Genomic DNA, 288,358 nt, shown 5'->3' with positions numbered 1-288,358 from the left:
ACATATACATAATTCAAAATACAAGAAATCAATATAACAGTAATTAACAAACATGTTAAAATTCCAAATTTTTAAAACCATATAATACCTAGTAAGAGAAATTGCAGATCGCTCCATTGAGTGGTTCTACAATGAAAGGGTATAATATATAAAATATATAAAACAGGCAAGGTGGCAGTATAGCCGGAATAGGACTCATTTGATAAAAATGGCATAAAGCCAAGGCAGAGTGTGACAGATAGCAAGGAACCTAGGCCAAAATTCCACACTTTGGCCTACTGTATAGCTAAAAGAATAAACATCATAACAGGATCAAAAGAGTGGGTAAAGTACAGGACAAGTGTCATGCAGTAATCAAGTGTGGTGTCTAGAATTGCAGAGTAAGCACTTCCAAAAGCCAATTTTGATCCCAATTTTCATTTAATGGCTAAAGTGGCACCTAAGGCTTCAGGTTAATAATTTCCAAAAACCTGTAGGAAACACCAAGTTTTCAAATCCCTAAGAAAAGATGTTATTGATGGTGCTAATCTTAGCTCTTTGGGTAAGGCATTCCAGAGGCAGGGGGCCACCACTGAAAATGCTTTCTCTCTCATCCCCACCAGCTGGTATCTGGCACCTCACCAAAAGATCTAACGGTCCCCGCTGGGGCATAGGGAGAGATGCGATCGCAACAAGACATTTAGGCAATTTGTTGTTCTTTGGTCTTATGATACTGGTGTTGTTATATTGTTTGTTGTATGTGAATGTTGTCCACACATCATATTGTTACCCAAAAGGATAAAGAACTGGTGAAATGTGGTAAAGATAGTAGCAATAATAACAGTACTGGTATTAATAGTAATAGAACTATTTTTATTGTGTTTGCATGTTTCCATAGTTGTGTGATAAACATGAAGGAACAATGAGTAGAAAGAACATTCTGGGGATATTCTTATTCAGTATTCAACAGTTCACAGGTTGGTTCTTTTGGGAGAATTGCTAGGGTCTATAGTTTTGAAATGTCAGTGGGCTATCGAGTTCAAAAAATACCCTTGAAGATTGTCATCATTCAACTTTCTTTCAGCAGTAGGACATTAGAGAAGCACAATCCTTTTAAACTTCAAGGTAGGAGAGCAGGTTCGTATGCAGAGTTATACCTGTTGTAGAATCCTCAGTCAAAAATTAGTTGAGCCTGATTCATACTTTTCAGTCAATACAAATATACAGTAGGAATTTAAACTTGTCTGAAATTTGAAATAGGACTTTTACTATCACAATTGATAGCCAACTGCCTTTTTGACAACTATGAAAAAGAATGGAACATACAGGCCAGATGGATTAATAATGCCAATCAATATATGTTGTTAACTGTATTGCAGGATGTTTAACACAGACATTCAGGAAGTTGTTTCAAATAATTACCATTTAGCCAGTTCTCCAAAATTATACATCAGTGACAAAACAAATAATTTACAGAAACTCATATTTTCCCCACTAAAAGACATTATAATTTGTCAAATCTGAGAGAACCTACTGTACAACATTTGGGAATAAAAGACTTTCTGCTTGGTTGCACCTGTTGAACATGTGCTGTTATTTCATAAATGTTAATTTACCCAAAACATAATTGTATGTTGTTTCAAGTAATTTTGGTACTCAACATCAGGCAATCTGCAGCTTGGCACAGATATGTAAGTGCACAGGAGTGAAAAAAAAAAAAAACAACCCTTAGTCTTTATGCACCTGTGCTTCTGATTAATGCAAATTGGAAAAGGTTGTTAAAGTTAGCCTCCTTCAGGCTGTCTTGTTGACTGACCCCCAACTGGTCTAAGCATAAGTGCATTAGTGTGCAAAGCAGTTCTTTTCAGTATTGTTTTTATTTTCTTGCTATATATTCAGTACGCTGGCAGAAAAGGCAGTGATCCATGTATTTTTGAAATCTAACATTCACAACAGAAGTGACACAACTGGATATTGCAGATGCATTATATGCTTTATATTGTACTTAAAGATGCTCAAGGACCTTGAATTCCATGAACAGGCTTAAATTTAGTTAATGATATGCAATTCCAAAGTATTCCAAAGGTTTTTTAAAAATGAGATGTTTTCAGAAAGGTTCAGTTTGCTAAAAATAAATTTCTAGGATGTGTAATTGTAATTGAAAATATTTTAATTGCACATGTTTAAATGAAAATTCATTTCAAATGAGAGAAAACGAGTACAATGTATATATTTGATGAACATTTAAATGCAAAGTTTGTGCAGATTGTTTTTTAATGGCATATTAGTGAAAGTGAAATGGCATGGACTTATGAGTATATTGCTACAAAGTGGCCTATACTTCACTGTCTGGTCTAATGCATCAATTTGAAAGTAGTTATCTTTGGCTTCTTTTTGTGTTTTCTAAATATCCCAATATAGTTTCGGCTTGAAATAAGTGTCGAAACAGTTTTAGAAATATGTATATAGATTATACATTCTTTTTTCTTCTTAAAAGATGGATACTTCTGAAAGAAAATGCATTCAGAATCAGTAGTCTGAAGATAAAAATCTGTGGACTTATTCTCTATCAGCAATGATCTTTGTTTAGACTTTCAATTATCCTATATCCTCATGCATAAGACTATAACTTTTAGTCAAAACCTCAACCAAAAAACTGGGTTTTTTTCATAACTGTGAGTCATTTGTAAGTTGGATGTTTGTAACTCGGGGACTGCCTGTAGTACCTTCAAAATGCCCCCCCCCTCCAGACCAGTATTTTTTAATCTCTTGATTACAGTTTCTATTCTGATTCACCACTGAGCCAAGATATGCTCAGTAGTTATTTGGCAAACTTGGTCCAGCTTTTTAGCAAATCCCTGCCTGACGAGGGAGGTCCTATCAGCACACCATAGAAAGGTCGTGCTATTGGTGGGCATAATAATGTATATACATACAAATACACAGATGTAACAGTAAACACCATCAGAACATAGCATGCTACCCAGTACAGGACTGCAATAATACTCACAGTATCTGTTGTGGATGCAATCTCATGTATAACTGTTTGAGAGTAGGCTACAAAGAACCAGAGGCAGTCCATCGGCGAGGCGAATTAGGCGGTTGCCTGTGGAGCAACGCAAGGGGGGGGGACACGCAGTTTATTATTTATTTATTTATTTGTTTACATCACTTTTACCCCGCCTTTCTCCCCGAGGGGACTCAAAGCGGCTTACAATAAATAGGCCAAAAGTAAATGCCTAAAAACAATGTAAAACAACAATTCATATAGAACAATCTACAAAACAACAATTCATATAAAACAGATACCATTACAAAATAAAATCACATTATATATAAAAAAATGAGGCACCCCTGTTGAGGCGCCCCTGTGTGCCCACGGTGCCACCATGCCGCCAGGCCGAAGAAAGGCTGCCAGGTCCATCGCCGATGATTGCCCATGCTTTTTTTCCAGCCAATGGTCCTGTGCTGGAGTGCCTTCTCCGTGTCTGCGTGGCGAGTGGGGAAGCCCTGCACACGCGCACAGGACCATCGACTGAATAAAAAGCATGGGCGATCATCGGCAATGGACCTGGCGGCCTTCCTTCAGCATGGGCCCATCTACCGGGCAGTGTGCGCGCTCTCCAGTTGAATAATATAATATTGCAATGCGCTCTACGTGGGGCTGCCTTTGAAGACGGCCCGGAAACTACAATTAGTACAACGTTCGGCAGCCAGGTTCCTAACTGGAGCAAACTACAGGACACGTTCAATGCCACTGTTTAAGGAGCTCCACTGGCTGCCGTTTATTTTCTGAGCCCAATTCAAGGTGCAGGTTATCCCCTACAAAGCCCTAAACGGTTTGGGACCCACCTACCTTAGAGACCGCATCTCCCCCTACGAACCCGCACGTTCTCTTCGCTCATCGGGGGAGGCCCTCCTCTCGCTTCCACCATCCTCGCAGTTGCGGTTGGTGGGGACGAGGGAGAGGGCCTTCTCCGTTGTGGCCCCCCAGCTTTGGAACTCACTCCCCAGGGAGATCAGGCAGGCCCCCACCCTCTTCTCCTTTCGGAGGAGCCTGAAAACCTGGCTCTTCCAGAAGGCCTTTGATGATTGACCCTGGTAGTTTCAACTTATTTGCCCACTGAGCATAGACCCATAGGTATGCCTCCTCAGTATTACACTTAGCACTCTAATGACTACATCAGCTGGGTAATCTACCCCTCCCTGATGACCTCGACATATTTTGCACTTTGGCCCAGATCCGTGAATTCAACTCATGTTTTTAATACCTATTTTGTATGCTGACTTTTTATGACTGTCTTTATCAATATTGTTGTATTTATTGTTGATTGATTTGTTTTATTGCATTGTTTGCTTTTATATTGTTTTGTCCAGGCATGGCCCCATGTAAGCCGCCCCGGGGAGATGGGGCGGGGTATAAGAATAAAGTTATTATTATTATTATTATTATTATTATTATTATTATTATTATTATTAAAGCAGCTGGAGAGAGCACACGCCACCCGGAAGGCGGTCCCATGCCTGCGTGCCAGTGCACGCCCACCCGCCCGCCCTACGTGCTGACGTGTGCCACTGCCTCCGCACCCGACACCAATGCAGCCGCCTCTGCTGCCGCTACCTCTACCGCTGCCTCTGCCACCACAGCCACAGCCTCTGGTTTGTGGGGGGTGGGTGCCAAAATTTGGGGGGGGGGCACCAGAATTAGGTTCTCCTACTACTTAAAATTACCTCAGGCCGGTTCTGCAAAGAATCATAGCTTTAGCTTGAAAAACATAACTAAACTATATATAAATATCTTCAACCAACTGAAATTCAACCTTTAAATACATAGCATCTTGGAAACCATTAGTCTTCACACTTCTGGTGTGAAGTAGGAACCTTCACAAAGAAAAGGAATAAGGTATTGAATCTTTGCTTAATTATCTTCTTGTATGCTAATCTGTCACAAGCAATTAGTATAACTCAAAAACTGCATCACTTCATTTATTTGTCAGCAGCATGGTATGTCATTCCATTATTCTGGCGCTAACATCATTTGGCAGATGACATCACCAGTTCTTCTCCTTCATTAGACCATTGGTAACATTTATGTTTAAAGGCAGCATGATTTCAAATTGGGTTTCTTTCCTGGCAAGAAGAGCGACACAATAGAAAAGTACACATTAAGAGCAGCTGTAATGTAGGCAGTAAAAGGAAACCTTTTAAGAGGTCCTGAACAAATGTCCTTACATGCTTTATTCCTTTGTGTTCTCACTCAATGTACAGCCATTAGTTCGCACACTGCAGGTAACAAATAGAAATTTTGAGGGCTATTGAACACTTTGTGTTTTCACAGTAACCTCTGTGTAAAGTTATTTAGCACTTGTGTTTCTATAATTGAGATACATTGGAAAAAATCCATTGCTCAATGGCCCCTAAAATTCAAACTCCCCCCTGTGCCGTTTTTACATTGGGATGCAATATAACAGATATAGGAAGGATGACTTGCTCACAAAGGCTTATATCTGTGCTCCTTTCTTCAGAATCAGTGGGAAAGTTATTTTCTTTCTCTTTTCTCACAGAAAAATACAACTGATCTTTTAAATGAACAAAACAATTAAAAATAAAAGCAAGCTTTATGTCATTCTTCAAACGCTGAATTGTTAAGTTTTTTTCAAAAGGAAAAGTTCAATTGTACAAACTATGCATTCTCAGTTGGAGAGTCTTATTTGCTACAGACATCAATAGGGAAGAGAATGATATGTTGTTAGTAAAGGGCCATTACCTTTAGGGTGAAGGTGTTCATTGCTTGATTAGCATGATAGAAAATCCTAATGGAAGAAGACATTAAATGTATAAGAGGTAGCTTTGAGATGAATCAAGAATCAAGATATGTGCTGTTTCACAACAGGATCTGTGGCATGCTTGATCTAGGCTAGTAATAGGAAACAGCGATGAATCTTTTTTTTTAAAGCATTTGCCTCCTCATTTGTTATTATTTCTACATTACAAGATATAAAATGACACTCAGGTTTCAACATAATGGAAGAAAAAACTTTACTGAAAATGAAATGCATCATTTTACTATGCTAGAAGTAACAAACAACTATCGTATTTGATGGTCTCCTTGAATCGAGGGCAGGGTAAAATGCATTCCCTGCTCAATGCCAAGATGCAATACATGCAAGAATACATGCTGGGTTATTTGGGCTATTTAAGATAGTCTGCTTCCTCACAATCCTTTCTTCAACTTAAGCTTGCAATCTATCTTCTTCAATGCAGTGTGAACTTTGATTGCTTTGGGTACAGATGTTCGCTCCTTTACCTGCATTTATTCCATTTGTCCCATACTGCCTCTGTGGAACTTTGACAATTGGCTGTGGGCTGTGCCTATAAATAATCCCCAACATGTATCAAGGGGATAATATAAGAGTGCAACCTTGGCACCCTTGAAATGTCCTCTTTAGGTCCTATGACCCAGAGGTTGTGAAAAAAACTACCTTTGTGTGACTATTTTTTTTTTGGAGGGGCGTTAATCTCTGTTACAAACTCCCATGACTTGGGAGGGAATGCCCTAGGTTTGTTTTCCAGTAAATGGCCAGCCAGGATGACCAACTAATAACATTGGACAGCCCTTGGAGTTCAGGTGTTTCATCTATGAGGACTGAGAGGTAGATAATAGGCTGATACGTAGCTTCAGTCAAACCGGTTGTTCCCTACTGTTTTACTAATCTCCAGTAGAATGTAGGTCAAATAATATAGCTCATTTTTAACTCAGCTTTTTGTGTCTGGTCTCATTATTTAGGATTGGTCATCAATTTCCTAAGTCAGTTACAAATGTATAATCTAGTTATGCATCCATGACTGGTCTATATTATGCATTCAGCAAGTTAAGGAATACCTAGAAACTATTAAGCTCCTCCAGATCCCAAATCTCAGGTAGCAGATACTGTGAGTGATGAGTGTCCCCCCCGCCCCATTGATTGGGAAGTAGCTGACTGATGTTCCTACTCCCTTCATGCAAACAATCTCCAGTTTGAGGGGAAATGATAACAGATATCCTACTTCTGGTTGTTGCACTGATGATTACTTTCAAGAAGAAGAGCAATTATATATTTCCCAATAAATACTGCAATACCCTCATCTGTTGCCCAGTAATTAAGCATAGGGAGAGTTGGGCTGGGAGGCACTATGTAGCTATGTAACAAAAGAGTTTATACATATGTAACTGTCTTAATGAATTCCAGCCATAGCTTTGATAATTTCACTGGCACAGCTGGCCTTTTCATTTCAGGTAGACATGCAAGAACTTTTCCCATAACTGCATTGCTATGATGCAGAAAATAGTTCTGTTGATGGATCCCATGAATGTATCAGGTAGCTGTTTCTCTTTTTGCTTCTGTAAGGTTGTCTCTACATTTTTGCAGGTTTAAGCATACACAATCTCTTTAATATAAGAAGTCTAATTCTAGTTTCCTGGTTAATATATTTTTTCAAATCAACTTCCTATACTATAGCCACACGTTCATTGTATTTTCATTTTAGCCAGAAGCATAGTTAAATAGCTGGGTTAACCAATGCCATCCAGTTATTCATGATGGTAAAAACACATATTGACTGTGAATTGATCCACAAAGATCACTCCAAATTTGGGACACAGAAAGCAAAAAAGAAAAGCAAGTGATGGTGGGAAAATGCTCTTTGTTGCTGTATGCCTTCAAGTTGTTTCTTACTAATGGTGACTCAAAGGAGAAACTACCAGGAGTTTTTCTTGACCAGATTTCTTCAGTGGAGGTTGCCTTTGCCTTCCACTGAGGCTGAAAAATCAGTTGACTTGTCCAAAGTTGCCTGGTTGGTATCTATGACTGAGTGGGGCTTTTAGCCCTACTTTAAAGGATCCTAGACCAATACCCAAACCACTGCACCACACTGACTCTCATGCAAGATTCATGAATAGGTCCCATATTGGTTGTGATTATTTTCCAGGAAGTGATGTTGGATTTAATGATAGAAAAAAAATTAAAACATCAGCTCAACAGAAATGAAAAAAAAAGGAAATTTCGTTGTTAAGATGTATTTAAAATAAAGGAGCAAGAATAAAATAGTTTGAATCCATATGCTCATGTAACAGTGAAGATATTTCTCCAGCCAGCTCTATCATTAAGCAGACTTGTGTGGCTTTGGATTTAGATGTTATGAGAAGGCAGAAAATTGTTGTTTATTTAATTTATTATTCTTGCATTGCTTTTTGTTAACTAGCAGGGAGGGGAAAGAGATAGTGTTCACTCGGGTATCACAATGATATAATAATAATAATAATAATAATAATAATAATAATAATAATAATAATAATAATAATTATTTATTTGCATAGTGCTCTATCTCCCCGAAGGGACTTAGGGTGGTTTCCATCATAGGTAAAACAATCTGTTACCAGAACAAGAACATACAACATAACCCTAATAAAACATCAACACAATTACTGTTTAAGTAGTCTGAGATGCAACATGTCTTGATATAGAAATGGGGTATCAACAGTCACTCTGTTCTAGCAAGACTCCCAAAAAGTTAAAGAGTGCGAGAGCTAAAGTATTATTATTGTGGAAAAGTTACATTAGATTTTGTGAAGGTTTACAATGCCATTGCCCATGTCATGTCTCTTGAATAGATGACACCAGCTTTCAAACTGGTTAGCTTGCTCTCTTTCTTTGGAAACAGAAGGTTGAAAGGCAAGTCTTCAGCTTTTAGAATTAACTGTAAGACGATTCAGGAATAACATTTGCCTTAGATGATCAAGACAGTAATAGAAGATATGTGAAAAATAAGTGAACATAAAAAAGAGCAAGAAAATTAAGAGAATAATGCAGCAGAATTTCTCAGACTTATTAAAGCACAAAGTGACAGCAAAGACCTTGCTTAATGCTTAGTCACCAAGTGAAATAAGAAAAAAAAATCAAACTATAAATAATATTATCCATAGAAGAATAAGTGAAAATGGGAAGTAGAATAAATGTTTTCAGGAATATTTAGAATCATTACTATCTTTCAGAGCTGTATGAAAGTGCACTCACCCCCCCCCCCCTACTTGCCATTAAAAAGGGGGAACATGGAAACTTAAAGGAGGAAAAAAAACACCTGCAGTGTAATTTAGCTTTATTCCTCTTCAGTTATTAACAAAGATGATGGTTCGGCCACGATACATTTCCAGTTGAATTACCAAAACTGAAATTTAATCATAGGCCTGTTTTTGAAAAGTACTCAGAAACTTCAGTGGGCAAAGACTAGCAGAAAGATTAGCAGGGGCTGGCTAAAGACCTCTTCACACAGCCCTTTTGGGCCATGCCACTGCACCAGCAATCTCCAGCAAAAGGGAAGGTGAGTGAAATCCCACATGACTCCCTCCTCTCCTCATCACACAGTGGACGGGACAGGGTGTGTTGGCACATTTACCCTCACCCAACAAATGTCAGAAAGGACAGCAATGCGTGGTAACCAGTGGTGCCCTGCCGCCCTTTCCTCCATCACATGGGAAATGGAGAGGAAAGTGCAGGTAGCTCTATTGTAAAATACACTTTGCTCCCCGTAGTTGGCACTTCTCCCGACACTGGGAGGAAAGTGAGTAGGGCCTGCAGTGCATTGTGATGGTGCATAGCAGTCCCCATCCTTGCTGTGAAACAAAGCAGCAAAATGAGGCAAAAATGCCCCCGTGTAGAGATGGTAAAAAGAGCATACTTTTTACAATACATAGTTTCACTGGTTATCCATCTGTTCTGGGGACAATTCAAAGTACTGGTAATGACATAAAACAAACCATCTAAACTTTTGCTCAAAGGGCCATTATATCCCTTCTTGTGCCCGTCAGTGTTTTAAGATCTGCTTGGGAGACCTTTCTCTCTTTCCCATCATTTTTTCAGCTTCTTTGAATGGAACAAAGGAGAGGACTTTCTTGCAGGCTACTTCCAGTTTTTGAAACTCTCTTCCAAGGGGCACTGGTATGTCTTCACCCTTGGCTTCATCTACACTGCATATAATCCAGTTTCAAACTGCATTATATGGTCAGTGTAGATTAGGCTTGTGCATTTTGGGTGAATCGCTATCCCTTTCTGTTTGCCTGATACCATAAGCCTCCTGAAAATGGGCTTGCAGGTGAATGCGCACTTTTGTTCTGCATTAAAAAAAACTTTTTAGCCCATTGGCAGCAATGGGGGACTTATGGGGCTCCCTTTTCCCTTGGAAGCCTTTCCTTTTTTTCCCTTCAAGGAAGCCTGGGTGTCAGCAATGGAGTTATGAAAGCATCCTGCCCAGTCCATTATTGGGGGGTGGGGACTTGCCACCGGATCCACTTCCATATCCTTCATTAAGACCTGAATTTTAAAAAGCATCAGAGTTACCATTCTTTCTGGATCCTTTCCCTTTGTAGAGGAGGAAACCAGGTATAATGCATCTTAAAGCTGTTCTGCTTTACAGGAGAGGCAGGTGCGTACGCTTTCTCTTACAGCACCAGCAGCATGGCACACAGCTTTCCAAGGCATTTTAAAGAGGCCCAGGGAAGCTCAATGGAACTATCCTGCCTGGACTACCTTAAAAATCCCCTCTCTTCCATGCAATCTCCTTTGTGCTTGGGGTTTTGTTTTCAGTGTTTCTACTTTTTACTCTAGAGGAGAAGTAGGCTTCTCTTTTTGTTTTCTTGGATTCCTATAATTAATAATAATTATTAATTACCATTTAGAAGTATTTTCTGAAGGAGAGGAAGGGAAGGAGAAAAGGAAGTTAAAAGGGTGAAAGCCCCAACATACACGTGCACACCCCATCTAATGTCCCTCAGGTCTCCAACTCCTAGTCTGTATCACTAAATAAAAAGAATCAGGAAAATAAAGGAAAATAAAAAAAAGATTTAGCTGTGATGCCAAATAGAGAAGGAGGAGCCAAAGCATGGAATGCCCTCCCAGGTGAAATCAGGCAGGCTCCCTCCCTCCTTTCCTTTCAGAAAAAAGTTAAGACTTGGTTGTGGGACCAGGCCTTCAATTAACAGTGGCAGTATCAACTATAATATATGGCATATGATGAAATTGACAGACCCGGTTTTGGACTCAGAAAGCACCTAAATATTTACTTTATGTGTATTTATGAATGTTTTTAATGTAAATTAATTTTAAATTGAGATGTAATATTATTGTAACTGTTATTTATGTGTTTTGTATTGTAAGCCACCCTGAGTCCCTGTATTGGGTGAGAAGGGTGGGGTAGAAATGCTGTATTAAATAAATAAATAAATAAATAAATAAATAAATAAATAAAGCAGTTCCCACTTGCTTTCGTTGGGGGTGGGTTTTCGTACTAGGGGAGCCTTTACCATTATGGTATCCTGGAGGTACTGAAGATACTGGAAGAAAACAAATTTGTGCACAACTCTAGTGTAAACGCTTTGAATTGCATTGAACTGCATTATATGAGTCTACATTGACCATATGGTGCAGTTTCATATTGCATTATATGGCAGTGTAGATGCGGCTTTAGTTTTCCTTCCTTACATGAATATTTAAAACTTACCAGAGTGAACATTTAATACTGTGTAATGCTGCTGTTAAAATTGCTTTGTACATTTTAATGCACTTTTATAATGCTTAATGTATTTACTTTTATATATTGTTTGATTCTTTATATTATACTTTTACTGAATGCTGTACGTAATTTGAATCTGTGTTGCTTTAAATATGCTATTTGCCACTATAAGTTTCACTATTGAAAGAAAGGCAGGATGTAAATAAAGAAAACAGCAACAGCAACAATGTGTTTGTTGGAAGACATGAATGTGGAAGGAAGTAGAGAAGACCAATGTTTGCTGTTCTTCTCACATCATCAAGAATCACACTGGGTCAGATTAGAGCTTCCAAATTCTGCATTATGGGGTAAATGACCTTTATAAAACTAAGCCAGAAAGCTATGCCTTTGCCTTCCATATAAAATGTGCATTCCTGTAACTTTATACTTTTGGAAAACCCAGTATTTCAGTGTTTTGCTTGTTCCTCCTGTCCAAAAGCACAGTGAGAGGTATGTGAACATCAGGAGGTCATCATTTCTTCTTTTTTCTTCTTTCATTTTGTTCTTTCTAGGTAAAATCTGAAAGATTATTTCAGTAGAAATCCAGCTACTGGGACTAGCTGGGAGTTGTTGTCATTTCAGTCTCTGTAGAAGCTGTGTCTTTCTGGCCTTATAGCATCCATGTTCAAAACCACTTTTTCCCTCTAAGGTTGACAGAAGTAGAGTATCTCAAAAGCAGCAGGTGATTTTATCTTTCCCTCTAGGCAATTCAGGTGTTTTTACTTCAAAATATCTGTCCAGCCGTTACAGAAAGCTGGTTAGAAGTAGGACACTTTGAAAGTTTGCTTTGGAATATTTGGTTCAGGTTACTCATTGTTTAACTGTCATTGCGTTGAATTACCTGGGAAGAACAGGGAAGTCCTCTTGAGACTCTGAAAAGTTTTGAAAAATATATCTGCATGCCAGGAGGGGTACTCCACAGACCTTCAACAGTTAACATACATGTTAGGAAAATTTCTCTCTAGTTCTAAGTGTGTAGCTTAGTAAAAGACAGCAGTGTTAAGAGCAGTTTTCTTTGTGTCACAGTGACCCAGTAACTTCCCCCAAGGTTAGCTATGTGATCTGTGCCTGTTGGCAGATGAAGGCTGTTGCAGAAAAAAGTCGCTGAAGAAAGAGAGCCATGTGAAAAGAACTCACTAAAGTTAGTGAGAGAAACAAAAAGTAGAATTTAAAAGCATTTGCTTCATTCATAGCAGAGTATTTTTGGGGAGGGAATGGGAGAGAGATGACATTTTCCTATTCACTTATGGGATGGGTGGAATAAAGTTAAGTGATTCAGAAATAAATATTTGCAGTTTAGAAATTGTACTTTGGGTTGTATTTTAACAACTCTACTCATCCAACCCTCATTGTGTCATTGATTTCAATTAAATATATTATTTGGATGACAGAACTAAATAGATTTTTATTCCTAACAACAAGAATTAACTGGGTTCTTAAAAAAACATTTGACATATCTGTAAGCATACATTAAATAAAAGTAAGAAATGGATATAGATGGATATATGTTTACTGAATATAGGTATTGCTGAGCTAATTTTTTAATAGCATCAGATGGTGGCTTGTATGATGACAAAGCTCTTTCGTGACTGCTATATTTTCATGGTTAAAGGGGATGGGGTATCCTTAGTGTATTGGTCCATGATTGATGTATGCACTTAGTGTTGGAACTTGTACTGGTGGAGTGCCTTGCAAAGTTGTGATATTTGCTGATATCTTACATTGGTTACTTAATAAAAAATGCAAAATTTATCAACTGTCTACACTGGTCCCAAATACCAAATCTGACCAGATGTTGAGCCTTTATGTCCAGATTACAGCTAGAGATTAAAAGATAGCAACACGGGGTGAAATAAGTTAACCAGTTTTTCCTTGTGATGTAAGAGGTTGTGTAATGCCTCAGGCCCCATCTACACTGCAGAAAAAACTGCATTATATGGTCAGTGTAGACTCAGATAGTGTCATAGTTATGTAGAAACTCTGGAGCACACCTGCACTTTGGGGTTAATGTGGATAGATAGGCCAGCTGTAATCCAATGTCCACATCACATGGCATCACCACTTTCCCCAGTGTTTGGCAGAGCAGGAGAAAGCAAACTGATCAGTGTTGTATCATACCTGTCATGGTGGCAGCTGAATGGAGAGCTACAGAGTTCCTGGCCACCACCAGACACCATCCCTTTAGTCACATGGGAATGTGACTAAATGCAAAGGCATTCATTGACAGCCAAGAGCAATCTGGAGTTCTCCAACCGGCAACTGCAACAAGAGTTTAACAGACAGATAAAGGTGACTGGCCAGTAGGGCTGAACCGGGTTTGGCCCAACTAGATGGGCTGGACACTTTCTTCTCTTGCCGCTGCTAGGGACTGTGGGTAGAGTGTTTGAACAATGAAAAATCTGCAGCCCAGATTTGCTATTCATGGACATATGTCCTAAGTAATATTTGCTATCTTCAACCCCCCACAATCCCACCTAACAGTAAACAGTTGCATCAATAGAATAACTTCATTTGTCATTGTGCTATTGCACAACAAAATTATATGCCTTCCCTCACACACACCACAAAACAACACACCCATCCCTCCACACACACCCCACCACCACACAGCCCCAAAGCTACATCAGTACGAAACCACGGAGTTCAACATAGCCACAGCTCTAAGATAAAAGCTATTCTTCAGTCTGTTTGTCCTTGTCTTTGTCACTCTGTACCATCTGCCAGGCAGCAATAATTCAAAGAAAGAATATGTCGGGTGAGATGGATTCCCAAGAATGCTCTGAGCTTTCTTAAGGCAGCGGGAATTATAAAGTTCTTCCAAATAGGGAGAGGGCAACCAATGATTCGTTGTGCAGAAGCACCATCCTATGAAGGTGCCAGCTAATTGTGGCACAAAGAGGTTAACATTTCCAGCCCTCTCCTGCAATTAAAAAAAAAAGTTATAACAAGGGATTTCAATGGCAATTGAATGTCCATTATCACAACCTTATTTACTGGTGGGAAGGGATGGAAACATCCTCCTACTTGTGTCCCAATTGACAGCTGAAGACCTCCTTTGTTTGATGTAGGTAAAGGTAAAGGTTTCCCTGACATAAAGTCCAGTCATGTCTGACTCTGGGCATTGGTGCTCATCTCCATTTCTAAGCCGAAGAGTTGGCATTGTCCTTAGACACCTCCAGCATGACTGCACAGAGTGCCATTACCTTCCTGCTGGAGTGGTACCTATTGATCTACTCACATTGGCATGTTTTCGAACAGCTAGGTTGGCAGGAGCTGGGGCTAACAGCGGGCACTCATTCCACTTTCGGTCTGCAAGTTCAGCAGCTCAGTGCTTTGACACACTTCACCATTGGGGCTACCTTGTTTGATGTAGCTGCTGGCAATAAAGATCAGCTTTGGGGGCATTTACAGTCATGGCAAGGCATACTGTTACTAAATACAGTCATGTATTTGTAACTGCAATAAAGAAGACCAGCTATTTTTTTGTTTTCTTCTAATCTTTTCTACAGAAGGATATTTGGCATTGCACCAGAAAAACTGGAAACCGGTTTGCTGAGATGAAAGGATTGTTTACCTAACTTGTGCATCTTTTACATGTTTAATCTACAAGCAACCCATTACTGTGACAAATGGCAGGCATGCTGTTGAAGCATTTTAAAGGATTTTTATGCCTATTTCTATCAGCACATTTAGTGTAATCCCAATATTTGTTTTTTGATTAAGATTATGTAAGATCACCGATGTGTGTGTGTATACTTCATCTGAATAAAATAAACATTCATCTTAGAGAGGAAGAAGACAGCCTTTGCACTGGACAACATTTCAGAAATGTAGTCATTTAATTTCTAGCTTACCATATGTGTTTTCTCTTGTATGTTTTGGGGAAAGAAAAGGAAGCATATTAATGAGTCATTAGCATATCTGTGACAACAAAAAACAACAAAAGGCTATCTATGTTGAAGCAAATTGATTGTTTTCTTCACAAGTGTGACATCATCAATAGTAACATATTTCTGAGCAGTTATCATAGATCTATGAACCTCTATCTAACAGGTTAAGTTGCTGTGTCTCCATGATAGGGCTTTCTCCATAACAACATCCTGATTGTAGGACTACTGGCCTGCCAAAGGAAATTACATTGCCTATATCTATTCTGTGGGTCTGAGAGCAACTAAAATTTTATTGTTTTGCATGAACTTCATCCTTTTCAGCTCTCCCTCAAGTTGCAATAACTAAGTTTCATCTTCACTCTTCAATCCAGCGGCTGCATCTCCCTCACACCATCTAGTGGGCTGCCATTCTTGTTAGAGCATGTCAAATTTATTTATTATTTATTTATTATAATACTTATATCCCACACTTCTCACCCATAGGGGACTTAGGGTGGCTTACAATAAAACACAATATAAAAATATTACAGACAATTCAATCAATTAAAATTAAATATATTAAACATTGATTATATATATATATATCACAATTGGCACATTTTGAGTCTGATAACTGGTCTGTCAATGAATTCTAGGATGGTAATAATTGATGCTGCTGTTATTGATTGAAGGCTTGGTCCCACAACCAGGTCTTAACTTTCCTGCGTAAAGATAGAAGGGAGAGAGCCTGCCTGACATCATTTGGGAGGGCATTCCATAGGCAGGGAGCCACTACTGAAAAGGCCCTGTCTCTCATCCCCACCAGCCGCACCTGTTAGACTGGTGGGACTGCCAGCAGGGCCTCGCCCGAAGACCTTAAATTTTGATCTTACTAAGCTTACTCACAAATACCCTGATTTCTTACAATTGCCATCTACTTCTTTGTTGATTGACTGGTTCAAAATGCAGTTTTTTATTCACTGGCCTTCTCCCAAAACCTGCCCTTACACCTCCTACCTAGTCTAGCTAACTGAAATGTACCACCATTTGATTCCAACAGAATAATATTTTCTCACATATTGAATTCAATAGGTTTGTTTCGATAGCTGTCAAAATATGTCTTGGTATAAATATGTAGATATAGGTGTAATGCCTTACAGTCAAGCTGAACACCTGAAAGTAATTCCGACCTTTATTGATTGACTATGAAGGGGCCCTGTAATAAAGGACACAATTACAAATGACTGGATGCAGGAGCAGATGTGAATGTGCAAGTACAATGAGAATAAAATACAAATGGAAGATGCTGATACTTTAATGTACTCTGGTTGTGCCCTCAGTCTCATCAACATTAACTTACATGGTTGGGGCATAGCAGTATGGTACTTATGTACCACTCATGTCCCTACTTTAAACTCTACGGTGAACATCTTGAACAGGATTCAAGTTTCTAATAAGGTATGCAACCATCTCTGCTGTTGCTTCGGTATTTCGATATTCTGACTCTTAAACACTGCAGCCTCAATTCAGCATCCACTTAGTATAGCATAAATATCTCAGTGTGAACTTATACTATCTCGAGATAGATAAAATGTGTTCTCCTTTTCAATATACATTCAAATTATGTAGACTGCTCTTGCATAAAATCAAAATCCCCTATTTATCTTTAAAAAAATGGCAACCTCTGCAGAAGCAATTCTGCCAAAAATAATGTTTAAAAACTCTGAAAAATTAAAGTGTGTGTCCTTAAATATGGCTAGAATTGTGGATGAATGGCTCAAGTATTTTGTATTGTTTTAAATCTGTATTTAACTGCTTTTTTTTCTTTTGTATTATTATGTATTGGCATCAAATTCTGCCAGTTTTGTAAGCCGCCCTGAGTCCCTTCGGGTGAGAAGGGCAAGATAGAAATGATGGGAATAAATAAATAAATAAATAATAGAATCCTATATGTTATATATGGTTCTGATTACAGACAAGCCAACAAGGACATAGCCTTCAAATCTGGTTGAGTCAAAGTGAGCCATTTTCAAGACCAGCAAATCAGAATCCAAACTGAATCTTTTGGTTTATGCATTTTTCTATATTCTATTCCTAGAAATACATTTATCCATCTAAGCCTATGTATACAGTTTTTCAATTGTTGAGATGTGGTCTTCTGCTAATATTTTCAGTAAGATTATTATGACCCTATCTGTATTTATTTGATAAGACAATTATTGTAGCATGTCCTGTGCATAGAAAACACATTGACAGACATTGGTGACATATTTTTAGAACTAGAAGACATATTTTAGATTACTTATTTTTCTGACAAGTGCAAGGATTCCAATATTTTGTTACATCTGAGACAATCAGAAGTGTCAGTTAGATATCCCAGAAACTGTACATCAACATATTTTGTTTTGTTTTTAATACAAGGTTTATGTGCAATTGAGATAAGATTTCAAAAACAAACCTCCCGATAGAGTTCCATTTTTTAAGCTTTATTTCATTCCAGTCTTTAAATCTGAGACAGAAGCTGTCTGTTTGTGGCATGACCAGACAAACTGTAATTGAATCAAAGCTGTCAGCCCAGACCATCCCCATTGTTCTGAGATAACCTCAGGTTACAAATGTCCAGACTTGTTCTTATGAACTGAATCCCATTTGTTTTATTCTGTAGTGAATCTATGTTTGCAGAGGAGCCTTCTAAGGTGGAAGAAGTGTAGTACTTTTGAACAACTGCTGGGTATAACAGCTAAAAAAAAAAAAAGCTAATGAGGAGTAAGGATCCTGAAACAGGGCTATAATTTTTCACAAATGAATAATTTCAGCAATTTTCTTCCTGCTATGAGAAAGTTTCTGAAAACCACACAATTTTTGAAAGCTATTTACAATTCAGGACTAATTCTGCACAAAATTTGCACAAAAACATGCCTTAAGAATAATTTGACAGTTAAACAGTTCACACAGAACAATTTTCAAGGATGAAGTTAATGCAAAACAATAAGATTTTAGTTGCTCTCAGACCCACATAATAGATATAGGCAATGTAATTTCCTTTGGCAGGTAGTTCCACATTCAGGATGTTATTATGAAGAAAGCCCTATCATGGAGACACATCAACTTAACCTGATAGATGGACCTGAGAAGAGCATTTGCAAACATCATTCTGCTAAAAAATGGTTTTATTTTAATTTTAGAATGCTATGTGTTTCCTCTTTACTTATTTATTTGGTAACTGGATTGATTGATTTTATTTTTAAGCTGTTCTCATATTTTGTGAATACAACAACTTTCCAATGCCTCTGACTTGAAAAGTAGCACATAACTACCATGTTTCCCTGAAAATAAGACAGTGTCTTATATTAATTTTTGCTCCCAAAGATGCTCTAGGTCTTATTTTCAGGGGATGTCTTATTTTTCCATGAAGAAGAATTCACATTTATTGTTGAACAAAAAAATGAACATGTATTATATACTGTACAGTAGTCGTCATCACAAACCAGCATACCCAGACAAACTGTGAATACTATCAAGAATTTCTTGTTACTACCAATATTTCCATGTACAACACTTTATGGTACGTACATTTACTGATCCTGCCTGCTCTGGTGTTCTGTTCGGCGGGAATGCTTCCAAACAAAAATTTTGCTAAGTCTTACTTTCTGGGGAGGCCTTATATTTAGCAATTCAGCAAAGGCTCTACTAGGTCTTATTTTCTGGGGATGTCTTATTTTAGGAGAAACAAGGTACTATATAATTTCAATAGATAGACAGGTGCAGCATTATTCCCCGCCCCTTTCTCCAACTCCAACTGATGGCTTTCAGTTCAATGGGCAATCAGGCCACTCAGGTCCCATCTATATTGACATATAAAATCCAATTATTTGCTTTGAACATGGCAGTGTAGATTCATATAATCCAGTTCAAAGCAGATAATCTGGATTATATGACAGTGTAGATCTAGCCTCCGACTTCTTGTCAGAACATTAATGGAGCTATCACTGGTGCTGAAGTTTATCCCCAAATTGGGACATTGCATTGGATAGACCTTCTATTTAAAAATAAATAAATAAATAAATAAACCACTAACTGCTACTGTCCCATTGTTTCTCATATTCAGGAAATATAGCACACCACAACTATATATATATATATATATATATATATATATATATATATATAAAGATAAAGGTTTTCCCCTGACATTAAGTCCAGTCGTCTGGGGGTTGGTGCTCATCTCCATTTCTAAGCCAAAGAGCCGGCATTGTCCATAGACACCTCCAAGGTCATGTGGCCGGCATGACTGCATGGAGTGCCGTTACCTTCCCGCCAGAGTGGTACCTATTGATCTACTCACATTTGCATGTTTTCAAACTGCTTGGTTGGCAGGAGCTGGGGCTAACAGCGGGCGCTCATTCCGCTCCTGGGATTTGAACCTGGGACCTTTCGGTCTGCAAGTTCAGCAGCTCAGTGCTTTAACACACTGTGCCACCACCAGGGGCCTATATATATATATATATATATATATATATATATATATAAAACAAATCCCTCTAATTCTCCATATTTAATGCCAGAATTTTAGCATCAGAGCCTGGCCTTTGGTGGATCACAAAGTTTGTCATTCCAGAAGTACCTTCTGTTCTGCTGCAGAGCATGGGTTCAACATCAGGTAGGCATGAAATACTCAATAGCTATAATCAATGGAACTACAGGCCAGAGCATCATTCTTTCAGTAATTCCATAAACATCCCACAGACCTATAGAAAAGGAACTGAAATATTGGAGTCTAGATTACTAACCATCATCATAACACCCCTCCTTTTATTTCTTAGGATATAGACCTAACATTTCTGGTTTCTGGATATAGCTGCAACTAGCAAAGGGCATCTAAATTTAAGCCATTGGCTTTGTCAAAAAATATAATTATCATCTGTCTCTCTGTTTGTCTGCCCCCTATCTCTTTATATCTCTTTCTGCCACATTGTTATTTACAAAGTTTTGTTCCGCTACACAAATGATGGAAATGTCAACATATCATTCTATGTCCTGTGATCTGAGTTGTTAACCTAATCAACATTACTTGTGGGATTCTAGATATATGGATGTTCACAGTACCCCTGCCCCCTGAAGTCTTTCCATGTTCTTCTTTCATCATGGCACTGTTGCTATAAGTATTTGATGAAGTGCTTTGAATTCTGAATGAGCAGATGTTAACTCTCTAGACGTTGTGCTCTTTGTTGTGGTAGTAGAGCACATAAGTTCTGAGAGAAAGGATTGTTCAATAAATAATTAATAATGGGAATCATTCCCAGGTACATGATAGACAGATTCTATTTAAAGCGATTTTGTCATAGTGGTTGATCTGTCTAACTTCAGGGTTATTATATCTGAGGTTTGTCTCAGTTCTGCTTCAATTAGCATTTTTGTCCCCAGTGGTGCACTGTTGATTAATTAGTTACTGTTCAGTAACTTCATTTCATGGCCCTGATTTCAGCCACTCATTAAGCAGTCCAAAATGTATTGATCACTAGCTAGTTTTGCAATACAATTGTCTTTAAGTTTTCTGAAAGATCTTTTGGGCTTCTTGAAAGAATACACTGAAGAAATGTATTGATTACAGGCCCATTTGGGTGATGCACTTAAGAACACATAATACAATAGTCTCATTGACCATAAGACTATGCCCATAAATCATTTGTTGAACTCGAAGACTCACTTGTCCTGTAAATTCAGGTTACAGAGAAACAGGGAGGGGGGGGGGGGGAGAGAGATTCTTAAGAGCACTGGCCTGAAGATTTTTATAATTAAACTAGAAAGAAATAAAATATTTTTAACACTCAAGAAGGCTAAAAAGGTATTTGCTGACCAAAAAAAAAAGGGGGGAATAATGAGACTGCACACAAGATATTGGTTGAAAATATGGGTAACTTTATTTAACTCTCATCTATTAAATGTTTCTTTGTTGTGTGGATTGGTAAGGAAGAAGAAAGGGCATCCTGATGTAGAGATGGCTGAAGAAGTTGGTCTCTTGTAGATCTCCTCCCCTGCTTTCCTTGGGTGAAACACTACAACACCCAGGAGAAACTCACTTTAAATCTGGGTTGCTTCCAGACTGGCTATTATATGGACCAGGAGTCTCATCCCTCAAACTGGGGGGTGAAAACCCTGAGGTCAGTCAAGGACAGTCACGTTCCTCACTGCTCTGGTCATGGGACATGAAGGGGCAGTTCTCAATTCCTGTCCCTCATCAAATGGATTCCATAAAGAATTTTTACAATTATCCTAGAAAGAAATGGTAATTAAGCTAGAAAGAAATGACACACTAAAAAAGGTATTAACCTAGTTTAAGACTATCATCAGACATTTTCTGAAAATCTGAATTGGTGCAAGAAAGATGTCAAAAACTATTCAATCTCAAATAAGCCTTAAATATAGGATAATGAGCATTTCTGGACAGACTTTAATCACTGTAGGTACATTTCACAAAGTATTATTATATAGAAAGAGAAACTGACCTAAATCCAATTGTTAGCCCCAACTAGAACAGACTAACTGAATCAAAGAGAATTTGGCAAGTCAACTGCTGTGGATGTCCCATTGATTCAATAGCCTACTCAAGTTGGAACTAACAATTGGATTTAAAGCTGTTATCTTCCTTAGCATACTTTGTTTCCTTGGCACAAAATTAATACTCTATCACTGGAGAATTCCTTTGAAAATCACAATTGTACATTGTTCACCAGTTAAGTAAGGAATATAATTTAACTTGGATTTATTTTGAAGCTGTTCAACTCAACTCAACGCTGAATCCAAACCCTGATTTGGAGTTCTAAATCTTTGGATTTCCCATTGATTATCATCAGAAATCAAGAAATGACTTTCAATGTTTCTCCTCTGTTTATCATAATTACATGAAAACAACATATATGGTAATACCGTTTAAAGAAACAATAGCTGCTACTTTGACAGATAGATATGGTGATTTTGTGCTACATGCCTTTGAAGTTTATTTTTTAAAATTGTATTACATTTTCAAGTATAGCCTCTTCTAAAGCAATCAAATCTGCCAAACTTCAGCAGAACTAATACAAGACATTTTGTGCAAGGACAGCATATACAATATAGGGAGATTCTATAAAGGAGTATGCCTATCTTCATGTTTTTTTCCATTTCTGTTGTCTTGGTGGTGTGTTCGTAGGTGGCTGGAGAGAACTATTCTTGATCTGCATGTTCTCCCGCAGTAAGGACATCGGTTTCCAGGTGGAAGGCGGTCCCAGTCAGGGTTGGCTTGACGGGCCTTCCTCTTGGCGCATTTCTCCCTTAAGCCCTCCATTCGTGCCTCTTTGAACTCCACAGCACGGCTGGTCACAGCTGACCTCCAATTAGAGTGCTCAAAGGCCAGGGCTTCCCAGTTTTCAGTGTCTATGCCCCAGTTTTTAATTATTATGAAGAATTATGAAGAGCTGGGAAATATATTGCTCTAGTTTATTATACTAATATAGGTATATAAAATTTTATTACCAAACAAAAAGGCTAAGACAATAATTTTTAGCAGCAGTGGCCACAATCCATAACCCTTCAAATATAGGAGTTTCTTATTTACTTTTAGGAGAGGAAAATGCTCCTTTCATGCAGGATTACATCTAATGGAGATAGAATATGATGTGGGAGGGTATGACTGGGGAAATCACTGAGATAGATGGCAGACTTATTGGATATATAATATTTGATTGACCAGGCATTCATTGTGTAGCCCTGTTTACAAAAAGGTTGGAGTTTCACTACTGTTTTTACTTTACCACAATTTGAAAAGTTATTTCTATTTCTTGCATATTGTTTATGAAATAACTTAATGGTTTTAAAAGGAGATGTGAGTCATACATGTATGATAATTATGATGAAGAAAGAAAGAAAAAGAAAGAAAGAAAGAAAGAAAGAAAGAAAGAAAGAAAGAAAGAAAGAAAGAAAGAAAATGGTAGGAAAAAAAACCCAAAAGAATTTTTGCTGGAATACATTGGGAAGAATTTTTTCGAGTTAACTTTTGAAGACATTACAAATAGACCTGTAGCCCGGGGGGGGGGGCATTCAACCCTCCCCCCCCCCCATTTTTTTTCTGGCTATGGCCCTGATTACAAATATCTGCAAAGTCTTCCTTGTGCCAGATCTTTTTTTATTTAACTCAACAGCTCAGTAGACATTCACTAATTCTTTGGGCATTTACAACTAAAGTATCATTCCTATGGGGAATAACTGAAATATAATAGCACTCATATTTGAGCAAATATGCATAATATTGAGCTGCCTATGTAATATAAGCAATGATATGTGCAAGTCTTAATGAGGAAAATCTGGTACAGTTTACCCTGATTCTATATTTTAAAAATTCTGAGCAGTGTTTCAGAACATTGCAACTATGGACCGAGCTAGGGCTGGTTGACCTCACTGGCCACAATCACAAGACTGGGCAGAGCTGCAAGCTATTAAGGCTACTCTGCCCCTCTCCATCCTCTTTGCTTCAGCATGACCCACCATTCCACTCTATGGACAGGGAGAGTTTACACTGGTTGCACAAGGGCCAGGTAGGAATTTCCCAGCACCATCACCAATTGTTCCTTGTAGGGGATTCATCTACCCCACACTGTTTCAAAGAGTTGTGGTAACTGGCTTTGGGTGGAGTCACTTCAATAGGTTTTGTTGAGTAAGTTAAAAAGCATGATAAAGTGAAATAGTCCTGGTAGGTACTGTACCCCACCTTTAAGGGGTGAAGGGTGGACTTCCATAACAGTTCCTATAAGTTTTGGGGGTCTGGGCCTGGAATGAGGGTTCTCACTTTTGAAAAACTATGAGGTTTGGGAGGGAGCACCCTCAAGATGGCCTTCCAGTTATAATCAGCTGAGAGGTGCAGCCAAAGAAATTTGGTTGGCTTTCAGGATATTTGGTGCCTGTATGTCTTTGAAGGTAGTCAGAGGGAATGACACCTAGTCCACTAGGTGGCTAATATCACAAGATGTAAATCTTTACAGGTTAATTCCACTTAACAGGCGGGGGGGGGGGGGGTTGAGGGGCTTCAGCCCCCCAAAAAAAACAATTCTCATGGTGATCGTTTTCAACCACGAAGAGAGTGAAAAATGCATCTAGAAGTTTAATGACAAACCAGAGACTTAGTGGACTAGCAATGATTTCCATCCATCGGCACATGATTATCGAACCAGAAAAAGCAATTGACAAAATGGCTGGGGAGAAGAAAAGACTGTTGCTGTAAAGTAAAAAAATAAGTCAAAACGTATTCTAAACATTTTGTTAATGAAAGTAAATAAATAACATTTATTATTTAATCTGTTATTTTTATTCATATCATGATCTGATCACCATGCTCAATATATCCAATATGCATGGGGGTATTGGGATGCGATACAAAAGGTTTGCTAGGGTAGATCCTCTTGCACTCAGACTCAGCACCCCCCCACCCCCACCCCCACCCCCCGAATCAAAATCCTGGCTACGGGCCTGCCACTTAACAATGTTTTCGTGCACAGGTGGTTCCAGAAATTATAAATAAATAAGTCAGGAAATGACCCTTTAGATCCCATTTCGGTGTCTGCTCTCTTTATTTTACGGGAGTTCATTAACCGAGTAGTTCTTAAGGCCATAATAATTTTTATAATTTCATGACAGGGTGCTAGCTAGCAATGAGAACACTGAAATAAATAGTTTTAGAACCAGTTTCAACTGAGGCCAAATATGCTTGATTCAATCCCTTCCAGGATGCACTGGGGAATCCTTCTGTTTAAAGTGCCTTTTGACATGAAAAGTAACTGGTGTGTATGTCCTTGAACAGTATATTATTGCAGGTTCAGAAAATGTTATTTACTACTCAATTCTTTCTGAAGATAACCCTATTCATTGGTTCTGGCCTAGTGATATTCTCTAATAGTATTATGATTTATGTTTTCCTGATACCATGTGTACCTAACTAACATTATGCCCTATAGAGTCAATTTAATTAAAATGCTTATTGCCTATATGGTGGCTTCTCATATATATGCATCTTTTCTCTTTCATTGACAAGGAAGATAGGATTTAAATTACATAACAGAGTTTTGAAGGTGCTTCTGATCATTAAATGGTATGAATTCGTATTGGATGAATTCATAAAGTGTATCAAACATGAACGAGGGAAAAGATAGTAAAGTTGTAACAATGATGGGAATAACAGATTTAAAAAGAGAAAAATGTGACCAATGTAAGACAAATATGGGTTATAAATAATAATACTCCGCCCTATCTCCCAACAAGGGACTAGGAGAGGCTTACAGTCATAAAGACATAGTAGATAACATAAAACAAAATAAGTAAAATATCATTTAAAAAAAATCACAAAATTAACACAATACAACTGATGCATCAATAGGTTATTATATAAAATGATTTGAACAATAATTAGGTTTCAAACCATTGCATAATAAAGATAAGCCATAGAATCTGTTTGGTGGTTATTAAGAATTCTTACATTTTGCCTTTGTCAAAGGCCTGTTTAAAAAGCCAAGTTTTCAATTAGGTCTTCAGACGTTACAAACATTATGTCACTTTTCTTAGACTCACATGAGGGCTTGCTGAATTGTTAGCAAATCCTGCTATCAGTTTTGTATCCATAGCTTTCAGGGAATTCTGTTATGGGGTTTCCATGGAGCATATTTGTGGGAAAGAGCATTTTGCTGAAAGTAAGAGGCCAACAAGTGATTCCATGGTGTAAATGTGTTAATTTATAATCTATATTTATACTGTACATACCAAATCAAACTAACACAATCAACGTGGTTTGCTATGATGCATTAGATATCTGGGAGTTCCTCATTAGAGAATTTCACACTTCTAGTGATGACTTTGATTATCTAAATTGACTTGAATTTGGCTTCAGATCTAGCTATGGAACAGATAAAAGTTTTGGTCACCTTGATGAATGACCTATACAGGGAAATAGATAATCATAATGCTTTCTCTAATGCTCTCAGTAGTTCTTCTAATGCTCTCAGTGACTTTTCATATAATCAGGCCCTGCTCTTCATTGACACCACTGAAACCACCACTTTGGGCGCAGCCCTTCCTGGGCGCACCCGAAGCGGTGGCGGCGGTCAGTGGCGGCGGCGACCATTGGGTCGCTCGCTGCGGAACCAGGAAGTATTTTGTATTCTCGCGATATTTGACAAGATCTCGCGAGAACACAAGCAACTTCTTGGTTCCAGGGCGAGCAATGCAATGGTCGCTGCCGCCACTGCCGCCGCTGCTGCCCGCTGGTGGCGATGCCGATAAGTTTGGGGTGGGGGGTGTAATTTCGGGGGGGGGGGGCGTGCAGCCCTAGGTTGGCTTACAACCTGAAAAACCTGCATATAATCCGCAATAAGTAACCTCTGTGGATTTGGGTTTGAGGGATCTATTATACAGTAGTTCCAGTCCTTCTTGGAGAGGCAGACTAAGAAGGCAGTGCAGGGGGATGCCTGTTCAACACCCTAGCCTGTGGTGTCCTCAGAGCTTGGTTTTGCTCCTTTTGCTGTTTAATGTTTAAATAAAGACTACTGGGAGAGGTTATCTGGCGTGTTGGGGTTTAATGTCACCAGTACACTATCCCCTATCTCTTCTTTCCATTTGGTTCAAAGAAAGAAGCCTCTCTACTAAAGCCGTGTCTGGTGCCAGTAATGGACTAGATAAAAATCAAAAAATGAACGCTAATCCAGATAAGGCGAAGTGCTCCTGGAATGATCTGGGAATAGGGTTCATCTTGTGCTTGATGGGATTATACTACCTTGGAATCTTAGGTTTTCCTAGACTTGTTCCCATTCCTTGAGAAGTCAGATCTGGTTAGAGTGACATATGCCTTAATTACACCCTATTTAATATAATAATAATAATTTTATTTTTATACCCTGCCCCATCTCCCCGAAGGGACTCGGGGCGGCTTACATGGGGCCAAGCCTGGACATCAACAATATAAAAACAAAGCAATAAAACAGATCAATCAACAATAAAAACAACTCATAAAAAAATCACATACAAAAATATAATGATAAAATCTTGGATTGGATCCAAAGGAACTGGGCCAAAAGTGCAAGTTATGTTGATATCATCAGGAAGGGGTGGTTACCCAAGTTGTCATAGCCATTAAAGTTCTGGGGAAGGCGTACACAAGGGACTACTGCTGGATAGGCAACAGGTCGATCCTACTAGATCAGTCGCCAAAGGCCTGTTGGAAGAGCCAAGTTTTCAGGCTCTTCCGAAAGGAGAGGAGGGTATGGGCCTGCCTGATCTCCCTGGGGAGGGAGTTTCAGAGCCAGGGGGTCACGACGGAAAAGGCCCTATCCCTTGTCCCCACCAACCGCGACTGTGAGGGTGGTGGGAGCGAGAGCAGGGCCTCCCCCGACGAGCGAAGAGATCGTGCAGGTTCATAGGGAGAAATGCGGTCATGAAGGTAGGAGGGTCTCAATCCGTTTAGGGCTTTGTAGGGCTCTGCACCTTGAATTGGGCTCGGAAAATAAACAGCAGCCAGTGGAGCTCCTTAAACAGTGGTGTTGAACGCGCCCTGTAATTTGCTCCAGTATTTTAATTACTGTTAACACTCTGTATATGGGGCTTGCTTTGGAAACTCTTTGGAGCCTTCAGAAAACTTCAAAATGCTTTAGTCAAGCTGGTGCCTTGGACTGGTGACTCCCATCTCCCTTGAAAAAAAATTCATTGGTTGTCAGTTCATTTCTGGGCAGAATTCCAAATGTTATTTTTGACCTTTACCACTCTACACAGCTTTGCATTATTTGAATACTGTATCTGAAGATGTAGTCAGATTTGATCAGCCACATGGTGGTGACATCTTCCAATTCAGTGCATTACCTTTGTATGTTTGAGATCATTTATAGAGGAAAGAACTGGAACACCAGTAAAAAGTAGAGAAATAATGTGAATATTTGAACTTTTATGAAAAAGAAATGATCTATGGGCTGAATGACATTTGGTCACATGGAAAAACAAAAAATTAAAAACCCACCACATTCATCTATATTTGTTCCTTCTCTAAGAAGATATAACAATGTTCTTGGTCTCAGAGAAATGTTTTCACACCTGTGAGTGTGAAAAAATGTGATTCTACTTTCAATAGTTTAAATATCAATCAGAAATTATTTGATTTCCAGTGTAATGGAGATGATAATTTGACTATTCAATAAATACTGCAATTCAGGAGAGTTAAGATTTCTGATGACCTGAAACACTAACTCTTGATGGACTCTTTCCCCATTGTACTTGAAAGAGAATTGGAGTAAACATGATGTGTTTGTCTTTTTGAAATCCCATTTGAGCTAGATATCTAGTTAAGTAAAGCAATTAAACATTTACCAAGTATAGATTTATCTTCACTTCTTTTTCTTCCTTTTCCTTTCTAATGTATGTAGTACACCTGCTTTTTACATTTTTGATCATGGTAGTTCTACAGTATCAAAACTTTAGTTCCAAAATTGTCAGGGATAGTAACATAAATGTAATTCTTAGTGCTGCAGACTTAAAATATAATACAAATGTTCACCTTTTTTGGCAAAAAAACATTGCTAAAATTAAGGTGCACATTAGATTCCATGGTGCATTAGAATCACGCATATAAACCCATCTGAGTGACAAGGTCCGAAGGGACCCAGAACCTCAAAGTCTGGACAGGAATGGGGGTGGCAAGAGGCTGTTCCCAGTGGTGGTGGCAGCCTCAGGGCTCTGTGGTGCCAGGAGAAGGATCCAGTGATCCAGTAGTTCCTGCCACTTAGCAGTGGATTCTGCCTCCTGAGCATACCCCTGGGGTCTCTCATTCACCTCCCCCCCCCCCCACTACACTAGCCTCAGTCCCATGAGGTTCCTGACTGGCTGTCAGGACCCAGGCTGCAAGGCACCAATAACCATACACAGAGGCCAGAATCTATCTACTATCTTTATTGAAGGAGTATATAAAGTTGGTAAAAACAAATGTAAAGGTTAGTCCAGAAGCAGACCTTTCAGGAAAGGTCAAAATTAGTCCAAGAACCAATGTCCAATATGCAATATTAAGGGCCAAAGTTGTAATCCAGTAACCGAAACACTCACCTTGCCAGGCAAGGTGAGGGGAGATGACGAGGTCCTTTAGTCCATGAACTTGAGCAAGGCTAGGAATTAACTTGATACTTGAAAACAAGGCTTGAATCGTGACACAAGGTAACGAGGAACAAGAACAAGGTCCGTGGAATTTCTTGGTAAAATCCGTGAAACAAGGCAAGGTTTAGTCCTGGAAGGCGAGGCAAGGTCCGAAGGTAAACAAGGCTGGGAAGCAGGAGCGAAGGCTTGAGAACAAGGACAAGGCTTGAACAGGAACGAGGCTTGGAACGGAGCGCGCTGTCCAGACACAACTCGCTCCGGAGGCTGACGAATTGACTCCGCGAAGTTACTTCGCGGTTAAAACACCTATATAGAGTCTAACTTTCCCGCCGAGAGCAGTTCTCTGGGAACCAGAAACAAAGCTAATCTCTGAGACCAGATGTTTGACTCCTTCAAGATTCTCACGGAAAGCAGGCTTAATTGGCTAAATTCTTAGCAGCTATTCTAGCACTCCTGCGCGAGGCCGCTTCCAAACCTCTCTGTTGTTTACAAAACTCATGGCGAGAAAACACAGGAGATGTAGGCTCAGGGTTTGTTTGACATACTTCTGGAACACAACTCTCTTGCAGGTGCAAGGTTCCCAGATCTGGCTGGGAAGAACCTGGCTGGGAAGATTCCAGTTCTGACTGGGAAGGTAAAAAACCCAAGTTTTCTTCTTCATCAGGCATCACAATGTCATGAGCAGGACTACAAGGCCCATGAGTCATCACACTATCCCCCTCCTCAAGCCCCCTCCCAAACCGGGACTCTCTCCCCGAGGCGCGAGGTCGTGGCTTGGCGGGATAGGTCTGATGAAAGCGACGGGTTAGATCAGGAGCATGGACTGTGGAGGCGTCTTCCCAAGAGCGTTCCTCAGGGCCAAAACCCACCCAGTCAATGAGATATTGCAGGCGGCGGCGGTGAAAGCGAGAATCCAAAATGTCCTGAACCTCGAACTCGTCCTCCCCATCCACCAAAACAGGGACGGGGGCCGGCCGGTTTACATCTGGCCGCACACCATCCGCCGGAAGGAGCAGGGAGCGGTGAAACACTGGGTGAATGCGCATTGAACGCGGAAGTTGGAGTTTGAAAGTCACGGGGTTTAATTGCGCCACCACTGGATAGGGGCCAATGAAACGGGCATCTAACTTCCGGCAAGGGCGATGGGAGGGCAGAAAGCGAGTGGACAGAAAAACCCGATCTCCTACCTTGATTTCGGGGCCCGGCTGGCGATGTTTGTCCGCGTGACGTTTATAGTCCTCCTTGGCTTGGTCCAGTTGCTGGAGCAAAAGTTGTTGCACCGCTGTGAGTTCCTGCAGCCAATCCTCTGCTGCGGGAACTTCTGAAGTTTCAATGACAGGGGGAAAGAAACGTGGATGGAAACCGTAGTTTGCAAAGAACGGCGTTTCTTTTGTAGAAGCCTGGACTCCATTGTTGTAGGCAAACTCCGACAGTGGTAACAGAGAAGCCCAATTGTCCTGTTGGTAGTTTACATAACAGCGAAGGTACTGTTCCAAAGTGGCATTAGTGCGCTCCGTTTGCCCATCTGTTTGGGGATGATGAGCGGAAGATAAACGAGAGTCTATGCCCAATAGTTTTTGTAGTGCCTTCCAGAAACGAGAGGTGAATTGGGATCCACGGTCTGTGATCAAACTCTTGGGCAATCCATGTAATCTGAAAACATGTTGGAGGAATAGATCTGCAGTCTCTTTGGCCGTGGGGAGGCCTTCACAGGGAATGAAATGGGCTAACTTGGTGAAAAGGTCCACCACCACTAGGATCGTGGTAAATTCACAGGAAGGTGGTAAGTCAGTGATAAAATCCGCAGAAATTATTTCCCATGGGCGAGATGGGGTAGGAAGGGGGTGTAAAAGCCCTGAGGGCTTCTCCCTTCTTGTCTTGGAGCGCTGGCATACTGGGCAGGTGTTGACATATTTTTCCACATCCTTACGGATCTTGGGCCACCAGAAATCTCTTAGGATCAAATGCATGGTTTTAAATAGTCCGAAATGCCCTGCTGGCTTGCAGTCATGACACAGACGAAGTGCTTTTTCCCTGCCCGGTCCTGGTGGGATATAAACATGATTTCTATAGCAAAGCAGTCCATCCTTAAGCGAAAAGGGAAAATGCAGTCCTTGACGAAGTTGGTCCTGCGCCCAGGCATCTGCTTGCTGACTAGCCCTGATTTCTTGAGCACAGAGGGGCCCTGGAGTAGAGGGAGTTGAATCAATGAGAGTGGATTTGGTGTTCCCCACTGTGAGCGTGGCAAAGTTCTCGGGTTGTAGTAGTTGGGATTCAAAGGTCTCCTTGCGTCCTGCAGCGTATTCCGGTTTACGTGACAGGGCGTCTGCTTGCTTGGTTTGGGCTGGGGTTACATAATGAATCTGGAAGTTAAAACGTTCAAAGAATAAAGCCCAACGTTGTTGCCTCTGATTTAGCTTGCGGGCAGTTCTTAGATGTTCTAGATTCCGATGATCAGTATGGACTTCAATGGGAAATTTGGCCCCTTCTAGCCAATGTCTCCAAGTTTCAAAAGCTGCCTTTATGGCTAATAGTTCTTTTTCCCAAATGGTATAGTTTCTCTCTGGTGCGGTTAGTTGACGAGAATAAAAGGCACAAGGGTGAAGGTGATCTCCCACCGGTTGTAGGAGTACAGCTCCAATTGCCACATCAGAGGCGTCCGCTTGCACAACAAAAAGGGTTTCAGGATCTGGATGCTGAAGGATTGGCTGGGACGTGAATAATTTCTTTAGTTGCTGGAACCCTTTCTCTGCTTGATCAGTCCAGCGGAAGGGCTGTTTCCCACGGATGCAGCTGGTGATTGGGTCAGACCAGCGGGCAAAATCTGGAATGAACTTGCGGTAATAGTTCGCGAACCCCAAGAATCGCTGCACCTCTTTCTTGTTGGTTGGCGCCCGCCATTCCAATACTGCTGAAACTTTTGCCGGGTCCATGGAGAGCCCTAGAGGCGAGATGCGGTACCCCAGGAAATCTACCTCTTGTAGATCAAAAGCGCATTTTTCCAGCTTGGCATAAAGCCCATGATCCCGCAATCGTTGTAACACCATTTTAACGTGGTTCTCATGTTCTGATTGTGATCTAGAAAACACCAAAAAATCGTCCAGGTAGATGATCAAGAACCGATCTAGATAATCCTGAAAGATGTCATTGACAAAATGCTGGAACGTTGCGGGAGCTCCGCATAAACCATAATTCATAACTCGGGACTCGAATAATCCGAATTTAGTCTGGAAGGCGGTCTTCCACTCGTCCCCTTCTCTGATGCGAACTAGGTTATAAGCCCCCCGTAGGTCCAGCTTGGTGTAGACCTTGGCTCCTCGAAGTCGGTCTAGTAGATCCGAGATTAAGGGCAGGGGATAGCTGTTCCGCTTAGTGATATTGTTCAATGCTCTGTAGTCCACCACCAAGCGTAATTCCCCTGACTTCTTCTTCACAAACATCACTGGGGAGGCGGCTGGGGATTGAGAGGGTCTAATGAATCCCTTGCGAAGGTTTGTCTCTATGAATTCCCTGAGAGCTTCTTGCTCCGGTTCAGTCAGGGAGTAGAGATGCCCTCGCGGGATCGGGGCCCCCTCCACCAAGTCAATGGCACAGTCATAAGGTCTATGTGGGGGTAATTTTTCGGCTTCTTTTTCATTGAATACATCCCAATACTCGGAGTACTTCTTTGGCAAGGTGATAATGGGCTCGGTGTCTGTGGCATGGCAGACCTTGGCTACGAGGCAATGGTTTTGGCAGTACTTTGAAGCAAACTGCAGTTCTCTGTTGGACCAGGAGATGCTTGGGTCGTGAAGTGTCAGCCATGGAATCCCCAAAATCACAGGGAAATGGGGAACCTCAGTAACAAAGAAGGAAATCTCTTCCATATGTTCCCTTATCCACATCCTGGTGGGTTCCGACCACTGGCTTACGGGGCCCGTCTTGAGAGGGCGGCCATCGATGGCTTGCACCACACGGGCATTCTTGAAGTCATGATATTGTAATCCCAGAGAGTCGGCATACTCTCTATCAATGAAATTGTTGGTGGCTCCTGAGTCTATCATGGCGTGGATCATGACGGGTCCCTTTTTTGCTGACCATAAGGTGACCACTAGAAGGAACAGGACCCCGGTTGGCGGCTCTTGAATGGGTTTTTTGACCGGGTTGGCGAGCCTCTCTACGCCCGGTCGTTGGCTTCCCCCGCCGGCTGTGTGCCAGCCGCCTCAGACGCCTTCGTCTCCGTGGAGGACGCCGCCGCAAGACGGGCGGCGGGCTTCCCTTTGGCTGGGCACTCTCTGGCGAAGTGGCCCCCATTCCCGCAATACCAACAGAGGTTTAGGCGTTGGCGGCGGGCCTTCTCGGCGGCATCTAATCTGGGACGCACATTGCCCAACTGCATCGGCACCTCCTCGCTCCCTCTGGGGTATGGGGATGGTGGTGGGGGTCTCCACACTGGACGCGGCTGAACGCTGGCGGGAGCGAGGGGTTTTGCCCCAGCTCTACCGCTCTGGCCTCGTACCCACTGTTTCCTGTTGGCAATCATGACTTCAGCCCGTAAACATTGATCAATGAGTGCTTCAAGAGTGTGGGGAGGATCCACCTTGGAGATTTCCTCCAGCATTTCAATGTTGAGACCCTCCCGAAATTGTCCTCTGAGGGCTACATCGTTCCAGCCGGTGTTGTGGGCCAGCACTCGGAACTCGGCTATGTACTGAGACATGGGTCTGTCTCCTTGAAAGAGGCGGCGGAGTTTGTGACCGGCTGCCTCCAAATTGTCCTCAATTCCCCAGGTCTCCTTAAGGTGGTCCAAGAAGTGTTGCGCTGATCTTAGGTGTGGAGAGGCTTGGTCGAACAGTGCCGTCGCCCAGTTGGCCGCTGGCCCGTCTAGAAGACTGTAAACCCACGCCACCTTGATGTCTTCTTGGGGAAACTCGGCGGCACGGGCCTCTAGGTAAGCCTGGCACTGGTGGCGGAAAACTTGGACCTTGGAGGCTTCTCCAGAAAACTTGGTTGGCAACGCCATGGCCGGGAGGCGGATTCCGCGCTCTCTCAACCCTTTTATTTCTCCATCCTGCGCGTTGAGTCTGTCACGGATGCGGTCCACTTCGTCCTTGCTGATGGTGTAGCTAAGTGGCTGTCCACCCGGCATGGCTCCGGTAGACATTCTGGCCTTGGTTAATTGGTGCTTATGTTGGCGGAGTCAAACTGTCAGGACCCAGGCTGCAAGGCACCAATAACCATACACAGAGGCCAGAATCTATCTACTATCTTTATTGAAGGAGTATATAAAGTTGGTAAAAACAAATGTAAAAGTTAGTCCAGAAGCAGACCTTTCAGGAAAGGTCAAAATTAGTCCAAGAACCAATGTCCAATATGCAATATTAAGGGCCAAAGTTGTAATCCAGTAACCGAAACACTCACCTTGCCAGGCAAGGTGAGGGGAGATGACGAGGTCCTTTAGTCCATGAACTTGAGCAAGGCTAGGAATTAACTTGATACTTGAAAACAAGGCTTGAATCGTGACACAAGGTAACGAGGAACAAGAACAAGGTCCGTGGAATTTCTTGGTAAAATCCGTGAAACAAGGCAAGGTTTAGTCCTGGAAGGCGAGGCAAGGTCCGAAGGTAAACAAGGCTGGGAAGCAGGAGCGAAGGCTTGAGAACAAGGACAAGGCTTGAACAGGAACGAGGCTTGGAACGGAGCGCGCTGTCCAGACACAACTCGCTCCGGAGGCTGACGAATTGACTCCGCGAAGTTACTTCGCGGTTAAAACACCTATATAGAGTCTAACTTTCCCGCCGAGAGCAGTTCTCTGGGAACCAGAAACAAAGCTAATCTCTGAGACCAGATGTTTGACTCCTTCAAGATTCTCACGGAAAGCAGGCTTAATTGGCTAAATTCTTAGCAGCTATTCTAGCACTCCTGCGCGAGGCCGCTTCCAAACCTCTCTGTTGTTTACAAAACTCATGGCGAGAAAACACAGGAGATGTAGGCTCAGGGTTTGTTTGACATACTTCTGGAACACAACTCTCTTGCAGGTGCAAGGTTCCCAGATCTGGCTGGGAAGAACCTGGCTGGGAAGATTCCAGTTCTGACTGGGAAGGTAAAAAACCCAAGTTTTCTTCTTCATCAGGCATCACAATGTCATGAGCAGGACTACAAGGCCCATGAGTCATCACACTGGCCTCATTCAGGAAACTTTCAAACCCCTCACTCCCTCCATCAGTGTGGAGAGTATTGTGAAGGAGGCTAATTGGGAATTGTGTGCAGCCTTGGTCTGATGGAGGGGTGGGGCTTCCCAAATGTCCCCATTCATGCTGCCTGCCTCCCTGACATGCTATGCCTGCACCGTTGGGTACAATACATTAAGGGGAAAATCCATTTTTGTTATGAACACATTCAAAATTGAGGTACACATTACAATAATTGGCACTTTATACTCAAGTAAATATTGTAATTTATAGATGGCACAGTGAGGTTGTACCTTATCAGCTTCATTTGAGTGGCTAGTACAGTCTATTTTTCATAATAGTCAACCTGTGTTTTGATTTAGATGAGAAATCTTTTCATCGTTCTCTCTTGTTCTAAGTAGCACCAGCCATTTTCATGACATGCTGGGGTCTTAAAAAACTGCTAAGATAAAGTTGAATGGAAAATGCTATAATTTTCCTTCTGTTTTGAAGTCACAAACTAATTTCATTTTTCCCTTAGGATTTTATTTTTATATCACCTATAATTCCCCCTATACTACCATAACAGCACTGGAAAAGGCCCTTTGCTTGTTAAAATGATTAGACATTCTAATCCTGAAAAGATAACAACAGATCGACCCTAATTTCCTTAGGAAATGTGTTCCAGTGTTGAAATATTCACAGAGAAAGTCTTCTTCCACATACCTATAAACCGTGCCTGTGGAGGTGGTAGGACAGATGAGATGTTCTCCTCTGAATATCTCAAAGCGTGGGCAGGTTCATATGGGGAAATTTGGTCCTTTAAATAACTTGATTAATGTAGATTTAGATTTGTGTTGCTCATCATACAACTATGTAACAAGTAACAGCTCCTTAAATTCCCTCTTCTACACAACCAAAAATTAACATAAATCCTCTCCAGTTCTCATTGTGGCAAACCTACTCAAATCTGTTTCCATAAAGTTTGACATCTCAAGAACACACCAGACTTCAGGAAAAGGGACATTGCAGCAGAAATGTGGTAGGGAAAATAGTGAATCTTCAAATGGCTTGAGATTCTATCCATTCTGGGATCATTAATCTCTCCCTCCATTAAAAATACATTTTCCAAAAATTTGATTGAACATTTTTATATCTGTGAGGGGGAGGGAGAGATGATACCTTCTGTCCTATCCCAGTATTACATAAAATGCCTGGATTGAAACAATGTATACTCTAAGAAACTATGAAAATGAAAAATATGCTGGTGAGACTTTTGACACAGTTACTATATAAAATAGTCATTCCTATGAATTTTATTCTGTTGTGGAGCTGACTTTGGGGGATAACCTTACTTTATCTAAGAAAATTATACCACATTTAAATTTTAATAGAAACTTCGCTAGTTTATATGCATTGGTTTGGCATGAAAGGAGTGATTATCCACACTACACACTCCTGTAAGCAAAGATGATATTTTCTCTGCTTTTTTTTAAAGTTTATGTTCAGGAACAGAAAAAAAAGAATCCTGCACAACACATACAAATGGGAAATATTTTTTGCTGTTTGGTTATCAGAGGCCCACCTACCCTGACTATTTAATGAAATTTGCAGATAGTTTCACACTGCAGTGGCAAGACAAACTCCCAAAAAAGCTTACAAAGGAAAGCCCTTAATGTGCATCAGTGCTCTGGGATTTGTGTGATCACCATCCAGGCCTCAAACAGGTTCCATTATTTCCTATGTAAGCATCTGCTCAACAAAAGCACTTCCAATACTGGTTTAAAACTCAATTTAATAGTCAATGTAGATAGTACCAGAGTTGTCTTATGCCAATTGTTCTAGGGATGGAAAGAATATTTGAAAATATTTTGAAAATGGTCAACAAATATGTTTCTGAAGTGTTGATACATCCTGATTAGGTGAATCCTGATTTTTTAAAAAAACCTTTACAGTAAATGTTATTGTAACCTATTTAGGGATGACTTCAATACTTTTTGTGTGTGACAGTGCCTGTGGTAACATCATTTATGTAAATTTATTGACCTGATCTATAGGGAGTTTTCACTCTGTACAGTGGGCACCAGTGAGTTTGAAGTATAAAGGAGCTTTCCAAGGTCCTGAACCCTGTCTTCAAAATTGCTTTAGACCCAATATAACTCCTGTAAAGTTTGAAACAGAGTCCCTCCTTGCACTGCAGTCACAAAGTAGTGCCATTATTACAGAGATATACTAATTATCTAATTATATGTAACTAACTATTATTACTTCCAAGCATCTCTTCTAGGAGTTAAAAATCGACTATGCCTGAACTAGCCTGCATAATTCACAATTAGTGAATTATAAATAAGATGCACTATGGATAACTTACAATTTCTATATGAATCCCATGGCAATGAGACACTAGAAGAAGATCTGCTTCCACAGCACTTCCGATTTAGGACTTAAATAATCTTTTCCTTCTCTCTTTTTGCCAGACTCTAGTGCTGTCATTCAAGAAATAAGCTGAGATGTCAAGTAATTAATTTAATTAGCAGCAGTGATTGCACTAATGTTATTACTTCACTCAGTGATAAATTTGGTTGAATATTTTATCATGGCAAGTCTAATAATAGGAATTAGAGGGATTTCTAGCTGAGGCTTCACATGACTAAGGTCATCAGGTCATTAACAAGTATTACATTTTAAAAAGACAGTTCAGAATCTTTCATTGTGATAAAGAAATTAAGTAGAACATAAAAATAGACTTTAACCTTTTTTTGTGTAAACTTGCATGTGAAAAGTATGCAATGAGCTACATATGTGTTGGAATCCTGATGATGACAGAGTCAGGTTTAATGTCAAGTGTTGCTTGAGTATGACATGTTGTACCACTTTCTGCATAATCTTTCTGCCTGCACCAACTAATTCTTGTAATACCTGGATATCATTCCCTCAATAGGTATATAATAGATTGGACTGTGTGGGGGCTGTCCAGGCAGTAATATTGCTGAGTGGAGAAGGGAACTAAGCCAACAGTTGTTAACAGGGGTGTCATATATGTTCCTTTAGATGCAGTCTATATCTTTCAAACCTAGAGATAAAGAATAAGCTCATGGAAAGCCTGCCAGTATTTGGAAGTGACATCCTGATCTGTAAAATGGGAATAAAAATAGACTTCACAGAACTACCAAATATGAATGAGAGATGAATGAAAGAGAGAACTAATATAAAAATGGTGATATATTAAAAAAAACTTGTGGATAACTACACATTAATCATTATTGTATCTCATTTTTTTACTGTGAACTAAGGATATCTATAATAGTTCTGTGAACTTGGTTAGATATTCCAGATACTTACTAACAATGAAGTCACCCAAGGAGCTTCATATCTAAGCAGAGTCATGCAGACATACAGCACTCCCAAGTCCGAAATCCTGTAATTGCACCACGTGTGTCTCTTTAGTTCATTTCCTAAAGTTTTTATCCAAATATATTTAAGACCAAGTCAATGCCAAGTGTCAAATGCAAGTCACAGATTAGAACCTCATTTGACAAATATAGATTCAGGAGGTGGACTTTTGGCATTGTGATAAGTCTCACTGACTTCAGTCTCTTTGATTTCAATGAAGTACTTCTTCATTAGACAACTGATGGACAAGCCTCTAAAACCAGGACTCCTTAAAGTCATTTGTGCTGAAAACCAAAAATCCCCTGGTGGAGCTTATGGTGGAAAAATTGAAAATATCCTAGCACTTCAAAATCACACTGCTGGCCAAGCAAGAAATTGAAGCTTTTCAAGCGCAGTGTCAACAGAGCATGGATAGTGCACCAAATGAACACTTTGGTTCATCCATTATAGCCGAGAGAGAGAAGAGATTTTGGAAGAAGACAGTAGAATTTGAGATACATAGATCCAACTTTATAATAAATAGAACACCTCTTGCTGTTTACACATGCTAGAAATGGCAATGATGATCTGGAGTGGGGTATTCTGAATTATTGTTGCCATTTTTTACACGGCCAGCTACTGAAATGGCTTAGTTGATGGATGGCATCTGCACTGCACATTCCCAAGCTGGCCCAGTGACAGGATGGCATGACCCAGCAGTTGCCATTCTTAGCTTGTCCCCATTCTCCAACCTTACCTTGTCCCCACCAGGCACAAAAATGGTGATGATCACCACTGGGCATCTGTAATGTTCATAGCCAGAGCAACAAAACAATAAAGCAGATGAGAGGGGGGAAGAAGGAATCACTCCCAGCACTTTCACCAATCCCTCTACAATCATAGAGAAGTGCATGGCTCTTCAAGTAGTTCAGATTATTTCATAATTAGTTTTTCTGACTGCATCTGTTTCAAACTTTGTGAGGACCAAATGAACAGCTGAAGTGGTGTCAGTTAGACTGCCTGTTTTCTCCCCATGTCATGTACTTCACACATACATAGAGAAGAAAATCATGAACAGATTCTGCTATACTATGCACAATTCCAGCATTTACTTACAAAAAAGCAAAAAAAAAAAAAAAAAAAGAAAACTGCTAACTTGGGAATAGTGAGGGGGTAGGGGGATAGTTCTATCCATTCAATTTCCTATTATTCTTTCCTCCAAGAAAATTTGATTTGTGTACCTAAGAAATTGAGCTTTCATTTGACTATGTGTTTCATACATGATTACTCAGCTTATCTGCCTGTTATTCTGCATGCCATGGATAAAAATTATAGGAAGAAGAAAGTATTTTCCTTTGCAGCCATATCTGTGAGGTTTTTAAGATGATCTTTGGTGTATTTGTTTGTTTCTTTGTTTAGTTTTGGATCAGTGATCGATATTGTCTCGAAGCAATTTTCACCTGGTGATAGACCCTGAAAATAAAGGATATAAAGCATAAAGTTATCTGATCAATTTCTCTGCAAAAAGGCCAGCATCCAAGATGTTTTGTCCAGTTAGGTTCAGGGAATAACATATACAAAGCACAAACAAAAGGCATATCTGCTCATTTTTATGTGAGTTTGCAGACTTTATTATTGACCACTCATACTCCCTATGTTATATCCAGACTCTTAAGTTTCTCCCCTGAAATTACTGGTACTATACTTCTGAAGAATGCTGATGGCAGTTTCACATGTATTTTCTCTACTATTGTTCCAAAAATAAAATGAAAAAACACTCATTGTAACTTCTTGGTTATAACAATACCATCAAGGACAAAGTATAGGTAATCCCAAAGTTGCAAGCAAGATGGGTTCTGTAGGTTTGTTAAGTTGAATTTATTTGTAAATCAGACCGGGCACATTTTTAATGTGTAACTTCAGTCAAATATATACATTTTGGATAACATAGAGAAGGGTTAACACCCCTGTGGTATTAATTTTGCTGCCCGTGCCCCTATTCAGAAGATTTCACCTCACTTTCTGTCCCTGTGATAATTGAATTTTGAAAAATGTGGCTTGTTGTGGAAACAAAGATTGGTGATAAAGCTTCAGTTGAGACATCACTTTCCCATGATAACTCTTTCAGTGGTGAATTTCCCTTCTGAGGGGTAGATTTCTCTCATTTCCTGTTTTCTCACCCCATTCTTATCCATGAGTCATTTGTAAGTTGGATGTTTGTAACCCAGAGACTGCCTTATAGTTGATATATATGTGGGATGTCTGATGTGGAGTTAACAGTAAGAGGAAACTATTTTGCCACTTTAATGTCCTGAATTATTTTCACACAAATGCATTCCCCATTAGTTTGAATTTATCATGATATATCCATGCAGAAATGTATGAAACATGTCCAGAAATGGAAATAAAATGTAAGCAACAGTTTATTGGACTGAAAAGAGCTACAATCTATTCAATTAAATGCTAAATATCGGCACTGCTTTCAAAGGATGGGTGGGCTCTCTATCCATAATGACAGATCTGATGTCTGTGCTATTCTTGGACCCACACACATATGAGGGGGGGGGGATGTTCCCATCTCTGCCTTTTGAACCACCTGTCATGATGGAAAGGTTAGTCTTTCTTAGGCATCCCAACTGTAGTCCTCATAATCCCAAAAGAAGTTAGTTTCAGTAGATCACAAACCTCATCTATATCTGGACATGTCCCTAAGCACTTCAGCTCCAGATCTCCAGAATGGCCAGTCACTTGAGGCTCATTAAAATGTTCATTTCTCCTGTACACAAACACTTCTGTCCAAATATGACAAACCCCTACTAACAATTAAGTCAAAACAAGAAACTAGCCTGTGTAACATAGGTTAAAACCAATTCCAGACCTGGCAGGAAGCCAAAAATTCCTTTATAGAAGACAAGAAGCTGGGCTAAAATAGTATCAGTCAAGTTATGGCACATTAATAAGACTATCTTACAGTCTGCCCCAGAGCCCATGTGCCATGTACCCTTCCTCCTTCCAGTCATCTGTCCCATCTCCTTCTTTCCCCTGGTATGAGCAAATGGGTGAGTAGCCAAGGAATGTGTATTTGGGTCCACCCATCTTGCCAGTACAGCTTCCCAGGAAGGTTTATCTGGTGTCAAATGTCTTTCAAGAAGCAGGCAAATCCTTCTTTGATTATTCTTTGTGTGTCTGTTACCACTGGTATTAATGTTGCCTCTTATTGTTGCTGAAATGCACTTACTGTTTATACTGAAAGAAATGAATGCCCTCAACACACAGAGAGAGACCATTTTTGAATTCTGTGAATTGTTGGAAGAAATGCAAATGGCTCAGCCACAAAAATTTAATTCGGATGTTTGGGAAGCCAGATCAAAAGATTCAGGATGGTGTTTGATCTAGCAGGCTAATTACATGGTATAAACAAATATTCATATGAGAGCACTTGTTCAAGCTCTTAACAAAAACAAAAAGATTTGGGGAGAGGATTTCATGATGCTTGGCTCCAAGACATTGGGACGTTCACTGTGATAATAGACCATGATGTGGAGAAAATATTAATTTTTCTCCTGCACTTCTAATCTTTGAGGGACTATAAAATGGGCTCTGAGGAAGTGATGGAAGAAAAGAGGGAATTATCCCACAGGCACTAGTTCTTCGAGATTTCATCTTGCCATTACCCGCCCATGATAATGAAGTGTTGTTATCCTCAGAGTCCAAACACTCTGGCTCAGAAACCATGGCAGGGCCATAATTATTCCTGTACTTGATAAAATAATTCCCATTGTAATTAGCATTTGGTTGAAATATTCAGTTCCATCCTTTTTTGGGGGACAAAGGGTAAAATAATAGAGTTGGAAGACACCACAAGTACCACCAAGCTCTGAGTACCTGGCAATCATGAATAAAATGAAGCATCATATAAAATGTCTTACTTAAAGATGTGGAGAATCCCTAGGAACTTTTGAGGATGCTGGAAAGAGACTTGCCCTGTTGTCACGTAAGGAGACTTGCCCTCAAAACCTGGTACTATTCTCCAAATACTATACTGTTTGTTCTGCCTGCCAGTTACCTGATTAGTACCTGTAATGCATTCCCTTTAAGAACTTGAATATATTCAGCTGTATTCCACCAAATCCACACCTCCAAGGTGAATGTATGGATTACATTGCCTCTTAGTCTGCAAAAACTTCATTGCAAATCTTTTCCAAGGTGAAAGGATGTTGTCTGAACTGTGTTATGCTTTCAAAAGTATCTCTTAAAAGCAAAGTGTCTATCTTCATTTTCAAGAGAGTTCTTCATTGTCCATGTGCCCCATGAACATGACCAACATTCAGTCAGTCCCCTGAGTGTGACTGAAACTGTCCCCTCCACACACGATTTTGTAAAATACAAATGGTCATTTGAAAGGAATGTTCTATTTTTAATTAATGTGTTTTAATTATGGTGTAACCTGCCTTGAGAAATGGGGAGAAGCAAGTAAGAAATAAAATTATTATTTTACATGTACATAACAACACAGCCCATGTGCACATTAGGTCCAAGTGCCTGGGATTTGTTTCTGGTTGTTGTTGTTGTTGTTGTTGTTGTTGTTGTTTAATTGCGGTATTTTACTTCCAGGTTTAAAGCTAGCTAGGTGGCAACCCTTTTCAAGCCTGTCTAGCAATATGTGAATAAGCAAAATAAAGTTTTGAGGTTATTCTGTTTTCATGTCTGATCTGATTCTATCTTGGGTGTGTGTGAAATGTTGATAAATTTTATTATTTTTCTAAATGGACACATTTGTACCTTTATATATCATTTTTAATTGATATTTTTAACATTTGTATTTTTCAGACATCATTATTTTCAAATATATGTATTCTTCAAATATATATATACACACACACACACACACACATATACACACACACAGTGTTGGATTGCAAGAGTACAAAGGTATGGGGTTTATATTCCAAACTGAAATTGTAATTGCATTTGGCTCTAGGGTGTGAACTGAATAAATTCTGGATAAAAATGGTATTTTAAATCAGTTCTTTCATTTTAATCAAGTGGTATCTATTGTTGGAGCAACATGCAAGTTTCACTTAATGTGACTTCAACCAGGAGCTCTCCAGGGTACTGCATTGCTACTTTGAATCAGAAGTTATGTTGGAGCTAGGGATGGAAAAGAATTTCATGGGATTCAACCAACTTTTTACATCTTTCAAGACTTTCAAGACAGAAGCACACTGCTTATATACCATTTCAAAGGAATAAAGTATGCACAAAACAACTATAACATGTGAATAACTAAATGCTGTGTGTATGTGTACATGAAAAATATCAATTAAAATGAAGATACAAATGTATCCATTTAGAATAATAATAAATAAATCATATTATATATATATAAAAATGTAAAAATACACTGAAACAAAAGGTGATTTTAATGCGAGACTGGGCAATTCCATATTGAATATTGCATCAGCTAGCAACATCCCCCCAGATGTAAACATGTTTGACTTTGGATGGAGGTCCTGTGACCATCAAAGAAACAAAGCTGGAGCTATATTGGTGGCCCTACTGTACAAATTCGATCTCACAATCCTTAGAGGCTCAAATGAGGAATTTATATACCCATTCACTTTCCATGCAGCCAACACCAGCAGTGCTATAGATTTCATCTGCGTATCTAAGGAAATCCAGCCAGCATTTACACCTTTGGAAGTTATCCCCAGATTGAATAGCGATCACCAACCTGTGACAGTGAGATGCCTCCTGCAGACTGACCTTAGAAGGCCTATACTCAGCTCCAACCAGGAGAGCCAGACATTGGAATTACAATATAATAAAAGACTGAGATGGAAATTTGTTAATTTATCCCACTTAACGGACATCATCGACTCTCCAGAAGTTGGCATTTTCAAAAAAGAAATCCAGTTGGAGTCAAACTGTTTTAGATGCCTATAGTTCTTTAGTCAGTGGTCTAAAGGGGGTGCTGACAGAGAAATCTAATAAAAAAAATCTCCATTGTCCATTTCGAATTCCAACAAGTGTTTCGACCAGGAGTGTCAACAAAAAAAGAAGCAACTGAAATGTGCAATAAAAATACTCCAATATACTCATAATTTAGATACACATGCCCATATGTTAAAAATTAGACGGCAATATAAAAAACTGATTGCAGATAAAAAGAAGAGCTATAATACAAAAGTATGGTCCGATCTTGAACTGGCAATCTCCACACGTAACTCCATTTTCTTCTGGGATATTGTGGCCAAAAAATTAAAGGAAGTACGATTTGATATCGATTCACCTATTCCAGTGGCCCAATGGGAAGACTTTTATACGGATTTATTTAACATATCACACTCCCAAAGGGAGGAATCAAGTATTAATTTAATTGCAGGAGCAGACCCCCTTCCCTCATGGCCATCAGTGCAAGCAGTGGAAGTGAAAACAATCATAACAAGGCTGAAAGAAAACAAAGCCCCGGGTGAAGATTTTCTCCCCCCTGAACTGTTCAAGCAAAATATAGACTGGTGGGCTCATTTACTAGCGGGCCTATATAACCATATAAATAAGGCATGTTCTGTTCCACCAGGCTGGAAATTAAGCATTATAGTGCCAATTTTCAAGAAAGGAGACAAAGCCGACCCTAGGAATTACTGCCCAATCAGCCTGATTGACATTGCAGCTAAGATCTACGCAAGATATCTTCTGGACAAAGTAGAAGAATGGGCTGAAACTAATTTGATAATAAAGGAAGAACAAGCAGGCTTTAGGCAAGGCTACACCACTATAGACAATGCCTTTGTTCTCCAGCATGTAATGGACAAATATTCTTCATTGAATAGAAGCTTATATGTTGCTTTTATAGACCTATCCACAGCCTTTGACTCTATAAGCCGAGGGTTACTGTGGAGGAAATTTTCAAAGTCCAACATAGACAAAAGACTCCTGGCTCTTCTAACTGCTCTATATGCTGATGCCTCAGTTAAAGCGGGATTAGGTAATAGCGGGGTGATCTCCAATGGAATAGCTTCAACTAGGGGTGTGAGACAGGGATGTCTGTTGGCACCGTTCTGTTTTAATTTTTATATAAATGATATCGTGGAATATTTGAATATGAAAGAATGTCATGGACCAAAGATTATGGATAGGGAGTTAAATATTTTGATATATGCAGATGACATAATATTGTTATCCACCACCCCAGTTGGGTTAAGGAGGTCTCTGCAAAAACTTAGCCAATACTGTACTGAAAATGCCATCACCATAAATAAAGAAAAATCCAAAATAATGGCAAGAAAACTAAGGTTTACAACTGGCTCCTTGATGGGCACAAAGTGGAACAAGTGAGGACATTTAAATACTTAGGTCTACATTTTGCAGCATCTGGGGCATGGTCCCAACACCTAAAATTAAGTATTGCAAAAGCTGATAATGCTGTGCAGGCAATTCATAAATTATGTAACCACAATTACCCGGGATCTTTGCGTCCCTTTCTGAAGGTCCTTAAGGCCAAGGTGTTTCCCATTGCTTTGTATGGAGCTGAAATATGGGAGGATCAAGATCTGGCATTGGTAGAAAGATTCCAACTTCGCCACTTGAAAATTGGCTTAGGTGTGGAGAGATCATCCCTGTCGGCTGCAGTGAGAGCAGAGATAGGAGTACCGCCAATTTCCACAGTAATCCTGAAGAGGCAGATCAATTGGTGGTATTAACTAAGACAAATGCAACCACATAGACTCGCAGCCATATGCCAATTAGAGCAAGAAAACCACAAAGAATGGTCATCATGGCTAAGCAGACTCGGTCACACTGTCAGTAAGTTAGGTTTTGCCCCTCCCGAGCTAATAAATCTCGGGGCTAAAGTGTGCTCAATTGTTTACCAAAGAGCCCTTGACATTGCTGCACAAAATGATCTTATGATCATAGCGCAAGCTAGAGCCACTCCATACCTGGCTAAAATTAAATGCAATGTGGGCATGGAAATCTACCTCTTTTTTACACTTCCACTATATATTAGAAAACTTTTTACCCGGGCTAAATTCGAGCAACTCGACATTAAGTTAAGCTAGGTAGACATCAGAATATCCCCTATACAAAGAGAACCTATGGGTGCCGTGAGGTAGATGCAGAAGTGGAGGATTCAGAACACTTTTTCTTAAAATGCCCCTATTACAACAGGATTTGATCTTTCTATTTAGAGCCTCTGCTGGAGAACGATACTCATTTAGAGAATAAGGAGAAATTGCACATCCTTCTACAGGGCTCAGATAAAAACTCTATTTTAAAACTGACCCTTTTTACGCAAAAAGCGCTGGTCATCCGCGAGAAGATGGAAGCTGAGAGCTGTGACATTAATGCCATTAAGAAAATCCAAATTTAAAATTTACTATGGACAAGCTACTAGTTTCATTTACCCTTGCCCCCGCTCAAACCTTACCTTAAGGGAATAATTAATTTCAATCTTTTTATTCTGTATTTGCACAACTACCTAGGCCTGTAGGCCAGGATGCTTTGTATCTCTATACATGGTTTTACTGTATGTATGGGTAAGTGTGTACGTTTTGTATGTTTCACATGTTTTGATATGGTCAAAATTGACTAATCAATAAAGAGTTGTTGTTGTTAATTAATTGCCCACTGAAACAAAAGCAAAAATTAGGTATATTTGGCACTTTTAGGAAAATGCATTTTTAAAATTCAACATGTAAAGATTTTCCATTTGGTATAAAAACACCCACACAAAATTTCACAATTCTGTCAAAAATAAGGATGAGAAAAAAAAAGTATGTGAGATTCTGTCATCAGGATGGTGCCCTCCTAACCAAGTTTGAATTTTGGGCAGTCACTGCCAAGGTGCTTCAAAAACTGGGCATGCAGGGACATAAGTTTGGGACACATTCTTTCTGCATTGGGGTGGCGTCTACCACAGCAGCCATGGGATATGGGGTGGACAGAATAAGGTCGATAGGGAGATGGCTGTCTGAAGCCTATCGATCTTACATTCACCCAGTGCAGGTGTTATGACTCTTGTTTTTTTACAGATGGAGTGTTGGTGGGCACAGCTACATTTATTGGGCCGAGCGACATGCTCAGAGATCTACCTATGGCCAGCACCTTGGCCTTGCGTCTATTGCCACTGTTGAGTGGAAGGGTAGATGGGGACTTTGTTGGGATGGACTGCTCCCCTGTTGTTCAATTCTGGGAACGCAGAGGCACCCGATGCATACGACACTGCCATGCAGGGCTTCCCTTCTGACGTGTTGGTGGTCCACTTGGGTGGCAACGACTTGGGCCTGCTCAAAGGCAAGGCACTATTCCTGCAGGCAGTGGCAGACTTCTGCAAGATTAAGGAGGCGTGGCCTCACACTCACATTGTATGGTCGGAGACAATTCTGTGGCTAAAGTTGCCAGGAGGCGGTGATGTGCGGAGATTAGATGGTGCATGTAAAAGAGTGAATTGGGCAATCCAAAAAAGGGGGGTATGGGCTCATACATACAACATGATATATCATATGCCAACCAGGAGTATTACTGAGCTGACTAAATTCATATGTATGACCTGGGAAATGACCACTTTCTAGCCCACTTACAGAGGGGTATTTGTGCAGCAGCCATTGAGAGCTTGGTGGGGGATAGGAACAAAGCAAACGCCTGCCCCTATCTGTAGCGTAAACAGTAAAGGTGTTGAGTTCAGAGCACAGACCAGGTACCCAATTGGATTGCCCAGGAAATATAAACTGCCTGCATGATGTAAATAAAAAGGGGCTGGGCAAAAAGGAGGGCCCAGGAATTGGGAAGCAGAAATTGATGATTGGAAATTATCCTCACCAAGTTTATTACCCAAGTTTATTCATTGTCAAGTTCACAACAAGTTGCATTTGATATGTTCACAGTCTGCACGGTGATTGGGTTCATAGAGATTTAGTGAGTTAATTAGGTAACAATAATAAATGTTGCCCGTAGTTAATCCAATCATGTGTGTGGCCCCTTCATTTGCAGGGATGGCACGGCAAGCCATTATTTTCGATCTCAAGATTCCCCTCTGCTGCCCTTCCCCAGCACATCTTTGTTTCCTTATCTTAATTTTTTTTATTATTTTGTACTTAGATACCCAGGCATTGCCAGTCTTCTACTTCTTCTGTATTCTTTAGAAAGTGCCACTTGAGGGACAACATAATTTAAGGGCAAAGCCTTTAACTTTAATCTAAAACGTGAACTCCTAAAACACAGAGGAAAGGGACATCTTCATTCTCTTTACCTTGAAATAAGTAAAATTGTCATTGAAGTCCTTATTCTTTTCGTCCATCTTGAAAAGGGTTTATCCATGTCTTTATACATCTAAGTAACTGTATTAAATGTGTATCTGACTCCTTGTTTTTTCCTATTTCTTTAGTTTGGACAGTTTTCTCAACTCCTGCCTTCCAGCTAGCAGCTCCACTTTCATTCTTCTTAATTTATCTTAGTTTTTATCTTTATCCAGAGGCTCCTTGACATTGTTAATTAAACAGGTCCTTGTTGTATCTGAATGTTACCTGCAGTTATTCTGAATGTTCATAATATACTATATACAGTTATGATTTCTACCTCTGGTCTCATTGCTCACTTTTGACTATAGATCTATTATTTTCTTATTCTATAAAGGCCAGTTTTAGATCTAATGTTTTCCCTTCTCAAAATGAAAGAACTCAAAAATACATACGTGTTTCCTGTACACATAAGCAAATGCACATGAGAAAGCTTGCAGACACTTACACAGCAATGCCTATGTTCTATTCTAGAGAATCATTTTGAAGTGCGAAAGCTGCACCAAATGTGTGAGGCATAAGAATCCCCTTCTCTGCCTCTCCTTTCCAAATCTCTTTCTAAAGCGGATTTTCTTTCCTTTTTTCCACTTTTAAAGCCAGCATAAGGCCTGCCATACAAATGTGTGCTTGTATCATGTAATTAGCCCCTTAGACCAAAAGCTGTCCTAAAGCTCTCAAATCCCTGATCCATCTGGGCCAGCTGTCTGAATTTTCTAATCAAATTTCTGTAGCTAAGCATTTGCATGCCCTCAAATATTTAGAGATAAAACAGGAATATGCTTGTAGTACCTCTGTTCTTACTCCAAGAAGCCCCCACCCTATTGTGAATTATGAAGGCTCATGTCTGTCTGTTGTATAGTATACACATGCAGCCTTCAACTGCTTGCACACTACTGGTTTAAGGCAAGGTCATGTTTGTCTCCTTGATTCAATATATATTTAAAAAGCACAGTCATCCATGCTAAAAATAAACATTGTATTTTCTGGATATTAAATTTCAAGGTCTTTACTAGTGGTCATACTAAATATATGCAATATATACATTTTCATCTTCTCTGCATTCAAATCCATTCAGTGATGGAGGGTTTAGGAAACTGACTATTCTAGAGGATAGTCAAACAAGCAGATGATGTGTCAAATACCAGTAGTATGTTTTAGGTAGAAATGTGAAAATCATTTTAAATGTAGTTATGTTTCTCTGGCTCTCACATACATATTTTTCTCATCCTTATTTTTGACAGAATTGTGAAATTTTGTGTGGGTGTTTTTATAGCTGGATGCACAGACTGAAGGCTACGTTTACCAGAGCCCTTTTAATATTTCTGGTGTGAAGGGTTCCTGCTGGTCGCGGGGCCTGCCGTATTCACGTGACCAATCCTCCAGCCACTTGCAAATCCTAAATTCCACAGTGATGTCCTGTTGCTGATAGTTTAGCTCTGACCGTCTTCAGCGTCTGGCCTTTTCTCCTAAGGAAGATAGCAAACTGGGCCACATAGTGAAATGGTACATTTGGTGATCCCTTTATTCTGTATTTTTGTCTGAATTCATTGAATTCTTGCACTGTCGTGATGTATGACTTTCTGGAACCTGGAGCCAAGGATTTGCTGATGAAATGAACTAATTCCTCACTCCAATTTTCCACAGATGCTTCATCATTGGCACCGTTTGCCTGTTCACGTTGGGGGAGAGCTGTCTGAAATATTCCATCTGTGAGAGGGACACGGCGTCAGCCAGTACATTTTCTTCACCGGCAATGTGAAAGGCTTTGAAAAGTATGTTATGCTTTAAACAAAGCAGTATGAAATGTTGCACCGCCCCCATAACCTTAACTGATCTGGATGTATGAGAATTAATGACTTGCACTATGGCTGCGTTATTACACCAGAAGTGCACTGTGGAATTTGTGAATTGCTCTCCCCATAAGCTGACGGCCACAAGAATGGGGAAAAACTAAGAATGTCAGGTCAACAGTAATGCCCCAAGTGTGCCAATCCCTTGGCTAGGGCTCAGCACACCAATGGCCATCAAAATATACCCCAAAACCCAGGGATCCTGCTGCATCTGAAGCTACTTGTAACATGTCCTGCAACATCAGGCCCTGTCGCCAGAATGATACCCCTTTGAATTCAGCAAAAAAACTCTGCCATACCTTTAGGTCTGACCCAATAGCCCTAGTGAATCTGATGTGGTGATGCAGCTGCATGGCACCTGCTATGGCATCACATAGCCTCCACAGAAATGCCCTCCCTGGCATCACAACCCAGCACACAAAGTTCAAGTGCAGATGAGCTCATAAAATTCCCTAAGAGTTGCCTTTTTCTGGTTTATAAAACCTGCTATCCTAACTGTCAAATCTGTGATCTTGTCTCATGGTAGCCTTGAGTATTGATGAACCGTGTCAACTTCTATTCCCAGGAAAGTTTTGTTGCAAGGCCATCAAGTCGTCAAATGCCTGCATTACTGTGGTGCACTCCTTAGTATTGTATCTCCCCACGAACAGAAAGTCATCGAGATAGTGCACCACACCTGTCAAGCTGGCCTTAACTTTCACCGCCCATTCCAAAAAGGGTTAATGTTTCAAAACAGCACAGGAGACCGAACAGCCCATCGGCAGAGCCCTGTCCATGTAGTATGCTCCATCAAACTGGAAGCCTAACAGTTCAAAATCTAGAGGGTGTATGGGGAGGAGAAGAAAAGCCGATTTGATGTCAAACTTTGCCAACTCCGCCGTTGTGGTCCTGGAACATATTAAGCCCACTGCCATGTCAAATGATGTGTAGTGTACTATGCAATCCTCTTAAGATATGGCATCGTTCAGCGACGTGCCCTTGGGATAGGACAGGTGGTTAATGAGGTGATATTCTCCCAGGACGTTCTTGGGCACAATCCCCAACGATGACACTCTCAGGTTGGGGGATGGAGATGAAGAAAAGAGGTCTAAAACCCTACCTTCCCTAACCTCCTTCTCAATTTTTGTCTGACTATTGTCTCCATTTCTAGTATGGACTTTAAGGGTTGTTGTGTGTTTTCTGGGCTGTATGGCCATGTTCCAGAAATATTCTCTCCTGACATTTTGCCCACATCTATGGCAAGTATCCTCAGAGATTGTGATCCCGGCCATGAAAGCCTTCGACAACACATATGGACTTTAAGTTTGTGGACCAGAAAGAGGTCCTTGGACCTTGTGCTTGAATCCAAAAAACACTGGTAAAACTGTCAAGAAGATACTTAGCTGCAGTGGTGTTCGGGTAAGTCCTCAGCCACTGGTCCAATTTTAGTACGTTAATTGGGCTGGGTCCCTTTGGGAAGGGCAGCAGAGCCCTCTCCATTCCTCTGAAACTGGTTGTCCCTCTGGGCTGGCAAAAATGATCTAATTCTTCCACAGTGTTTTGTGGAATGGGCTCCGTTACAGATGGTATAGCTGTGTTGAATTCTACAGCCCTTGTTAGAACACGACCTGTGTGAGGCATATTCCCAGCATGGTACTCGCTGCTGGTGTGAGGTATTGGCTCCCTGGTGAAAGGGCTGCCCTCCTTTAGCACACTGAATTGCGTGCCCACTGTCTGCTTTAACTCTGGGCAGTGTTTTGGCATTAGTCATGACCTCCATCCATAGTCGGTTGTCAATGAGCTCCCAACGCATCGTGGAATCAATAGCTGCGTCAGACCTAAAACACTTATCATACTCAAGCATCTGTTGGTCGTAAAGTTAACATGGGCAGAATATATGATGTTCAGCTATTGGAACAGGGAGGGCCCCCTAGCAAGGTACTTTCTAACGATAACCCCTGCATATATCATGTAACAAGCTAACCAGTTCTCCCAGATCCTGTCCACTTTCCTCTTCTTAATTCTCTCCTTATATTCCTCATCTAGCTCATCTTTCTCCTTCTTGTCCATGTCCTTAAAGTAGAGGGGGAAAATATCAACGTATTCATTCCTCAATATATTGTTTTTTGGTTGAGGTGGGAGCCCAGACACATTGCCCCCATAGTAGGCGAGGCCACTGGCCAGTTCTCCATTCCCCAATATTGGTTTTGCGAATCCTTGAAAGCCAAAAACCCTGAAGTATCTGTGCTACCACTTGAAGTGGGTTGACTCGACCCCTGCACTTGGCTCTGTGTGGGTGTAGGAGTCAGCGAGGCCAGGAATTCTTCTAATGGAGTTTGACCTTGGGAGCCCTCCTCTGACCCTTGTTGGTCCCACGGCCATGTAGATGCATCATAAATTACCTGTGCTACTGCCACTGCTCCTGGCCGTCTGTGTCTGCACCATCATCTTTGGTTGGGTCACCCTCCTCGGCTCAATAGGTGATGCTGGTTCTGCCAGCTGGATGTTACGCTGTCCTCCATCCCCTGTGCCAGGAGCCCTGTGTTCATTCTCTAGAGCGGAGACACAGGATATCAAAGCGTTAAAAGCTTGCTCGCTAGCAATGTTAGGGAGTGGCACTCTTCTCTCCTGCTCCAAGGTGCATAGTGTTGCCCACATAGCATTGAGGGTTTCTATTGGCACAATAGTGACTTCCTGATGATTAGCCACTGGTGTGGGTGGCACTGTTGTGTCATCCGATGGTCCCTTATCCAAACCAGTAGGACAGGGTGAGCTTTCAGGCTGCTTTCATTTCACTGGGCCTTTGCTTTTGGTGCGTCCCACATTCTTCTTTGGTGGCATGCTGGCAAAAAAAGGTAGACCTGCTAATGAAATGGCAGATAGTTAGATCCTGTAGCTGCCCCACACTCAAACAGCAGGTATATTTTAAAGATGAATAAAGGCCTGGTAGACCCCGCAGGAAGCAGCCCAGTCTTGAAGCCAAGACGCCATTCCCTGTTAATCCAACCCAGTAGCTAGGCCAAAACCGAGGACTTGAGGAGCCCTCCACATGTACTAGCATGCCTGCCAAGGCCCTAAGCTATGTGTTTCTTTAAATTCCCCATGTAGATTGATACTATCCATTGCTAGAATTGTTGTTATTTTTATTTTTATTATTATTATCTTTATCCTTGCTACTCTGCCATCTCCCCTCATTCTGGCTTTCCAGTGGGGGGGGGGGGGGGGTATGAAGGCACAGCCTGAGCCCTAGTTCCCAGGCTGCCCAGGCCCTATAGGTGGTGTGGCCGAAAAACAAAGGCTATAATAGGCTGCCTCTCCCTCCTCCCCCACCAGCAGGATGCAGGGGAGGGGGGAGGGGTGAAATGAGAACAAATGGCAGCGAGGGGAGGACAAAAGGCTCTCCCTTCAGACCCCTCCCACTGGCTGCCATGCGGCCTTGCATGATCCTAATTTCAAACCTAAAAATGGCTGTATAACTGTTAAGCAGATCCTTTAAAGATGTTGTGGGGAAGTGCTGCAGCAGCACAAAAGAATCAGCCCAGGTTTTCCCATCCCCCCCCCCTCATTGCCATCCTGAAACTCCTGGAGGAGGGAAAAGAGAGAAGAAGCTGCTCTCCAAAAAGAGCAGCCCCGGCTCGCTGCACCTCCCTCCCCTGCCCCAAAGTGGGAGAGGGGGAAGGAATGGTCCCTCAGTGCAGAAAAACAAAAGGCCTGACCTATCTGCTCAATCAGCTTTGCGGCGTGGCGTCGGCCCTGCAGCTGGCAGAAAACCCAACCTGGCTGTTCCCCCAGCCATGCAGCAAGACAACAGCCATGTGGCCAGCAAAAAGAACCAAACTTGGCCACTCCTCCAACTGGCAGCCTGGAGGCCATGGGAGGATTGGGCCACAGAGCGCTTGTGAAAGAGAAGGAGCCATCCCTGGCCCTTCCCTCCTCCCCGCCCCTCCAAAGCAGGGGGGAGGGGGAAATGAGCGAAGGAGCACCCATCCCTGAACCACAGCTGCAACTCTCTCTCCCCTCCCCCTCCTCTCCAAAGCTGGGGGGGGAGAACGAGGGAGCACCTATCTCCATGCCGCAAGGCCACAGCAAGGAAAATAACAAAAAGGGCAGCTGTGACTCTTCCCCCTACCACCACCTCCCCAAAGCCGAGACAGGGGGAGGAGTGAAGGGCAGCTATCCCTGAACAGACACAGCTCAGAGCAAAGCCGAAGAAACAAACAAACGAACAAAGGGGCATCCCTTGTTCTGCCCCTGCATTCCCAAAGCTGCCGGGGGGGGGGGGGAGTGAAGGAGCAAAGGAACTTCTCTGGCTCCCCCCTGCCGACCCGCAAAGGAGGGGGGAGGGAGCAAAGGAGCCAGCCTCGCAGCCAACAACAAAGGAACCTCTCCAGCTCCCCCCCACCGCCGTCCCGCAGCTGGGGGGAGTGAGAAAAGGAGCCAGCAAAACGAGACTATCCAGCTCTTCACCCCCCACCTGCCATCCTGCAGCCGGAGGGAGGGAGCGAAGGAGCTGCAGAAAGGATAGGAGCTATGGGCCGAGTGGCCGGCCTCCCCACACCACACAGCTGAAGGAGACGGAAGCTCATGCTGGAGTGGCCTCTCGACGGCAGGCCTCACATAGAGGCCATGCGGTGTGGGCCACCCCAGCAGAAGAAAGGCGTGGTGGCATGGGGCAAATGGCAATGCCAGGCCTGCATCACCAAAAAGGTTAGTGAGGGCCTTCTCATTAGGTCCAAAAATAAAATAAATTAAAGCAAGGGACAGAGTGGAGGGTGTCAGGGATCCTAAGCCCCACATACTCACATGACCCAAGGTCCATCTGGAAGCTTTGTCCCACACGTCCATTCATGCCGCTTGAACCAAGACTGAGGAGGGCAGTGGGCCTTACCTCCCAGAGGGACTACTTTTGGAAACACCTCTTCTGTGGTGGAGGTGGCAAATCCCTCCCTCACCCCAGCTTCGTAAAGGTTTTCCCCTGACATTAAGTCCAGTCATGTCTGACTCTGGGGGGGTTGGTGTTCATCTCCATTTCTAAGCTGAAGAGCCGGCGTTGTCCGTAGACACCTCCAAGGTCATGTGGCCGGCATAACTGCATAGAGCGCCGTTACCTTCCTGCTGGAGCGGTACCTATTGATCTACTCACATTGGCATGTTTTCGAACTGCTAGGTTGGCAACTCACACCGCTCCTGGGGCTTGAACCTGGGACCTTTCGGTCTGTAGCTCAGTGCTTTAATGCACTTTGCCATCAGGGCTCCGGAGTAAAATATTAGGCAAGGCCAAAATACAGTACCACATCCTACTATTGCTGCTATTTCAGAATTTCATCCCTTCGTTCAGCAAGGTGATAGAAGAAAACAGGCTGGGAATGTCAGAAGCCAAATTTAAACAGGTTGTACTTTTGTTTAGGCCAGCATGAAATCATAGCATCCAGCATGCCTATGCCTGCAAATGCCTCCCTCCACACAAGTCAAATGTAATCCTCCTCCTTGACAGAAGTGCTTATCTCAAATGTCCATGAAGACGGGAAATAATATATAAGTGTTTCAGAGTTATTTTAAATCAAATGCATCAAAGTGGGTAAAAAGTATAGGAATAAAGCAGCACATGCAACAAATATAAATAGTAACCATATTGAACAATTGGCCTGTCAGTAAGCTCCTTTATACACAAGAATTAGCAAGGAACATTTATAGTCTGGAGATAAATCTTATCCTCTGTTGATTGCTGTAGATACAACTGGGGACTGCTGTGGGGATATTTTTAAAAGTCATCATAATATAACACATTTGTAAGATGTTTTTCACAAGAGCAACCAGGTTTCAATTAGGCTCCTTTTAATAAGAAAAGTTGTCTTAGACTGCCATCAGGGTGGCTACATTTTTTAACTAACTTCTGTGCGCTTAACTAACTCTTTGGGAAGCAGAAATCTACCAGAGGAAAGTTTTTTGGCTATATAGATGCCATAATAGGAAATGTTTGATTGATTCAATTTCTTCCTGTCACTTCATCATTGTGAAGTTATAGAATCCTGGCCAAAAAAGCTAGTCCTTCTGTAATTGTATTACCTTAAAGCATTTTTTTATCTTCTTATATTTTTAAATCCCTTTTTTTCATCTCCTGTTTATTTTCATATCATTTCTGTGTCCCTTCTGCAGCACATCATGTGGCAAATTGCTATCTCACCAATGATTCATTCAAAAGGCTGTGGTTTTATTTGTCACTGTGATAAACCAGGACAGGATTAATGAGGTCCCTGTGGTAAAACAAGAGGGGTCAATATCTGATGCCCTTAAAGCTTCATAATTGTGATGTTATTAATAATAATATAACACTTTACATTGATGGAACATTCTGTAAGCAGTAATTAATTGTCACAGCACACTTTTGGATTCTTTAATCATATAACTGCCACCATTCACATTCCCCAATTAATAACCCAGAAAGAGAAAGGCTAATGGCTTAGATTCTTAAATTTGCCCCATGAAAAAATGGCAAATGTCTCTCTTGTGGCCTTCTTAAAAGCAAAGGGCTCTCAGTGTTCAGACTACTTCACCAGGGAAATGAGATAACAGATCTGACACAACAAGATAACATGACAGGGCAGTTATAAAGTAAAATAACGAACAAGATCAGAAATTTCCACAGGATTAGATAATTTAAACTAGAAGTAAAGAACTCCAGATCTATGTCACAAATGTGGATTCCCAGGCTTCCGAGTCCGGGCTTCCACTCTATATTATTTACAGTAGAGTCTCACTTATCCAACATAAATGGGCTGGCAGAACATTGGATAAGCAAAAATGTTGGATAAAAAGGAGGGATTAAGGAAAAGCTTATTAAATTACGTTATGATTTTACAGATTAAACACCAAAATATCATGTTTTAGAACAAATGACAGAAAAAGCAGTTCAATACATGGTAACCTTATGAAGTAATTATTACTGTATTTATGAATTTAGAACCAAAACATCACAATGTATTGAAAACATTGACTACAAAAACATTGGCTACTAACAAACTGATTACAAATAAAGATAGAATTACATAAAATGAACTTATAGTAACAACATTGTCAGAAGTTAAATCCATAAAGAATTCAGTCCTTGCTGCCTAGAGAAACAGCTGTGGATCCGGGCGGGAGGCAAATTGTGTTGGATAATCCAGAACATTGGATAAGTGAAGGCTGGATAAATGAAACTCTACTGTATATCATTTAGTTCTTTCTGCCACTTCCCTCAACTTTTAAGCAGATGGGATGAACTTTATATAAAATTGTGAAAGAAAAGTCCTTGCAGTGGTGGCTTCTATGTCATTAGGTCTGTGGCTCCACTTTAGGATTAAGAGAACTACCCAAATTACTTGAACCTATTAACTAGATTTTAGCACATTAGATAACTCATTTAGTCCAAGACAGAACCAGCTGCTGCTATTATCTTGGAAGTATCTCGTCTTCCTTCTCTCATTGCTTACAAACAAGGGAAAGAGTCATACATATACCTCTATCCAATTTTTGCTCTGTTCCCACACCCTATGGTGTTATTAAAAATAATCTGGAAACCTATGGATGAAAAATATCCCTCACATATTGACATTAGCTTGAGTTTGAAAAATCAATAAGAATTTGCTTTAGTTGCCGAGTTAATTATAGCTTTCCATCATGCACCCCAATAACAGATATATTCTGGTAATGCAATCCTGTACATAGATGGGAGTAAAGCTCATTGAACAAATGGAAATGTATGCAGTGTTGAAAGATCTATCTGATTATTTGAATTCTAGGTCAGCAAGATGTCAAAGTTCATGCACCTTTATGAAAATTTCAATAGGTAATGTTTTTTCGCAAGTATGTGTTCTTCAACTAAGCCATCTACAGAAGAAAACAAATGAGAAGAAGACATGACAGAAGTGTAAATTAGTGAAATCATGATTCTAAAAACAAATTCAAAACATTGTTATATCGATTCAATGCTGCATGCTTATGTTTTAGTTACTGTAGCTCTGTTTTATTTTCTGTTGGTTGTATAAACATAATGCTCAAGAGAAATAACCATACACTTTAATGTTTTATCAGAATAATTAAATTACTAATAAAATGTTACGTGTTGGTGAGATGAAGAATTCTCTTATATCCATGGAAGACATGAACATTTTCTTGTTCCATTCCAGTGCCCATTTTTTTTTCAATATAGAGTTTGAAATAATTAATAACTCAAGGGGCAGGGGAGGTAACATCATAGCAATTTTTTGTAAAATGAAATAAAGGGCTAGATCATAGCTGTAGACAGTTGTTTACCCCTTTGGCAAGCTCAGTTAAGCAACTACCTCTGTGCTCATAAATAATCCACTATATTCAACTGTCAGACGATTGCAAAATTAGTCAGGCTTCTCAGGGCTGTTCCATCCATGTCCAAAGTCTTGCAGTTTTAAGACTTTGCCAGATCTTAGCTCTTAAATCTTTTCAAATCATTGTGTTCGACAACTTCTCAGTTGTCTTTTCTGGTACATCCCCTATGATAGCCTCTAAAGTCTTTTCCTCACTGTTTATTTGATATCCTCATTCATGTTATCTGATTTACTCCTTGGGCTGTTTGGGCCCTATGAACCTTCATCTTTGTCCTTGACTGTTTTTAACAGAGACTTGTCTTCTAATCATTCTCAAGCTGCTGTGACTCAACAGACCATCAGTACTGTCTCTTCCACTTTGCAAGTTTTTCTTTGACTGCTTTTTTAGCATTTTGCACTGTAATTGATGCAGCCCATATATTTTTCTGTTTTGGTTACAAAAGCCTTTGTCTCATTTGAACAGCAGCACTTTTTAGAAGAAGTAGAGGAAGAGAAGTAGGAGTAAATGTAGTAGTAGTGAGTTTCTGCTGCCCTCCAGGTCTTGTCAGATGGTTAATGTCATCAGACCTAGCCAGCATCAGACCAAGCACAATCCAAAGACCCTAAGACCTCAATGGTGGAGCAGGTGGAGGATAACATGGTACAACAGTTATAAAGGAAGAAGGCTGCAACAGACTGAGAAGCCACTGTTGTTGTGTTAACCACACCACTACTGGGACCTCACTCTGTGAAGACTGTGTATTGACTGGCCATGCACGGACCTCCACACATTTTTAAAAAAATCATGCACAGGCGTCTTCCAGGAAAAATAAAAACAAACCAACAAAAGTCCCATGGCGATCAGCGAGTGGCGACGGGGACAGGACTGTGAAATCTGGAAGCCCCTAGTCACAGACTGGCACATGGGTGGTGGATATGGACTCAGTCACTCTACCTCAAGGTTAGAGGCAGTTGAGTAGTCCGGTAGCCGTATCCATGACTGAGCAACCCTTTTTAGGATCCGCTCTGCTCACCCCACATGGGGAAGGGGCTAGAAAAGGTGCCCTAAACATAGTCTGCCTCTCTTATCCCTGACTGGACTGCTGCGCCCAGAGGGGTCACCACTCTGCAGGCAAAAGAGAGAAATGAACTTTGGAACATGGAATGTACAGACACTGTTGGATAACACTGACAGTGAATGCCCCAAATGCAGGACTGCTATCATTGCAAGGGAGCTGGGACGCTTTAACATTGACATAGCAGCCCTTCAGGAGACCCGGAGAGCAGGAGAGGGTCAGCTGAAGGAAGAAAAAGGAGGCTACACCTTCTTCTGGAAGGGACTGCCTGAAGAAGAGCGAAGAATACACGGAGTTGGCTTTGCTATCAGAAATGACCTGGTGAAGCACCTGACTGAAGCACCCATTGGCATTTAACAAATGACTCTCAACCCTCCGAATTAACCTTGCCAAAAACCAACAGGCAACCATCATATGTGCCTATGCACCAACACTAGATGCTGACGAAGACGTCAAGGAAACTTTTTATAGTCAGCTGGACATCATCCTATCGGAGATACCCATGGAGGACAAAATCATACTCCTGGGGGACTGTAATGCAAGAGTCGAACGGGACTCTGACCTATGGCCAGGGATCATAAGAAAAGACGAGGTCAGAAACAGCAACTAGAATGGCATCTTGCTTCTCACCAAATGCGGAGAGCACAAACTTGTCATCACCAACACGCTCTTCCGCCAGACAAACAAGCTCAAAACATCATGGAAGCACCCCCAGTGAAAGCATTGACACCTCTTGGACCAGAGACCGCCACAATGTGCTTCTCACAAGAGCCATGACAGGTGCTGATGACTGCTGGACAGATCACAGGTTAATCTGATCCACGATGGCTATCAAGATCACCCCCAAATGCAGACTCCGAGGAAGAAAAAAAGGCACAAAATGAACACTCAAGCCCTTCAGGAGCCCTCCAAACGAGCCCTTCTCCAAACATCACTCAAGGATCATCTACCCACAGAACACCCTGAAAATGCTGAGGAACATTGAAACAAACTGAAGACCTCCATCATCATTGGATACCAAACTAAGAAACATCAAGACTGGTTTGACGATAATGACAAAGAGATCCAACAGCTAATTGATAACAAAAGGAAAGCCTTCCAAACATGGCAGAGAGACACCAGCTGTGCTGCCAAGAAAAGATCTATGCCAGTGCAAAAGCTGAGGTCCAGAGAAGGACCAGAGAACTCAAGAACATCTGGTGGACAAAAAAGGCTGAAGAAATCCAACACTTTGCAGATACTCATGATGCTCAGGGATTTTTCAAAGCCACAAAGATCATTTACAGACCAAGAAACCATGGCATACAGCCTCTACGCTCATCAGATGGAACCAAACTTCTGAAGGACAAAACATCAATTGCACTACGTTGTAAAGAGCACTACCAGAACCTTCTGAATCCCAGCTCCAATGTGGCCGAAGAGGCCCTCTCACAAATCCCGCAACAACACCAGGGATGAGCTTGCAGCACTGCCTAGTTTGGAAGAAGTCAGCAAAGCCATCAGCCAACAAAAAAACAACAAAGCCAGCGTACCTGATGGGATCTCTGCTGAAATCTTCAAAGAGGGTGGACCTGAGCTGATACAACAACTCCACCAGCTCATTGAAAAGGTGTGGGTGACTGAGAAAATCCCAGCAGACATCAAGGATGCCACCATCATCACCCTTTTCAAGAAAGGGGATAGAACAGACTGCGGGAACTATCATGGTATTTCCCTTCTAACCTCCGCTGGGAAAATCCTCACAAGAATCCTTGCAAACCTCCTTCTTCCTGTCTCAGAAGACACCCTCCCAGAATCCCAGAATGGCTTCCGCCCCTCCAGAGGAACAGTGGACATGATCTTCACTGCATGACAGCTCCAAGAAAAATGCAGGGAACAAAATCAACTTCTGTACATGGCATTCATTGACCTTTCAAAGGCATTCGACACAGTGAATCACAGCGCTCTCTGGACCATCCTCCAAAAAATCGGGTGCCCTGACAAATTTGTGAACGTCCTGCAGCTCCTCCATGATGACATGATGACAACAGCCTTGGACTGTTGCCATCATGAGAGCAACGGCTCTCAAAGTGACCCATTCAAGGTGGAATCAGGTGTCAAGCAGCGATGTGTTATTGCCCCTACCTTATTTTTCATCTTCATCGCTATGATACTTCACCTTGTTGATGGGAAGCTTCCCACTGGAGTGGAAATCATCTATTGGACAGATGGCAAGCTATTTAACCTCAGCAGACTGAAAGCCAAAACCAAGGTCACCACAACATCTATTATAGAACTGCAATATGCTGATGACAATGTAGTCTGTGCGCATTCAGAAGAAGACCTACAAGCCACTCTAAACACCTTCTCAGAAGCATACGAGAAGCTCGGCCTCTCATTGAAAATTGAGAAAACCAAAGTGCTCTTCCAACAGGCACCAGCTAATCCCTCTGCAATGTCAGGAACACAACTTAATGGTGTAACATTAGAAAATGTTGACCATTTCCGCTACCTTGGCAGCCACCTCTCCACAAAAGTCAACATTGACACTGAAATACAACACTGCCTGAGCTCTGTGAGTGCAGCATTCTTCTGAATGAAGCAGAGAGTGTTTGATGATTGGGACATCCGTAGAGATACCAAAGTGCTTGTTTATAAAGCCATTGTCCTCCCAACCCTGCTATATGCCCGCGAAACATGGATGGTCTACAGACGTCATACTCAACTCCTAGAGCGTTTCCATCAGCGTTGCCTCAGAAAAATCCTGCAAATCTCTTGGGAAGACAGGCGGACAAATGTCAGCGTGTTTGAGGAAGCAAAGACCACCAGCACTGAAGCGATGCTCCTACACCATCAACTCCCCTGGACTGGCCACATTGTCCGAATGCCCGATCACCGTCTCCCAAAGCAGTTACTCTACTCCCAACTCAGGAATGGGAAATGTAATGTTGGAGTGAAAGGGGTGATTTGGGAACTACCCCAATCACTGTAAATACCCGAGTTCGCCAAGCCGCTATGAGACCACTCAAGAGCCCAAAATAGTTGAGGACAAAACACCTTTATTAGGTAGCTACCGACAGACAGAGCCACACAGCAGTGTGAAGCTGGCAAAAACTGTCTGCCCAGAATGTTTCCATCCCGGGCAATTTATAAGGCAGTTGTTTATCACATTTTAGTTCCTCTTTCTGAACTGGAATTTACTGGAAATCCCCCAGTTCAGTTTGTGGTTAGCTAGAACATCCTGCGTTGTCAACAACTTCAGGATGTTCTAACCACAACATTTCAACAGGTGCAAGCAAAACACATGTAACGTATATATATTGCATACATTTCTCGGAATCGGCTGACCACAAGCTTGACCGAAACTGATTCTTGCTAAACTTAGAACACATGCTGCAAAACAGCAAGTTGCAAACTTTTATCTTCAATTCAGAGGGGAGACTGATCCTCTAATTTCAAAGCAGACAGGCATTTCTAAGATGGAGTCACTTTGGCTTAGTGACCCCTTCATTCCCCCGTTTTTTCTTGTAACCAGGAAAGACATTTTCTTGGTTACACAGGTCCAATTACAGTGGGGTGGTTTCTTGCTCCATGGTGTTTAACTGCATGTACATGACATGCTGAACTTCCCTGTGCTGACTGAAAGTAGCAGTGATCAGTCTTGCCATCATGTTTCTTAAGCACGACATAATACAAGGCAAAAAGAGCAAAGCAAGAAGTATAATTAGCAAGATTACAAACAATACTTTGATGAGGTCTCGTAACCAATTAAGATTCGGCAGCCAACTAAAAAGCCAATCAAGCCAGCCGGTTCCCTTGGGGGTGTAAGTGGCCCTTATTGTGGAGACAACACTGTTGATTTTGGCCACATCAGATTCAATAAGTCCAGACTCATTGACATAATGGCAGCAAGTTGTATTTAACCATACGCATAAGCCACCCTCTGCTGCCAGAAGGTAATCTAATGCCATCTTGTGTTGCATAAGGACTCCTGCCAGTGAGTCAATTTCAGTCTGGAGTGCTTTCATGCCTATAACAGTTTGATTAGCCAAAATTTCCAGCTGTGCGGAAAGCCTCCTCAGTTGTTTGACATTTAGGGCAACTCCCACCCAAGGGAACAGAATTGCTCCAAATCTTTCTCCCTCTGTTAGGTACGTATTATCAGGATCGTAGCCACGTTTTTCATCATATGATCTTTTAGGCCTGTTCCACCGGTCAGCTGCTTCCAATGCATGCAGGGGCTGCTCTCTCGGGTGTATCCCAATATTAGTGGGGACTAGGGTACCAATGGTGCAGGTACCAACCCATAGTGGGGGTAAGACTTTACCTCCCCACTTCCCACATATCCAGAAATACCCCGGAGGCAATCCTCCCATGGCATGGTTATCAAGCAATATACCGGGCCTTGGCCTTCCAGGAATTTGGTATTCCATTGGGAAATTTCCTCGCGTCCGGACCAGATCTTGCCGCGGTGGGGGTGCAGCCCTCACCACTGGTGATCGTGGTGAAGGTGCAGCACCACCCACAGGCGGTTGTGGTGGAGCCGCCGCTCCCGCCACAGGTGGCTGAGTTGCTGCACGAGGCAGCTCCGACCCGGGCTTAACCACATATATTTTTGGGGGTGTGTTAGCTTTCCCATTACGTGCCGGATGAGAGGGCGGTTTCTTGTCACCCCCCTCTGGTGAGGCCGCTTGCCTCCTCAATATCTGCGAGTGACCATCTCGTTGTGGCTGTGGCTGTTCAACTCCAAAGTGTATGTTGTCATAATATACAGGGAGAGTGAGATTACAACGGGGGTAATCCCCTACTTCTATGAGATTGGCTTGGGGGAAGTTCTTATGATCAATTTCTGAAATCCCTTCATTTGATCGTGTCAGACAGGCTGATGCGGCTGGTGCAGAATCATCAAGGGCCAATAAAAATTGAGCCGAATCAGTCAACCCCTCTTCACTTTCATATGTCCAAGGGGTAAACAATTTCCATCCAGATACATCCAGCAGTGGCCCTGCTTTCATGACCCAACCCTCATATTGAGAGTGAGGGCTATGGGCACAAATCCAGCAGTCTTCAACCTCTGCCTCTTTGGCTATCTCTTTAATTAATTGGTGGAACATGTTCTTGTCCCAACCCATCTGAGTCTGCACCAATGGCATCATTATCAATATCAATAAGTATAATTGTGTCCTCATTTTTTTTACACTGGTGTTTGTCCTCAATATCACAAAATTTCAGCCAACACAGAAACAGAATACAACCCACACAGGAACCCCCAATTCCCCACACCCAAAACCAAGTGTCCATTCGGTCTTTTGGGACACTCTCGGAAGTGTACCCTCCTTCCTTCTTCAAGGCGGTTCTTGGTAACCTGACCTCTGGGGCTAGCTCTAGGTAGCTTCGGGCCCCTCCTCTTCAGGGCAGCTCTTGGTAGCTTGACCCCTAGGGCGTGTGAGTGTGAATTTGAGTGGATTGTCCTTGTGTAGGTTTACCTTCCAGTAATCAGGATCTTTGGTGGTGTAGTCCTTCTTGATACGAGTGTAATGTACCCACGGCTTTATACCCTTCAACTTTACAGCAGTAGGGGTTGTGAGTAACACCTCCAGTGGTCCCTTCCACCTTGGGCCGAGGGGATCGCACTTCCAATCTTTCAGCCAAACAAAGTCTCCTGGTGAGAAAGAATGTAACGCAGTAACGGGAAAGGGGTAACGCAGCATGCCAGTGTATTTATACAGTTTGTTTAACACTATACCCAAAGCTTGGACCTCTTTTATCAATTCTTGTTTTCCTAATTCATGTATGTCTCCTTGCAGAGGTCTAATTTTCAGAGGGGGTCTTCCATACAACAATTCATAAGGTGACAAACCCAAAACCCTGGTGGGGGTGCATCTGACCTTTAGTAATGCCATTGGCAATATTTGAACCCATGTCATCCCAGTCTCTTGACACATCTTTGAGATTGTTCCTTTCAAAGTCCTGTTCATCCTTTCCACTTTCCCCGAAGATTGGGGCCGGTAGGCACAATGCAATTTCCAAACGGTTCCTAACAACTGGGCTAGGCACCCTAGGACCTGGTGAACAAAGGCCGGGCCATTGTCACTTCCAATGTGTAAAGGTATTCCGTACCTAGGGATTATATCCCTCATCATGGCACGGCTGACCTCCACAGCCTTCTCAGAGGTGGTAGGATATGCTTCCACCCACCCTGAGAATGTGCATACCATTACCAACATGTAATGAAATCTTTGGACTTTTGGCATTTCAGTGAAATCAACCACTAGAGACTCAAAGGGTGTCGTTCCCAAATACTGAACTCCAGGTGGGAGCAATGGCCCCATCCTGGGATTGTTCTTAGCACAAATTTCACATCTTAGAGCAGCGGTTCTGGCCAAGGCATGCAAGCCGTCCGCCCAGATTTGCCGTTCCAAGAGTGAAGCCATTCCTGTTGCACCTAAATGGGTTTGTCTATGAACTTCTTTCACTAATTCCCATCCCAAGGCTTTTGGGACGAAGATTTTCCCATTGGGTAATATGAGAATATTACCCTTCCATTTTGCCCCTTCTGCTAGGGCCCACTCCTTCTCTTGTGCAGAGTAAGTCATGGACTCTACTGTGAATGTGACATCCAACTGCAAAACTGATTCCTCCGATGTGCTTTCATCTGCTGCTTTCCTAGCCTGTTGATCTGCCAGGCGATTTCCCTGTGTTACCTGATCCTCACCATACTGATGTCCCTTGCAATGCATGACTGCTACCTCCTTTGGTTCCCAAACTGCATCTAAGAGTTGCAAGATTTCTGTTGCATTTTTGATCTGCTGTCCAGCAGAGGTCAGCAGTCCTCTTTCCTTGTAAATGGCACCGTGGGCATGTAGAGTGGTGAAGGCATATTTTGAGTCAGTATAAATATTGACTCTTTTTCCTTTAGCCAATTGGAGGGCCCTTATCAGAGCAATCAACTCGGCCCGCTGTGCGGAAGTTCCCGGAGGCAACCCCTTTGCCTCTAGGGTCTCCCCATTGCTATTCACCACTGCATATCCCGCTTTTCTTTCGGAACCAACCACACGACTTGACCCATCTGTGAAAAGTACCCATTCCGGAGTCTGTAGTGGCAGATCTTTGAGATCTGGCCTACTTGAATACACTTCATCCATCACTTCTAAGCAATCATGCTGCATCAATTCTCCTTCTTCTACTGGCAACAAGGTAGCTGGGTTTAAAGTGGCACACACTGACAATTTAACCTGTGGATTGTCCACCAACATGCTCTCGTATTTAAGCATTCGGCTATTGGTAAGCCAATGGTGTCCCCTATGTTCCATTAAAGTCACTACCGCGTGGGGACACTTCAAAATCACAGGCTGCCCTAAGGTCAGCTTGTTTGCCTCTTCTACAAGAACTGCAGCAGCCGCTACAGCTCTCAAGCATGGGGGCCATCCACAGGCCACATTGTCTAGTTGTTTAGATAGATAAGCCACTGGCCGGGGCCAATCGCCTACTAGCTGGGTCAATACTCCTACAGCCACTCCTTTCCGTTCTCCTACATACAAGTAGAAAGTTTTGTCCAAATCAGGCAACCCCAAAGCGGGGGCAGACATCAAGGCTTTCTTCAATTGCTCAAATGCATCCTGCTGTTCCGTTCCCCACACCAAGGGGTCTCCTGACTTCCCTTTTGTGGCCTCATGGAGGGGTTTGGCATATAGTCCGAAGTTCGGAATCCATATACGACAAAACCCTGCTGCTCCTAGGAATTCTCTGACCTGTTTCCGAGTTTGGGGGGTAGGGATGGAGCAGATGGCTTCCTTGCGCTCCACCTCTAGCCTCCGAACACCTTTAGCCAAACGAAAACCCAAGTACTTCACTTCCTGCTGAACCAGCTGAGCCTTTTTCTTTGAGACCTTGTAACCTTTCTCTGCCAAGAACTGTAACAAGGTCTGAGTTCCTTCTAAACATTCCTCTCTACTGTCCGCACAGAGGAGGATATCGTCTACATATTGGAGAATGGTCCATCCTTTGTCATTTTTGACCATTGGCAGCAAGTCCTGCGCCAGGGCTTGTCCGAAAATGGTCGGGGAATTACAGAACCCCTGTGGCAATCTTGACCAAACGAGTTGACCCTTGGCCCCTGTCCCAGGATCCTCCTTTTGAAAGGCAAAAATCTTCTGGCTCTCTTCGGCCAGTCTGATGCAAAAGAAAGCATCTTTGAGGTCCAGGACAGTAAACCATTGGTGTTGAGGTGGAATCAGGCTGAGCAGGGTGTATGGGTTTGGAACTACCGGGTGGAGAGGGACTACTAACTTATTTACAGCCCTCAAATCTTGGACAGGGCGATAGGACCCATCCGGTTTTCTGATTGGCAACAAGGGTGTGTTCCATGGAGACTGGCAAGGAACCAGTATTCCGTATCTTTCCAACTTCTCCAAATAGGCCGCAATTCCAACAATCGCCTCCCGAGGGAGCCGATACTGTCGGATTGCCACCGGATTGGCGAAGGGCTTTAACTCAATTATGACTGGTGGAACATCCTTTGCCAACCCCGGAGGGTTATCTTCTGCCCATACCCCTGGGACATTGAATGCTTCCCAGTCAGTTCTTTCTTCCAATACAGAATACAATCTCCATTCTTCCTCCATAGGTAGTTCCAAAGCCATTTTCAACTGCTGTTCTACCAGCTGTCTATCCGGACCTGTCCTGAATCCTGCCAACATTGAACCATCCTCCTAAAAAAGCAACGCAGCTCTCATTTTGCACAAAAGGTCTCTTCCCATTAGAGGCACAGGACATTCAGGCATATAAATGAATCTATGCCTGACTAGATGCCTCCCTAATAAACACTCTCTTTCTGCCAACAAAGGACAAGCTTTTCGTTTTCCTGTAGCTGCTACAATATTTACATCTTCTCCAGTTGGGTGAGACACAGCCGTGTTCACCACAGACTTAGAAGCCCCGGAATCAAGCATAAACTCAACGGATTGATTTCCAACTTTCATATCGACCATTGGCTCCCCTGGTTCAATCCTAACCATTCCATGGCTACCCGGGGATCCGGGAGCCGGTCTGTCCTATTGCTCATATTCATCCTCCTCCCTCACGGAGGCCAATCCATGCACATCTAAAGCAGGGTCTACCAATCCAGCTGCAACCGGAGCCCATCTGGGCTGGCCGGCAGCTCCACGGTTCTGTCTTTTCCCTTTCCAATTTCCATTCTGCACTTTTCTATTCTGTCCTTTCCCAAGGTCCACTTTGCAATCAGCTGCCCAATGCCCATGCTTGTGGCACCTTGCACATTCATTCTTTCCCAGTGGCTTGCCCCCTGGTTCTTTCTTTCCTTGGCCTTTTCCTTTCCATCCTGATCCTCTGGGTCTTTGCGGCTGTCCCCCTTGGAACACAGCAGCTATGACCTTGGCCCTGCGGGCCACCGCTGTTTCTTCTTTGTTCGCTTGTACCACCTCACGAGACAAGTAAACCTGATTTGCAATCTCCAAAATCCTTTCTAAAGTCAAGTGAGCCAAACCAGCATCCTTCTGTAACTTTCTCCTTATGTCTGGGCTACACTGACTAGAGAAAACACTCTTCAACACTATCTTTCCTGCAGCCTGATCCCTCTGATCATCCATGTCATAGGGAGAAAACTTCTCAAATGCTTCCCTGAGCCTTTCCAGAAATGCTACCGGACTTTCATTCTTCTCCTGCTCCATCTGGTAAATCTTTTTCAAATTTGGGACCCTTGGAACCCCTCTTCTCAAGGCTCGCACAACCAAGTTCTGATCCAACCTCAGTGCATCCTTACCAGGACCATCCTCTTCATTCAAATCCCAATGCGGGTCTTCCCTCACTGGGAATACCCTTTCTTGGTACACATCCACAGCATCCCTACTCTGAGAGTTTGCATGCTCCTTCGCAGCCTCCTGTCTACCCACTTGCGTCAGCAACACTCTTTCTTCTGCCGTCAACAAAGCCTCTAACAACTGTTTCAAATCCACCCAACTAGGATTGTGTGTCTGAATGATACCTTCGACCAGGTTTGCCATGCCTCTTGGATCTTCTGACCAGGCGGGACGGTTCGTCCGCCAGTTCAAAATATCCGAAGAAGTAAAAGGAACGTGTTGAAACAAGGTCCTAGTCTCGAACCTAGGACGCCCCTGGTTATCTACAGACGCGGGTACCAGCTGTGGCACCTCCCTTATGGGGCACAATGTTGCCTCATCCTCACTTGATTCACTATAACAATGGGCCTGTTTCAATTCTACCAGCTTCTGACGGGCATCTATTATCGCTTGCCTCTCTGTCCGTTTCATTTCTTCAGAGGGGTAGAGCAATCGGGGGTCAGAACTCACCGCAGGCTGCTCCTGCTTGGGAGCGCTTGCCGCTGCCGTGAGGTCAAGCCCCCCCATCGCGCCCGCCCCTCCAAGTGATGCCAGTGGGGTATAGAGGGTAGGTATATATGGGGGAGCCGGCATGGGTTCATCAGCCGGATTCCCCGAATCTTGATATGGGGGAGGTTTGGCAATTTGCCTTCCCCCTCTCCTTCCCATTGGGGTGCCAATTCCCCTTTGGGAATTACCTGAGGCTAGTCCTCTATTCCTCCCAGGCATCACCTCTTCAACCACCATGCATTTGCACTCTTTCAGCCAGTCAGGCTGCTTTCGCACAATATCATACCAGGCTGAGATGTATTTGAACTGGTCAGGGTGTACCTCGCCAATGAATCTATAGACCTTCGAAGTCAAAGCAAGATCGAGTGACCCTTCAGAAGGCCACTGGGGAGTGAGGGGGAATGAGGGCCACTCTAGCTCACACAGCGTACGCAACTTATTTGGCCTCATTCCTTTCTCATATGTGTACTTAGAAAACTTATCAAAATTATCTAACATGCATTGGAGAGGGGTCATTGACCCTTCTGCTCCTTTTGATCCTTTTGATTCTTTCCCACCCATTGTGGTATGTGGAGTAGACCCTGGCCGGCACCCCCGGACGGTCACGGTCAGTAACCGGGAACGCAAGGTCTCCTCCGCCCTCCCACAAGATGCGAAAAGAAAACACAACAATAAATTTTCCCGTGGAGTATGTCCCCAGACTGTGATTGGATCTCCCGTGCACAAGTCCTGTTACTAGGGCTTGCCTCCCTGCAGACCTGGTTGGATCTCCCTTTCAGGTCTTTCCTAGAGCTCTTTTCCCCCTTTGGGTTTCTCTCGTTTTCCCAAGGGCTTCTAACGGGACCCAGAACAATTTCTACAATTTTTTTTTTAACTCTCCCTCCCCGCAATGCTAAACAACAGCGGTTTAAGAGATATACTTGCCTATCTGGCATTCTGTCCCGCGGCGGCCGCCTTCCCACGAGCGATGGTTGTCTCCCAACGGATTGGTTTTGGAGGAGAGCTCACCTTCCCTCGCCTCGGGTGTCACGCAGGGAACCGCTGGTCTTTACCTCGAGAGGCCGTGCACGTCTCAGCGCGGACCGTACGCGGCACCCCGGAAGGGGGAAGTGGACACGCCTTGCTCCCAAGAGCAGCTCTTGAGTGGGCTACAACGGAACCTTGGCAAAACACTAGAAATCCCAAAATTCCGAAATCCCGGACGAGCCCCCAGAAATGAAAGGGGTGATTTGGGAACTACCCCAATCACTGTAAATACCCGAGTTCGCCAAGCCGCTATGAGACCACTCAAGAGCCCAAAATAGTTGAGGACAAAACACCTTTATTAGGTAGCTACCGACAGACAGAGCCACACAGTAGTGTGAAGCTGGCAAAAACTGTCTGCCCAGAATGTTTCCATCCCGGGCAATTTATAAGGCAGTTGTTTATCACATTTTAGTTCCTCTTTCTGAACTGGAATTTACTGGAAATCCCCCAGTTCAGTTTGTGGTTAGCTAGAACATCCTGCGTTGTCAACAACTTCAGGATGTTCTAACCACAACATTTCAACAGGTGCAAGCAAAACACATGTAACGTATATATATTGCATACATTTCTCGGAATCGGCTGACCACAAGCTTGACCGAAACTGATTCTTGCTAAACTTAGAACACATGCTGCAAAACAGCAAGTTGCAAACTTTTATCTTCAATTCAGAGGGGAGACTGATCCTCTAATTTCAAAGCAGACAGGCATTTCTAAGATGGAGTCACTTTGGCTTAGTGACCCCTTCAGGAGGGCAGGAAAAGAGATTTAATGATGGGCTTAAAGTCAACCTTAAAAACTGGCATAGACACTGAGAACTTGGAAGCCCTGGCCCTTGAGCGCTCTAATTGGAGGTCAGCTGTGACCAGCAGTGCTGCAGAGTTCGAAGAGGCACGAATGGAGGACTTAAGGGAGAAACGTGCCAAGAGGAAGGCCCATCAAGCCAACCCTGACCGGGACCACCTTCCACCTGGAAACCGATGTCCTCACTGCGGTAGAACATCCAGATCAAGAATAGGTCTCTTCAGCCATCTAAGAACCCATGCTCAAGACCCCACAAGTGGAAGACCATCATCCTCGAACTATGAGGGATCTCTTAAGTTAAAGTTAAGCCAGCATAGTCAATATGAGAGTTCATGGGAGTTCAATAATCTCTTGAGGACTCATCCTAGGCTAAACACTGTGAAAATAAACACCATGCCTTTTTGAACCTTCAGACCTGATTTGATGGATCAGTTCATTGCTAGCCATTCAACACAGATTCCATACTTATACTTTGCAAAGTGTCCGTCCATTTCAAAGATAAAATAAATTAGTGTTTCCTGATAAGTCTTATGATGTTTTTCATGCTATAATATAAGAGGTGATGCCATGAACTATCAACAGGAAAATGAAGAGGAGGTTGGGCAGAGGCATTTTAAATCCTTTTGTTTTCATGAACTGCATGGACAGTAAGTAGTACGATAGGTACCTTTCTTAAACCTACAGAATGAGAATTCCTATTCTTGGTTCTTGAGCACAGCTTCCCTGAATGTCAGGTAAGGTTGATGGGTAATTATTAGTTTTTGACCTTATCCATCTCTTCCTGAATCTCCAAAGTATGAAACCCCCTTCATAGGCATATATGCAATAACTGAATGTTTCTGTTATTCTTTGATGTATCTACTTCATGTTTTCCTATTTGAAGTTTTCCTCTCAGCAGGAATGTTGGTTTATAATGCCTCATAAGTAGCAATTTGTGTTTATTTATTATGATGACTAGGGGGTAGGATGTCTGCAGCCAAGTCTGACTCATCTGATGAACCTACCTACCTAGAATATGAGGACTGGAATTTTCTATATGGTATATTCCAGCACTGTTTTTTCCCCAGTTCTCACTTACCAAACAGCAGTCTGTTGTGTGACACCCAGAAACAATCCCTCCTTGTATGCAAGATCATTTGTGCAAGTGTGTGTGTGAGTGTGTGTGGGCGGGGGTAGAATCAGTTCTCATGCATTCTTTAATACAGTGACGATATATCTTGAATAAGGTCATAAAAGTAGAACTCTAGATTATGTATTCGTAACTGGCTTAGTGAATTCCAGCTAAGATGTTCAGCAGTAGTCTTTATCATGACCTTTCTTTGTAGCAGCATGACAGACATGGAAGTCCCTCTCAAGGGAAGTGAAGCTGGCTTCACCCTTGCTAAGCTATGGTGTGCTGTCAGAACTGTATTATTCTGTTTGGTCTTTGCATTTTAAAGCTGGACTTTTAAATTGTTGGAGAGAGAAAGATGATGGATGATGACAAAATGTAGGAGGTCAAATGCTAAGATGAAAGCTTCATCCTGTTAGAAATTATGAAGTCTAATTTGAATACCTACTGCACAAAGATGTATGAAATACAGGAATTTGAGTATTCCACATGGATAGACTCAGTTAACAGACCACATTTCAGATGGATGGATTCAATTAAGGAAGCCATGGTCCAGAGTCTGCAAGACCTAATCGAGGCTATTACTGACAGAGAAATTTGATGGTCTCTCGTTCATGGGGACCTCCGTGTCAAAACTGGTTTGACAACAGTTAACACAAAGTTGAGCAGAGTGTATCTGCAAGGATAATGATATTTTGATCATTCCAGACATTTAAAACATCAATAGACAAAATGTTTACCCCGGAATGAACTTGGAGCCCTCTATAGTGGCATACTTCTATGCTATCATGTAAGGGCACTACTATCACACACACACACACACACACACACACACACATATCTGTGTGCTGGACCTTCTGAATGTACTGTCTATACATTGCTCAACTGGCTTAATTGTTAACCCATGCCATGTAATATATTTAGACCAAAATCCGATGTGATGGAGTGAATAACTAGAAAAAAATCCCTTTGTCTTTTCCCCAACTCCTTTAGACTGGTAGATTAATTGTTAAATAATTAGAATGGGGAAGTAAACTGCTTGTTAAGGAGTAGGCATAATAAAAATTATCAATATTTAGAATGGGGTTTAGTAAAAGACATGTAAACAAAAATCCTTGAACTTTAGGACTTTTTCATACACGACATTCTTTTAGATTAATTATATGTCTGGATTGCACGTATAATCTCAGAGGGGCTTTTCAAGTAAACTTTGGTAAGGTTTTATTATATGCAAGTAAGTTACAAAATGAGTTAAAATAAATGCAATATAAGTGCAAATAGTATGGGATGAATTGGCTGTAATGGGCTCTGGTTTAGTAAAAGACGCTGGAGCAGAATTAACTGTGGGTTTCCTCCCAGCTGCCTGAGTCTATAGAAGGTCATTTTAAAATAACAACAAAGTCTGTATTTCAAAACCACAATACAGGAAGTAAAGGCATGGTTATTCAATTCTGAGTCATCATCAATCTTCATTTGAATTCTATCTAATTCTATTAGATATTTATTAGTAGGCACTTATTTTCATACTGTGATGTGGAAGAAGTGAAGCTGCAGATTCATTTTATAGTTCACAATAGGGTGCAGATGTTGTTGTAGTCCAGATGATTAATAAAGCTGGTGATCTATAGTGTCATTTAGTAATTAAACATTATAATTGTGCCATTCACCTACAAAGGTTAATCAACTCTCATGAACAAAAGAGTTGCTGTTTTTATTTTTTTAATAAACTACCCATGGAATTTTTAATTTGCCTTTTTCTATACACAAAATTAATTAGAGTTAGATCACACTCCCATGAAAGTTGAAGATCATCCTCCTACAGACTGCAGTGAGGTGGCAATTATTATTAAATGTGAGTGGGAGGTCAATTATCTGTTAGGGAAAATGAAACCAAAGGCTGTAGAAAAGCCAGTATTTCCAAAACAAGTGAAAGTTCAGCCAATTACACCGTGATCCCAACTATATCTATATAAAAATCTAATTAATTTCAGTAGGATTTATTTCCCAATAAATATGCTTAGGATTTCAGCCAAAACTATTTCACCATATATGATTTTCCATCAGGACAATGTTTAGATATGAGAAGCAACACATCACAAGTTTTTGGTTTAAAATGCAACTTGACATACAATCATATATTCCCTGTTCAGACAGAAGGAAATCAGGTGCCATACTGAAATTCAGATAGCTAAAAGGTTTCATGTTAAATTCTTTGCTGTGTTTATTTTGTATTTCTGACTGCTGTGTGAAAGTTGATTTGGAAAGAAAAACGATATTGGAAACCACATGTATTAAGTCTTAACATGACCTATAACCTCGCAGTGCAGAATCTTGTCTTGTCTGTGAGGAAGATATGTTTTGTTCCACCCTTCCCTAGAGGCAGGCCATATAACCCCTTCCTAGAACCTCAAAATTTGAACTAGGTCTGGCTGATTATGCTGGAAACTTGCCCACAAGTTTGATATATTTGATCTTCATCAATTACAACCACCACTGAAGTTCCTAGGCTTATCACTAACCCCCAGGGTTATCACTAACTCTGGATCATAAACATTAAATTTGACTGCATATACTCAGCAATTGCAACTAAATGTTAATTAATTTAACATCTTTTCCAATCCAGTCTATGAAATAAATACTTTCCCTATCTCTAAGTGTGGTTTCAATACATAAATTTGCCATGCCACACCAATTTGATACTAATATCAAACCTGAAACAACAAGCACTTTCACACAGAGCTTAAACTAATTTTGGAGCAGGCTACAGAAACTTTCTCTGAAGTGACTGTAATTTCCCAAACCTCCTCCCCCCCCCCAAAAAAAATCCCTGGCTTCCCCAGGGGTTGTCCCCATGTCATCTCAAAAACTTTCGGAATGGCATCGGGCCACCCCCCCCTCCAAAAGCCTTAAAAATAAAGAAAAAAACTTACCAGGCCACCATTAGGCTTCTCCTGCCCTTCCCCTGCCTCCTGGCAATCATTTCTATGTGTAAAAAGGTCTCCGGAGAAGCCTGCTCTTCTCTATTCTTTTGTGTGTGTGTGTGTGTTTCTGTTCTTCTTTCATCATGAAGGTAATTTATCTGATGCTCACAGCAGGGTCAAAGTAGAAGAAACTGAACTGGGTATATGAGGTATTGCACAATGCAAGTACGATCTTTCCCCGTTGTTGTTGCTTATTCGTTCAGTCACTACCAACTCTTCGTGACCTCATGGACCAGTCCATGCCAGAGCTCCCTGTCGGCCGTGACCATGCCCATATCCTTAAAGGTCAAGCAAGTCACTTCAAGGCTATCATCTTATCTATCTTGACCTTAGTTATCCCCTCTTCCTTTTTCCTTCCATTTTTCCCAGAATCATTATCTTCTCCAAGCTTTCCTGTCTTCTCATCATGTGGCCAAAAAACTTCATCTTTGCCTCTAATATCTTTCCCTCCAGTGAGCAGTCAGGGATTATTTCCTGGAGTATGGACTGGTTGGATCGTCTTGCGGTCCAAGGCACTTTCAGAATTTTCCTCCAACATCACAGTTCAAATGAATCTATCTTCCTTCTCTCAGCCTTCCTTATGGTCCAGCTCTTACACCCATAGATTACTATGAGGAATACCATTAATTAACTATGCGGACCTTGGTTGCCAGTGTGATGTCTCTACTCTTCACTATTTTATAGAGATTGGTCATTGCTCTCCTCCCAAGAACTAAATGTCTTCTGATTTCCTGGCTGCAGTCTGCGTCTACAGTAATCTTCACACCTAGAAATGTAAAGTTTGTCACTGCCTCCACATTTTCTCCCTCTATTTGCCAGTTATCAATCAGTCTGGTTGCCATAATCTTGGTTTTTTTTAATGTTTAACTGCAACCCAGCTTTTGCACTTTCATCTTTCACCTTGGTTAAACAGCTCCTCAGTTCCTCCTTGCTTTCAACCATCCAAGTGGTATCATCTGCATATCTAAAATGATCCAGCCTTGGATTCATCAAGCCCCACAAGTCGCATGATGTGTTCTGCATACAAGTTTAATACGTAGGGTGAGAGAATACAGCCCTTCCGTACTCCCTATAAATATGTGAAATATGTGAAATATGTGAAAGATATGTCAATTGCAACCTTCACAGTGTCTTGCATAAACACACCGATTTAGATTGTGACAGAAACAGAAGTAAAGTAGTAGTGGCAAATGCCATCTGCCTCACCAGCTAAAGGTGTCTGATGTCTTGAGCTGTTTGGAAGTAAGCAGGGCAGCCATATCTTCTGACAAAGGTAGTGTCTGCTGCTGTTCTCCCTCTGAAGCTATGTTCCACTCATACAAAGATAGTGGCATAAGTCAGCAGAAATAATTCACAATCATTTTAGAATCCTATTAGGGGCCCCTGGTGGCACAGTGCATTAAAGCGCTGAGTTGCTGAATTTGCGGACCAAAAGGTGCCAGGTTCAAATCCTGGGAGCAGAATGAGCGCCCGCTGTTAGCCCCAGCTCCTGCCAACCTAGCAGTTCAAAAACATGCAAATGTGAGTAGATCAATAGGCACCGTTCCAGTGGGAAGGCAACGGCGCTCCATGCAGTCATGCCGGCCACATGACCTTGGAGGTGTCTACGGACAACGCCGGCTCTTCGACTTAGAAATTGAGATGAGCACCAACCCCCAGAGTCGGTCACGACTGGACTTATCATCAGGGAAAACCTTTACCTTTTACCTAGAATCCTATTGGGCAATTAGAGAAACATAACTACTGTAATTACAGAACTATACTATGACTACTGGCCCAACCTACCCAGTGTACACTTACTGAGAGCAGCTTCAGTGATTGATGTAAATCTGTTCCCCTGTCAATCAGGAAGCAACTGACCATTGCTCCCACCCCCTTCTGTGATCTAATGGCAGCATGGCAAATAGAAGCAGGAGCCCTGTTGCTATTTGCCTTCCTGCCAGAGTGAGATGAAAACATCAGAGAACAACAGAAAGGAAGAAACCATGAAAATCTGGCTGCCAGTATTAAAAAAACTCAAAAATCAGAACAGTAAATAAGAAACAGTAAATATGAGCCCCTGAGAACTTTAAGATCGTCTGGGGAGGCCCTGCTCTCACAAGTGTGGCTGGTGGGAACGAGGGACAGGGCCTTCTCGGTGGTGGCTCCTCAGCTGTGGAACTCCCTCCCCAGTGACATCCGGCAGGCTCCATCCCTTCTGAGTTTCAGAAAAAAGGTGAAGACCTGGCTTTGCGAACAAGCGTTTAATGAATGAATTATGATGGCTTTAACTCAGTCCGGATTAAGGTTTATGTGCAAGGTTTATGTGGACGAATGGATTAAGTATTTTATTATACTGTTTTAAATGTATTTATTGGATTGTTTTAAATTGATTGTTTTAATTGCTATGTTTTATTTTTGCACTGTATACCGGCATTGAATTTGCCAGATTGTGAGCCGCCCTGAGTCCCTTCAGGTGAGAAGGGCGGCATAGAAATGATGGAAATAAATAAATAAATAAAAATAAGAAGCAATACTCTGAAACAGAGAAGTTCCAGACATGGGAACCAAGGGCAGCTAATGACTCTGAACAAAGGATGCACCAAGGCAGGGAAAGCCAGGAGATGAAGCTTTTCAATGCTAATTAAGTTGATTAATTATAACATTCACACTGGCCTCCAACTGACAAAGAGTTCTCCTCTCACCCAGGACTTTCCACAGATATATATAAACCTCCTTGCTTAGTTTCTCTATACCTCATAACCTCTGAGGATACCTGCCATAGATGTGGGCGAAACGTCAGGAGAGAATACTTCTGGAACATGGCCATACAGCCCGGAAAACATACAACAACCCTGTGATCCCGGCCATGAAAGCCTTCAACAACTCATCAGAGAATCACTCAGCTGCTTCCTGATCAACAAGGGAAACAGAGATCCCTGTTCAATCACAGCCGCTGCTGCCTGTTAAGTAAAGCTTGAGGGATTTTTACAGTCTCTATCATCCCCCAAACCCAGTAATCATGAAGACAGAAAGTCATGAATGTGTAACTCTAAGTTACGCTTTCATAACTGCCCAAGTGGAATTTGTCTAATTTGTTTTCCCCAGCTCAACTTTAATATTTGTAATGAAACATATGAGAGAGTGTCTTTCATGCACATCGTACTATCTGTTCCGTTGAATATTAAAAGCCCATGCATTTCCATATTCAATCATTTTCATTTAAGCATCATTTAACAGTCACATTATCTTCTTTGGTTTACATCTTACATTAAGGAAAAAAAGAGCCCAAATACCTCTGAATGGCCAAGGGCTTGTTGTTTTCAATCCCGGAATAATTAAAACATGCATACTTCTTGTAAAGTATGGCAATTTAGTTATGTGGCATAAAAATTAGAGCACATTGAGTGATTTCCTTTAACATCTCAGTTTCACACGCTACTCTTCACTTACATCTCTGTGTATGTGTGTGTGTGTGTGTGTGTGTGTGTGTGTTATTTTGTGCATTCTGCCACAATATAGAAATCCTTTTTCCTCCACATGGTACACTCTGTCATTGCTTATGACATTTAGCAGGCTCAGCATTTGGTAAGCCATAGACAAAGCTTTTATATACTACTGTAGTGAATCTCAGGACCGGATCATGAGTCATTTTCATCCATGACAGGTGTTTTCCCAGTTTCACGCACTGTTCTGTGAGCATGTTTGATAAAAACTGAGTATGCAACAAAATGAAATTATCATCTTGGACATAAGTTGGAGCAACAAGAGCATATCCATGAACAGATGTGAAAGAAAGATACCCTGATGGCTCAAGGAACCCTCTGGGAAATAAAGCAGTAAATCCTGGTGATGTGTTAAAACTGTTTGCAAAAGAGAGAGAGAGAAATCCCAGTCAATGTGGTAAGGCTATAGTGGAATTAAAGAATATGCAGTATGAGTGCTAAACAAATTAAAGCACTGACCTTCTCATTCTGAGACACAACTGTCAAGAGAAAACTGTGCTCTAGGCAGGAGATATTCCTCAGGAGGATGGTCTGGTATGCCTCACCTCATTTTCTAAAACATGCATTTCTAATATGCCTCTGAAGGATAAAATATGTCTCCCAGTGGAATGCTACATGATTTCCCTTACCTTATTTTATGCTCCCAATCTCCTGCTCCATGGATTGCTCAGCACAGAAACGTGCTGGGATTTATGATTTCAAACACTCACAATTTTAATAAACAAGCTATGTGATGGGACTCATCAAAGCATGAATGAATATAAAATACCATAGAATCCAGGTAGGAAAATAAGCACTAAACCCTAGAAATATTGACTTCAGGATAAATTTATTGACTTTTGTATAAGCATAACAAAGTGCAACAGTATTGCTCATGAAATTCTTTGGTGGTTTTTCTTTCAAAGAGAAAATATTGGCAATCTCTTTGCAATGAAATAGCATTTTAAAGGAATTGTTCTTTGTAATGTGGTATTGGAAAAAAGAGAGTGCTTCTCATCTTGAAAGACACACTCTTAAAGAAGAGTGAACTTATCTAAAAAGTGTGAAATCTCCAGGATAATAATGTTATGATCCTCACCATTAGCACTGCAGCTGTGGATTGGGCCAATGTATATTTCCCTATTATCAGATTCCTCTGGTTTTCTCAAATGACTTTACTGAAAACCACTGAACCTGGGATGGTTTTTTAAAAAAGACAAATTTTTTGTTTGGGTATCTTGACCTGTGACAGCACAACTTCAAGCTGTAATTATTTCATTATTGAGTGATGAACATCTTTATGGGAACTACATCAAAGTGTCATAGAATTTGTGTTTAACAAGTGCTTTCATGCTGCAAAATTTTGGAGTCAGTGAGGAATGAATCAATATTTTCTTAAACATTCAAATATATAGTTATTTTGGGGAAAAAACAGGCAAGTAAAACATTACTTCAAACTGAAGTGTAAATCATTTCTTTATGGGATCTGAGAAGATTATGCATTCAAGCTCTGATTTTAAACATCCCTTTCCCATATAATGTGTAGGACATAGCATACATAATGGACACAGACACCTACGATTTGACATTTATTCGCAAAGCTGCAATGAGAATCCTTTTAGACATTTCTGGAGTAGTCCCAGAAAAAGACCTAGCAGCTCACACTTCCTCAATAATACATGAATCCCCAGCCTGTTAACTTTACTTGGAAGCAACCCATTCTTGGCTTGTCCAATTTATTCTGATCCTTTGAAAACCTTGGCTGATTTTTCTTCCTGAAACACATGCTTTTTTCCAATAAACATTCTGAACATATGCTAATAAGTAACACTGTTCTGTCTGTCCCTAACCTGCTATTAGAGAATGGGAGACTTTAATCAGAAATCTGAGAGATCACCATATCTAACTAGCTCACTCTGTTTGGCTTTTTTTAAAAAAAGATCAGTTTTGCTGATTACATAACAATCCATGATCCAAGAGCCCATAGAGAGAGGGCCAATAATGTGGGAGTTTCCACAGTTTAACCGGAGATGTCCAAACAATGTCTCTGATAAAATCAAATTGATTTGATACAAAGCAGGAAAATCCTGCTTTGTCCCAAATTAATTTGATACTCCATTAGTTCTGGGTCATCCTGAAAGATCTGGATCTAATGAGGTATGTGCCCAATTCACTTCTTTGGGCCTGGAGAAGCAAAGAGGAAACCTACCCCCTTCCCCAAATCCCTCCTAAAACCTTTACAATAAAAAAACTTACAGGGCCTTTTAGCATGCTTTTAGGAACATACCTACATTACCTTGGTATATAGGTATATACCTTGGTATATTCCAGGAAGCATGCCAAGAGGCCAGAGGTGGTCCAACTGTGAGTTGACTTAAGCTGTCGCTTGGGGCATGCACCAACAGGAGCACACTCGAGGCGCCACCGTGTAAGAATGGTGTTGCCTGTGCTGTCACAGTTGCACACTGTCATTGGCCCACCTGCCAGCTGCCTCAGAAGTCCTCCCAGGTTCGCTCGCATGCACCCCCCGCCTCTTTGTCAGGACCCAGGCTGCAGAGCACCAATAACCATGCGCAGAGACCAGAATCTATCTAATATCTTTATTAAAGGAATATATAAAGTCAATAAAAACAAGTGAAGAATAAAGTTCAGAAATAGACCTTTCAGGAAAGGTCAAATATAGTCCAGGAAAATAATGTCCAGAAGGTGATATTAAGGTCCAAAGTTATAATCCAATAGCCGAAACACACACTTTGCCGAGCAAAGTGTGGGGAAATGACAAGGTCTTTTAGTCCATTGGATCTTGACAACAAGGCTGGAAAACAAACTAGATTCTTGGCAAACAAGACTTGATACGTGGCAACAAGAAGCAAGAACAAGGTCCGTGGCGAGGTCCGGGGAACAAGGCAGGCTTGGAACTTGGTCCTGGAAACAAGGAACTGGAGTTGCGTAGTCCACACACGATCTCACTCCTCAAGCTGACGAGTTGACTCCGCAAGGTTCCCCTTGCGGCAAAACACCTATATAGGATCTTGTTTTCCCGCCAAGGAACACTTTCCCTGGAGAACAAGAAGTGAAACCCAAACTGTGTCCAGATGCATGACTCCTTAGAATTTCCCAAGGGAAGCAGACCTAATCAGCTAATTGTTTGGCTGCGATTCTGGCGCTCCGGCGATTCGCCTCCCTAGTTCCTCTAGCTCTATTATAATTGTCCCGACGAGAAAATGGGGGAGAATTCTGCCCAAGGCTTGTTTGGCTGACTTCTTGAGGGCAAACATCCTCCAGGTGCAGAGGCTCCGATTCTGGCTGAACCGGTGGAAATCCCATGTTTTCCTCCTCATCTGCCACAATAGTACTAGGAACGGGACTACAAGGCCCATGAGACATCACACTCTTCCACCCAGGTTCACTCGCTCTCCCTCTCGCTCTCGCTCTCTCTCTCTAGGACTTGGCCGGATTCGCCTTTCCAGGAAGTTTCACGGGGATGCTTCTGCAGCATCGCCCACCCGCGCTGTGATTGGCCACATGCATCCGTCACTCTCGCAGCAGAAAGTCCCTCATTTGGGAAGGGGGCGCCGGTTTGCACTTTTCGTACCGGTTTGCACTTTTTACTTTTGTCAATCTGATATAGACACAGGGTCTACTCCCATCCCAATTTGCACTTCCAAGAATTTGCAGCACTTTATCAGTCACCTCGTGTTTATAATATTTATATGGTGCACCTTACCCAGTCTACTTTTACAACCTTTCTGTTTTAATCCATGTTTTTATCAGTTTTTGTCATTTGTTTTTATTGGCTAATGTTTAAATTTTTATAATTGTGCATGTCTCTTGTCTATTGTTATTGTTTGTATTTGGGCTTGGCCCCATGTAAGCCACACTGAGTCCTCTTTGGGGAGATAGAGGCGGGGTATAAAAATAAAGTTGTTATTGTTATTGTTATTGTTATTATTATTATTATTATTATTATTATTATTATTATTATTATATTATTATTATTATTATTATCTTATTGCATTTGCTGCAGCATGAGCCATGATTTTATCCTTGAGCTCTTGTTGTCTTGCTGTCAAGGTTCCTGGTGGTTCAACAAGTGCTTTAAGTACCGGTTCTTCAAATTCTTGCAAAAGCGCCACACTTTCTTCTGGTTCAATCTGTTCCACCATTCCAAGTGTTACTGGAGTCTCTGCTGCTGTCTGTGCTGTGGTGTGATGGTAATTTGCTTTGCAGATTTTCTGAATTTCTTCGAGTTCAACTTCACTGAACACTGGTCAGCCAGTTGGGGTTCTGTTATCTGTGAGTCAAGGCACTCTTGTTTCCACAGGTGATGCATCCTTTTTTGGTAGCGGCACTTTTGAGGTTCAGATTTGTAATAGCATTTCATAACTGCGGTTTTCTGGCATTGTATATTTCTGCCGCTTCTGTGACTGTTCATTTATATTTTGATTCTGTAGCCCAGTTATCAATGGATGTCCATAATCAGCAGCATCCACCATGGTCCTTTTTATCCTGGTATAGACTTCATATTGGTTTGATTCTCCATCATGTTAATTGGTTAGGTGCTCTTATTTCCACTCCTCAGCTGAGATCTCTCTGGCTTGGTTGGACCTGCCGGTAGTTACACTACCGCCAGCATAGCTCTCAGCATCCTTGGAACAGTTAAGCCCCCCCCCCCCCGCCCCATGACAAGGTGGCACCTACAAGGGGGGGGTTGTTGTTGTTGTTCTTCTTATTATTATTATATTATTATTACAGTAGAATCTCACTTATCCAAGCTAAACGGGCTGGCAGAAGCTTGGATAAGCGAATATCTTGGATAATAAGGAGGGATTAAGGAAAAGCCGATTAAACATCAAATTAGGTTATAATTTTACAAATCAAGTGCCAAAACATCATGTTAGACAACAAATTTGACAGAAAAAGTAGTTCAATATGCAGTAATGTTATGTTGTAATTACTGTATTTACGAATTTAGCACCAAAATATCATGATATATTGAAAACATTGACTACAAAAATGGCTTGGATAATCCAGAAGCTTAGATAAGCGAGGCTTGGATAAGTGAGACTCTACTGTATTATTATTATTATTCCTTTTCCTCCTGAAATAAATTACTGTCTGGAAGTGGTCTTAGTCACATAGAAAGCTGCAGAAGGATGTGCAGAAGCCTTTTGATTTTCTAGTATTGCATTGGAAAGAAACACACATTGAAACAGAGCAATCCATTTGATCAGCTAGCATGTCTCTGGGTTTTTTATCCCAGCAAGTAATGATCTGAATTACAATGGCAACATTTATAAACTGTTATTATCTTTTGTCTGAATGCATGGCTGTTCAAACTTTCACATATAAGTCATGTATGAAGATATTTGAATGTCTAACCGCCTAAGAAATATAAAGCTGTTTTCCAGGAGTGTGAGGAATGTATACAGAAGGCATCTTAGAGTATGTCCACAAAATGAGGGAAATAGCTTTTTAATGAAGAAATTAACTCTAAAAAGACTGCAAACCTATAATGCAACTTTATTGGCCCTTTAAATATTTCCAGAAGGAAAAAAAATAGAGTTTCACGGACCTGTCACTCGACTGATGCACTAACAATCATGGATGTATAATTGCTGCTGCTCAATCAGATAGTCGTCTCTACTCCCTGGCTTCCTCCATTATCAAGCGGATATTTGCAATTTGGTCTCTCATTCCTCTACCTTTTCTGAACCCAGCTTGTACATCTGGCAACTCTCGCTCCATGTATTGCTGGAGTCTTCCTTGCAGGATCTTGAGCATTACCATACTGGCATGGGAAATAAGTGTCACTGTATGGAAGTTTGAGCATTCTTTAGCATTTATCTTTTTGGGTATGGGGATATAAATTGATTTTTTCCAATCTGTTGGCGAATCTTGTGTTTTCCATATTTGCTGGCATATGGCATGCATCACCTTGACAGCATCACCTTCCAAGATATTAAACAACTCAGCTGGGATCCCGTCGTCTCCTGCTGCCTTGTTATTGGAAATGCTTCTTAAGGCCTATACAACCTCACTCCTCAGGATGTCTGGTTCTAATTCATTCACCACACTGTCAAAGCTAGCCTCTATATTATTATCCTTCCTGTACAGATTTTCTGTATATTATCACCACCTTTTCTTGATTTCTTCAGCTTCTGTTAGGTCCCTGCCATTTTTGTTTTTGATCATGCCAATTTTTGCCTGAAATTTGCCTCCGATATTTCTGATTTTTTGGAAGAGGTCTCTTGTCCTTCCTATTCTATTGTTTTCTTCCACTTCCATGCATTGCTTGTTTAAAAATAGTTCTTAGTCTCTTCTGGCTATCCTCTGGAATTGTGTGTTTAGTTGGGCATATCTCCCCCTATCACTATTTCCTTTCACCTTCCTTCTTTCTTGGGCTACTTCCAGTGTCTCAGCAGACAACTATCTTGCCTTCTTGATTTTCTTTCTTTCTTTTTTTGAGACGTACTTTGTTGCTGCCTCCTTAACAATGTTGTGGACTTCTGTCCATAATCCTTCTGGTACTCTATTTATTAAATCTAGTCCCTGAAATCTATTCTTCACCTCCACTGCATATTCTCTTGGAATATTTGTGAAATCATATCTAATTGGTCTGTGTATTTTCCCCATTCTCTTTAGTCTGATTCTAAATTTTGCAATAAGAAGTTCGTGATCTGAACTACAGTCAGCTTCAGGTCTTGTTTTCACCGACTAGATGGATTCCTTCATCTTTGGCTGCAGAGGATGTAGTCAATCTGATTTAGGTGTTGACTATCTGGTGAAGTCCATGTGTAAAGCCGTCTTTTAGGTTGTTGGAACAGAGTGTTTGTTATGCACAGTGAGTTTTCCTGGCAAAATTCTATTAGCCTGTGTCCTGCTTCATTTTGTTGTCCCAAACCATGCTTGTCTGTGATCCCAGTTGTCATTTGACTGCCCACCTTAGCATTCCAATCTCCTGTAATGAGAATAATGTCTCTTTTTGGTGTATTATCCAGTAGGTGCTGCAGATCCTCATAGAACTGATCTAATTCTGCTTCTTCAGTAGCTGTGGTTGGGGCGTATATTTGGATCACTGTGATGTTAAACGGCTTGCCTTGAACTCGAATTGAGATTATTCTATCATTTTTTGGGTTGTATCCAATCACTGCTTTCGCAACTTTATTATTAATTATGAAGGCTACTCCATTTCTTTGGTGTTCCTCTTGTCCACAGCAGGAGATCTGGTGGTCATCTTTTGTGAAGTTGCCCATTCCAGTCCATTTCAGTTCACTGACTCCCAAAATATCTATCTTTAATCTTGACATCTCACCAATAACCATGTCCAGTTTGCCCTGGCTCATAGATATAACATTCCAGGTTCCTATAGTGTGTTGATCTTTAGAACATCGGATTTGTCGTTCACCTCCAACACCGTCGGCCATTAGCTTTCCTTTCATCTTTAAGCAATTGCGTCATCACATCTGGGGCTAGCTGGACTAGTCCTCTGCTCCTTCCCAGTAGCATTTTGACCATCTTCTGACCTGGGAGTCCTATCTTCTGATGGTATACTGACATTTCTCTGGTTGTACTGATCCATGTATTTTTCATGGCAAGAATACTGGGGTGGGTTGCCATTACCTTCCCCAGGAATTGTATTTAGTCTGACCTCTCTGCCATGACCTTCCCATCTTGGGTGGCCCTGCATGGTATAGCTCATGGCATCATTGAGGCACTGAAGCCCCAGCACCACAACAAGATAATGATCCTTTGCATGGGGGGATGTATAATTATGATTCACTAAATAAGGCGTAGGGAGACTGCTAGAAAAGCAGGCATAGATTGAAAGCACATTCTCAACAGAGACTAGCAAACTACAGTGTCCTAGACATGGGAAATAATTGATATTCCAAGATAAAAGGGGAAGATGTTTTCTTAGAGTTAAGAAAAGACAATTCCTGGTTGATTGATACTTGGAAACTCATAGAGAGCACAAGCTTCTGTTCAACAGGACTGTAGTCACAAACTCATATTGGGATAATAACCCTGGCTGCCCAAGCACCTTGGTATATCAGCCAGAATCAGTCAAAATGGAGTCCAGAGAAGTTTTTTTTAAAAGGTGCTGTGCACATCAGAAATTGGACAATATACTTAAACTTTTCATTCAGTCAAGCAACCAGAGGCAAATATTGGGTGAATTAAACCATTGTTTAGCATCAGTCAGTCATACAACTGATGTTACAAAAACCCGGAGATCAAAGCTCAAAGCAATATTTCTCCTAGGCCACTAAGTCAAAGGAAATAATCACAGAGCGACACAAGGGAACTAGGGATTGGAGCAGGGGGTGGGTATCTAGCTAAGTGTAATGTACTTGGAATCCATATGACATTTGGACCATAATTTCTATTTCACATATTAAGGTTTAAGCTTAATCATAGGATAAAAAAGACAATGACTTATGGGGACTTCTAAATTTCATAGGGTCCCTTCAGTGAGGAATATCCAGAGATGGTTTCAACAGATATTTCCTCTGAAATATACCCTACAGCACCTGTGATTAATTAGCAGTCCAAGAACCAGCGAGAGCCAAACCTGCTTTTCTTTCAAGATAAAATGGAATCAGGTCCCTTTAGGTATTCGGACCTTCTTACTGTTATATCATGTAATTAGAATCTGGAAAAAAATGTAAGTTTTGTTTCATAACTTTTTCAATTTCTTACCGGCATTCTTGTTACATTCTCATTTTTTTTAAAAAAATTACATTTTTACAAAATGTCTCACTTTTCCAAATGTTTGTCTTTTCAGTTGTGCAAATTTGCACTTTTAAAAATGCAATTGATTTTGTATGCATAGCCCCACCTTTGCCCTGTAGTATTGTAAGTCAGTTTTATTAAGTCTACAGATGTGCAGAATTAATATTCCAATATGGAAATATGTGTATATTCAATTAGTGCTTCCCACTTGTTACCAAACAGAAGTGAGACAATATCTAAGAGGGCATTTCATTTTTACAAGCAATAGTATATATTTTATAATATTTCAAACAGACTGTTTTACTATAGTGTTGCCAGTATACACATTTGATTTAATTGCATCATTTGATTTTCTTCTGGTACCAGACCCAAGGTGATGTTACTGTGCAATGTTTAAATAATGATTATGATAATGATGTAGGTGACAGTTCTAGTGTACAGGCAGTCCCCAAGATATGAATGAGATAGGTTCTGTAGGTTTTGTTAAGTTGAATTTGTTTTAAAGTCAGTACAGGTACATTTTAAGTGCAATTCTCTCTCTCTCTCTCTCTCTCTCTCTCTCTCTCTCTCTATATATATATATATATATATATATATATATATATATATATATGGAAAGATTAATACCTCTGTAGTGTTTGTTTTGTTTGTGTGTGATCCTGTTCAGAAGATTTCAACTCACTTTCAGTCCCTGTGATAATTCGATTATGAAAAATTTGAATTGTTGTGGAAGCAAGAATTGGTGAGAAAGTTTCAGTTGAGACACTGTTTCCCTGTAATAACTCCTTCAGGAGTGAATTTTCTTTCCTATGAGTAGATTTCTCTCACTTTCTATTATATCACTCCCATTCTTAACTATGAGTTGTTTTGTAAGTCAGGTGTTTGTAATGCGGGGACTACTTACATATACTTCTGATATATTTAGTTTATTCAGCCAACATAAACAAACATCTGTGGCGTCAATGTCACATTGATGAACTCTTCCCTCCACAATAAAAAGATATACATGAGTCAGGCACCTGTGCAAGTCACTAACCAAACTGCCAAGATTGTGAATCCAACTCCATTTCTAATTAATTTGTTGTTATTGTTAAGACAAGTTTTTCATCTCCTTGTAAGGAATACTGCATTTTTCAAAGAAAACCACTACAATGCTAGAATAGCCAATACCTGATTTTTAAATTAAAAACTGCAGCAATAAGTCATCCCACATGACTTAGCCTGCCAGAAACTGTTCTGGGACAAGTGGGGAACATAAATGGTAGTGGCGGCCATGAAGCATCTGACTAGCTTCCCCCCTTTTTAGCGGGCACTGTGGACCTGCTGGAAAGGGTGTGAAAAGATGAGAGCCAATGAGTCCAAACCATCAGTTTGAGCTGACTGGCTATTGGGATGGATGATCTGAGTGAGCTGGTTTTCATTCAGGTCCATTCCATATTTGGACATGGCTTGTTTTGCGAGCCAGTTGCTTTCTATATGGGTGCCACCTATTCACCCACCTTACAAAGTTAGTGATTCAATGTTAGTCTTGTTTTGGAATATTGTTAAGTTTCTGTCCATTAGTCGCTTGCTAAACTCTTCTTTTTGTTATTTTTATCGCTATCAGGATGAAACTTGCCATACTTGGAGACCACATTTACAACTGTAAGCCAGACACTATTCAGAACGTTTGGCCATCCACTGGTTTTTAGGAAATTCTTAAATTTTCTACAAATAAAATTTCCTTTAAATAAATACAAATTTGTATTTCCTTGAATTTCACCACAGCAACATGATATGAGTAGGGCATCATTCCTGCCAAGTTTCAGAAAGTTCTGGTCATCCACTGATTTTTAGGATTATTTTTTTTAGTTTAAGCACCTTGTGTGAGTCACACTCTGAACCACAGAGGATTGAAAAAATTGAAAAAAAATGTTTATCAGGATAAAACTAGCCACACTTGTAGGCCACATTTACAACTGTAAGCCTGCCAAGTTTCAGAACGTTTCAGTTATTCACTGATTTTTAGGAAATATTTTAAGTTTTTACAAATATAAATTCTTTTTAAAAACCTAAAAAGGTATCACCTCGACTTTCTCCACAGCAACTGGACATGAGTAGGGCATCATTACTGCAAAGTTTCAGAAAGATCCAATCATCCACTAATTTTTAAGAAATTAAATAAAATTTCTTTTAAAAAACCAAAAGAGGCTTCAACAGAAGAAGATAGATGTTAATGAAGGGACACAAAGTAAAAGTATTCTCAAAAAGCTAAATTAGCTAGTTGCTAGCGTAGCATTCATATAAGTTTTAAGAAACAGGCAGGCAGAGAAGCTGAACAGAGCTAAGGACACATGTTGTAATTGAGCCAGCTGGCAATATTACAAACGGTAGTAAAAAGACTAATAGGAGGAAAAGGGGTAATATTGAGCAGCTGCCTGATGAAGAACAACAAAGGAAATCTATTCGGGAGATACTTATGGCTCCGTCGGAGGAAGACACATTTGAAGGGTTTTCAAGTGATGAGGAGTCAATGGTTGAAGAGGGAGACGGGATGGATATGAGTAGAGGAACTAAAAGGGAGAGAAAGAAGCTACGGGATACACTTATTGCTTCCACAGAAGATGAGACATTTTTGGGTTTCTCTGGGGATGGTGGGTCTGGGAGTGATGAAAACGTGGAGGGCACATCAGACTGGACTAGGGTTCAGGAAATGAGGGATGTGTTTGCAGAGTCAACTTCTGGTGATACGTTTGTGGGATTTTTGGGACAGGACGATTGGCAAGCAGATGATACACCTGGGGCATGGGGAGATCTAAGTCTTGACAGAAGATGGAGGAGTTGGAGGGATGATAGGCGAGGTCCACGTGTAACCACAGGAACAGCTGGGAATAATGTTGGGGTGGAGACCAGCTCATCATCTGATGATGTGTAAGATAAAAAGAAGGTCTAAAGTGTCATATTTGGCGTTAGTTTGTCCCTGCCTGTGTTTTCTTGTTGGGCTTTGGGTCCTGGCTCTACAGCTTGGCGTTCCTGGTTCCTGTGTTTCTTGAATTTGGATTGGGCTATCGTGTTTGCAGCTTTCTCCCTCCCTGGACTTTTGGACTGACGACTTCGGCTTTGTTTGACGACCTCCGGTAACTACGTTTGGATTGGACTATCGTGTTTTCAGCTTTCTCCTTCCCTGAACCTCTGGACTGGCTTTGGCATCACTTTTTGCAACTAACTCTTTGGACACAGCACTATCTAGTGGAATTCCTTGTTAGAGCACTGTTTGCTGCTGTTTATTTTGAACTGAGCTTTATTCCATGTTTTCTTTCCGTTTAATCCAGTTTATCTTTCTGTTTAATCCGGATTATTTTTCCAGTTGCTTTTGAAGTCCAGTTTGGGCAAATCCTTGAGTTTTGGCTAGAGACATTGAAACTAAATGTCTCTGAGCGTATTTCTGTTGCTTTATAATAAACCCTTTTGTTGGACTAAAATAGTGTGTGGCTCTTTAAGGCCTCTGTGTCACGACAACATGTTTGTTCTCTCTCCATATGCCACTCCATCCACCACAGAAAATGGAGAAGGTACGCACAGCTCACTCACTCTCTCTCTCTCTCTCTCTCTCTCTATATATATATATATATATACACACAAGATTCTAAATGGGTTATATAGCTCTGTGGAAGGGCCTTGAGTCTACATATAATCCAGTGCAAATTAGATAATCTGTGGAAGAGGCCTAAGTGAAGCCTAACTCTGCCTGTCCCGTGGGCTGAGTCGGTTGCTAGGAGACGAAGTGGGCGGAGCTTAGCCTTCTAACTGGCAGCAATTGGATAAAACAATTATTCCCTTCCTTCTAATTAGGACTTTATTTTTCTTTTCTTTTTGTTGTATCAACCTAGAGCCGTGGATGATGGGTTGTGTTGTCAAATTTCAAGGTTGGGGGGCCTGTAGTTTTGTTGTTTTGTCCGCTGCCCTGATGCCATCACTCTTTTATATATAGATAGATATATATATATATTCTGGGCAGCAGAATAAAATATTACATTGAAAAAAGAGTCCAAATCAATAAATTTTCCAAATTTATCTGAAAGATTATAAATGCTTCGATTAATAAATGCTTCAAAGTGGCCCTTCCCATGTTGCATTTTGGTGGTCCATATCTCCAAATCATCAAAATATTCTGAAATCTGAAAAGACTTCTGGAATTTTGCACACCTCTAGCACCAGCTCCATCTGCAGCTGTAACAAATCAAGTTGTGGCTTTATTTTAATAAACACCAATAAGCTTCTAACATCTGTCAACAATTTTTATTACCTATAATAGCCATAGTTTTACTTACATCTATTGCGTCTGTCATGAGAGGCATGCCATTTCCATTCTGAGTGTCTCCATCCTGTACATGCAAATAATTGTAGTGTTTCCCTGTTTTGAAAGGTGCCTTCTTTCTCCTTATTTATTTATTTGTTTATTTATTTTTACATGGCTTCCCAAATCTATTTTTTTTAAAAAAAATTGCTCTATGGTTTTAGTAGTTTACTCCTCTTGTGTCCCTGCCTTTTCAAATATGCATTTAGCTTTGCAATGGGAAAAGGAAGAGTAATGGGGCTGTTTCTGAAGTTGTATCTATATCTATCTCCTATAGCTTTAACAATAATTGATATTGCTCTGAAAGTGTTCTGGCAGTTTGCAAGTAATCAAAGAGTGAAATGCTTTTTACTAGCTTTTGTGAAGTTGCAGCACTTTTTTCTCAAAAGGGAGGAAGGAAAAGAAAAGAAATTGAATGCTTAAAGGAAGCAGAAAATCTCTTCACACTCATAGAAATCTATTGTTCTTGTATCTTCTAAATGTGCCTGGTGCTGTGACTCTAATAGGTCCATCTCAGTATATTCTTTTCAAGAAACTCAAAATATTTTCCAACTGGTGGGCATCATTGTGGATGCTGCTAGCCCTTTCTGTCCTGACACCAGTTTTATTACTTCCCAGAAGTCAATGTGTAATGGGCTTCATCTGCAGCTTTTCAGATGAGTATTATTTACTGAGCAGTAGAAATATTGGCCAAATTATGAAACTCGTATGGATTTTTTTTTCCAGAATGATGAGTCATAGAGTCCTGCCTTGTATCTATCCTAACAATATTTAATGAATAGGTTTAGTGAATTGTTTTAAACAGCTTTTAATTAATTAATTAATTAATTCATTCATTAAAATTGTATTTGAATTATTTTAAAAATTGTACAAGTTTAATTCCATTTTAATATTGAACTTTTTAATATTTTTGATTGCATTTTTAATTGCAAGTTATGAGCTGCTTTGGATCTCAACTCTGAAAAAAGCAAGTTATAAATAGATGCAATAATGATATCTGAGGCATTTTATTCACCTTTTGGTGTTTTTGGAGACCAGACTTGTTATCAGAGATTTGGTTAGCCAAGACTAACAATTCACAGCTTTTGATACCCAAGCTGTCCTGGTCTTAAATTAGTGTCTGTAAGAGCAGAAAAGATTAGGGCAAACAAATGGAAACTTAATCCAGAACAGATAGGGATGCTCTTAATCCATCAGAAGATAGATTAAGGAATAGAGATTCAACTAGTACTTGGTGGGGCTGACACTACTACTACTACAGCTTCACAGTTTGGGTGCACTACTGGACTTGGCTTTGAAACTGGATGGCAGGTTCACACAGTGCCAAGAAGTGCTTTTACACATGTTAAGTTTTGGTGCTCCTTGCTATGGAGTGGGAAGGGGGCAGGGGTGGTGGCGTTGTCATTAGATGGGGTAAAAGAACTAACATGTCTGTTTGGTTAGTATAATAACCAGAAAATCAATGCTAAAAGGTATTCTCATGAACATCACCTACAGCATAATTGTTAGGTATGTACACGTTTCTGGATGGAAAGGGTGATGCTTTTGGACCTATGCATACCAATACTTTCCCAGTGTAGTTGAATAGGCTGTTGACAATATTAATGATAGGCACCTGACATTTACTTCTAAATCCACATTCTGTAATGTTTATGTTCTGAGCTATCAAGCTTTAATATCACATAAGCCTACCAATAATCAAATATCTCCAAATGTGTAATATCATACATCTTGGCATTAATGAGAAATAGCTTAAATGGTAGAACATGAAAACAATTTGTACCTATGACTTTTAAGCAAACTTTGAAAAATCATCATATGATTGCATGTTTTCTGATATATGCTGAGCAGTACAACAGCAAGAAAATAAGATGGAATCCAGAAAAATCATCAAACAAATGTCCCTTTTGTCCATTTTCATTTTTGACATTTAATGAGCAATTATGCCTCTGCTTATCACAAGAGATTTAATTTAGGATGAGCTGAGAATTGCTTGACAACACACCCACCAAACTCTGAAAGCATGAATAATTGCTTAGTGAAAATTGTCTTTAAAGGTGTGCTGTTAGATGATTCATTTACAGCTTTTTTACACATTAATTGTTACATCCCACTGAGGACTCTCTTCATACATTATAGGAAATCAGGAAGTATGAACAGTTTTGAAATGTTATTTTTCAGAAGTTTGGATGCTATCTCTTTCATCTCATTGGCTATCTTGGCTGGAGGATTCTGAGAGTTGTACTACAAAAAAGTAGTTTTTTCAAGTTCTGAGAACTTTATCGTATGTCGCTGTTACACCATGGTAGTTGCAATCACCAATACTGGATACATACTGCCATGTGCATCCTTGTTATCACACCTCCATTTCTGCAATTGCACGAATTGCACCAATTTGCCAATATACATATCCTCAACGTCCCAACTTCCCATACCCCTACTGTTTCATAATTTATTAGTATTAGTAGTAGTAGTAGTAATAGTAAGCAATTTCCTGGTTCTGGCAATGGTTATTTTTTAAAGCCATATATCACTATAAATTATAAAATAAGCAGCTATGATATTGTGTGACAGGGTCCTGAGCTTTTCTCATGCAATAAAATCCTGAGCAAAATCCTTATTCCTTCTTTCTGGAGCTTTTTCCAAGATGTGTGAAAAGAGATCTTAATCAGCCCTGATGCCCCACATATCCTTTTGTTAGAAAATCACCTTTACATGCTGGGGCATATGGGAAACTCATACATTTCCCCTTAGTCCCATCCTTACTTCATGAATATTAATAGAACTTGTGAACAAATACTGTTCACGTGCAAGCTGGAAACATACATAATCTATTCACAAGCTTTTTGAAATTGGTAGACATTGAAGAAGAGTCAGTGAAGACAATTACTTTATTTCTTAAAGTCCCTCTACACCGGGAGAAATATATTCCATGCAGGGGACATTTAGAGAGCAGAAGAGCTAATGCTGAATCTCAACTCATTTTTGATATGGACCAGGATCACATCCATCCTGCTGGGATGTCACTTCCTCTGTGTCATTGTCACTGTCCCAATCCAACCACAGAACTCTGTCCAAACTTCTGACCATTTCAGGTGCCTCTTCTGATGTCTAAATGAGGCACCCATGTAATGAGCAAGAAGGAGGGCCATGATTTTACCTCCTTCCTTTTGGTTACAATGACATCCCATTCTTATATCAATCTACGATGGCCAGGAGCTTGGAAGGAGCTCTGTGACTGATAGGAGTGGCAGCAAATTCATCCCCTTTCCCTGTGTTGAACAGTAGTGTTCTTCTGACACTATCCAGAAGGTCATTGCTGTTCAGCACAGGGTTTGGGAACAGTGTTGACAAGTTCTACCTATCCCAACTCCATATCCATGCACAAGCAAAAAGAGCCATCTGATCTGTACAAGAGCTGCTGTGATGACTTCTACTTTTTCTAAATTTGATTACCTAGGTAAGTAATTTCTCATTTCTTCACATTGGGTCCTCACTTTCAAGTTTTTTATTGTACCAATTCTTAAAAATGATTCTTATTCTAAGCCCTAGTAGTCTGCCAGCTACTAAGGCAACACAATCTATGCATACGTTATATTGAATTTAATCAGTCTTATGCCAATATGAGTATATGTAGGATTGCAGCCTGGTAATTAGTTCCACAATCCCAATTATATCAGTTTTCACAAAGTCCTGATCTAACAGGTCTTATATGCTAGTGGCACCAATGCCCTATAATTCCAAGAAATTGATTGAATTTCTTTGCTCTTTTTTCCAACAAAGAGTGTTATGAGGCAGTAAATCGGGAAACTAATAGCTAAGCAGAAATATGTCCTGTGGAGCAGTTTCAAAAGTAATTTCTTTATCATATTACAAATTGGGATGTGATAAACCATGCTACATGCAGAATAAGTCATCTTTGATTAGTATAAGGTCAAGGTTTCTGATTTCAACATTGAATAATTTGCATTACGATATATATTATATTGATTCATTCATGGTAGAAATGGGAGGTGGAGGTGAGGAATATTGCTGTATCCATTTCCCTGTCTTTGTATGTATTTTAAGATATTCCAACTGTCCAGAGGAGGGAAATTAAAATGATCAAAGATCTGGAGACCATGCCCTATGAGGAGCATCTTAAAGAATTGGGTATGTTTATCCTGCAGAAGAGAAGGTTGAGAGGGGACATGATAGCCATGTATAAATATGTGAAAGAATATCATGAGAAAGAGGAAGCAGGCTGGTTTTCCGCTGACCTGGAAATTAGCACTCAGAGCAATGGCTTCAAACTACAGGAAAGGAGATTCTACCTGAACATTAGGAATAACTTCCTGACTATAAGAGCTGTTCAGCATTGGAACTCTCTGCCTCAGAGTGTGGTGGAAAGGAAACCCCTTCCTTGGAAGCTTTTAAACAGAGCCTGGATGGCCATCTGTCAGGGGTACTTTGATTGTGATTTTCCTGCATGGTAGGGGGTTGGACTAAGTGGCCTATGTGGTCTCTTCTATCTCTATTATGATTCTATGAAAATTATTATTAATTTTAAATGTTGTATTGTTCTATTATATTTTTTGCTCTACAGATAAGATACATGCAGTGTGCATAAGAGGCCATTCATGTTTTTTTTTCCAAACTATAGTCTGGCCCCCCAAAAGTCTCAGGGACTAGCCCTCTGCTTAAAATATTTGAGGATCCCTGCTCTAGAAACTAGGACATAGAACAATACAGGAAAAGAAATTCTTATTTAGAGACCAGGTAGATTTCTATGTTGTTTTAAATACACACCAATGACTATTGAGCCAACAAGTTAACAATGATGGAAATGCTTGGAAACTGATAAACAATCCTTACCACCCTAGGTTTCATACAATCTATTTGTTGCTATACGACAGATATTCTGAACTGCTCATGTCCAGGATATATTCTAAATACAGAGGTAGATAATACTTAAATGCCACCTATATGATGTATCCAGTCTTGCTGAAACTGGGATTGTCCAGCTCAGATCAATGTTTAGAGAAAAGGCCAACTGGAATTTTTCAGTGCCCTGGAGTAAAGGTGGGATATATATACCAGTAGAGTGTGTAAAAGTTATTTTTGAATGACAGCTTCCAGAAACTACTAACCATTATGTCTAGAATAAAATGTGATTCTTACAAGGTCTGTGCACTGTACTGATGTGGAAAATAAGCCAAGCTACATCCTGAAATGTTTGAAACAGCATGGTTTCTTCCTGTACTAATTGGGCTTTGGAAAGAGATTGCCAAATTCTTTTCCAGCTTCATCTGCCTTTCTTTTTCTCTTTATTTTTGTGCAGCAGTGACTATAGTTCAGGTCTTGCTTGTCACATAATTCACATGTATTTTTGGTGTGTGTGTGTGCTGCTCTGTAACACAAACTGTTCAAAAAGTGCTGTTTTGTCCACTCACAAATGTGCAAAGTTTGTGTAGCATAAATCCCAAGCTGCAAAGATACTCATTAGTTCAGGATTCTACTCATCAGGGGGTACCAACAATTTAGAAATACGGTTTCAACCATTTCTCAACTATTTTTGAATTGCTTTCTCAGCTATACTCTAGTGCATAAGACACTATTTTATGTATGCTACACATTTTCTGCAAAAATGATCCAAAATATAAAACCCTATCCCCCCCCCCCCAGTAAAAAGAAATTGCACAAAAACTCTTAATATCCAACTGAGTGGATATAACACTTTGACATTCATTGATACTGATGTAAAATTAGCAAAGATTTCATTCCTTGTATGGGTTCTCAGTCAGTTATTTACTGTATTTGATCAAAATCCTATAAATATGTGCACCCATACAGAAATGAGATTAATGGACCCTTTGCATAATTTATAGCAATCTTTTTCAAATAACTAACATAAATACTTTTAGCACTTTTACCACTTTTAGAAAATGAGACAGTTCTATGTGTAAAAAGAGTTACAGTCTGATACTAGCCAGCATAGCTTCTCTAGGAAGCCAAAATCTGTAGCAAGAATCTCTTGCTAGGGTTATGATAATCCTGGAGAGAATAAGTAATATGAAATGTAAAATGGGCTCTCTACCCTGGAAGAAAGGTGGGATAAATAAAACAAAATACATACAAGCATACAGACACAAAAAGCAAGAGGGAGATTTTCCCCTCTCTTTCATTTCTCCTGCTGGAACTCAATGACCTACTGGCATTTAGAAGGTGCCCCCCCCCCCCCGCCCGGCTTCTACCATTATTCAAGCTTTGCTGTGTTGTGTGTTTTGTATTAAAGCAGAAAATGTGCTCAAAAGCTCTGAGAAGGCTCTAGATAGAATTAGCATACATTTTTAAGGTGATGAGTTGACATAAAATACATTGAAAACATGCAATATCATATAGGTAAAAGTTAAAGGTACTTTTTCTGAATTTTGAACATTTTTTCTGTACATTATGGAGTGTAGTATCTTCCCTTGCAATGTGGTGCTCCTGGCAGAGAGGTGAGACAAATAATCCTTTCTGTTCTTCACAGCTCTTAGAATACTATAATTCTATGGAATAATTCTCAATGAGGACTAAGTCTCAGTGCTTGACAATCCAATTTCAATATGTGTGGTTAAATAGGTTGATGGTTAGACAGATATGTTATTCAGTCATTCACAATGTGTTTGAACACTAATTTATCAAATATTTAATTAAAAGGTTAGTTCTTCTAATCTAGCAGGTGAGCTCTTCGACTCTCTCAGCCTCCTATTTGTGAAGTGGATTTATCCCCACCAGAGGGATTCCAATGTTTTTCAGGGGTTTCAACTGGATATAGTAAAGACTATCTTTTTAAGAGTTCTTATCCTCAATGTATATAAGGAGCTGGCTTGTCTGCTCCCTTTTTTGTGTGCCTTCAAGTCACTTTTTTATTAATGTGCCTTCAAGTCACATATAGAGACCCCATGAATTTCATCAGGTTTTCTTAAGCAAGGAATACTTACAGGTAGCTTGCCATTGTCTTCCTCTGAATTATAGCCTACATCATCTATTATTCATTGATGGTCTTCCATCTTTGTACTAACCACAGCTGACCTTGCTTAATTTCCAAGATCAGATGGGATGCGGAGCCTTCCGGGTATTACATTATGGGTAAACATTCTACATGAATGACTGGAGAGGGCCAAATATTCATACACATATAAATTCACATGTGTCTATATGGCCACACATGTGTACTTCTTTGGCATACAATGTAGTTCCATCCACAAAGTCTTATTCCTTCAGTGAAGCTTTTATTCTTCAGAGTCTTGAAAGAGTAACTTGTTTTTTTTCTACAACATTTAAAAAAGCTACTTGTCTGGGATTTATTAAAGCATTAATCTATACAACAATAGTTTATGGTCTCAGATTTTTTTTTTCACCATTGGAAATGTTTATCTAAAATTTAAGTATAAGATTATAGTTCAGTATATGGTTGAAATTGTTTCCTATTTGGGAGCAAATTTGCCACATCACTCTCTTGATATTTAGGCTTCACTTCCCTTTCCATTTGGCCCCAAAATCTCCCTAAGAAAGTTGCATATCATAGAGCAAAATTGCTGTGAAGAAAAGTAGGTGACAGTTGTATTTCATGATCACATGTGTACTCACATGATTTCCAATATCACTCTAAGCATTTTATTTTTAAACTCTTTCTCATAATATGGAGATTGCTGTTTTTGCTGTTGCCACTCATTGAGTTAAAATTTCATAGACGTGTTGTTTACAGTCTCAATAATTCTTTCTACAAGATATGGGCTATAATACTCTCTGACAATAAGAATAAAATCTGTAGTATAAAATATTAACCTATAAGGGAAAAATCAATAAAATTCTCAGAAGTACCCATTGATTGGCTTGGTTCAGCTGGTTGTCATTTTTGCTATCTTACTTCTAACTTGCTGGGTGTGTTTCTAGATGTCTTTCTGCAAATCTGAGTTAATAAATAGGTGTTTATCATGATATACCACTGTATAGAATGCTGACTTGATGGAAGAAGTCACTGTGACCTGAAAACTGAATATCCTACCACAGAATTTACTATGGGCTGCATACAATGCCCAACCAATTTGTTTGCCCCTGTATTCTCAAACTCCCTAAAGCTCCTACGTGCCCAAACAATTTGAAGCATTAATTGAATGAGCAATTAAATTAATCTTAATATTAATTAACTAGTCCCAATGGAATAACTCACAAGGATGATTTCCTTATATAAATAAATCTGGGGAAAGTGCTTAATATTATGTGATGATCTCCAACTCATTTAAAGAAACAATGTCATTCCTTTCTGCAGTTACAGTTGGTAATCTAAACAACTATATATATTTATCTTCATTGATCCAAAACTACTAAAATCAGGACACATCTACACTGATCATGTAAACACATTTACCACACTTTAAAGCAGTTGAAATGTGGAAAATTAATTTGCTGGCATCCAGGGGGGAGCCAAGCCATAATTTTCCATGATAGTTTGTCAGGCCATGGTGTGATGGAGCATGGCCTAGTTTGCTTATATAGGACAGTTATGTCCTCATTTGCATTTTTGAATCTTTTGGTCCATCCTCCCACCTCCTTTCACAGTGTAAATAGCCGCTTCGGAGCCAGATAGAATCCCGCCCCTCTTTTACTTTTTTTTTAATCTACCCTAATCTGTCACAGAGATATGGACAATTGACTTAGGACAGTGTCAATTTAAATAGGTTTCCTAAGCAAGTGTTACTATCTGGTGATCCACCTATTGGCACATTTGGTATTGGGTGGAAATTCTGAACTTCTCCTGAGTATCAAGTGATCTAGAGGTTGGGAATCTTTTGTCCTTGGGGCTGGTTTCTAGGTCTTTGCCCTCACCAGGGGCTAAGGGTCTCAGGGGCTTACACCCTCTAACTAGCCTTCCAGTATCTGAGCTGGACCTTTGAGTAACCGTGTTAATCAGGGATTGCTCTCTGGGGCTTTGGTGTTTCACCCAGGGGAGGCTGGGGTGGCCGACTGCCTCAGCCTTTCCCATATCAAATTTGCTCCCCTAAATTTGACAAACCATCACTGAGAAAAATTTAAATTGGTAACAGTTAATAAAATTGCCCTTACTTGATTTCACTTTTGTTGTCTGGTCTCTTTATGCCTCTGGTTTGTCAGCAATGCAGTTTCAAACTGGTATTGAAGAAAGTGGTTTCTTCATGCAGATGACTACATAGGAAATCCGGGAACCAGTTTGACACCTGGATGGTGATACTGATTACATAAACTTCAGAGAATTGATGAGCATTAAGAGCTTTATTTCTCTTGCTTTATGTGGGATTATGTTATCTGGCCACTGCAGTTTGAAACTAGCTTTGAACTGCATTAAATGGTCACCAAAGTTGGTGCCTTAGGTTTTTACTGCAATTTGACATCACTGACTGCATGGCTCAACGCTGCATGGGAGCTGTAGTTCTAGAACAGGCATGGGCAAACTTCACCCCTCCAGGTTTTTTGGCTTCAACTCCCACAATCCCTAACAGCTGGTAGGCTGTTAGGAATTGTGGGAGTTGAAGTCCAAAACACCTAGAAGGCCAAAGTTTGCACATGCCTGTTCTAGAAGGTCTTTAGCTTTCTCTGCCAAATAGTGTTGGTCCTTGATCAAACTACAGCTCCCATAATTCGATAGCATTGAGTCAACACAATTAAAGTGGTGTCAAATTGCATTGATTTTAAAATGTAGATGCAGCCTTAAATTTTGTTCAGCCACAATGACACTGGTGGATCAAACAGAGTCCCTTGTTACAATCTGATTTGAAACAGAAGCCTTTTAAAGAAGAATTATTATAGTTAAGAAATAATCTGGATCAAGCATCTAGTACTGAATCAGTGACATAATTATATGTACAATTAACAATTAATTATTGCAGAGTTCTTTCCCTAAAAAGGGTACTCTTATCGAGGAACTATCAAATTAAAAGGGGAACAAATGACTTAATGAAGACTGTGATGAACTCAAAAGGCAGATGGGGAAAGCGATAAAGTCATTTTCTGGAAGTGGTTCTTCCATTATCCCCTTTCAATTTTATGTAATAAGTAAAAGGTATAAAAGATGAATCAGTGAAATAAAATCTATTATGAGGTACAATGAAAGCAATTAAGTCATAATCCTTGGGGTGGGGGGTGGGGGTGGGGATCCAAGTAAATTCTAAGATATACTTCCAAAGCTGGAAAAGAGATCTGGAGAGGTATATTGTTAAGACCAAATGGAAAAATCATTTCAGCAAGATAGTTAATGAACTCAACCTTCATTGTTCCTCTTTTTGAGTCCTAAATTGAGTGTACTGGGGAACACGAACTTCAGTGGATATGGCCAAATCATTATTTTCACATTTTTCTGACTGGTGGGCTCCAGTATTTGCCTCATTATTTTTTTTAATTATCATCTCAGGTATTTTACCTCCTACTTGATCTACAGTTGCCATCATTCCAATTTGTTTTAAAAAGTGATCTTGAAATGTTATTGGTGGCTGGAGGTGATGCCTCTAGGTTAATTGCAGATCAACCCAGGAGGGTATCTGACTATTTGGCTGTCATCCCACCAAAAAGGTGGGACTTGAGGCTTCCGTGTGGGCTCTACAGTGAGTGAAACTAGTATTTTAAAGGCCAGTTTACTCACATTTTAGACCTGTGTAGAAGCATCCTAAAACACAGATGAGGACTGAGAAATAACTTTGCTAAACTATGGTACTCATTTAAACATCTGCTGAGTAATATGTAGATTGAATTTTAAATGAGTCTTCTGAAAAATATTGCAACCAAAATGAATCTCATCTACTACAATACAATGCATTCTTTATTTGGAATTCTGAAATCCAAAATACTCTGAAAACCAAAGTTGTCCTCATGGATTGCTGGGATAGTGACATTTTCACTTTCCAATAATTTAATATACATGAACTTTGTTTCATACACTAAATTATTTTATAATGCATTTCAAATACTCAACTAGTATATGTCTTTTTGTGTATGTGAAGCATATATGATGTTTCTGATTATTGTCCGTTGTCAGTTGTTTTCATTGATTAGTGATAAAAAACCTATTTTGTATAGCCTTCTGGTACAAGGAATCACTTGAATTGTCTCAATATGTTAGGGGTTTTTTTTGTAATTCAACTCATCTATTCTAGGAAAGATCAAATGTCCCGTGTATAATTCATCCAGTCCTGCTCGCTTCAAATGCTGGAAGCCCTATGATCTGTCCTGAATATTAATGGATCACTTGGCAGAATGGAGAATGCCTGTCATGCCAACCGGTTAGTTAACATTTTATTTTCAATTCTCTTGACTTTCCAGCTTTTTGTATGAGGACAATTAGAAAGCAATATAGCCATTAAGACTGAGCTTCTTTTAGACTCATCTTATTAAAGAGAAGTGGAGTTGGTGTGTGTGTCGGGGGTGGGGGGGTGGGGCAGGAGAATTGTTACAGAAACATTTTCTGTCTTCAAATTTGTAATGTCAGACCATACTTTTGTCTATAATTATTCCTGTGAAGTATAGAGTATGAGCTGTTTATATAAGATGAATGGAACCATGAACTTATAAGTACATGCTCCATTACACTTAAAGTGTATCACTTCTTAATTTAGATCTTGCTTTGGGCCATAAAGGGGGCTATTCAGGAAATTCTACATAGTGATTTCCAATTCTTTGTATTTATCTCCCAGGGCTGCTTTTATTTTTCAGATTTGAAAATGATTCATTAGGTAGAAATGCTTTCCCATACATTGGATTGATAAATTTTCTAATTCTTTTGCTTATGACATGGCAGCAAGGTAAGGGGAGGAAAAAAAAATCAATGACTTATGATGTAGTCTGATGGGATAGAGAAAACTGAAAGATACAGATTTTGAACTTATATGAAAACAATTTCCCATAATTCACTATAGAAGTTATGATTCTGTAGAGGCAGATGTTCTGGAGGTGTAATGGATTCAGGCTGCTGAAATTCTAATCCATTTCAAAACGATATAATGAAACTAATAATTACTACATATATAGAATCATAGAATCATAGAATAGTAGAGTTGGAAGAGACCTCATGGGCCATCCAGTCCAACCCCCTGCCAAGAATCAGGAAATCGCATTCAAAGCACCCCCGACAGATGGCCATCCAGCCTCTGTTTAAAAGCCTCCAAAGAAGGAGCCTCCACCACAGTCCGGGGGAGAGAGTTCCACTGCCGAACAGTGAGGGAGTAATTCCTGATGTTCAGGTGAAATTTCCTTTCCTGTAGTTTGAAGCCATTGTTCCACATCCTAGTCTCCAGGGCAGCAGCAAACAAGCTTTCTCCCTCCTCCTTATGACTTCCCCTCACATATTTATACATGGCTATCATGTCTCAGCCTTCTCTTCTGCAGGCTAAACATGCCCAGTTCTTTAAGCCACTCCTCATAGGGCTTGTTCTCCAGACCCTTGATCATTTTAGTTGCCCTCCTCTGGACGCTTTCCAGCTTGTCAAAATCTCCCTTCAGTTGCGGTGCCCAGAATTGGACACAATATTCCAGGTGTGATCTGACAAAGGCAGAATAGAGGGGGAGTATGACTTCCCTGATCTAGACACTATACTCCTATTGGTGCAGGCCAAAATCCCATGGGCTTTTTTAGCTGCTGCATTACATTGTTGGTTCATGTTTAACTTGTTGTCCACGAGGACTCCAAGGTCTTTTTCACATGTACTGCTGTCGAGCCAGGCATCCCCCATTCTGTATCTTTGCTTTTCATTTTTTCTGCTGAAGTGAAGTATCTTACATTTGTCCCTGTTGAAATTCATTTTGTTAGTTTCGGCCCATCTTCTAATCTGATCTAATATTAAGGAGAACATTTTGTGTATCATAATGTAAATTATAGAAACTCCATAATTTTACCCGGATAGCCTTCATGAATGAAACTAGTCCTTTTATATAAATATCAAGCAGGCTTTGGGCATTGCCTATCTTCATGATCGCATCTCCTTTTACAAACCAGCACAGGCTCTAAAGATCTGCTCTCGCTCCCGCCACCATCACAAGCGTAGCTGGTGGGGACGAGGGAGAGAGCCTTCTCGGTGGTGCCCCCCTGACTCTGGAACACCCTCCCCAGGAAGATCAGGCAAGCCCCAACCCTGTCCACTTTCCATAAGGACCTGAAAAACTGGTGGTTCATTCAGGTTTTCAAGCAGGATTAATCCTTAGGTTCCCCCTGGTTGTCAACTAGGACCCTGCTCTGCACTTTAGCCACTTCCTGGCCCTATGATATTCTGTTGCACTAGTCTTCCCCTAACCCCTCATAGTTGGCTATGTCCATTCTGAAACTCTGGCCATTCGTATTTTGAACCCATTGATGATACTTATTGAAACTGGATTTTAATTTTTGCGGTTATTTTAGTAGAATTGTATGTTATTGGTTTATTATTATTATTATTATTATTATTATTATTATTATTATTATTATTATTATTATTATGTTTAATTTCTGTTGTATGTTCTCCTTTTGGCAACTGAATATTTTGCATTATGTTGGAAACCACCCTGAGTCCTCTTGAGGAGACAGGGAGGTATATAAATAAAATATTATTATTTTATTATGTCACAGCAAACAAGATGGACATGCTGGATTTCGTATCACAAAATCACAAGTCAAACACTTCCCAAGTGTCTAGGACTGTGTGATGTATTTTCGGATGATGTGTGCAGATCCCAGTAGGGTGGCCTTTTGCAGTTGGCAGATCTTAATTTTGTCAATGTCTATTGTTTCCAAATGCCGGCTGAGATCTTTTGGCACGGCACCCAGTGTGCCCATCACCACTGGGACCACCTGCACTGGTTTCTGCCAGAGTCTTTGAAGTTCAATCTTGAGGTCTTGATAGCGGCTGAGTTTTTCCTGTTGTTTTTCGTCAATGTGACTGTCACCTGGGATGGCGACATCAATGATCCAAACCTTTTCCTTTTCCACAACTGTGATGTCTGGTGTGTTGTGTTCCAGAACTTGACTTTTTGCACTATTTTGCTGATCATTTCAGTAGTTATTTCCATCTGTTTTGTGAGAATTTTCCTTCAAACTCCTTTATCCACCCAGCGTTTTTGTTGTAGTTCTTATTATTTTCCCAAAGTTCTTTCCAGAACTTCATTGTTCAGCCGCTCTGAGTCCCCTCGGGGAGAAGGGCGGGGTATAAATGCATGTAATAAATAAATGTAATAAATTGTTGCAGTTTTCTCTGGCTTTATGGTTACTGTGTCTGTTGTTTGGTTCAGACGCTGGTGGAACCATCTTTTGTCTGAATGAAACAGTTGATTTTGTCTGTACTGGATGATTCTGGCTTCATATCTTTCAATTTTTCTGGCTGTTGCTGTAATTTGTTCTTTCACAATTTCTAAAGCTTCTTCAATTTTTCTGGTGTCCAGCCAGTACTTTCTGATCAGGTATTGCTTGATTTTGTCATTCTTCAGTTTTTTCTCTTTCATATTTTTCAGGTTACTTGCATCTGATCTAAGTTTTTTGATTTTCAACTCTAGCCTGACCTTCCACTTTGGTTTTCCAGTCGATTTTATTTGGGGCTGCCTTGGTTGCAGGAGCCCAAGCTCTTCTGTTACTATCACTGCTGCACTGCAGGCATACTGGTTTGTTTGTTCAATTGATGTTATTTGGACAGTGGAGAGAACTGTATTCACATCTTTCATGAGAGGCGCCAGGTGTCTCTTGGGCACTGTTTTTAGAGTTGGGAGCCGCTTTCTGCATTTGCTGCATTTGCTGCAGCATGAGCCATGATCTTATCCTTGAGCTCTTGTTGTCTTGCTGTCAAGATTCCTGGTGGTGCAACAGGTGTTTCAAGTGCTGGTTCTTCAAATTCTTGCCAAAGCTCTACACTTTCTTCTGGTTCAATCTGTTCCACCATTCCAAGTGTTGCTGGAGTCTCTGCTGTGCTGTGGTGTGATGGTAATTTGCTTTGCAGATTTTCTGGATTTCTTTGAGTTCAACTTCACTGAACACTTTGCTTCTGATTATGAATCTTCGTTGGTCAGCCAGTCGGGGTTCTGTTATCTGAGAGTCAGGGTACTCTTGTGTGATGACTCATGGGCCATGTAGTCCCGTCCCTAACACTGTTGGGACAGATGAGGAGGAAAACTTAGGTTTTCCTCCGTTTCAGTCAGAATTGGAACTTTCTCAGCCAGAACTGGAACCCTTGCACCTGCAGGAGATTTGCCTTCCAGAAGTTTGCCAAACAAACCCTGAGCCGATATCTCCCCCATTTTCTCGCCGCGATTATTATAAACAACAAAAAGGCGCTCAGGAGGCCTCTCGCAGGAGCGCTAGGATCGCTGCCAGGCATTCAGCTGATTAGCCTGCTTCCCATGAGAAACTTTAGGGAGTCATGCATCTGGACCCAGAGAATGGCTTTCGCTTCTGGTTCCCCAGAGAATCTGCTCTTGGCGGGAAACCGAGACCCTACTTAGGTGTTTTGCCCACGAAGGAGTCTTGCAGAGTCAATTCGTCAGCTACGGGAGTAGGTTGTGTGTGGACTACGCTACTCCCGCGGTCGAGTTCTTGCTCCTGTTTCCAGCCCTGTCTTGCTTCCCAGGACCTTGCCTTGCTCCACGGACCTTGCCTTGTTTTGGGACCTCGCCACGAATTTACCACGGATCCTGTCCTTGCTCCATGTTCCTTGTTGCCTTGAATCAAGCTTTGTGTTCCAAGAATCAAGTTTACTTCCTAGCCTTGCTTAAGTTCATGGATTAAAGGACCTTGTCATCTCCCCTCACTTTGCTTGGCAAAGTGAGTGTTTCGGTTATTGGATTACAACTTTGGACCTTACTATTTCATATTGGACATTGTTTTCCTGGACTATATTTGTCCTTTCCTGAAAGGTCATCTTCTGAACTATATTCTACATTTACTTTTATTGACTTTACATATTTCCTTAATAAAGATATTAGATAGATTCTGGCCTCTGTGTATGGTTATTGGTGCTCTGCAGCCTGGGTCGTGACATCTTGTTTCTACAGCTGATCCATCCTTTTTTGATAGCCATGCTTTTGAGGTTCAGATTTATAATAGCATTTCATAACTGTGCGCTTTTCTGGCTGCTTTCTGCCGCTTCTGTGACTGTTCATTTGTATTTTGATTTCGTAACCCACTTGTTGATGGATTTCCAGAATCAGCAGCATCCTGGGCGACGACCGAGCCAGTATAGACTTTGTGTTGTCGAAGGCTTTCATGGCCGGGATCACAGGGTTGTTGTATGTCTTTCGGGCTGTGTGGCCATGTTCCAGAAGCATTCTCTCCTGACGTTTCGCCCACATCTATGGCAGGCATCCTCAGAGGCATCCTACCTCACAACCTCTGAGGATGCCTGCCATAGATGTGGGCGAAACGTCAGGAGAGAATGCTTCTGGAACATGGCCACACAGCCCAAAAGACATACAACAACCCCAGTATAGACTTTGTTTTTACCTGAGCCATCATTTGGATACCGCACGAGATAGATCCCATTTTTTGGGCCTGTCCAGAAGGGCCCTTAGAAAGGAGGTCAATCCTGCAAGTTCTGCTACTTCTGTTTTTTTTTTTAAACATGGAGAAAGTTGATGTGTCTTTAGGCACCTCAAATAGTTATGCGGGTGCATATAGACAACAGTTCATAATTACCCTACCCTGCCTTAAGGCCACATCACACACAAAATCACAATCTCATTTCATAAAAGCCAATTTCTCATTTTTCGTTTGATTGCATCCTCAAAATTTTCATGGAAGTACAGCAATTGCTAGAGACATAGGGAAACAAGTCCTTACATTTCATTAACAAGATTAAATTTGACTGGTCACTAGTGGTCTTTCGGTTTCAATAATACCATCTTCTTAAAGATTAATAAATATCAGAATTTGGAAATGTTACCAGAGGGATGAGTTCAAATATATACATCACACAAATTATTATCCTTTCAAAATATAAGCACCTTAGTTCTAACATTAAGAAAGCCAATAGACATTCAGTCCTGACATGTTTCCTTTCCATTGTTTGGATTTTAGCAATAGCTAGATGTTGGCATGCAACTGATACCCTGTTTGAATAAAATACAGATAATTCCAGAACATCATTGTTTTCATCCTGTTATTCTTTCAACTTTCAATTTAAAGAGAAATAATCTGGGCCTTTTTATGCCTGGCTTCTGATCTAATTCTTTCTCTCAGAGGCACCACACTTTCAGCCCAAGAATGGAATATAATTCCTACTTCTTGTTTATTCAGGGTGGAATTTAATGAGACAGACATGTCAGAAGGAGTTAGCTGCAATCAACCTGTAGCTACCCATAGGAGTTTCAGGCAGCTGTTGGCAAGGGAAGGCAGGCGGAACTGCTTTCATCTTAGTAGTTTCAACTGGCAATGCTATGTTTGTTACACACACCCCCTCCACAAGGCACTTCGGCTCTTACAAAGGTCAAGGATGAATGTCAAGACTTAGGAAGCATGTGGATTTCTGATTAGGGATAGTTACAATGAGCAATCTATCATCATCATTGTTGTTGTTGTTGTTTTTGTTTTTGTTGTTTTTTCTTGTTGTTGTTATGTTCATTTATATCTTTCTTTTTTTCTCTCTACAAAGGAGACACAAAGCAGCTGAATTGAGAGCCACTCTAGACAGGCCGCTAACGCAGGAACCATTTCGATTTTTACCATAGGTGTCCAAACGACACCTTAGGTAAAAGTGAATTAATGCAGAGAAAACTAGGGTTTTCCAGTTTATGCTGCATTAATCAAACACCTGGAAAGATTTGGACCTCCTGATCTAACCAGGTGTGGGCCTTGTGGTGGAAGTAAACCATAGAATCATGCTGGTTAATCTAGAAAATGTAATAGCAATAACATAACTTTTCAGACATTGTTAAGTGAAACAACAGGTACTTGTCCTACAGATATGGAGATTGTAATCTTCAAATGTTCACCCTCCCAGCCCAAAGATCCTATAATGCTTTGTCTGAGTCCTTTCCCCCCATTTAGTTTTCACCTTGTCTTTCTCCTCTCCCACCTCACCTGGCTGAAACTTTGTTTTGTCTTCACATTTGTCTGTCAGCAGCTCAATCTCATTCTGCCATTCTGTGGACATCAACTGTTTCTGAAATTTTGTTGACTGTAGCTGGGTCAATATATTTTCTTTTTTTCTCCTGAAAGTCTGGTGTAGATTACATTTGTTTTCATTTCTTCCACTGTCATTCCTTGACAGCGTGATGTAATCCTTCTCGTTTTGAAAGTATTACTGTTGGGTTACTTGCAGCCAGTGATAATTTCTCTTTTATTTTTTATCCAAACTGTGTTTTGCAGCTCTGTATGTGCAGTCAGAGTTGCTGCTTTCTCATTAATAGCCGCTGTTTGCTATATAGTGATAAAACCATTCTCTCTCTCTCTCTCTCTCTGTCTGTCTGTCTGTCTGTCTGTCTTCTTCAAGATACCACCTTTGAAACCATAAAAATGATAGTGAAATATTTGTTAAGTTATCCTCTAGCCCTTTCTGTTGAAATACTGTTGGAAAATGTGAGATTGCAATCTGTTGGCACATTTGTGAATATTTCAATCTATTTAATATTCTAGGGTTCAGGCATTCTCAAGTTCTGTATAACATTCCTGATGCAGACATATATATTCAAATAACTCTTTATCTACTATTAAAAGCAGGAATGTATACACTTTTAGTTTACTCAAGAAAGTTGTCAGAACATCAAAAGGAAAAAATGCTACTTTCTATGGTGCCCAAACATTTCTGAACTACATTTTCATCCATTTCCACTGAGTCCTTTTAAATTTTTTTCAGGAATTATAATCAAAGTATTATAGTGCTTTAGCTATATCACACTAATTAAGCATGGGTGACATTTTCTTTTATTACTAGCATTTCTTTTTCCTCTTTCTTTCTCTTGATCTCTATTGTATCCTGGGAAGAGTCACTATATATGTAGATGGTGAATGCCATCTTACAACCTCATCAGAGGGGCAGAATTTTGTATCCTAGGATGCTTTCATGCCATCTAATGGATGGAGGCCCATGCCAGTTATCAATATCATTTGAATTCCAGTGGAGGCCTAGCCCTCAAACTGGAATGAAAGCATCACTGGACACTTTCCCCACAACATGGGAGGCTTTCCATGTTGTGCTGGCTCCAATGGAGGCAGCACAGGGCCTGGCTGGGAGGGTGATGCTTCCCCCATGTGATGGGGAAAGCATTGCCAAAAGGGAGCTGCGTGCAGAGTGACGGATTCACCTTGTTGCCCCTCTCTTTTCTCAGCAAAGCCAGACGAAGTGAGACACTTTGCTTGACCTTTGTAATGAAGCCCATAGCTAGTTCCAGGGAGGGAAAAAGGGAGAGGAAGTGAATAGAAGTCTATCTGCCTTGAAAAAAAAATAGTCTCTTTTTGGGATTTTTTTTAAAATTAAAAAATTTATGGGATCCATACAACCTAATTCTAAAAAGGAAATAGTTACTCAAGAGAGACAATAAGGTTTTCTTTCACTTTGTTTCACCAGAAAAAAGACATCTGTGAGCAATTGGAGGGCTTAAGGATTCCATAATACAATTTATAGAAGCTGTATGTAGCCATAGAGCTGCAGTTCAACTTTATCCAATCAAACTTGAATCAATGGTCTCAATTGGATGTTATATGAAAATGGCATTGGTTGATATTTTGGTACATCTAATATAGAAGGGAAGTTTCTGTTGAGATCAAACATTTATTTGGAGTGTCAGAAGCAGAGTCATAGTCCTTTCTCTGACCAACTTAGTCCTGGTCAGCTCTTTATTCCAGCAGTCATGGCTGTTGGAATAAATTCATATTATATATATTGTTGATGATGATGTTAAAAAAATGGGAGTCAGAAATCCTTGCAGATCTCTACAATTCATTCTAAGATTAGCCTGAAGGTCATGATCTAACTTCTTCCCAAACCTGCCAAGTGCACATAAAACTTTTATAGCATTTCCAGTTTTTATATGTGTGTTTAAAAAATATTTCTCTCTTTGGTACTCCTAATACCAGAACAGTGAACACATCCTTCCAATACATAATATGAAAGACGTAATATCATTTTAGCAAATATTCCTCTGATTTAGCATCTTTGTTTATATTTTTGATTCATTGTTTACTTATATAGAATATTTTGTGTTTTATTATTTTTATTGTAATCAATCTTAAGCATAGAATGGAACAATAGAAATGACTTCAGTAAATGAAAATAATTTGAAAGAGAAAACACTACAATGCATTAAAACATCATGTTATAATATACCGATGCAGTAGAACAACAAAATGAAGATGTTATGGGTGATGGGAAGGTTGTTATTAGCAATAGAACCACAGAATAGAAGTGCAATCCAGACTCATTCATATGGTGGAAAAGAAGGCTATAATTTAATACTACTTCAAATGACTTGAAAGTACTACAATGTGTTCATCTCTATCCTAACTCAGAGAAGAGTTAAAAATATAGGGTGAAAATCAATTTTTATGATCCAGAAGATGCTTCTCCCCTTAATATTAATAAGAAAAGTATATGCCTCTCTGATTCTTGTATTCCACTGCTATATTTCACACTGATTAATACTGATTTTTTAAAAATAAATGCTAGTGTAGTGTAATAGTTTGAGCCTTATACTACAACTATGGAGACCACAGTTAAATCTCTGCTTGGCTGTGGAAATCTGCAGGTAAATCGTACTCTCTCCCCCTCTTCTGAAAAAATCCTAACCCCTCCCTCCCCCCCAAAAAAAACCTGTGATAGATCTCCATAGGATCACTGTAAGTTAGCAACAAGTTAAAGGCACATGCAACAACAAGAAGTCTAAAGGAAGAATGGATTACTAGAAGGACTGTTGGATTGCAGTCCTCCGTATTACTCACCTCTGCTAACTCTACCTAATGGAAATTGAAATCCAACAATGTTTAGAGGAGCACAGTTTTCTACCCTCAGTCTCAGGCCCATAGCCAGGATTTTGATTCGGGGGGGGGGGGGCTGAGTCCGCGTGAGAGAGAATCTACCCTACCCTTTTGTATAGTTATCCCAATACCCCCATGCATATGGGATATATTGAGCATGGCGATCAGATCATGATATGAAAAAAAATAACAGTTTAAATAATAAATGTAAGACTTTCTCGCTCACCACCTTGAGAATTTGGGGGGGGGGCTGAAGCCCCTTAAGCCCCTCCCCCTGGCTACATGCCTGCTCAGTCTTAATGAAATTTTGTGCATGCTTACAATTGAATGCAAAATAGATACCATAAATGTACAGAATAAAACCATTGTGTTGGCAAATCCCATTTTTCAGTGAAAACTAATGAAATAATAATTATCAAAATTATTTTCACCTGTAATATAAATGGTCAAGCACAACTTATGCATTGTCTTAGGAGTTGTATGAGTGACATTGATGAAAAATCAGTTCTGAATCCCCGCACCTTTGTCTCAAGGTTTCTCTATGAATGGTTTGGAGAGTTGATTTCAGTACCATATGGCAAGTGGGATTGCTATGGGAGTTTCTCGTTGTTGAACTGTAGGGCAATTATTCAAAGCAAATGCCAGTTGAGACTCTATTTCTGACCTGAAATTCAGACTGGATGTACACTCCCCTATATGCCAGGATCTGATCCCAGATTATTTGTTTTGAACTGGATTATATCAGTCTCCACTGCCAGATAATCTGGGATAAGATGATAATCTGGAATCAGATGCTGAGACATAGGACGGCGTAGATCCACCTTCAGTCACACTCCGTTTATGTGTGTGTAAAATAAAGCAGAGCTTGGCAAAACTGGTTTAGGAATTCCAGGAGATATAGAAAAAATTAACTCTTCCAGTTTGCTGAAATAGATTTGTATCCACACAAATCTTTCATTCAGATGAAAAATGCATCCAAGTATAGTTCTGAGATACTATATTGTATAGAACTGCCTTGACATTCACATGACAAGAAGAAATCATATGGCATTGTTGTTTATTTCAGTGCCAATTGTGGTGTTGTAGTTTATTTCAGTGAGTTTGTAAAAGAAACTTCCTTGTATAACACTTTTGCATATTACTTATTCTCAAATGATGGGTGAGATCTTCAGAAATTGTGAGGCTGGGGACAGATTTCTACATTTTAATTTGTTGGTCCTATTACATATATGGACCATGTTCCTAAAGAATTGAAATGTTACCTGCACAGATTGAAAATGACTTTCCACTGTGACTCTTTTTCTTATTCCAAATATGACACAGTGAGGAAAGGAAATATTCATAACATGGACTACAGTATATGTCCTTGAAAATCCTTTTCACGAGTACATGACCATCTCATATAAAGAAGGAAATGTTTGGGTTTCAAATATTTTGAACTGAGCCAGTGTGGTATAGTGGCCAATGGTCAGCTCTAACAACATCCTTGCAAGAATGAACTTCTACCACTCTTTTTATCAGATGGCCTCATCAGAAGGGCAGGATTTCGGCAGCATACACTGACTCCACCCTACATCACCCACAAAGCCTGCCAGCTTCCATCGAACAGTATCCATGAGTGAAAGAGGGTGAAGCCAGAGCATGCCACCACCGCAGCAACATGGGAGGTTTCCTATGGTGACACGGGGGGAAGCCATGTGATCAATGCTTCCTCCACGGGATTGCCCTCAACTGGAGTCAGGTGATGTGGGGCACAGGGTGCCAAATTCCCCATGCCTTTTGATGACATAAGATGACACAGTACAATTCCAGCGGCCATGTCGCAAGGTCATCCGTCAGGGTCCTTTCAGGATATTCATAGAACTCCCTGGAAACAAGGTGCAAAACCACTTTTTCTGATAAGTATAGGTAAAGGTTTCCCCTGACATTAAGTCCAGTCATGTCTGACTCTGGGGGTTGGTGCTCATCTCCATTTTTAAGCTGAAGAGCCGGCGTTGTCCATAGACACCTCCAAGGTCATGTGGCCGGCATGTTGGACTTTGAACTGATGCTATTATTTATTTATTATTATTCATTAGCGACATTTATATCCCGCCCTTCTCACCCCGAAGGGGACTCAGGGCGGCTTACAAGTTATATATACATACAATATATTATATTGGGTTGTTGTATGTCTTTCGGGCTATATAATATATTATATTATTAGTATATCACGATATAATCACTATATAAGCATTATATATTACTACTAGCTGTGCCCGGCCACGCGTTGCTGTGGCAAAGTGGTGGTGGTATTGGTTAAAAATTGTTGTGTAATTTTTATTTGATGTTATTTGTATTTTTTAATTAATTTTATTGTAAGTTATCTTTTTATTTATTATATTTTATTATTTTCTTGTATTATTTTTAGTTATTTTCTGTTATTATAGTATTTTATTGTATTAATCTTTTAGTGTTTTTAATTATTTTTAGTGTTTTTTATTATTTTTTATTGGGTTGCTAGGAGACCAAGTTGGAGGAGCTTAGCCTTCTAACTGGCAGCGATTGGATAAAAACTATTATTCCTCTCCCTGTAATTAGGACTTTATTTTTCTTTTCTTTTTGTTGTATCAACCTAGAGCCGTGAATGATGGGTTATTCATCATTCATAACAATGCAGCACATACAAAGCAGTTGCAAGGAGTTATATTTATTGACAAGTGGAGAGAAAGAATACACAAAGCAGGCATAAGAGAATTTAGCAGAACTAGAAACAACAGAAATAAATAAGAAAATTAACTCAGAGTGTGATATAGTAGCTTTAGTGATGGGCCAGGATTCAGGAAGAACTGAATTCAAATGCTTGTTTGGCCATGGAAATCCAGTGGCTGACCTTAGTCGAGATACATTCTCGGCAAGCTCCTCCAAACAAATGACAGTGGGTTGTCGAAGGCTTTCATGGCCGGGATCACAGGGTTGTTGTATGTCTTTCGGGCTGTGTGGCCATGTTCCAGAAGTATTCTCTCCTGATGTTTCGCCCACATCTATGGCAGGCATCCTCAGAGGTTGTGAGGATGCCTTCCATAGATGTGGGCGAAACATCAGGAGAGAATACTTCTGGAACATGTCCACACAGCCCGAAAGACATACAACAACCTAATGACAGAGGGTTACCATGGGTCACCAAGGTATACAATACTGACTGATTTGTTACTGAATCAGAAGTTTGCACCTTATATAGCAGGGCCTACAGATCAAGTGATAAGCAAAAATGAAAAGGAGTTATCAAAAACTGTGCAGATGAAATGGAAGGAATCAAGAAGCTTTACACAAGCTTTATTATCAAGACTACTCACACATAATGGACCTAATTAGCGGCTTAACATCAAAGTATCAGCATACAATTTAAAATCTGCAAACATGCAAACATTAAAACAGGATTAAATATAAATAGTATTTCAAAATTCCCAGTTAACATTTCCAAAGTTAAAACCATAGCACCCCCTGAATTGATCTTAAAAGCCTTCCTGGTTTGAAAATTGTAACATCTTTGGTCCAAGAAGGTTTTGAGTCAGACTCAGTTGAAGTCAATATTCTGCCATTTAGTAACAGACCCTTTGAAGAGCCTCAAGTAGATCAGAATAAGAAATAATGCAGGAATTTTACATTAATCCTATTGTATTTGAAAAAGATGTGTGCACTTTAGCATTTGGAAAATGAGCTCACAAAAACACTGGAATAAGATGTGTTTTCTTCACAATGAGCAATCTATCACATCACCTTGTTTAAAATTTATCTTCAATATACCTCTTTGGAATGTTCAATAAACGGCCTGTCAATTTTTCTGGATTCCTTCTCAATCTAATTTAGATGCAAACCTGTCTTCCTAATTCATTCTCATTGGATGTGAAAGACAGATAACAATCAGCTAACACACATATCTAAATATTCTACCTATTTCAGGATCCAAGCCCACAGCAAAGATGCATTTCTGCTTTTCCTACTTAACCTTCTCATCTCATATTCCTTATTGCCAAACAGTTTTCATAGAGATAACTATTGTAGTCTGTTCATAGGAGGGGGGGGGGGGAGTGGGAAGCTGAAATAATCTAGCAGCAGTGTTAAGATTAAATGCATTCTTTAAGCAAAAGCTTTCATGGATTTCAATGGACTCAATCATGGAAACCCACTTTGAGATCTCAGCAAGTCACAGTCCCTCAGACCTCTTCTACACTGCCATATAATCCAGATTATCTACTTTGAATTGGATTATAAGAATCTACATAGCTGTAGATAGTGTAGATGGGGCTTCAACTTTAGAAAAAGGCAAAGACAAACACTTCTCTGAATAAATCTTTCAGAAAAACACAATAAAACACCCCAACTTAGTGGTGTCTAAGGCCCCTTCTACACTGCCATATAATCCAGGTTATCTGCTTTGAACTGGATTATAAGAGTCTACACTGCCAGAGAATCCAGTTTAAAACAAATAATTTGGATTTTATATGGGAGTATATAAAGGGCCTAAAATAACTTGAAGGCACACAACAAATATTCGTTTTTATCTTCACAGTTTATAACATTTTCCACACCTTCCCATTAGCTCTCTGTCCTCTACCATAGACTTGTGACAGGTGTTAGATATGGGGCAGGTTTTAGGCCCCGCATATCTAACAGTCATCCTTGTAAATTTGACAAAGCCCAAATTTTGCAAGGAACTCAAGGTAAAATCATAAATTTTAGAATTATTTTGAAAATGTCAATCTAAACTAGACAAAGAAAGTGTGTTCACCTTGCTTTACTGATTTTGCATTGTGTAGTTGAATCCTTTCAGCAGCTGCAGACTAAGAAAACATAGAACTCTCCCATATATAATAATAATAATAATAATAATAATAATAATAATAATAATAATAATAATAATAATAATATTTAATAATAATAAAAACTTTATTTATATACTGCCCCATCTCCCTGAAGGGACTCAGAGCTGTTTCCATCAATAAATACAAGAACATATAGTACATAAACAGTATAAAAACACATTATTACACAAAATAAAACCTTTACACTAAAATGACAACCCATGACAATCACAACAACTTTCAATCGGGAGAGGAGGATCAATAATCCAATAGGATAATATGATCCATGTTCAGGAATAGATGAGACTGTACAGCATATTTCAGGGCCATAGGTCGGTGGTATAACCAAAATAGGTTTATTCAAAAACCTGCTGAAACCACCAGGTTTGGAGCTCCTTACAGAAGGTATACAGAGAAGGGGCTTGCTTACTATATCTGATGACCTTTCTTCCTTTCATTCTTCCTTCCTGGCAAAATTTCTCCTTCTAATTCATTTTACACACACAATGCTAGCAACAGTGTGGAGTGATTTTTTTTCTTTTAATTTCACTCCATGCTGTTTGAGGGTGTGCTGGAGACATAAAATAAGTTTGTTGGGCATGGCAGTCTCAATGTAATTGATTTTTTTTTTACTTGCAAGGATTGCTACACAAAGATATGCATCTGTCTTGAGAGCTCATGCAAAGCCCTATCCAAGGTACTGCATCTATCCCCAAAACAGGTTATGCACTTTGGATATTTGCTTTTTAAGTTTGAACAAAATCCAAAGTGAAATATTATCCCACTTACATGGAAGCCACCAGTCACCATTAGATAAAATATACAAAGTATAAAAATATTCAAAGACATGTATTAGACATTATAAGGAAATGCATAAATTGGACAAAATGCATAAATAGATGTCTATGTTGGAGTTAAAGAGAAAGACTTGCAACCGAATGTGAAAAAAGGGATAGGAAGAAAATGCATGTTTGATGTGGAGAAATGTAATACAACAGAGGCTGGAAGACATTCATTTTGTGTGTGTAGGGTAAGTAAAAGGCAGAAACTGGTACCTCAATTCCAAGCCATAAAGTATCTTGCTTAAAATTGACGCTAATCCTGCAATTTAATTTTCACTTCATGAACTTGATCATGTGTACAAAAAGCTTGGTTTTCCTCCTAGTTTATCTCTAAATCCAAACAATTTAAGAATAAATAACATTTGACAAGGTAGGTATTCTCCCATTCTGCATTAAGTCACCTAGACATCAGTTCTATAAGGTCAATGGTTTTCGCTTTGAATCTGACACTGGGAGCATAAGGATGAAAGTGAAACGATCATGGAAGTTTCATAATCAATAATTAACAACCAGGAATTATTTATTGGACAGTAAATCAATGGCAGCAAGCTTTTGCTCATTTTCATGTTGTCACAAACATAACAGATAACAAGGCATAATCGATAAGAAGCTAATTTCCACACCCTCTAAGAAATGATTGATTTTATGAATATTTATATGCTTTACATATATCAAAGTGGCAGAAACTCCTTTTGAGCAAGTTGGAAAATCTGCTCCCTTCTGTGACTGATGATGCAAAAGCTAGAGTAACCTGTGCATTTTAAATTTGTAAGTGTTTTATTTTTGACTGAAGACCTAGGACTTTTGAGCAGTTTTAGTTTACTGCAGAAAAGGTGGGTTTAAAGAAGCAGACTCCATGCTACTAAGACTGTAATATTCTTCAATCCCATTTTCTCTATTCTGAGTTTTATTCATTTTTTCCCCTTTGGGGAGAAAAATGGTCTCATAAATACCATGCCCATCCATCTTCCTTCCTTCCGTCCTTCCTTCCTTCCTTCCTTCCTTCCTTCCTTCCTTCCTTCCTTCCTTCCTTCCGTCCTTCCTTCCTCCATCTCTCTCTTCCTCCCTCCCTCCTTCCCTCCCTTCCTGTGCTTTTTCTGGATAAATTCTTAAATTTATCATTCCAAGTTTAGGAGTGGAAGACACACAATGTCTCAGGCAAAAAGGATAGTATATTTCTAGTTTAAATTAAGTTAAGGTTGCAATCCTATATACATTTACCTGACAAAAGTTCAATTAACTCAATAGGAATAGAATAAATGCATTATTTGAAGATAAGAAATTCCTCAGGAAATGATTAGATGTTATTTTTCTTCATGGAAAATTGACTGCTACTTGTAAGTAAAATGGATTGCAGTCTCATAACTCCTTACCGTTTCCCCTTTCTGTTTTCATTCAGAGAATCATAGAATCAACTACTCCATAAGAAATATAATTTGCATAACATCCTGTTGTTTTATAGTCATTTTATTGCACATATTTATCCCAATAGGAGTTGATTTTACATGCAATCTAGTCAATAAATACTCCTGTCTAAGAAGAAAGTATACTAGGTCTGGATGTTTATTTGTGGGTGTAGCACAGCAAAACAATAGTATGAGCATTTGACAAGGAATTTGGGTAAATTACATCTCTTCCTGACTGACAGAAGAAGAAGGCCCGGGCTGTGGTGCAGGCGGGAGAGCAAGCCAGCTGCAATTAACTGCAATGAATCACTCTGACCAGGAGTTCATGAGTTCGAAGCTGCTTGGAGCCTATGTTTGTTTGTCTTTGTTCTATGTTAAAAGGCATTGAATGTTTGCCTATATGTGTAATGTGATCCGCCCTGAGTCCCCTTCGGGGTGAGAAGGGCAGAATATAAATGCTGTAAATAAATAATAATAAATAAATAAATAAGAAAGCCCCATTGATCACACTGGCTGCTGGTAAGTGGGGGAGCTATGAATACATAAGGATAATGATTAAGAACCAGACATGAATGTATAACTTTGGGTTACACATTTGTAACTGCCTTGGTGAATTCTGACCAGTATGATTAAAAATAGTACACTGCATTCAAAGCAGTGCTTTTAAAACATTCAGTTACCAAAAGCCCACAGAATAATATAAAACAGTTGCCTGCTGATAAGAAAACAGCCGAGACACATTTTTGTTGCTAACTGCTGTCAAATAGACTTTAACTTATGGTGACCCAATGACAAGAGACCTCTTTTTCTATTGCCTTCTACCTTACCAAGCATTTTTGTTTTTTCTGGTGAGTCATAACTCACCAGATGTTTCCAAAGCTTTACAGTCTTGGCTTCTAGGAAGAATTCTGGCTAGATTTGCTGTAGAAACCATTAATTGGATTTTTTTTTTTTACAGTATACAGTATCCATCACCACATTTCAAATTAGTTGATTTCCTTCCTATCAACTTTCTTCAATGTCGAGCTTATACAGCTATGCATGAAAATTGAAATAAAAAGCCTAAGACAAGGACTTAAATTTTTCCACTCATGACCTCATTTGCCTCAAGAAATGTTTAACTGACCTTGGGTATATGGGTATATAAAATTGGTATAAATGTTTACTGATAAAAAAAATCAGCATTTGCAAGGCTCACTAAACAGGCTGGTTTTCCTTTTTTATGGCATGAAGCATCTTTTGCAAAGTCCACTCTAAACATTGTAAATGGACCTAATCACATTGAAGTCCCTAACATGGGAGACAACGGGGGAATTGGCTGGGCAGAGTAGTGAATCCAGTGGGCAGCAGTAGAAACTTTAGAAACTTTAGTAGAAACTTTAGTCACACATCACCCATATTGCCGTCTTCCCCATCACATGGGAGAAAGTGTTGCCACCCAGCTTCCCCTTGCCCTGGTCCCATTTTAGGCTATGAGAACAGAGGTAGCCACTCGCATTCTCAGGCTCTGTCCTAGGATGCTATCAGGATGGAGTCAGAACAGAGCCCCATCAGAAATAGCCCTGCTTCATGTGAAGGGCTCCAGTGGGCTCCATCCTGGAAGTGTCCTAGGGCAAAGCCAGAAGTCCATGTGATGACATCATACGTCATATTCAGAAAACTTTGACTGCTGCCAAACCTTTTTGAGACCACAACGCTGAGCTGGGGGATCCTATTTGGAGCTGGTACCCACAGTTTAAGGACCTTATCATATGCAGGGAGAGAAGCGTCTTCTTCCCACTTCTCTTCACTGCTGGTATGGACTCCTCCGGAGGCCATCATATGATGCAGAGCTACTTCACATGGGGCTTTGTGGGGCTTCGTGTAGGAGCCCCACACCCAACCCCTCACAGAAAAAGGCCAGAAGATGTTATGGAGGAGCCAAAGAGGAAGCAGGGGAAAGCAGGGAAACATTGTGGGAAGAGAGACTATAGGCTACTGGAGTTAACAGGGCCTGAAGACTCTGCCCCAAAATTTTCTCCACTGTCCCCAACTTTATCCCTGCCCATCTGATAAGGTCCTAAGAAGCAGTGCCTTAAACAATCCTCACTTTAGCACTCAATGATATACCTTTAACCTTCAGAATCTTGCCGGGTTTTGTCATCACTGACCTTCTGGATCACATAGAAAGTTGCCATGGATAGAAGAGTGTCTGCTCTTCAAAGAGTTGCTATCCCTATGATAAATATTTAGTAAACACAAAAAGAGGGGAGCAAAGTGAATATTTCCTTTGTCCTTGTGTGCTTATCATGTTTAGCCATTGCCTACCTCATAGTCAAAATCTGATGCACACATTCACATTTCAAAACTTGGAATCTGAGAATGCTAATTAAAAGCAAGTTTAAGTACAATCAATGAATAAAAATGGCTTATGAAAATACCCAAGTCAATTAGCATGCTTTGTTTCATGTTTCTCTCTTCTCTAAATTAGCCAATTTTTAAAGATGTCATATTTGAAATAATTTTGTCCTCATATTCTTTCTCCTCCTGCTGTTTTATCACATTAAGAGGTCATAATTCTTTGTTTATGATCTTGCAGTCTGTTGACTTGGAGTGTCTGTGATTTCAGAGCTGTAGATAATATTCAAGACTTTCTGCTATCAGAAGAAAAAGAAGACTAGCTTATGGACAAATACAAAAATAGGCTAATAAAAAAGAGTCTCAATATCTAAAAGGAAGATGTTCCAGATATTCCTTGTATTTTTTTATCTGGTGACATTGGATGAAACCATACTGTAATAAAACTATCAATCATTTATATCATTCTTGAATTCCTAACTTTATCAATTAGTTTAAAAGACCAATTGCTCTTCAATAATGGCTGAAAGCTGGACTTCCGGGTGAGGGCAAGATGGAGGCTGCTATGGGTTCCTGAAGCTCCACATGCTCAGATAACCTGCACCCTTCTCAAAACGGGTGGGGGGCCTGGAAGGACTCCCCTAGCCGACGGGACGAGGTTGGTTAGCAGCAAACCCACAGCAGCAATCTCCTGACAGAGGGAAGGTGGCCCTCCCTCAAGGAGGATTGCCAGACACCCCGGCAGACCCGCAGAGAGGAAGCTCCCAGAGAAGGGTGAACATGGTTCGCAAGTTCCACTCCGCAGCCATCCGCTCTCATTTAAATTAATACACTGATTAAATAACTAAAGCTTAAAGATAACAAGGGAAGAGGAAGCGGGGGAAGAGGAGGCCCATACATTCCCTGCGAGGTGGCTCAAAGTTAAAAGACTGACCAAAACTCTCGCTCCAAAAAAACAAAAAAACTAGGAGCTACAGATTAGAGCTAAATAAGCAACTAAATCACCTGGCAAGACAGAAGGGATATCAACAAAGCAAAGCAAAGAAAAGCAAAGTAAACACAAAACAAACACTGGTGAAACAAACAGCGTCCTTACCTGTGGGCCCTTTAAGTGAGAAGATCAGAGGAGTGATTAAGGAAGCTGGAGTGACGATCTTCCCAGAGACGCAACACACAAGCACTGGAAATAGAGAAGCAGTGAAGTAAGTGGTGAAGTAAGCAAGTAAGGGAGGAAGAAGGGCATTGGAGGAACCGCTGTTTTAAGCATTTCTATTTGGTTCTCCACTCGTTTTGCCTCTCAATTTCTGGATAGAATACTTAACTCAGACTGATGAGAGAAAGTAAGAGATCCCAAGCTGAACCCCCAATAAAGGACAGTAATAAAATGATTGGTCAAATAAACAATCTATTGGGATAAGCTTGGGAAGCTTACATTTAACTGACTTAATTAACAAAGATCAGAGGACTTAGAGAATCCATAGCGACAGCAAGACAGGATCTTGTCCTATCAACCTCGCCTCTCCCAGATCAGGACATACATCTAATAAGCTCAACTATCCAATTTAAGATAAATTGAGTTATTCCCTAAGATTAGTGGATGACACTCTTAAGATTAATAAATGGAAAAATTCACCACCCCTAAAGCGAGTAAATAAAATGCCCCTAATGCAATTGGGACAATGGCCAGAAGGCACTCAAAGCCAAGTGAATCCTCCTTAAAAGACCTAATGCAACAATTGCAGAAAATGCAGGAGGGTCAAGAAATTATGCAGGAAAACCTCAAAAAGGTTTTTCAGGATGAGATAGGTAAACTAAGGAATGAAGTGAAGGAAGAAATTATAACAGTGAAAAGGGAAGTCTCTCAAATCCAAGAGGAACTAAGCTCCATCAGGAAGGATAAGACAGCAACAGCTAGAACACAAGAGAAACTACAGCAGAAGATGGTGAAACTGGAAGAGGCTAATGTAAACTTACAGAAGCAACAAGAATCCCTGGTGGCAAGAGAGGCAGAATTTCAACTTAGATTCAGGAACATTGAAGAAGAGGAAAGCCAAGAACTTAGAAGTATAATCTTGGAAATAACAGCAGAGATGTTAGACACCTCACAAGAAATGATGGAGCTGAATTTGGACAGAATATACAGGATAAATACAAGGTACGCCCAGAAAAATAAAGTACCTAGAGATATAATAGTCAACTTCAATAGGAAAAAAATAAGGGATGACATCCTGGCAAGCAACTTCAAGAACCCACCATCTTATAATGGGAAGAAAGTAATTATTTTGAAAGAAATACCAAATGAGACAAGAAACAGGAGAGAAAAATACTACTTTCTCACGGATGAACTTAAAAATCAAGGGATCAAATTTAGATGGGACAAAACAGAAGGTCTAATGGCAACATACAAAGAAAAGAAGATTTGGATCAGCTCAGTTCAAACAGCATAAGACTTTTATACGGAGATTCAAAAGGACAGAGAAAAAGGATCCCAACAAGAATTCAAGAAAAATAAAGGCCAAAAGAAACCTGAACCAGAAAGAGAGGATAAAGACAATGCAGACATTAAAAAGAAAGCAGAGAAAAGACTTAGAGAGTTATCCCCAGAAGATTATCAAAAAGCGCCAGGCAAGGCTTTGGCAACTATGGAAGGACTATATGATGAAACACCAAATGTCAGTATCAATTTACTCGAATTACATTACCGGTCTTAATGTTCCTAATAAAAAAAGAATTGTATTTAATCACTTTAAAAGGGGGGATTATGACATAATCGCCCTACAGGAGGTGCATATAAAACAGAAATTTGCATCATTACTATCACAAAAATCATTAGGCAAAGAATTTTATTCTTTAAGCTCAGAAAAAAAGAGGGGTGGTCATATATGTGAAGGACAACTTAGATGCAAAAGTAGCCTTTAAAGATCAGGAAGGGCAAATGATAGGTATTAAAGTTAAAATTAATAATCAGGTGACCTTACTTTGTAACATATATGCCCCAGTAGGAGTAAAAACAATGTTTATAAACCAGCTTAAAAGGAAGATATTAGAACAAGAATATGAAAATTTGATAATCCTGGGTGATTTTAATGGAGTAGTGGAGAATGGAATGGACTGGATAAGGAAACAAAAAAGCTCAAATCAGGATAAGGGAGGGAAGCTTCCAAACAACTTTATACAATTAAAAGATGACCTTCATCTATGGGATATATGGAGAACTAGGAATATTTGGACCAAAGATTTTACTTATTTCTCTGATCACCATCAGTCGTGGTCCCGAATCGATATGATCTGGGCCACAAAGACAATGCAACAAAATTCACCAAGGTACAAATCTTGCCAAGGCTACATTCTGACCATTGCCCCCTAAAAGCAGTAGTGAAAGATAGTGAGAAAGTAAGAAATTGGAGATTAAATGAGAACCTATTAAAATCAGAAACTGATATAGAACTACATAGAAAAATTCTAAGGGAATACTTTGTGATAAATAATAATGGGGAAACCAAACCAGAATTTATCTGGGACGCCAGTAAGGCGGTGATAAAGGGGTCTTTTATTCAACAAGGAGTGATTAAGAATAGGAAAAGACAAGAAGAGGAACTAAATCTTTATGTTGAACTAAAAAATAAAGAAAACAGACTAAAAACAAACCCAAGAGACACGAAAATGAAACTACAACTAGAACTTATCAAGAAGAGCATTACAACTGGAGAAAATGGAAAAAAACCTTAAAATTGTTGAAATTGAATAACTTCGTCAATGCTAACAAACCTGGTAAATAGTTAGCAAAAAAATCAATAATAGGAGACAACAACAACACATATCACAAATAATTAAAGAAGGGAATGTGTATACGGGAGACGCAGCTATTGCTAATCAGTTTAAAGAATTTTACGGGAAATTATACCAAAAAGATCAGATTAAAAAAGAAAAAATAATTAGATACATAGAAAAAGCAAAGTTAACCAAATTAATGGAAGAAGAAAGAGAATCTCTAAATAGATTAATCATGGAAGAAGAGATTAAAGAAGCTATAGAATAGCTTCCTAACAATAAAGCCCCGGGCCCCGATGGGCTAACGGCATTATACTATAAAATATTCCAGGATGAACTTATGAGAAACCTAAAAGACATAATGAATAATAGTTTTAAAAAGCAATAATCCCAAATTCGTGGCAAAACGCGAATATAACCTTACTTCACAAAGAGAAGATGGACCCAGCAGATCTCAGGAACTATCGTCCAATTTCCTTACTGAATAATGATTATAAAATATTCACTACTATTCTCTCTAATAGATTTTTAAAAAATTACTTAACACAAGAATAAAGGAGGACCAATCGGGATTTCTACCCCAAAGATACTTAAGGGATAATATTAGAATGATAATTAACATTGTAGAATATTATGAGAACAAGCCACAAAAGGAAGTTGGATTAGTATTTCCGGATGCCGAAAAGGCGTTTGATAATACCAGCTGGGAATTCCTCTTAGAGACGATCAAGGATATGGACACAGGGTTTTATTTTATCAATGCTATTAAATCAATATATTCCAAACAAAGGGCCAACATAATAGTTAATGGCAGAGATACAGGATATATAAATATAAAGAAGGGAACAAGGCAGGGATGTCCGCTGTCCCCACTTTTTTTTATAATGACTTTAGAAATCTTATTAGAGGAAATTAGAAAAGATGAGGAACTAAAAGGGACAAAAATTAGAAAGGACGAATACAAGATCAAGGCATTTGCTGACGATGTGGTCTGCATTGTTGAGAAACCCCTAGAGACACTACCAAAATGGCTGGATAAAATTGGAATATTTGGGGAAGTGGCAGGTTTTAAAATTAACAGAGCCAAAAGAAAAATCCTAACAAAGAATATAAATAAAGATAGGAAAGGTTTACTGCAGGAAATATCTAATCTGGAAATAACGAATAAAGTCAAATACTTGGGGATTAAAATTATGGCACATAATTCTCAACTCTTAAAAAATAATTATGTAATAAATAATTATTAATAAATAATTAACTTGGAAGGAGATTAAAAAGAAATTTGATAAATGGAAATTCCTCAACCTATCATTACTTGGCAGAATATCTATAATCAAAATGAGTGTCCTCCCAAGATTAATGTTCCTTTTCCAATCGATACCTATTATTAGAACTAATCATCTATTTAAGGAATGGCAAAGAGATATCACAAGATTTATATGGGAAAGAAAGAAACCCAGGATTAGTTACTTAATCTTAACTGATGCGATAGACAGGGGTGGTCTATCCCTGCCAAACTTACAACTATACTTTGAAGCAAGCGCCCTAACATGGGTAAAGGATTGGGCTACTTTAGCTAATAAGAAGATTCTCAATTTGGAAGGCCATGAATTAAGAAGATGATGGCATGCGTACCTTTGGTACAACAAGGCCAAGGTAGAAAAGAATTTTACAAATCACTTTGTTAGGGCAGCCCTACTTAAGGTGTGGCTTAAATACAAAGAAAGATTTTACAACAAAACAGCACTCTGGATCTCACCAGGGGAGGCCCACCATAAAAGAGAATTAGCTAAAGAAAACTGGTTCACTTACAAACAATTACTTCACAAAAAAGATAATACGTGGAACTTAAAATCAGTAGATGAATTGAGGAAGATAGAGAGTAGCCTAATGTGGTACCAACACAGACAGATAGCAGAGAGTTATGCAAAAGATTAAAAAAAATTGACTTTATGGGTCAGGAAACCGTGTGGGACATAATAATGTCTAGAGAAAACAAAACCATCAAGATTTTATATCAAAAACTGCTCGAGTGGAATACAGAATCCGAAGGGGTAAAAGACACTATGACTAGATGGGCACAGGATGTGGGACACCCAATTCAATTTGAAGATTGGAAGAAATTGTGGAAAACTAAACTGAAATATTCTACTTCACTCAAATTAAGGGAGAATTGGTACAAAATGTTTTTCCGATGATACCTAACCCCCCAGAAATTATCTAAATTTTACAAAAACCAGAAAATAGAATGTTGGAAATGCAATAATAAAACAGGGACTTTTTTACATGTATGGTGGGAATGTAAAGAGGTCAAAGATTTCTGGAAAATGATACATAATTATGCAAAAGGAATCTTAGATAAGAATTTTGATTTTAAACCTGAATATTATTTGTTAAATATTACCGACTTTCACTTAGAAAGAAATGAAGATATATTATTCTTTCACATAACAGCAGCTGCTTGAGCTTTAATAGCTCAAAGATGGCATTCGAAAGATATCCCATCGGAAGATGCATGGATCACCAAATTAAGGGAATACATGGGCATGGATACTATGACCTTTTTACTGCAAGATTATACCAAAAAACAAAGGACGGACTGGTCACCAGTAAAAAAAAATTTACAAGGGAAACATCGGATTAATTTTGAATAGTTGGTCAGAACAAAGATAGACGTGTGTCGGACCACGAATGTGCGGGGATATGGGCAGAGAAAATTCATAGCATAATGTAAATGAATTACTACCCCTGTGAAATCGACTGGAAGTTATTGGTGTGCTTTTTGTTTTTTTTTTGGTTTTTTTCCCTTTTTTTCTTTTTTTGTGGTCTGCTGTGTGTAATATTTTTTTTTCTTTTTTAAAAATTTTTCTTCTTTTTCCTTTCTTTTTCCTTTCCCCTCCTCACAATTTTTGTAATGTAATTCCCTAAATTTCTGGAAAATCAATAAAAAACTATTCAATTCAATAATGGCTGAAAGCTAAAACAGATATACAGTAGGGCCACACTTATCCAAGCTAAACGGGCCGGCAGAACCTTGGATAAGTGAATATTTTGGATAATAAGGAGGGATTAAGGAAAAGCCTATTAAACATCAAATTAGGTTATGATTTTACAAATTAAGCACAAAATATCATGTTATATAACAAATTTGACAGAAAAAGTAGTTCAATACGCAGTAATGTTATGTTATGTTACTGTATTTACAAATTTAGCACCAAAATATCATGATATATTGAAAACATTGACTACAAAAATGCCTTGGATAATCCAGAACCTTGGATAAGCGAGTCTTGGATAAGTGAGACTCTACTGTAATTTTTCCAGAGCTGTGCCAGTTCTAACCTACCTGCCAAACAAAAGGAAAATGCTATACAGGAGCAATGTTAGTACTGGAATTAACCACATGATTTAGCTGAGCAGCATTTTTGTAGGCTGCAAATATTAATGCAGCAACATCAAGAATATTGTAGTGGTTTTTCAGCATCTGTTCTGTTGCCAAGGTGGAGATTGAATCTAGCCAGTTTTCTTCGTGTCAGGAGCAACTTGAGAAACTGCAAGTCGCTTCTGATGTGAGAGAATTGGCCGTCTGCAAGGACTTTGCCCAAGGTATGCCTGGATGTTCGATGTTTATCATCCTGTGGGAGGCTTCTCTCATGTTCCCGCATGGGGGGCTGGAGCTGACAGAGGGACCTCATCCACTCTCCCCAGATTTGAACCACCGAATTGTTGGTCAGCAGTCCTGCCAGCATAAGGGTTTAAACCAGTGGTTCCCAAAGTGGGCAGTACTGCCCCCTGGTGGGCGCTGCAGCAATCCAGGGGAGCGGTGATGGCCACAGGTACATATATCTTTCTGTTTAATTGCTATTAAAATTCAAAAAAAAAAATTTCCAAGGTGCTGAGTAATATATTTTTTTCTGGTAAGGGGGCGGAAGGCCAAATAAGTTTGGGAACCACTGGTTTAAACCATTCTTACTATTTCTACAGATTCACAAATTCGAATTCCATGGTCTATCCATTAGTTCACTGAATGCATTAAATTAGAGCATAATTTTGTAATTCCTCCTCAGTGGAGTCCCTATCACCTTCCTGTTTTGCTTCTATGCTCCTATGCTGTGCACTGGGCAGATGTTAAGGATAGGTTTTGCACACATTAAATGATACTATTGGAGGGCCTATATACATAGTTGGAATTCTACCATTCCCACCTGTGATCAGTCTCTCAAAAATCTGCTACATCTCTTTGTGACTGATAAAAATGACTTGTGTCATAGTGAGATGTTGTTGTATATGTCTCATTTAGTGTTAAAGGAAAATACCTTCACTTACAGAAAGGGCACAGAGCTTAAGAACTGGAACTTTCAGCAATGTCTACAGTGGTTGTTGATTTTGAATCCATCTGCTCAAGACTGCACTTTCCATTACATCATTCTGCTTTTCTTTTGTTTGCCTGTCAATCACAGGCTTTTAAATGCATCCTTTAATATGTTAGCCATAACTTCCCCTGTCATTTTAAACATCAAGCTAATTTTTCTATTCCTGCAATTATTTTAAAAGGAATCTGAGCTCCAGGACTTTTGAAGCAAATGCTTTAAAATAGCTTTAAAATATTGTGAGGCTCTTGACCAAATTACAAACATTGGCTTGGCTGCAAGTGAAATCAAGTACTAAGTGAATTCAAGTTGTCTTTGCTTTCTTGTACTCTCACAGCCTGAGAACATGTACCTGTTCTATCCAGTTGCATGATTTCTGCTGGCAGAGAAATATGCATTTAGAACAAGAGAGACAGAGGGAGAATAAAGAAGAGGTGAGAGTTCATCATAAACTTTTCTTAAACTTTTATAAACCTACAGTCTTAGAAACTAATCCTTTTCCCTCTGCTTCTTTTATAGAGTGACAGGCCAGCTATGCACAGAAGCAGAAAACAATCCAAAGGAAGACTAGTGAATAAGCCAAAATTCTGATATTTGCGGAAATAACCATGAGTGTGTCTGCATTTAAAAAATAAGGGTAGTTTGGTACCATTATAATTCTCATAGCTTCCAACTTCAAAATCCTGATATTTGCAGTTCTGTATGAGACTCTGGTTTTGTTGCCCAAAAGCTCTAGATTTCTTTACAAAAGAATTCAAATTACTGAAATCCAGGTACACTACATCTACGGCGTTCCCTTTATCGACCCAACTCGTAACTCTGTCGGAAAAAAAAATCAGATTAGTCTGGCATGACTTGTTTTTGGTGAATCCGTGTTGACTATTAGCAATGACTGCATTTGTTTCTAAGTATTTGCAGACCACTTCCTTAATGATCTTTTCCAGAATCTTGCCTGGTATCGACGTGAGGCTGACTGGACGATAATTGTTTGGGTCATTCTTTTTTCCCTTCTTCTTTTTTTAAAAATAGTTTTTATTAGATTTCCAAATAAAACTTACAGTGAACGTGTGAGAACAAATGAGGTTTTTAGAAAAGAAGGTGAAGAAAATAGACAGGAAGAGAAAAAACAAGACAGAAAGGAAAAAAGTGGGTACTCAAACCCCATACCAGGTAGGGAGAAGAAAAATATATAATAATGATGATGATAATAAATAGGAAAAGAAAAAAATAATAAAAATAAAAATAAAAAGGTTGACTTCCATCTCTTACACAGATACTTTAAAAAGTATTTCTTTTTTCTCTTGTTTCTTTGTTTTTCTTTCCCCCCCCCCCCCTCTTTGGTGTTAGCATCTTCTTTACCTTCAGTCTATATCAACAAACCATCTATTTAGGTTAAATTAGCACCTTCATTTGCATTTCTACCAAATAATTTTTTATCAGGTCCCAGTTTGTTTGCTTTTTTGGAATACCATAATTTTTAGTAGATACGTCAATTTATCCATATTCGTTATTTCCAAAACCTTATTTAACCAGCAGCTTAACTAAGGGATTTCTTTCTTTTTCCAATATTTGGCATATATTATTCTTGCTGTCGTAGTGAGATAGTTAAAAAGAATTTCTTTATTTTTATCATTTTCAATATTAAGCATCCCCAGAAGAAAATATTTTGGGTCCAGCTCTATTTTAATTTGCAACATCATTTATATTGCTTGGTGGATTTTCTTCCAATATTTCTTCGCCTTTTTGCAAGTCCACCAGCAGTGGAAAAACGTTCCCACTTGGTCATCGCATTTCCAGCATTTATTTGAAGTTTTTTTATTATAATTTGATCAAAAAAAATTCCCTTCTTGAAGATAGGGACCACATTGACCCTCCTCCAATTTGCTGGGACTTCTCCCGTTCTCCAAGAACTCTCAAAGATGATTGCCAGTGGTTCTGAAATAACTTCCGGTAGTTCCTTCAATAATCTTGGATGTAGCTGATCTGGCCCTGGCGACTTGAATTCGTTTAGAGCGGCCAGGTGTTCCTGGACAACTCGTTTCCCTATTTGGGTTGGATTTCCCCTACTCCTGTGTCCATATCATGTTGCTGAAGACGGCTTTCTTTTTGTGAGAAGACCGAGGCAAAGAAGGCATTCAATAGTTCTGCCTTTTCTTTGTCCCCTGTCACCATGACCCCATCTTTTCCTCACAGAGGCCCTATCGCTTCCTTGTTCTTCCTTTTTCTACCAACGTGAGCAAAAAAACCCCCCTTTTGTTGTTTTTAATGTCCCTGGCAAGCCTGAGCTCATTTTGCGCTTTAGTCTAGCGAACCTTTTCCCTACAGGAGTTGGCTATACATTTGAATTCTTCTTTGGTGATTCCTCCCCTTTTTCACTTCTTGTTCATATCTCTTTTGAGTCTTAGCCTGGTAAGAAGTTCTTTAGACATCCATTCTGGCTTCTTCGCATTTGTCTTATTTTTTTTTCTTTGTTGGCACTGTTTGCATTTGCGTCTTGAGTATTTCACTTTTTAAAAACTCCCATACATCCTTAACTCCCTTGTCTTTTAATATTGGCGTCCATGGAATTCCGCTCAGTATTTCCTTCATTTTTTGGAAGTCAGCTCTCTTAAAGTCCAGAATGCGTGTTTGACTTGTCTTAGTTTCAGCATTCCTTTGTATGGTGAACTGCAGGAGCACATGGTCATTTGCTCCTAAGGATCCGACCACTTCGACTGTATTGATCAGGTCTTCCACATTTGTTAAGATGAGATCAAGAGTAGCCGATCCCCTTGTTGGTCCCCTTCTGGACCATAAAATTATCTGCAAGGCAAGTGAGGAATTTGTACTCTTCACCGAGTTTGTTTTCCAGCAGATATCAGGATAGTTGAAATCGCCCATGACTACTATATCTCTTCTTTGTGCCTGTTTTGTCAACTGTTGACAGAAGGCTTCATCAAGTCTTTCATCCTGGCTCAGAGGTCTGTAGTATACACCCAGGACGAGCTCTTTTTGAGTCCTGGGTCCTTTGATTCTTATCCAGATGCTTTACCTCTAGACTGGATACTGTAATGCGCTCTACGTGGGGCTTCCCTTGAAGACGGCCCGGAAATTACAATTGGTCCAACGCTCGGCTGCCAGATTAATAACGGGAGCGAGTTACAGGGAGAGATCTACTCCCTTGTTTAAGGAGCTCCACTGGCTGCCGTTCATTTTCCGGTCCCAATTCAAGGTGCAGACCACCATTTATAAAGCCCTAAACGGTTTGGGACCCACCTACCTTCGTGACCGTATCTCCTACCATAAACCTGCCCGAGCCCTTCGATCATCAGGGGAGGCCCTCCTGTCGCCACTGCCTTTATCTCAGGCCCGCCTTGTGGGAACTAGGGAGAGGGCCTTTTCTGCTGTGGCCCCCCGTTTGTGGAACTCACTGCCCATTGAGATCAGGCAAGCCCCCACTCTTTTAGCCTTTAGGAAAGATTTAAAAACATGGCTCTTCCGGTGTGCTTTCGGAGAGTAACTGTCATATACCTCCTTTGTTACTCCCCCCAACATCTATCCTCTAGGCTGTTTCACTATCTCATGTCCCTGTTCCCCATGGTTTTATTCTTATCTCTTCTTACCCCGAGTTTTAATTTTGTGTCCGTGCGGCCCGCCCTTGTTATGTTATGTTGCTTTTGATTTTGTTCTGTACTGTGCATTGTTATTTTTGTATTGTTTAATTGTATTATGATATGTTGTTTTTTGTTATATTGTACTGTCTTGGGCATGGCCCCATGTAAGCCGCCCCGAGTCCCCGTTGGGGAGATGGTGGCTGGGTATAAATAAAGTATTATTATTATTATTATTATTATTATTATTATTATTATTATTATTCCCGGATTACAGTCTTGCATTTCTTCTGCAACGTAACTGCTTTTGACATATAAAGCTACTCCCCCTCCTCTCCCCTTTGTTCTATTTCTGTGAAAGAGGTTATAGCCCTCAATGGCTACATCCCAGTGATGGAAGTCATCCCACCAGGTTTCAGTGATGCCTATGACATCGTACGTGTGGTGTTGTGCTAAAAGTTGGAGTTCGTCTTGCTTATTTCCCATGCTCTGTACATTAGTGTAAAGACATGTAAGTCCCTGTGACCTTCCCCCGAGCTGTTTATTTGGGATTATTGTGCTCTCAGTACTTGGTCCTTGCTGTGTTTGTGCAGCCCTCTGTTTAGCCTTTTGGCAGTTCCCTGTGGTCATAGATAAAATAGTGTTCGCCAGGCTGTTGTTCCCCTTCCCCAGTGGACCTAGTTTAGTGTGCCTGATAAGGTTTGTGAGTCTGTGCGCAAAAAGGTGTTTTCCTACTTGTGTGAGATGAACCTCATCACTTGCCAGTAGGCCATCCTTCTGGAAGAGTAGGCCATGGTCAAGGAAGCCAAAACGCTCCTCCTGACACCATTTTCTGAGCCAGTTATTGATCTGTACTGTTTTTCTGGCCCTTGTAGATTTTTCTGGCCTGCCATAGATGTGGGTGAAACATCAGGAGAGAATGCTTCTGGAACATGGCCACACAGCCTGGAAAACTCAAAACAACCCAGTGATTCTAAGCATCTGCACCAGGCTACAGAGGAGACAAGTAGTTTGCATTCCCTGAATATAATAATAATATAATAATAATAACTTTATTTTTATACCCCGCCTCTATCTCCCCGGAGGGGACTCAGGGCGGCTTACATGGGGCCAAGCCCGAATAAAAACAGTAGCAGTATAAAACACAGCAATAGACAACAACTTGCACAATAAAAAAAATTAAACATTAGCCAATAAAAAACAAGAACTAATAAAAACATGGATTAAAACTGAGAGATTGTAAAAGTAGACTGGGTAAGGTGCACCATATAAATATTGTAAACACAAGGTGACTGATAAAGTGCTGCAAATTCTGGAAGTGCAGATTGGGATGGGAATAGACCCTGTGTCTATATCGAGTTGACAAAGGTAAAAGGTGCAAACCGGTACAAGAATGGTCACAGATACAGATTGCTTCTGGATTAGCAATCTTTATCTAAAGGCTTGAGTAAAGAGCCAGGTTTTCAAGCTCTTTCTGAATGCTACCAGGGTGGGGGCTTGCCTGATTTCCCTGGGGAGCGAGTTCCAGAGCCGGGGGGCCACCACGGAGAAGGCTCTCTCTCTCGTCCCCACCAACCATGCTTGTGACGGAGGTGGGAGTGAGAGGAGGGCCTCCCCCGACGAACGAAGAGATCGTGCAGGTTCGTAGGGGGAGAGGCGATCACTAAGGTAGGAGGGTCCCAAACCGTTCAGGGCTTTGTAGGTGATCACTTGCACCTTGAATTGGGTCCGGAAGGTGAACGGCAGCCAGTGGAGCTCCTTAAGCAGGAGGGTTGACCGCTCCCTATAATTTGCTCCAGTTAGAAGCAAGGCTGCCGAACGTTGAACTAGTTGGAGTTTCCGGGCCGTCTTCAAGGGCAGCCCCACGTAGAGTGCATTGCAATAGTCCAGTCTAGAGGTAACTAAGGCATGGACCACCGTGGCCAGATCAGACTTCACGAGGTAAGGTCGCAGTTGGCGCACAAGTTTTAATTGTGCAAAGGCCCTCCCGGCCACGGCCGACACCTAAGCATCAAGCGTCAGTGCTGAGTCCAGGAGGACCCCCAAACTGTGGACCTGCGCCTTCAGGGGGAGTGCGACCCCGTCAAGCACAGGTAGCCACCCAATACCCCGATCGGACATACGACTGACCTGGAGGACCTCTGTCTTGTCGGGATTAAGCTTCAGCTTATTCGCCCTCATCCAGCCCATCACAGCTGCCAAGCACTGGTTCAGTATCTGGGGGGCTTCCTTGGAGTTCGGTGGAAAGGAGTAGTAGAGTTGAGTGTCATCTGCGTAGAGATGGCACTGAACTCCAAAACTCCGGATGACCTCTCCTAGCGGTTTCATGTAGATGTTAAAAAGCATGGGGGACAGAATGGAACCTTGCGGGACCCCACAGGTCAAAGGCCAGGGGTCCGAGCAGGTGTCCCCCAGCTTCACCAACTGGGAACGGCCCTCCAGGAAGGACTGAAGCCACGACCGAGCCATGCCCCCAAGGCCCATCCCGGAGAGCCGTCCCAGAAGGATACCATGGTCGATGGTATCGAAAGCCGCTGAGATGTCCAAGAGAACCAGCAGGGTCACACTCCCCCTGTCCAGCTCCCTGTGGAGGTCATCCACCAAGGCGACCAAAGCCGTCTCAGTACTGTGACCAGGTCTAAAGCCAGACTGTGATGGGTACAGAAAATCGGTGTCATCCAGGAAACCCTGGAGCTGCGAGGCAACCACCCGCTCCAGGACCTTGCCCGAGAAAGGGAGGTTCGAGATTGGTCTGTAGTTGTTTAGAATGGCCGAATCAAGGGAGGCCTTCTTCAATATAGGCCTCACTATGGCCTGTTTGAGGACAGATGGAAATTTGCCTTGATCCAAAGAGGCATTAATTATCATCACACACCACTCTACCAACCCTCCTCTGGCCGATTTAATTAGCCACGAGGGGCAAGGGTCTGCAGAGCAAGTGGTCACTCTCACCGCCCCAAGGATCCTGTCCACGTCATCTGGGCGAACAAGCTGAAACGAATCCCACAAGTTCGAACAGACAGGTGCCTCAGTTACCTCTTTTGGCATTGCAACAAAACTAGCATCCAAGTCGAAGCGAATCTGAGCGACTTTGTCTGCAAAGTGGTGTGCGAACTCGCTGCACCGAGTTGCCGAGTCTTCGGGTGCCCCTCCCCCCTCAGGAGGGTGAAGGAGCTCCCCGACGAGCCAAAACAACTCCGATGGTCTGTTAGTTGCAAACGCTATGCGGGCAGTCGTGAAGGTCTTCCTGGCTGCCCACAAAGCTTTACCTAACTTAAGGTGCATCCATACAGTAAAATTACTGCAGCTTGACCCCATTTTAACTGCCATGGCTCAATGCTATGGATTCATGGGGTTGTAGTTTTACAAACTTTTTATCTTCTTCTGGTGGTGGTGCCTTATCATACTACAATTTCCATGATCCCATAGCATTGAGCCATTATAGTGTAGATGCACCCTAGGTCACATCTCTCTCTAAAAATGTTTGTTGTTGTTACATGCTTTCAAGTCAACTCTGTCAACCTTCTTTAAGGATTTATTTGGCAGGGTTTATCCATAAGAAGTTTCTCATTTTCTTTCTCTTCTACTGAGATTGGTTTGGTGAATTTCCATGGTTCTATTTGGATTCAAACCCTGAAGTCTTAGGCTGCATCTACATTGCAATATAATGAAGTTTCAGAATACAGATTAGCTGCATTGAACTGGATTATATTGCAATGTAGATCCAGTATTAGTCCAATACTTAAATTGTTTTTTGGGTGCAATGGGGTTTTAAGTGCATCTTTTAAACATGTGATTTTCAGCTGTTAACCCGATTTCACCCACACTTTCACCAAATGTCATTTAACCACTCCACTCCCCTTTTAATCTGGTTTCTTCTGGGTTTTTAGGTGTGTGTAGAAGGGCCCTGAGTTTGCTTACCTCCGTTTAATGCCCTTAATATGAATTGCTTCATGTGCCTGCAATGTACATCATCTAAACACCACACTGTCAAGCTTCCTTCCAATTTCATTAAGTGGTCAGTGTAGATGTGCCCAATATTGCTCTGGAAAGGCTGTGCTGAAATATATTCCTTCCAGCTCAGAAGACTCCAGTGACATGCCTGAATAAGCAGAGTCAGTCCTTGGGGACTTTTCTCTGTAGAGAAAAGCTGTCAGCTACAATTCAGTGGGTGAATACTTGGGAAACTGAACATCATCCAGCAGTTCCTGACAGTTACTTTGGATAGTAAAATCCCACCCCAAATTCATGTTATTTTTTTCTGTTGCATCTGTTTTCTCTGAAATTTGAACATTTCTGGCTTTAGTAAAAATGGATTTTTTCCAAATACTCCAGATTATATATCTAGTTTCATTTACTTTCAATTCTTTTTCTTTTTTGCTATTCACAGTATGGGTTACCATTCTTTTCTCTTTTTTTAACAAAGGCTTAGACTTTCACAAGGAGCACTGTCTGCAGAGAATTTACTTTTTAGACATTGGAAGGTTCATAACATACTTGTATTTCACTCAGGTTCCCTTGCCATCATGTTTCCTCAATGAGAAGCTTTAATTAGTTTACTTAATTGCCTTGCATTGATGATATTAATAAGCTGATACAGAGACAAGGTAGAAAACAATACCTTTAATCTCAGGTTTCAGATTTCAGACACCAAATTGCAAGCTAATTGTTCTGAACTATTTCCCAAAGTGTATTGTTTAATTCAGTCTTTCCTTCCACTAAATCTCTAGTGAGGTTAAATGGTTCACACAAAGGAACTGACAGCAAACTGACACATACCTACTCAAAGATTTGTCCTACATGAAGTTGGCTTATATCTTGGAAAGGGCACATAACAAAGTAGTCATCATTCAGTTCCAATGCAAATTTGCTGCATACAGTAGACTACTGAGGTAAACATCATGAAGCCAGCAATTTGGTTGATTCAGTGCCATATTATTATTATTTTGGCCATGCTATGGGGAATGTCCCTTTAGCTTATTTACTTACAGTAGAGTCTCACTTATGCAACACTCGCTTATCCAACGTTCTGGATTATCCAACGCATTTTTGTAGTCAATGTTTTCAATATATCATGATATTTTGGTGCTAAATTTGTAAATACAGTAATTACAACATAACATTACTGCATATTGAACTACTTTTTCTGTCAAATTTGTTGTATAACATGATGTTTTGGTGCTTAATTTGTAAAATCATAACCTAATTTGATGTTTAATAGGCTTTTCCTTAATCCCTCATTATCCAACATATTCGCTTATCCAACGTTCTGCCAGCCCGTTAATGTTGGATAAGTGAGACTCTTCTGTATTACTAAATATGACAGTTATACTGTACTGATATTCATTAATCTGGTTCTCATAATCCTCAACCCACTATTTTGGGACAGTTACACTGTAAGTATCTTAAGCATGATTTCTGTGAAATATATACAGCAATTTTCTTCTTTTGAATTCACAGGTTGATAAAAAAGAAATACTTGTTTGAAAACAGGTGTGCTGGATAGTCACAGGAGAGAATGCATTGTTGCATTAAACATGTTTAATGAAGCAGCTCCACAGCTCATGTCTTGAAGCTTTTCTTTGTACATGAACGAGCTGACCTTTAGTAGATGCATGCACAGAACTTTATAGAACTACAAAAAAGCACACTATTTATGATAGCTTTAAAGCTGTTTTTCTTTTTCTTTTTCCTCTTTAAAAACTGTTCCAACACCTTTGATTTCATGTTATTATAGAAGGAACTCTATTAAATAATAGCCATTAATAGCCATTTACTGAGCTTAGCATTAAAGCTATTGGAAGTTAGATAATAGATTGAGAAGCTGAAGATGTATGACATTTTTATCTATACTTATGGACATTTTTATACATTACTTATAAACATCATGACTGGGCCTTTAAGTAGATGAAAGCCCTTCCTTCACCCCAATGGCCAACCCATGATAGTTCAGAGGAAGAGAAGAAGTAGCAAGCACACTTCCATGAAGCTTAGCCCCAAAAGCAGATGAAAGAACCTTTCTCCATTTCAACTGCCACTGTCCTGGCCTCAGAAGAAGACATGAAGAAGCAGATATATCTCCACAATACTTTGCCCAGAAGCAGATGAAAGGTCTTCCTCCATCCCAACTGCCTCTGCTCTGTCCAGAGGGAGGGACGAGTGAAAGCCCTTCCTTTATCCCAATAACCAACGTAGCACAGAGGGAGAGAAAAAAACAGCCAGCATGGTTCCATCATGCCTAGGCCCAGAAATAGATAAAATGTTCTCCATCCATTCCAAAGTTTTCTGCCCTGACCACAGAAGGAGAGAAGAATGGGCAGTATCTGATGGACTTAATCTCCTCCCACACTGTCATTCCCTATTCTTTCTGTATTATATCTTATTTAGACTGTAAACCTGAAGCCAGGGAACTACCAAATTATCAATCTTTAAGCCACTCTGAGAGCTTTTGTGACTGAAGAGTGAAAAATAAAGTCATTTTAAGGTTTGCCTTAGGGTTGCCATAAGACAGAGATAATGCAAAGGAACACAATAACAACTTTTCTTTATTTTTTTAAAAATCTGTTTTTCTACAAACAATATCTTTTTTTAAAAAAATTAAAAGATCTACAAAACAGCTTGGAGAAATTGCTTTTAAAATGCTTATGAAGTGGATAGGAATTGCAAGGTGTAACTACTGTATGAGTAATTTGAATGCATTCTTAAACTTCATTATCTTGTTTAGAAACATAGCAACAATATTGCTTTCAAGAATCTTTAAACTCATCTGTAATAAAAGCAGGGACCTTGGGATGTCAAGAATAAAAATCAGAATTTGAAACGTCATGGAATGGCATTGTTCTAACCAAGAAAAAAATATCCACAAATGAAAATAGGCTTTTCTGTCTAGAAGTGCATAGATACTTAGTCAGTCAGTCCAGGACATTTGTGCCCTGGAGCTGCCTCAGATCCCTTTGCTGATCTCTCATCTTACTGGGCCCGGCTGTGGCACAGGCTGTTGAGCAGCCAGCTGCAGCCAGCTGCAACAAATCACTCTGACCAAGAGGTCATGAGTTTGAGGCCAGATTGGAGCCCCGCGTTTGTCTTTGTCTTTGTTCTGTGTTAAGGCATTGAATGTTTGCCTTATATGTGTAATGTGATCCACCCTGAGTCCCCTTCGGGGTGAGAAGGGCGGAATATAAATACTGTAAATAAATAAATATCAACATGTCAAGGCCACTGCTCCTCACTGGCACACAGCTTCATGCAAGTACCTGGTTGTCACCTGTTGTCTTCTGAGTTCATAATATGCATCCAAGCAATCAACAAGGTGGGGTAGAGTGGCTGCTTCCCTATTTTTGACCATGTGGGCACTCCGTTCTGCTCTCAGCAGATGTCACCATGATAACCAGGTGCTTGCAGTTAGCTTGCGGCTGGTAAGGAGCAGTGGCAGCAACACAGATGGGATCCACCCCCTTTCCTGTGCTGATCATTGCAGAGAAAAGGTGATGGCAGATATGTTCATGCGTAAAATAAATTGGGCTAAAATTGACCCAATCCAAGCTGATGTGAAACCCTAGGATACTTGGGTGTTTTCTCCAAAAACCAGTGTATCTCGAAGTCTACTTAGTGTGTGGCATTGTCAACGTGAGGGTAAAAGATTCTGGATACATTGTGAAGACTGCCAGCAATGGATTCAGGGTGATGTCCATTTTTAAAAAAACTAGTGTAGGCAAGTCTTAGGTGGTGTTACTGGAGCAGATCTCTGTGTATATAAGAGGACAACTCAGAAACCTCACTTTTTGGACTGCATTTTCAAGAACCCCATGCTGGTTGGGGAATTCAAGTGGTATTCCTCCCTGGAATGTAAATTTTCCAAACTCTAGATGGGGAAATATATGTTTCAAGTCAATACAGTGCATAATTCACATCTCATTGGCAATATAATCAAAATGTGTCTTTCATGCATAGCATTTTCCCTATTGCCACTTTTTGATATTAAAAATTATTTTTGAATTTGTTTTTAAGGGTCGCTTCAAAGTTTACCATGTATGAACCCAATGCAATACTTTTCAATAAAGGTGAATCAACAGAAACTGCATTCATTAGAGCATCGTTAAGTGACAAAATGCTAAATTATGTAAGAAGATCAAAAAGTACTTTGGCCATGTTTACATCAAGCCACTCTGAGAATAGCTCCATGGGAAATCTCTGCACACCTTTGGTTTGAGCCATAAATGGCTGTGATCCAATATTCCTTAGAAAATAATATACTCCTATATATATGTGCTTGAAGGTATATCCTCATTGCTATATAAACAAATATGGTGGAAACAAAAAAAAAGGTCTAGGAATAAGAGTGAAGTTTTTCATAGTGCTTTCCAGGTAAAGTTCCTTTGTCCTTGTTGGCCTTTCAATAAAGTTCTTGCAGTTTTGTTTTTCTTTGTGAAAAAAATAAATTACTCTAAAGGAATTATAAAACATTATCCTAACAGTCACATCAAGACTATGAAATTCCAAAGCAGTGGGGATTTTACAAAGCTCTGTAATAAAATTCTTTGTAATAGAGAACCAGGTAGACTTTTTGTCTGTGTTCTTTTTCTCTATTATTATTATTATTATTATTATTATTATTATTATTATTATTATTATTATTATTACTATTATTATTATTATTATTATTATTATTATTATTATTATTGACACAACGATGTTGTATGACACAGCAAACAAGATAGATATGCTGGATTTCGTTTCACAAAACCACAAGTTGAACACTTCCCAAGTGTCTAGGACTGTGTGATGTATTTTCTATTATTATTATTTGCAAGCCAGTTTATTATCATAGGAACACAGGATACAAATGCTCAAAGAAAGAAATCGATTGTATGTTCTTTGCACCATTGGATCAGTAATTCCTAGGTTAAAGCAGTGACCTATCAATGCAAAGAACTCTGCAGGAAGTGGTTGAAGGCTTGCAGTTTTCTGATGTTGGTTCACTGAGACACAAGCCTTAGGAACATAGATGATGAGGTCTGCCAGACAGATCTATCATTTCATGTTTGACCCTGCTTACATTACAAAGGCTATGATGTATTTGAATTACTGTTGTAGCCACTGCCTTACACATAACTCCAGAACACAAGGAGAAGAAAACTCACTAAAGCTTTATAAAGGCTTTTCGTTTACTCTGGAAAGACTTAAAAACAGCAGGAGTCAGTATGCCCTCTCTTGCAGATCAGATTCACCAGCTGTGCAAACCTGGCACAGAGAAGGATTGACAGTGGCTTTGGGTAAAAGATTCATTGCCAGTGCTTCTGTTTACTACTGTAAATGTGTGCTTGGCATTCCTAACCTCACCACATCTTGTCTGATCTCCAGGCACCTGGGTATAAGACAAACAGCCAGAAACATTTAGGTAAATAATGACCTCCCCTGTGCTTTTTAAGGAAACATTTTTCACTGTAGAGGCCAAACATCTCCTAAGCACAGCCAACTAAGTCATTGTTCAATAAGCAGTTTTATTCTCATTCACATTCTTTTGTTTCTGAAGACCTCGAATGTATCTAGCAAAGTTTCCTAAGGTGGAAGGAGAGAAAAAATAAGTTCAATAATGCCTCTGGTGATTTGAGGGCATGTATCTATCTCCCTTCAGCAACTACAGAGCTCATCTTTGCATGTATTCCAAAGAACTGAAACTTACATACATTATGGTTGCTACAATCGGCACTATAGATGGACACTGGACAGCTGTCAATTTTAGGGGTTTTTTTCAGTTTTTATTTACCCCTTTCCCCTTCTTTCTTTCTGTTGTTTGTCCTTCTGCATCAGTTTTCCATTTAAAAACCACATCATCTTTTAAAAATACCCATTCCTTATTCATTTGTGTGCTTTCTTAATTTTTTTCTTGTAAAGTTTCCTTTCTATGATGTTTAGCATTTTTTTCACTAATACAGGAAGTCCCCGAGTTACAAATATCCAACTTACAAATGATTCATGATTAAGAATTGGGGTGAGACAACATGAATTGAGGGAAATGTACCTTTTGGAAGGAAAATTCACACCTGAAAGAGTTATCATGAGGAAAAGTTGTCTCCACTGAAATGTTTTAAGCAATTTTGTAACCTAACTTGAGCCACGAGGAGAGGCAGGAAAAAATAAAAATTATTATTATATTTTTATTATTCTCATCAATCCTTGTTTACACAACAAGACATTTTTTTTCAAAATCCAGTTATCATGGGGACAGAAAGTGAGGTGAAATTTTCAGAACAGGGCCATTCAGAGGCAGCAAAACAAACACTACAGGGGTGTTAACCCTTCCTTATGCTATATGTGTGTGTGTACACACACACACACACACACAGATACTAGACTGGAACTACACTTAAAATTTTTCCAACTTACATACACATTCAAGTGAAGAACAAACTACAGAATATATCTTGTTCATAACTTGGGAACTGCCTATACATGCATTTTATGTTCAATTTCCCCAGTAGAATCAGCTGTCAGAATTTTAGAGACAATTGAAGACCTATCTCTTCTGGGAGGCATATCCAGTCATTTTTACATATGAATTTTAAATTCTTCTGTGTATTTTAATACGTAAAGTATATTTACAGAAATATGTTTCTAATATATATATTTTACTTAATGTTTTTATGATAATGATACGTTTGACGTATGTTGTGCCCAATCTCAAGCTCTGAGAAGAGGCAGGTAAAAAAATAACATTTATTATTATTATTATTATTATTATTATTATTATTATTAAATTATTATTAGCAAATATTTTAAAATTAAATTTGCACTTTTTTTCTTCTAGCACAACAGTCAACATCTAAAAATTCCATGCAAATATTGTAACAAGCAAAAACCCAGTTTACAAAATGTTCTATAAAAACTATAAGAACATTTCTCTCCTTCCTCCTTCTCACACAATTCAAATATGGCTTCTTGTACTTAATAAAGTTTTTCTATGTTTTCTCCTTGTTCGTCATGACCAATTTTTCCACTACTGGCATTCCAAAAATTTTCACTATCCATTTTCTTTTCTTTGCAATTGTGAAATTTTGACCACAACACAATACCTGAAAATCCTTTCATACCCAAGTTTGCATAAATGATTTACTCCATTAGAATAAAGCTAGAATGCATCTGTGGCTTGCACATCCTCATTGACTGTTTTATGTGTGGGCTAAAATGTGGAATTAATGAGGGATGCAATCGTAATGTATTTCACAAGCAGAGTGATTAGCATCCACATGCAAAAATGTTTCTGAGCAGGAAAATGGTGGACTAACATTTTTAACTAGCATCCCACAGAGAAGAGAGTGTTCATGTTGAAAACACCAAGTAGAAGGACCTCTGAATGTTGAAATTCTGAATGAAAAGGGGAGAGAAGGAATCACCCAAAAGGGCTCAGAATTCCCATTACTTCCATTTACTCATAAGTGAATGTGGAATGAGTGAGGAAGGTACATCTTTGCCCTGTCAGGGGATGATCGGGTGCAGAGTGGATTCCAAAAATCATCATCCTCATCTCACCTCCTTCTCCAGACTGTATTCCCATGCTGAGAAACAGCACTGGTCAAACAAACACTCCAGCAGATGAAGTCCAACTGTTGATTAACTTTATTTACATGTCTATTTACAGTTTGCATTTCTCGGCTTCAGAGCATAGCATTCATAGTCCATCTTCAGCGAATGCTCAAGCCGAACACCACAGAAAAAATAAACAACATTCCTCAGTCCGGAGGAAGTTCCAACCCTCAAAGGCAGGAAATAATGCCTGATAGGTCATAGCAATCACAACAGGCTGTCAGTCAAAACTAGCCTGCTGTTAACTATTTCATTACTGAAAAATACACACTCTTGCTCATCAGCAGTAAACACTTGATTTACATTTCATACAAATACAACCATACTCCAACATGCCCAAGCTGTGAAATGCAATTGTTCTGATGGATATTAAGTCTGCATCTGCAGTTTTTGGGATAATATAAGTGAAGAATTCTTCTGATTTAAATGGCTGAACTAAAGCCTTGTCAAGTTGCCTTTTGTTTTTGGGAAGTATATGGATGGATTGAATTTGTTTTTACTTTTATGACTGTACTTAATTACAGTAAAGGGAAATGACATCAAGGGTAGGTAAAGCTTTTCTATCTTCGAAACTGATGTGACAAGTTGTGACTGCCTGATGTTGAAAGATTGAAGAAAGATAAAACTACTCAAGATTTATTTTGCAAGAACTGTTGGTAGAGATTCATTCTTTGAGAATGGGAATTCTCTAGCAACTGAGAAGATAGATTATATCTCACGTCTTCTGTCATATTTGTTGGGGAATGTAATGCAAGGGGAAAGAAAAGTGGGGCTAATCTGGAAGCTATGGATAGTTAAAATTACTTGGATAAACATTTGATCCAGGTGCAGGATTAGTCTGTAAAGACGAGGGGAAGAAAATTCAAGAAATTCTGAAAAAACAAGCAAACAGGAATTACACACCAGGAGGGATGGTGGAGGAGGATAATCTAGAAATGATTTATAAAGAATCTACACAGATAGAAGACCAATCACAATAATCTTTAATGAAAGGATTACCTTCTGGGATTAGGGAGTGGGGTGAAAGATGATCTTGTCTCAGGACAGCAAATAGGCAGCAGATGGAAATAATAACACAATATAAAGAAAAGAATTCGAGAAGACGGAAGAAGGCCAGGGTTAGGATGGAGGAAGAAGAAAATAAGAATTAAATTTAAAATGAAACAAGAAATAATGTCTTGTTGAAATAAGGCTATAAGATTTCGTTATAGATACAAAACAATGAGAACTGGATGAAGATACAATTTTGAAAACAATTTTATGATAAAATTTGAGAGGAATGCTGACATTCAAATACAAAGTAAAATTTAGAATGAATATAAGATAGAAAGGATTAAGTGATGCTATATTATATGTAAGAGATTTATTATCAATGGTGAGAAAACTGTGTACAACCTGTTCTGTCTCTGTGAGCTATTTTCAAGAAGGTGCCTTAACCTCACCAAGAACAAATTGGAATTGTGCAGGGGAACGATTAACAAATAATTTAATAAAATAATAAAAGTCCAAATTCTCACTCCTCCTGGGGCTACTGAAAGTTTTTGGAAAAGGGTAGAAGACTTGACTTAACTGTGGTTCCTGCTTACTTTTGCCTTATTCTCTGACTTTTCTTCTTCTGTTCATCTTTTCTTTAGATTATAGCACCAATCCTAAAAGTGTGAGGTGTTTTTTCCTCCTCACTCCTGCAACCTTTCAGAAGAAATTAGTGGCTTCAGGGAAAGAATTGAGACAGGCTGTGAGGCTCCGCTTCTGGGGGAGTGGTTTTGAAAGGTAAAGGGCTAACTATGGATTTCTTCCATAATAAATATATAACAAAAGACTGAGCCCTGCTAACTTAAAGAGGCTTAAGTTAGAGGAAATAGTGGAGGTCTCTGTGTGGGCATGACACCACCTATCATGTAGTAATGCAGGGGTCCTCAAACTTTTTAAGGAGAGGGCCAGTCCACAATCCTTCAGACTGTCAAGGGGCTGAATTATCATTTGAAAAAAAAAATACAAACGAATTCCTATGCACACTGCACATGTCTTATTTGTAGTGCAAAAAAAAAAAAAAACCAATGAAAGAACAATACAATATTTAAAAATAAAAAACAATTTTAACCAACATAAATCTATCAGGATTCCAATGGGAAGTGTGAGCTTGCTTCTGGCCAACGAGATAGTCAAGTTAATTAGGATTGTTGTTGTTGTGTGCCTTCAAGTCATTTCAGACTTTGGGTGAGCCTAAGTCTAAAACTGTGAGCGGGGGGGGGGGGGGGGTGCAGGTAAATGACCTTGTGTTGCAACCCTAGACTGTGTAGGGACTTCAAAACCACACTGGAGCCCCAGAATATAAGCAAGCAAGCTGTTTATTGAAGATTATATGCAAGCAATAGCAAATCAAAGTTCAAAGTCAATAGAATGGGTTTAAATCCACAAGAACAAAGTACTTGAAAACGTTGAAGTAAGGGTCTATACAAATCACTCAAAGAAATAGTCCAAACTGGATATCAAAGTAAATCCCCAGAATGGTATCAAGAATAGTCCAAACAAGATATCAAGGATTAATCCAAGGCATTTGTCAAACTGGATCACAGGAAGCCAAGCAGGACCACAGAAATAAAACTCCACGTTTAGTCCAAGGTACAAGGTCAATGCTGGAACACAAGGCAAGGGTCTTGGCTGGAGCAGAAATCCAAACTGCAAAGTTACTGGAACATCAACTGGATACACAGAAATCTCCAGAAACAAGAACAAGGCTGGAACTAGAATCAAAGTACAAACTGCAGGAAATAACATGGAATTCACACGGAGCATGAAGCAGATCTCTCTCTCTCTCTCTCTCTCTCTCTCTCTCTCTCTCTCTCTCTCTCTCTCTCAGAAGCAAAGTTACCACTTCTGAATTTTTCCTAGAAAGCAGTCCTTCTTAAGGGAAACTCAAGGTCTCTTTCCATGAGCAGCCTGCTCATTATTACATTTGCATAGTAATTGTTTACTTCTTCTGACACACTCCCTTTCTGTGAGGACTCATGGGCCTTGTAGTCCTGTTCCTAGTACTATTGTGGCAGACGAAGAGGAAAACATGGGGTTTTCGCCGGTTCAGCAAGAGCCGGAGTCCCTTCACCTGCAGGATGTTGATGTTTGCCCTCAAGAATTCAGCCAAACAGGCCTTGGGCAGAACTCCCCTCCGTTTCCCAGGAAAGAATCTTATTCCAAAGAAAGGGGAGTCAGGGAAGCTCAACGGAGGAGTTTACGCATTGCTACCAAACAAATGGCTGATTAGGCCTGCTTCCCTTGGGAAATTCTAAGGAGTCACACATCTGGACAGAGTTGGGTTTCGCTTCTCGTTCTCTAGGGAAAGAGTTCTGTTGGCGGGAAAACGAGACCCAATATAGGTGTTTGGCGCGAGGGATTCTTTGCGGAGTCAATTGATCAGCTTCAGGAGAGAGATCGTGTGTGGACTTCGTATTCCCAGTTCCTTGCTTCCCGGATCAAGCTTCAAGCCTTGCCCTGCCTCGCGGTTTTACCACGAACCCTGCTTCATGCTTCATGTTTTGCCTTGTCTCCAGTCACGGATCTAGTCAAGAATCAAGTTTATTTCCAGCCTTGTTGTCAAGCTTCATTGGACTCTAAGACTCTGCTATTTCCCCACACTATTGCTTGGCAAAGTGTGTGTTTCGGTCAAGTGGATTAAAACTTTGAACTCTAATATCATTTATTGGACAATACATTTTTGGACTATATTTGACCTCATTTGAAAGGTCTGCTTCTGAACTATATTCTTCACTTGTTTTTATTTATTTTATATATTTCTTTAATAAAGATATTAGATAGAGACTGGCCTCTGTGCAAGGTTATTGGTGCCCTGCTGCCAGGGTTCTGACACTTTCTCTCCTTTGCTGAGTTATCACTTTCCTTTTGTCAAGCTCATTAGGCTTATCACTTCCATAATCCGAACTAGAATGTTCATCTCTGTCAGGACCCAGGCTGCGGAGCACCAATAACCATGCGCAGAGACCAGAATCTATCTAATATCTTTATTAAAGGAATATATAAAGTCAATAAAAACAAGTGTAGAATATAGTTCAGAAGTAGACCTTTCAGGAAGGGTCAAATATAGTCCAGGAAATCAATGTCCAATATGAGATATTAGAGTCCAAAGTTATAATCCAACAACCGAAACACACACTTTGCCGAGCAAAGTGTGGGGAAATGACAGGGTCCTTTAGTCCAATGGAGCTTGACAACAAGGCTGGAAAACAAACTAGATTCTTGGCAAACAAGACTTGATTCGAGGCAACAAGAAGCAAGAAGCAAGAACTGGGTCCGTGGCGAGGTCCGGGGAATAAGGCAGGCTTGGAACAAGAACAAGGTCCTGGAAACAAGGAACAGGAGTAGCGTAGTCCACACACGATCTCACTCCCGAAGCTGACGAATTGACTCCGCAAGGATCTCCTTGCGGGTAAACACCTATATAGGATCTTGTTTTCCCGCCAAGGAACACTTTCCCTGGGGAACAAGAAGTGAAACCCATACTGTGTCCAGATGCATGACTCCTTAAGATTTCCCAAGGGAAACAGGCTTAATCATCTAATTGTCTGGCAGCGATTCTGGCGCTTCGGCGATTCGCCTCCCTAGCACCTCTATCTCGATTATAATTATCCTTACGAGAGAACGGGGGAGAATTCTGCCCAAGGCTTGTTTGGCTGACTTCTGGAAGGCAAACATCCTGCAGGTGCAAGGGCTCCAATTCTGGCTGAAACGGTGGGAAACCCAAGTTTTCCTCTTCGTCTGCCACAATAGTACTAGGAAGGGGACTACATGGCCCATGAGACATCACAATCTGGCTCCAGGATGTCCAACTTTGACCTCTTTGATGAATGTGGTTCAAGCTGCCTGTTTGAAACCATTATGTCTCTGGTCCCAGAATCTGCTGTGACAAACTCTGGCTGCATCTCAGGCCCAAACCCAGAGTCATCTGACAAAGCAGGTTCAGGGACATTCACAGTTTGAACAGGTCCAACCTCAGGCTCACCTGACAGCTCAGAAGGATGCTGGGCTACAACACCTTGGAGGGTTGAATCTGACCAACATGCCTTAATTTGAGAACCCCTGTTGTAATGTGATGTAGTTACTTATACTACATGTCTAACAGGAATACAGAAAGAAGGGAAATAATAATAATAATAATAATAATAATAATAATAATAATAATAATAATAATAATAAAAAATAACAATCCCCTATAGGTGTCACCTTGTCGTGGTGGGGGGGGGGGGCTTAACTGTTCCAAGGATGCTGAGAGCTGTGCTGGTGGTAGTGTAACTACCGGCAGGTCCAACCAAGCCAGAGTGGCCTCAGCTGAAGAGTGGAACTAAGAGCACTTAACCCTTTCACATTATGGAGAATCAAACCAAAAGGAAGTCTATACTGACTCGGTCATCACCCAGGATAAAAAGGACCGCGGTGGATGCTGCCGATTCTGGAAATCCATCAACAAGTGGTCGACAGAATCACAATACAAATGAACAGTTGCAGAAGCAGCAGAAATATACAATGCCAGAAAACCTCACAGTTATGAAATGCTATTACAAATCTGAACCACAAAAGCGTGGCTACCAAAAAAGGATGCATCAACTGTGGAAACAGGACTACCCTGACTCACAGATAACAGAACCCCAACTGGCTGACCAATGAAGATTCATAATCAGAAGCAAAGTGTTCAGTGAAGTTGAACTCGAAGAAATTCTGAAAATCTACAAAGCAAATTACCATCACACCACAGCACAGATAGCAGCAGAGACTCCGGCAACACTTGGAATGGTGGAACAGATTGAACCAGAAGAAAGTGTCGAGCTTTGGCAAGAATTTGAAGAACCAGCACTTGAAGCACTTGTTGAACCACCAGGAACCTTGACAGCAAGACAGCAAGAGCTCAAGGATAAAATTATGGCTCATGTTGCAGCAAATGCAATAAGAAAGCGGCTCCCAACTCTAAAAACAGTGCCCAAGAGACACTTGGCGCCTCTCATGAAAGATGTGAATACAGTACTCTCCACTGTCCAAATAACATCAATTGAACAAACAAACCAGTATGCCTTCAGTGCAGCAGTGATAGTAACAGAAGAGCTTGGGCTCCTACAACCAAGGCAGCCCCAAATAAAATCGATTGGAAAACCAAAGTGGAAGGTCAGGCTAGAGTTGAAAATCAAAATCTTAGATCAGATGCAAGTAACCTGAAAAATATGAAAGAGAAGAAACTGAAGAATGACAAAATCAAGCAATACCTGATCAGAAAGTACTGGCTGAACACCAGAAAAATTGAAGAAGCTTTGGAAATAGTGAAAGAACAAATTACAGCAACAGTTAGAAAAAATGAAAGATATGAAGCCAGAATCATTCAGTACTTTTATTGAACATATGATGGAGCACTGGAAAACTGAACTGATTGTTGGAAATGAAAGCTATGGACTTGTCAACATCAGAAGAGGAATTTTTCAGGGAGACTCATTGTCCCCTCTGCTTTTCATTATTGCCAAAGAATACACACAAAGGGTCAGAAAATTCTCAAAAGCAAGCTCAATGGAGGCAACACTATCAAGGCCATAAACACCTGGGCCATACCTGTCATAAGATATACTGCTGGCATCATAAACTGGACACAGGTGGAACTGGACAATTTGGACAGAAAAACATTCATCATTCACTGCACCCTTGCAGTGACGTTGATCGGCTATATCTGTCTAGAAAATCTGGTGGCAGAGGACTCTTACAAGTAAAACAAGCAGTCAAAGAAGAAGAACATGCCCTGGCAGAATATGTAAAGCAAAGTGAATAACCTGCTTTGATTGAAGTCAAAAATCAGAAATTCTTCAAAGCACAGCAGACAAAAAAATCAGTACAAGAAAACTGCACTACAAACTAGAGCTGACAGCTGGCACAACAAAACATTGCATGGAAAGTTCCTTGATAAAATTGAAGGAAAAGCTGACAAGGAGAAGACCTGGCTATGGCTCATGAATGGGACACTGAAGAAGGAGACAGAAGGCCTGATCCTTGCAGCCCAGGAGCAAGCCATCAGAACAAATGCAATTAAGGCCAAGACCTAAAATGAAGACTGTGCAAGGAAGCTGACGAAACCATTGATCATATCCTCAGCTGCTGCAAAAAAAAAAAAAATCACACAGACTGACTACAAACAGAGGCACAACTATGTGGCCCAAATGATTCATTGAAACTTATGCCTCAAGTACCACCTCCGAGCAGTAAAGAACTGGTGGGATCACAAACCTGCAAAAGTATTGGAAAATGAGCACACAAAGATACTGTGGGACTTCCGAATCCAGACTGACAAAGTTCTGGAACACAATACACCAGACCATACAGTTGTGGAAAAGAAAAAGGTTTGGATTATTGATGTCGCCATCCCAGGTGACAGTCGAATTGATGAAAAACAACAGGAAAAACTCAGCTGCTATCAGGACCTCAAGATTGAACTTTGAAGACTCTGGCAGAAACAAGAACAGGTGGTCCCAGTGGTGATCGGCACATTGGGTGCCATACCAAAAGATCTCAGCTGGCATTTGTAAACATAGACATGGACAAAATTCCGATCTGACTACTGCAAAAGGCCACCCTACTGGGATCTGCGCGCAACATCTGAAAATACATCACACAGTCCTAAACGCTTGGGAAGTGTTCGACTTGTGATTTTGTGATACGAAATCCAGCATATCTATCTTGTTTGCTGTGCCATACTATGTCGTTGTGGCAATAACAACAACAACAACAACAACAACAACAACAACAACAATAACTTTATTCTTATATCCTGCCCCATCTCCCCAAAGGGACTCGAGGTGGCTTACATGGGGACCAAGCTCAATAGTATAATAAAACCTCGATATAAAATACATTCCAATTACAATAAATTAATACATAGAATATATACAATATCATAAAACATAAGGTGAACAACAACCAAAAGCCAATCACCAAGCGCAGTGAGCATGGTCACAATTGGGCAGGGCAATAATGATACACGTGTAATATATTGCAAGACACTGGCAAGATGGACCAGAAATAAAGTGCAGAGTCTAGGTATAAGGTGGAGGTAGAAGGACTCAGTCAAGTTGTAACCGAATTGGTCAAAGGCATATTGAAATAACCAAGTTTTCAGATCTTTTCACATTTGAAAAAGGAGGTTGGAAAATCAGGATAGAAAAAAAAAGAATTGTTATAGTGAGTCTTATTTTTGGTTTAAATATGGATCTGCGAGGGTTTTGGGTGGGATGGTTATTTGTTTAGGTGTTTTTCAATGCCAGCGGGACGGTGCCTGTAATCTCGGCTTCGATGTCAGCTCACTCCAGCCGCTCTCAAATGAACACAAGAGACTCACTTTGTTATCACTGAGAACTTTACTGTAGGATAACTTGACACGCATAAAGCCAAGATTGCTAGTCGGCTCACCCGGACTCCCTTATATACACACCCCCCACATTCAAAGTAACAATTCCCACCTAGAGAAAGCCCCACACAATCCTTCCCGCCAAGCACACCAGCCGTTTCTCTTCAGGGCTGGGAACCGCAGGTGCCTTATCAGTCTGTGATGTCAGCGTCCTTGATTTCTGGCACCAGAGGACAGGCCCTGAAATCAGGGTCCTGATAAATAATAATAATAATAATAATAATAATAATAATAATTGTTGTTGTTCTTATTATTATTATCAACTTTGTGGGGTTGTTGTGTGTTTTCCGTGCTGCAGAAGTATTCTCTCCTACATTTCACCCACATCTATGGCAAGCATCTTCAGAGGTTGTGAGATATAGTCCTCACAACCTCTAAGGACGCCTGCCATAGATGTTGCCAAAACGTCAAGAGCGAATACTTCTGGAACATGGCTATACAGTCCGGAAAACACACAACAACCCTATGATCCCGGCCATGAAAGCCTTTGACAACACATTATTTACTTTAGTTTTACCCTGACTTTCTCCCCAGGGGGAACTCAATAATTTATGATGCTATGCACAGTTGAAGGGAAGGGCAGAAGTCATTTTTTCTATATTATTTTATTTCTCTTTTATGCTTTATCTTTTAAGTCATTTTTCTCATTTATTTCCTCTTTTCTTTTGGTGTATTTTTATAATTATATAGTATCTGAATAGTGTGTTTGTGTGGCATTCACAAGCAGAAGGGGATCAACAGCCAGAGAAATAAACATTTGGGATTTAATCCCTGAATCATGTGTGCCAGCTGAATTGGTGTTCTGTACCATTTCGTGATTATTTTCAGTTCTAACTCCTTATATTTTTCTATTTTTATTTTTTAAAAAACATTGATTATCTTTTCTATCTTTTCTTTTTACTATATCCCATCTGTTTCAATTTTTTTAGAATACTCCTGTCCTTATTATTTCTTAAACTATCTGTAGGGACTTCTTTTGATAAATATGACATCCATTTCTCTTTCCATTTTCCCCATACTTTAATGCTATTTTCCTTGGACCTATTGTTTTTTCTATTCCCTCTTTTAATTTACTTCATTTTCTATTCTTATCCACTTCTCTTGCTTCTCCTCAACCAATTCCAACAATGCTTTCAGCTGAAATGCTTCATAGTATTCTTGTAACTTTGGTATTCCCCATCCTATTTCTTTATTGGATCTATAAATCTCCTTATTCTTAATTTTTTCCCTCCAAAAATCCACTTCCTTATTTCTCCATCCCAATTTTTAAATTTTTGTTGTGAAATCTCCAATGGTAGAGTTTGAAACAAATACAATAATTTGGGGAGTATACACATTTTAATTGATCTAATTCTTATTGAAATACTTAAGTTGTTGTCCTTCCTATTAATCATTTGTACATGTATCCTATTCCATGTCTTCTTATAGTTATAATCCCATATACTTGTTGGCTTATTAGTTAAATAAATTCCCAAATATTTGATTTTGGTTTTTTACAATCTGTATATCTTTTCTTTTCTGGATCTCTTCTAAAATTCCTTTCCCCAGGTTAAACCCCAACAGCTCTGATTTTGTCATATTTATCTGTAAACCTGAGATTTTATATTAATTTTCCAATATTACTTCCAGTTCTTTCAAGGCATCCAGTGGATTTTCTGTGATTATTAAAAAATCATCCGCAAACTGATTCACTTTCACTTCCTCCTTTCTTATCCTAAAACCTATTATTCTACCATTGTTTTTAATTCTTTCTGCTAAATATTCTATAGCTATTGTGAATAACATTGGTGATATAGGACACTCCTGTTTAACTCTTCTTTAATGTCTATTTCTATGGAATATCCTTCATTAACTTTCAATTTTGCTACTCCTTTTTTATAAATTTCTCTTAAAACCTCTATGAATTCTTGTCCCAATCCCAAATTTTCCATCCTCTTAAATAAAAAGTTTGTATACATCCAATTAAATATATGCTATTTTTCTTACTTTTCTGTGCAATAATGTTAAGCAAATTCCTAACTGGGTGATTAATATTTCTCCCTTTTTATAAATCCATACTGGTTTTCCCCTATCACTTTTGGTAATAAATCCTTTAGTCTATTTGCTAATATTTTTGCAAATATTTTATAATCTTGGTTCAATAAACTAATTAGTCTATAAGAATGTACTTCTCTAGGATTCTTCCCTGGTTTGATAATTGTTATTATTTCTGCTTCCCTCTTATTATATTATTAAAAACTATTGCCAATTCTGGTATTAGTTCCTCCTTAGAATCATAGAATCATAGAATCATAGAATAGTAGAGTTGGAAGAGACCACATGGGCCATCTAGTCCAACCCCCTGCTAAGAAGCAGGAAATCGCATTCAAAGCACCCCCGACAGATGGCCATCCAGCCTCTGCTTAAAAGCCTCCAAGGAAGGAGCCTCCACCACGGCCCCAGGGAGAGAGTTCTACTGTCAAACAGCTCTCACAGTGAGGAAGTTCTTCCTGATGTTCAGGTGGAATCTCCTTTCCTGTAGTTTGAAGCCATTGTTCCGTGTCCTAGTCTGCAGGTCAGCAGAAAACAAGCTTGCTCCCTCTTCCCTATGACTTCCCTTCACATATTTGTACATGGCTATCATGTCTCCTCTCAGCCTTCTCTTCTGCAGGCTAAACATGCCCAGCTCTTTAAGCCGCTCCTCATAGGGCTTGTTCTCCAGACCCTTAATCATTTTAGTCGCCCTCCTCTGGACGCTTTCCAGCTTGTCAACATCTCCCTTCAACTGTGGTGCCCAAAATTGGACACAGTATTCCAGGTGTGGTCTGACCAAGGCAGAATAGAGGGGGAGCATAACTTCCCTGGATCTAGACGCTATTCCCCTATTGATGCAGGCCAGAATCCCATTGGCTTTTTTAGCAGCCGCATCACATTGTTGGCTCATGTTTAACTTGTTGTCCACAAGGACTCCAAGGTCTTTTTCGCACACACTGCTGTCAAGCCAGGCGTCCCCCATTCTGTATCTTTGATTTCCATTTTTTCTGCCGAAGTGAAGTATCTTGCATTTGTCCCTGTTGAACTTCATTTTGTTAGTTTTGGCCCATCTCTCTAGCCTGTCAAGATCGTTTTGAATTCTGCTCCTGTCTTCTGGAGTGTTAGCTATCCCTCCCAGTTTTGTGTCGTCTGCAAACTTGATGATCATGCCTTCTAACCCTTCGTCTAAGTCGTTAATAAAGATGTTGAACAGAACTGGGCCCAGGACGGAGCCCTGCGGCACTCCACTTGTCACTTCTTTCCATGATGAAGACGACGCATTGGTGAGCACCCTTTGGGTTCGTTCGCTTAGCCAATTACAGATCCACCTAACCATAGTTTTGTCTAGCCCACATTTTACTAGTTTGTTTGCCAGAGGGTCGTGGGGGACTTTGTCGAAGGCCTTACTGAAATCCAGGTACGCTACATCCACAGCATTCCCTGTATCGACCCAACTCGTAACTCTATCGAAAAAAGAGATCAGATTAGTCTGGCATGACTTGTTTTTGGTAAATCCGTGTTGACTATTAGCAATGACCGCATTTGTTTCTAAGTGTTCGCAGACCACTTCCTTAATGATCTTTTCCAGAATTTTGCCTGGTATTGATGTGAGGCTGACCGGACGGTAATTGTTTGGGTCGTTCTTTTTTCCCTTCTTGAAGATAGGGACCACATTCGCCCTCCTCCAATCTGCTGGGACTTCTCCCGTTCTCCAAGAACTCTCGAAGATAATTGCCAGTGGTTCTGAAATAACTTCCGCTAGTTCCTTCAGTACTCTTGGGTGTAGCTGATCTGGCCCTGGGGACTTGAATTCGTTTAGAGAGGTCAAGTGTTCCTGGACAACTTGTCTCCCTATTTGGGGTTGGATTTCCCCCAATCCTTCGTCCATTCCGTGTTGCTGAGGTTGAAGATGGCTTTCTTTTTCTGAGAAGACCGAGGCAAAGAAGGCATTAAGTAGTTCTGCCTTTTCCCTGTCTCCTGTCGCCATCACCCCATCTTCTCCTTGCAATGGCCCTATCGCCTCCTTTTTCTTCCTTTTTCTACCAACGTAAGCAAAAAAGCCTTTTTTGTTGTTTTTTATGTCCCTGGCAAGCCTGAGCTCATTTTGCACTTTAGCCTTGCGAACCTTTTCCCTACAGGTGTTGGCTATACGTTTGAATTCTTCTTTGGTGATTTCTCCCCTTTTCCACTTCTTGTGCATGTCACTTTTGAGCTTTAGCTCAGTTAGAAGTTCTTTGGACATCCATTCTGGCTTCTTTGCACTTGTCTTATTTTTCTTCTTTGTTGGCACTGTTTGCATTTGCGCCTTGAGTATTTCACTTTTGAAAAACTCCCATCCATCCTTAACTCCCTTGTTTTTTAATCTCGGCGTCCATGGAATGCCGCTCAGTAATTCCTTCATTTTTTGGAAGTCAGCTCTCTTAAAGTCCAGAATGCGTGTTTGACTTGTCTTAGTTTCAGCATTCCTTTGTATTGCAAACTGCAGGAGCACATGGTCACTTGCCCCTAAGGATCCAACCACTTCAACTGTATTGATCAGGTCTTCCACATTTGTTAAGATTAGATCAAGAGTTGCTGATCCCCTTGTTGCCTCTTCTACCTTCTGGACCATAAAATTATCTGCAAGGCAAGTGAGGAATTTGTTCATTTTTTGTAAAAAATCTGCTGTGTAAACATCAGTTCCAGGTGATTTTTGCTTTTTTAAAGTTTCCTATTACCTCATCGATTTCCTGATATGAAATAACCCTTTGTATTTTTTTTTGTCCTCTTCACTTAATGTTTCTCGAACCCAATCATTGCATTGTAAATTATTTTTGCCTTTATATAATTTCTGGTAGAAATCAGCAAATATATCCCTTATACTTTTATTGTCCTTTATCAAATTATTCTTTTATCAAGTATTTCTTTCACGCTTTGCTCTTCCTTTCTTCTTTAAAAAGTTTGCCAAGCTCCTTACTTAATTAATATTTCCCTTTGAAATTCTTTTTTCACCATTACTTCTTTTTTCCATATATTAAATTCATCTGTCTCCTCCAACTCCCTTTTCAACTTATCTATTTCTTTTTTGTTCTTTTTTCATACCTATTCCGAAGGTCCCTGTATTTATCTTCCAATTGCATAATTATTGTATTTTTCTCTTGATTCATACATTTCTTCTTGGCTATTTCATTCTTTATTAATAACCCTCTTACAAAGGCTTCCACTGTATCACAAATAATCCCTTCTTTTGCCGTATTTCTATTAATGTGGAAGAAGTTTTTAATTTCTTTTCCCAACTCTTCCCTATCTTTTTCCTTCATCAATTGTAATTCCTTGTATCTCCATCTATAGCGGGATTTCTCCTCTGTTAATTGTAGTGTTACTTGTATTGGTGCATGGTCTGAGATTTCTATCAGACCAGTTTCTGCCTTTAGTATCTCAGATTGATTAGAACCTCTCTTTAGTATATAGTCTATGTGGGTAAATTTTTTATGGCTTTCATAATAATAAGTAGGTTTTGGTTGTGTTTTTACCTCTTGAAAGCAATCCTTCAGTTTCCATTTATCCAACAGTCTGCACTTATTTTTGATCGTGTCTAAATTGAAGTCCCCTGCTATAAGTACTTTCCCTTCATAGAAGCCCTCTAGCTTCTTAAATATCATTTCTATATATTTTTTCTGGCCTTTATTAGGCACATAGATATTTAGGATTGCCATTTTTACCACACATATTTCTCCTTTAAAGATTCCCCATCTCCCTTTAGTATCTGCCATTAGATCTGTTTGTACGCCCTCTATATTATTTTTTTATCAAGATAGCAACTCCCTTTGTTTTGTTATTTTCTCTTGCCTCTTCCAATGTATGCCAGCCTGAGATACTTAATAGTTTTTCTGGATCCCTTGCTGATCTGTGTGTTTTCTGCAACATTATACATCCAAAGTTATTTGTTTCGATAAACCTTCTTAACCTTGCTCTCCTATAGTTTGTTGCTCTCCTATCGTTTGTTGCTAGCACATTTTAGTGATAAACCCATTGGATTATATTTATTTCCTTGGTATTTTTACTAGGCTCCTTTTTAAAGTTCTTTTTTTGTTGTTGTTCCTTGTCAACCCCCCCAATCCCCCAATGTGGCCTGGATGAGGAATTAAATTCCCTCCCTTCCATTGAGTCTTTTGTATCCTCTGCATTACCTATAACTCTCTTCCTTCCCTGTTGAATAACCTTTACTAGAATGCCCTTTAACTTTTTTTCTTTAATTGCCCCCTTTCACAATCTTAATAACTATGCCTCCAATTCTAAACTTTTACCCTTATAGCTGCATAAATAAGAGGCTCATCCCCCCCCCCCCAATCTATACAAATTAAACTGGTCCTTAGATATTCGCTAGTCATACCCGGTAACCGATTATGCTATTATGTTTTAACAAATCTTAAATGGTACTGCTTATTTTGTTTAACAAAACATAAATAAGATACATCATACTTTGTACCTTTGTTCAGCCCTGAATTAGGGTAAAGGTAGGTAAGTAATAATAATAATGACCAAAGTCTCCAATTATATTGCAGCCATTTTGGTCCTCGTGTATTCAGAGAGGGGGAGGAAAAGTATACAGTTGCTTTCGAAATAAGTTAGAATTGTTCCATTTTATTCATACAACTTCCTCTTCTTCCTCCTCTTCCTCCTGATCTTCCTCTTCCTCCTCTACCTCTCCTTGACTTTCTACCAAGGCTTTACTCTCTTTATTCTCTGAGGAAACCTTTGTATCTTCTTTCTTCTTGCCTCTGCTTGTGGTGTTCCTTTCTCCAAGTGTTTTCAAGAGTTCCTCCGCTTGTTCTGGTGTTCTGGCAATGTATCTCTTCCCTTGTCTAAAGTGTATAATAGCCATAAGGAACCCTCAAGTAAATTGTACTCCACCTGGATACAATGTTTCAGCATAGGGTTGTAAATCTTGTTTAATTGTCAGAGTTTCTTTAGACAAATCTTGTCTCACTATAATCTGCTTGTTTCTATATAGAGGTTTCTTCCTCTTTAAATCTCTAAACACCTCTTCCTTTTTGGATTCAGTAGCAAACTTAATAATCACTTGTCTTGGTGTTGCAGGTGATCTCATGTGTGTGTGTGTGTATGTGTATGTATGTATGTATACAGTGTTCCCTCACTTATTGTGGGGGTTATGTTCCAGGACCACCCGCAATAAGTAAAATTCCGTGAGGTAGGGGCACTATATTTATTTCAATATTTACACATTTTATTAGTAGTTAGGTGGCCTTTCTCCCCTTTGCAAGCCTTCTTCCTGTGCTTCTTCCTCTCCGGTGCCTGCCAGTTTCCCTTTTGTGCATGCACCTCCCTCTCGTCGGCATCCAGAGTGGCCCAGATGAAACTGACACCTTTTGCGCATACGCACCTCTCAGAAAAAAAACGCCAAGCAGTGAGGGAGCGAAAAGCGAACCGCAAAGTAGGGAGGAAACACTGTTTATATGTGTGTGTGTGTGTGTGCATGAATGACTAAGATAACTAAGCCTGCTGTGTGTGTGTGTGTGATGAAGCAGATTTTTTTTTTTTACAAATACTAAAGGGTTCGTAATATTTCATGGTTTCAGGGTCTGTACCATGTGATGTTCAAATGTGGAGGAGAGAGAGAGCATTAATGACTTTAAAATGGAAAATGAACAAACCCAGACTGAATGCAGATTAACTGAGGCAGTAAGGGAGAGGGTAAATAAGGTTGCTACATCTAACAGGAATAATCCTTCACAAGACTAGATTGCTCGGTTAGCACTGTTTCTATTTTGACCTTTCATTTGACTCTGAAAGCTATATGCTAATTTTGCAAGCGGAAGTATTGCTGTTAAAAATGCTTCTGTGTTAATATTTAATTTTAACAAGACAAATTTCTGATTTGGATCTAATGTCATCCTGCTGTAGAAGTATTTCATTTTCCAATCATATGTAGAAGAGAACAGCAATTTCACTTACAACTCAATTTACTTTTATTTTCCTACGGTAATAAGGCCATTACAGTGTGCATACTTCATGAAGATGAGAAGATCGCCTGTTCAGCTGGTGAAAAAGTACAGCATAATGAAAACACTTTCTGTATAATTTGCTCCCCTTCTTCTCTTAATTTGCTTATTGCAGACTGAGTTGTCATCTTCTTTCGTATGGAGTGATGCGTCAGCACATTACTTATAAAACAAATTCACGTTCCTATTCACTGAAGCGCGCAGGGAAGCATGGCTTTAATCAAATATTGTTTGTACTGTAGGGAGAAAGTACCACATATCAAATATTCAGAATACATAAGTGGCCACGTAATAGTTTAGATAAACCCTCCCCATCTGTTACTGATTGCCTGGGCAAATTGCTACATACACAGCTTACTTCTTAACTGCACAAGAAAGTAGCTATGATGGCTGGGAAACCTGTGGGGCAGGTAGTAAAATCCATCGGCTATAATCCACATGAACGACAATCAAAGAAAGGCAGCAGGAACAAGATTACCCAGGCAGGGTATACTCGAGAGTCACAAGGCACAATCCTCCACAGAGAATCCTGGAATGGCATGGGAGCAAGGCAAGGATCAAGAGACTGGAACAGAGATGTTTCTCCCAAGAAAGGCAATGTTGACACTGCAAGGAGAAACAGGCACGAGGTCCCTTTAAGGGATTCTCAAGGTTGTTTTGCCTTGAGAATCCAGGGAAAGCTGAATCAACAGCATTTGAGAGCTAAGCATTTACTGCGCCTTAGACATTCTCTCTCACTTCTTTCTTGTGAGATAGATTGCCTGCGGTCAAAGAATGTTTCCTCCCCAGCCGCCTCTCCATCTGATGATTCCAAACCTGGGAGATCATCGGAATGTTCCCCAATTAGTGGTTGTTCTGAAGGTTCAGCAACAGGCAGCTGCAAGGTCACTGGGCTTGGATCCCAATCTTGTAGAGGCCCTTCATCCGATTCAGGCTCCGAGTTAACCTCTATCTCCTGAGAAGGGCCTGATCCTGACAGCTGGGCTACAACAGTTCCTATGAATAGATGGAGTTTATAACAGATTTAATTGGGGTTAGATTACTTTGTTGATTATTTGGACCCTTGTTCCACACACCCATAATAGGCTCTGAAAAGTATGAGAAGTGAAAGGAAGAATAATAATCGAGCATCACCTTCCATTAGTTCCTCCCCATGAAGCAAATAACTTCATGGGGAGGAAATAGCAAGAACTTTTGTTGGATCAGTTATTTGTTTCATGGGGAGGAAAGCTAGTGATTGACAGTGAGTCATTATTTAGTTGCATCATGTTTACGCCCTTATCTATGTATGAGTCATTGAAAAGTGTTTGAAAAATGCTGATACAGTAAAATATAACAACTACATTTTTATTTATATTGTATTCTGTAGATCACATTTCAAAAGTGTTGGAGAAAATCCACTGGCTTTTTGAGTTTTGTCTTGAGAACAGTGCAAAGTTGTTTGTTTTACCCTTTAAATAGTTAAATGGTTTTGTGGTACCACATCTAAAGGATTGTTTCTTTTGATATGAAATTACTTATAAATTATTGTCCATTATTGTAAAAATTGCAGAACCTATTTATGTGGCTGACAATTCGCAAGTACTACAAGAAGTTTATTTTCAATAAGAATCCACGATTGTGTAATTCTCTTTTTAGGGAGAGGGAATTGGTATCTTCCTTCAGTTTCTTAAGATGAGTAGAAAGGCTTTTTAAAAAAAAATTCAGGTCATGGAATTTGCAAACCCATCTTGCTTTGAGCCGGAAAATCGATAAGGCCAACTGTATTTTTCCCCTGCTGCTGCTGCTCAGTCGTTTAGTCGTCTCCAACTCTTCGTAACGTCATGGACCAGTCCACGCCAAAGCTCCCTGTCGGCCGTCACCGCTCCCAGTTCCTTCAAGGTCAACCCAGTCACTTCAAGGATACTGTCCATCCATCTTTTTCCTTCCATTTTCCCCAGCATTGTGATCTTTTCCAAGCTTTCCTGTCTCCTCATGATGTGGCCAAAATACTTCAACTTTGCCTCTAATATCCTTCCCTCCAGTGAGCAGCCGGGCATTATTTCCTGGAGGATGGACTGGTTGGATCTTCTTGCGGTCCAAGGCACTCTCAGGATTTTCCTCCAGCACCAGAGTTCAAAAGCGTCTATCTTCCTTCACTCAGCCTTCATTATGGTCCAGCTTTCGCATCCTATGGGGAATACCATTGCTTTGACTATGCGGATCTTCGTTGCCAGTGTGATGTCTCTGCTCTTCACTATTTTGTCAAGGCTGGCCATTGATCTCCTCCCAAGAAGTAAACATCTTCTGATTTCCTAGCTGCAGTCTGCATCTGCAGTGATCTTCACACCTAGAAATATAGTCTGTCACTGCCTCCACATTTTTTCTCCCTCTATTTGCCAGTTGTCGATAGGTGTAGTTACCATGATCTTGGTTTTCTTGACGTTTAACTGCCACCCAGCTTTTGCACTTTCATCTTTCACCTTGGTGATAAGGCTCCTCAGCTCCTCCCCCCTTTCGGCCATCAGGGTGGTATCATCTGCATACCTAAGTTTGTTCATGTTTCTTCCAGCAATTTTAACTCTGCCTTGGATTCCTCAAGCCCCGCATGTCGCATGATGTGTTCTGCATACAAGTTGAATAGGGAGGGTGAAAGTATGCAGCCCTGCTGAACTCCTTTCCCAATCTTGAACCAGTCTGTTGTTCGGTGATCTGTTCTTACTGTGGCTACTTGGTCTTTATACAGATTTCTCAGGAGACAGACAAGGTGACTTGGTATCCCCATACCACCAAGAATATGCCATAGTTTATTATGATCCACACAGTCGAAGGCTTTAGAATAGTCAATAAAGCAGAAGTAGATGTTTTTCTGAAACTCCCTGGCTTCCTCCATTATCCAGCGGATATTGGCAATTTGGTCTCTTGTTCCTCTGCCTTTTCTGAACCCAGCTTGGACATCTGGCAACTCTCGCTCCATGTATTGCTGGAGTCTGCCTTGCATGATCTTGAGCATTACCTTACTGGCATGGGAAATAAGTGCCACGGTACGGAAGTTTGAGCATTCTTTAGCATTTCCCTTTTTGGTATGGGGATATAAATTGATTTTTTCCAATTTGATGGCCAATCTTGTGTTTTCCATATTTGCTGGCATATGGCATGCATCACTTTGACAGCATCACCTTCCAAGATTTTAAACAACTCAGCTGGGACCCCGTCGTCTCCCGCTGCCTTGTTGTTAGCAATGCTTCTTATGGCCCATTCAACCTCACTCCTCAGGATGTCTGGTTCTAATTCACTCACCACACCGTCAAAGCTATCCTCTATATTATTATCCTTCCTATACAGATCTTCTGTATATTCTCACCTCCTTTTCTTGATCTCTTCAGCTTCTGTTAGGTCCCTGCCATCTTTGTTTTTGATCATGTCCATTTTTGCCTGAAATTTGCCTCCGATGTTTCTGATTTTCTAGAAGAGATCTCTTGTCCTTCCTATCCTATTGTCTTCTTCCACTTCCATGCATTGTTTGTTCAAAAATAGTTCCTTGTCTCTCCTGGCTAACCTCTGGAATTGTGCATTTAATTGGGCATATCTCCCCCTATCTCTGTTTCCTTTCGCCTTCCTTATTTCTTGGGCTACTTCCAGTGTCTCAACAGACAACCATCTTGCCTTCTTGGTTTTCTTTTTCTTTGGGACGTACTTTGTTGCTGCCTCCTGAACAATGTTATGGACTTCTGTCCATAGTTCTTCTGGGACTCTATTTAGTAAATCTAGTCCCTGAAATCTTTTCTTCACCTCCACTGCATATTCACTGGGAATATTTGTGAGATCATATCTAATTGGTCTGTGTATTCTCTTTAGCCTGATTCTAAATTTTGTAATAAGAAGTTCATAATCTGCACTACAGTCAGCTTCAGGTCTTGTTGTCACCGACTGGATGGATGTCCGCCACTTTTGGCTGCAAAGGATGTAGTCAATCTGATCTGGTGAAGTCCATGTGTAAAGCCGTCTTTTAGGTTGTTGGAAGAGAGTGTTATGAACATTGAGTTTTCTTGGCAAAATTCTATCGGCCTACGTCCTGCTTCATTTTGTTGTCCCAGACCATGCTTGTCTGTGATCCCGGTTATTATTTGACTGCCCACATTATTTGACTGCCCACATCCTGTAATAAGAATAATGTCTCTTTTTGGTGTGTTATCCACTAAGTGCTGCAGATCCTCATAGAACTTATCTAATTCTGCTTCTTCAGCAGCTGTGGTTGGGGCGTATATTGGATCACTGTGATGTTAAATGGCTTTCCTTTAACTTGAGGTCATTCTATCATTTTTTGGGTTGTATCCAATCACTGCTTTCACAACTTTATTATTAATTATGAAGGCTACTCCATTTCTTTGGTGTTCCTCTTGTCTGCAGTAGGAGATCTGGTGGTCATCTTTTGTGAAGTGGCCCATTCCAGTCCATTTCAGTTCACTGACTCCCAGAATGTCTATCTTTAATCTTGACATCTCACCAATAACCACGTCCAGTTTGCCCTGGCTCATAGATCTTACATTCCAGGTTCCTATAGTGTGTTGATCTCTAGAACATCGGATTCATCCTTCACCTCCAGCACCTTCGGACGTTAGCCTTCCTTTTGGCTTTGAGCTAACTGTGTTGTCACATCTGGGGCTACTTGGACTAGTCCTCTGCTCCTTTCCAGTAGCATTTTGACCATCTTCCGACCTGGGGGTCCTATCTTCCGATGGTATACCGACATTTCTCTGGTTGTACTGATCCATGTAGTTTTCATGGCAAGAATACTGGGGTGGGTTGACATTACCTTCCCCAGGGATTGTGCCTGGTCTGACCTCTCTGCCACGACCTTCCCGTCTTGGGTGGCCCTGCACAGTATAGCTAATGGCTTCACTGAGGCACTCAAGCCCCAGCACCACGTCAAGGTAATAATCCAAGCTGGAGGTATTTTTCCCCACTCAGAGGAATAATTTACAGTCATTATTTATTTTATTATTTTTCAGGGCCATTCTCATACACAAAAATAAGATAGCAGTTATATTATCCAAAAACACATTTCTTGCCTTATTGAATTCTAGGTGTGGAAAGAATATTTCAAATATTTGAAAAAGAATCTAAAATATAATTTTGGGGCATATTGGGTAATTCTAATAAGGAAAATCATAGACTGATAAGAATCTTCACAGTTCAGTACTACAGGAAAAATAATTTTTATGCAAAGCAAATAAAAGTTATGTGCAGAAAATATTACTACTATTGATTAAAATAATATTTCTACTTACCGGTGTATTGTTTTCTGGGCAAAAAGCAAGTGTAAAATTTACACAGAATACATTCTGGACTGCCAATAGTCTTTAACTTTTTCATGAATTTCATGTACAGTTTTCAAAAAGTGTTCCCACGGTGGCAAGAAAACTTACTTTTTGTTTCCTTTGAGAAAAATTCCATGCTTTAGAATTTCCTTCCAAGGAATATGTGGTTGACCTACTCATTACCTAAAAAGGAAAGAATTTGAAGGTACATTTATCTGAAATGACAAATGTCATTTTTATAATGTATTTTTTTCTTGTTGCAGTTCCATTAGTGTTAAATTGTCCTTAGATAGATAGATAGATAGACAGACAGATATATTGCAGTTGAGAGTACACTGAACATGGAAATTTTATAGTTGGCCCTTGATTATTTGATTATTTACAGATAAGATTAAAACATTCTCTATAGAAACTTCTAGGTTCTCCAAAGTGATTCTATGGTCAGCTTTCACTGGAATTTGACTATAGAGTCAAGATAAAGGATCGAGAAATTCCTATAAAGCTTTTTTTTTTTTTGGATCCCCAATTTTTCTCCCCTTCACAAATCCATATTGGTCCTCTTTGATTATTTTTGGCATTATTGTTTCCAATCTTCTTGCTAAAATTTTAATGTAAATGTAAAATTTTAATGTAAAATGTAAATATTTTATAATCCTGATTACATAGACTAATGGGTCTGTACGACTCTGGTTGTGTTAAATGTCTTCCCTTTTTTTGGTATAGTTATAATTTCTGATACTTTCCATGGTAGGGGGACTTTTTCCTTAGTGTATATTTCATTAAATAACTCTGTTAGGTGTAGTGCCAATTCTTCCATATATCTATATATATAAAAAGCTTCTGGAATTTTTACCTAAAAGTATACAACGAAACTAAATGACCCAGAACCACGAAACTTGGCAACACAACCCACCGTCCTTGCTGTTAGCTTCCGACAACAAAACCAAATATCAAGGATGGAACCATGACCCAAAAAACCCAAAAAAAAACCCCATCTGCGCTTGCGCCGACCAGGTCGCGGTGCACGGCCCTCACACTCCCCCCCACATGCTCGCATGCTTGCTCGCCATCATCGCCACCATCCTCCATCCTCCACAGAGCACCGCACGCCATGGAAGGGAGAGGGAAGGAGAAACCGCCTGAGGAGAGAGAGAGAGAGGGCAGCAAAAGTAGCGGTTTGCTCTCCAGGGAGAGGCCAGGAGACTGTGCGCTACCTCCTCAGGCTTTAGTTGGAAAGCAAGGTGGGCTGCCAAACTGCCATCCTCATGACCCTAGGGGGGAGGAGCGAAGGGGGTAGACGGCCACATTGTCTATGTGAGTGAAGGCTCCGTGGCTGCAACTAGGCCTCGACTACGCCGCAAAACAATTCAGAAGTGCTGAGGGGAAGTTAGGGGAAGTCTGTGTGGGTGAGAAAAGAATGGAGGTGTCCTTGGACTGTGTGGAAATGGGGGCCAATGGAGAGGGAAAGGGAAATGGGGGGTCTTTGGGGTGAGGAGAAAATAATAATAATAATAATAATAATAATAATAATAATAATAATAATGTGCCAATGAAGAGGGAAATGGAGGGCTCCTTGGGGTATGGAGAAAATAATAATAGTAGTAATAGTAATATAATAATAATAATAATAATAATAATAATAATAATAATAATAATAATGTAGAGTCTCACTCATCCAAGCCTCGCTTATCCAAGCCTCTGGATAATCAAAGCCATTTTTGTAGTCAATGTTTTTAGTATATCATGATATTTTGGTGCTAAATTCGTAAATACAGTAATTACAACATAACATTTCACCGTATTGAACTACTTTTTCTGTCAAATTTGTTGTATAACATGAAGTTCTGATGCTTAATTTGTAAAACCATAACCTAATTTGATGTTTAATAGGCTTTTCCTTAATCCCTCTTTATTATCCAAGTTATTCGCTTATCCAAGCTTCTGCTGGCCTGTTTAGCTTGGATAAGTGAGACTCTACTGTAATAATGGAGAGGGGAATGGGGGTCTTTGGGGTGAGCAGAAAATAATAATAATAATAATAATAATAATAATAATAATAATAATAATACTATGGGGCCAATGGAGAGGGGAATGGGGGAGTCTTTGGGGTGAGGAGAAAATAATATTAATAATAATAATCATCATCATCATCATCATCTAATAATAAGAATGGGGTCCTCACAGTAAAGGGTAATTGGGGTGCACTCAAACCAAGGAAGTAATATATTTGGGGGGGGGGCTTAAAGTCCCTTCCACAGTTCAATAAAATCCCCATTGAAATGGATTAAATGGCAGTCTGGACTCAGATAACCCAGCTCAAAGCAGATAGTGTGATTTACCTGCCTCAAAATTCTGGGGTTCCTTCCACACAGCTGAATGCTATCACCCATTTTCTGCTTTGAACTGGGTTCACTCTGAACAACACTCTGACAACAGGGGAATTCCAGACATGAAGCAATCAGGGCTAGCTAACACCTTCCCAACAAAAGATTCCCCCAGGGAGGAAGCAGTCAGGTTTTGAAGCTTAAAGGCCATTACATGCACATCATTCTGGCAAACTGCAGCCTTCATATTTGCCTCCAACAGACAAAACAAGTAACAACCAGAAATATTGTATATTCACATGCTTTAGGAAATAACATATACTAACTCTGACCAATTACTCAATACTTTATTTCCAATACCACCACAATTTGCCACAGCAAAGAAGAACAAAGCCCATTATTGAAAGATATACTCAATAATATTTTGGATAATAAAGACATTCCTGCATCCCGGGAAAGAGCCAGTATATCCTTAATACATAAAGAGAATACTGATCTAACTGAGATTAAAAACTACCAACCAATTTCTTTATTAAACCATGACTATAAGATTTTCACAATAATTATGGCAAAGATATTGAAAGACTTCATGAGAGATTGGACCTCGGAAGAGCAAGCTGGTTTCCTATCAAATAGGCAAATAAAAGATAACATTAGAACTCTAATCAACACAATTGAATACTATGAGAAACATAATGAAAAACAAATGGCACTATTATTTATCGACGCAGAAAAAGCTTATTATTATCTAAAATTGGGATTATTTAAAATTGTTGTTGAATGAATTGGACATAGGATTTAAATTTTAAAAGGTAAAGGTAAAGGTTTTCCCCTGATGTTAAGTCCAGTCATGTCCGATTCTGGGGGTTGGTGCTCATCTCCATTTCTAAGCTGAAGAGCTGGTGTTGTCCGTAGACACCTCCAAAGTCATGTGGCTGGCATGACTGCATGGAACGCCGTTACCTTCCTGCCGAAGTGGTACCTATTGATCTACTCACATTAGCATGTTTTCGAACTGCTAGGTTGGCAGAAGCTGGAGCTAACAGCGGGCGCTCACTCTGCTCCGGATTTGAACCTGGGACCTTTCGGTCTGCAAGTTCAGCAGCTCAGCACTTTAACACACTGAGCCACCAGAAGCTCCAAAAACTCTGTAGAAGCCATATATTCGAAACAAAGAGCGACACTAATAATAAATGGCCAAGAAAACAAGAAAATTATTCAAATCAATAGGGGGACATGGCAAGGGTGTCCATTATCACCACAATTGTTTATAATGATCATGGAAACGATGGTGAGAAGTATAAATGAAGACAAAAATTTAGAAGGGCTAAAAGTTAGGAGCCACAACTATAAACTGAGAGTATATGCAGATGATGTAGTCTGTATTATTGAAAACCTGGCTAAGAATATCAACATGTGGCTGGATAAGATAGAAAAATTTGGAAAACTAGCAGGTTCCACATTAAATAAGCAAAAAACTAAGATATTAGCTAAAAATATAGATGGAAAATTAAAAGACCACATACAGTCAAAATCAGGAATTAAAACATAGAAAAAAATAAAATATCTAGGAGTGATAATGACATCTAGTAATGCAAAATTGTTGAAAAACAACTATGAACAACTTTGGATCAAGGTAAAGCAAGATATGGAAAAATGGAAATACCATAATATTTCATTATTAGGCTGCATAGCTATAATAAAAATGTCAATTTTGCCCAAATTACTTTTTCTTTTTCAAACACTACCTATAATTAGGAATGACCATCTTTTTAAAAAATGGAATGCCGACTTAATGAAATTTATATGGAAAAATAAAAGACCAAGAATAAAGCTAAAAATATTAATGGATGACAAGAAGAGAGGAGGAGTGGATCTCCCAGACTTCAAATCATATTATGAAGCTTGTAATCTGGTATGGGTAAAGGATTGGACCACATTAAAAATACCAAATTGTTAACACTAGAAGGACATGATCTGTGCTTGGGGTGACATGACTACCTGTGGTATAAAAAAAGGAAGACGGAGAAAAACTTCGGAAACTACTTCATTAGAGCAGCATTAATTAGGACTTCGGAAAAATATAAATTTAGACTATATGAGAAAACCCCACTCTGGATTTCTCCAATTGAAGCGAAACATAAAAGAGAATTGGGCACAGAAAATTGGCTTACTTACAAACAAATTTTAAAGAAAACAGAAAATAATGAATTGGCAATAAAGACACATGAAGAAATTAAGCAGGAACACCAAAAGATAACTTGGTTCCAATACAATCAAATACTCCAATATTATAAAGAAGATGCTAAAATAGGCTTCAATCAAAAAAGGGGACCATGGGAGATAATTATTCAAAAGGGGAAAAAATCATTAAGATAATATATCAAATACTGTTACAATGGACGATAGAAGAAGAACAGGTTAAAGACTGTCAAGAGAAGTGGGCTAAAGATTTTGGATATAATATAAATCTAAATCAATGGGAAGAAATTTGAAACAAAAAATTGAATTTTACCACAGCTACCGAGATACGAGAGAACTGGTATAAGATGCAATTCAGGTGGTACTACACCCCAGCTAAAATAGCCAAATTTGGTAAATTGTCATCCAACAAATGCTGGAAATGTGGCAAGGAGAGAGGAACCTTTTACCAGCAATGGTGGAAATGTAAGAATGTCAAAAGGTATTTGTTAAGACTTAACTTTATGCTTGCAGAGTCTCAGCGCCTTCCAGTAGCTTACATCTGCTCAGTACTTTCAGTCTGCTTCCATAGTAGACTCTTGAGCACATGCCCGGCCATTGTCAGTTTTTACTACTGTCTTTCCCCTAGTCTAGATGATATTACAGACTCACCACAGAACGTAGTATCTTGTCCAAGTAGTAGTAGGTTTAATTACATATAGACGTCACGACATCAAAAGGAAAAGGAAAGGGGGAGGGAAAATACACTGAACATGGTTCCTTATATACAATACATACACATAGTAATCACTGATTGGTTACCAACTAATTAACCCAACCCAAACTCAGGATTGCATCATTGACAATCACCTAGAGTAGGCCCAAACACATTCCCCAAATGATTCCCAATAGAAGCCCATTAGCAGTGCATGACTCAGTAAAACCTAACACCCCTCCTCATGCACTGACTAAACCCAACATTTCTGAAAACTTTAGAAACTTTTCTTCACCTAAAGCTTTTGTCAACACATCTGCAAAATTTTCCTCACTTCTTACATAGTTCAAACACATCTCACCATTGCTAACTAATTCTCTTACATACGCATGTCTAACACCAATATATCTAGACCTAGCTTTCAGACTCTCCATTTTTGCCAAATCTATACACGTTTGTGAATCTACAAAAACTTGAACTTTATCTTCCAAACTAATACCAGCATCTTCAACTAACTTCTTGATCCACATCATTTCCTTACATGTTTCTGTCAAACTGGCAAACTCAGCTTCAGAAGTTGACAAACAAACAACCGCTTGTTTTCTAGACTTCCAACTTAAAAGACAATCTCCTAACTTAATCACAAAACCACTCACAGATTTGTGATTTTCTACATCAGCAAAACTGCTGTCACTATAGACCGACAAAACACTCTTATCAAAAGGTTTCACCTCAAAAACCTTATTGATCGATCCTTTCAAATACCTCAACACTCTCTTCAAACCATTCCAATCTGTGCAACTTGGACTTTGAACTCTTCTACTCAAAACTGATACAGCATAAGAAATATCAGGCCTAGTCAATCCAGCAATGTACTGGAGACTCCCTACGATAGACCTATATAACTCAGGAAACTTAAACTTCTCACCAGCAACTTGTTTTAAAAACTCCACTGCCATTGGTGTGGCTGCACACTTAGCATCAGACAAACCAGTCTTCTCCAACAACTTGCTTATTTTATCACACTGACTTAGCAAAATTCTGTGCTCAGTTCTGACTACACTTAAGCCCAAATATTTGCTGACATTTCCTAAATCTTTGATACGCAACTTTTTACTCAGACTTCTATGAACTTCGTCAACAACATCGTGATTCTGTGCTAACACAAGTACATCGTCAACAAACACAACTAACAACACCTGTTCATTACCAGAACCACGTATATAGAAACACGCATCTTGAGAGCTTCTTGTAAAACCCAAACCACACAACAAACCGTGCAAATGATGGCTCCAATTTCTCGCTGATTGCTTTAATCCATATAATGCTCTGTTCAATCTGTATGTACCAGTAGGAGAATCATCCTCAAAACCAGGAATTCTTGACATAAACACTGTCTCATCCAAGTTTGCATTTAGATATGCAGTTTCGACATCGAAATGTCTTACCACTAACTGCTTGGCACAGGCCACAGACAAAACCAACCTGAGTGTCTCACACTTGACCGTAGGAGCAAACACTTCATCATAATCTTCAAATAACTTTTGTTGAAAACCCTTTGCAACAAGTCTAGCCTTATAAACAAAACTACCATCTTCCACTACCTTTCTACGAAAAACCCACCTACAGCCAATTACATTGCTGTCTTTTGGTGGCTCCACCACTGACATCACATTAAGTCTCTTTAACGAATTAAACTCCTTCTTCATTGCGATTTTCCACAACTCTTGCTCACTTGGAGACCTTTCCAAAACTTCAGCATAACTTAGAGGTTCAGTCCACTGTCCTGATACCTGACCAACCTGAAATCTTTTAGGCGGTACTCCCTTATTCTTTCTTTCACTTCGCCTAACCACTGGTACAATTTTCTCTGTTTTTACAACCTTCCTTTTATTTAAAGACTCGTCTTCTTCACTGGAAGAACTTTCACCCTTTTCATATCTTTTCCTCTTACTAATCTGTTCAGAAACATCACTGCCACCTTCCAATGAATCTTCTGCATCTATCAACTCTCTTTTCACATTCTCCATGTTTGTGGTTAACTGATGCCCCATGGGCAAAAACACTTCTTCATTCGCATGAATCCTATCCCATCCTGAGTGCACATCAAATTTCACACTCCTTGAAACAACCACTCTTTTGTCAGGACCCAAAAAACGGTACCCTTTAGTAAAAGCTTCATACCCTAAAAACCTCATTTTTCTCCAAATTTGGCTCCTCTTAGCACGCTGCTGCACTGGCACAAGCACATGTGCAAAACTACCAAACACACGAAGAAATTTTAAATCCGGCTTCTTCCCAAAAAACAGACTGTATGGGGTATCATTAATACTGGAAGACCACACACGATTCAGAACATAACTAGCTGTATTAATGGCCTCCGCCCAAAAACCACTACTCATCTGAGCATCTTCAAGCATCCGCTTCATCATCCCCTCCAAGAGTCCTAACCACCTCTCTGCAACTCCATTTTCTGCTGAACTGTGCGGATTACTCCTTTGATGAATCATACCACGATCCTTGAACAACTTATCCATTTTTTCATTAACAAACTCAGTTCCCCTGTCAGTTTGCACCTTCATCACACGCTTACCTGGGAACTGCCGTTCAACCAGATTAAGCCACTGTTTAAACTTTTCAAAAACTTCATGTTTTCCTTTTAACACATAAACAAAATTGAACCGAGAAAAATCATCCACTATTATCAGGAAAAATCTAGCCCCTCCCAAGCTCAAAGGCATTGGGCCTGCAACATCACAATGAACTAACTGAAGAATGTCACTAGTCCTTCTTAAACTTTTTCTAGTCACAGAATATCTCTTCAATTTTGTTCTATTACAAATGTTACAATCAAGAAAATTATCACAGTTAGACAGCTTTAACCCACATGAAAGCACAGTGTTCTTTAGAGCTTTGTAACCCACATGTCCCATCGTCCTATGGAATGCATGTATACAATTCATATGCAGAGGAACATTTTTTAAACAATTTAAATCATTGTCAAAATCCCCATTAGTAAAAAATAAACCATTCTTTTCAACCAACTTTGTAGCAATTCCATTATCCTTGCACACAATTTGATTACTTTCATTTTTGAAAATCACATCAAAACCTTGTTTAAGTAACAGAGAAACACTTAACACATTGTGTTCTATCTCCTTTACAAACAAAACATCAGAAATTATTGTCTTTAAACTGTTCACAAACACATTGCCTTGCATTTGAACATTTAAAATTTTTCCATCAGCTAAACATACATAATTAATACTGGGTGAATGAGCATCTAACAAAACATTTTCTTTATTCACAATGTGAAAACAGCTCCCAGAATCCACAATGAAAATGAGACCATTCTGATTACTGTTCATCCTATCAATTAACATTAGTCTTTGCCTTGAAAAACCTTGACGCGAAGCATCCTTATCCTCTACAGCTGGTTTGACAAAAGTTTTTCTTCTCCCCTTATCTTTTGCCGGACAGTTTTTGGCAAAATGCCCTGGACGCTTGCAAAAATAACAAGTTTTAATTGCAGCACAAGTGTTTGTACACTGTTGAGAAGAACTAGATCCAGAAAAGTCTTTCCTTTTCATCTCTTGGCAGCTTTGAAATTCCAAAAGTTTATTTACAATCAGATTAGGTGTAAGTTGATCATCTGGCAGCACACTTAACGAACCCACAAGCGTATCATAGCCTTTGTTTAAAGCAGAGAGTAACATCATAGCTTTATGCTCTTCAGAAAACTCTAGTTTTCTAGCAGATAAGTCATTAAATAAACACATCATGTTATCAATAAACAGTTTCACATCCTCCCCAACATTTAGCTTCATGCTGTAAAGCCTTCTACACAAGGTAACTTTTGCTCCAGCTGACGGTCTTTGTAGCAGCTCCTTTAAACCATTCCAGGTCTCCTCTGCAGTTTTAAAGTTTCTCACATGGCAGAGCATTCGATCACTCAAACTGAGAATAATAGTAGCTCTTGCTTTTTCATCCAACTCGACTTCTTCTTCCTTGGTTGGATCTGGTCTGGTCTGAACAGATTTCCATAATCCTTCTCTAATCAGTAGGCACTGCATCCGTTCAGCCCACAACAGGTAATTCTCCGAAGTCAGCTTTTGAAAAGAAAACAGAGCAGCTCCAGCCCCTCCTTGGCTTGGTAACGCCATCGTCAGATAAGGTTAGTAACAAAAAATAATAACAACCCTATCTAGACAAGATAATATATTTGCTTGTCTGAGCAGAATGTAATACCACTAGAAAAGGAAAAAAAAACAAATAGAAAAACTGACAAAACACAGACAATCTAGCCCAAAGAGATTCCACCTGGACTTGCAGCAGAGACCATAGTAGCAGAGACAGCTTTCTGGTTCTTCTGGTTTTTCTGGTTCTTCTGGTTTTTCTGGTTCTTCTGGGCCCATAACCTGTTAAGACTTAACTTTATGCTTGCAGAGTCTCAGCGCCTTCCAGTAGCTTACATCTGCTCAGTACTTTCAGTCTGCTTCCATAGTAGACTCTTGAGCACATGCCCGGCCATTGTCAGTTTTTACTACTGTCTTTCCCCTAGTCTAGATGATATTACAGACTCACCACAGAACGTAGTATCTTGTCCAAGTAGTAGTAGGTTTAATTACATATAGACGTCACGACATCAAAAGGAAAAGGAAAGGGGGAGGGAAAATACACTGAACATGGTTCCTTATATACAATACATACACATAGTAATCACTGATTGGTTACCAACTAATTAACCCAACCCAAACTCAGGATTGCATCATTGACAATCACCTAGAGTAGGCCCAAACACATTCCCCAAATGATTCCCAATAGAAGCCCATTAGCAGTGCATGACTCAGTAAAACCTAACAGTATTGGAATAACATACATCAAATAACACAAAAAATATTACAAATTAAATTTCCACCAAAACTGGAAATGTACTTATTAGGCATAACAATAAAAGGATATTCTTATCCTTTTCTCACCCCAAGTTTTAACTAAGTGTCTCATGCGGCCCACCCTGATTGATATATACATATATATATATATATATATATATATATATATATAGATTTTGTGTTGCATTGTACATGATTATTTATTGTATTGTTTAATTGTATTATGATATGTTGTTTTATATTTTGCTATATTGTACTGTTCTGGGCATGGCCTCATGTAAGCCGCCCCGAGTCCCCGTTGGGGAGATGGTGGCGGGGTATAAATAAAGTATTATTATTATTATTATTATTATTATTATTATTATTATTACAAGCCCGAAATTGAATAAAAATCAGGATAAAATGGTTTTCCTAATGGCCACAGCAGCAAGATTAGCTCTAGCCAAAGTTTGGAAACAAAAAAAGGTTCCCTCCACTGATGAATGGATCCTAAAGTTATTAAATACAAATGGACATTTTGACACAAAAGTTGAGAGATGAAAAAAAGAAAACGGATTGGTCAGGTTTCAGAGACTTTATTCAAAAAAGCAGAAATACATTTACATTAGATCTATCTGATGTATGAAAGATAATATTTATGGAAGTGTTGACTGTATAATCAAACAGATGTGGAAAAACTTCAAAACTAAACTCCTCAGGAGGACAATGGGAAGTTTATAAATTTTAATCCACTGGGACAAGGTGGTTTTTTGTTTTTGTTTTTTGTTTTTGGGGTTTTTTTCCCTCTTCTCTCTGCTGTCATTTCACCCACTTTACCCCATCATCTCTCTACACTATCTCCACGGTTTTGTTTGCCTCGCTTTCGCTGTAAATATCACTTAGAAAGCAATAAAATTTATTTTTTAAAAAAATTGGAAGAATTTAAAAATATATACGGACTATTTGTTAACATCAAAAAGTCAGAGATACTATGTCTTAATACCCCACCAAGGGAACAATTGGAGATTAGGAAAATATCAGGGTTAAGATTAGGATTAAAGAAGTTAAAATACTTAGGAGTATGGATATATAAAAACCCAAAGAATATAGTCAAGGGAAATTATAAACAAAAATGGAAAGTAATAGAGAAATAATTTAAGAATCGGGAAGGGAAAACATTAACAAGAGTTAATATGGGCACTAAAAATGTTTAGAAGTCTACCACGATGCGTTTCAAATCAAAAGATTGTTGGAAATACAGTATACTAAAAAAAAGGGAAAATATTGAGAAGATAATGAATAATACCAAAGAAAAAGAAATAACATTTAGGGACTGGAGTAAGAGAGACGAAGCAGAATTTAAGGAACCTTTTAAAGGAACAATAAAAGTGTGGAAAGAAGAAAGAAGAAGCTAAGTCCAGGCAATGAGAATAAGATGGCAACTATATGGCAAATTAATTACAATAATAATGAAATTATAGGCAGAACATTGAGATCAATTGAAAACAGAGGGAAAAGGTTAGTGGAGGATTTGTATACAGTAGATGGAAACCCTGTAGGACAAAAAGAAATTCAAAATTGGATAGGATTGGGGAATTGGATTCAAAGCTGGGCTATAAGACAGGAAATTTTTAGACTGAGGGAAAAAAAATAGAGAACAGGATAGTCCATTTGAGAAGGTGATTAGGAAATGTTTGAGAGGGGAGATCTGTACGAACAAATTATAATGGTAAAAGAAGAAATAATAGAGGAAATTTTCCAAACATGGAGAATGGACATGGAAATTGAAAGGGAAGATATACAAAGGGAAATAAGTAATATAGCAAAAGAAAAGTACCATGTATTAAGGGAAGCAAGAAGGAAAATGTTACAAAAATGGTACAACTTTCACGTTTTTTTAACCAGGGATGAAGGATAGGTGTTGGCACAATTGTGAACAAAGAGGGGTGTTTAATCACATGATATGGGAGTGCGATCGAGTGCAAGAATACTGGAGAATGAGTGAAGGAGAAATTAACAGAATGCTAAATCTACAAATAGTAATAGTTAACAGAAATGTACTACATGCAAGGATAACAGAAGTGAAGAATATACAAAAAGAAAAAATGGTTGACAAATTAATAGCATGTGCACAAATTGTTTTAGTGAGGGGTTGGAAAGATAAAACAAAATGGACTCTTACAAACTGGTATAAATATATAGTTGATATGTTAAATGTAGAAATAACAAATTGCAAATGGAATAATATAGATAAAATTGAAAAGATTGCAATAATCAAGGGGATGTGGGAACCAGTTAAAAACTATTTAGACAATGTACTAAGATGTGGAGTGGAAAAATTAAGATTGAGATTGATATTTCAAATGTAACTTCTGTAGTTTGTTGTATAAATTGCATGTACAAGGAGGGGAGGGTGGGTGTGGGATAAAATGACAAAATAACAATAAAAAAATTAAAAAAGAAATTCCTGTAAAGCTGTTTTAACAGGTTACAAATTATAGCATTTGTTACACCCCTAGGCAGCGAGAGCACCGAAAACCAACACAGAGGCCAATAACAATATAATATCTTTATTAAAGCAAAATAAATTCCAAAAGGAAATTAGCAGCAAAGTTGAATAAGCAGTTGACCTTTCAGGAAAGATCAAAATTAGTCCAATAAGTGAAAGTCTTATGTCCAATATTAAAGTCCAAAGTCCAGAAACCTAAACACACTCAAACTCGGCTCGAGTATTGAGTGGGGAAAAGGATCAAGAGGCAATAAGAGTTCTCTGAAGTAAATGTCCAAAAGTAGGATTTCAAAGCAAGGCACTAACTAGATGAACAGGAGCTGAAACACAGTCCAAACTTGGGCAAGGAGGTAGACCGGCGCCCGGTCTACTAAAGAGTAGCGCAGCTTCAGGCTACTTGGATTCCAAGAGCTGGAGAAGATGATGCTTCCCAGTCAGAAGTAAAGTTGACACCGCGAAGGAAAGTTCCCAGTGCAATACTTTTATTGAAGTTCATAAGCTCCCCCAAACCAGGTGCCTGACTCCCTAAAACTTCCCAAGAGAACTGAGCTGGTCACAGTCCCCGCGCCAGGTGTCTAACTCCCAAATTCTTCCCAAGAGAACAGGGCTTAGCCATAGTCACCACGCTCCGCTCATCTGGCGCTTCTCCGCAAGCTTTGTCTTTGCGATCTCTCTGTTTGCACAAATGCCCTACGATCAAACACTAAACCTTCCGGAGAATCTGGGAGAGCCGGCACAGTTTCAAGGGCATCCTTAATTGGCTCTGGCTCAGAGATGTCAACATGAGGCATCTGGAAAGGAGTTGAATCTTGCTGACACGGGAGAAAACCAAAGTCTTCTTCGTCCTGGACAGTAATGGCCACAGGGTCAGGGGCCAAAGGTAGCCTAGGCATCACAGCATGTTTAATTCACAGTTTTCATTTTCATTGGGATTTTTTTGTCCCTAATTCCATTTTAGAGAGCTAACTGTATCAAACATTATTGCAACTTTATTTTTCTACTTACTGTTTGTTCAGCATGCCAGAAGGAATTGCCCACAAAGCAATATTCAAAATATTGAAATAGCTAACTGAAGAAATGGAAGTAAATTGTCCAATTGTACATTCCTAAGGAGTTTGCATCACATATGTTTTCTAAATATTTGAAGTGACTCTAAGGCTTGGCTTTAGAACAAGACTAAGGTGTTGTTGTGCACATACAGAAGATACCTGCAATGTTATTTAAAACTGTAAACTCACTCCATCTACAGTGTTATATCCTGTTATGAATCCAGGAAAGTTTAAACAGATCTTTACTTTGGTTACTTGGTGTCTGATACATCTAAAGCATCATCACAAGCAATATATTATGCTACACATCTGTGGCTGATAACTTCATGGATCATCTTTATCCTGTGGAGATAAGAAGCCATCAACAGACCACCGCTGGAAATGATTATAGAGTCATGCTGCTCCTCTGTACCTAACAGATTTTGTCAGCATTTGGGATATACACTTCCAAGCTTAATTTCAGCAAGCAATTCTGGCTAGCTATAAGAAATGACAGGGTGCCAATAACATAGAAAAGCAACTGATTTCCAGTGCAAAGGATTATGACTCTATTTCAGAGGGGGGAAAGTCTTCTGAGCTGAATTATTTAAGACTGAATTAACTTTGACCTAAGTTTGTATCAGTATTGTGCCTCAATTCTTGGGCTGGAGGAACTTTGGACCAGGCATAATATCACCTTTTCTTTGACCTCTTTTACCAGATTTCTCAAATAAACTGGTAAAAGAAGTGCTACCAACAGAAATAGGAAAATATTTCTGCCGGCAAAAAAGGCTTGTACCTCATCCTAACTCTATATAGCTGGTACATTTTAAAGATAGGATTGCTTTTTTAAAAATAGCATGCTCTCAACTATGATTATACTCTCTGACCATAAAATGGTTTTGCCCTTCCAAGCTCTTGATTAAATGCAGTGTGTTGGCTTACATTTGGCTATCTGAGGGAAATGTGGCCCTAACTCAGGCCTCTGCTGTTCCTGCTCTTCTCTGTAGCATGGGAACTCCCTACCACCTTTTGAAGACTAAGTAGGTATGTTCCATGCCACTTATTTATAAGTACCAAACAGGATTCTGACCAACTGAAATTAAGCAGTAAAATGTTTAACAAGTTTAACATTTCCACTTTATAATATCTGGCCAGATTAGAAGGCCTGCATAAACATACATGCTTTTATCTGTACACAAAAGGAGGTAACCGAAGGCCTTATTCTATGCTATGTAGTATTTGAAACCTTTGCTGATGGTTTACTATTTGACTAATTGGATGAATTATGTTTATATGTCACAACTGATGGAGTGTGGACACTTAGTTTGAATTTATTGTTTTCAAAGTCTTCCAGTGGTACTGGAAGCTGAAATAATTTAGTAACTTCCCTATATCACTACTGACTGGCTTTAGGACAGATGTAAGTGACCTTTTCAGATGTGACCACAACAGCCAAGTACTCAAAGGGAGCTCTGTAACCAGCCAGCAATGGGGACATAGGGATGACTGATCAGTACACAGAAAGGCTAATGGCAGTGGTTATAGAGGCATCTGTGTGGACAGTACAGACGTGAAACAGACCTGATCCAGCTGTCCAAATGAATACAGAATCATATTCCTGCAAACTGGAGCCTCAGCAACAATACAAAGGCAGCCATTAAGCTTGCTCTGATGTGCTCAAATTGTGAAGCATCATGCAGAAGTTCATGGCACAAAATCACTCTTATCCTATGCATTCCTTAAAGGGGCATCATAATAATTCAGTTCTTACTTCACAGAACTGCAGAATGTTTTCGTAAGTGTATCATTAAAAGATAAAAAGCTTATTAATAATTGCTGGAGTTCACAAAACACCTCATTTATGTAGCCATCTTTATTAAATTTAATTACGCTGTAACATTTTGTTGCCAATAACAATTTTATGGACCTCTATTTATTACTGTGTTAAAAAGATATTACAACTTTCTAGAAGAGTTTGGATATGCTTGACTAGCTGTTTTAGTAAAAGAAGTCTGAGAAAGATAAAGATTCTTCAAATGGCATTTTAATTCATCCCAAGCTACGAAGTGTGCTTTCTGTTTCTGCAGTGTATGCAGAATTTGCCAGCAATCTGTCATGTAAAAGATAAAGTAGGAATCTACCAGTACAATTAGAAAACAATGACATTGAAATCTAATGAAATCTGATTAGTACCTGGCACTACCAGACATTGCCAGCAGTGTAGTGGCTTCTGTGTTGGAATAAGACAGTGTAGACCAGGGTTCTTGTCCCTGCTCAGTCACTGAAATCTGTTGGGTGACCTTGGGCAAATCACATTCAGCTTCAGAACAAATTTTGCCAAGAGATTCCCATGATATGCCATAAGTGATAAATAACTTGAAATCAAATAATAACAATAATGTGGAATTTAGTTGAGCTCCTGTGCATTAAAAAGACTTAAACTGTTTTTTTTTAATGTTTAACCCACTACAAAATGCAACGAGAAGTTTCCCTAATACAGATAAAATATCTCCTTCCTAGACAGAAGTTCTCATCCAGGCCCACATCCTTTAAGAATGATTCTACAACTTTTGTTTTGAATATCCAGAAATGCAGGAAACTTTCTCCATGGCACTCTTTTATGATTTAAAGTGTTTAATCTCAGGGAGACTTTGATGGCATTCATATGACATCCTTTTTCTTTAAAAAAATGTTATGTATCATTATTTCTACTTAACTTGCATTTCTTGTGGAAAATGTCAAATAAATTTAACCTACAGTAGATTTCTATCTACTGAGGAATAAATACTTCTGATCAAAGATTGCTCTAGACTTTACAGTGCTCTGGGGGCTGATGTTTCTGTGACAAGGTCTTTTCTGTTCTTAGAAATGTTATTTACTACATCTTATCAGTTTGAGCATCAGGCTAGGGAACCATAAGACTAAGGTTCTAATCTCTCCTCAGTCATGGAAACCCACTGGGTGAGCTGTGCAGATTCAAATGAAGGCAAAGAAAAAACTCTGAACACATATTGCCAAAAAACATTATGACAGACTCATGTTTGGGCTCCCATAATCCAGGGAAAAAATGGAAAACACACAACAAAAACAAATCATGAATGCATAATAATCACTACCTATAATTCACACAAATGCGGTATCTTGATAGGAATAGAGGGCTCACAGTACAATGAAAACAAGTTCATTTTTTCCAACATCTAATTTAGAAGAAAACAAAATTTCATCATTAATTCAGAGCTAAATTGCACATACTTTAACATTTACTATTAAAACATATAACATATATTTACTATTATATGTTTGATATATGTGTCTCTATTCATATCTACATTCTTCTTGTTAATGTGCAAGAAACAAACCTTTCAAAGACATAAACAAATATGTGAAATTGAGATCTAGGAGTAGAACACGGCTTGCATAACTTTGTGAATGTTACACGGGAATGACAGATTGAATTACTATACTTTTTGATAAAGGGGAGAAGTATTTTAGTACACACTAGATGATGACATAATACCCCAGGGAATCTTGAGGCTGATAAGTGATAACAGCATTCATTTGACTGAATTACCTTTTCATTAACAGATTTTCTCCAGTAATGAGGAAAAACAAAGAAGAATCAAGTGGAAAAGATGGAAGAATTGCAAACTTGGCAATAATTATGACTAGACCTTTTGGAGGAAGCAGTGTGTTTATTACACAGTGAAAACCGCTATTGGAAGCAGTCCAAGAGTTCTTCAGCTCACATGAAGAAATATTTCATTTTCAGTTTCAACAGAAAATATTGATGGGACTTACAAATGTAAATTGTTAAGTTTAGAATGTGAAATTAAAACATTTGAGGACAGTTGATACTAGCCAAATATTTTGGAACAGCCCTATTTCTTATGCTGTATGCATTTTCTCCTCATAACCAAACCAATTATTTCATACTTTTAAAAATAAAATCTGCGCTAAATGATTTTAGTTCTTTATTTAATGTTGCTTTTAATACGGTAGAATAAAGAATATGCTTATCAGCAATGAGAACCTTCTCAAAATAGCAGGAACGGTTCGTGTAATATTGCATTTTTTTTAAAAAAAAAAAACACCTGTTCCTTTCAATGCTCATTCATTTTAACACAAGAAAAAGTTATCCCATGTTGATTGTGTATTGCTCCAGTTTATAGTAAGTGTGTCATGTAAAATGTTTTGCAACATTCTGAATTTCTGTTTGGGCATGTTAATGCAAACTACTCCCTGATGGCAATAGACAAATCCCATACAATGTAATTCCATATTTGTACATATATTCAGTAGAACATACTTCCAAGTGAGATAAATTGCAGGAAACCTTTATTATTCATGGAAATGGTCAACAGCAATAGCTGTCTTAATATTTCTTGACCCTCAATGATTTAGTACACTTCTGATTGATAATTCCTAAGGAGACTGGTGATCCAGTGGAAGGAGGGGATTCAGGTCAAAAGTTTCATATTAGTGATGTATGACCCACCAGCTCTATAAAAAGACCAATAATTCAGAGCAGAATGGCAAACTTCAGTCATTAGTTCATATTCTACAATAACTGAACTAGTCTTAACTGTGGTGATAAGGCATCAATTAATTTGATCTCAGTGATGAATACAGAGATAGGAATATTGTTGTTAGTGTCAGTGTCAGACTCAACATGCATTTTGTAATCAGCAACAGGTTTGATGGTACTCTGAAGGATCTGGAGAAAGTGACAGAACAACCTCCCTGTCAATTCAGATTCATTGTGCTGACAACTTAAGTTGCATCATGGACCACAAGGAAACTAGGTAAAACCTCACAGAAGGAAGGAAAATACAGGGATTCTTTTCTACACTTGTTGAAACAGCAACTTACAACAAGAAGAAAAAGAATCAGGCATATATGCTCCCCAAAATGAGTGGCATTGCTGCTGAGTAAATGAAGTATTTTGAATGCCTCAGAGAATGAAGCAAAAACTGATCACATGGGACTGGCACTTGTACTGGCCCTCTCCACATAATAGAGGCAAAGCTAGGATCCTTTTGCTTCAGTAGAATGATGATCTCATGTTCATGTGGCTTGCTAGGAAATGAAAGAGTGCCCTTGGGGCTGACCCAGGGCATTTTCTCTCTCTTAGAAACTCTATGGCTTGGGGTGGGAGGGTATCTGGGCTGGCTTTCCAAAACAATTGACTGAAAATGACAACTCGGAGTATTGTATTGCCTTTCAGGATTAGGTGTTTTTCTCTAGTGGTGGGCTGAGGAGATGGTCAAGAGTTGATACCATTCCATTGGCATAGACCCACATTAATTTATTTCCCCCACCTTAGCAAATATCTCTGGGTTCAGTTATAAATAGTTAGGTCAATAAAATTTCCCTAGTTTTATCCACCTTCCAAGTCTGGCTTCTTCATTTCTTGATTTGCATTCTATTAATAAATTATTCTGATAGGCACCCCTGGTTAAGTCCCAACAGCTGCACATATGATATTGGAGATATGAGATGTATCCATCATCTGATGAAGACAGGGAAAAATTTTCCTTTGTAATCATTGGTGCAATTGCCATTTTCATTGGTCATTTAATCTTTGTTGAAATTTCTTAATGATATTGTTCTTCCAAAAGCTGGGTAATTCTTTTGGCTGTCAAATTGAAAAAAGCACCAATTGTCTGGAAAGAAAAATTTAATCCTTCCTTACTTTCTAGCTCTCATGAATTCTTTAACCTCTGAAATGGTAGCTTAGACTCCCTCTAAATTCTACCTTGCCTGGTCCTGAAACAAATTTCCCAACAATCATTTTACTGTTGCTGGCAAGATCTTTAATGACTTCTTCAAAGTCATTGATATGTTAAACCATAATGATTTCAGTCAATCCTGTCAATGTGTACTTTGAAGACATTTATTCTTCACCATCTCCATCGGAAATAGCTATGCACTAAACCCGAAATGAAAATTTTGATAAAATGTAATTACTATGCTGAAATTGTAGCTTATGTCTGAATTAAGCTTTACCAAATGTTTTAAAATAAACAGATTGCCTGATTATTATTTTCATTCCAGTGAAAAGGTTTGGTCAAGTTTGAGATAGGGCACATTTTGAGCCATATTTTTCTTGTTCTTCTTTTGAAATGTGTGGGATGCTTGAAGAGGTGACCTTGCAAAGCCTTGAAGCAATGTCTTCTTACTCCTGCTAATGTCTAAATGTAACTGTAATTGGTTAATATCATTGATTTTTATTTCTATATTTATACAACTTTCCCTCCAGAGAGAAAATAAATATATAATGCTGTAGATTATATATTACTCACCTAAAAGTGTACTTGGATATACCTGTAATTCAGTTTAAATTAAACAAGATGGCCTATCCAGAAAACATGTAAACAGAGTTTAGTGGTGTGTGATCTTCCGAATATTTTGAAATCCAATCCATATGACCTTTGGCTACACTAGTTGAGGTTGTTAGGAATTCTGTTTTGGCAACATCTGGAATATGTATCCTAGAGGTACAGAGCTGTGCCATTCTATAATTAGGAATTATACATAATGTAGATTAATTTGTGAGGTATGACTGTATTTCTGACTGTTTTACAGATGTAACTGCTCCAAAAATGGCTTCAAGTCATCAGTAGCTCACATAAGACCTGCAGATATGGTAATGGCTTCCTAGATGGAGTCTATCCAGGAGTGATTTTTCTTTCTACCAGCTTACTTCACTGTCCAACATTTACAACCAGACATAGAAATCACACAACCAACATAATCAACAATAACAAAAACTATGCTTACTATATATGAAGAAGTATATATATATCACACACTCTCTGGAAATAGGGCCAGGTGGAGAGAGAAATTGTTCAGTATATGACTGTGTTGTACTGTAGAGGGCTGTCAATGCAATCCACAGTTTGCTATGATCATGTTATAGTGATATTAACATTTTACTTTTTAGCAAATAAAGCAGCAATATGACACCGTTGTATAGAACATCATTACAAAACACCTCTATTTCAAATGTGTTTCATTGAGCTTTTGCCAAGTGTGGATTCCCTCTGGAAAAAAGTCACCATGCAAATTTTTATCTCAGTTTTGGTAGAATGACTATGTAATTTCAGAAACTAAGGCTACTTTTGCCAGAAAGTGACAAAAATATTGTGTTGGTCTTGCACAATTTTATAGTGACCTCCCCCTCCCATCAAGGAATAACTGCCACTCTGGGGGCCAGAGTGAAGAACGGGGGGGGGGGGGGGCAGGAAGACATCATACCAACCTGAGAGCCAGGAAGATAGTTCCATCTTGTCTCTTGTGCCATGCAACATGCTATGCTAATTTTATATACATATATAAATATATATATAATGTATAATAATTTATAAATATATAATATATTGTATATACATATAATATTGATAATAATATTATAATGGAATACAATATTATACTACTAATAATACAATATAATAATATTAATTATATATTATATATTAAATGTTATATTACTAACAATATTACCATATAATGATTTAGTACAATATAGTAATTTAATGCTTATATTGTGCTATGCTAATAATATATTGTATGTTCATTTGATTTGTAAGCCGCTCTGAGTCCCCTTCGGGGTGAGAAGAGCAGGATATAAATGTAGTAAATAAATAAATAATAAATAATGTTTGTATGATATTTACTAGGCATGTGCGATCCATAAAAAAATGGTTCAATACTCGCTTCTAAAGTAGGGGGCGCTGGTGCTTCGTTTCTAAAGTCCTTTCCGAATTTTGAAGCAAACATTTTGAAACTTTCCAAAAATTCAGAATATTCGTAATTATTTTTTTAATGGCGGATGCGCATGCGCAATTGCAAAAAACAGCACTGGGGTGGAAATTTACAGGACTCTCCCACCCTCATTTTTGAGCTATCCTGATAAAGCTTGGTACAGTGGTAGAACACATATACCACTGCTAGCTCACCAAATTTCAGAAAGTTTCCCTTATTCTCTGATTTTTGGTGAATTTTCATAGCTTTTATAAAAAAAACCTTTTTATAATTGCAGAAATCTATTCCTGGTTTGAAAGTCTTATTTTCTGTTTCACTGGGTTGTCTTGACTTTGAAAGTCCTTGTTCTACTTCAGAAACTTTGTTTTTTTGTCTGAACTCTGTGAAATTGTTGGACAGTGTCCCAGCAAACCATAATGTGCTATTATAGCACTATGTCCCTTGCGCAGACAGTTCTGGCAGTGTAATAAAGTTTTGCCATCTTTTTGTAACAAAACTAATGGAAGTGACAGTTATCAATCAGGAACAGAAATCATAGCACACCATCAATCCACTCCTGATGGGTGCCCATCGGCCTCAGAACAAGGAAATCTGTTCCTGGATTAAAAGTGTTATTTCCCATTTCACGGGGCTTTTTGGGGCTGAGAGTTTGTGACTTGAACCCTGAAGGCTTGAACCCAAAGAAGGATTCAGCTATGTTTAAGGTGGCTGGGGTCCCCAGACTTAGGGAATCCACTCCAGCAGAAAGGGTTTCTGGAAATGAGTCCCATGCAGTGCTTTGAGGAGGCCAAACAAACAAAAAACCCAAAAGGGGGAGAGGGCTTGAACCCAAAAAAGGATTCAGCTATGTGCAACGTGGCACTGGCCGGGCTCCGCAAAATTGGGGAATCCAGCAGAGAGGACTCTGTGACTTCCACGATGTGAAAGTTATGATTTTTGGCAACAAGGCCTCTTGCCCTCAAGTCCGCAGCCTCGCCTCCAGCTGCTGCAGCTGCTGGCAACACACTTGACTGCCACTCCGCTTAGAAAACATTTACAAGGAATTGGCCACAAGCATCCCAGCCATGGAAACCTCACAGGACGGGCAAAGCAAGGCGTGCTGCCGCTCCACAAAGTCATGACCATCACCAAAAGAAGGGCTAGGAACACTTCACGGGTGCCGTATCTCCTGTTTTAACCAAGAGCGTGGAGACCAGGTCTTTCTCATCTTGTCAACATGTTCCTTGCAGCCCTCATACATGCCGGGTATCACAGTTCGGGAAAAGGTGTAGTGAGAGGGGATTTTGTACCAGGTACACACAAATTGCATCAAGCAAACAAAGCCTTCTTGCTCCACCATGCAGAAGGGCTGGTGGTCGACAACCAGCATCTCTTCCAAACGCTGGGTGATCTGCTGGGAGGTCGGCGGCATTTCCCCCATTCTCTTCCTGCCAACGGGATGGCCCCAAACAACGGGGTGGCCTGAGTCTGTCTCCTGCCCTTAACAGTAGGTGAAGTGGGAGTGCTTTGGCTGCTGCTGCAGGGGCTGATGGCTTCTCCCCCCAACAAAATTGTTAGGTGATGCCTCTTCATGTGGACCCTCAACCCTGTGGTGGCCAGATGTCTCAAGTCTTTTCCTCTGCTGATGTTGGTACCGCAGTGCCTGCAAACTGCCAAAGTGGCACGCTGGGCATGGACACTGAAATGGTCCCAGAGTAAAGACTTCGGCCTTCCCAATGCTGCAGCGCCCTGGAACCTTCGTGTGGTGCTTACTGGGGGAAGTGGGTGTTGTTGGCAATGGCAAGGCCTCTTGAGAATGACCCTGACTGGAATGGACTTCTTCCTCCTCCTCACTGTCAGATGAGAGAAGAGTGGGGGGGGGGGGAGGCTAACAATTTCTTGGTTGGTCTCTACCTCTGGCTCCAAGACAACACCACCACCAAGTTCCGTTACATCAGTGGCGTCAACTGTAACAGATGATTTCCTCTGTCTAATTTCTGCAGTTGAACAGGTGGCTGAATCACCATCTCCACCATCTCCCACTGTTTCACATTGCTGTTGGCTGTCTGTCCCCCTCCCTTTCTTGGGGCCCTGCTAAGTATGATTAGTGGCTTGGCCAGAAGTCAGACGACCCGACCCGTATTCACCGAAACACTGCATGTTAGCAGAGAGAGAGTTAGCAGCAGAGAGAGTTCCCCAATGTAACTTGGCCTTGAGGAGCCCAACCAACCAAAAAATCAAACAACCCAACACACACAAACTGTGGGAGAGGGAAAGGGGGGAGGGCTTGAATTGAACCCAGAGGTTGTAACTTGCAGGGCATGCTTGGCTGTAATGTGCCCCAGTGGCTATTGTTGTGGGTTCAGAGAGCAATGGGTGTTGCAACCCCACCCAACAACACATGCAAACCGAGGGAGAGAGAAAGGGGCTTGGATTGAACCCAGAGGTTGTAACTTGCAGGGCACGGTTGGCTTTAATATGCCCTGACAGCTATTGTTGTGGGTTCAGAGAGCAATGGGTCTTGCAACCGCACCCAACAACGCACACAAACCGAGGGAGAGGGAAAGGGGCTTGGATTGAACCCAGAGATTCTAACTTGCAGGGCACGCTTGGCATTTGAGTGACCCGGCTATTATTGGGATCAGAGAGCGACGGGTCTTGCAGCCCTACCCAACAACAACATACGCAAACTGAGGGAGGAAGGGGCTTGCTTTGAACCCAGAGATTCTGACTTGCAGGGCACGCTTGGCATTTGAGTGCCTTGGCTATTACTGGGTTCAGAGAGCGATGGGTCTTGCAACCCCACCCAACAACAACACACACAAACCGAGGGAGGAAGGGGCTTGCTTTGAACCCAGAGATTCTAACTTGCAGGGCACGCTTTGAATTTGAGTGCCTTGGCTATTACTGCTCACAATGCTATCCTTGATTTTTTTTTTAAAAAAAATGCACCACACTCACTAGTTTCGCCCTCCCGGTCCCAACCCCCGCCTTTTTTCAATCAAAAATAAAATGTTACTTTACTTAACTTCTCCTGCTTCTTTTTAAAAAAAATTTTAAAAGAAAAAAGGAACTCCTTGCCCCTTTCCCACCCACTTTTCTTCTTTCAATGGCTGCCTTGGCCTCACTTCAGGCCAAAGGCAGCAAGGCAATGGAGTTGCAAGGCAATGGCACTGCAAGGCAATGGCGCAGCAGAAAACACCAGCCACTCACCCACAGCAAAGCCTAAGCCCGACCTCCCTCTCCAAGCTGCAAATGAAGCCTTGTGGTGCTGCACAGGCACTTTTCAGGGGGGACATGCGGAGGACGTATAAGCCCCTCCCCTTACATGAACGTGCACTGTGATTGCCCCAATCTAGGTTGTGCCTCCCTCAAAACCAATTTTGGTTGCTTAAAAAAATACATGGACACAAAGAAAAGAAGAAAAGGCTCCGATCCGGCTCTCCAGAGAACAAACCTAGAACTAGACATGGAACTGGAGCAACTTTTCACGCAGAAAGATACGGCATCTGAAAGCACCTCAAAGCACTCGAGAGGAGAGGACACACGTCAAACACTAAAAAACTTAGATGGACAGAGTACTTAAATGCCTATCGAACAACGTGAACGGGATAAATTCACCTAATAAAAGAAATAAAATATTTCACAAAATCAAGAAAGGAAATTATGATGTGGTGGCCATACAAGAATCTCATATTGCACAAAAGCACGGGAATTACCTGATTAGACCAGAGATTGGGAAAGGATACTACTCGTCAGCAAAAGAGAAAAAGAGAGGAGTAGCAATTTACATCAAAGAAGGGCTCTCCTCAAAATTAGCATTTAAAGACAAAGAGGGCAGAATGGTAGGGGTTCAAATAGACATTCAAGATAAAAAATTACTAATATGCTGTATATACGCACCAAATAATTCAAAATCAAAATTTGCGAGGGAACTTAAAGGACATCTGATGAAACAAGAATTTGACAATTTAATGATATTAGGGGATTTCAATGCTGTTGCAGACAGAGCGCAGGACAGAACCCAAACCTCAAAATCGAATAAAGAAAGCAAAGTTGGAAATCTACCTCAGTTGTTAAAAAGCATTCAGACAGAATTTGACCTTCAAGACACATGGCGAGTCCACCACGAAGGAGTAAAAGATTACACTTTTTATTTGGCCAGACAAAAATGCTGGTCGAGAATAGATATGGCATGGACGTCAAAGTCACTAACATCTAAAGTAAATTCGATAAAAATTCTCCCCAGATCATCCTCAGATCACTGCCCAATTGCGTTGATATTAAATCACAGGAAGAAAACCCAAAGATGGAGATTAGATGAAAACTTAATCAAAAAGACAGAGGACATTACAAAATTTAGAAAGTTACTAACAGAATACTTTGAACTAAACTCTACACCTGATATCACAGAGCAAACACTCTGGGACGCGGGGAAAGTAGTAATGCATGGTTATTTTCTGCAACAGCACGAAAAAACAAGTTGAAGAAAGCAAAAGAAAAAGAGATAGAGGGAAAAATAAGCGAAGCAGAACAGAATTGGAAGAAAGACCCGGAAAACAAAAGACTTAGAAACCGTCTAGAAATGTTGCAAATGCAGAGGAACCTCTGGGAATAAGAAGAAAGAGCTAAACAACTAAAATATATAAAACAATATCACTTCTGCAATGCTAATAAGCCAGGCAAGTGGCTAACGAGGAAACTGAGGAAAAGAAAAGAAAAGCCATATATAAATATAATAAAAACCAAGGAAGCAACGTTCACAAGAGAGGATGACATATTGAAGCAATTCAGAAATTTCTTCAGTAACCTCTACAAACAAGAAAACATAGAAGAGGATAAAATAATAAAATATCTAGAACAACAAAATCTAACCAGGACCACAGAAGAACAGAAAAGAGATCTTAATAAAGAAATTACGGATAGAGAAATTAAAAACGCAATTAAAAATTTGAACTCGCAGAAGGCGCCAGGTCCAGACGGACTGACTGCCGCATATTATAAAACATTTGAGGAAATTCTTACTCCACCTTTAAAAATTATCATGAACCAAGCAATGTCAGAATGCAAAATCCCACAGACCTGGAAGCAAGCAACGATAACAGTGATCCATAAAGAGAATTCGCCAGAAACTGATATGAAAAGCTATAGACCTATCTCATTGTTGAATGTGGACTACAAACTATTTGCAAGCATATTAACAAACAGATTAAAAGTTTTTTTGAAAACCTGGATAAAAGAGGAACAATCAGGTTTTCTACCACAACGAAAAATAAGTGATAACATCAGAACTATTTTAGATCTAATCGAATATTATGAAGAGGAAAAACAGAAAGAAATACTATTCTTGTCATTGGATATAGAAAAAGCATTCGATAGTGTAAATTGGCTCTTTTTCAAAAAATTACTAAGAAGATTGGATATTGGAACACATATGCAAAACGCAATAGAAACAATTTACAACTCTCAGGAGGCCAAAATAATAATAAACGGATTGGAGTCGGAGAAAATAGAGATTCAGAGAGGGACAAGACAAGGATGCCCGCTGTCACCTCTTATTTTTATATCGGTCATGGAAATATTATTAAACCATATCAGGGAAGACGAAAATTTAAAGGGGGCAGAAATTCAAGGACAAAAATATAAATGCAGGGCCTTTGCGGACGATATGATGTGCATCATTGAATTCCCGATAAACACCACAGAAAACTGGATAGAAAAGGTGAAGAACTACGGCGAAATAGCAGGCCTTAAGATAAATTTAGGGAAAACCCAAGCAATGACGAAAAATATGACAGAAGATAGACAAAGAGGACTATCGGAGAAAACAGGTTTAAAAATCATAATCAAGATGAAATATCTGGGAATAAATATATCAGCAAACAATAATCATCTTATAAAAAACAACTATGACTGCAAGTGGAAAGAAATTAAGAAAGATCTAAACAGTTGGAATAGTCAAGATTTATCATTACTAGGAAGGATAGCAGCGATCAAGACGTATATACTCCCAAAGATGCTATTTCTATTCCAAAACCTACCAATCATTAGGACGCAAAAACCCTTCCATGAATGGCAAAAAGATATATCGAAATTCGTATGGCAAGGAAGAAAGCCGAGGATAAAATTCAAAAATCTTACAGATGACAGATCCAGAGGAGGAATGAATCTTCCAGACCTACAACTATACTATGAATCCTGTGCAATAACATGGGTAAGAGACTGGTTGCTCCTAAAAAGTAAGAAAACTCTAAACCTAGAGGGCTTTAACCTCAAATCTAGCTGGCATATATTTACATGGGGCACCCCAGACAAAAAAGAAGCGAGAACATTCAAAAACCATACAATTAGAGACTCATTGAACAAGATATGGACAAAATATAGAAACAGGATGTTCCCCAAAACCCCACTGTGGTTAGCTCCTCTAGGAATAATATTGAAGGAACAACGAGGAAAACTGAACTGGCCAACATATAAGGACATGGTTATAAGACAGGATAATGATTACCTTTTAAGATCACAAGAAGAAGTACAGAAATTATCCCCGCAAATAACATGGCTACACTACAGACAAATAAAGGAGCAATTCAACAAAGATAAACAGAAAGGTTTCATGAATTTGGATTCGGACTGGGAAAAAATTCTGAACTCGGAAAATAAGTTGATCACAAAAATATACAAAAAATTACTGGAATGGGACACTGAAACTGAACATGTAAAGACATGTATGACCCAGTGGGCAAGGGATATAGGAAGACCAATCCTATACGAAGAATGGGAAAAGCTATGGGGAAAAAATATGAAATTTAATTACGCCTCGGATCTTAGAGAAAACCAGTTCAAAATGATATATAGGTGGTACATAACTCCGAAAAAATTAGGTCACTACAAGAAAGATAAACGAACGAAATGCTGGAAATGCCAGGAGAAAGAGGGAAATTTTTTCCACATGTGGTGGGCATGTGCTAAAACGAAGAAATATTGGACAGAAATACACAAAGAATCCCGGAAAATATTGAAAAAAGACTTACCATTTAGACCAGAACTATATCTGTTAGGGGTGACTAACACGAACTTAGGAAAAAATGAAGAAAAGATCTTAAATTATTTAGTCACGTGGGCCAGAATTGTTTTTGCAAGAATCTGGAGATCAAACCAAGTACCTACAACAGACCAGTGGCTGGTAAAGATAAGTGATATAAAGAATATGGACAAGCTGACATTCCTAATGAAGAAACAACAAGGAAACCCAATAAAAGAAACGGATTGGTCAAATTTCGAGGAATACATAAGACAAAGAATGCTAGATTCAGAGGAAAAGAAATAGAGATTAGAGCTCTTGGAAGAGGAAAAAGGAAACACCCAAAAGTGATTGGGACACTCGTCATAAGAGGAATGGTCATCTGATGATGAAATCTGCAGAGTCAAACAAATGAAGAATACACACTCTTAAATCATTCCACCTCACACCCTCTCCCTCTCTACCCTCTCCTCTCCCCCCTCTTGCATGAAGTACTCCCTCCCTAACCTCCCTCCCCTTACCAGTACACCACCCCCTCCCCAAAATGTGATTTTCCCCAGTTTTTTTAAGCATTGTATTAAAAGATCTCAATAAAAATACATTTAAAAAAAATACATGGCTTTATTTCCCATCAATTTATGATCCCATTACAAAACAGGTCTATAACGTTTCGAAATCGCAGGTTAGATCCGATGCGATAACCCTTGTCAGAACCACATTTGCAAGTCAGAATAAATTCGAATTCATTCCGAGTTACGGGGATTCCAATTAATTCGCCCATGCCTAATATTTACTTTTTCTATTGCTATGATTTTAAGCCTTATTTTTCCCACCCCCTTTTTTTCTTTCAATGGCTGCCCTGGCCCCAATGCTTGATCATAGCCAATATTCACATGCCTGCAAAAGACAAATGATATCATCAGATCTTAAACTGATTCTTCTAAAATTCATTTTAAGCTTATGTGAAGAATTTTCACTATGTAAATAGGCATCTGAGCATCATCCAGAGAATGAATATCTAGCCTGTAGAGAAAAGAAATGTACAAATTAGAACACCTGACTCGTTTTGCAACGAACATCTGGTTATATCAGGGTGTGTATTATCCTTGCTGTATTAATTTCCTTTTCAAGTGTATTCCAAACTGCTTGTTAATCCTTAGTAGATTAATAAGAAGGTTGCGACAATGCTTAATCTTGAAGTTGAATTGGGAAAATTAACATTTATAGTAACTATTAAAGTAGATTATAAGTAAGCAGCATACATCTCACATTTCTACAGATAACAATTTCAAACCAGATTATCTTTGTCTTATTTAGTTTCATCTAAATGGCAGTTTTATAAAGCCAACACATGTAAAAAGAAAGAGTTCCGCTTGATTTCACTGCAGCAATTAGTTCACAGTATTAATTTCCCTCTCCCACTTCTAAAAGAAACAAGGGAGTTGTGTATTTTAAATCCAAAGCATTCTAATAAATAATAGGAACTGGAATGCAAACTACATATTATATTATTATTTGGACTCTATCTATAGTAATTTCTATTAGGAAGGCATTCATCTTTGGAATCTATTTGGGGCAATCTTTCAGCTTTAACAAAAAACTTTCGAGTTTGGTTGATTTGCAATTTTCAGTTTTATGTTTTCTAACAATTTACACTGCTCCATATTAGTTTGAGATATTCATTTTTGAAAAATTGGCCTTTAACAATGTAAAAAAAAATAGACATCATTGCAAAATAATTCTAGTCTCAATTAGAGAGCACTCTTAACCATAATGCCTAGGGCACAAGACACATTCTTCTTTATTAACATGATATCCCAGATATGTTTGTGTTGGTTGTACAATTAATGCCACATATTATGTTTTTGCAATACCACAAAATGTATCAACAATACTTTCTCTTGACATAATCAGGTCTATCAGCATCTTTCAAAACTTAGACATCACTCTAATGTACTGTGTTATAACATGAGTATAAGAAAGGATTGTGGCTGGCTAATTCCTCTTCATATCTCATAATAATTACCCATTTATGATTAAAAATCTATTTGTTGGCGTGTTCATAGCTTATGTTCATGCCAAGGAGCTGATCATATTTCTTTGAAGGTTTGAAATGTGTGATGGACTTTATTGTTAAACATACAAATTATATGATCATAGATCAACATATTTATCATGTTCCAAGATAGCACATATTAAGAGTAATTTCTCTTTAGCTCTAGAAAACAAAAAATAAAGAAACCAGTCCAATCTAGGATCATAAGTAGATGATCTATAAGGACAGACGTGTTGTCAAAGCAATTTGGGGACAAAGCATGAAAAGCAGTCTAAACAGCATCAACTGCCAGACAGACAGCTACTAGAGAGATGAATACAAGAAACAAGTCAAAGCTAAGGAAACTAGAAAGTAGGGAATGCCGCATATTCAAATGGAAATAGAATTGCTTTACAGCAAAGAAAACGCCTTGGCTGTGCTAATTTATAAACAGCTGTAACACAGACCAGGTAGCCTAATTCATCTGTACAACATGTCCAACTTGTCAGAGGAGACCACTTCCAAATAGGACACGACAATATTACCAATTGTCATTTCTAATGTAAAGGTATAGAACAAAAGTTGGAATCACGTTTTCTTTCAAGAAGTCATTGATATGAATCTCCCAGTATTCCTTATTAAAGACTATGTTGGGACTTGCAGTTAAACAACATCACCCTTGAGCTAGAACAATAGTATAGAATGCCTTGGAAACGTATTTCAATCTTTCATTGCAAAAAGTTAGTGCTATAATATGGATAATTGTTGGTACATATAATTCCAATTGCAGGGCACCTCCACTGACAAGTTAGGAACTGGAGCACTGTCAAAAAGTGTTATCCGTTGAAATATTGAACCCAGTCTTCCAAATGCATTTTGTCTGCTGAATGTAAATAACATAAATTAAGCTAGCAGGATAATTTGTTGTGAACATGACCCAAAGCTGCCCTGGATCCAGGACATCCATGCTGAAAATGGAGCAAGAGACCAGATGGATCCATTTGGTTCATATGGGCTGTCACTTCCAAATCACCACACCACCAACTCCATCTGAGAGCATGGCTACTACAATTACATCTGCTGATGTCTGAATGGAACTCATGCACAGCGGCAAGAAGGGGTCGATCAGCATAGGGAAAGGGTGATGGCAGAAGTATCTGTTTGGAAAGCAGACCAGGCCAAATCAGACCTAATCTAGCTGTTCAGACTGCCCCAAAAACCCAAGATACTCCAAAGTTTCAAGCAAACTCCACTTTAGATCAGCATTAAGGTAAGTAGTCAGTGTAGATATGCCCACTATTTCTGTATTACAAGAAATTAAATATTTTGTCTTATTATTCATTGCAGATGTAGATTCAAGAGTAAGAGGAGAGGAAGGACCATGTGGATTCACAACGTGTTTCTAAAAGTTATGGTGGAGAGCCTCTTGGGAAGAAAAATGCAACAAGCTTGACAGCCATCTTGGGTCCCACTCTTGAAGAAAGACAGCATATAAATGATAAATGTAATAGATAAGCAAATTAAAACATCAATGAATTAATTAAAGCTGAACAAAACAAATTAAATATAAATTGTTTTAAAGAGTCCTAATTTAAATATTTTACTGGAAAGATGCATGCTATTCCATTGCCAATCAGAGGAAATATAATTTTTTTTATGAACATATGAATCCAAACAAATTATTTTCCTTCCCTGTCTTTGATTAGTGAAGCTCATTGGATTTCAAAGTGAAGTAGTAAACCGAGGGGGGTATTTTTGTTTTAAGGACTAGCAATGACTTCTTTTGAAATGAACACAAAGATTACTGCTGACACAATGTTACAGACAAGTTTGCATTTACCATGCTGAGCATAGCAAGAGGATTCAGTGCACACTGTTCTATACAAGATTTTTTTAATCTCAAAGGAATGTCTACATTCTTTGTCTACATTTCGAAGAGGTCTTTCATTATCAAACAATTCCTTGACAATTCACACCCATATATTTAAAATGAATAGTTTGTCTCTTCACACCCATTTCTTTTTAGCTTATTTTACCTTTTCCTTCTGTTGCAGTTATGTTTTCACATCAGGAACTGTAATATAGAGTGGCTTGAAGCTTTTATCTTAATTATCTTAGCAGTTCCCAGTGATCTTTTCATGAGGATTAGGTAATACTAGATTTGTTTGGATAACATCATTATTGTATCCAGCAGCAAGAATCTGTTTGAGTTTCAGCCACTGTTGCTTGAACTTTACCACCAATGAAAAAAAATCTCAGTTAGGGTTCTGTTATAAACAAAGGACTATTCTACATAAGCTCCCCCCCAAAAAAAAATATATGTTAGGTCATTATCCAAGTGCCCTATAGATGGTACAAAGCATACCTTAGCAATTAAAAGAATTGATGAACTCTTCCTTAGGTGAAGGGCAATATGCTTATAGGTCAACAGGGCTGTTAGAGATTTTTATTTGGCTGAAGAAAGTCAGTCCACTATCATAATGATCGTGCCGAAGTTCCTTGGGAAGAAGTGTGAAATTTTAACCTCATCCCTTCTACCAGTCCTGCTTGGAAAGGTGTAGAAATGTTAAGAATTCTTGCAGATTTCCTAGTTCTGATGAAAAAAAGGCACATCTTGATGCAATAAGACATGCCATCAAGAGAATGGTTACCTGGCACAAGTATTTTTTCCATATTTTAGGACTTTTAAAAACTCAATTGACAACCTCCCCTTTCTCCATATTTGTGCAAAGGAATTTTACCCCAAAAGGCCAAATATCCCAAACAGACATGCAATATTCTAATATTTGCACATCAGGGGAAGAGGTAAAGATTGTTCTCCATTCTGGCATGTGCAAATGAAATAAATTGAGATTTACCACTTTAGGAATAACAGAAACAAAGATGATGTTCCTCACATGTCTTGTTTCCTAGAGTCTTGGTTCTGGTGGGAAACAGAAAATGTCTGAAAAGTCAACTTTAAATGATCTGTTTCTAAGAATAAATGGGCTTCCAACAACACATCAAACAGCTAATAGATTAGCTAGCAGTTATTTATCTGTTGAGGAAATGGGACATTTGAGGATGGGTCTCACCATGCTGTGTAAAGGTAAAACTCCTACCAACCAGTAGGCTTGTACATTTTGGCTGAACCTCGATCTGTTTCTGCTACCTGAATTCGGGTGGGAGGGGCAGTTACATTTCGCGTGCCTCCCGAAATTGGTCTGCAGCCAAAACATGCAACTAGATCTGGCCTATTGGCAGCAATGTGGGGGGGGGGGGGCTCCCCAGGCTCCCCTTGCCATCATTTTCAGGGTTATCAGAACGAAAATGTGGAGGCAGTGACAGACTTTATATTTCTAGGTGCAAAGATAACTGCAGATGCAGACTGCAGCCAGGAAATCAGAAGATGTTTCCTTCTTGGGAGGAGAGTAATGGCCAACCTCAATAAAATAGTGAATAGCAGAGACATCACACTGGCAACGAAAGTCCGCATAGTGAAAGCAATGGTATTCCCCATAGTAACCTATGGATGTGGGAGCTGGATGATAAGGAAGGTTGAGCGAAGGAAGATAGATGCTTTTGAACTTTGGTGCTGGAGGAAAATCCTGAGAGTGCCTTGGACCGCATGTAGATCCAACCAGTCCATCCTCCAGGAAATAATGCCCGGCTGCTCACTGGAGGGAAGGATATTAGAGGCAAAGATTAAGTATTTTGGCCACATCATGAGAAGACAGGAAAGCTTGGAAAAGATCACGATGCTGGGGAAAATGGAAGGAAAAAGGAAGAGAGGTTAACCAAGGGCAAGATGGATGGATGGTATCCTTGAAGTGACTGGCTTGACCTTGAAGGAGCTGGGGGCGGCGACAGCCGCCAGGGAACTTTGGCATGGACTGGTCCATGAGGTCACGAAGAGTCGGAAATGACTGAATGAATGAATGAAGAAGAAGAAGAAGAAGAAGAAGAAGAAGAAGAAGAAGAAGAAGAAGAAAGAAAAAGAAGATCGGGATGAAAATGGCCATACTTGGAGGACACATCTACCACTGCTGGCCCACCAAGTTTTATAATGTTTTGGTCATTTCCTGATTTTTATGACTTTTTTCTTTCTAGAAATAATATCTCCTTAAAATAATTCCCAAAAATCTTGCACTGGCCCCGCACTGTAACTTTTCCAAGAGCAGCAGCAGGGCACCATTCCTTCCTGCCAAATGTCAAAAATGCACTTCTACATCACGCAGCCCACCCACTATTACACTTTCTTTACCAATTAAAAAACAACAGCAACTTCTTCCAAAGCTTTTCCAATTTGCATTTCTTGTTCTTACAACATACTGGAAGAGGCCAGCAACCCAACATCCACAAATGCTACACTCCCACCCAACCACACTTTCAAAATCCCAGTCCCACTAAAAAAAGAATCAAGAAAATAAAAGAAAATCAAGGAAAATAAAAAAAAGATTCAATGCTAGAAGTCAAGCCAAGTCAAAAGCTTAAGCTGAGAGTGAGCAGCAAGCCAAAACAGACTGAAGCACCTTTCTCTAGAGCCAAGATGCAACTGAGAAATAGAAAAACTCACCACACGAAATAGACACAGCTTGTGTAAGACACATCACGGTGTTCTTCTATTCCAATTGCTCAACAGGCAGGGCTTACAGGGAAACAATCTGTGAGTGCGCAGCAGCCTCTCTGAACATCGTATGCTCTAAATAGAAAGGAAGTACCCATGCCCAGCAGCCATGTGGGCCATTTCAAGTGAAAAAACATGGCAGCTGTGCCCTTGCCATTATGACCATCGAAACAAGCCAAAGAAACAGAAGAAGTTAAAGGCAAATGGCCTAAATTAATCCGTGCACAAGTCTACCAACCAGTGACTATATAACCAGAAGTCTGTGATGACAGGTGAAAATTTCTCTAACACCACTTTTTTCTTACATGTACCCACTATTGACCTGTTTAGTGAGAAATCACAATGTGGGGAACCTGCATGCAGAAACGATGATGATGATGATGATGATGATGATGATGATGATGATGATGATACAAATCTCACATCTACCAATCACCTTGCTGTCACAGATATCTATAGCACATACTGGAAATTTTCCAATCACCGCTGATTGTTCTGCACTAATTTTGCTTGATCATTTGCATGCCAATATGGAAATAAGCAGAGATCTTTTACAAAACATCTGTTTAAAAAGAAAGCATCAAGAAAGAATGTTAATGCAAAATATTTTTAATACACAAAGTGAAATAAATAAAAAAAAACTCCAATGCAGACCACTATATATTTCTTTCTTTTGAGTCCAGATACCAGACCATTGTTGTTCATTGCAAGAACTTACTTAAATAACCCAGAAGAGTTCAAAATAAGTAAAAAGGATTTTGATATATCAACACAAGGGACCTGGTCTTGCTAGATTTTCAGAAATTCCCAGAATGTAAAAAAGTGTCCTCAGTTCCCACTGAAGTGAACAAGATTTTCAAGGTTGATCATCCTTTCCCCTTGGTACTTTAGTACTTCAGAACATCAGACCTTAAATAATTGCATTGCAGTATCAAATATATGTCTGATAGACTCATTTCCTTCTCTGACCTATATTTGCGGTTGAAGATAAAACTTCCAGCACTCAAAAATGATGATTTATTTGCATGCCAACCAGTATAGCTTCCATCTTGCTCTATTGTACTTAGAATTAAATGCAATTTATGGTATATTCATGTGCCCTTTTATTAATTAAAAATAAATATTAACACTTCAGACTTGAGGCAGTGGAAGCTGGGCTTCTGTTGGAGTTAGCAGCATTTATAACTACTTGCCAATACGTGGTCTCTTTATAAAGATACCACCTTCATCTCTTCCAGTCTCTCTCATCTCAGTACTAGCCATATATGTGATTAGTCACCACCTGAAGATTTGTCTTTACACTTTACAGTCCAGACCTATGCATATCTACTTAGAAGTAAGACTCAAGTGAGTTCAATTTAACCATCAGGACAGCTTGTAGGGCTGCAGTCTCAGTATGATGAACTGCAAAATTCCTTCAGCCAATCCAGACCACTCACAAGAAATCTTGGAAAATGATCTTTATTTTGCCCTAAGTTAATACAGCCAGCAAAAGCCACTAATGAAGCTTGTGGTTCCCTCCCTCTGAGTTCAATATAGGTCATTCCCAAGCAGTTCTCATTATTTATTCTGAAAGGTTACAACCAGTTCTTATCAGTCTTGTCTCATAAGATGTCCAGATGGCCAGGTGTTATTTTTTTCTCTCATCCCTGGTGCCTCTTTCTGGTCTCCAACTGTCATGGCAAAATTATGGTGTTTTCACAACATCAGAATGCCATTCATAACACTTAGGGTGCATCTTCAATGTGCAATTTATGTAATTTGACACCACATCAAGTTTTCCTTTGAACAGTCTAATTTGAAGCATTTTGTTGCTGCTTTAGCATGTCCCAAAAAAGTGGAATTTGACAAATGAGAATTTTGGAATTGGAAAGTGATGAATTTGCACTAACCATGCCTATATCATGCAAAATCATCAAGGCACAGGTGATCAGTAATGGTCAAGTATGATTGTCTTTCAAGAGAAGAATCTTGGTGGTGGGTCTGTAACTGACTGTGAAGACCTATTTTGCATCCACATAGTCTTTCACAATTAGGACATATATTTCCAGATGGAATGCAGTCAGTCATCACAAGGAGTTGCCCGGTGTGTCTTCTTCTCAGTACATTTCTTACTTTCACCCTGTATTTGTGCATCTTCAAAATCCATAGCACCATTGGTAACAACTTACCTCCAGTAATGGCATGAGAGTGCCAGGGCTTCTCAGTTCTTGGTATTTATGCCACATTTCTTTTTTTAAAAGTTAGCTTTAAGTCCAATTTTATATTTCTTTTGTTGTCCACCAGCATTCTGTTTTCTGTTCTTGAGCTGAGAATAAAGTAACTGTTTTCAGAGATGGTGATCGACATTTGGACAATGTGACCAGTCCAGCAAAGTTGATGAAAGAGAATCATGGCTTCATTGCTGGTGGTCTTTGCTTATTCCAGAATGCTGATGTTTGCTTGTCTGTCTTCCCAAAACATTTGCGAGATTTTTTGAAGGCAATGGTGATTAAATCTTTTAAGAAGTTGAGAGTGATGTCTGTAGATGGTCCATGTTTTACAAGCATACAATAGAGTTGGAATATAGTTTTATAAACAAGCATCTTGGTATCCCTATGAATACAAGTAATGCAATTAACAAGAAGGTATTTTCAACAAGACTCATTGATGTAAAGGTCACCATCTATATCTTGATAGAAATAGGGATGTTGATTTGCAAGCAGGGCCTGCAGAACTATTTTATTTTCTTAAGGAGGGCAGGTTCAACACTGATAGACAGGTCATTGCTACTTTTGCATACTTCAGGAATAAAAAATAACTTCGAATATTGTACCAACTTATACAGATACATAAAGTGACTCCATCTGGAACATGTACAACTCTGATGGAACATGTACAGAAAGGGGAAATCCAAATAAGTAAACATATGGAGAAACTTGCCTGTAAGAACAGATTGCCATGTCTGACACTTTTTAGCTTAAGAAAAAGACAAATAAGAGGAGATGTGATAGATAATGTGAAATGGTCATTATTCTCAAAAAGCTATGAAGCATAAAAGTAGCCCAAATTAGGAAGACAGCTAAATTTCAAAAGGACGGGGGGGGGGGGATTTATGAGAGGATTCACTTTCTCCTAACTGTCTCTGTGTAGGCTTGTTTAAAAGTATAGCAAAGGGATATGACATAACAATAACTTTCAAAAACAACAAACCTCTGCAATAGTTGTGAAGAAGTTGTAATTAGGAAGTTATAAAGAATGAAAAAGTCTTTTTTTCTTGTGATTGAGGAAAGAAAATAGTAAATACAATGGGAAAGGAGAACAAAAGGGCAAGTATAATAGGACAAAGGTGGATGATAAATGTGTAGTAAATATGAGCAGAGACAGAAGGTCTTGGATGTCACAGTTTTCCAAGAAACCATTCAGTTCTATATCATTTGAGGCCCCTTAAAGTCTAGCAATACACTTTCAACATTCCTGCTGTTGAGAGAAAACTTTTTAAAAGCCCTGGATATGAGATAATTTCTATGATGGATTATTTCAACATTCAACTATTCAAAATATTAAGATGGAGAGTCCTGATAAGATAATCTACTATAATAAGCAACTAGAGCTGTTTGTCACAGCATGATTCTCTATCTCTCCTCCCCAATATGGAGTTTTCCTTCAATTGTCAACTTGTAGAAGGAAGGAATGTGTTTTTATTTTTATAGCAACATTGTGTGTAGATCTGTATCCCTCTGAATGTCTTATGCTAACAAAATTACAGGACTACAAGATTTGATCTCCTTCAATGGAATCCCATTTTGATTCAACAGTCCTGGGTCTGTTGAAATTAGCCCAATTTTCTAGATATGCAATTTTTTCCTAGATCCAATTTGCAATCCCAATCTCTGGTAGTTTATGAAATAGCCCTTCGAATACAATTAGTGTAATCAAGGATTTTAACAAGCTTGCTTCCTTTGATCATGGATATTGATTTTGGTTATTGATCCTTGTTTTAAGTCTGCCCAGCCTCTCATTTAACAAAAGCAGAGACTCATAGAGTTGGAAAAGATCTCAGGAGCCAATTCAGGCCCCAGCTATGCAGGAACACACAATTAAAGCACTCTTGATGATGACCATCCAGTCTCTGTTTAAAAATCTCCAAATAAGAAGACTCCACCACACTCCAACGAAGCATAGACTACTGTTGAACAGCTCTTACTGTCAGAATATTCAAGTGGAATAATATTCAAGTGGAATTTCTTTCCCTGTGTCTTTAGTTCATTGATCTCATATGTCCTAGTCTTTAAAGCAGCGGAGAACAAACTTGCTCTGTCTTCCACATGCTGTCCTTTCAAATGTTTTAAAAATAGCTATCATGTCCACTCTTAACCTTCACTTCTCCAAATTAAGCATACCCAGCTCCCTCAGCTGCTCCTCATAGGGCTTCCATACCATTTTGATCATTTTGATCACCCTCCTTTGTACAAGTTTTCACTTGTCAATATTTTCCTGGACTGTGGTGCCAAGAATTGGACACAGTGTTCCAGTCTAACCAAAGCATAATACTGTGGTAACCATAAACAAGCCTTATTTGGACTAGGATGTGATTTTAGGAATGCCTTACTACTTTATATGCCTTATCATGGTATATGAATTAAATGGCCCAATCATGTTTCCAATTCAATCAAGAGAAAAAATGGAAAAGACAGTGGCCGCAACAAAACCTTCGTGCATCTTGGCTGAAATCTGTAATTCTCTCTCTCTCTCTCTCTCTCGCTCTCGCTTTCGCTCTGGCTCTCTCCCCCCCCCCCATTTTTCCGTAGCATCATATTGATCAGTAGGAAGTCATAATATGATCTGATGGCTATGACAAAGTTGGCAGGCGTACAACTGAGGGTATGATAGTGAGTAATTTAGGCAAATTTCTGAGCAAAAGTTTCCCATTTTTAAAGAAAACATCATTTTGGGAGCAGGGTTGCTTCCTGTGTCAAAAATTCTTTTTCTATGCAAATCCGATCACATGCAAATTTTGTAATCACATGTAAATATTCTGCACAGATAGTTATATTTTAGCCCAGGTGTTTTGGACTTCAACTCTCAGAAATCCTAGTCAGCTTACTGGCTGTTAGGAATTGTGGGATTAGAAGTCCAAAACACCCAGAGGGCTGAAGTTTACCCATGCCTGTTTTAGAGGGTGAACTTTGGGTAGAATAAGCCCAATACTGTGAAGATTCTGAATGCGATTTCCTGCTTCTTAGCAGGGGGTTGGACTGGATGGCCCATGAGGTCTCTTCCAACTCTACTATTCTATGATTCTATGATTCTCATCATTCTAGGATTTTTCTCATTAAAACCTGTCAACACTCAAAAAACATTTTAGACCATTTCTGAATATTTTCAAATATTCAATTCATCCTTACAGCATGATAATTAGGAGTTCTTTTTTCTTTTAAAGGAAACATACATTTGTAATAAGGAATTGTAAACACAATCTACTTTTGTAATGAATTTATCCCTGCATTTTGTTTCTCTGTGTATGGATGTATAGCTTTTATAGGCAGTCAAGAAGCCTGATTAGTTGTTTAGTGAATAGATATGGGAGGATGCCCTTCAGCACTCAAATTCAGTCATAAAAATTGACATGATGTACACTGAGCTTCCATCAATATAGTAAGGAAGTACAGTATCCAAGTGCAATAGTCTATGTTATATTGGCATCTGAGATCACTGGAAATTGATTGAATATGATGGTAGACAGGAAAGCCAAACTACCATTTATGTCTGGAAGTTTTTTGTCCTTCGTTACTACCTCAGGCTAAGGGTGAACACACACTGTAGAATTAATTCAGTTTGGCTCTACTTTAACTGCCATGGCTCAATACTATGGAATAATGGGTGTTGTAAACTGGTGAAATACCAGCTATATTTGGCAGAAAAAGTGAAAGACCTTTTAACAGTCTATAGCATTGAGCCATGCCAGTTAAAGTGGGATGCAACTGCATTAATTCTACAGTGCAAATATACCCTAAGGTTGAACCAACTGTTATATGTCAGTTTGCTGGATAATTTCTCCTTTACTAGAGAATTGTGTGCCTACTCTGTAGGCATGTGTGATCCAAAAAATTGGTTCTAAACTGTGTTCAAAAGTAAGGGGCACTGGCGCTTCATTTCTAAAGTCCTTTCCGAATTTGGGGGTAAAAATGTCAAAACTTTACGGAACTTCCGAATCTTCATAAGTACTTCATTAATGGCAGTAGCGCATACTCTATAAGGAAGACATCATTGCCAGTGGGGAAGATTCAGGGGTTCATTTTGCCCTCATTTTTAAAGCTATTGAGGTGAAACTTGCTACACTAATAGAACACATTTACCACTGTTAGCTTACCACTGCCAATATCTCAGGCCCGCCTTGTGGGAACAAGGGAGAGGGCCTTCTCTGCTGTGGCCCCCCGATTGTGGAAATCACTGCCCGGTGAGATTAGGCAAGCCCCCACATTAGCAGCCTTTAAGAAAGACCTGAAAACATGGCTTTTCCGTTGTGCCTTTGGAGAGTAATCACTACATACATCCCTTTTGCTGCTCTCCTTCAATATTTGTCCTCCAGATTGCACCGCCACTTTATGACCCTGTCCTCTGTGGTTTTTACCCCTACTTCCTTTCTCACCTCAAGTTTTAATCTAGTGTTCATGTGGCCCGCCCTTGGTTTTATTGTTCTTTTGATCTTGTTTAATGTAGTGTATATTTTCTTTTATTGTGTTGTTTAATGTGCTATGATTTGTTGTTCTATTATATTTTGTTATATTGTATTGTTCTGGGCATGGCCCCATGTAAGTCGCCCCGAGTCCCCGTTGGGGAGATGGTGGCGGGGTATAAATAAAGTTTATTATTATTATTATTATTATTATTATTATTATTATTATTATTATTATTACCAAATTTCTGAACATCTGAGTTATCCACAGATTTTTGACTATTTTTCAATGTTTTATTAAAACATTTTAATAATAAAGAAAATCTGTTTCTGGTTAGAAAGCATTATTTCTTGTTTCATTATGTGGTCTTTACTTTGAAAGTAATTGCTCTACTCCAGAAACTTTGTTTTTGTGGCAGAAACTGTGTTAAATTTTTGGAGACCCAACAAAGCAAAATGTGCTATATAATATATATAGGATGATGTCTCTTGCACAATGACAAAGTTATAGCAGTGTAATAAACTTTCATCATGTTTTCATGACAGAACCAATTAGAAATTTTCATTTATAACCCAGGAACAGAAATCATAGTACAGATACCATCAAGGGACATCTAGACTGACCTGCTTCTTCCAGGCAGAAAGGCATCACTCAAACTTTCCTGACATCCAATTAATATGCTTCCCCTATTGATAGACAATCACATAATTTAGAACAGATTTCTACTATTACTTACTGTCCTCTTTGCAGACTCCATGATTGTACAGTATATAGTATAATAATTAGACTGTCTCTCAACACCAAGCTAGATCCTCTAGCCCAATGCATTCTGGGAAATGGAGTTTAGTGCAGGCATGTGGCTTCTCACTTCCCATTAAATTACTAAAAATGGGGGAAATTCAGGGGCTCCTTTCTCCCTCATTTTTAAAGCAATTGGAGTGAAATTGCACTCCAATTTATCACTCTTTGCCTATCAAGTTTCATAATGTTTCACTCATCCAATAATGTTTTGGGAATTTTAAAAGTTTTTAAAAACATATTTTAAAGACTACAAGAGCAATCTCTGCCTCTGCCTCCCCCTCCCTCCTTCCTCTATTAGCCCTGATTGTCTGAAAGGCATGCCAACAGGTTTGGCTTCACCTCTCAGCAGGGCTTGATCACAGCTACATCCGAAGACATCCGAGGCTAAAGAATCAAAGGCTCCTTTTGATTCAAATTCTTAATATTGGGGGGGGGGGCAGCAAGTAGGTGGATCAGAACTCGCTTCAAAAGTGCTAAAATTCCGGATTAGATTCAAAATCAAAGAAACTGCACCAAACACACAACCCTACAATTCAGAATAAACAGGACAGACACATGTTCTGGGATATAAACTTATTATAAAACTTTTGCCTGTAGTAGGGACTCCATATGTGTAGAAACCATAGTTGGATCAGATGTCCTCTCTAACTTGCCCCTTTTTCCAATATAAGTTGAGATATCTGGCCCATGCAGCCAGTCTGCTGGCTGTTAGTGCAGCAACAGCAAACCCTGTTATTCTGAAACTTCAAGATTTAAAGAAAAACATGTCAAGGTATGAAGACCAAGATTTTTTCCCTTCCTAGCACCTGAGCCCCATATAACAAGAGGAGCCAATAATTCACTAAATCGGTGCCAATATTGGCATTACCTAGCATTATTCGCTTTTTTGTTTTACCTGCCACCACCCAGTCAATTCTTTCCATAAGTCCTACTCCCCTCCCAGAATAAGAAATAAAATTTTCCTGACACTCTTTTGTAATGTTGCCAATCAGATAACAAAAACTCCCAGCAAATCACTAAAGGTGACAAAACCCAGATTTCACAAGAAGAGAGGGTCAGTAAATGGGGTTATCTGTGGTCTTAAACCCCCTCCCCCAAATTGGCCCTCTCTAGCCATCAGTTGCATCATGTGAGTGTTATGGCACTTCTATGTTCCTATCTACTCTTCTAAGTTATGAAAAGGTGTTCCTGTTTTTTCTCTCCAGTAGCTCATAGAGGTATGGAGGGTAGTGAAACTAAAATTCTTCCTTTCTCTAATTTTAAATTCAAACTTGTGACAATCATTGTCTGTCTCATATGTTAGATATTTTAACTCATAAGACAACAAAAATGTATTGAGAAATACTGAGATTGACCAAACATTAGAATTACATTAGAATTACATTAGAATGACAGCTGATTTCAGTAGATTTGTATCTGGGCAGTGTATCCGGATGTTCACCTGCTCATAGGTTGCTGAATTAGAGATAGGGACATGACCTTGAAAGTAATCTCTATCTCCAAATCTCATTATTTTCTTGGCATATCTCAAAATATTTTATCTTGAATGTGAAGAGTCCACATAGAGATCTATAATAGATAATAATAATGAACATAGATACAGAACTCCAAAGACTAGGTTCTCCATCTAGATGGGAGTTCTATACATTGAACTAACTGCAACAACAAAAAAAGTTAGAATGCTGCTAGGCATGAACTACAGTTGAGATCAGGGCTCATTTGCTATATACTTTTCTCTATCCTTTTGTGAGTTCTATATGCAAGCAGGCAAATACTTCCATAGAAGTCTTATGGCCTTAGCCATGAGAACTACACATCTACACATGTATTCTTGGGGGGGGGGGTACATGGGGGGAATGGCAGAATGTTTTCTCTCCACTAGATATGGTTTTCCTGCACCATTCAATTTTGGGATATTTAAAATGATGCAGGATACATGGCAAGCCACTGTTTAGGCAGATAATGATATCATTTATCTGATGAAATAGATTCTGCCCATTCATTCTCATCCTCTGACATAGTCACAGATTGGAATGTCAGTGCACAAATACAACCGTAATATCAGAGCAAAAGCAACTACAGAACTGAACAATGTAAAAGAGAAAGAGATATTTGAACCAGAACATCTATTGAATATTTTTCAGACATCCTCTACTTTAGAACATAACCTTATAATAATCTACCTTACTTAATATATATGTATCACATTCACAAAATGCACACATACATGCACACATATTCATGTTGAATGTCATCCTATTTGAAGGGCAATGACTATCATGCTGAGACCATGGCTTAATAAAGTGGCAGTTGGTTCATTAAAATGTGGACCCTAAAGGCAGAATCAAAGAAGACAGACCACATAAACAATGCATGGAAACTTCAGACAGAGCCTGAAGTGTATAATTTATTATTAGGATGTGAGGAAAAAACACAGTCAGTGAGAATTTGGATGAGAGAGGACAGCTTGGAATGGCAATATAGCATCCTCTTGGTAAGACAGCCTGTCAAGGATTCTCTAATTACTATGGGAGTTTTCCTGGATGAAAACAAGGCACCAAGATTTTTTTTGTAACCTTATCTATCATTTGTCAATGAAGTCATTTCAAAGAACTGTATTTTTTTCTTTAAACATCTGATCACATACAAACAGCAAACAAAAGAACATCTGTTTGATCACAAAAATGCAAATAACATTTCTTGCATTATTTTTTCTTTTTTAATAAATCAGCCTTTATCACAGTTTCAAGAATTTATGGAAAAGTTCAAACATTAGTCTCAAATATCCAAATGAATTCTATTGAACATTTATATATGTGTAGCAGAGGGTTATGCCTCAGTGACTGCTTTGTCGTCAGAATTCCTATGTATCCTCTCATTTACGGAATTCATAGGGACTGTGAAAGTCCCTAAATCACCACTTACTGAAAAGCAGCTGCTGTGTTCAATTGGGGTTTGTTCCTCTGTTGATCAGGAAGCATCTGGCTAATAGCCCTTCTATTCCCTTCTGTGAGCAATCTCCACTGTGAGGATGGATTGCAACCTGCTTCTGCCTGTCACAGCAAATATTGCTTGTGTAAGTTGGTGGTAACACTAATCAGCTGTTTCCTGAGTGACAGAAGATCAGATCTGCACCCATTGCAGCATTCGCTGGCCCATAAGTGGCAATCTGGAGCTTGGGCCTGTATTCATTCACTGTGGTTACATAGCAACTTATTTTTTTATTTATTTATTTATTTATTTATTTATTATTTACATCATTCTCACCCGGGCAGTGGGGGTGGCTTACAACAGTTGGCAAATTACATTGCCCAAAATACATTCAATAAACAACATATTAATAAACAATAAAACAGTACCACATCAATTAAAACTCTAATTAGACTCGATTAAACCATGAATTATAAAATGCATGTATCGTTAAATTTGTCCACTAACACCTTCGGTGCACCTTGATTCACGTCATATCGACCTCAAATGTTACTCCTCGAACGCTTGAGTACATAGCCATGTCTTCACGGCTTTCCTGAAACCTAGGAGAGTCGGAGTTTGTTGAACACTACTGGGGAGGGCATTCCACAGCCGGGGAGCCACCACTGAGAGTACATAGAGAAGGCATTGGCAAACTTTGACGCTCCAGGTGTATTGCATTTCAACTCCCAGAAATTCCAGCCAGTTTACCAGTTGTTAGGAAATGTGGGAGATGAAGTCCAAAACACCTGGAGGGCTGAAATTTGACCATGACTGACATAGAGGATTCTGCCCAATATTTTCATTTTGTTTTCTTTCTAAAATGTAAAGACAAATGAGATCCATATTTGCATCTCTATTTATGATGGTCGGATCCTAGCTTTTGTTCCCAAAAATAATTTTACACTTTTAACCACAATTCTGCTTTTGAGAATTTAGGGGCAATCAGGAATTGCAAATAATGTGACACAGAGGCTATTAAAGAAGGGGTTGACTGGATAAAATATACCCAGTTAATGACGATATGAGTGCCTTTGAATTTAAGTATAGAGAAATGTTGGTAGTATCATAAATACGCAGTTTCCAATTTAAACACTTCTACTTTAAACATGTACCTAATTGGCCCTGTGATATAGATTTATTGTGTATAAAGTACCTCTTTAGATTGCAATTCTATACAGACTTAGAACTTCATCACATAGAGCGTTTGTAGGACACTTTAAGTACATTTCAAGGACGAAGGGACACAGAGCCTATCAAATTATGTTTGTCTACTTCCAGTCATCACCCTTTGCCTTTTGTCCTTGAAATGGAGCTGAAGCTTGCTGAAAGGAGGGCGTTCAGAACAGGTGAGAAATTTTGTTCTGAGCTGCTGGAACACACCAAAACTGTTGCTGATGCTGAAAAACAAATGTGATGGGATCTGGGTGTTCCTCATCACTGTGCTTTCACTGCATTTTCTCCTTAATACTAATCTAGTCTCAAAATTGTGCTTATGGTAAGCTATTTGACATAACACTGGTCTAAGGGAGGAAAGGAAATCCTAGCAGGAGTGGATCATGGCAAAGTGGTTGAAATTAAACTGGTGCAATGGAGGGAAGGAAGGCATGGGAAAGACTTATTGTAGCAAAGGGATTTAATATTCCCCCAATCCCCCCCTCCAAAAAATTGGATAAGGTCCATAGTAATTTTGGCTTTCAGATATGGAAATTTTCCTTGATTAAGAAAAAAGTAATATGGAGAGTATACTCAGAACACAATTTCTCGCCTGTGTTCTGAACTCCCTTTCAGCAAGCTTCAGCTCCATTTCAAGGGGAAAAGGCAATGGATGACGTCTGAAAGTAGGCAAACATAATCTGATTGGCTCTGTGTCACTTCACCCTTGAAACCTTATCAGACTCAAATGGACATCTGCCCAACCTTGGAAGAAGAATAATCCCCTTATTGTTCTATGCCAATGTTGCTGCTATTATCTCATGCTCCAGAGCAGGAGTGAATTACCCATTAAGGAAACTCCCAAAAATTTTGCTCACAGAATGCCAAAAATCAATTACATGAAATCTAAAATTATAGTTTTTGAGGGAAAAAATCCCTATTCTGATGGTCCCTTGATGGACGTATCTTAGAACAGGTTAGACGCTTCCAATATCTGGGATTGCGTTTCTATCACACTCTGTCCTGGTCCACCCACATTTCTTTTATTTCATTGAAAGCACAAGATAGCAGATCAGCCATTGTATGTTTTAGCATTACCAAAGATGGTTGAAATTGTGATGTCTCAGAGCCATGACCCCGCAGCCATCATGGATCAAACTGAAGAGGATATGGGTTTTTTCCCAACTCAGCGAGATTCTGTTCCATTCCAGATGTCCCCTGTTGACAGTTTGGTGCCAAAGCTAATTACGGAAGCCCTTGAATCAGAGCCTGGTTCCCCGGACAGTGTTGTGTTTGATAGAAAGTCTTTTCTCAAAACACACCGCTTGCCTTGCATATATTTCCAGCATTTTTACACATGATTTTATGCATCTGGAATCACATTAGTTTATGAATTTGCTGTGCACTCTTTCTGCTGAGCAAATTGGGACTTTGGACCATAAAAGAGTGTTGTTGTTGTTGTTGTTATTGTTGTTGTTGTTGTTGTAATATGGAGAGGGCGGAGAAAATGATTCCCCGTGTGATGGTTTAAAATGCGGACAACAATGGGCGAATACCTGAAGAAATAAACGTTTGACTTGGGATGATTGGGGATCTAACTGTACTATTCCCTTTGCTAACCAGACAGCCAGACAGTCCCCACACTTCTCAAAGGTCCATGTGATTAGGTCCTATGATGAAAGTAAGCACCACTGAACTCACTGAAGGCTTGCTTCATGATGCTATTAATTGGAAATAACCCAAAAGCACAGGGCAACAAGGAAGGGTTTTCTTTTCCAGAATTGTTCAGAAGTGGTTCGCCACTACATTCCTCTGTGGCTGAGTGTGTGACATACCCATAGTCACCCAATGTATTTCCATGCTTGAACCACTATTCAAACACTAGTCTCTAGAATCATCCAATGTTCAAATCATTACATTCTGATGACTTTCACTTCTCAGTAAAGTTCCTGCACTTATCTAAATTTCTCTCTCCCCCCCCCCCCCCAAATGTCACCTTGAGCACTTAAGATGAAAGTTGAGTTACAAATATGGCAGTCATTCCCTTTTCTCTTTTGATTATGTGGTGTCATCATGGATTTTTAATAATCTGCTCCTCAAAGCATGTGATAAGTACTGGAAACTGATACACATATATTTCATGATTTCACTTTCCCCCCTAACTTTCTAAAGAGTTAAAATTATATTGAGTATATAGGTGATCTGTTAATAAATGGAGCTCTTTTCTATATTCTTAGTTATCCTCCCCTTACTTCTGAATTTAAAAATACAGTAGAACATTGTGGGCTATTTCTCAGGTAGCACAACAGGAATTGCATGACTTAAAATATCTTCCTGCTGTTTTATTGAACTTTTGGGGGCCCGAGAGCAGACAGATTGTGAGATGAGAAGCCTTGCTAGTGCTCAAGAGAGATGAGTAGACAATTTTCCAAAAGTAGAAAACACAAGCAAAGGTTGGATGAAAGAGGGGAGTCAGGGGATTTTATACCAATGGTTGGGGAGCTGTGCAACAACCCCCCTAATTCATATAAAAACCATACTATTTCATTTGAAATAATCATTTGAATTTTACAGTATTAGAATGCTATGTAGTTACCACCACAACTACATTGTGTGAAAATGTTCCACAATGGCTAATACTAGACAATTTAATGTGCTCAATTTGGGAAGAATTGAAACAGAATTGATAGCTTCATTTAACCTTTCCTGCTGCCACTACGGCATCATTATTTTTTTTCTATACACCAACAATGGACCTTTTTCATTCATTCATCTTTACTCTGGGAAAAAGAAAAAGAAAAACTCTTAGCAGGGAATTGAAACAGTCTGAATGCAGTTCAGTGGAGCTTTTCTACCATGTTTCGATGTAACCAAGTGTGAAGATGATCACCATAATTCTGCAATGTAGGAAGAACACTGCAAATCGCCTTAGATGATTTCCTTAAAGCTTCCGCTGGGGCCATGTGAAAAAAGTTTGTATCCCTGTGTTAAGTAAACCTGAGTTTTTAATATAAAGAACTTCCTCTTAAAGGATGAAATACAATCCACTGTTAATGCTGTCTTGGCTGTGAGTCTTTCCCAATCAAAGGAAGCTCACTGTGCAAAACTATTAGATCTAAAGGATCTGGCAGATCTGCAACAGAAATTATCTCTGAAGCACTCAGCAGGTATCACCAAACTTAATTGGGATTTTCCACACACAGATATGATATGTTAAGTTAAAGAAAAAAGATAGAGGTAGCTTTTGAACTAGTAAGCTAATAGTTTTTTGAAAAAAATACAATCAAGTTTCTTTGTCAGATAAGAAAGTTAGAAGTACAGATAACTCCTTATGTGATGAAACATTACATGAGGGACAACACAGAGCATGTGTCCTAACTTAGCCTCCTAGCACCAATCTGCCTACATGTTACAACCTGCTGCTTCTACATTTTTGGATAATGTGTAAATGTCTTACAGACAGATACTATAGAGAACCTACGTAAGGGAAAACCTTCTGCTCCTGATTTCTTTGTGATTACAAAAACCACATGCTGTCATGCATAGGTTAGTTGGCCATGAATCAGATATATTCATTTTTGTTGGCAGGGAGAGCCTTGATCAATCCTCAATTCAGGGTCCCTTTTCTGTTCAAATTGATACTGGAGTGTGCGGAAGAAATTGATTTCTTTATATAAAGTTAGATCTTTGATTTATCAGCTATGCCTCCTAATTTCTCTTGAATTGCTGGGAAAGAACATTCTCCTTCATATTTCCATAAAGACATGCCAGCAAAGCATCTTTTCTCTGCAGCAAGACCTTTCAAATGCCTCTTCCATCTTTTCCCCTTAATAGTAAAGATTCTTAATTTTGTTTATTGGTAAGGTGTGAAAGATTAGTAGGAAATATGTGGTGCCTTATCCATTTATGAACCTTTGGAGTGATAAGCTCATCACAACCTGAAAAGTCTGGTTTTTTATTTCCCATGCTCCAGAAAAACTTCAGGATGATTACTGGTTTCAGCAATAAGCTAAGGGTAATTTGTTTATCCTAGTATATGCCAAGCAAATCAATTTTTTTAAAGAAGTCTAGGAATGAAATCCACCTTCACTGAATATATGTGAGAAATAATTAGTAGAGAATTTGCCAGTGACTTCACCTGGGACATCAAAGAAATCTTTTGACATATGTCACAGTTCAAATATGTGTTATGTCAGAGTGTATTTTCTTTCCAAGCAAATTTCTGCTACTACAGATGTCAATGACAGTTTCATTATACTTAGAATACTTTAACCATGAGCTTCTCGTAGCAAGTATTTTCAATGTTATTTTTTAAAATAAAAAATGGGCTATAAGAGATATTTTAGCACTTTTATATTTGCCTGTATATTTTATCACCATATTAAAATAACATTTCGAAGAAAACAGTCTTGTTCATCCTATATAATTTTCTGGCATCTGCTTTTTGTTCTTCAAATAATGTTATGTTTATTAAATGATTGGAGAGCAGGTTAAAACAAGTGGCATCTATAATACAGTGTTAAAGTCGTACATTAATTTTGCTGCATAGAGTGAAAGAAAATCCCAGTGGAAATGCTGTAAATTAAATATTCCTTTTGTTAGACAGGATGAATGCTGAAAGCCATTCAGATATATGCAACTTCACTCTATGGAACACATGATTTACACTCCCAGGTTTGTGCATGTTTCTTCCATTGTAGCCTGCAGATATTTCTTCTTAGAACTTTATCACACGAAGCAGGCAAACCAGCATTGAAGCTGGACTGTCACCTTTTGTGACTGTACCTATCAAAAGACACCATGTAGATCCGGTTGCCAGTCTACCTCTTCCCTGTGATTAACCCATTCCTCACTACTGATGGGCAAAGTTTATTAATACCTTGTAATTTTGCAATATTCCTGTCACCTATCTTGGTTTGATGGGGTCCACTTTTGGTATGTTGGCAGTAAAGTCATATCAGGAATGGGATTCTCTTTCTCTCCCCACTCCCCCTTCTTATTCCCAAGCAGTACTTCTTCAGTTTTATTTGTATTTTTAATAATCTTAGCTGGAATTGCATAATTATTATCTGTTTATTTCATATTTTACAGCCATATTTGCCTTTTTTATTCCTGAAATTTCAAAAATTGCTCTTAATTAAAAAAAATAAGGAGCAGAAGAAGTATGGGTTATGGTGCTTTGCATTACCAAAGATTGTCAAATTGGTCTACTTCTGTAAATGAAGAGAAAGTGTGATATTGAAGGTGATCATTTTGGTATGTATCTGCTAACATAGTGATACTGTTGCGCCACAGGGCAGCGTGAGCACTGAAAACAAGACAGAGACCAATAATCATATAATATCTTTATCCAGGAATGAATAGGTGGAAAGGTTGAGTAGATAATAGTCCTTTATGGAAAGGTATGAATTAGTCCAAAGAATTGAAGGGAAATGTCCAATATTATTGTCCAAAGTCCAGAAACTGAAACATGCTCAAAACTGTTGAAAAGTTCTTGAGCGGGGAAAAACAAGGAAGCAAGACTGAATAACAAAGTCTAAAATCACTAGGAAGTCTTTGATATCAAGGCAGGAATGTGATGAAGCTGAGGCAAAACTTGGTTCAGGAACAAGGAAAGGAAGGAGACTTAATCCTGGTCTACTTGGGAGTCGTGGCTTGGCTTGGCTGCCAGGATCTGGAAACTTGGCTTGGAAGAAACAGGAGCTAGAGTCGATGAACCTTTCTCAGGAAATAGCAAAGTTGACACTGTGAAGTGTCCATGGTGCAAAACACTTTTATGGAACTTAGATTTGATCACAAACAAGGAAAGCCAAACTCCCTAAATGTTCCCAAGGGAAAACCTTTTATCCATTATCATCTCGAGATACCAAGCGGTTACTCCTGCGGAGTTCTTGTTTCTCAGATCTCTGGCGATGCAGAAACTCCCTTTCTGTTGAAGGACACATTCTCTGGGGAACTAAGAACATTTGGTTCAGCCATGGGAGTAATATTTTCACTTTCTCTCCCAATTAAGGAATCATCCGAGCTATCAACAGCCGGCAGCTGTAATTGGAAAGAGCTCTGTGGACTAGGTAAAAAGTCAGAATAAGCTTCATCCTGGTCATAGTTCATTTCTGGATCAGGTTCAGAAGCCAAAGGTGGCTGGGGTATGACAGATACTGCCATAGAATAGTAACTTCATGTGATAGTATGAGGGGATAGTATGTGGCATTCATGCTATACTTAGTGTTATACCTTTCAGGTGCACTACACAGGCAACTCTGAATCTAGAGTATTCTTTGTCACTGGCAGAGGAGATAACATATTGCTTGTAATGTCTTGCCACATTACGTTTTCTCATGTTCATTGTGGTAGAAACTAAGATTTAAATGTCTGGCTAATTTGCTGCTTACTGGAAAGGAATGGTGGAGTGCCTCATTGGTTTTATCTGTGAAAAACTGAACTTTTGTTAGCCAATAGCAAAAACAGGTTAATAGGAAGGGGAAACTTTTTTTATATTCCCTGCTACACATTGTTTTAATTTTTTAAAAAGTGATCACAATATAGTATTTTTAGTCTAGAAGATATGGACAAGAATATGCAACCATTCTTATTACTTGCTTTAAAATAACTTACTTAGCTTTATTCTAGAGCAAAGAGGTGAGGTTTACAAATGAAAAACATGAGTCCATATATTAATCATAATAACAAAAGTGCTACAATTTCTGGCTCCACCAGGAATTAACAAGTATTGGTATAATTAGAAATGCGTCAAACACAGGTTTAAATCTGGGACCCTTTTGCTGTTAAATGAGTACAGTAGAGTCTCACTTATCCAAGCTAAACGGGCCAGCAGAAGCTTGGATAAGCGAATATCTTGGATAATAAGGAGAGATTAAGGAAAAGCCTATTAAACATCAAATTAGGTTATGATTTTACAAATTAAGCACCAAAACTTCATGTTATACAACAAATTGGACAGAAAAAGTAGTTCAATACGCAGTAATATTATGTTGTAATTACTGTATTTACGAATTTAGCATCAAAATATCGTGATATATTGAAAATATTGACGACAAAAATGGCTTGGATTATCCAGAGGCTTGGATAAGCGAGGCTTGGATAAGTGAGACTCTACTGTATTCCCAAAAGACACATTTCAACTGTAAGTGAACCTGAGATTTCTCCCATTTCTTTCCTTGAATCTATCAGGGAAAAGAATCAGAGACTGAAAACATTGGATAATCCGGATGTTATTGAACTGCAACTCATAGCAGCCTTAAGCAGCATTGCCAAAATGAGGAATGCTTGGAATTATAATACAGTGTTTGGATGGGTCAAATGATTCCCACTCATTAAGACCAACTAAACAGGGTGCTTGAAAAATAACTCCTTAGTTTGAAGTTAAAACACATTAAAACTAGGGAGTTCTTTTTCAAACACCCTGTACTTTAAAGGGTTGTAGAGAGCCAGCATTGTGTTTTCAGCATTGGACTATAGCTCTAGAGATGAGGAATTGAATCCCTGATCAGCCATGGAAATCTACTGATAATCTTGGGAAACTCACACTCACAACCTCAAAGGATGGCAAAGACCCCCCCCCTCCCCCAAATAAATTTCCCAATAAAACACCATGATAGGTTCTCTTTAGGGTCACCACAAGTTAGAAGTGACTTGAAGACACATTATAACAGGGACAATAGTGGATGGAAATATTAGTTGCATGCCTCACAGAAGGCCTCAAAACTGGGCCCAGGTTGGAGTTGTTTGTTGTGCTTCAGCTTCTTTATAAAAGAGACACACAGGTATTATTTTGATGCTCACAAAGTCTCATGGTTTGCGAAGCTTTCTCTAATAGCTTCAGAAAGTGTGAAAGTCCTAGACCTTATACTGATGTTACTGATGAATGTTGTTGGGATGTTTCGGACAGTGAAGTTTTTTAAAAAACAATTTTTATGCAGAGGCTCCTTGAGCAAACTGTGGAGATCAAGATCAGAAATAAAGTACTTGTCTTTTTTTGTTCTCATGCAGTGTAAAAAAAAAGTCTCATGGTACTTGCCAAACAACTTGTTCTAATGTGTTAAAAGAACCTTCCTCATAAGATATGAGAAGATATGTGGTTATTTTTGATAAAAATAACCACATATCTTCTCATATTTTATGAAGAAGGTCCTTTTAACACATTAGAACTATAATAAAAGGAGAGGCATTTAAGTCTGTTTAGGAATCTTACTGCTGTGGAGCTCCCCTCGGATGCGTCTGCTCCCTTCCAAGGCAGCTCCCAATTTTTTATTGGTTCATTGAATACAGGACTGCTAGGTGACACAGGGGAATTACAGTTGTGTCATGTATTTATCAGAACTGGTGTGTAATGTATTTTATTCGTGTCTTTTCTCCTACCACTGGATTTGTTAAATTTGTACTATCAATTATAAAATATTGTGAATTTTAGTAAGTTCTTTTAAAAAGGAATCAAATTTCTGAACTATCTGCACTATCCAAATTCAATAGGAAGACATATGTTCCAGTAAGAGCCAGTGTGATGTAGTGGTTTTAATGTTGGATTAAGACTCCAGAAATCTAGGGTTCAAATTCATGCTTAAATCTGAAAACCCACTGATTGAGGTTGGTCAAGTACTACCTTTTCAGCTTTACAGGAAAGATATAAAAAACCACATTTAGCACAAACCTCCTCTGATAAATCTTGACACGGGAACCTTAAGAGAGGTGCCATAAATCAGAGTTGATTTCAGAGCATATTATAACAACCATCCTCAATGTAGAGAACAATAAGTTTTTACTTGACTAATAAATAGTTAGGGAAGTTTATGAGCTAGTTAGGAAGGAGGAAGAGAAAGGAGGAGGAGAATATAGCATTCACAACATCCTTAAGTATCAGCTATTTGAATATTGCTCTGTATGTACTTAGATTGAGACCAAGGTACTTCAGGAGTGAAATTTGTAGAAATGACCAATGATGTAGTTATCTTTCTTTTTGTTTGCTATTATTTCCAAATTTTCTATTACTCACAGACTTTTGATAGTGTTTTATATTAATATAAACTAATATATTGTAATGTATTTTATTCTATTCCAAGTTCAGAATAGAAATGGTTCAGGATTTTTCCGATATACAGTATGTGGATTATTTCAAATTGCAAATGCAGTATTCAGATCTACCCATGGGAGTGAGATGAAATCCTCCAATAAAGCTAGAACTTTACATTTTTATTTAATCCAGAAAGCCTTGGGAATTACTTATAAAACAATTTACTTCTTCTTCTGTATGTTATTTAACTCTGCTTTAAGAATGCAAACAACAAATTCACCCATGACATCCAAACAGCGATGACAAGATTGGATGATACAAGTTGAATATAAATGATAAACCAAAAGATAATTAAGATTTATCATTGTTAAGAGGATTTGGCTTTTGTGCTTGAATTGTGCACTTCACTTGTCTAGATAAGATATTACTTTATATAATTTTAAAATTACTCAAGTACGTACAAACCCATGTGATTTTTAAAACAAGATTTTTTTGATGTTGTGCCTGTTTTACAAAGGAATGGTTTAGCAGATGGACTACTGAGCCATGCTGTATGACAGTTTGAAAAAATAATTGGACCTGTTAATGTTTCAGAAATAACTGTTGCAGACATTTGAGGTGGGGAAAGTGCCTCAGAACTTACATACATAGCACTGTTGCTACAGTCTAGCCATTTGTAAGGAATGAGAATACAAGTTCATTTTTTATCTGTTTTGTAATACATACATTTGTATTCATGTATATTTTCATACATGTGTGAATTTGGTCAAAAGTGAACATGGTAATGGTTTAGGAGACAGACTGGAAGTTCAAATGCTCACTTGGCAATGGAAACCACTGGGTGACCTTTGAGAAGTCACACTTTCTCAGGCTTGGAGGAAAGTAGTGGCATTCGTTACATTTACATACCCCCCAACAACTCTCACTAAGATTATACTCTGATGAAATGTGCTTTAGGATACCAAAAGTTTTTTTAAGATGTTGGCCCCTTCTACACTGTCCTATAAAATCCAGATTATCAGCTTTGAACTGCATTATATGGCAGTGTAGACTCATATATTCCAGTTCAAAGCAGATGATGTGGATTATCTGCTTAATCTGAATAATATGGTAGTGTAGAAGGGGCCTTTAGGGCATACAACAACAATGAATTTGAGTTCTACTCAAATTTTCAGAGAGTACCATGAATCATTCACACAACTAACAGCTATTCAAATAGAACAGACAAATTATTCCATATTTTAAAGATAAAACTAAATTTATCATTAGCAAAATCGTATTTATTAACTTTCATAAAGTAAGTATTGCCTAGGAAAATAGCAGCCTCAATTTAGTTGTTAGTCTCAAATTACAGAAGATCTATTGAATCATGTTAATTCATTTTTACATAAATAGTAGTGATTCAATGTGTATGCGCCAATTAGAAATAACAGTTGCACTTACTCCACAAAGCATTATATATTATTAATTGCAAGAGGCATCATTAAGTGAGGCCCAGGTTAGAACAAGTTCAAACCGCAGGATATATTGTAGACTGCATATAAATATTGTGGAATACCAGGAACCAGCCACACTGAAACCTATTATGTTTATTTATCTGTGAGATATTCTCCTCCAGGCCAGTAAGAATGGTTTAATAGTTGTCTTCAGATACAATGGTCATCATTCACCTTGCATTGATAATGATATAGAGATTGGTGGACGTGTAGAAAGGCAAATCATTATTGGAAAATGGTACATGCAACCACTCAATAGATTTTAAAAATTAAAATACAATTGAGACCTAAGTACTTTTTTTTGAGCATGATAGATGAAGCAGAGAAACTTGACAGAAATAAAGATATTCTGTTTGTTTATTTGACCACTGCAGCAAGAATGGTCTATGCTAAATTATGGAAATGAGAAGTTCCAACCAAAGATGAATTCTTAGGCAAAATAATGGAAATGATGGACATGGACAGACTAACATTTTTATTGAAAAAAGTACTTGAGGTCATATTAGATCTACAGACTGGAGACTGTTTAAAGAATATATGAAAATATAAAGGAAAGATAAAGCTTTGGAAGAAGAGGTAATACATACACACACATATATAAATATACATATATATACACACATATAAGAATGGAAGAACCTAAAGAAAAGTTGAAGAATTGGGGAGAAGGTAGACACGTAAAGAAAAATAAAAGAGGACTGCATGAGATTTAAAATTTCGCAAAGAAGAAGAATGGAAGTACAGACATTTTCTTTTTGTTTTCCCTACCTTGCTGCTCCCTTTACTCTTTACCCTTTTTTGGATATTCCCCCCTCCCCTTTTCTCTCTCTCTTTTTTTAATTCTCTTTTTTAACTCTCTTTTTCCTACTTTCCTTTACCAAAAATGTTCCCACACTTTTTATGTAGTTAATTTTTTTCTTTTCTCTTAATAAAAATTACTATAAAAAGAGAATGATATAGAGATTGAATCTTTAGTTTGCAATTCACGGACACTCTTGAAAAAACATGCTTTTTTCCAGCATCTCCAACTGCATGGTTACTATTACCTGTTCATTTCAAGTTATTTTTGCTTCATGTTAATTGAAACTGTCCTCATAACAAATAAATATGCAGCATAAATTATGTACCACATGTAACAATGCAGGAAGATATTTAGAAATCACTTTGAAAGAAGATGAGAGATGATCTATTCAAGTTCATCAGAAAGACAGAGAGGTAGCCTGTTCTATAAATTCAGTGCTTCACCTCTATTCCCCCTATCTGTGAAGGGGTTCATGAAAACCACTTAGGGATATGTTAACAATACACTGTGTGTAAAACACTGTGAGGCATACTTTGTGATAATTAATGTTGTAATTTCAATGATTAAGTGTATGTTCAACCATATGCAAAACCGTTCAGTTCAACCATTAAGTATCATTTATTATGGGAGTGTGTTGGCTTTATTAATGAACATCCCACCATAATAAATTATCATAATAAAAAGGAAATCTTGATCTTAGATCAGACAAAAGCTTCCAGCCCTCAGCACGCAGACTTATAGAATATAATTTTGTGGAATGTAGTATGAGAACACTTTAAACTTGAACACTTTAAAATTGATGATAATCATTTTTTAAAGGTTTTATTAAAGGTTTTAATCTACCTCCATTAAAAATATTTTGTGTCTTTTAAAAAATATCTTACGAGGTGTTATTGACTTTAATCAGGAATCACATGTTGCATTAGAAAGCATGCAGTCTTTTCAAACAAGTGCATGTAATGAGATATTATAGTGAGAAGTATTACATAGAACCAGTAAACCTGTTAAATTTAATACATTTTCACTATGTAAAGGACAGACATTTTTCTTCTAATCTCTCTAAACTGTTATCTTTGGATATTTTAAACAATAAGGAACTTATATGCAATAGCTGGATAGGGAGCCATCTTGGAGATTTTTTTTCTGACTGCCAAAAACCTCTTGCAAGAACCTGTAGTAGCAACAGAGTGCAATGGAGTGTAGAAGCCAACCCATGTGGCTAGCTGCAACAAATGAATGGTTCACTTCACTGAAGATCCACTTCAGATATGGAATTTCGAGTGCCATATGTAATAGATTGTAGATATAAATAAATAGAAGCTTTACCATAGTTTCTGAACCAAAATATATCCTGCAGTATAATAAAGTGTCACCCAGGCTTGTGTTACAAGTTACAGTATCGTTACTTCAGTTCAAAAGATCAAACAGGGCTACAATATATACAGTGGTCTCTCTGAATTCACATAGAGAACAGAAGGAATAAACAGTCCTTTTATACCGTCTTTAAATATGCCTCATTTCCTTATAAATAATCAGGCTTCTGAGAGTTGGCAGCCATTTCCTCCCTGACTATTTCCAGTCAGCGCTCTCTTCATTCTCCGAGGTGAAAATGGCAGTTAAAACCATTTGTCTCAGCAGTAGGCTAGAGACAGAGGCCAATCGGAATTCTGGCTCCTGACTGGCTCAGCTAATCAGCTGTCGACACATGCCTTTCCAGTCAACCCATTATATCATGGTGCCCTTTTACACCATACACATGACTACAATTAGCTAGAATCTATTTCCGATACCATTTTAGCAGTGTTGTTTATAGATATAATTTTCTATCTCCCAAACCTTGGACATTAAAAGGATAAATATATTTCAACCTAATGACTCCTTCAAAATTTACTTTGCTAAAGAATTGTGACATCTAAGGTTCCTATATTCATTTATTCGCTGGGATTGTTTGCTCATAGATGCAATGATTATTACTAGAAGTATCAGGGAATTCACCCTTGTCTGAACACAGCATAGTCTCATTCCTATCAATTTTCTCCACTCCTTCAAAATATTTTGCAGAATATTCACTAGAAACTTAACTATCAATCTATCATTGGACTATTGGCTACTTTATGCCTACCAGTAGTCCAGTGGATTAAGAAAAATAATAATAAAGCAAGAATATGCTTTCAATTAATTTCATATACAGCAGGACAGCAATAAAATGATTTAATCACATCAGTGGCAAGTTTAAAATATGGAATTTTTAAAAAGTAATTAGCAGATGAGATTGAATGAAGGACTCTGTCTACAAATGGAATGAACATCAACATGATGAATTCCCTCCCTCAGACTTTTTAGACTAAAGCACTGGGGCTCCCTTTGGAACAGGACATAGACTAGAAAATGAAGTTCTATTGTATGTGTGTGTGATGTTCAATAGAGGCCAATGAATTCATTTGGAAAAGAAAGAGCAACCACAGCTCAGCTAGAGTTGGTGTCTTGTTAATTTTATTATCCTTCAAGAAAACAGATATATCTGGATTGATACACATATTTTCCTAAGGTTGTCTCATTATCTACATCCCCATATGGTCTATAGTGCTTTATAGTAGGTGTTTGTAGAACTATTTCCATTTGGTTTGATCATTGTCAATATTCAATTAGTTGAAGAGTTCTATATACACACAATAGACACACCCATTCATTTATCTACCTAATTTCAAGCATATATTTTTTCCATAGCATAGATAAATACTTTTGTGTGATTATGAATTGCAGTTTATTATGCTGGTGTAGTAAACTTTCCGAAAACTCTGTAAATAATGCTTTGGGAGATAAAGCAGGGGATCATACTTCTTATTGTTGGTCTGCCACCACAGCTTTTCCTTTAGACAAGAGACCACTTCAGAGTTACAAACCAGCTATTTGTTTGGAGATAAAACAGCCTCCAGCTTCTGAATGTCTAGCATTACAAAGGCAGGCAGCCAACTCCCCATTTACTTTTTGTAGACATGAATCAGATACACCTGGTAATAAGCCATGGCTAGACAAGTAAGAGGAGAAAAATCTCTCTCTTTCATGTGGCCAAAAACCCACACTGTAAAACTTACAAATTAAATATGTATTAAAATATATTTACTGAAGAAATGTAATAAAAACAGTATAACTATTAGGAGCATAAGAAAAGTAAGAACAAGCATTGATGAATACTAAAATATTTCAGAAAACATACAATAATACTCATACAAACAAAAATGGAAGTCAATGCAAAAGTCTTTGTTGACAGAGAATTATTGGCTGGTTGGGAGAGGTGATACATATTCAGTGATGAAAGAACAAATTGAAATATTTTATAGAGGTTGAGAGATGCCAAAAACCATGCCATGTTGGTCCCATTTTCAGCTCTCCACCCCATGTCATTTACCAGGAAATTCACAAAACTGGGAGGGAGAAATTACTATTCCATGATATGGCAGCCAGAGGTTCAATTTACGTTCCAGGAAGATCCAGTCCATTGGTGACAATGGGGGAACCTGTGAGGTTCCTCTTTCCATCATTTTTATGGCTATAGGGATGAAGATGGCCACACTTGGAGGACACATTTATGACTGCAAGCCCCTCAAAGTATCAGAATGGTTGAGTTATCCACTGAATTTTAGAAAATTTAGGGGTGGTGGTAATTTTTAATTTCTTGCGGTGCAGGGGAGGCTGCTAGACTGTTGCAGGAGTAAGCACAAGCCTTAAAGTAGGGTCGGGGAGAGAATAGCAAAGAGTCAAAGAGATTAACTAGAAGAAAGGGCTTTTTTGTAATTTAAAAAAAAATGGAGGGGTGAGGGTGCTGGTGCAAGACAAAGTACAGAAGCCAGAAGGAAGGGCTGGGGAGGGATTGAAATTGAAATAGCATTTTCCCTGTGGGGACTCAAGGGAGTCAAGCTATCCCTCACTTCCATAAACCTATCCCACACTCAGTTAAGTTAAAGCAAAAAAAGATATTTTTTAAACAAACACAAAAATGCCTTTTAAAACTCACCTCTCAAATGCATGCTCACCCACACCTCCCTAGCAAGCAAAATAAAAGTTCTAATAAGAAGATATTAATTAAGAAAAATTAATGATATAATGCAGAAGAAAATAAACTCCCCCCCCCCCCCGCGCAGCTGGGGGATGGAAGTGGCTTTGCCTCCTCCCACCGAAAGAGTTTTGGAAGGGGGCAGGGCTTCTAGGAAGTAGCCCACCTCCTAGATCACTCACTTTCCGAACGTCAACCCACCCGCCAGCCGCTAACATTATAGCAGAAGTGTAGTCTCTTAGATGGGCCTGGTAGGAATTTTTTCCCTCCTATGTTCTGGGAGGGTTTTTCACCTACCCTATACTGTGCTGAGTGGTAAATTGGGAGGTGTGGTCATTTAAATAGGTGGTCAGCGGAATGCTTTGGGGAATCTCTTGCTTTGGTGTGCACCACAAGGCACCTCAGTTTTGTTGTTGGCCAGAGGCGTGAATCCTCGCTTAGGGTTTGTACAGCCCCGGTGAGGGTGAACGATTATGTCCTTGGAATGGGAGACTTTGACCTCATTTGTTTCGGAGGCAAAACTCTCCACCACATTCACCTTCAGGTCATCCAGGTTTAGATATACTGGGGACCTGGTGTTTTGCCCTAAATTCAGTTTTAATGGATGGTCGGGTATGACCACTGATATTGGTTTATTATTTATTTATTTATTTATTTATTACATGCATTTATACCCCGCCCTTCTTCCCGAGGGGACTCAGAGCGGCTTACATTCTGCCACGAGGGCCAGCAACAAATATACTATAAAACAAAACAATTAAAACATGATAAAAATATACAAAAATTAAAACGCTGCAAGGCAGCGATATTGCACCATCCTCAGTCATTTAATACTGCTACAATTACAGATTTGCGACCCGATTACATCAGCCAATGAGCTTATTCGCTGAATGCCTGGGCGCAGAGCCAAGTTTTTAGTTTTCTTCTAAATCCCAGGAGGGATGGGGTTTATGCTTTACCAAATTCATAGATTGCTATTGAGTATTTGGCCCTAGTTCCAAATTAAAAGTTAAATAGGTAACTATCAATAAAGATGCCCAGTTTTAAACCCAAGTTTACTTGTCTTGTCTCGTTATTTCGGGGGGTTGGAGGGCAAAGATTGGCGTTCTCAGAAAGTGATCCTAAGTAGTGAGATAAAACATGGAGCTAGCTAGCACATTCTCTCTCTCTCTCTCTCTCTCTCTCTCTCTCCCCCCCCCCCCCCAACACCAGGGGCCTTCAGACATTCATCCTCCAGATAGTATGATTTTCATTCCCCAGAATCCTTGATAGTTGAGGTACCCAGAGCTTCTGGAAATGAAAAATCAAAACATCTGAAGGGTCAAATGTTGAGAACCATTGGGTTTAGAGAAATGGACACAAAATGGGCAAATCATTGTTACAAACCTTTATTCCATCCATGAATATACTCTCCACAAACACAAGAACACCTATAGCATTGAACTCACTGTGGATTTTCATATCTCCAGATTCCTACTCAGTCAACATATATTTTTTAGTGAAAGCAACTAAGTACATATTAAGTACACTGCCAGAGATCTTTTTCTGCAGTTATGCCAGAGATATTAAGATGGTACGGGTCGCAGTGGCAGCACTGAAATGCAGTATATTCACTATTGTTCAAGAAGGAAAGCAGATTTTTCATGATGATCACCAGAAAAAAGGGCTTATAGCTTCAGGTAGCTTATACATTGTGATTGTGCATAGCACATTGTAGTTGTGTATTGTGCATGATTCATTCTGCAGTCACACTCCATATTGCACAGAAGCACCAAATCACGGATATGTCTTGTACAATTTTGTTGTTCATTATCTGGATCATGTTTGTGTCACATATTTCCCCATGTGGATTTTTACAATACACTGATGGAATGCTGACTGCAGTCATGGCTGTCATAAAGGTCATTCACACTACACTAAGTATTATAGTACTGTGTTACATTTTAACTGCCATGGCAACATCCTATGGAATGCTATATGCCTATTCCCAGCTTGTACATTGTTGGATTGCCCGGGAGGTTGTCATGGCAGTTAAAGTGGAATGGAGCACTATAATTGTGTGGTATCATCAATGGATCCACATATTTTGGGAAAACAGCATCCTGATTATAGAAGTGATTTCCTCTTGTATCCATAGTTACAAATGCCATAATAATAATAATAATAATAATAATAATAATAATAATAATAATAATAATAATAATCCCCCCCCAGGTGCCACCTTGACGTGGTGGGGGGGGGGGGGGCTTAGCCATTCCGAGGATGCTGAAGGCTGTGCTGGCGGTAGTGTAACTATTGGCAGGTCCAACCAAGCCAGAGAGGCCTCAGCTGAGGAATGGAACCAAGTGCATCTAACCCATTAGCATTATGGAGAATCAAACCAAAACGAAGTCTATACTGGCTCGGTCGTCGCCCAGGATAAAAAGGACCGCGGTGGATGCTGCTGATTCTGGACATCCATCGACAAGTGAGCTACGGAATCAAAATACAACTGAACAGTCACAGAAGCTGCAGAAATATACAATGCCAGAAAACCGCACAGTTATGAAATGATTATGATTTTCTGGTTATGATTTTCTCTGTGAACTCAGGGTATAAGGAAATTTGACCATGTCCACCTCAAGCATAATCTCTAGTTACAACAGATCCCTCATTCAGTAAAATAAACCTGAAGGAGGGAGGACTACCAGGAATTTCCCCCCTCTAAGATGGATTTCAGCAAGGGGTGCACAATAATTTTACTGAATAAGTTAAAATCTTTTCATCTGCAAAGGGCTTCTTTGAAACATTACCATACTTTGCCCCTAGGATTAATTTTATACATGTACACACTTTGATACGATTACTAACCTTGTTAAAGATGTTACATGTAACAATTAGAAAAAAAAACGTGGTGGGTATCTAAGATACTTGCTAAGGACGAGCAGCTAATATTTGTGGATTGTCATCAGTATATGGATCTCAACTCATTTCATACACTTCTTAGTTTAAGGGTTGGGTTTTTGTTTTGTTTTTTGTATTTGTGTGCATGTAAGTGGGTTAGTATGTGATACAGTAACTAACTTCCATATTTTCATATACACATAAATACATATATTTTATATTTTTAATGTAACCTAATTTAATGTTCTCATTTAAGCAGTGTTAGTGATAGTAGTCTAAAAATGCCACCACAGAGTTACGAACAGCTCAGAGTGTTGTTGTTTTTCAGTCACACAATTAGTAACAAATATTTATATTAAACATGCTTGGAACATCACCAATCACATTCACATTGAATGATGTGACATCTCACCATTTGTCAATTATTTGTCTCCTACTAAGACATGTAGTAACTTCCACCCAAAATGACTGTGTCATTGCTACCAATACATATTGGAATTACTATATATGCATTAATGTGTATTCACGTGGGAGCTTGAACATTCAATTCCATTATAATTTCAGATTCAATCAAACCATAATTATAGCATTGCTATGGTGACCATTGTAAAAGACAATTGCATGCTGCTCTCATAGTTTTCCAGCACTTACAACTTTCTTGAAAATTACCCTTTTGGTGACATTTCTCAAGCTTGTACTTAATTCATCAGTAATTATTTTGTGGGAAAATTCTTAATGTTCTTCTGAGTCATCTGTCTGTGCCATCAAGATCAAAGCCTTTTAGGTTCTAAATAGTTTTTTTAAAAACAAAATATATCTAAAGTTCATTCTTGATAAACACTAGGCTTGATCGATCCATGAAAAATTTGATTCTAAACTCGTTTCAAAACTAGAGGGTGCAGTTTTTCGTTTTTGTTGCTATTTACGAATTTGGCCCCCCAAATTTTTCGAAATTAATGAAAATTCGTTATTTTCGAAATTAATTCGTTAATGGCGGACGCGCATGCGCGGTCGCCCCAAAACAGCCCCGGGGGGGGTCGGGGGCTCTCCTGCTCTCATTTTTTCAGCTATACTGATCAAATTTGGTACAGTGGGAGAACAAAATCCACCCTGCTTGTTTGCTAAATTGCAGAGCGTTTGCCCTTTCCTAAGATTTATTGCACAATTTTATAGTTTACTGTGCCCGGCCACGCGTTGCTGTGGTGTATGGGAATTCTTTGTTAGGTAGGTGGAATAACAGTGAATAATAGCTTTGTAGCCTGAAAGCCTGGCCATTTTCTTATGGGAATCCTTGTTTGGTGAGGTGGAATAGAAAGGAATAGGCTTGCTGCTTGGAAGGTTAGGTAGTTGCCTTTTAGGGGGGTAGAATTGTAATGAATAGCCTCGGTGGTTCAAAGCCTGGGTGCTTGCTATCTAGGGGAAATCTTTGGTTGGTCAGATTCACAGTAGTATCACAGTTTCAAAGCCTGGTCGCCTTTTTCGAAGGTTAATCTTTTATTGGTCTGGTTGAATTGCACTGAATATCCTTGCAGCTCAAAAGTCTGGCTGTATTTATTATTTTGTATTATATATATTATTACTAAATATAGAAAGCACGGCACATTGCCTGTTGTTGGTTTTGGCCTTTTTTTGGTGTTGTGATGTGTGATTGTGTTGTAACATACTGGAGGCAAGAAAAGAAAAGAAAGAAAAAGCCACAGCCGGCAAGGCCCGCACGTTGAAATATTGCCCAGGAGGGCCGGCCACCGTTGGCCGGCACGCTTCCCGAAAAGGAAGAAAGAGAGGCCGCCCCCAAGGAGGCTTCCGTGCCAAATCGCACAAAGGGGTAAGAACGACAGCCGAGAGAGAAGAGAGATGCGGTGCACCGCGGGAAACACGACCACGTAGGCCGTGAGGCAGCAAAAACAAAACAAAAGAAAGATACACCCACAGGCGGCAAGGCCCGCACCTTGAAATATTGCACAGGGGGGCCGGCCACCGTTGGCCGGCACGCTTCCCGAAAAGGAAGAAAGAGAGGCCGCCCCCAAGGAGGCTTCCGTGCCAAATCGCACAAAGGGTTAAAGAACGACAGCCGAGAGAGAAGAGAGATGCGGTGCACCGTGGGAAACACGACCACATAGGCCGTGAGGCAGCAAAAACAAAACAAAAGAAAGATACACCCACAGGCGACGACGCCCACACCTTGAAATATTGCCCAGGGGGGCCGGCCAACGTTGGCCGGCACGCTTCCCGAAAAGGAAGAAAGAGAGGCCGCCCCCAAGGAGGCTTCCGTGCCAAATCGCACAAAGGGTTAAAGAACGACAGCCGAGAGAGAAGAGAGATGCGGTGCACCGCGGGAAACACGACCACGTAGGCCGTGAGGCAGCAAAAACAAAACAAAAGAAAGATACACCCACAGGCGGCAAGGCCCGCACCTTGAAATACTGCCCAGGGGGGCCGGCCACCGTTGGCCGGCACGCTTCCCGAAAAGGAAGAAAGAGAGGCCGCCCCCAAGGAGGCTTCCGTGCCAAATCGCACAAAGGGGTAAGAACGACAGCCGAGAGAGAAGAGAGATGCGGTGCACCGCGGGAAACACGACCACATAGGCCGTGAGGCAGCAAAAACAAAACAAAAGAAAGATACACCCACAGGCGACGACGCCCACACCTTGAAATATTGCCCAGGGGGGCCGGCCAACGTTGGCCGGCACGCTTCCCGAAAAGGAAGAAAGAGAGGCCGCCCCCAAGGAGGCTTCCGTGCCAAATCGCACAAAGGGGTAAGAACGACAGCCGAGAGAGAAGAGAGATGCGGTGCACCGCGGGAAACACGACCACGTAGGCCGTGAGGCAGCAAAAACAAAACAAAAGAAAGATACACCCACAGGCGGCAAGGCCCGCACCTTGAAATATTGCCCAGGGGGGCCAGCCACCGTTGGCCGGCACGCTTCCCGAAAAGGAAGAAAGAGAGGCCGCCCCCAAGGAGGCTTCCGTGCCAAATCGCACAAAGGGTTAAAGAACGACAGCCGAGAGAGAAGAGAGATGCGGTGCACCGCGGGAAACACGACCACGTAGGCCGTGAGGCAGCAAAAACAAAACAAAAGAAAGATACACCCACAGGCGGCAAGGCCCGCACCTTGAAATATTGCCCAGGGGGGCCGGCCACCGTTGGCCGGCACGCTTCCCGAAAAGGAAGAAAGAGAGGCTGCCCCCAAGGAGGCTTCCGTGCCAAATCGCACAAAGGGTTAAAGAACGACAGCCGAGAGAGAAGAGAGATGCGGTGCACCGCGGGAAACACGACCACGTAGGCCGTGAGGCAGCAAAAACAAAACAAAAGAAAGATACACCCACAGGCGGCAAGGCCCGCACCTTGAAATATTGCCCAGGGGGGCCGGCCACCGTTGGCCGGCACGCTTCCCGAAAAGGAAGAAAGAGAGGCCGCCCCCAAGGAGGCTTCCATGCCAAATCGCACAAAGGGTTAAAGAACGACAGCCGAGAGAGAAGAGAGATGCGGTGCACCGCGGGAAACACGACCACGTAGGCCGTGAGGCAGCAAAAACAAAACAAAAGAAAGATACACCCACAGGCGACGACGCCCGCACCTTAAAATACTGCTCAGGGGGGCCGGCCACCGTTGACCGGCACGCTTCCCGAAAAGGAAGAAAGAGTGGCCCACAACTTAAAATACTAGGCCGGCCACCTTTGGCCGGCACGCTTCCCACAGAGGGAAAAAGAGTGGCCCACAACTTAAAATACTAGGCCGGCCACCTTTGGCCGGCACGCTTCCCAGAGGGAAAAAGAGTGGACCACACATTGAAATACTGTCCACTGAGGGCCGGCCACCGTTGGCCGGCACGCTTCCCAGAGGGAAAAAGAGTGGCCCACAACTTAAAATACTGTCCACTGAGGGCCGGCCACCTTTGGCCGGCACGCTTCCCACAGAGGGAAAAAGAGTGGCCCACAACTTAAAATACTAGGCCTGCCACCTTTGGCCGGCACGCTTCCCACAGAGGGAAAAAGAGTGTCCCACACATTTAAATACTGCGCACTGAGGGCCGGCCGGCCACCGTTGGCCGGCACGCTTCCCGAAAAGGAAGAAAGAGTGGCCGCCCCCAAGGAGGCTTCCGTGCAAAATCGCACAAAGGGGTATAGAATGACAGCCGAGAGAGAAGAGAGATGCGGTGCACCGCGGGAAACATGACCACGTTGGCCGTGAGGCAGCAAAAACAAAACGAAAGAAAGATACACCCACAGGCGGCAAGGCCCGCACCTTGAAATACTGCCCAGGGGGGCTGGCCACCGTTGGCCGGCACGCTTCCCAGAGACAGAGAGAGAAGTAAAATACCTGGAAATGTGGGCGCAAGCCCCTCAGACGTGTCTTCTGAACGTCTGCTAGTGAACTGTGGGCCCAAGCCCCACTGACCAGGGGGGCCGGCCACCGTTGGCCGGCCCCACGCCCACCACTGAACCCACATGGGGAAGGGTGTGTATTCTTCACGTCTGATAGTGAACTGTGGGCCCTAGCGCCACTGACCAGGGGGGCCGGCCACCGTTGGCCGGCCCCACGCCCACCACTGAACCCACATGGGGAAGGGCGTGTATTCTTCACGTCTGATAGTGAACTGTGGGCCCAAGCCCCACTGACTAATGTGTCAACCAGACCATAGCAACACAGTCTGTAGCCGACACAAAGGCACACTCCATGACAGCAAACCGTCAGCGGCCCTGGCCGCACCCTTCCCGGGAGGACACAAGCTAGCTGGCATTCCACAGGGAAATCGTGGACATCATGACATCAATAATGATTGTTCTAATACCACAGTAAGATCTTAATTGTTATTACCTGGGACATCTTCCCGGAGGGACTCTGAGCAGCTTCCATGGGGCGTGGCCGTCAGCAATACAATGTGAACAATTAAACCCCAAAATTTTATATTTGTCAAAGGAAATGTTGCATCAATAACACATAAAATAAGAAAGCTGTCACAGCATTACCTGCTTAAAAAACAGAGGTGTAAAAACAGGGCTCTGTGGCCGAGGGCTGAATAATTGCACATAGATGAGGTAGTTTGAGAGTTAAAAATCAATAAAGTGCAAAATACTCTTTGCCTGGAAACCAATTCTTCATCTGCCAGCGATCCACCCCACAGTCCACGAAGGCTTTTCGGAACTGGAATGTTTTACGGCTATGATGTCAGGTTTATGTTTCTATGGCGTTGAACTAGAGGGAAGACTTGTGTGTGTGTCTGGTGTTGTTACAGGTAAATGACCAAAGCAGGGTTGAGAAGGAAGCCAAAGGGAACCACAGAGATGTATAACTGTCAACAGCATGGATTGGATGAGGAGGGTTTGACAGACCTTTACTTTATTCTTGCAACATCTCACTGTAGGTGTGGACTGTGGTCTGCAAGTTAGTAGAGGTTTTGCAGAGCTGTGTCCACACTACACAAAAAAAGAAAAGAGACTTCATGCAAAAATTGGAGGACCGCATACTGGCATTGTCATCGCAATGCCGTAGTCCAGAAACCTGCAGATGTCAGAGCTTGACCATTAGGAAGGCAGAGCGTGGGAAAAAACGGCACTTTTAAAAAGAATTCCTTTTTGAAAAACAAGACAGTGCCTGGGAGTGTTAGAAGATCCAACTGGTCCATCCTCCATGTTTTATTGCCCGTCCGATTCAAGGAGGTAGTGATCTTACAGGCATAGCATCAGGATGGCATGGACTTGAAGGAAGTGACGCCGTTGATGTCCTACAGGAATTTCTTTTCTGAATCTGTCCGAGAGTTCTCCATAGATAGTTGAAGACTACAAGTCTTACTTCAGAGTGTAAGACTTTCTGCGGTGAGATTCCACCCTCTTCTATCGTCCTACCAATAAACAGAACCAGCGCCTAAGGGTCACTAGCAGCCGCAAAGGCACACGCCCTGACAGGCAAAGGGCACCGTCCTCGGGCGCGGACAGAGGGCGAGGGGAACCTTAGGCGTCTGTCCCTCGGCAACAGTGTCGACAACCGCCTCACAAGGTGATGGGACAGTGGAAGAAGAAAATTTAGAAAAGTGGTGGACAAGGCCGAGGTGTCCCGCTTTCAGCGGTGCGGTGATTCCACCCTCTTCTATCGTCGCTGCCAACAAGGCAGCAAGAAGCACTTCCGTAGCCAGAGGACATGCGCCCAGAGGTCACTATCAGCCGCAAAGGCACACGCCCTGACGGGCAAACGCCACCGCCCGCGTGCGCGGCAGGAGGGAAAGGGGGACCAAAGGCTGCCGTCCCGCGGCCACAGCGTCGAGTACCACTGCCTTTAAAGGCGTTTGGAAAGTGGAAGAAGAAAATGTTAAAAAGAGGTGGACAAGGCCGAGGTGTCCTGCTGCGGTGCGGTGATTACACCCTCTTCTATTGTCCCTGCCAACAAGCCAGCAAATTGAAGTTCCCACGCCACAGAACCTGCGCCCAGAGGTCACTATCAGCCGCAAAGGCACACGCCCTGACGGGCAAACGCCACCGCCCGCGTGCGCGGCAGGAGGGAAAGGGGGACCAAAGGCGGCCGTTCCGCAGTAACAGCGTCAATCACAGCCTTTCAGGGTGATGGGACCCAAGGTTTACATTCTGAGAAAATAGTCCAAATTTAATGGTGTTCCACTGTCTTTGACGATTCGACCCTCTGAGTTATACCAACAAGCCAGCAAAATGTGGTTCGCACTCGACGGAACCTGCGCCCAGAGGTCACTATCAGCCGCAACGGCACACGCCCTGACGGGCAAACGCCACCGCCCGCGTGCGCGGCAGGAGGGAAAGGGGGACCAAAGGCGGCCGTTCCGCAGCAACAGCGTCAATCACAGCCTTTCAAGGTGATGGGACCCAAGGTTTACATTTTCAGAAATTAGTCCAAATTTGATGGTGTTCCTCTGACTTTGACGATTCGACCCTCTGAGTTATACCAACAAGCCAGCAAAATGTGGTTCGCACTCGACGGAACCTGCGCCCAGAGGTCACTATCAGCCGCAAAGGCACATGCCCTGACGGGCAAACGCCACCGCCCACGTGCGCGGCAGGAGGGAAAGGGGGACCAAAGGCGGCCGTACCACGGCCACTGCGTCGACCCTAACTGCTCAAGCCGATGGGACAGTGAAAGATGAAACTTTAGAGAAGTGCTGGCCAGTGGCCAAAGTCTAGGTGTTGTATTAATCCCCGTGGCAAAACGCGTCCTCAAACGTTCAGATGGACAGATATATATAAAAAAAATGACTCTGGCGTATTCCTTCACCTTAAATGAATATCCGAAGTATCCTCATCAAATATATCACTGCTCTTTCTGTACAGGAACTCTTAGGATCTGGAGAAGTCCAAAAATTCATGGCTCATGAGGGAAGTAATGTTTGAACCCAAAAAAATTAAAAAATTGAATTGAACGAAATCCGTAATGAACCCAAAGAGGATGCATATCCTACCTAGGATTTCATGGAGTAATTTCTTACCAAAAATCCTTCTACCTCTAGAGCTTCAGTATTGAGGGAGAGAAAAAACTTTGTGACTTCCGACTACAGAGATGGACCAAAAGTAACTTTATTAAGTTCTACAGGGACATATGAAAGAAACTTCACTTTGTTAAACATAATGTAAATCCAAGCGACATTTCTTTGGACGCCTACCTTCACAGCAGTGTGTGAGAAAACTGTCTGTGAGTCCTCGTGGACAACAACATAACAATGAGCCTACTATGGTTTGTGGCAGATCAAATATCCAATGGGCTTTAGGCATGCATAAACTGGGGAATATCGTCATCTAGATCCAAGGCAGTCCTGTTCCCACTCTACTCGGCCGTGGTCAGACCGCACCTGGAATAATATGTCCAACTTTGCGCAACGCAGATAAATGGAGATGCGTTCAAGCTTGAAAGTGTATAGAGGATTCCGACTACAATGAAAAAGGGTCTGATCAAGCAGTATGAGTACAGGCTTTATTAGCTGGTCATCATTGTTTGGCCTGCAGAAGAGAAGGCTGAGAGGAGAAATGTTAGCAATGTACAAATATGTGAGGGGTAGTCATAGGGAGGAGGAAGCAAGCTGACCAGAAGACAACAGGACGGAGCAGTGTGTTCAAACAAGTGGAATGGTGATTCCACCGGAACATCAGGAAGAACTTCCTGACTGTGAAGAGTGTTCTGGAGTGGAACTGTCTCCCCCGGACTGTGTTGGGGCCTCCTTCTTTTGAAGCTTTTTAGCATAGGCTCGATGGCCATCTGTCGGGAATGCTTTGAATGAAACTTCCTGCGTGTCTGTTGGGGGAGAACTCGATGGCCCATGAGTTCTATTCCAACTCTACTTTTCTATGGTTCCATGATTCAATGATTCGGGAAACGGCGCCTTGTGATTGATGAACCCGAAAACAACAGTGGGCAACGGTGAGTGATGATAAAGACGAGAAAGGAAGGAAAAAGAGAGAGGAAAGCATTGTAGGTTAGAGGAGAGAGTTGTTTGACAGAGTCCAAAGGGGCAACCCCACCCCTGGCCACCCACCAAATTAGCCAAAGTTACTCTGAAGCAGAGCTGATTAAAGGAGAACTATTGTTCTAAGAGCCGTCGGTGTCAAAATCCAAATCTGGGAAATTCAACACGGGAAGGTTGGCCTTCAGGAAAACCAGTTTCTCAACTGTTTGCGGGTCCAGCAAGCTGCGGTGGGGCGTGACTACATCTCCCGCTAGGCTAAAGACCCTTTCGCTCTGCACGCTCGTGGGAGGACAGCTGAGGAACTGGCGGGCTACGTGTGACAGGTCCGGCCACATGTGTTCGCGTGAAGCCCAATAGGCCAATGGATCACAAGAGATTATCTCAGGAGGCTCCTCAAAGTACCTGTTGACCGAGCATTCGGCCGAGTCTACCTTTTGAGCAGAAGCCAGCAAAGAGGATTCTTCAGAGCAGGCTAGTATGGCCACCGTCTCTGCAAAAAATACGTTTCCTGGTCGCTGCTGGAGATCCGTATCCCTTCGGCAAACACCTCCCGGCTCCGTGGGACTTTCTGTCTCGCCACTAGCGCTAGTGCTGGGGGTTACAGGCATTTCCGGAAGAGGGGCCGCTGTGGCCGTTTCCTCCACCCTGGCAGCAAAGACCTCCCTTACAAGGTTAACTAGTTGGGCCTTCCACACGGTAAAGTCTTTTGGGCAGACGTTGTACTTTAGCCGGGGATCACACAAGGCCGCCAGCATATGGACTTTGCTGGAAAGAAGTGGCTCTAGGCGTTTCCGTACAGCAAAGGACAACCTCCTCACCACCTCCTGGGCCGGCGGTGTCAGCGGTCCAGCCAGGGAGTCCATTGTTCGACCGGCCCCAAGCCTTTCTAGGTGCCTCCTTAGCCTCAAGACCATGGGCACTGCCTGGCTAAGAAGGGCTTTAGAGTCCGAAAGGGTGTCAGTGGCATGTTTGAATGGCTTTAGTATGTCTACTAGCTGGGAGATGGTGTCCCACTCTTGCTTATTTGGAACAAGTTTGCTAACTGGCGCAACCAAAGTGAGCGAAATGCCGTGTACCGCCTTCTGCTGCTCGACCATGCGTTCAAGCATTTTAAAGGTTGAATTCCACCGAGTTGAGACGTCCTGGAGCAGCTTGTGCTGCGGGAGGCCTTCAAGGCTCTGCCTCTCTCTCAGCTGCCGGGCTGCCTTGATGCTCCTGTGGAAGTAGCCCGCAATCTTTCTACAGTGCTCGATCAGCAGGGAGATGTTTGCGTTGCTGGCTGGCTGCTCTTCTGGGCTCTTTAAACCTTCCTTGACGGTATTGTGAAGCATGTGGGCCATGCAGGACACATTCTGAAACCCGGCACTTTCAACCGCTTTGATCATATTTTTCCCAGCGTCAGTCACCATAAAGCCCCTTCTCATTTCTTCTGGCCTATACTGCATCCACTCCCCCATAATGTTTTCCAGAGAGCTGCAGATGGTCTCTGCCTTGTGATCTCGATCAACAACCTCCAACGCGAGGAGTGCCCAACGATGGGATGTATCCATACTGCCTTCCTTCTCCCACCAATGTGCCGTGAGAGAGAGGTAGGAATGGCCTCCTCCCAAGCTTGACCAAATGTCAGAGGTAAAATGGATGTGTCCTCCCATGGCGCTACGCAACATCTGTGAAATGCGTTCCTTACAGCCCTCGTACAAGCCGGGAATTACTTTTCTGGAAAAGGTGTGACGGGAGGGGATTTTGTATCGGGGGCACAGTCGTTTCATAAGGCGTACGAAGCCTTCTTGTTCTACCAGGCGGAAGGGATGGTGATCAAGGGCAATCATCTCTCCCACAGTTTGGGTTATCTGCTGGGGTGTGAGTAATGTTTCCCCCGTTTTCTTTCTGGGTAATGGAATGGCCCAATCCTCCAAGGTGGACTGTGTCTGCCTTCCACCATCTTCACCAGGAGAACTATGTGTGCTAATGCTGCCACTGGAAGGGCTTGCAGTTCCCCCTCGTACCGATATGGAGGGATGGTGTCGCTTCAAGTGAGAACTCAACCCCGAGGTCGAAAGATGTCTCAGGTCTCTGCCTCTGCTGATATTTGCCCCACAGTGCCTACAAACAGCCAAGGTAGCACTCTGAGAGTGCACATGGAAATGGTCCCAAATATAAGACCTAGGCCTCCCCACAGCCACTGTGGGGACGCCCACTGAGATAGGAGTCGTGGGCACCCTTTCGTCAGCTTGAGAAAGTTTTTGTTTGGATAGTACAACCTCCTCTACCTCCTCCTCACTGTCAGTAGCGGGTGGAGGGGTGGGGTTATCTACATCCTCACTATCCACCACCTGTAGTTCCAGGACGGCTAAACCTGTATGTTCCATTGATCGTCCTGTGGTCTCAGCTCTATAAGACAACTGGCTCGGTGTGGAGGGCTGTGTACTTTCTGCATGCGAACAGTCGGCTTCTTCATCAAGTCCACCCACTCCCATAGTTCGGCGTTCCAGACGGATGGGACCCACCCTTACTTTTTTGGCCCCCCACAGTGTCCTGGCTGTGCCTTTACCATTATCAGGACTTGCTCCCCCAGACCCGCGTACAGCTGAACGTTTCATGACAGCAGGAGTGTTTTCAGGAGACAGATGGGGGGATGGAAAGGTGTCGTGGAAGTGTTGAAAAATATTTCTTGTTTCTTGAATGGCAACGTGTTATGTTATTAAGGGTATCTTAACTGCCGCAAAACCGTCTATGTATTTTTTAGCTAATTTTTATTTTTTTACAAGGGGATACCTGTACTTTCTAGTTCTGCCAAGGAGCAAAGGGAGCTGCAGTTGTTTTTGGCAAAGTTGGCTTTTGAAACACACAGAAAGCGACCCTTTCACAGAGAGACCGCCCTATTTGAGCAATGAGAGGCCAAAAGTGGGTCCCTTTTTCCCCAAAAAGGATTTTTGGAGTTCTACCAAGGAATAATGGGAGCTGCAGTTGTTTTTGGCAAAGTTGGCTTTTGAAACACACAGAAAGCGACCCTTTCACGGAGAGACCGCCCTATTTGAGCAATGAGAGGCCAAAAGTGGGTCCCTTTTTCCCCAAAAAGGATTTTTGGAGTTCTACCAAGGAATAATGGGAGCTGCAGTTGTTTTTGGCAAAGTTGGCTTTTGAAACACACAGAAAGCGACCCTTTCACGGAGAGACCGCCCTATTTGAGCAATGAGAGGCCAAAAGTGGGTCCCTTTTTCCCCAAAAAGGATTTTTGGAGTTCTACCAAGGAATAATGGGAGCTGCAGTTGTTTTTGGCAAAGTTGGCTTTTGAAACACACAGAAAGCGACCCTTTCACGGAGAGACCGCCCTATTTGAGCAATGAGAGGCCAAAAGTGGGTCCCTTTTCCCCAAAAAAGGATTTTTGGAGTTCTGCCAAGGAATAATGGGAACTGCAGTTGTTTTTGGCAAAGTTGGCTTTTGAAACACACAGAAAGCGACCCTTTCACGGAGAGACTGCCCTATTTGAGCAATGAGAGGCCAAAAGTGGGTCCCTTATTCCCCAAAAAGGATTTTTGGAGTTCTACCAAGGAATAATGGGAGCTGCAGTTGTTTTTGGCAAAGTTGGCTTTTGAAACACACAGAAAGCGACCCTTTCACGGAGAGACCGCCCTATTTGAGCAATGAGAGGCCAAAAGTGGGTCCCTTTTTCCCCAAAAAGGATTTTTGGAGTTCTACCAAGGAATAATGGGAGCTGCAGTTGTTTTTGGCAAAGTTGGCTTTTGAAACACACAGAAAGCGACCCTTTCACGGAGAGACCGCCCTATTTGAGCAATGAGAGGCCAAAAGTGGGTCCCTTTTTCCCCAAAAAGGATTTTTGGAGTTCTACCAAGGAATAATGGGAGCTGCAGTTGTTTTTGGCAAAGTTGGCTTTTGAAACACACAGAAAGCGACCCTTTCACGGAGAGACCGCCCTATTTGAGCAATGAGAGGCCAAAAGTGGGTCCCTTTTTCCCCAAAAAGGATTTTTGGAGTTCTACCAAGGAATAATGGGAGCTGCAGTTGTTTTTGGCAAAGTTGGCTTTTGAAACACACAGAAAGCGACCCTTTCACGGAGAGACCGCCCTATTTGAGCAATGAGAGGCCAAAAGTGGGTCCCTTTTTCCCCAAAAAGGATTTTTGGAGTTCTACCAAGGAATAATGGGAGCTGCAGTTGTTTTTGGCAAAGTTGGCTTTTGAAACACACAGAAAGCGACCCTTTCACGGAGAGACCGCCCTATTTGAGCAATGAGAGGCCAAAAGTGGGTCCCTTTTTCCCAAAAAAGGATTTTTGGAGTTCTACCAAGGAATAATGGGAGCTGCAGTTGTTTTTGGCAAAGTTGGCTTTTGAAACGCACAGAAAGCGACCCTTTCATGGAGAGACCGCCCTATTTGAGCAATGAGAGGCCAAAATTGGGTCCCTTTTTCCCCAAAAAGGATTTTTGGAGTTCTACCAAGGAATAATGGGAGCTGCAGTTGTTTTTGGCAAAGTTGGCTTTTGAAACACACAGAAAGCGACCCTTTCACGGAGAGACCGCCCTATTTGAGCAATGAGAGGCCAAAAGTGGGTCCCTTTTTCCCCAAAAAGGATTTTTGGAGTTCTACCAAGGAATAATGGGAGCTGCAGTTGTTTTTGGCAAAGTTGGCTTTTTATTCAGAGACCCTGGCACGGAGAAAAACAGCCCTGCATGAGGCAAGGGCCAAATCACCATTGCTGGCCGTGTGGGAAAATTGCAAACGCCAATTTCGTGAGGAAAAAAACACCCACAGGCCCTTTGCAAAAAATTATAAAACCAACACCCAACACCCAACAGTTTACCCACACCTCCAAAACTCACCCACCCAAAATTTTCTCCCGGTCTTCAGCCTAGCTCAGCACTAGAAAACAGCCAAGGAGGCTGTGACGCAGCAAAGTTTACTGCCTGCCTGCCTACCCAAACTCCCTTCCACCCTCTTCAGAAGCCCGGTGCGAATGAGCCACGAGGCTGAGTGCAGCCTCTTTTCATTCAGGACGTCCTACCAGCCCCTCCCCCTGGTTTAACGTGCTCTCTGATTGGCCACAAGGTGCCAACAACACGCTAGGTTGCCCCAGTGCCATTAAACAAGTTTGGGTGATTTGCAAAAGCATTTTTTAAAAACGAAAAAAAAGGCGCCATAACGGAAAACGGCCAATCGCGGTTCGAAACCGCGATATCCAGGCGTGTGGACAACCAAGGTTCAATATTGCTTCAAAACTAACGAAAATAACGAATCAATAACGGTAAACGGGGAAAACGAATTATTTGAGCAAGCCTAATAAACACATACTTTTCGCTACATAAAAAATTCTGTGTATTTGGTTGAATTCAGGTTGAATTAGATGAGAGGGGAAAATCTTATCATGACTAGAAATGTTAGGAGCCACGGTGGCGCAATGGGTTAAACTCATGTGCTAGCTGAACTGCTGACCTGAAGGTTGCCGGTTCGAATCTGTAGGTGGAGTGAGCTCCTGTCTGTCAGTTGTAGCTTGTGAGGACATGAGAAGGCTCCCAGCAGAATGGTAACACATCCGGGCATCCCCTGGGCAACGTCTCTGTAGACAGGGAGAGGGGACGCTTTTGATAGCCTCCATAGTTAGAGGCCAGTTGTACTGTAACTATCTCTGATGCAGAGCACCAAGTTGCACCACATGATGAAGGGCAAAGCTGATAATTATTTAAGACATGACTGTGTCTCTGTGAATTTCTTGGATATTTCTTCATAGAGAACATTGCTCAGTGTGCCAAATAGTGATAATAATAGGGAAATGGAGGAGTGATTCTAGGATTGGTTTTTTGGTGATGGAATGTGTATAAAAGATGGTGAACAGAGGAGGTGGGCATTGCCATCTGATCTGCCATCATCTGTTTCTGCTTCTTGGGGTGGAGAGAGGGGAGAATGATTGATTTCATATTTGCAGTATTGAGTTTGGAAGGAAGGACATGGCAGGGATGGGCCATTTAATTTTTCTTCACTTGGATTGCTGTCCAATTCTTCACTCCCTAGGGAGTTAATGTGAGCATTTGCAGGGAGGACAGATAAGGTTCATTGGTCTGTATTTTGACACCCTGACCATTTTGTTGGTCGCTTTTGTCCTAGGCAGAGACCTCGTAAGGCCATGGGTGGTTTTGACTTTTTGGAGAGTTTAGGGGTTGATTCCTCAGTTCATTATGACTAGATTATCAGTATCAGTCTTTCCTATTAACACAGGTGATTTATGGGGTGTTGTGTGGTTTCCAGGCTGTATGCCTGTGCAGCATTTTCCCCTGACATTTCACCTGCATCTCTGGCTGGCACCTTCAGAGGATTTGATGTTGATGGCCACAAGACTTTGGAAGAGCGAGGGATGCTGATGGTCTACAGAGAACAGCCAAATATCTGATAGATGGGAACAATTATTCCATTAGGTCCTGAAAATTTCAGTAGAATGTGTGGTTGGTTATAGGGCTGTGCGCAGATCTGTTTTTAAAATTGGGCTCCAGCTGTTTTGGTTGTTTCAGCTGTTTTGCAAGCTGTAACAGCACAGACACCAATGCCATCTTTGTTTCAGTCACAACAGACCATGCAGTTGCCAACCATGGCTACTTTTGGTTTCATTCTGCTACACACAGAGTGCAGAGAGGCAGCCGCACACCCACATGGGGTTTCCTGATGAGCCCTGGCTGTTGAGCCAATCAGAACAGAAGAAAGCCATGATGTGTCTTTTTTACAAAGCTGGACCTTAATTTTTCTGTTGTGAGCAGTTGAACTGCCCTAACTGGTGTAATTAGTCTGAAAATGATTTATTTTGGAAGAAAATGCAAGAAAGGACATGTGATATAGAATGATAAATAGAACTATGCACTTTCTTAAAGCTAAAGGACTAAATGCTGTGATAATATGATCCTCCTGCTCCCACATGGGATAAAGTCCTAAGTAGATTTGAGTTTCACAGGACATATGGTGCATCTACATTAAATGAATACAGTTTGACACTACACTAACTGCCATAACTCAATGGCATGGAATCCTGGGAGTGGTAGTTTTACAAGGTCTTTTGCCTTCTTTGCAAAAGAGTGCTGGTATCTCACCAAACTACAATTTCCAGGATTCCATATCATGAAGCCATGGCTAGTAAATTGGTGTCAAACGGCATTCATTCTACATTGCAGATGAACTCATAGTCTTATATTCTGATTGTTATATCACTGAGGGCCCTTCCAGACAGGCCCTATATCCCAGGATCTGATCCCAGGATTTTTGCTTTAAACTGGATTATATGAGTCTGTACTGCCAGATAATCTGGGATAAACAGAAAATCTGGGATCAGAATCTGGGATATAGGGCCTGTTTGGAAGGACCGTAAGAGAAATTGGTTTTGGCTTTGGATATTTGACAACCCCAGGACCATGAAGTCTGGTCACAGCTTCTACCCCTCTACAAGCAAAACATTTTGTTGAGCATTCTTGAATCAGCACTGTCTCATATAGGAAATGTTATACAGTAGACTCCTCATATCCATGGGACTGGTAGCTGAAGTTTCATTTATCCATATTTGACAAAATATGTCCTCTTTAGGCATTTTCAAGGTTTTCTAGCAATTATTGGGTGGGGAGTCCTTCATGTGATTAGGGCTTATTATTATCTGTAGTTTCATGTAGCCACATGAAGTCCAAAACATGTCCCCCGTAGATGAGGAAACAATGGGATGGAGAGACAAAATTGTGTTCTTTAAAAAGAAAGAAAAACAAGTTGTGTCCTAACATATTTAAGACCCTGCATCTTAAATTTGCTTTCAGGTACAATGTAACAAAAATATAAATTATTTGCAAATGGAAAATATTGTTTTCAATGAACTAAAACCATTTCAGAAAGATGCATGTTGAAAGGGGGGTCTACAAATATCTCTTTATTCCTGTTTTACTGCTCAGTATATTTTATGTACCATTCTGTAAATGTCATCAAAGTGACTTGGACAAATCAGACTGTGCTCTGAAAAATCTCATTAAAGTCAACTAATAAAATATTATTGAAATCAACAGCACATTACCCTCCTTGTTTTAACCAGTCATTTAAAATTGAAAAACCCTGGTGTGGTGTGCTAAAAGAGTTTTTCCCCGTTCTCTGTCTCGCTTTTTTTTTTTTTTTTTTGTATAATTCTGCTTTGTCGGTGCCAACTGATTTTAATTCATCATGCTTTAAAGAATTGTTTCCCCACTGATATTTCTTTCATTCAGAAATATAATTTTCTTCTTTTCTGAATATTGTTAAAAGTTATTATTTTATTAATTTTGGCACAATTGCAAACAAAAAAAATCACTTCCAAGTGTAATTTTTTTGCTGCCTTAAGAGAGCTTTTAACATTAAAATAAACAATTCATTACAGTTGTGAACAGAATTTGTTTCTCCTGTTTTATCTGTTCTTTTGTTCCTTTTGTTACCTTCTGGAGCATGATACAAGAAACCCCCTCCCTGTACAAAAATCAGCTGATCCTTGCCTTGGATAGTGTATATGTGGCATGCAAGAAGAGCACATGCCTGACTGCAGCCAAGTGTCTCTCCTCTTGAGTAGAAAGGAGAAACAGGAAAGAAGACTCCTTAAAGTGTGTGCCTGCCTGCAGCCGAGTGCCTCTCTTGTCTTCTCTAGAGTAAAACAGCTTAAATGCCTAAAATGGTGGGAAGGGAAGCCTGGGAAGCCCCCTCCCCATAATGGGCTGATAGAAAACAGATCTTTGGGCACCCCTAACCCAAAAACAGATATCTGCCCTCCCAATTTCGGGAGGCTCCCCTAAAATTGATCGGGGCTCCCACTGAAAGCCGGGACATGAAACGGGTGAAGGTTTACCCTGAAAGATTTACCCTGAAAGCACAACCCTACAATTCAGTTTTAAACAGAAAAAAATATGATCCATTTATCACAGAATCAAGGAAACATTTCTGTTTGAAGGTTAAGTAGTAAAACCAGATAATACTTTTTACTTGTCTATTCTAATCAGAAAGTGGAACTCTACCTAGCCTAATCTAATCACCAGAAATAATATGAACTTCACTGACTCTTTAATACTTATCTATGGGTCACCATAATATCCTACAGTTGAAGGATGAGAAATGTGCAACCCTGGAAGAAGTTTGCTCAGGTGCCTCATCTGGAGATGAGTCTATTTTCTGTTATTTACCCAGAATGTTTAGATAAAGGTGGTGACAAGTTATTTAAAATCTGAGAAATTGTTCCATGGAATTTAGCTCTGGACTGCAACCTGGGGGGCTATTGCCTGTGATTAAGATAAGCCAAAGTTTGCTTGAGTCTTGGTAGCTTTAAGTCACCAAGGTGGCTTTGACTGCTGATAAGCTTATGAATAAGAGACCTCCAAGAGATCCCGGCTGGTATCCAATTCAGTAGTGATGACATTGCAAGCTGGACATAGTTTCTCATAACTGCTGGGAATTCACATTAATAGTCAGGGCCACATGAAAGGTTTCTAAACACTGCAGAGTGCGTAACTGGGTATTATTGTTTCCCATTGACTCTGTAGGCTTAGAGTGGCACTCAGTGCTATCTTTGCCCCTGATTTTCCCACAGAATCCTATCTTTGTCCCTAAGTATTGTGAACCCACAAAGAACTTCCTTCTTTTATCTACTCCTATTACCTTGGTGTTTTGTAAAATGTAATAGAAGAGATTCAAGTTTCATTTTCAGAGCAGAGCTACAATGAATTCCAATAAAATCTTCATACTCTGGCATGGACATTTAAATTTTTTAAAAGATTTTTCATGGAATCACTATGATGCTTTCACAGAATTTTAGGGTTCACAGAACATAATTTGGGAACCGCAGACCTAGAGAACCATAGGTTCCCCATCTCTGATCTGGATCAGCTTTGTCTACATCTGGAAAAGGCAGAGATTCTTCATAATTAAGCTCTTCCATTATGCATATTTCTTCTGAGAACCATTGGATTTTTGATAGGGAAAATTTGTCCATGCGTGCATGTTTTTTTGTATTTATTTTGCATGCAGATTGATGCTTGTAGTCTCTCCACTGGACGAAGAGTCAAATCAACAAAGCATATTGCTGCACACCAGCAGCAGCCTGCTGTCTGAATTGGGGCCGCCACTTAAGTATGATCTTCCTCATTACTAGGATTGTGGGTCAGTGCAATACTCAATTCACATCTGCCAATAAAGTGGCATAAAAACAATAATGTGGAAAATGAGTCAAGGAAACAGCATTGTTTCATTCAATCAAATGTTCACCCAAACCCCATCTTATCACTGACATTAGGAAAAAAGAAATTATGGGAGGCTATTCACTGTTTAGAGCATATAATCTAGCTTGGCCCTCTGGTAGCTTTTTTAAAAAATGAACTGCTATGCAAAATTAGGTGTTCTCTTTGATTTTCATCTAACAGGTCTCCCACACACATATGCAATCAAATGTATCAGCTGTTTTCTGAGAGAACTGGAAAAGTTATAGAATAATCAAACCCATAAGTTAGAGGTTGTTAGGTGAATTGTAACAGTGGCAGAAGGAAACTAAGATTTTCAGATATAATATAGCTAGACATACTTGTTAAGTCTCATTGGTGGAATATTTTCACGTCTTCTCTCTTCCAAACATCTTCATAAAGGTAAAATATAAGACGCAAAGAAAAGTCATTTTCCTAACCCATTAAGCCTTGATAAATTGAATAAATATGTTCTATTCTCAACAGAGGGTGTCACTCTGGAGGAAAGGACAGACTCTAACTTGCAATGATCAAAGCATTGTTTAAAAATGCACCTAAATTTATCATGCACCTAAATTATATAGGACTTTATAATTTACAACCAGCACTTTCAGTTGTACCTGGGCAAAGACTGGGAGCCTGTACAAGTGCAGTTAATGAGGAGGGCATGTGCTCCACATAATCAGTCCCAGTTAACTCTCCGAAGATTCTGAACACTTTTCAAATGCAATCTTGTTTGCTTTTGTACAGTAAACTGAACAGAATGTAACAAATGCATGTGCCAGATCTGGTATCTGCAGTAATAGCAAGTGTTCTCACACTATTTTAGTTCAGGCCACATCTACATGGGCTGCTTCAGCCATGAGTCTTTTAATTAATTGTTATTGTATGTTTTTTTAAAAAAATATCTCTAATTGTTTTAATTGTATTTTATTATTCATTTTTAAATGTCCATTTGAATTTATATTGTTTTTAAGGCATCAAATAGCTGCCAATATGTAAAGCTGTCTTGAGTTCCCTTCAGGGTTGAGAAAGGTAGGATAGAAATATTTTAAATAAATAAATAAATAAAGGCAAGTATTGAACAGAAATGCTCCAGATTCACCCCTAAGGTGGCCGGCCAAACATCTCCCCAACCTGCAGCAGTGACAGGATAGAGTCCAGCCAATCCAGTCTTACCATACGTTTGCCATCACCAGAGCTCAATGCTCCTGTACTAACATCAGCAGATGTCACCATGTGCCCAGGAAGAAGGAGGGAGTGATAAGCAAAGGGGGATGTTGAGTGACCCACGAGGAAAGTGGACCATTCATGTTGGACTTGATCATATTGTTCACACTGTGCCAAACTACTAGGGGAGTTTGTCAAACAAACTCCCCTAAAATTAAAGACAGCCAGGAGCGACCACACAATGAGTATAAACTATTAAGGCCATGGAGAGGAGCTTTCAGTGTTCCATCTAGGAGTGCCTGAAACCAATGCATAAACATGCTGTCTTCATGTGGAGCATGAACCCATATTGTACAAGCAAAATCCCAGTTCTCTGATCTGCCTTCTGATTGCCCAAATGGATCTTCATCTGGCTTGAATTAAGCTTTGCTCATCCTCTTCCATGGGGGTTTCTACTCCCTCCCAAGAGCAATTTCTGGTGCGACAGGCAGAAACAGGATCCTTGTCACAAATCCCCCTTGCACCAGAGATCACATATGCAATAGTGTGTGTGACAGATAACACTTTGAATGAGAGGGGAATAGACCCCTATTGCTCCCAGTGACTGCTTAGTGGTAACTAGGGTTTGAGGGACTTTTATAACCCCTGTGTAAAAGTAAAACATATGGGTTTCTATATGCACTCTGTATCACAGAAATCTCCTTATATCAAATCAACCCATTGGTCCACCTAACTCATGAATAGGAAATGTATGGTTCTCAAAATGTTTCTAATTGGATGTAACTATAGGTTATATGTGTGTAACTGCTCAACAGGATTTTAGATCTCAAATTTAACATTAAAATGCAATACAGTACTATAGAATGTATACCACCAGACTGTGAAACTCCACATTGAAATAAGTTGGATCATTACATATCCTGAATAGTACATCGGTATGCCTCTGTGTTTGATCATTTGATCATTTAAGTATATACAATGAGGACTTTTTATCTTCTATTGGGAGCATCCCCAAGTGGAATTACACTCAGAATAAGAAGGTTTCTGCTGACAGTATGGTAGGAAGCTATTTTTGGAAGTTTCCCCTTGGGAGCACTCTTACAGATCCAGCCCAACAATTCACATTTTTCATACTGAATACAATTTAAAGCAAATGAGTCTACTTTGTATTAAATGCATAAGAAGCACAAAATGTGTGATCAACTTTATAGTGTTTTTCTCCAAAATTCACACTCATTTATTTGGGACTGAGGGGATGCCTCATCAGCTTTAGTGAACCTTATCAGTAGATTTGTTTGGACATGCACTGTCACGGAAATGAATTAACAAAGATCATATTACTGTTGATTCTAAGTTTTGTTTTTCATTCCTCTCCTTCTATTAGACTATTTCCCATAAATTAGAAGCAACCTCAAAGCTTCCCTTGAGGAAGTAAACAAATTCTGAATATATGAAAAGGGCTAAGAAAAGTATTCAGTGTGTTTAGAGCTGTCTCAAATCTACATGCTAGCTGGAACAAAAAAGACAAGTTGTGTCATGAGACTCTCTGTTTTCTGTTGCAAATCAAAAAGTACTCCATGGTTCACTGAAAGCCTACAGAGTTCAGTTGCTTTTGGAATTGAATTCCTGGTCCCATTGCCATGTTTAATATATTTGGGGCCACCTATAGGGAAAGGACTTCTTCACTTCATTACTAATTTTCTATGAGGGTTAAGCCTGCAAAATGCAGAAGCATAGTGATATAACCGAGATAAGAAAATGAACAAATAAAACAAAACAATCCCACTTCACAAATGTCCTCTAATTTCTGATACAAGGTAATTCAAAGCTGCTATATAGGGTACTTTCTTTCTTGATATGCATTAGCAAAATACTGTATAATAAAACAGTTGTTGTTTTTCAAGACTGAGAAGAATTAAAGTCAAGTAGCAGACTAGTTATTTGGTAATTATGTTGTTTGTTATTAAGAAAGTTTGTGTACTTGCTGTATTTAAAGTTGTAGCTGCCACATATAATGGATGGATATACTTTTTATAGTATATCTGTAAAGTTTAATAAATAAAATGCCCCTTTTCCTTAAGTAATCTCTGCTATTGAGAGGTTGTTTGGGCACAGAGTCTCTTTGCGAAAATATATTTGCTTTTTGTGTACAAAAAAATAAGAATAAAAATTAGTTAAATGGAAGAGGTGAAAATGTTGGTTCCAGGCTCACTCATTTTGTATATTTTTATTTTATTTCAATTTATTACTAAATATTTTCCAGATACAATAAAAATACAAGTATTTAAAGAAAAAAGAAGGCAAGTATAACAGAAAGAGAGATGAGAAAAGGATAGCAATAGAATGCATAGAAATAGAAGGTGGCATCTAACTTTCTTTTCAGATACAAATACATGTAGCATAATCAAACCTTTCTCACTAAATTACTTCTTCAGATAACTAAGTCCTACTAATTCTCATCTAATTATTTTCTTTATTTCCCCACAAAACTTCAGTCAGGGTGTCTAGTCTTTGGAACAACTAATAACTGTATATTTTATGTACAAGAAAAGAGAAGAGAAATGAACTGAAAAGAAATGAATCAACAACCATATATATTGAGTTGGAGCAGGGAACTACATTTTAATGATATTACGACTCCAAGGATAATATCCATGAGCCAATTTCCAATATTATTCTCATAAACAGATAAAGTTGTGAAATAGTGAATGATCTCGGGCCTCAGTTTAGGCTTTTGGGCTGAGCAGAGAGTTTGAATCCTTGTCCAAGAGTGACATTAACAGGTGAAGTTGGTGTACTAACTTTAACTGTGCAAAGGCACTCCTGGTCACTGCTGAGCTTCCAGGTTCAGGGCTGAATCCAGGAGTACACCCAAACTGTGAACCTGTATTTTCAGGAGAAGTGTAACTCCTCTAACACAGGATGAATCTCTGTGCATGTAATATTCCCTGGGCATTTAATATCTTATTGTTGTCTCTAATAAATGATTTTCCTGCTGCATCTACATTTATTCATCAATAGATGTAGATGCAGCAGAAAAATTATTTATTAGAAACAGTGGGAGGGATAAGATATACATTTGCCCCTATTAAAGAAAACAGGATGTTAACATTGTCTACCAAAATAGCCAGAAACTTCTGGAAGTCTCGGTGAATGATCACTCTACAAGTGCCACTGAATGACCAACAGGAGGAATCTCACAATGAAATAATGACATTGAAATGAGCCACATGGTGGAATTGGGAGATGATGTTTTACACTTCAGGTTCAAAACCCATCACCCAAACAAAGGAATGGAGTTGGTTCTATCTATGTAGGTACATCAGAGATAAGAATTACCTTTTCCATTGCTGTGTTTTTTTGGACTGTATGGCAATGTTGCAGTAACATTCTCTTATGATATTTTTCCTGCATCTGTGGCAAGCATCCCCAGAGGTTTGTTCAGAGGTCTGTTGGAAATGAGGCAAGTGGAGTGTATATATATCTGTGAAATGTCCAGGGTGGGAGAAAGAACCCTTTGATAACACAATAACCACTTCCTTCCTTTCTCCTGTAAAATAGAAATCTGGGGAGAATTTGCTAGGGAGACTTTGCAGAAAATCCTCATCACCTTGATTATATCAGAGATCCCAGATTTCTTTGTGGAGATTCTGATTATTAAATAGGCATAGCATGAACAGGGTAATATATTGTGTCACAAAAAGGGTATTACTATGAAAAATCAAATGGGCATTTGACAAAATATATAACAAATATATGACAAAGGAATTTGGAAAAGTATGAATACCCTGTAATTCTCTATGCTCTACTTCTTCACAAGCAATATTATTTTATAATTTCTGTATCAATGTAATTCAAATTATTTTGTTGAAATTTTGTGAATAGATTTTGTCCACTGGTCATCGTTTGGTTTTTTTTGTGTGTGTCAGGAGATCCTTGTGGGAGGCTTCTCTCATGTCCCTGCATGGGGAGCTGGAGCTGACAGAGGGAGTGTGTGTTTTAACATAAATGCTAGATAAAAAGGAGTTTCTTACTTGTTAAAATAGCTCAGTATTTTTATTTGACAAATAAAGTAGCCTGTATTGTGCAAAAATAGTTGGACTTGTAAGAGAAAATTCAAATTCAATCAACTGTGCTAGATTCAAGTGTTTAATATATGCAAGTGTTTGAATTCCATTTTGAACATGAATCACAATGGATTTTTTTTTACAAATATCTAAAAATGAAGAATGTAATAATAGTAAAATGAAAAAAAAACCTGCCATACACTGTATGCTAGTTATTTTCAGGGCACAACCGTGATAACAAAATACTGTGAAAAATAATATTTCTCAATGTGAATGATCACAGTAGGGTAAGATTGCTATTTTTTGTAGTTCACCTATAAAAACAAGATAAAACATCAATGTAATGAGAACAGCTTGACACAGACTACAAAACCACTTATACAGAACTGATAGAAAGCTGATGTCTAACTTTTAACAAGGGATATGTTTTAATTTTGTTTATGTCCTTGAAATTTTTTCTGGAAAATGTTTTTAGTTACAATTTGCCTGTCAAACTGTTCCACTGCTTTCACAGTTTTGTCTTCAGATTTCCTGAGCCAATATATTCATGTCTGGGTTCCAATGGTAAAAGTATCATACTTAGGTACTATCTTGAATTAGGAGAAATGATCCATAACCTGGATGGAAAGCCTTCTATCACACTAGAATTAAGGAGTGGTTAGTATAACATAGGCTAGAAAGAAACATCAAAAGCTCAGAGGCTTTTCTTTTATCTATTGAAAAATTCTGACAGTTGGCACAAGAGTTCTAGTGAAGCTCCCAGAATTTCATGTGAGCGATTTTCATCCTTAGGAGTTGCAATTGTAGTCTAATAGCATAGAGTGTGCATTCCTTCTGCTGCATTTTCCCCCATTATCCTTCCCTAAACTCTACCCACACAATTTTGATGGGATATTATTTCAGGGAAATGAGGTAGGAAGGTATGAAAAGTTAGGATGATGCAAAAATTAAAGTATGCAGCTGATGGCCTAATAATCCAATATTTTAATCTATGCATAATATCCCTAATGCTGCTCTTCCATTTATCCAGCTACTGCCATTGTTGCTTCAGCTTGGTAGAAGTAGATCAGTACTCTTCTCTAAACAGTGAAGGATGAAGTACTACTTCAGTTATCCTGAAATTGTCATTCCATTCTATGTTTATGTGTGTATATCTTAAAGTCAGCTACCAATTTATAGCAGACTCATGAATTTCACAGGGTGTTTTTAGGGAAGAACTACTCGGGTGGTTTTGTCAGTCCTTTCTTTTGAAATATAATCTACATTGCTACTTGTTAATGTGCCTTCCCAACAGCACGACATAATCTAATTTTAGAATGAAGCATTTCATATAAATCAATCTCAAGTAGATAATATCAAAACTGAAGAATCACTTGCCTTCCCTTTGACCTTAGACTTCAGATCATGCAGGGAAACTAAAGGAGAGACTGGAAATTACTTAGAGACTGTGCACATGATTGATAATCCAGGTGATAGCTTTAATGAATCAGCAACAAGGATGTTGAACAAAATGAGATTTAATTAGCAGGTGGTTTAACAAAGCACTACCATTCCAAACAAAAGGTAACAGAAGAAAGCGTATTTAATATCTGCAAAGGTTAAATGAGACAAGTGAAATATTTCAATGTCACAAGTTTGGAAGGTAGAAACATGAGCATGTATAATTTCTTGTGAGTGTCAAATACTTTACTGTGTAAAGGACTTGTTAGCTGGCCATATATAGAAACTTCCCAAATTCTTTGTAAAAGCAGCAACCAAAAAAAAAGACCAAACAAACTCATCCTATTAACTTTGATTAGAGTTCAGGATCCATCTTATTATATTAAAAAGACTCTGAATAGTATTACAGTAGAGTCTCACTTATCCAACGTAAACAGGCCAGCAGAACGTTGGATAAGCGAATATGTTGGATAATAAGGAGAGATTAAGGAAAAGCCTATTAAACATCAAATTAGGTTATGATTTTACAAATTAAACACCAAAACATCATGTTATACAACAAATTGTGGTTCAAACCAATCCATATTATACAGAAAGGTGAGCTAGCCAAGTCCTTACAATGTAGAACTAATAGAATTCTAAAAAGAAGATATTGCTTGCTCTGAAGATTAGGTTGGAGGTGTGGAACCTGGACTATCTAGGCAAACAGTAGGTGTGAATCTGTAACATTATAGTTAGAAGCAGGACAGAGGGTGATACCCATAAAATATGTACCACATCAAAAGCTTGACAGCAAAGTTGATACAGCAAACAGCTAAGCAATTTGACATTTGCTACTGCTATGGATCAGGGTCAAACACCCATTCCACTACTGAAGAAATACAACAAAGGACAAATGTAAAGTATATGTGGCTTTCCAAGAGCAAATAACAAACAAACTGTTCTTGCTATTATTGTTTCTATATTGCTTTTATTAATATAAGTTGCGAAAATAAAGATATAAGAAATCTATTATCCTTTGAAAATCACTAAGCAATAACAGATGGGTTTCATTCCATATCTCTATGAAATGATGGTCTGTTCATGTACAATAAAGCACTGGAATCCCTCTCAATAATATTGATGAAATCTCATTCTTACTGAAAATACAGTAAAATAATCTCATTCATATAAAAGAGAACAGATGGATTGCGAAAAAATAAGACATAAGAATGCATAGAAGTCCCAACAATAGAGAAATGTCTGAAACATATACATTATAGGTGTAATCTTATATACATCCTTTTAAGCAAGTTCCATCAATGTAATTAGAATTTACTTTCTAGCAAACTTGCATAGAAGTGTTCTGAGAATCTAACCACACAACATTCCCTATCTATGGATTTGATCTAACATTGTGGGTACATATTCTCATACATGCTCCAAAAGAGATTGGAAGATACATGTATTCACAAGCTATGCAAGCTATTTGACTTTAGTTATGAGGTGTGTGTGCACATCTGCACATAAATGTGATATACCCCCAAACCATGGAGATGTCATGGTGTTAATTGCTCTGTGTGAACATTAACATTATATCCAAATTCATTTGTAATTCCCTGTTCATAAAGGGCTCCCATATGTAAAACCCCATTTTTCTATGTGGATGTGCATTTGTATGGAATTGCTATCAATTTCTGTATATTCCATTCTTATGGCCCCATTTTCATTTTCGGGTGCAAATTCTGAAAATGGGCGCCTATACAAATGGCATTTTAGAAAAGGTCCAAAACAAAAGGAATATTTTTGCACTTGCCAGGGCTGCTGGTCCTGGGAGGCATGAGTGTTTCTCTCTTCTTCCCCTTAACTGTGTAAAGCAAAGGAAAAATACCTTACTGTAGCTCCATCGGTGTTGTGTGGCCACAGCGCATCTTCAGGGTCTGCTCACCACTCTCTCTGGAAAAAGATGGTGTCTGACGAGGAGGCCTGCCAGCAGGCCCTGAAGCAGAGTGCCGAAATAACGCATCTTACTTGGTGCTCTGCTTCAAACCCTGAAGATGTACTTGGCGTTTGGTCTGAAACGGAGTGTCAAGTAACATGTGCCAAGACGCACCCCTGGAGGGGGGGGGGGTGTACCATTTTGTGTATTCCAAATAAACAAAACAGTATGGAAACACAAATGAAATGGATGAAACAGTAACTGAACCTATGTCTAGTGGATACTATAGATAGGAAGGGATGACTGTATAGAAGTGATATACTTAATAGTATTTTGGGGCATTAGTAACTGGATGTAATTAATTATCTCTTAGCTTTAGTTCAGACTTTAAAGAATCTATCAAAGGGGTGGATTCCTGTTCCCAAAATAGGTTCAGCTTCTTGGTTAGCTCCTTTACAGAATTTGAAGCAGATTGCCTACTCCCATGATATGAAAGTCACCATCCACCACTGTTTAACAAACAGTTCTGCTTTTGTCATACTGTCCTTAAATATCATGTAATGGTTTTGCAACCAACTTGCCATCCTTGGAAGAAAACACACTGTGAAATCCACTCAAAGAACTAATCTTGTTCTTTGAGGGCATGATTCTCTCCATATTTTCCTGAGTATTTAAAGAGTCCATCATAATTCCCATTGTGCAGTTGGCTGAACATTGGGCTTCCAGTCCAGAAGAATACAACTTATGAACTTTGATATAATCAAATTGATCTTGAGAAGGAATCAATTGGATAAATCCAATTGTTAATTCCAGCAAGAGTAAATTCATTGAATTTTATGTGGATTTTATGTGGTTATCTGTTTCAGTATTGATTCTATGAATCTGTTCTAGCTGATATTAAAAAATTGGGCTTATGCCATTTTCTGCAATATTCTGGTAAAACTGTTCTGCAAAAGTAGAATGTGAATGCTGATACCATCCAGACTCCTGTGGTATTTGTAGTTATAGTATAACCATTTATAAATGAACTCCAATACTGCCGTTCTTTTACTGCTCTTCCCTGAGCAATAAACTGAGACTGAAACCCCAGGGAGGCGCAGGTCACCCGGGGGGAAGTTTTTGTGTTGCAAAAAGGGATAAGAGTGAGGAACAAACAAAAGGAACAAGTGAAAGGAGCAAACGGGAGCCTGGAGTGACAAAGAGGGAAAGGAAGGCTCCGCCCGCCATTGCTCCTCGCTGTTAAATGCTGAGACCGGCGTTTAAAGAAAATTGAAGCCTTACCGTGGTTGCCTCTAACATCCAGCCACCGAATTGCCTTCAAGAACCCCACCATCATCCCTTTTTTCCTCATACCATGTGGGAAGAACTTTTCTGGGATCAGCATACTGTAAAACCTGAGGCCTCCACCTGAGCCTGGGCAGAGAACATCGTCAGTTGCTGGCTTATTTCTATCGTGGCCGGAGTGTGGGGCACAGAGTTGCTGTGCCAACCGCCGTCTTATGCTGCTGGCCGGTTCCTGCAACCGTTTCCTCCGGTGCTAGCTGCTGCCTACCGTTGTCAGCCGGTTTTTGCCAATAGCCGCCATTCCCACTACGCCAACCACCATTTCCCACCACCGCTGCCCGCTGCCGGCCGTTTCGCCTTGTTTTGCCATCACGGGCTTGTTGGCTGGACCCGGCTCAGAACAGCAGCTCTGTCATCGCGGCGGGTGGCAGGATGATCTTCGTTGTTGCCACTGAGTATCATTGTGGGTGCTGTGTGGAGGAGGAGGGCCAGTGACCCAGTTGCAGTTTGTTTGTTTCATTTGGGCCAAAGACCTAACTACTGTTGTGTCAGCGTGGGCAGTTTGCTGCTCCCAGTTGGGGAGCTCCATCCTCCATCGCCCATAAGACCAAAAGCACAATTCCACCCCTTGGGGCCCTACCGCTGCCGTGTGTTAGCCCGCCAATTAACTATGCTGACTGGGTATGAGTGCTACCTGCCCTATCGGCCTTATCTAACAGTCTTCTGGCTGCTTTGTATCCGGGTTTACCTGAGGACATATTGATATCATCTATTAGACCAACTTCTGGAATAGCACTTTATCTTATTGCCATTGTTTATTGCTCAATTGTTTATTGCTGTTAACATCTGCTATGAAATTCCATTTGACTTTTATGAATTGTGTTCAGTCCTATAACATGGTGCTGCTAGTGGAGGGATAGGGAGGGTTGTCCATGGAGGGGGCCTGTTACCGACCCAGTATATAGCCATAATCCGTCCTGATTTTATATCATAGCACTGAGTCACTTTATTTCTTAAACTGTATAACGCTGCTATAACTGCTGGCACTTAATTGTGACCCCATTACTCCTTTTAGCTCTCCATGAGCCCCTCTCCCTGTGAGTTTTATAGGAACCTATGAACTAGATCCCCCTGCCTTTGCACTGTGCATCTTAGAAACAAGCTAAGGAGGGTGGGAGTTACAAAGCTTTCTAGTGCACTTTACTTTAGTAACTCCTAAAGCGGGGGGGGGGGGGAGGAGTGGCCTCTAAAGGAGGTGGAAACAGGCTACAGTTAAATCAGGGTTCGTGTCTACATATACAGCCAGTGTCGCCAGATGTTAGAGAATATGGAGAGGGGCCATGTAGAGGGAGGGGGGATGTCTGCTAGTTGAGGAGCCCCCATTGAGGTAATTCAGGGGAGGAGGAGATGCAGGAAAGGGAGACCAAAATTAATTCGGCCTAGGGAGAGATTTCTTGTAGATTTAAAATGGTCTCCTGATATGGTAAATTTGGATATCCGGGCTGGCGTTCCCTCTGGACTAAAGGTGGTGCTGTTAAACGCCAGGTCTGTAAATGGAAAAACTAAAATTATCCAGGATCTTATCCTGGATGAACGGGCAGACCTGGCGTGCATAACGGAGACCTGGCTGGATGAGGCGGGTGGGGTCAATCTCACCCAACTCTGTCCTCCCGGGTACTCCGTGCAGCACCAACCAAGATCCGGAGGGAGGGGAGGCAAAGTCATAGTGGTCTATAAGTATTCCATCCCCCTGACCAGGTGCCCCATCCCGCAGTCAACCTTGTTTGAATGTGTCCATCTGAGGGTGGGTGACTGGGACAGACTGGGGATTCTGTTAGTGTACCGACCACCCCGCTGCACTACAGTCTCCCTGCCTGAGCTAGCGGTGGTGGTCTCAGGCCTGGCATTGGAGTCCCAACGGCTTAATGTGCTGGGGGACTTCAATGTCCATGCTGAGACCGCCCTGACTGGTGCAGCTCAGGACTTCATGGCCACCATGGCAACCATGGGGCTGTCCCAATTGGTATCTGGTCCCACCCACAGAGCAGGGCACACACTTGACTTGGTTTTCTGCCAGGGATGGGAGGAATGTGGTGGTGTGGAGGAGCTTGCCATCACTCCTTTGCCATGGACCGACCACCACCTGATCAGGTTTAGACTTGCTGCGCCTCCTAACTTCCACAGGGGTGGGGGACCTATTAAGATGTTCCGCCCCAGGAGGCTTATGGATCCAGAGGGATTCCTGACAGGGAGTTTCCTGCCACCTCGGTTGGTGATCCTGTTGATGCCCTGGTCTCTCTTTGGAATGGGGAGACGACCAGGGCAATAGACATGATTGCTCCGGAAATCCCCTCTCGAGTACCCGAGCTAAACCATCTCCTTGGTTCACCGAGGAGTTTGCAGCGATGAAGCGAAAGAAGAGGGGTCTAGAGCGCATGTGGCGTTCGAAGCAGAACGAATCAGACCCAGCATGGCTATGCCTTTATTTAAAGGCATACGCCGCGGCAATAGATGCTGCTAAGAATGTTTTCTTTGCAGCTAATATTGCGTCCGCAAAGAACCGTCCGGAGGAGCTGTTCCAAGTTGTTAAAGGTTTGTTGAATCCCATCTCTCAAGATGGGATCCCAGACAATTCAGCAGCCCGCTGTGAAGCATTTGCTTGGTTCTTTGCGGACAAAGTCGCTCTGATCCGCTCTAACTTTGACACCATATTAACGGCAGCTTCCGAGGATGTAACACGAGCACCTGCTTGTCCCATTTTAATGGATTCATTTCAATTGCTTGAGCTCAAGGATGTGGACAAGGTGCTTGGAGAGGCAAGGGCTACCACATGCATCCTAGACCCCTGCCCATCCTGGCTGGTGAGAGAAGCCAGAGGGGGATTGGCCGAATGGGTGAAGGTGGTGGTGAATGCCTCCCTTCAGGAAGTCATTGTTCCAGCATGCCTTAAATTGGCTGTGATCTAACCGCTGTTGAAGAAGCCATCACTAGATCCCACTCAATTGGGCAGCTATGGAGCTATTTCCAATCTCCCCTTCTTGGGCAAGGTCCTGGAACATGTGGTGGTTGCGCAACTCCAGGCATTCTTGGTTGACACTGATTTTCTGGATCCGGCACAGTCTGGCTTCAGGCCGGGGCATGGTACCAAGACAGCCTTGGTCGCCTTAGTCGATGATCTACGCCGGGAACTGGACAGGGGGAGTGTGTCCCTGCTGGTTCTGCTGGACCTCTCAGCGGCCTTCGATACCGTCAATCACGGTATTCTTCTGGGGCGCCTTGCCGGGATGGGTCTCGGAGCTACTGTTTTGCAGTGGCTCTGGTCCTTCCTGGAGGGTCGTTCCCAGATGTTGTCATTGGGGGACGCCTGCTCGGCCTCACAACCATTGACTTGTGGGGTCGTGCAGGGTTCACTACTGTCCCCCATGTTGTTTAACATCTACATGAAGCCGCTGGGAGAGATCATCAGGAGTTTCGGGGTGAGGTGTCATCTGTACGCAGACGATGTCCAACTCTGTCACTCCTTCCCACCTGTCACTAAGGAGGCTGTTCAGGTCCTGAACCGGTGTCTGGCCGCTGTGTCGGACTGGATGAGGGCCAACAAATTGAAATTGAGTCCAGACAAGACAGAATCCAGACAGTCGTAAGGCTGAACAGGGTATAGGGTTACAGCCTGTGTTGGATGGGGTCGCACTCCCCCTGAAGACACAGGTTCGCAGTCTGGGGGTTCTCCTGGACTCATTGCTGAGCCTGGAGCCCCAGGTTTGGCAGTGGCCAGGGAAGTCTTCGCACAGCTCAGACTTGTGCGCCAACTGCGCCCGTTCCTTGGGAGGTCTGACCTGGCCATGGTGGTCCACGGTCTGGTTACATCCTGTTTGGATTACTGCAACACGCTCTATGTGGGGTTGCCTTTGAAGATGGCCTGGAAGCTCCAATTAGTACAACGGGCGGCAGCCAGACTAATAACTGGGGCAGCTTACAGGGAGCGTACCACCCCCCTGTTAAGCCAGCTCCACTGGCTGCCGATATGCTACCAAGCCCAATTTAAAGTGCTGGTTTTGACCTACAAAGCCCTAAACGGTTCTGTTCCAACTTACCTGTCCGAACGCATCTCCTCCTATCAGCCCACGAGAACCTTAAGATCATCCGGGGAGGCCCTGCTCTCAATCCCACCTGCCTCACAAGCGCGGCTGGTGGGACGAGAGACAAGGTCTTCTCGGTGGTGGCTCCTCGGCTGTGGAACTCCCTCCCTAGTGACATCCGGCAGGCTCCATCCCTTCTGGGTTTTAGAAAGAAGTTGAAGACCTGGCTATGTGCGCAAGCATTTAATGAATGAACTCAGTTAGCATTTACATGGATTGGATTAAGGCTCTTGCACAAGGTCTGATGGATGACTGGCATATATATTCGGTGTGGCACTGTGTTAAATCTTTTATATATTGTATTTTAATATGTTATTTAACTATTTTAACTGTTTTATTATTTTATTGTATTATGATATACTGGTAGTGATCCTACCAGTTGTGTAAGTTGCCCTGAGTCCCCTCGGGAAGAAGGGCGGCGTAGAAATATCAGAAATAAATAAATAAATAACTTATCTCCTCTTTATGATCAATCTCTTATGCTTTTCCTTTCTGTCTTCCCTTTGTTCTTTCTATGTGCAGTTATTCACTCCAAGGTTCATTCCTCTGCCTGAATGTCTTCTTTAAATCACTCAAGAACATAATCTGATAATATTACCTTTCACTAAGGAAGACATGAAAGTTAAAATGCTAATAACTTGTATTTTCTTTTTAAAAGATGCACTGTTGAAAAGGGGATCACTGGCTACTTAATACTTTAGAAGGAAGGAAGCAAAAAAAAAGAAGGAAAGAGAAAGGAAAATTGTGGATTCATGTTGCATTTTTAAATAAATGTATTTATTAGGGTTTTATAAGAAAAAAGTAGACGAAATTTGTTTTACATCAATAAGGGGAGAACAATAATTTTTATAGGAAAGTGGGAAAGATAGGGAGAAGAGAGAAAGAGAAAGAAAATAAAGAAATAAAAATTTTAAAAAGTTGTTGACTTCCATCTTGCTTTTACTGGTCATTCAGTTCTTTCAAATACAGTGTCTTACTGTGAAGATACATCCTTCCCTCCGTCTTCTACTAATCTTGAAATTGATTAGCTACAGCTGGTGAGATCTAATTTTTTCTGTTTTAAGTAACCTTTTACTAGGTCCCAATTGGTTTCATTTTTAGGTAGCACCTGGTTTGGTGTTAACCAATAAGTCAGCCTGTCCATATTCATAATCTGTAATACCTTATTTAACCAGTCCTCTATGTTCGGCATTTCCTTTTGTCTCCACATTCTTGCATAGACTAGTCTAGCTGCTGTGGCCAAGAAGTTGAACAGAATCTCTTTATTTTATCGTTTGCAAAATCGAGCATTCCCAACAAGAATTCCAGTTCCATCAGAATTTTTGTTTTAAAAATTAGTTGTATGGCTTGGTTTACATTTTTCCAAAACTGTCGTGCTTTTGGGCACGACCACCAGATGTGGTAAAACGTTCCCATCTGTTGTTTGCATTTCCAACATTTATTGGATACATTCTTAAAGCATTTAGAAATTTTATTTGGTGTCATATACCACTGGTATTGCATCTTAAGCCAATTCCCTTTCAAATCATATGAATAGGTGTATTTAAGTCTTTGATTCTATACTTTTTCCCATTGGTTTAATTCAATCTGGTGGCCGATATTCTGTGCCCATTTCACCATACAATCCTTTATTTGTTCTTTCTCAGTGGCCCATTCTAAAAGTTTTTTTATAAATCTTAGTGATCAATTTTTTCTCAGTTTTTATAATACCATCCCAGAATTCCTTTTTGTTTGCAAAACCCAACTCTCTATCTTTCTTAAAAAGTCGAGTAGTTGTCTGTAATGGGGCCAGGTACAACTTGGATATTTCATCTTAATTTCATTTTCCTCTTTTAGTTCCATCTTTCCTTTTTGCATTATTAAAAGATCTTCATAAGTGGGCCAGACTTGCCAGCCCAATTCTCTTCTTTGAAGAGCTTCAAAAGGAGATAGCCATAAGGGGGTCTGTCCATAAAGACTTTGTTTATACCTATTCCATATTTTTATCAGGCTGGTCCTTATATAGTGATTCAAAAAAATTCTTTCAACCTTTATCTTTTCATACCAGATATAGGTGTGCCAGCCCCTTCATGTCAAAACTCTCAAGAGCCAATACTTTTCTGTTTTTTAGAGAGCACCAGTCTTTGATCCATATAAGGCCAGATGCTTCATAATAAGATCTTAAAGCCGGCAATCCAAATCCCCCTTGTTTAGTTTCATCTATCAAATTCAAACGTTTTATCCTCGGGTTTTTTCTTTGCCAGATAAACTTGGACAGGTCTTTGTTCCAATTATTAAAAATGTTTAAATTCCGAATGACTGGCAATGATTTGAATAGGTAAAGCATTTTTGGTAAAATGTTCATTTTAATTATAACCTGCCCAGTAAGGATAATTTCAAATTTTTCCAGTTTTCCAAATCCTTCTTTATTTCTTTCCACTTTTGTTCATAATTGTTTTTCATCAGTTGAGAGTTTTTAGCTGTTAAAATAAGGCATAAATATTGTATTTTGTCCACCACGATTCATGTCGCAATTTGATATTCACTATGTTTTGTTTAAATAAAACAAAAAGCAATGGTGTTAAGTTGCAGAATGATTGATTAAAGCTACACAATTATGAAGAGGTCTTGGTTTCAAGTGTGATTGAGTAGCGGAACAAATTGCCAGAGGGATCCCCAACTCTGGAAGTATTTAAAAAAGAGATCAGACAAACATCTGCCAGGGATAGTTTAGTTAGAATTAATCCTACCTTGATGCGGGAATGTGGGGTTTGGATAAGATGACCTCTCGAGATACCTTTCAGCTCTGATTGTATTAAATGAAGTTATTTGAGCATGAACAAGTTAATGAGCAAAACTGCTATTTCACAGCTGGGTACTTACCTACCTGCGTAATACTGGAGTTCCCACACTTTTGTTGCCAGAATTCCAAGTCAGAATATGCTCTTTATCTTCAGGGAGAATGTAGATTTAGAAAAAGTGAATAAAAATGCCCCAGTAAAGCATTTTCACTTCCGTTTTCAGATCATATGAATCTAAAAGTTCAGAACATTTAGAAAATTATAGTCCCCCCTTAAATAATCTACTCTAGATCAATGCTTCACTAACCAATAATGGTAATAAAGAGATTGGGTTGAATAAGGTGAGGGCTCAGCCTTTCGGACAACCCCAAAGGAAGTCTACTTTCCTACACTGCAGGTCCCATGGCCTGAACGGTCAGTTCCAGAGCTTTAAAAAAATATGGATAGCTTAAAAAGCAAGGATGAGGAGATGTCAGTGGAAAGCTCATCAGTTGAGCTGGAGCCCAGTAGGAGTGTAACAATAACATGACACAATCCAATAAATTTTTAAAACAAGGCAAATACAAATAAAAAAATTAAGTATTTGTAATAATAACAAACCAGTGTCCTGTTCAAGCAAATTTCAATGCAACTGGAAAACATTTTGTTGGTCTTTACATTGCTATAAATAGGTTTTATGCTCATCAATTAAAAGCAATATTGTAGTTTGATTTAATAAAAACTACACTACAGCCAAAAGACATGATCAAAGGTCCAAACACACATGTTCTTCCTTATTGTGCACTTTTGTGCATTGAACACAATGATGCAGTCTCTATTAAGAGATAGCAAATTCTTGTCTTGGTTTTTTTTTTTTGTTCATGAGGATGCATGCCTCAGTTACATTACTGTTAACATGTTCTAGACAATGTTGCCTTTGAAAGTATTCAGTAGGCTTGATCGATCCACGAAAAATTTGATTCTAAACTCGTTTCAAAACTAGAGGGGGGCAGCGTTTCGTTTCTGAAGGTATTTCCGAATTTTGCCCCCCAAAAAATTCGAAATTAACGAAAATTCGTTATCTTCAAAATTAATTCGTTAATGGCGGACGCGCATGCGCAATTCCCAAAAACAGCACAGAGGGAGAGGACTTTACAGGACTCTCCCACCCTCATTTTTTGAGTGATCTTCTTCAAACTTGGTACAGTGGTAGAACACATTTAACACTGATAGCTCACCAAAATTTGGAACGTTTCCCTTATCCTCTGATTTTTGGCGAATTTTCATAGCTTTTATAATAAACCATTTTTTAATCATTGCAGAAATCTGTTCCTGGTTTGAAAGTCTTATTTCCTGTTAAATTGGGTTGTCTTTACTGTGAAAGTCATTGTTCTACTTCAGAAACTTTGTTTTTGTGGCTGAAACTTTGTTAAATTGGTGTGTGTGTGATATATACTGTGTATATATATAATATATATATAGTCCCTGCATAATGTGTGTGTGTGTTTGTGTGTGTGTGTATATAGGTAAAGGTAAAGGTATCCCTTGACGTTAAGTTCAGTCATGTCTGACTCTGGGGGTTGGTGCTCATCTCCATTTCTAAGCCCAAGAGCCAGTGTTGTCCATAGACACCTCCAAGGTCATGTGGCCGGCATGACTACATGGAGTGCCATTACCTTCCCGCCAGAGGAAGGTAACTCACATTGCCACATACACTCACATTGGCATGTTTTCAAGCTGCTAGGTTGGCAGAAGCTGGAGCTAACAGCGGGCACTCACTCTGCTCCCGGGATTTGAACCTGGGACCTTTCGGTCTGCAAGTTCAGCAGCTCAGTGCTTTAACACACTTCGCCATCGGGGCTCATGTATATAATAAACATACACATACACACAATGTGGAGAATATGTGGAAAGGTAGATAGATAGATAAGTTGGGAGCCACAGCGAAGGCACCTTCCTGGGAGCAAGGTCTAATAATAATAATAATAATAATAATAATAATAATAATAATAATAATAATAATAAATCCCTTACAATATCCAAGATGGCTCACTGCTACAGAATCTTGGGAGGTTTAGTTTGGTATGGTACCATTATTGGCAGAGAAAGCCAAGCTGTAGGAGTTGAAATCCAATCATTTATCCTCCCTATAGAATCAATTTTATATGCATTTTTAGCTACAGAAAAGCTAAAATCAGGACAGTAAAAGAACAACACCCAGAAAATGGGAATTCCAGACAGGAAACAATCAGGGCCAGCTAATACCTCCCAACAAAGGATTCCCCCAGGTAGGAAGCAGCCAGGCTTTGAAGCTGCAAGGCTATTCAATGCTAATCAAGGTGACCAATTGCAACATTCACACTTGCCTCCCACAGACAAGAGTTCTTTCTCCCACCCTGGACCTTCCACAGATATATAAACCCCACTTGCCTAGCTTCGCACAGACGTCAAAACCTCTGAGTATGTCTGCCATAGATGTGGGTGAAACGTCAGGAGGGAATGCTTCTGGCACATGGCCATAGAGCCCGGAATACATACCACAACAGTGTGATCCCGGCCATGAAAGCTTTCGACAACACAACCACAGTATCCATTCAAGTTCATGTAGCGTGGTATGGAGACCTGTATTGGGGGGAGGGAGGGTGCGAATCTGGGCCCCTGGGAGTCGTAGTCCTCCCTCCCTCCCTCTCCGGGAGCAGCCGAGGACGGGCCTGGCCCACACCCCCTCGCATCCCGGGCCTCTTCCTCCTCACCGCCGGGCCCCTCTCTCTCTCTCTCGGTCTCTCCATTCCCGGCTCCATCCGCCGCCTTCCCGCCCCACAGAGAGACACCAGGCCTGAGCTGAGGCGAGGCGGCGGCGGCGGTGGCCATTTCCCCCCTCCGTCTTCCTCCTCCTCCTCGGCCTCCTTCCCCCTCGCCCCCTCCCATTAGCTGAGCCCGTGACGCCCCTTTTGCTGAGGGGCAAAAGGAAAGGGCCTGAATGGTGGGAGTTTGGGTGATTTGCAAAAGCTTTTTTTTCCTAACGAAGAAAACGACGAAATAAGAAAAAACGGCCTCTCGCGATTCGAAACCACGATATCCAGACGTGTGGACAATCAAGGCCGTATATTGCTTCAAAAGAAACAAAAATAACGAATTAATAACGGGTAACGGGGAAATCGAATTATTTGAGCAAGCCTAGTATTCAGACATTTCATATGGACTGTAGCCAGATTCTTAAGTAGGGCTGGTAAGGAGGATCTCTTGTAGCTCTACAGGTTATTAGTTTGTTTCCAGAGATGTTTCAGAGTGTTGTAAATTTCTAAAGGATATTGGTCCATTGTTGAAAGCACTAAATCTCCTATTACTGGGCTCTGAGATCTTTGGAGAAGACTTTCTCTCAGTCTTAGTTATTTATTTCCTAAATTTTGTAGGAATCAAAGAGAGGATCTTCTCCATGACTGCTTCACAATTCTGGAATTCTGAAACTTAACTCCAGTTCCACTTCTTGGACAAAGTATATGTGGAGGAAAATAGAATTGTCCTTTGCTTATCTATGACCCATATATGCTTGTTTCAATATTATAAATGCAAACTACTATTTACAAACTAATAGAGTTTATCTTAGCCACTGGCTACAAATTATTGTCCTTCACCTGCAGGGTATCAGGTGAAGGATAGGAATGGAAAGAATGCCCAAAAACATGGTTTAAAAATTGGAAAAAGCATGCTTCTTGAGCACTGAGAGACTGTTAAAAAACAATCTTGGACCAATAAAATATTTTACAGTTCAGGACTGATTCTACACAAAATTTGTACATGCTTGTTTTACACTTAAAAAACACATTTTCCACATTGTTTCCCATGCAGAATTTGGGACACGTCCTGTGTGTGAATTTTATACAGTATAAATCCTGAACTGTAAATACTCTTTGAAGCTTTGACAGCTTTGAAGCACAGCTGTCAAAGACTGACTTGCAGTGAGAATAAAATTGCTAAAATTACTTGCTTTCTTCAAGAGGAAAATTAGTGAAGGAATATATTCTTAGAGGTGGCTAACTCAGGCCTCCTGCTTTTCAACAGGGAATATCAGTGACTGAACTTTTGATGTTCTGAATGTAAAATATGTTCTCAGCCACTGAAGTGTATATCCCCTTCTTAGTCCCCCAAGACACTGAAAAAACATCTTCCCGATTATTTATCGATGGCCTTCTATGGCAAGACACAGACTTCCCATTTGGGTATTTAGAGGCTTGGACACTCTTCTGTCATAACTCATGCTCTGGAATTGGAAGACTCAGACACAGAGGAGTCAGATTGCCTAGATAATGGGGACTTTCCTGAGTCTGAGGTGTTGGGGGCTCAGCCAATTGAGAGTCCCACTCCTCAGCAGAAGGTAGGAGATGCTCCCCATTCTTTAATTACAGAAGAGATAAGGAAGGTCTAGGCAGATCCTAGTATTAATTAAATAAGAAAACTGGCTCATTAAACACTTGGTGTCTTGAGATATCTATCTGCAACTCTCCCAGCTGCTCCTTGGTGTATTTTTTCATTGCAAGAATTATAGCTTGGTGACTGACAGTATTCTTTGCATTCACATGTTCTTGACCTTGGCAGGCTACAACTGGCAACTCTGTATTTTACTCTTTGCTGATTTTGCTTATTGGTATTACTGATTTGCTGTATCAAATTTTGGATGGATGACTTCCCTCTTGTTTCTGTTTTAATCTTGCTGAGGAATCTGTGGCTGGCTTAGACTGGGTTAACGGCCTAACAGCTGTGGCCTTGTGACCATCTGATTTCTAAGTCACTTGCTGACTAGACTACAAGGGCCCGTCCAGACAATACCTTTATCCCAGGAGCTCCCACAGCAATCAGGAGGGCGGCTAGATGCCATTTCCTATAAATCCGAAAGCAATCACTACAAAAAGGCAAAAAAAAAAAAAAGATTTCCAGGTGAGAGAATATCACGGTCTTTAGACGAATATCTTCTCATGTCTGTATGGCCCTGCAATAGGAATCACAGAAATTTTTTATCTAGGTTTGTTCCTAGGTTTTAGATGTTTGCTCCTGATTGGTCAGTTCCTAAAAAGAAGGTGACACTTGAGAAGAAGGCAAAAACTTAATCCTGGGAAGAGGAACTTCATCCTTCACCTGTTTAATGAAATTTGTGGCAGAAAAATGAAGTTCCTGGAGTGCAACAAGTATTTTCACATTAAGTAGTACACAATGGAACAGGAACAGACACTTTCAAACCAGGAACAGAATGTCATCATTACTGCAATTAGTCAGACCTCGTTGTATGACTATCTGCGGAGACAGGTTTCATGGTGTTAGGGAATAACAGGATGATGTTGCTGTGTTATACATGTTAGTTCCTCATTGGGTGTATGCTGACAACATGGGTACAGTTTAGTAAATGGCAAAAACTTACTACTGGCTGTTGAGACATGGATGTGCTGGAGAGGAATTTAAATACTAAGAGCCAAGGTCATGAAGGAGGCTAATAGGAACAGTTGTGTATAAACCAGGAACAGCACCCTATTGTTCAATGCCACAAGTACACAACCAAATCTGTCTGGACGGATGGCCAGGCAGCCAGGCTCTAAGAAGTGTCAATAATAACAAAGTTCTATTCCTGGCTTGAAAGTGCATGTTCCTATTTCATTGTGCAGTGCTGGCTTGGGCAGAAGTGGTCCTACCCCATTAGATTTGTTTGTCTGAAGGGCACAGTTTTTCTGTCCAGGACAAAGAACAGAACTTTTGCAGTGATCCGCATATCCGTATATCTGCATATCCATATATCCGCATCCCGGGACATTTTTTAAAAAGCTGCCAAGGTTTCCAGTGGAAGTCTCACACCAGCCATTTTGGGAGCCTCTAAATCTCGGAACAAAGCAGCAAATCTGGACAAAGAAGGCAGAAATCCCAGGACTAACAGGACTGTATGTAGACCCCTTCTGAAGTCCTGGGATTTTTTTGCTCCTGTTTAAAACCTGTGATTTAGTGCTGTCTGAAGTGCCCTTAGAAAGGTTGTTCCTACCAGAATCAGTAATTTTCATATATGTAGAAATAAAACCGGAGAAAGATAAAAGTGGGCATTTAAGTTTCCCCCACAAAGTTTTAAGCACCCAGAATTAAAATTCACCAATGGAGTTCAAAGCCTATAGAAAACTTTGGGAATAGTAACAAATTGTCCATGAATAGGAACCTCTATAAGAATTATGGGGTTCACTTTAGAGCTCCATGCAGTCATGCCGGCCACATGACCTTGGAGGTGTCTACAGACAACGCCACCTCTTCGGCTTAGAAACGGAGATGAGCACCAACCCCAGAGTCAGACATGACTGGACTTAACATCAGGAGAAACCTTTACCTTTAGAGCTATATGCTCAATGTTTGAAGGTCTAGCTTACCATTGGGTGTTTTGGGATGATAGGGTCAGGATTTATATTCCACCTGCACCCCTGTTCCTAGTTTTAGTCCTACACGTGCTCAAATGAATAATGCACAGACGTTCCATGAATTACAAATCAATAATTTTTGGGAAAAGGATTCTTGTTGACTCAGCACTGAAAATAATTGAGGAATCTTTTTTACTTCCAAAATGTAGAAGTGATGCTGGGAAAAATATAATCCAGGTCTTTATCCTTAGAGCCACTGACTAGAAGGACCCTTCCAGCATGCCTGAAACCAATAATGTGTCACTTTATGTGTCCTACAAAATGATTTCTCGCATTTGGTGCAGTCACAGTTAAAGTTATGAAACTTCCTGTAAGGTTTATACTTCTATCATTTTATATTTTAAAAAACAAAGTAAAAAGGAATTATGCATTTGAAAATATTATTTTTAAGGTCTCTTTATTAAAGTAACTGACTAGACAACTTTAATTCGTATCCATCAGTGCAGCAATTTGTTCACACCATTATGTACATTACTTCAAAAGAAAAATAAAAGACGTGATTGCCTTTGTGTATATTCTGCCAAAGAAAAAAAAATCAAATTGTAGACAAAAGTCTCTGGTACATTTTAATGGTTACCAGAGTACTTCAGGAAAAAAATCACCAATATTCATTTTGAAATGCTGAAATCTGAACTATTTTTCTGTCATTAGCCTTTTATATATAGCTTTGTGGTAGTTAGCTCTTTTTTTGTCCTACTTTTTCCTGCAAACCATCCAAATTGCATGTCATTTTGGCAGCTCAGCAGCACTTCTCAGTAGGCTAACCAATCAACGTCAGGCATAAGCATGATTGGTAAACCCACAGCTGCTCAGTTCTATAGCAGGACTCAATTTCCATCTTGTAAGAAACCTGGAGCCCAGCAGCTGAAGCAAAACATGCCATGACGTTGGCATCAACAGCATACTAAATTAGGAAGCCAATAGGTGGCCATCAATGAGCATGCAAGAATATTGATGTTCTAGCATTGATATTCTTCATGGCAGAGGTGGTACTCAAAAGCACACAACAGATAAAAATACAAAGTGCTACTGGAGATTTGAAAAAGTATTCTGCCTATAATCATATAGCCTCAAAAACTGTTTATTTCCATAACATGAATAAAGCAATGACAGAATGAAACTATATTTTGCAGGTATGTTAGCAAATTATCCAGTGTTCTTGCAAAGCTGTGACACTTTGACAATGGTATATCCTCCTATGAATTTCAATTATTTAAGTGGATTGCACAGCAATCATATCTGTTTAGGAGCTATGACACAGAACAGAGTGTAACTAGTACAAGCTAGTCTAGCTCCCTCTAGGGTGATTCACTGACGAACAGATCCCTTTCCATTAAGTGGAAGGAAGAAATTGTTTTCACCTAGAATTTCTATCATCTCCTATGATTATAAATCCAGGAATGACGGGATTTGAAGTACAAAATACACAGAAGGCACCTGTTTGAAGCCTGCCCTAAAGTATGGAAAGAAGCCTATCTGAGAGCCTATTATACAGGTAGTCTCCACGTTACAAACAAAGTAGACTCTGTGGGTTTGTTTTTAAATCAAACTTTTATGTAAGTTGGAACAGGTACATTTTTAAGTGTTCCTCAAGCTATATATATTTGGCTAACATAGGGAGGAGTTAACACCCTGTGGTGTTTGTTTTGCTGTCTATGCAGAAGATTTCCCCTCATTTTCTGTCTTTGTGATAACTGGACTTTGAAAAATGTGGCTTGTTGTGGAAACAAGGACTGGTGATAAATCTTCAGTGGAGACACCGTTTCCCAAGGATAATACTTCTTCCAGGAGTGAATTTTCCTTCTTAAAGGTAGTTTTCTCTCACTTCCTGTTGTCTCACCCCTGTTCTTAACTATTAGTTGTTTGTAAGTCAGATGTTTGTAACTCAGGGACTACTTGCACCACGTTGCGCTCTGTTAAATGAATTCTATTTATGTTGGAAACCCTACATGATAACTAGAAAATTTTCTGGACACAGGCCATACAACCTGATGTTGGGCTATACAGTTTCTGTTTCCATATCTGTGACATAATTTGGATAGATCTGGAACTGCAGGATTTACTCCAGAGTTTTCTAGAGTACGTTTCTTCAAATTTTGAATTAATAGCATTGAGGAAAGATCAGGTGGATCAGACTATTACCGTCCAACATCTGTTTTGGAAATCCTCAAAACAGAAGACTTTGAAGACAATAGGGATTTGTGATTTGCAGATGAGCAGCAGTCCCACTTATGTTGACTACTTCAGTAATCTGTTGTAGTCTGCCAACTGTGATCTTGATGAATTTATTAGCATTATCAAATTTCTTGAAGTTTGCTGAGATTTAAGAATGTGCTTCTGCACCCCATTGCCTGCGGTGAATACTTGCCTGTATTTCTGTGGAGTTTCCCAGAAAGAAGCACATATTTTGTACATTTTGTCACTGCACACATTTTTTTTCTTACTAAGGGATTTACTAAAGTGTTTTTGTGCATTTCATTTATATGTGTATTTACTGGATTTTTATATCCCTAAAATGGGATTTGTGCACATTTTGAAATGTACATCATATATATAAAAATTCTAATGTATTTTTCTTTCCCAAATTATAATGAGAACCTAGAAAAGTAGGAACCTTCAATCACTATTTGTTGTGAATGCGCCTTCAGAGACTGTGGATGATAGTGGTGGGATCAGGAGACTAAGGAAAAACCCTCTCGAGGAGGACTCGTTGGAGGATTTGTTTAGGAAAAGGGTAAGGGAGACTGATGGGGAGTCTTCTGAGGAGGATTCATGTGGGGATCCTGAGGTGGAAATGGATGCTGGGGAACAGGTGTTAACGGAGGAATTGGGCACGGGCACGGGAGATGCTTGGGGATGAATTGGGGCCCATGGATACTGCTGAAGCTGGGGAAACTTGGTTGTCTTCAGAAGCAGATCCCTCTTGGTCTGCTTGGAGGAGTGAGAGGGGGTCCACAGGTGTGGATAGAGTTGGGCATGGGCAGGATGATTGGGACTCTGATGAGGAATTCGGAACACCTGACCCAAGGGCATTGGCTGTGTGGAGTTCTGATTCAGATTAAGAAGTTGAGACACCTGCTCTTTGGGCGTGGATAGTTTGGAAGCCCAGGGTGTGATGTCCCATGGCCCTCTGGGTCGTGACCCTGGCGCCATTATGGATCACAGTGATGAGGAAATGGGATTTCTGCTGTTTCAGCAAGAGGCTGTTCCTTTCCAGATGCCTGTTGTTGACAATTCTAGCTCGGAGCTCATTAAAAAGGACCTTGAACAGGCACCTATTCCCAGCACCTCTCCCCCCTTTGCGAGAAGGGAGTTTTGGGAGGCTAGCCGCTCAGAGAAAGCGCAAACACGAAAAAGCGCCCGATTAGCGGCCAGAGAGAGTGCTAATTAGCTCGTTTCCCCTGAGAGTTCTCAGGGAGGATCGCATCTGGACAAAGATGTTGTTTCAGTTCCTTTCCCTTGGGAAAAGGAGCACTGGACACCTGCTTTGTAGAAAGATTTGAAGTTCTTTAAAAGTTCCCCGCACTGGCTAGTCCTTGCGGAGTCAATGTGTGAATTTGGAGGATTAACTTCGCTTCCAGCCAAGTGTGGACTGCGTTTAAGTCCACTGCCTTCCAGCCTTTTCGTGCCTTGCCAAGCCATGTTCCTTGACTTGTCTTGCCGTGAATCCAGTCTTGTTTTGTCGTGCCGTGTATCCAGCCTTGTTTCCTTGCCTCTGGACTTGTTCTGAACTCTAGTGAAAGACTTGGACGTTTTCCCCACTCAAACTGCTTGGAAGTTTGAGTGCGTTTCAGTTTTTTGGATTACAACTTTAAACTCTAATATTATATATTGGACAATATATTACTGGACTATATTTGACCTTTCCTGAAAGGTCTATTGATGGACTATGCTTTTTACTTGTTTTCATTTTAATTCCTTAATTCCTTAATAAAGATATTAGATTGTTTATTGGCCTCAGTGTAGTGGTTTCCAGTGCTCACGCAGCCAGGGGCGTCACACAGGGAGACCTGGATATATTGGGGTTGTTTGGCCATTATACCTTGGCAAGGTGTTGCTGGGCGCCATTGGGTTTCCTGTGTGTGTTACTGAAGACTGGACTGGGACTTTGCAACGGATGTAAGTTTAATCTGGGTTATTCTGCAACGGAGGGCTAGAATTGTGTGGGTTTTCCTGGACTGCACTGTTATTACTATTTTGTATTAGCTGCTGTGGAGAAGTCATAGTTATTATGTTATTTTTAACTGTTAGAGTATGTATTTATGTTTAGTTGACACAGTAGCTGAAACAGAAGCCATCTTGTTTCAATCCACAGTAGTGCTGTTACCAAGGAGATGGAGCTGGCTAGCTCACCAGAGGGAGAAGTGGGCGGAGTCAAGAAAAGGAAAAAGTGGGAGTTTAAAAAAAAGAAGCCAGGGAGTGTGTGGCGGGAGGCTTTTCAGTCAAGAAGGGCTGAGGAGACAGGCCTGGCCAAAATCTTTAGTCAAGGCAGACTAAAGGGAGCCTAGTCAAGATCTCTAGTTGGGAAGGACTAGTGATCAGGAATTTGATCGGTAGTAGATCAAATTAAAGGCTTTTATTGTAGTTGGGACATTGTTCACTAAGGAGCTCAGCTGAGGTTAGAGTTCACTACAATTTATATCATCAGTAGGAGAGTGAGAGTGGAATTACACCAGAGACTACTGGTGTGGTGGTTATAAGAGTTATTAAACCACTTGTTTATCTAAAGTTCCATAAGTAAATCAATCAACCTGCAACCATAAGCTTTGTAAGTAATAAACTTGTTGTTCTTTGCTAACAACTGACTCATTACATCTCATCTGCGTCTGTGGAGCCAAATTTCATTGGTGATAATTCAAAAGACTCATGTTGGTGGCAGTTACCTTAATAAATCACCTAATTGGGGGAGAGTAATAGTCACAGTTACCTCAGAAAGGGAACAACAACACAGAAATCCCTAACTACAGAGACAGAGGCTGGGATCTTGAAATAAAGATCACCCCCTGTAATCCTTCTCCTCATATAAAGGTGATATATATATATATATATATATATATATATATATATATATAATCTAGAGGGATTAAAAGATTCAAAAATCCCCTCAGCAGTGGAAACAGCATTTACAATTTGCTTTGACACCATTACAATTGGCTTGAGTCTTCCCAATTGGCTTTAGCACCATCACAATTGGTGGCAGTGTCGGGATTGAGTCTTCGTAATTAGATTAAACCATCCCAATTGAAGTAACATCTGCGCACTGCTGTTCGCCCTCATTGCTTTGGCTCTCTGTGCCATTTTGTGTTGTGAGCTTCTTGGATGACTTCAACCTCTTGGACCGTGGACTGGAACTTGACTCGGCTTTGCTCTTCGCTCTCAATCTTTGGCTTGGCGTCATTCTCTATTCCATGGCTGTCTCCTGTTGCTGACTACTACCTTAACTCCTGATACCGACGCTGTCTGCTTATCCCGACATCGGACCGGCTTGACGACGTTCTCCCGCTCTGCTCCTTTAACACTTGGTTTGGTGTACGTTCCAGCAGCAGTCTCGCTATTTCGCTGGCTTTGCTGCTCTCAACTGGGAGTTCCCTAGCTCAGTTTGGGCGTTAGTTTGTTTTGAACTCCTTTTTGTACTTTTGAGTTTTGGGAAAGGTTTGTGGGCTTCAATACTGCTTGCTTTAGTTCATGCCTCAGTTTTTCAGCTCATTATGAACTTTTGGGTCAAGTTCTAGAACTTTAAATTTAATCCGGATTATATCTCTGGCTAATCCGGATTATTTGCCAGTTCTTGGTTTTTTGGGGTTTTACCCGCTTGTTCTACTTAATGACACTGAAAGTTAAGTGTTTTAAGTCTTTTTAGTTTGTTGAGCTATTTTTTGGACAGTTGCTTTAATAAACTCTATTTTGCTCTCTAATTGGCGTCTGACTTTTGACACTATTTGCATTCAAATCTGTCCTGGGCTCTGGGAAGTATGAATGTTGGTCAATTATGAACTGAAATGAATGTTTTACCCACACCTTGTATAGAAAGATGGAGACAGAGGGAGGGAGAGGGAGGGAGAGAAAATTATTATTTTTTGGACTCTGTCCCCCAAATAGACGTCATACAAGTAAATGTTTCTTCATTTTAAAAAAAGGTTCACACACTCAATCTACACTCTTCCTTCTCCGAGCTGAAAATAATGTCTACTTTTCATGTAGGCAAAAGGGGGAAATCACTATTATGTATGTGCTCATTGTTAATATTCTAAAAATCCTTCTGAAAATTAATAAGATCATTCATTTCAATGGCAACTGCACAGACAGCAAGAGAATGAAAGAAAAATTGTAGTCAGCATATCACTAGTAATTAGGGGCTTTAGAAATCCTCATCCTCAATCTCCATGGCAAAGGATCCCTAAAACTGGCATTAAACTCTTTCATTATGAGGCCATTTATAAATGAGCTTTCCAGTCAACCTCAAATTGAAGTTAGTTAAACAAGCTGCTGGATTGCAATTCGTGTGTACATATGTTTATTTAAATAGGAGTTATTTGGGAATAACAGGGTGTTATTCTTATGCAACAGGTTCTTATGCAACAAGTTTAGTAAGGAAAGATGTGTGATATATTATTTATTTTACATTACACAAACTGCAAATCCTACTGACTATGGGCCCTTCCAGGCAGGCCCTATATCCCAGAATCTGATCCCAGGTTTTCTGCTTTAAACTGGATTATATGAGTATAATCTGGGAAAACAGAAAACCTGGGATCAGATTCTGGGATAAAGGGCTTGTGTTGAAGAGCCATATATAAAAGGAGGTTTGCCTTGCCTTATTCAGTGAGAGAAAAAGAGTAAACCTTATGTTACATAATTTGCTTTCTCCCACCCTGCAGTCCTTCTTTTAAACTGGCAGAAGCTAAGATAAGCTGTTGACTCAATTAAAGGTCTACTCTGATTGGAATAGGAAAATAATCATTGGTAAATGTTTCTTCCTCAAAGCTCCCCCCACCCCCAACAAAGTCAAATATAATATGATAAAGAGCTTTATTTAGTAAAATGTTTTCCCTCTCTTTGTCACATATTATAGCATTTGGAACAATCTTGTCTCAAATTTGACATTCTGTCAGTTCCCATTAGATTTTGTTTTTGCCTATACACACTCACATTACTAGATAATTCTAAACTATAGTGTGTTCTTATTTGATTCAACATAATCTGGATAAAAATATTCTAAACTACCATATCTATTATTGTAGATATGCCAACCTCATGCATAAATCAAGAGAAGACTTAGGGGCCAAAATATGGATTTGACTATGATCCATGATAAATCAAGGGTCATTCTGTGGAGAGGGAAAAACAACAATGCTTTCTCAGGAGCCAGCAGCACCTGGTCACCACCAAGACATTTTAAAAAGGCGCAAAAGTGGGAGCATGTTGAAGGGAGTAAGGTTTTTTTTAGGTTATCCTGGGACATATTAAACTGTTGTCTTTTGCCATTCTGTTCAGAGAAAGATATGACTCCTTTATTGATAGTACATGTACAGTACTCACATTGATACATGAATAACAGGCTTTGAGGGCTGATTTTTAAATATAATTTTTAGATATACATGAGTATATAGAGTAGTGAAAATATTTAGGTCTGCCATTATATAATCTACCTTCATTCAAGTGTTATTTTTTCTCTTTTCTTCCTTTTTTGCTTCCTTTTTACTGTTCTGGTTCAGCACAGTGAGGCATGGACAACACAGCCTCCCAAGCCTCCTTGCCTCCCATTCCCCCTTCCCCAAAATGTATTGAAAGCCTCTTTACCATTGCAGAAGGCTGTCTTCTTCCTGGACAGCTCTCATGGATGACATAATGCAGCTTTGGAGTGGAAAGCCCCCTCCCCGCTTGGGAGGCACTGCAATCCCACTTCCCCAAGATGCCTGAGCATGGTGACCCCAGATGTCAGTTTCTACTGCCTTGGGACCCACAAAAATCTGGATATTCATGGAAGATCTGGATCTTTGTAAGGTTTTTTTTTTTTAAAAAAAAAACCTGGGTATAAATCAGAGTAAAAGGTTTATCCTGTGTCACAAGCCTCAAACTCAATCGACCTATAGGGCATTTCGCTTTGTTGAGCCTCCACCAATTTAGCAAAGTTTCTGCCACAAAAGCAAAGAACAACTACTCCAGTAACTTTGTCCAGAACAAGTAAGGACTACACATTTAAACAGAAAATAACATTTTGAAACTAGAAACAGATTTTCTTTATTATTAAAAAAGATGTTTGTAACAATTTTGAAAATGCATCAAAATCTGTGCATAAGTGAAACATTTTGAAGTTTGGTAGCCTAACAGAAGTAAATGTGTTCTACCATTGTAAGTTTCACACCAATGTCTTTAAAAATGTGGGAGATAGGAACGCCTGAAGTTTCTCCAATTATAGTAATTTAATTATGCCAAATTATAGTAATTTAATTATATGTAATTACTGTAATGAAATAGTAATGAAATTATATTTGTCTCATTATAGTAACATTTTCATGAAGTATACTTTAGAAACACTTTAGAAACAAAGTGCCAGGGTTGCCCAGTTTTCAATGACTTTTGAGCCATTATTTATGGATCGCACATCCTTAGTAGCTATTTTGATGGAGTCTACTTCAAAGCTTGGCCGAGGCACTGCTGGGCTCCAGCTCTACCACTGGCCCTTCCACCAATATCTCTTCATTCTTGCTTTCCAAGCTATCTATGACACAGCATTATCTGACAGTGTAGATGGGATGCAAAATGGCATGGAAGCATAATACTTGACTAGACTTCATATATACACTGTCAAATGAATGTAGTTTGAGATAATTTTCTTTGCCATGACTCTATGCTATGGAATTCTAGGATTTGCAGTTTGACGAAGCACCAGTACTCTTTGGCAGAGAAGGCTAAAAACCTTGTCAAACTATAGCTCTCGTGATTCTATAGCACTGAGCCATGGCAGTTAAATTGTAGGGAAAAGGGGACATAGTGACAGTGGGCCAGTTCAAATTAGAGCCAGCCCAGGTATTCACAGTGCCCTGAGTATAGGGCTGCTTCAGAGAAACTGCAGAACATTCCCCAACTTCTCCTAATGTGGTAAAACCAGGTTAACTGGTTTTAGCCCATGCTACTAAACAGACATCCTTGGATGTCATGTGGACATCAATGGGCGACTTCTCATCCAGCTATTTTTACTTGAAATTCCTGTCTACCAGTCTGAAATTCACCATTAACTTTCCAGGAAACAAAACAGAGTGAAATCTGGTTTAGATTAATGTGATGCATAGTCTTCCCCTAAACTTTCAGGATTTGTTCAGGGCTAAAGGCAGTGAGCAAATGTAACATTTAAACCAGAAATATACCAAAACAGCTTGTTTTCAGTATATGGCAGAGTATTGTTCCCTTGTTATTGTTACCAGAAACAGTGAGGAGTACACCTAGCTTGGTAAAACAGATATAGTAGAGTCTCACTTATCCAACATTTGCTTATCCAACATTCTGGATTATCCAGCGCAGTCTGCCTCCCACCCAGATCCACAGCTGTTTCTCTAGGCAGCAAAACCTGAACTTTTTACAGATTTAATTTTCAACAGTGTTGTTACTGTAAGTTCATTTTATGCAATTCTATCTTTATTTGTAGTCAATTTGTTAGCAGCCAATGTTTTTGTAGTCAATGTTTTCAATACATTGTGATGTTTTGATGCTAAATTCGTACAGTATTTACTACATAATGTTACCGTGTATTGAACTGCTTTTTCTGTAGATTTTTTGTAAAACATGATGTTTGGGTGCTTGCCGTATATACTCGAGTATAAGCCGAGTTTTTCAGCTCTTTTTTCAGGCTGAAAAAACTCCCCTCGGCTTATACTCAGGTGAGGGTCCTGGTCGGAAGACGTGGGACTGAAAGAAGAGCCCTTTCCCCACACATTCCTGCCAGGACCCTCACCTCTCCTCCCTCGCACCCCACACGCCTTTCCCTCTGAGCCTGAAGGGAGCAAGGTCACTGACAAACCCCGCCACTACCGCTAAGAAAAACACACACTTTTCCCTCTCCCCACATGTGCCTACCCAGCCTCTTCCCTCACCCCATTGCACCATCCTCAATGGTAGAGGGAACCACAGCCATGGCTCCCTTCGCTGCTGAGGAAGGAGCGCACGTTCAATGTTCCTCGCTCTTTGCATGCCTGTCCCTGCTCTTTCCTCACCCCATGTGCGCTCTTTCCTCGAACCATGCATGCCTTCCTTGGTGGTAGAGAAGGCAGCCATGGCAGCGAGGAAAACCCTGCACCTGCGGCTCTCTTCTCTGCCAAGGAAGGAATGTGCGCACAGGGTGAAGGAATGGTGTGCGCCAGGCGAGGAAGAAGAGAAAGACACTCGTCTTTTCCTCCTTCCTAGCCCCGCGCTCACCTTTCTCTCACCACTCCCGAGGATTGCACACACAAGGCGAGGGAGAAGGGTGGAAAGGCACGCACCTGTCCCTGCTCTTTCCTTGCTCTGTGCGTACGCCGGCAGCAGGGACAAAGCTCTCTGCCAGCTCGCACCATCATAGCTGCTGCCAAGGTAGATGTGCACGGTGCAAGGGAGGAGGAAAATGAGTGCACCTCTTCCCCCTCATCCCTCACCCAGGGGAGAAGGACATGGACTACCAAATGGCCCGAGGGGTCTCTTCCAACTATTATTTTTAGTGTTGTTGTTGTTGTTGTTGTTGTCATTATTATTATTATTATTATTATTATTATTATTATTATTATTATTATTATTATTATTATGACACAGCAAACAAGATAGATATTAGGCTTGTCCGATCGATGGAAAAATGTTTCAGTTCTCGTTTCTAAAGTAGGGGGTGCCGGCACTTCGATATAGAAAGTATTTCCGAATTTTTCACCCAAAAATTTCGGATATTTCCGAAAATTCGTAATGACAATGTTTCTAAAATGGCAGACGCGCATGTGCAATCGCCAAAAAAAAGGAAACTGGGGGGGGACATTTACAGGGCTCTCCCGCCCTCATTTCTTGAGCTATCCTCATCAAATTTGGTACAGTGAGAGATCACATTCAACACTCTTTGCTCAACAAATTGCAGAATGTTTCCTGTCTCCTATGAGTTTTGGCGAATTTTCATAACTTTTTGTAATACACTATTTTTCAATATTTGAAGAAACCTGTTCCTGGTTTGAAAGTCTTATTTCCTGTTCAATTGGGTTCTTATCACTGTAAAAGTCCCTCTTCTACTTGTGTAGACTTTGGATTAGAAACGCAGCACACACCAAGCAATGCCTTGGCAGGAGTGCCACTGTCCTTTGGAAACTATAAATTGCCTTTGAACCTTTTGATCAATGGTGCCACTGGCTGACCTTGTGATTGCAAAAATGAAACTCTGGCTGAGGACTTTGGATTAGAAACGCAGCACACGCCAAGCAATGCCTTGACAGGATTGGCAATGTCCTTTGGAAACTATAAATTGCTGTGGACCCTCTATTGAATCAAATCAATGTCTGACTTTGTGATTGCAGAAATAAAACTCAGCCCAAGGCTTGGTATTAGAAACAGAGGGTGAGGGAAGCAATGCCTTGGCAGGAGTGCCACGTCCTTTGGAAACTATAAATTGCTGTGGACCCTCTATTGAATCAAATCAATGTCTGACTTTGTGATTGCAAAAATAAAACTCAGCCCAAGGCTTGGGATTAGAAACGGAGGGTGAGGGAAGCAATGCCTTGGCAGGAATGCACACATCCTTTGGAAACTACTACTTCCAGTGAGTGTACCCTTTAAAGTTTAAAAAGAACGGCTGATTGCTGAAATAAAATAAAAGGCAGAGGTCTTTAGAAACGGAGCGTCAGGAAAGCAATGCCTTGGCGCCCACGTCCTTTTAAAAATAAAAATTGCCTAAAGCCTCAGCAAGGACTCTGCAAGGTCCCCCAAGCCAATTTCTCAAAAAATACACACAATATTGAGCCAGCAACAAAAGCCAGCCCTAACCCAGACCCAAAAGCCAGAACACTTCGCCCTCTCTCTCCTCAATGCAGGCGGCTTGATCTAGCGCAGCGCAAACCACCCTCTCCGCTCGTAACCCAGCCCAGAATGGCTTGCCTGGGTTAGGGAGTGGTTTTTTATAGAGATCTTCCACGTGGACACGGAGGACGCTAGCCCCCACCTTTTCCATCGTGGAAGTCTCTGATTGGCCAGGGAGCGGCAGCCATTTTAGGCTGCGCTAGGCTCCCATTCAAGTTAGGTTGCAGAAACAAAAAAATTTTAAAACATACTTTTAAAAAATATAAAAAAAAGATTTTTTGGGGGGGGGGAGGGGGAATTTAACGAAACATTAAGAAACAATTAGAGAATGGGCCAATGATGGTTCAAATTAAATTGCCAGTTGCGCCCAGGGAAAACGTCTCAATACTCAGTTCAAAAAGCGAGAACAATCCGAAATCATTCCGAATTAAGAATCATTACGAAATTTTGGACAACCCTAATAGATATGCTGGATTTCGTATCACAAAATCACAAGTCAAACACTTCCCAAGTGTCTAGGACTGTGTGATGTATTTTCGGATAATGCGTGCAGATCCCAGGAGGTTGGCTCTTGCAGTTGGCAGATCATGATTTTGTCAATGTCTGTTGTTTCCAAATGCCGACTGAGATCTTTTGCATTGGCACCCAATGTGCCGATCACCACCGGGACCACCTGTTTCCATATACCGGCTGAGATTTTTTGGCATGGCCAATCACCACCAGAACCACCTGTACTGGTTTCTGCCA

General features: G+C 40.1%; 2 long non-coding RNA genes across 2 annotated transcripts; both read left to right on the top strand.

Moving 5' to 3' along the window:
* The first annotated feature begins 55,202 nt into the window (after positions 1 to 55,202).
* Positions 55,203 to 189,437, top strand: LOC134299410 (uncharacterized). The gene is made up of 3 exons (XR_010006619.1): positions 55,203 to 55,931; positions 104,576 to 104,701; positions 186,060 to 189,437. It is a non-coding gene; the product is annotated as an uncharacterized LOC134299410 (long non-coding RNA).
* Positions 132,243 to 135,735, top strand: LOC134299409 (uncharacterized). The gene is made up of 2 exons (XR_010006608.1): positions 132,243 to 132,343; positions 132,429 to 135,735. It is a non-coding gene; the product is annotated as an uncharacterized LOC134299409 (long non-coding RNA).
* Positions 189,438 to 288,358: the final 98,921 nt, after the last annotated feature.

The sequence above is a fragment of the Anolis carolinensis genome, chromosome 1 (genome assembly GCF_035594765.1).
Source record: "Anolis carolinensis isolate JA03-04 chromosome 1, rAnoCar3.1.pri, whole genome shotgun sequence".
NCBI classification, from domain to species: Eukaryota; Metazoa; Chordata; class Lepidosauria; order Squamata; family Dactyloidae; genus Anolis; species Anolis carolinensis.
Note: the sequence above shows the minus strand (reverse complement) of the source record. Positions and strands in the feature narration are given on the sequence as shown.